The 225,506-nt window shown below is 42.5% G+C and overlaps 1 protein-coding gene across 2 annotated transcripts; it reads right to left on the bottom strand.

The window, feature by feature from the left end:
* Nucleotides 1-1,450: 1,450 nt before the first annotated feature.
* On the bottom strand, nucleotides 1,451-219,971 carry FARP1 (FERM, ARH/RhoGEF and pleckstrin domain protein 1). Of its 2 annotated transcripts, none has more exons than XM_074329441.1 (26): nucleotides 219,779-219,971; nucleotides 98,780-98,884; nucleotides 82,094-82,136; nucleotides 79,597-79,675; nucleotides 72,621-72,718; nucleotides 67,827-67,941; nucleotides 66,840-66,987; nucleotides 64,244-64,339; nucleotides 62,628-62,791; nucleotides 61,833-61,901; nucleotides 59,663-59,738; nucleotides 58,243-58,492; nucleotides 44,803-44,990; nucleotides 43,489-43,578; nucleotides 42,280-42,413; nucleotides 26,216-26,297; nucleotides 20,462-20,699; nucleotides 16,936-17,066; nucleotides 11,975-12,043; nucleotides 11,665-11,754; nucleotides 10,939-11,021; nucleotides 10,745-10,857; nucleotides 9,995-10,161; nucleotides 5,026-5,133; nucleotides 4,464-4,615; nucleotides 1,451-2,993 (listed from the first exon to the last, which is right to left on the bottom strand). In XM_074329441.1, exons 1-26 carry the CDS (start codon nucleotides 219,947-219,949, stop codon nucleotides 2,912-2,914), a joined length of 3,141 nt encoding a protein of 1,046 aa, XP_074185542.1. In that variant the 5' UTR covers nucleotides 219,950-219,971; the 3' UTR covers nucleotides 1,451-2,911. The 2 variants fall into 2 exon arrangements, with proteins under 2 accessions (XP_074185542.1, XP_074185543.1); XM_074329442.1 differs by having other exon boundaries at nucleotides 44,803-44,960.
* Nucleotides 219,972-225,506: the final 5,535 nt, after the last annotated feature.

Raw genomic sequence — 225,506 nt, 5'->3', positions numbered from 1 at the left:
GGCTTTATGAAGTCGTCTGTGTCCTGGATGGCCGTACTGCGCGAGGGGGCCACCAGTGTAAACTGGGAGGTTTGGGTACCCTAACAGTCAGTCTTGATGTAACCAAGTGGCCCACACCTTCCGAATCTGACAGTTTCATTCTCGAGTTGGTCCTATGGAGTATCTCCCTTAGTTCTTCATGTAGTAGTTTGTACCGTTCTTTTGGCAAAACATACGGTCTGTCCATAAGTATTTTTATAGTTTCTTCCTTAAAAATATGGCTTCTGTATTTCCGCTGTAAAATACGGCAATAAATCGGGAGTATTGCAGGGCGTGTTCTTAACACGTTGCATACGGCGGGGTTTAAATCCCTCGTGAAGATTCTCGTGATCCGTACGCAACGTGTTAAGCACAGGTACTGTACCAGGCAGGGGTCAATAAAGTTCACAGAACACGGTGGTTTTTGTAATTTTGTGTCTTGCGTGTAGAGGGAATGGACTGAATGTTGTGTCCGCCCCAAATTTTATGTTGAAGTCCTAATGCCCAATGTGATGGTATTAGGAGGAAGTGACTAGGGAAGGTGGAAGCCTTCTGGGGGGATCAGTGCCCTTGTGACTCTGTAGCGGTCCCTTGCCCCTTCCACCACGTGAGGACATACCCAGCTCGCTGAACCCAGAAGCAGGTCCTCACCAGACCCTGAATCTGCCGGCACCTTGATTTTGGACTTGCCGCCTTCAGAACTGCGAGAGAAATTTCTGTTGTGTGTAAGCCACCAGCCTATGGTGTTTTTGTTGCCCTGTCTTTAGTCCATTCAGGCTGCTGTATCTGAAACTGTTCCTGGCAGCTTGGCAGTCATCTGACTTACCCACATGATTTGAAAACTTAGCTTTTCTTTGAAGTCACAGGGGAGCCCAGGTGCTACTCATAGATTGGAACCGGAAGGGTCAGGCACGTGGTTTGGAGTCATTCAGAAACACTGAAGCAAGAGGCCACCTCACCCCCGAGCCTTGTAGAATTTAGTGACTTCGGGAGGGAGAATTTTCTGCCTCTGCCATCTCGGCTGCTTGGTGACTGGGTCAGATGGACTCAAGCGTTACCTTTTCAGGGTGTTGGGCTTGCCCCTGGGATGTGGGAGAAGCCTCGGGGAGCTAACTTGTGTCCAGGACCCTGTTCCCAGAGGAAGTGGCAGGTAGCCCCTCCCTCTCTGCTTTACCCACCCTCTCCCCCCTTTGGGTTTCAGACCTTGTCTTTTCTCGCCACTGAAGATCAGTCTCCTAGGAGTGTACCGCTTCCCCGTGCCAAGGTGAGAGAAGCAGGTAGCCTCTAAAATACCGCGTTTTTCAAAATGTTATCTGAGCAGTTGAGTTGTCTTTCTTTCACACCCACCCTGCAGTGACCAGCGAACTCCACCCCTCACCTGCAGAGGCACCAACCGGAATTAGATGAAAATAAAGACAAGAGACAAGGTGAGTTATTTTGCCTTAAAACTTCAATATGCTGGATTGTGGCGTGAGGTATTTTTATTCCCTTTTGTTAGTACTTAAAACCATCTGGTACATCTTGTAAGGCAAATGACTAACATCTCAAGCTCCTCGTCCATTTGCACACTGCCATTCCCACATAAGTCAGTCACAGCTCCGCAGAGTGGGGTAGTCCTGTGTTTCTCAGGTAGGGGCTTTCTCAGGTGTGGCGCAGGGCCCTGGAAGAGAACTGGGCTGGGTTGGCCGCGCCCTCTGGACTGTGTCAGAAAGGGCTTGAGAACTTAGGGAATAGCTGCCACCCCATCTCCACAGAGAGGAGGCAAACAGATTTTGACTCGTGGGCCCCAGCAGTTACTAGAAACATGTTCCCTGTGTAGTTCGACTGTCAAGGATGTGCAATGTCCTACTGTTGATATCCCATACCTGGGGGAATGAGTATAAAAAAGAAAAAAGAATGGTTTTTGAAGACAGGCACAATATATACTACTATTGAATGTGCAGTTGCAAACCACAGTTGCAGCAGGTTATAGGTAGGTATGACGATGGGTGCCAGGGGACGACGCACCATGACGTATGGTGCTTCTGCATCCATTGGAAGCTCACAAAAACTCTCCGTGACATAACATACCACAAATGGCCCTGATTATTCACATACAGGTTTTCATGCGTGTGAAACAGACAGCAAACACCACAGCTTAATACCTTCCCATTGTATACACCACTCACAGTACAGTGATAGTCTAGAGAGCACACTGGGTTTCTGATTTCATAACAGACAACAACCCACTACAGTTGGTAAACAGGTTATCACTCACACAATTTGGTCAACTTGCGCCAAAATGTTGGTCTAGTAACCAGCGTTTCCTTGGAGCACGAGACCCCAAAGTGGAACGTCGTGTGGTACAAATTGCTAACAAATCAGAGGAGTAAATCCCACTAACTTCCTATTATTATAAAAGTAGAAAGATTGAAAAAAAAAAACGAAATCTGAAAATGATCTCATTTGCTTAAGACTGTGCTATGTGTATTGCAAACACTGGAAAACCCATTTTTTAAAATGCAGCAGCCTATAAAAAAGGAAGTGTTTGCCCTGTCTTTTGGTTGAACAGATGTGTTTGTACTGCTTTTAAGGTGCAGTCGTGGAGGAAAAATTGTCATTTGGCACTATATTAATGACAATGTTTTAATACTGGCACAAGCTAAAAACAGCCCATCAAGAGAATGACAGCCAAAACGCCACCAGCATTGGAGGTGGGAGCACAGTTCCGTTCAGATGAGCGGTTAACAGCTGAAAAGACAAGGTTAAGAATGGTTCTGCAGGGACAGATGAGTTGCTGTAAAACCGTGTTTTCCAGACAGGTGTTAATTTTACTAGGCTTCATTAATACAGAAAATAAATGTCTTCCAGGAAAGCAGCCACTGCTGAAACAATCAACAGGTATGTCCTGTCATCAATACACATGAGATTCTTTGTGACTCAGAACGTGGGCCCGCGAGGCCGAGCTGGTGGCACTTCGGATCACGTCCATCCACCTAAAACGAGCAAAGCAACTGTCAGGGGCCACGTCTTAGAAACATTGTTACAGCTTCATGACACTGGGCAGCCATGACTTTGAAACGACTGCAGCAGTGACTACTGCCTGGTGTGGAACCTGCCATTTAGTGCACGAAGAGTTCTTAGCACGGACTCTTAGCACCATGCAGTGAAAGCGAACCGCTGGCCTGGGCGTGCTTCTGTTCCGGATAACCAGAAGCGCCGCGATGGCTGTGCCCTGGCGGGGTCACACAGCAGCACACTCCAGCTGGGGCAGTTAGAGGTGACACGCATGCTTAGTGGGAGTTCCATGTTACACGTACGTTTGAGTATTTCTGCTGTACTAGTAGTTTTCAGATACCCTGGGGACACTGGCATTGTCTGGAGATATTTTTGGTTGTCACGAGGGGGTGCAACTGGGATGTAGTGTATAGAAGCTAGGGGTGTCGCTGAACATCCTACAGAGCACAGGAGAGACCCTACTTCCTCAACTAGGAATTACCTGGTCTAAAATGTCAGTAGTGCCGAGGTTCCTGCCTTCATGAAGTTTACAGTCTGGCTTTAGACATCCCCGAACCAGGTCTTTTTGGGATCTCACCACTGCAAGGCGAAACGATCCTTGCCACAACAGTGACAAGATCCCAACGTGGATGAATTGTGCAGGATCCAATTTGAGAAGTGCTGTCCCTGGGCTCACTGCTCAAGCGCTGGAGCTTAGAGACTGCTGTCCCGGGAGGTTTCAACCTGCTAACTTCACTGGGGATTGCGCTTTGATTAGAAATGCTTGTGGGTAGTGAGGGAACGAGTTACTGCCCTGTCAACTGCCTGGTCGGGAGAGAGGTTTCTCCCTACGTGGGGTGGTGACTGCTGCTGCCCTGTGGACCCTCGAAGGTGGTGGTTCAGGAGTGACCACTGCTTGTGCAACCGAGGACAGCCCGAGGCCAGGGACAGACAGAAGCCACTGGTCAAACGTGAGGGCCTGGCTCTCCCAGTTGACTTTTTTTGTCTCCAGGAAGATGGCTGCCCCTGGGTCTCACTAATAAGGTAACTGGGAAGCACTAGATTCTTTCCCTTCTTCATGTGATCCCTTGACCGGAAACAGCCTTTTGGCCATAGTCCAGTCAGGAATGTTAGGGATAAATTACTGAAGCCCTAGATTGCACGTGTTAGAGATTTAAAAGTGCAGTGTGTGTAGCATTAACTTCTACTGTACAGGTTAAGGACTGAGGCGATTTTCCAGGGAATCATGGTTCCACTTGCTTCTGTGAGAACAGAAGTGGACTCTGGCAGATGGACCTCAGGGTTATTCTAAGCAATTGCCAGGGTTAGAAGGAAAAGCACATTCTGGAAGGCAGTGAGTGCCCACAGTGGGCTGTAGGAGAGCCTCACCCACTCTCGGGAGAAATCTTACTGTTTAGCAGAGGAGTGTCCTTTTTCCGCAGGCACCCTGTGCAGAGGGAAACATTTACCTTTCAAACGTGTATTCACTTTCAGCCCTGAAGTAGTACACGTGGGACTTGAAATGTAGCTTGAACACGTAGTCTTTGTGGATTTCCTCAGACTCCGAGGGAATGGTGAGCGAATATCCAAGCAGAGGCAGGCTGGCGAGGGGGTGATTGTCCTGGAAACGGTCAACAGAAGTGGCGTTGGAGAGGTGGCCACAGGCTTTGAGCCTGGCTGCAGCCTCTTACCCCAAAGCAACTCTGGAAAGCACGGCAGCTGGTCTTGGCCAATGCTCTGTAGCCCAGCTAGTGTATCCAGGACATGAGCCATCAAATAAATCATCCCCCCTTCCCTGGCCACTGAGCAGCCAGCTGGCCCTTTTCAAGGCTGAAGTGGTCCTTCTGCAAACGGGTGTCAGCCTTCGCTTAGCGTCGAGGGTCCCATGGGCATGACCTTGGTCTGCAGGCCCCCTGCTAATACTTGGCTTCCATGCCTGGCTGTGGCTCAAGGGCAAAGTTCTTCCTCCTAGCAGGGGGAGGGTGCTGTGTGGGGGTCCCCAAGGCCACCTGCCCTGTGTGCGGCACGTACCTGGTGTGACTTGTAGAAGAACAGGCAGAAGTTCGTGAACACCACCCACAGCTTCTGCCACCCGTTGCTGTTTTTGAATTTCCTTAGCAGGTTCCCAGACAGCTGATTCTGAAAGACAAGTAGGGCCTGTAAGGAGCACAAATGGGATCCCCACCAGCGGGACGTAGCCTGGTCCTGTGGGAAGGACACTCGGTCTTCGCCGTCCAGCGAGCGCCTCAGTGGACAGACCCCGCCTATACTGGGGTCCACAGGCGTGGACGGGGGTTCCGGTAGCAGGCGTCCTGCAACTGTCTGAAGAAAAAGGCATTTCTCCCTAGTAGATGGAGGTGCCCCTGGGAGTTAGACTTAATGAGCCTGATTGGATTACTTTTTCTTGTCACCTATTATGGGTCAAATACCCCTCACCCTGCAAAGATGTGCTAATAACCTCAGTACCTCAGAATGGGGCCTTATTTGGAAACAGGGTCCTCATAGGTACACTTAGTTAAGAGGTGATCACACTGGAATAAGTTAGGCCCTTACCCCACTATGACTGATGCCCTTATAGAGAGGAGGGACACAGAAGCAGTGCCCTGTGGGGACAGAGACTGGAGCGATGCATCTATAAGCCAAAGAACAAGGACAGCTAGCAAACCACATGCTGGAAGAGATGCTATAGCTTTTGGGGGGAGCTTGGCCCTCTAGACTCCTTGAATTCCGGACTTTTCCTCCAGATGCTGGGACAAATTGATTTAAGCTGCCCAATTGGCGGTGCTTTGTTGTGGCAGCCGCAGGTGAGGAGCCAATCCCCAACAACAAGCCCTCTTGAGCCTCGCACCAGCAGCTCCTGGCTGCCATCTAGTGGCCCAGGCAGAACACTGGGCTTTGGGAGAGAAGTGACCTCCCCAGGAGATAAAGGACGAGTTACACGTGTAAACCAGGATGCCCCTGGCACGCCTGGCTCTAAGTCCATAGCTCCTGTGGTTTCCCGGAGACCCCCAGGAGCTGCAGGCACAGAGAGGTGCTGCGAACTCCCAGGCGGCTGCGGTGGGACGCCAACAGCAGAGCGTGTGTGTCCTGGCCCACTGCCCAAAGCCCCGCAGTGTCACTGGCTGTAAAGAGGACACCGAAGGCCTGTCTGCGTCCCTGACAAGCTGGCAGCTTATTACCAGGGAGAATCAACAGAACAGGAAAACGGATGGTGGTGATGGTCGCACTTCCTGTCACTGAATTATTCACTTAAAAATGGTTAAATGGCCAAGTTTACCACATACCACCACTAAAAAAGATATATAAAAATGTACCTGAGTCTAACTTTATTTTATCCCGTTGGTACTTTTCCAATAGTTTGTGTTTAATCCAATAAGCATTTTTAAGTGCTCCTATAAGTAAGGTCTCTATGGCAGGAGTTTTAAAATGTCTGCCCTCAAGTTGCTCACAGTCTGATGGGGAGATAGGATGAAGAAAGTGGACAGACAGCTCGTCCATGTGGCCTGGGGCTAAGCTGGACTGAGTGGGGAGGGGGTGTCCTAGTCCCCCAGGCAGAGACCACCATCTATCACCCTTTCTGGCTGCCATTCATCCACTGATAGAAAGGCACAAGAAAGTGGGGCGCTCTGATTTCCAAGCAGGTGCTGGATGGCACAGCCAGAGTTGGGGTTGTAATGCTTCTGTAACATCACTCGTGATTATACGCAAGTCACAGTGCGGAGGTGAAGAGAGTAGCAGGTTTTCCTTATACTTCTTAGATTTATATTGAATCAAATAAATTCCTCCAGAGTCTAAGATATTTCTCTTAGCTGCTGTTACCTTTGGAACAAGAGCCAGTCCCACTGTGCTGTACACACTGGATACTAGGTAGGTTCCCAAGAACACTCTAAATTCTGCCAGCTGCCTCAAATCCTCTCTGGAACACACCAGGGTAAAAGCTCTGAATAAACCCCTGGCCTTGCCATCCTAATCGCCTAGGTATTTTTGAATAATCGTACCCACTGGCCTTTCCTTGCGGTCCCAGCGGCCCCTGAAATTGCCAAACCTCCCAAAACTTGCTCCCCTTGGCTTTGCTCCAGTACATTTCAGTCTCTCACTTGGCACCTGGTCCCCTAAGCTCTACTCTCTCTCCTGTCACTGCTCTCGAGGCTGAACCGTTTTGTCTATGCAGACAACTCAGGTCGGCCCCCAACCTGGATCAGTCTCCACCTGCTTTCACAGGAGAGGTCGTCATCCTTGAACCCAGACCAGCTGACGCCTCATTTCCTTGCTACCTTTCCCAGTGCCCTCCTCTCCCTCTTGGCTCCCAAACTGCTCTGTCCCTGTTGTGGACTGAAATATGTCCCCCCCTCAAAAGAGATGTTCAAGTCCAAAGCCCTGGTACCTGTGAAGGCGGCCTTATTTGAATGGAAATCAGGTCTTTGCAGATGTGATCAAGACAAGTCATACTGGAGTAGGATGGGTTCTAATCCCAGTGACTTGTGTTTGTAAGAAGAGGCCATTTGAACACAGACGCAGGCCTTAGACATCCGTCTACAGGCCCAGGAACGCCAAGGATTGCTGGCAATCACCAGAATCCAAGAGAGGTATGGAGCAGACCTCCCGGGGGCTCCAGAGGAGCCAGTCCTGCTAACAGCTTGGTCTCAGGCTGCTAGCCAGCCTCCAGCACGGAGAGAGGATACACTTCCATTAACCCATTTGTGGTATGACAGCCACAGACAGCTAATGAGAGTCCCCACCCGATTCTCCTCAGTGTTGTCCCATACTCCTGGTCCTTACCTGTATGCAGACTGTTAATAACACCCACCTCTCTCCCAGATATCCACCACCCCTTAACTCCAGTCCTGAAAACTCAGAACCCTAAGCAGGCAAGGCTTTGCACTGGCCATCGCAGCGTCAGACTTCCCCCGGTCTGATGTCAGCTCCAATGCTCACTGGCTTGCACACAAACTTTCAGCTCATGTTTGCACTGTCCCCAAACGTCTCTGTTCCTCATTTCTGCCCACACAAGTCCTACAGAGACAATCGGAGGCAAGAAACAGAGAGAGGAGGACTACGAGAAAGCACATCAAGGGGAAAGGAGCTGCTTGCTTCCCCTCCATCATGCAGTGGGACGAGCAGCCCTGGGAGAACGGGGCCCGTCTGCCAGTGAGGGGGGTGAGGGATGTGTGGCACCCAAGGAGCCGCCCCAGACACCAGACTGAAGGCATACGCCTTGGGAGGGGGTCCTGGCAAGGGAGGGATATTGGCAGAGTGACATACAAGTCAATTCTTTAACCTGCATTTTTGCCACCTTAAAACCACAGCCCAGGGGCTTGCTTTCATGCTCTATAGTTCTTGGCAAACTCTTCCTCCAAAGGCCACATAGTAAATATTTTAGGCTTTTAGGGCAAAGAGGCAAAAATCAAAGATACTTGTAGTAACCATTCAAAATGCAAAACCCTGTTCTTGGTTCACAGGCTGTAAACACGCAGGGGTGGGCAGGATGTGGCCTGTGGGCCACAGTTTGCTGGCCTGGCTCAAACTCACCTGATTATGTAGACAAAGGACTAGCTGTGCAGGCCTGTCGCCCCAAAAGCTGGCCTTGAACTGTTGCTGGGCCGCCCAGGACCTACCTGTTCGCTGCAGTCCTGAATGACCTCCATGCCTTGGTATTAAAACGGTTTCAAGCCCACCGAATGCCCACACCTGACAGCACTAACAATACCCACAAAGGTTGGTATAAAGCGAGACAGACAAGTTCTTTTTCACAGCTTTGCACTTCCACCAGCTTCGCTAGACTGGACATGTGAAGCGTTTTCCCCATCAGACAGTCACTGATTCTTCCTGCACCCACCCCGTGCTGGGAAAAGATCCCTGTCCACCAGAAGAAATCTCTGGCAAGCTTTGCAAGCTGTGTAAGGGAAAGAGAACACTGAGTACACTGAGCCTGTCACTGTCCCTGTAGGGGACAGGAGAGGGAGTGTTCACAGCCGCTGACAGGCCAGGTGCAGCCAAGGGAGCCCACGCCTCAGGCACGTCCCCTTGCGGATGTTTTCAGCAGGCACGAGGTTTAGAACAGTATAGCAGGGAACTGAGATAAGCTTCATGGACCTGTGCAGGTCACTTCCAGGCAATCTCAGAGAATCCCATCAAGAAATGGTTGGCACGTTCCTAACACTGTTGGTTCAAAATGCAAACTGCTATTCTTGGCTCACAGTCTCCTACGTGACATTTTTTGGGCCATTTTGGGGGCCAGGTATCTTTAGAAATTCAGAACTTTTAGAAAGATAAGCACGTGCCTCTACTATAAGGCACTGCTGGCAGTGGGCTCGGGGGCAGCAGCCCAGAACCAGACATGATGGCCATACAGTGAAACATGAATGTTCACACAACACACAATGCCCAGCCTCCTAACTACTCAGGTCACAGACTCTGCTGCCAATGGGACGTGAAGAGGACTTCGTGGCGTCAGAGCTTTCTGAATTTGATAATTTTATGAAAGGTTAGGGATTATGGACCTGACCTGGAGGATGCTTAGGGAATGGGGACGGGAAAGTTCTGGAAGAGTCACAGTCACAATCGGGAGGGCACCATCCCCGAAGACAACGCCCAGAGGTTCTTACGTGAACTACAGGTGACATGGCCCTGGCTCCTTTCCAGCTTTCTGACCCTCCTGCCTCCCTGCACCTGATTTCGGGTGTGTGGGGTGGGGCGGTGGCTGCTCCAGGACGTGGCAACCTGGAGCTCTCCATCTACCTGTCCTGGGGACCCGTTTGTAGGCCTCTCTGCCACAGACACACGGCTAAGTCCACGAGAGGAAAGAAAAGGGTGGAGATGGCCCGAGAACAGAAAAAAATGATCACTACACAGGCGGCCGTGGAGATGAATGAAGGCCGAGGGAGGCGTTGGCATTCACGGGTCAATGCTCCCCCAAATGAGAGGCCGAGCGCGCATGCTCAGAAGAACAAACATCATCGCGCCCGCCCCCGCCCCCACCCTCTGAGCGCCCGGCAGGTACCTCCACGGCCACGCTGAAGTCCACCATGGAGACGCTGGTGTTGCGGTGCCAGCACACGTGCACCATGGTGTTGCCACGGTGCGGGGCCTGGCGTTCCAGGGAGGTGCGCGAGGCGCTGAGGTCGTCCTCCGACTCCTGATCGGCCGCGGCGGCCTCGTCCGGGGACTCTGCGCGATGCAGCAAAAGGCAGTGCTTCTGAGCTTTGCTCGCCAGAAGAAGGCGCCCTTCCCTGAACCCTCCCGCGAGCTGAGTGGGCCTCACCTCGATCTGGCCCTGGGGACCCACAGGCACCCACCGGGCAGGAAATCACACGAGCAGACGTCTGTTTCTCAGGGCCCCACCCCAGAAGCAGGGCGTCCCACCAGCCCCTGTGCTAGGGAGCCCCTACCACACCTGGACACTGGGCCCCCCAAGTGCTCGTCCAGCAATGTGGATGGCCTTGTTTTCTGTCCTGAGATACCGACATTCTGCGTGACAAGCAGCCTGCTGGCCCAGAGAAGACTCCCCTGCTGCTGCCTCACAGATTTAATCTTTTTTTAAATGTTTTTTTTTACTATGAGGAAGTGGAAGTTCCTTGATTTTTAGCTTTAAACACAAATGTGGACCATGGATATGAGGCCCACAGGGTAAGGTGACTTTAAATGCACTGTACCACTGTGACTCTGTACCACTCTGTCTCCCTGCTCCATGGTTCACTCCTGAGGCCCTGGGGCCGCATTTGGCCCTGGGAAAGCTTCCCTCCACACTTACTGTTGTCAGGGGGGCTGCTGGCGAGGAACTCGGGAGTGGGGCCACTGCTTTTCTCTGCCAAATCAATGGCCATTTGTATGTCCTCAACCCACTTTTCCATCTCAGACCGAGAACTGAAGAAGAGACGGACGTCAGGTTTTTACCCCACAGCAGGTGAAAGGGTAAACGGGTAAGAGGTCAGGTTCCCGAGTTACCTGGCGGCCACAATGATGGACTGCCGCTGGCCCCGCAGGGTAAGGCAATGGGGCACACCCCACTCGTCTTCGCTCTTCTCTATCTGTGGGATGAGTGTTCATAACATTACTACCGAGAAGTGAGCGAGACACTCACTGCATTTTCAAACGTTCACTAAAATGGCTACAGCTTGGAGAACCAAGTTAGAGAAATTACAGTTGGAAAGGTGAAAGAAAGATCAAAATGCATTGAACTTTTTTGGCAGAGCCCATAAGCTTCCTTTTATCCAACCACTGAGGAGAGTGTGGTTATAAGCCAGGGAAATAATCCTGCGCTGACTAGCCTCCTGCCAACCAAGGGTCATAAAATATGGAGACCTCGTCCATGAGCATATCTTGGGGGAAGGACAGGTGGGTCCCTGGTCCAGAATGGGCTCCAGTACTCCATGTGGATGGTGAGGATTTTCTTTCCGGGCCCCCAGGGCCAGGCACAAGGCAGTGAGGCAAATTCACACTGCATGGCCACATCAGTTTGCAGGAGAGGAGCAGGTCCCAGAGTCCCTCTAGGGGAGCCCTAACAAGGCCCAGCTTTCCCACAGCACCTGTGACGCTCCCACTTCCTTGTCAAGTTCCTCCTTTTCCCTCCTCACTTCACTGTCATTGGCTCTTGCTCCCATTAGCCTGGCCCACAAACTGCAGGCAGCCCCAGGGGAGAGCCCTGACATCGTGCCCTGGGTGCATACTCACGGTCATGCCATAGAGCGGGAGCTGCCCGTGGACTTTAAACTGATTTGAGGCTGTCAGTCCCCTGCTCGTGTACAGCAAGACGTCATTGAACTAGAGGAGCAAGGACAAGTGCGGCTGAGATGCATGGGCACCATGTGAAACCCACGTGCAGAAAGTATATTTCCCAAATCTTGCATGATAATTCGTTGATCTCAACAACTCCAGTGTGAGCAGCTCTGGCTGCTCCCCGGGCCTTCTAGGTGCCCCCCTCAGGCTGCTGAGGCCCGTTCCTGTGACCCCATGGATCACATGGGATGAAGAGCTCACTTACCAGGAAGAACATGCGCTGCTGGAGCCCCTTCCCGGAGAGCTTGCTGAGGCTTCCCAGGCGAATGAATTCCTGCAGAGAAAGCAGACCCCGAGTTGGCTGGGAGCGTGCAAACCTGCGGCAACACAGATTCTGGCTTCCTTACACCACGCTCCCTTTCACGCTAAAAATCATGGTGATCATAGTTCCTATCTACTGAGGGCCAAGCTGCCTCTAAGCTCCTCACCTTCCCAGGAACCTGCAAGGTGGGGATGGACTATCGGCTTCAGTAACAGAGAGGAAACCATCACTCACAGTGATGCATCACCACAATGGCTGCCCATGGTGGGGCTGGTTCACACCCAGGCCTGTGATTATGCACTTAACTCCCAGGCCCCCCAGGCTTCCCACTGTGAGCGAGGGGACAGGGACCCAGCCAGACACAAAGTGGCAGCAGGGGCCCGGAAGACAGATAAGCCATACACAGGAGTACTAGGAATAGAGGAGTCTTCTCCATGACGTAAAACACTGGTTCTCAAAAACTAGTCCTAGGGTCCTGGGATAAAAGAGCGAGAAGCAGATGTGTCTAAGGAACTCTTTCTCCTGAACCATAAATTCTTGAGGCCACTTAAAAAAAACAAACTAGCATTTTTTAAAATAGTGCCTTCACAGTTTGCATCCATCGCTACTATCGAGGTCCAAAACTTCATCACCCGAAAGGAAACCCTGTACCCTATTTTAGGCAGTCATTCCCCACTTCCCTTCCCCTTAGCACCTGGCAACCACCCATCTGTCTTTTTCTCTCTGGATTTGCCCAGTCTGGATAATTCATATGACCTAATCATGTAACATGTGGCCTTTTGTGTCTGGCTTCAGTCACTAAGCATAATGTTTTCAAGTTTCCTCCATGTTGTAGTATGTATCAATGCTTCATTCCTTTCTGTGGCCAAATATTTCATATGGATGGAGCACATTTTGTTTATCTATTCACCTGTTACTGTGAATGGTATTGCTATGGACATTCACGTTCTGGGTTTTGTTTGAACACCTATTTTCAGTTCTTCTGGGTATATGCCCAGGAGTGGAATTGCTGGGTAATATGGAAATTCTACAGTTAACTTATGGAGGAACTGGTAAACTGTTTTCCACAGCATTGTTTTTAAAACATAGCTGCAAGTTCTTGGACACCCATTAGAAGAGGGGTCTCTGTCCCCTTTTCTTGGATGTAGGTGGGCTGGAAACCAATAGAGTATGGAAGTGATGCTACGTTACCTCTGAGACTAGGTCATAAAATGGCACATAGCCTCTGTTTTGTCGCAGAGGCAACAATTGCTCTTGGAACCCTGAGCTGCACATAAGTTGTAAGACCACCTGGCTGAAAAATCACCCGGCTCAGCCCTGTCCAATTCCTGACTCACAAAACCATGACATATACTAAAAGGTTTTTTCAGCCTCTAAGTATTGGGGTAGTTTGTTACATAATAATAGATTCCGGGAACACCTGCCACCAGGTTTTTCTGTGCCCACAGTAGCGACTGAGCCAAGAATAGGGACTCAGCCAACTCATTTTGATTCTATAGACTTCTGCATGGCTTGACTCAACTCTTCCTTTGGTCCTTTAGAAAATGTGGATCAAAGACCATGTCTGCTGGTATAAATCAACTGACATATTTTGGAGATCAACGAAGTAACATATAATAAATACTTGCAGGGCCACAGAATGGATGTTATCAGATATAAACGATGTGAGATGAGGAAACGGTGCCTGGGGGCTGCTTTCATCACTGCAGGTTATCAGGGAATGAGGCACAGTGACCCTCACATGCTGCTATCACTCCTGTTCCTACCTCGCACATTGGTCGCTGCTGGAACACATTTATTTTCTATCAAATCTTAGGGACCTTGGCTTTTCCCTGAGTGGAAATGAGAAGACAGGGTGGCAGGAGGCACTCACTGCAGAAAGAAAAGGGTCTGTGTTCCAAGGGCTTCAGGGGCAGGGAGTAGAAGCGCCATGGACTCAGTCACCAATGTCTGAGGGCTGGAGATGGAAATGTCTCGTAGCTAGGATGTTTGTTTTCATTTTATTTTATTTTTCAAAACCATGGGACAGGAGAAAAAAGAAAAGGCCCCCAATATCCTGAAACTCAAGCTGCTTCCTTCTGGAGGGAAAGTCAAAGAGGTCCAGGCCTCTGAGTTTTAACCAAATGACTCCCCCACCCTCATCCCCCTAGTCCCTGCTTCCATTCTGTTCTGTTTAATGAAAAATAATGTGCTCCTGTAACCTAGGCTACTCCAGGAAAAACTCTCTCTCAGGCACATAATTCTTAGGATAGAGAAACACCCCCTGAAGCCTGGCTCAAGTGTGCCGGGGCCTTTTTGCCTCAGGGAAAAATCCTGCCTTCCAGGACATGACACCATGACAGACGGACCCCAGAGACGTGAATGGGATTGTGCCTGAAAGCCATAAGCCATGTTAGAGATTCGACTGCAGCTAGTTGGGGTGTGTGTGTGTGTGTGTGTGGGGGGGGGGGTTGTCTCTAAAATTATCTGCTCACCTTTAAAAATCTTAATTTTTAAAATTCCACCTGTAGACAAATCTGTCAGAGCCTTCCTTTCACGCACTAGGCTATTTGATAATTTAAAATTAATTAATTAAGATAATCAATTGGCTTTGGGGTGTGGAAGGCCCCGTTTTAGAACTCGCTTTGTTGAGGGCCTAACCCCTCCTTCCTGTGCTGCTCAGGGCTGACTTGAAACAATGAACGGCTGTGAAGCCAGTTGATGAGCCAAAGAACACGCACCTCAGTCGGGTCTGCAGTCAGTAACCTGCACCCCAATTCCAGCCTCACTTTTATAAACAACAATGGCCTGCCTTTATTGAGCATGTGGTGTGTGCCTGACATGTGCTGGGTGCGTATATTAGCTCTATACGTGAGCCTGTAAATTCAGTATTACCATCCTCATTTTTCAGATGAGGAAACTGATTAAGAAACTTGCCTCAAATCATGGGATGAGTTAAGGACGACAGAGCCCATGTTTGGCTAAATGCTTACGCTGCCCTCTGCAGTGCCGTGCTATGTAACCAGTAACATTTTAAGTGTATACTTAGTCTGTTCAAATAAATGGAGGCGGGGGAAGGGAAGATAATTCATATCTATTGTGTTAGTTTTACACATTAAATCGCATTTGATCCTCATGATCTGTGAGGGAGAGGATAGGATCCCTTTGTTATAGAAGGAACGTTCCCATAGGTTGACACATCCCAGCTCTGGGGGAGCTAGAATTTGAACCCAGGGCCACCTACTCCAAGCCAGTGCTCTTTTCATAGCACCATGGAAACCTTTCCTTAAAATAAATTCTTTACAGATGGTCTGTTTGCCATGTAGTATAACATGCTAAACATTTTACAATGTCCAAAGTTAAGAGAAAGTTACATTGATTCCACAGGGCTTTACCAAGAGTTCTGCGTGGACGGGTAAACGTGGTTGTTCTGTGCTGGGGCCTGAAGGAATCGGCTCATCAGCACAGCTGAAGCAAATCCCAGCTTTAATTTCTATCCAGCACTCACCACATAACTCTTCTGCATAACTTTTCTGGTTGGTTTTGTAATTAGGCTTCCTGGGAAATATACTAAATACGCAGAGCGGTTCCTTCATCTTCTCTAAGCTACATAGGTTTAAAGTTTCCAGGGCAGCTACCTGTCAGATAAGACGGAGAGCCCCTTGCATACTGGAAACTTGTCTGAAGATTAAGGCAGCTATGTAGCAGATCAGAGGCTAAAATTCCCTTCTGAATCTGGGTCATGAATAGTTCAAACTGGGGGAGCTATGGGAGATAGATCCCATAGCGAGATTTGATGAGATGCATCCACTGGCTAATAGTTTTGATTCTTAGAAAGAGAACTGAAAAAAGGCAGGTTATGCTGTATTTTTAACCCTGGTCTGGAAGAAGCGTGTTTATGCAACAAAGCCCTGCTTCATTGTGAATGAACTACATCTCCCGAAGGGCACTGGGTAGGTGAAGGTTAACAGTGCACGTGAACTTGCATCTCTCCTAGAAGTGTGTTCTGGCTAAAATGTTATTTTAATTCCTAATTAAAATTACATTATGTACAGAAAATTGTATCTTTAAAAAACACTTTTTGGGCGGCTGGATGGCTCAGTTGGTTAGAGCGGGAGCTCTGAACAACAGGGTTGCCAGTTCGATTCCCACATGCGCCAGTGAGCTGGGCCCTCCACAACTAGATTGAAAACAACGAGCTGCCGCTGAGCTTATGGGGCAGCTGGATGTGCGCTCAGTTGGTTAGAGCGCGAGCTCTCAACAAGGTTTCTGGTTCAATTCCCGCATGGGATGGTGGGCTGCGCCCCCTGCAACTAAAGATTGAGAACGGCAACTGGACTTGGAGCTGAGCTGCGCCCTCCACAACTAGATTGAAGGACTCTGACTTGGAGCTGATGGGCCCTGGAGAAACACTCCGTTCCCCAATAAAAATTAACAAACAAACAAACAAAAAACCTGAACAAACTTTAAAAAGAAAAACAACAAAACACTGTTCACACTTACCTGGGAATTTACAGCATGCTTTCAGGCCCTAACTTTCCCTCTGCTTTTATATTACCATTTTACGCATTCTTTAAAAAAAATAAAAAAATATTTATCTTCCATTTCCATTTACGTAAATTAAAAAAAATAAGCTATCTCAAATCCTCTCAGAGCATGGTAGGGAAAAAGTAAATTAGCACATCACCCAATGAGAAAAAGCAGAATAGAGGTGAAAGGCTAGCTTTATGTCCTAACACAAAAGTTTTGAATGACATTGTAATGTGCAAAGTGTTTTCCCAATTGTGCCCCAGGTGAAAGGAAGCCACTTCAGAAGGAGCATATTTTAACTTGGAGTATCTGTATTCAAAAGGTTCAAATTTAAATCACTCAAATGTCACCGTTCTGGCTTTCCCCCTAATGCATAAGAGAGCACAGCTGCTTACCCTCCCTGGAATCACAAGATTGTCGATGCCAATCAAATCTTTCTTGAGTTCATGTAGCTTCTGGAAATTCTCCATCTTGATCATCGTACCGTGAAGCTGTGCCACCATTTCAGTAATCTCGGCCAAAGCAGCTAATGAAGGAAACAGACACAAAAACGGCAGTATTAATGGCAGACAAAGGTTTCTATCCCCCTCATCTTCAAGCTCAACTCTCCAGGGTAATATCCTCCAGTCACTAGACTATGTTAGATGCCATCCTTCTGGGGAAAACACTGCTATTTCTCACAAATAAAAACCAAGTGATTTGCTTTAATGTATTTGCTTTATGTATTTATTTGCTTTACTTTAGTTTCCCAAAATCATCTTGAAAATGTAAATGACCCCTTCCTGGCTACTATAGTACTGTCCTTCAATGAGAACTGGTTTTGGCACAGAGGGGAAAGCAGCAGGGGAATGAGAATACCTGCGATTCTGTCCCCAGGGCAGAGATTTTTTTTGTTTTTACCCCCCTCTTCTGGAAAGAACAGCACAGAGATGCCACAGAAAAATCTGAGGAAAAGAGGGATCTTGCAGGGAGAGAGTAATTGCTAGTGCAACTTTTTGGTAATGAACACTCCAGCTTTCCCCAGTGCCTCCTCCTGCAGGAATTGTACTGTTTATCGAGATGGTTGCAAAGAATAACTGCATCACGAACCTTTATTTTGCAATATGGGTACATCTCCCCGGTACTGAGAGACACCACACAAGTGTGGGTGGCAGCAAAGCCACAGTAGCTGATCATTTAGGTATTTTTGTCAAAAAATAACTTGTCCAGTGAACTGCAATCATCAGAAAATGAAGTACACCCTTCACCCTGGCATGTGAACTTTGGAGGGGAAGCATGTTGTTTTCTTGCCTTCTCCCAGAGGATGCAAATTAAATGCTTCCTGGCTTATCACAGAATGCTTTGTCTCAGCCATAGTGACAAACCCCAAGGTTGCTCAATCTTTAGGCATTACCAGCCGGTTCAGTTCAATAAACAATTACTGGGCACGGAACGCTTAGTGGGGTGGGGGTGAGGAGGCGCTAAGAGAACAGGATGGCACCCTGGTCCGAGGTGCTCACGCGTCTGGCATCTTGGGAACAGTGCTCGGCACTCTGCATCCCTGACATTCAGGAAGTACATGTTCTGACATACTTTCATTTCCCTAGCCTTTGTACAATCGTGCCACCTTATGGCTTCAGCTACATCACAAATACTTTTTCCATTTAATGGCCAAGGATAGACTTTTCTCCCTGGGGACTGTTCAGTAAAATGCAAACTGGGCACGTCAGCCAAGGATAGCGCATGCAAAACTAAAGACGTCCCTCACCCTCCTGGCTAATGTCTCTGTACAGCTCTGAGTCCTCAGAGCTGGAACGGCTTTGGGTCATCCTGTCCAGGCACAGCCAACTGGCAATGCTGATATGACAGAACAAGGTAGATGGGCGGAGGTCCCCCAAGCTCCAGGGTCAGGTGGGAACCAGGGCTTCATGGAGGAGGAATGCTGTGCCAGGAAAGGACAAGGAGGTGGTAGCAATGACTCCAAGCAGAAGGGATAGAATATGCCAAGGGATGAGGCACGAAGCACCATGGTTTGTCTTAAAGACTGACAGGCTATAGCAAACCGAAACCACATCACGAGCCATTTTTGTTCTCTTGTGAATTGCTAATGCCTTAATTATTTTGCCAAATGTTCTCTTGGGTTGTCTTTTTAAAAACTAATTTGTAGGCGTCTTCTATATATTCTAGATACGGACTGAGTGAATTTTCTAGAACAAGCCCCACATCACCATTCCCCTTCTTAAAACCCTTCCTGTCTTATGTTTGCTCTTAGGTTGAGTGAGGTCTCATAGGGTTTGAGACCCCATGGAATCTGGTCCCTGCTTACTTTTCCAGGCTCATTGCTGCTTCTATCCCTCTGCATTCCATATAGAACTTCTACTTTCTAGAATGTTCCACAGTCTCTGTCCCCTTTGGACCTCTATATATGCAGTTCCCAACTCTATATTCCACACCCTCCCTTCATCCAGTAGCACTCCAATTTGTACTCTAGCCCTAGGCTTAGACATCCTTTCCCTCAGAAAGCCCCCGCTAAGCTGGAAGGCCAGGTCAGAAGCCCCCGTCCTGCTGTACCAGGCACTTCCCTCTCACGGGTCAGTCACTGCCCAGGTACCGGCTTCCGCGCCCACTGGTGGGTTCTATGTGTAGGGGCCACATCCGTTCCAATCTTTTTAGTATATCTAGTACACAGCAGGTGCTCAATGCATATCTGTTACATGGGAGGCTGGCTGGGGGCCAGATGATGAAGAGTTCTGACTGTAGCCGGAGGGAATCAGAGATCATCCATGTTTTAAGCAAAGGATTAAGTAAGAGATGTATTTAGAAAAGGAGAACACAGGTGGCCTAAGAGATGGGAGGTGTTTATATTAATAATACTTTCGGTGAGAGATACATGCTTGATGTACTGGTGGGTGTGCTAATTCCCGTAATCTGTCGGGTGACCTATGAAGGACCCACTCTGTACAGCCTAGGGGGAGAACGTAGGGGATGCAGCAACAGACCTCAGGGCCCTGGCCCTCGAGGGGCTTATGGTCCAGGCCAAGAAGTGCAGACATTAACAGACCACATATCACGAGACAGACGACTTAGGTTCAAAAAGATGACACGTGGCCTAGTGGGGAAAGCAATTGTGGAAGACCAGCTCTGACCGTTTCCTAACTGAGTGACACAAGCCCTCACCTCCCCTGAGCCTCAGTCATATTATCAGTAAAATGGGATAAGAACACTTACGTCATGGGGTTGTTAAAGGAGTAAAGACGTTAACTTTAGTACAAGGCTGCCTGGCCTTGTATCTGGCCCCGGTGCCGAGCAAGTGGCAGTGGCTAATATTATCATGAGGCAGTAGGGTAGGATGCTCAGTAACATAGGTTCTAGATTTAGGTTCCAAGTCATTTACTTTCCAGCTGTCTGACTCTGGGCAGGTTCCTTAACCTCTCTGGTCTCCGAAACCCCATATGTAAAATGAGCTCACCCGTGCCTTGTAGGCTAGTTGTGAGATTAAGAGTTAATTCAGGTGCAGTGCTTAGTAAGGTGACTGGCACAGTCCCAATGCCCAGCAGCAATGAGCACGAGTGTTTATTACAAGCCATTTTCCGAGGCGGGTCCAGGGAGGGAGTGATGAAGTGTCAACCGGGTAGGTAGAGGAAAGCTTCCTGGAGGGGGCTGACTCTCAGTGGAGCTTCTCCAGGGCTTTTCGCACTAAACCACCCAGGGTCGAAGGTGGAAATGCATGCAAAAGGAGAAAGAAAAAGAGGTCAGAAGGACCACTCTCACTTTCTTTATGGAAAGATCAAGAGATAACAGGAAACATTTGACCAGGTACTAAAAGGCAGCGCCTGCACGTCGTTTTGAAAACCGGGGACACAGTATCCCAGAGCTCTTCGCCCAAGGAGCCCCTCCCTGCCAGGCTGCTCGTGGTGGCGACCTCACTGAGCTTCTTCTCACCTCTGCAGTCCCGGAAGTCGGAGTGGCTGGGGGGGTGGTGCTTGCACAGACGCTCCAGGACCTGCTTGTAGTGCATGAGCCGGTGCAGGGGGCGCAGGAGGAAGGTGTTGAGTGGCAGGTAGCACACCTTCTGCAGCTCGAAGTCTCTGCACAAGTTCTCCAGCCGCCGGGAGCCCCTGATGCTGGTCTCCAGCGCCTCCAGAGCCTCGCCGTGCTTCCACAGGTGAGCAGCCAGTTGCTGGTGGGGGCACAAGACAAGGGCGGGGCAGGGGTCCTGCTTAGCGGAACTGAACGTGCGCAGTCCGCCCTGCTTGACTTGTGGAAAGGAAGGTTACCTCCGCTTTTGTTACTTCATTTCATTAAATTTCGTATTTTTCACATTTCACGATGTATTTCATTACTTCAATTAAGTTCTCAAAGTGAAATAAAAAGCTCTAGTAAAGCGTTGAGTTAAAAAGATGTAGGGATTACAAAATAGGCGATGTATACGTTGTATTAGAGGCTTCTTTTAAAAACAAGACTCGCAAAACTAAGGGGAAATAAATGCACAGGAGCTCCTTCAGGGGGCCTGTGGTTTTCCTGAAAATGTCACAAGATGACAAATACACCGGGACCACTCAATAAATGTCATATAGTTAAAAATATATATTTCTGTTTAACTCCCCCCATTTGCTCATACAGTAACTGAGCATCTGCCACAAGCTCTGCTAGGTTCCAGGGACCTGGATGAGAATTAGACACGGTCTCTACTCTGCTGGGGTCTGACCAAGAGCCTTTGCTTAACCAAACATTCGCCAGGCTCCAGAATCTTCTCCAGGCCTGTCTGTGCACTTCCTTGTAAATGTACTTTTAGCAAGAACCCTGCTAAGGCATTTTAACCAGAACCCCCACACTGGATATCTGCTCACCCTCAGCCTCAGGGTCCTCGTCTCTCACTATCCCCCGGTGATGTCTGGTCACCCTGGCTTACCTTCAGCAAGGATCCTGTTAGATTGGTTCAGCCAGAATCCCCCCTCAGCCCTGATGTTTCCTTTCAGGCATTTTCTATCCTAGGACCCCCACCCTGCCCCTGGGGTATAAATCCCCACTTGTCCATGCTGTGTTCAGAGTTGAGCCCAATCTCCCTCCCCCACTGCAAAATCCCACTGCACTGGTCCTACAGCTATTACAAAAGTCTGCTTTACCATCTTTAACAAGTATTGTGGAATATTTTTTTCCTTGTAAGTGTGGTGGTGGAGACAGACGCAGGGTAAAAAGTTTGAGGACAGAGCATTAAAGGGAGGAATGACTTCCTCATGGCAGGTGGGGAACAAGTGCAAGGGGGGGACATTTCCAGACAGAGGGGCACTAAGGGAGAGGGGGAACAGAGGACACCCCAGGGCTGGAGAACAGCAATTGTCCTCGAGTCTCACCCTGTACGTACTTCCCAGGAGGGGGCTTAAGTGCTACCCGTGTGCTGCCAACTCCCACACCTGCATTCCTAATCCCGGTATCTCCGCTCGCGCACTCCAGAAACAGCTAAAAACGCAGTGAGTCCAGACACAAACCCACCACCTCTGGCCCCTGTGACTCTCATTTCAGGATCAGTGCCATCATCAGCCAGAAATTGCTAGACAGAAACGCTGGTTCCCTCATAGTTTGAATCCTTCACCAAATCCTACCAATTCTACCTCCTAAAACTGCCACGCCACTTCCTGTCTTCATCGCCATGGTCACTGCTCTCGGTTCGGCCCTGTGCCACCACCGCCACCACTCCTCACCCCTCTACCTAACTGCGTAACAGCCACCAAAACAAACTTTCCACACTGCAGCTGGAGCACATCGCCTCTTGCTTGGATACACAAGAGCTCCCACCATCTGTGACAATCTCCAGAGTTTCCGTCAGGGCGCATAGGGCCCTTAGGATGTAAGCCCTCTTACCTCTCCATTACTGCCTCTTGCTCTCACCCCAGGCCACCCACAAACAGCCTGCACTTGAAGGTGTCTACACGCAGAGCCTCTGCACATTACACGCCCCTCCTAAGACAAGCACCAGCCCCTCCCCCCCACCCCTCCTCATCCTTCAGGATTAGCTCTGGGGACTTCCCTGATCTCCAGGCTGAGTTAGGGACTCGTCCATCCTCCTGTACTTATGCCATGTTTGTCCATCTTAGCCCTTGTCATGTGGTCTTCTCTGCAGAATTTACTTTGTAACTTTAAAAAATATATATAGATTCATAGGAAGTTGCAAAGAAATGTAGGGAGATCCTATGCTTCATTGGCCTCCCCTAATGGTAACGTCTTGCATAACAATAGCACAATAGCACAACCAGGAAACTGACACTGGTACAGTCCACTGGTAAATCCAGAGTTTATTTGGATTCCACCAGTTATACATGCCCTCACTTGTGTGTGTATGCATGTGTACGCATGTGTATAGCTTAATGCAATGTTATCACATGTGCGGTCCCCTACTTGACTATGAGAGCATCTGTCATGTCACTACATTCTCGGGGCCTGATGCGCACAGTAGGTGCTCAGCAAATGTCTACTGTCTGCATGCATTAATGAGCAAGCACACCAGTGCATGCGTGCAGCTGAGGCTGGAGCCTTGCAAGGACCTGAGTGGCTGGAGCGTGAGTTCACAGTCACTGGAGTGCAGCGTAGAATGGGAAGGACAGGAGAGGGGCTCTGGGAAGACTGTCTAGGGCTACAGTGTGAAGTCGTTTGCATCAAGTTTAGAGTTTGGACCGTATTCTCCAAACCACAGAAAGACAAGGAGGGTTCTGAGCATTGTCAGTCTGGTTGTAATATAAATGGTGGCTGGGAGGGTGGCTTGATGGGAGGCAAGGAGATTCATCAGAAGCCGGGCGAGTCATCCAGAAAAGAGAAAGCAGAGCCAGAAGGGGTAATGTGGTAGGAGTGTAAGGAGAGGGGGCAGGAAGTGGAGGCCTGGGAGACAGACAACTCAGGCACAAGTCAAGGTCCCGGCGTGAGTGGCAGGTGAAGGGCCAAGACAAAAGCGGAGGACCGCCTTCTGTGTGGATGTCAAAATGCCTTCGTGCACGTGGACAGAAGCGTGGGCTAGAGGGTCCCGGTTTAGGTGTCTCTGACTTTAATGTGGGGATTCACAGTGTGGGATAGAGGTCCTGATTTGGGTATCTCAGCTCCCTGTGCCGAAGGTCTGGGAACAGCTGACAGGTAATGACAACATCCATGCTGAGCCCTGCAGGTAAATGTACAGATGGGAGGACGGGCAGGAAAGACACTGCAAGGTGATCAACCTAAGCATTTTGGATAAAAGTGCTAACCTGGGCTTCTATATCTTCTGCTGCTCCCCTTCACACTTCATAAAAATTCTTTAAAACCAACAATAACAACCACAATAATAAAAAAAAAGCCACCAATTTTGCCAGTGGCTCTCAAGCCTCTCCATCTATTTTTATTTGCTTGCACGGAGCTCCGTGCTATAAATGTTTGTGGCATCAGCATAATAACTAAAATGCCAGCACAGCCAAGGAAGCTGACTAAATATAAAAATGCCAACTCACTAGACCAAGGAGAAAAAATTGCTATGAGCGGAAATCAGGTGTATTTTTAGGTTTTAGGTGCTACGTAAATGAAACAGAGGGCGGATGTCTACCGAATGCAGTTCTTCGGGGAGAGAAGTGGGGGGACGTCAGCAGATAGGCCACAGAGGGCCACAAAGGAGAGCTGGTGACAGGAGCACTCTATGGACTGTCCCTGAGGGGGTGCGGAATGAGCTGGCAGGTGTCCGCTGTTTTCCCCAGACACGCATGGCGGAGTCCAAACCTCCTTGAAGGGAGTAAGGGCAAGCTTATCATCTCAGAGGAAGGGGAGCACTATGAGAAAAGGCAAACACCAAAGTGGGCTGAGAAAAAGTGCAGAACACGGGAAGAGAGGCTTCCTGCGAGGAAAATAACTGGGAACTACAACAGTAACGAAAACATGCCATAGAAGAGAGAACAAAGGGTATTTTTAACAAGTGACAAAAGCCAGCCTGAAAAGGCTACAAAAGGATTGCATGACATTCTGGAAAAGACCAAACTATGGAGACAGGAAAAGATCAGTAGTTGCCCGGGGTGGAAGGGAGGGCGGGCTGGAGCACGGAGGATGTTCAGGGCAGTGAAACTCTCCTGTGTGACACTGTCATGGTGGGTATGTGACATTATGCACTTGCCAAAGGCATGGAATGTACAACACAAAGAGGGAATCCTAATGTAAACTATGGATTTAATTAATCATAATGTATCAATATTGGTTCATCTTTGTAACAAATGTACCAGGCCAATGCAAGAGGTTAATATGGGAAACTGTGTGTGGAGGGGGGTGTGAAAATATGGGAACTCTCTGTATGAGCTTTCTGCTCAATTTTCCTGTAAACCTAAAATTGCTCTAAAAAATAAAATATATTAATTACAAAAAACCACCGTGAAAAGTGAAGAGATATGTTTCTGTTACATCTGTGTTTTGTACACCAACCTTACTTGTGGCATCAATTGTAGAATATCTTAGATAATTCTTGCTCTATCTTTTTTTTCTTTTGCATAGGATTCTGCAATCCTCAGTGCTCACTGGCCCCTCTCTAATGTTGCTCAGAGGGGTGTGTGTGGCTGTTTAAACACCATGATAAAGCAAGCAACAGCTCAGTCTGTTAAATAATATCTTGAACTTTGTTAAGAGAAACAGTTCATTTCTTGAGTACTTTTAGATCCTATCTTTTCAGTGCCATGCACCTCTTCCCCGGAAATCCTCCCCTTGTCCTATCTCATGAGATACGTAATTCTTAGGGGGAAAAATTAAACACTATATAACTTAGCCAGATTCTTGGAATTAATTCAAACCCCAACAGTAACTTTTATTCTACGAGTGCCTTATACATAGTAGGTACTCAGCTAGTACTGGATTGATGGATGGATGGATGGATGGATGGATGGATGGATGGATGGATGGATGAATAGATGGACAGACTGAAAATGGTGGCAGTTTGAGCAACCTTCCTTCTTTAGGGGGTTATTAGCTTGCTCCGGGCAGTTATTAGTTAAGGTTATTCAACAGGCTCTGGAAAGTTGAGATATAGGAAGATTGCTTTAAAATGAGAATATAGATAGATTTGTTTTCAAAAGATAAATTGTGTGAATGAAAACATTATATTAAAGGAATTATTAATGGATTAAAATGAAAATGAAAATTTGAGATATAAGGGATGGGACAGATTTCAAAAAAGAGGCAGAACATTGGTTCAACATGTGTTGACTTCTTTGGGTATATTTTCACTCTTTTGTAAATATCATCGTAGACATTATGGCAAAAAATATATTTGCCATGTACATGGATTTTTTAAGTCATAGAATTGACTAGAATTCCTATATAGCTTTGAATCTAATATTTTTGTCATGCTTACAAGAAGCCAAAACAACTGACTAAAAACGAAATGTTCAGTCAACCCATGTTTTTTTCCTAAGTAATTTTTTTAAAAACAAGTTTTGAATGACCTGTTCACAGAAAATACTGGTGGTTTTGGTTACAACACCGAGCTTTGGAAGAGACAAAGTACGAGCAGTGCTTCCCCCACAGTGACTCGATTTTCCGTTTTGCTTCAAAATGAAATGATCCACAAAGGCTAGAAGAGTTTACCCGCTGTGTTAGGTGTGGACTGTCCCATCGTGGAAAGGGTTCACTACCGGCTGGCTCCGGCAGCCTCTGCATTATTTTCCCAGGACCCTGCTCTGCCCAAATCCCAAAGAAGCTCACCTTCATGGCCTGAATGTTCTTCAGCATGACGTCTCCGATTCTTTGGTAATCCATTCTGATGTGGGCATTTGAGCGGCCTTCCCTGAGAGCAGAAGGGAAGGGTTGAAACCAAAGCATTAGCACTGAGTACATGACCTGAAAATGTCCCGGCCCTAGATTACAAAATATCAACCTTTAGGTCTTCCTTTCCAACTGACTATTTGGACCTCTCCCATCTCTGGGTGTCACAGAATGTTAGCACTGGGAAGAAACTTTGAAATTACCTGTCATTCTACAGACCAAGAATTCCACGTGTGCTTTGAAAGAGACAGGAAAAGACCATTTACTGATTATTTTAATTTGGTCTCATTTTACATTTTCCTTTCTATCCACACTTGGGTGATGTTAGTGTCGTTAGAAAAGCCTGGAGATCACTTGTAGTAACTACCGTGTTTTCCCGAAAATAAGACCTACCCTGAAAATAAATCCCAGTTAAGATTGTCAGCCAGACAGATGCATTTAGTACGTTATGATGATGTTCCAGAAGATGACATGACTGTATCTGAATACAAGTAGATTGCTGTACATGAAAAAATAAGACATCCCCTGAACATACGCCCTAATGCGTCTTTTGGAGCAAAATTTAATATGAGACCCTGGTCTTATTTTTGGGGAAATACGGTAGCTCATTAAACTGAATCCATCCCATAGACTGGGAGTAACAGACACTTGTCAGAAGCAAGACAGCCTCAAAATCAAGATTTCTGCTCCCAAGAGCCCTGTAGCCTGAAGCAGACAAAGAGTTGAGTGAAAAGCCCTTGGGAGGAGAAAAATATAAATGAGAACGTGCAGGAGACCCATGCATGGAATGAGAGCGGGGAAGATGATCCAGAGAGGGCAGGGTGAGGGGAGGGACCAGGCTCTCCCCAGATAAACTGGGGGCAGATGACAGAGATGTGGGCATCTTCACTGGAGCATCTGGGTATGTATTCATATTTCTTATAGCTTAGTGCTCTAGCCAACGCTGATAGTCCAGGGGCTTAAACAGCAAGGAGAAAGATAATAATGATGGTAACTTCTGCTTAGTGAGAACTGTCCCCTGTGCAGAGCACGTTATAGGCACCAACTCATGTAATGCTCACGGCAGCCATGAGGCATTATCACCTTCACTAAACAGCTAAAGACACTGAGGCACAAAGAAACCACGTCACTTGTCTAATGTCAGGTATCACTAGATAGTGAGCTTTGTACTTGACCCCAGGCATCTAGTTTGCGTCTACATTCCTAACCATGATATATACCAGCGCTCATCTGTGAATTTCCCTGATGACAAGCAAAGAATTTCTCGGATTAAATTAAAACGTGATTTTCAACAATGAACCAGCCTAATATCTTCGAACCAACTGTTCAGGATAGCTAGAAGCCAATTTAAATGAAAGGGATAAATTAAAAAGAGAAAAGGTTAACAGTCTGGGTATGAGGCTTCCAGTTGGAAGTGAGAGGTGTTCAGAGTGGGATAACACACCTGCAACCCCAGTCATGACGAACGCGATTTACACCCTCCAGATGCCATCAGCAATGAGAGGAATGAATTCCATCTCAGTGGAAGCAGGCTGAGCATTCGGAGCCTTCTAGAACTGTTGTCTCAATCTCTGATTCATGAAGGATCTCGGGTGGGGAGAGGAGGGTGGGGGAATACACATAATGAAGCAGTTGGGGATAGAAAGGTCAGGGCAGATAGACACACGGGCTGGCTCCTCACGTAGCTCCTGGCTGCCCACACCACGTGATTTATTGCACTGGTTCTAACTAAACATATATTATAAATCGCAGGGGAGACAGAGCACCCAGACCCATTAGGCAATTTAAGCTTCTCTAAAATATAAGAAGAGAGAGAGCATCCATTATGCCCTCAGCCCCTTTCTGGGTCTTTAATGACTCCTCTAGGCTCTGTCTTTCTGGAACCTTCCATGCTCTCCTACCCCGACATAGCACTCCTCAATCCTTCTGCTGCTTCTTGGCTGCCCAAAGAAACACTGTTGGCAGATTGCTTTCCTTACTACTTACTTCTCCGCATTGAAACATGGATTCTATCCTCACCACTCCTGCTCCTTGTCAATCTCTCTGGCCTAAGTTGGCCCCAAACTTCCTGGTACTCTGCTCTTCAGCTTCTGGAAGCCTCTTTCTCCAGGCTCCCTGACTTCTCTTGGGTCAGTTCTTCAGTGCTCTTTGCCACCTCCTCCTCTTCAGGCTGCTCCTACGATGTCTGTGTTCTTTGGGAATCCATCAGTGGTTATCTTCTCTCTTCACTTTCTACTTCTTCCTGTGCCATTCCTTTTATTCCATATGGTTTCAATTCATGATGCCAAATCTATACCTAAATGTTCTTTGTAGCGATTGGCCCAGGTACTGTATTTCTCATACCTTCCGGAGGGTTCCACATGAATTACCCCACAGGTATCTCAAACTCAAGATGCTCCACACAGAGTTAATTTCCTTGTTGCCCAAACCCCATCCTCTTCCTACATTTTCTTCCTTAGTGATGTACCTGTTCTATCCCACTCTCAAGCTAGGGACTTATTATCCTCACTTGTCTGTCTCTTGTATCCCCACCCATAGGATCAAATTCTCCCCCAAAACAGAGAATGCTCGAGCATCTGACTTAGACTCAGGCTCTGTTTTGGAGACAGCCCTCAGCCCACTGCTAATCACTGCACAGGATTCCACCCGTCAGCTGCAGGGCTGAGGCACCTCTGGATTTTGGGCAAATGGTTAATCAAATGACTGTTGAGAAGTGTATTGGTTGGGCATTCTCTTGATCCTGATGTGTGACTGGGCTTGGTTGAGACTTTACTGGTTGCTCTTCTCTTTACCCCTGGGAGCAGAAAGGAGCTCGAGTCCCAAAGAATGGAGACCTTCTGGTGTTTAGAACCTCTGACCAACCTCCTGCACCTTCACCCTTACATGACGCTCTTTTCGGAGCTGGAAAGTTCTCTTCCCCTCTGCCCCATACGCCTGAACAACAAAAGAGGACCCAGCTACTGAACCAGAATGACTTGATTTTGACTAAATGCCACACATTAATAAAAGAAGGCAAAATACAATTTAGACGTGATCTGTGGGAATGTAGTTATTATCTGGAACTTAAATAATTGACCCCCAAACTTTCAAATGGGCATGCTATTTGACAATGCACATAAGAAAAGTCTTTAGTTAGTTCAAAGGATGTAGTTTAGACATTTTAGTGAGCATCCTCTGGATTAGGTGGGCAAGGGGAGAAATGGGGGTCTCTGGCTTACATTAATTATGAGCAATTTCCTCCCTCTCATAGATAATGCCCTGACCCGAGGGAAAATGAAGTGCTGGAAAGCGGACACTGGGGGAGGGCACAGAGCAGTGGTGGAAGCCAAACTTCACTGACTTCACTTCCTTTCTTCTCTTGCCAAGTATTTATTAAAAGAAAATGTACTGATATTAAAAACCCCAAACTCAAGGGGACATTTTTCCTGCATCGGCTTGCTAGCAGAACCCTATCTGTTTCTCTCAAGTCTTTAACATCTTCACTTTCATGGTCAAAACTGCTCTGGGATTGTCCCCTGGGACAAGCAGGGAAGCCACTGATATGAATAAACTCAAAGGGGACAGCTCTAAGGGGTGTTGGGAAACCAGGCTGCGGCCTCTGAAGTTACCGTGACCATTGCTGTGGGAAAAACCCAAAACTCCTGCTGCCTCCTATAGAAATGCCATCACGTTTTCACTTCCTCTACATGTGAATGCCACCAAGTCTGCAAGTCCAAAGCATTTGCTTTATTACGAAGAGCTAAAAGGTCATTTCATTATCCAGAACATGAAAAAGTAATTATAACTCTTCTGGAACATCCTCCGGATGTTAACCTCACAAGAAAAGGGGCCTTGTTTGGAGGACAGGGCCACATACTTGTCTGTGTAATTACCACACAGCAGCAAAGCTGAAAATTGTTTTGACAATTTTGTTTCAGAAACCCACGTAGGTATTAAGAAGCCTCCTAGATGCTAAATTCTGACCTGTGCACCATGACTAATGCACTCCCAGGATCAACTACATGGGATCTCAGCACAGGGATGAAAACACACACACACAACTCTCCCCCTCATGCATCTCTGAGTCTTGGACCCTCTGTAAACACTTCATTTACCACTATGTATCTGGCTTTGGATCTGGGTGCTCCCTGACCCTGGGAAAACAGACTTAACTTTGTGAAGCCTCATTTGCAAAACAAACACCACAGCCTTATTCTTACTATTTCCTGTGATTTCTATGATTCTAAATGAAAAAGTCTGTAATTACACACATTTGTGTATCTATGTAAGTAAAAAGATAATTAATGAGTAATTGAGTAAAGACAAATATGTAAGGTGGGGCGAGTGGCTGGGTTTAAAAAGGAAACAAATTAGCCAGAGTAATAGATAACAGTCATGTGCCATTTAACAGGGATACGTTGTGAGAAATGCGTTGTTAGCTGATTTCATCATTGTGTGCACGTCATATTGTGTGCTTACACAAACTAGATGGTACAGCCACGACACACCTAGGCTGTGTGCTCCTGGGCTACAAACCTGTACAGCGTGTTACTGTACAAAACAGCACGAGATTAAATCAGCACAAAAGAAAATGATGCAATCACGAGATGCAGTCAACACGAGATGTGTGAGGCTGCTGCTAGCGGAACACAGCATACTGTTTTCCAGCAAACATTTTTAAATACGCGGAAAGAGTATACTCTAAAATAATGATAGAAAGTAGAGCATAGTAAGTACATAAACCAGTAACATAGCCATTTATTACCCAGGATTACGTATTGTACACAATTGTATGTGCTATACTTTTGTAGATTGGAAGCACAGTAAGTTTATTTACACCAGCATCACCACACACATGTGAGTAATGCCTTGCGAGGTGACAGTACGTCACTAGGTGATAGGAATTTTTCAGCTCCATTACAATCTTATGGGACCACCATCATGTATGCAGCCCACTGTTGACTGAAATGTCATTATGCAGCACGTGATTTATATCTATTAGCCACATGTAATATTAATTTATATATTTATTTATATTAATTTACATCTATAAAATTTTAATTTATACATATACATATAAAATGTATTAGCCACATGTAATATATGTGGATTTCAACATTCTTTGATGGATTTCAATGTCCTTTGAAATCCCTGGAGAGAACAACCTCATTAATTGGAATATTAATTCAGATCCCCACTTGGGAGGAATGTGTTTGTGCAAGAGGTGTCCTCACTAGGCCAGGGCCCTCCGGTTTCCCTTTGCAGCTACAGGTAAGAGATTCATCCCGTCCATTGGTGCCATCGGCACACAGCGCCTCCCGTTCTCAGCCATCTCGTGCTCATCCATTAAACTACTGGCTTGCTTAAAGCTACGGCTTTTCTTCTTCTGAGGTTTAATACCAGGTCCAGTTTAGTAAGAGGAGCAACAGTTACAACCCACTCACAGGCAGGCTTGACAGGACCCAATGAGACCCGACGTAGTTACCCAGGTTCACTTCTGTTAACGAGCCACATATTAAAATGCAGCAAGAGCCATTTCACACTCTTCAGTGACCTGGAGAGTGATCGCTCTTAACTAGTTTTCCCGCAGAAACCCACCTGCGATTCAGACAATTGGAAATATCGTTTTTGTTTTTCTAAGAACAGAAGCTTGCTCTCAAAGCCCAGGGGGCTATGCAGTCAGTCAGGAGTAAAGCAGATAATCCAAGAAAAACCAGCTCCCACATATGACTGAGAACGTGTAATTCTACTCGTGTTAAAAGGAAACAGTCACCAACAACCATCACGCCTGGAGCCCTAAGCAGACAGTGGAGAGCAGGGTGGGGCAGAACGTAGGGGGAATAAAAATCACACTGTCCTAGAGGCATCTTTCTTGCCTTCGAAACAAACAAACGTAAAATTTTAAACCTTAAATAAATTGATATAAGTAAATATACAAGTGACTCCCCTCGTGCTATCCCCATACCCATATATTGTCCTAACTGCCTTCTGATCTTTCTTTCACTGTATTCTTCCAGGTAGACCTCGCTGCCTCGTCTCCAATGAGCTTCACTCTTGTTTATTTTGAGAGCAATGATTTAAAACCGTTTGTGCACGGTGTCGGGGCACGGTCTTCCTTGGGAGAGGAAGACTGGGTCCATTCCTCTTTCTTCTACTCCAGAGCTTGTCACATTCAAGCCTTTAAAACTGTGCTGTCCAATACATATCCATATACGGTTATTTAAATTTTAACTTTACTTGAAATGAAATTTGAAAATCCAATTCCTCAGTCACCTTACCCATATTTCAAGTGCTCAATGCAGACACAGTATATTTCATCATCACAGTGAATTCTGGTGGACAGCACTGCTCTAGATACGAGTAGAACCAGAGAGTAAGTAAAGTTAACAGCTGCTTCTCCAGGCCCCAGGTTCATGGCCTCCAGGGAAAGCAAGACATGGCTAGTGAACCCCTTCCGGGAAGGCACTCTCCCTTTCAGAGCCTCATTCTCCACAGCGGGAAAGATGGGGATAATTCCACAAGACTTTTTTGATTGTCAAATGCGACCATTTAAGGGAAAATGCTTTAAAAAATACTGCAGAGATGCAAGATGCTTTACTGCATGCAATTTCCAGTCTTAAAAGGCTATGATTTTCTTTTAACACCTTTTGAATACTGACAATGATTTCTGTTCTCAGAAAGGGGTCAGGTACTCATTGATCTCTTGGCTTGGCAGGAGTAGAAAATAGAACAGGATGTCTTGAGCTGTCCCCAGGCCCTGCTTTTTAATCTTATCGGGCTTGTTCTGCCTGCCCTCTTTGATACAGAGCAGAGGAGAGGATGTAAGCAGAATGCAAGCTCTAGAAGGACAGGAATGCGGCCTGTTTTGTTCACTAAACACTGAGAAGAGTGACTGATATATAGTAGGGACACAATAAATATTTATTGAATAAATGAAAGACCCTGGCCAAATTTGCTGACATGAGGATTTACATGGACCCTTCTGCAAATGAACAAAAAGAAAAGCTAACGAACCTAAGGAAGGACAGTACCAGAGTAGGGAGAAAAGGGGTGGCTGCAAATGTTGTAGTGGGGAGGGTTTTAGCTACCGTGTACTGACAGCCATGTTCTAGAAACTGTGCTAAATGCTTTACACACTCCTCTCCACTTTATAAATAAAGAAACTGATGTTACAAAGGTCCAGTGACTTGTCCAAGGACACCCAGTGGTAAATAGGGGTGGAACTGGGATATGAAATAAGGCCTGTCTGACGCCAAGGCCTGTTTTTTCTTTACTTGCCCACAGGGCCTAAAAGTGATAATAATATAAATACACAGGCCACAGCTCAAGGTTCTGAAGTTCAGAGGCAGGTCCTGCTACCAACACCTGAAGTGTCCAGCTGAGAAGGAAAAGGGCGTCACGTCACAGTCTCAGCCCTGTCCACAATCTGCGTGCCCAGGAAGCAATGGCAGGAGTGGTGCAGGGTAGCAGCTAGTGACCACTGCAGACCACAGACAGGGCTAAGGTTTCCAGGGAGCCAGGAAGTTGTTCTCAAGTTACAAGTGAACAGCCGTGCTTCGTGCTCCGTGGAGCTCCTTCCCTCTAAATCTCAGGCCACAAACTTTGCATGTGAATGTGATTTTTTAACGCGTGTAAAAGCCCTGTCCATCCCCATTTGCCAGGCCCCCTCCTCTGTGTTGAGCCTTTGAAACACAACAACAGCAAATGTATAATTCTTCCAGATTCACCCCGGAAGAAACCAAGACATGTTCATGCATTTGTTTTGTAAGTGTTTTGAGCAACGCTGTGTGGCAAGCCCTGTGTTCGTTGTGATAATAAGTACGACTTCTTTTTCATTCTTGACGTCAATGCTGTCCAAAAGAACTTCCTGTGATGACGGAAGTGTTTTTTATAGCTGCTATCCAGTACAGTAGCCACTCACCACATGTGGCTAGTGTTATCGAGAAAACGTATTTTAAAGGAAATGAAAAGTAGTTTAAATTGCTACAAGTGGCTGGTGACCACCATATAGGACAGTGCAGCTTTACGTGTCCCTGCTTATCCTTTTCTTGCATGGTTTTCCATTTGTAAACTATCTCAAAAATCTCTGAGGAACATGAGTCAGGAAAAGGTTTAAAACCACAATAAAAATAAAGCTTAAGAATTGTGATGCCATTTACAAATAAGAAATCATTAATTCGTCAAACAAGCAAACATCATTCTGAGTTCCAATCTAGACAGACCAAGTGGTTCCCACCGGAGCAACCTACAGTCTTGGCAAAGTGGGAAGACATGTGCAGAAGGAACTGGGAATGAGTGGGTGACATAAGACGGGTCATAACCATCATGGGACTTCAAAGGAGAGATGGGGGTTGGAGGTGACAGAGGGGAAGGAGGGATCACGGCTTTGGAACCGGACTAACTCAGTTTTACAGGGAGGAAAATCAATGCCGTTAATTGCCTTTGCTGGATTAGAGTGATTTGGGATTCCTGACACACAGGGTTGTAACCCTGACTTCCTGCTCGTGACTGAATCCATGGCTGCTGGAACACCGGAAAAAGCTCATATAAAGCTTATGAGACAATGGGATACATCACACAATGTTGCATGAGAACAAGTGATTTTACCGTAAAAGAAGTAAAAAAAAAAAAAAAAGTTTTCACTGACCCTAGTAAATGTACTACGGGGAGACCTCCTCACGGTAAGAATCAGCTGATCATGAACAAAGTAGGTGGGGCAGTAATTATTACTCCAGGAAATAATGACAGGGATTCTCCGCAGTCAACTTTTACAAATAATTTGATCTTGGGCAACAACCAAGAAATTTAGAAATCAGATCCTTTCCTTGTGTGGAGGTGGGAAATAGTCTACAGATATCAACTTCAGAGGGAACCAAAGCTGTTGTATGACGTAAACTATGTGCTTGGTCAAAGCCAGCCGGGGTTTCACTACGTGGCAGCAACCACGCATCAGCCACTGGCAACTACTCAGAAGTACAGTGCCCGGGTCTGAGCTGTCCTCCCGTGACGCAGCGATGAGGCGCGGTGGGGCCGACTCAGAGTTGAGGGGAGGAGATGGTGTGTGCGTGTGTGTGTGCGTGTGTGCACACCTGTGGAACACGGTATGTGCTTGGGCCCGGTGCCAACACCTGCCTCATCCATGAGGGGACAGGCCCCTTTGAGAGAGAAAGTGCTTCGGATTTAAGGTGGAGCTACCTTTCTAGGTAGTGGAGGGAGGCAGGGGGGTGGCCACTGCAGGAAACCGCCCCCCCAGGGGCCTGTGGGAAGAGCAGTGTCCCTGCCCGCCCTGCTTATGGGAAACTCAGCTGTGCAGCAAGCTCACGAAAACAGGTTGTCCCACCAGCGGCTCCTTTCTAGCATTTCCATAATGATCCCAAATGCAAACATAGACCAGAGAAGGCGGTAAGTTTTAACATCAAAGGTCTTCACATCACAAAAAAAGCGCAGCATTTCACCACCCAAAAGACTCCCTTCCTGGCTTACTTACGAAAGGTAAAAAGTCTATTTCCACTTCCCATCTGTTGCATACAACGCCCCGCCAACTTCCCAGACTGTTGGGCAATAAAGGGAAACAATAATGGAAGATGAAAAGAGGCCCCAAGAATGAGGAACTTGATAAAAAGCAAAACGTGAGTGTGGCGAGGTCTGCCGTCAAATGAAAAAGGCACCAGGTCAACTCCACCTCACCCCCACCAGCATTTGAAGCAAGAAGATGATAAGGGCTGAGCTATCCCCATCCGTGTGAGTATAATTGCAGCTTACACTGAGGTCCTCAGCTCAGTTTGACCCATCGAGGCCTGACTGTGAATGATGACTGCATCAGAATGGAGGCAATTCAATCGGCAACCACGCCTGCCTCCTAAGGTTCGGCTGCCACCACCCACCACCGTGAGCTTCAAATGAGTTCCTTCAGGAAAGCACTTGGTCAGTGCCCCACGCACAGTGACTGCCCAGGCCAGCAGCCCTCAGGCGCAAGGCACTGTTTTGAAGCCTCTGGTTTTATCCTGCACTGGACTCCCTATGATTTTTTCCCCGTATTTAAAAAAAATAAATAAAAAATTGTTCCCTATTTTATAAAAATATATATGTACTTATATACGTCATGAAATGGATCATCTTACCCATTTGTAAGTATACAGTTCAGTAACCTTAAGTACATTCACATGGCTATGCAACCACTACCACCATCCTTTTCAGAACTTTTTCATCTTCCTAAACTAAAACTCCAGATCCCTTGAACAATAACTCCCCACTTCCCTTCCCAGGCCCTGGCAACCACCCTTCTACTTCCTGTCTATGAACTTGACTACTCTAGGAAACTCGTATAGGTGGAATCATCCAATATTTGTCCCGTTGTGACTGGCTTATTTCACTGAGTATAATGTCCTCAAGGTTCATCCATGTTGCAGCACGTGTCAGAATTCCCTTCCTTTTTAAGGCTGAATAATACTCCACTGTACGTATACACCACATTTTGTTTATCCATCCATTCACGTGCCAATGGACATTTGGGTTGTCTCCACCTGTTGGTTACTGTGAATAATGCTCTAGTGACATTGATGTACAAGGATCTGTTTGAATTTCATTCTTTTGAGACTGTTTTGAGAATGAAATTCTCAAAAGAATGAAACAAGGGACTCAAACAGATCCGTGTACATCAGTGTCACTAGACATTTAGGAGTGGAATTACTGGCTCACATAGGAAACTTGGTGTTTAATATTTGGAGAAAAATATTTTATTCATTTTGTTCTATGATCATTCACTGGTGCTACTATAAAGATGTTCCACTTTTTGGGGGGTGGGGTGGGGGTGAAACAGTTTTCTGACCCACTCTGTCATCTCCACTGCACCTCCGCACTCAGAGTGTCATGGTGACACCAAACTGCTCCACTTGTGAAATTTCTGGTCACCGTCGGCAAGTGTCAGCCCTGAAAGAAGAGCTTCCTCTTGCCCAGAGGACCTCGGATCCCTCAACGACACCCTCCTTATCCTCCCTGCAGAGCTCCCTTGTCTTGAGCCCATTACTGCACACCAGGGAACTCCTTCCAGAAACCATCTGCCCTCCCCGTCGTCACTCTCCAAGACGTGCTCTCTTCTGGGAACCTCTACCCTTGCTCTCTCCTTTTTTTAAAATCTCTGGTGGCTTTTTGTGTTGCCTCTGGGGGCTCTCGCTCTGCCATAAGCTATGGAAAGTTGCCAAAAGGTGTATGATAAGATTCTGCCCTTGACTTACTTTTTTCTTCACATTCACTTCATTCAAGGTTTGATTCTTCTTATAATTTCCAAATCCACAGCACTGCGTCTGATTTCTTTCCCAAGCCTGAGGCAAGAGTTTACAACTGCCTGTAGGGTTTCAGTATTGACCGTTCAGTTTGAGGTGCCCCAAAGCAAGCTCATCTTCCCTCCATTTTACTTGCTTCTTTTCTTCTACAACTTTTTTCTTCATTTTATGACCAGTTAACCAGCTCAAAGGTCCAGGGGCCTCCCCTCTTCCCTTCTCCTTTGTCCCATGAGCCCTGACTGGTCTGCTCGGTGACATCTCCACATCCTGTCTTTCCAGTCCTGGCTAGACTTCTACACTCTTTCCAAATGACTCGTCCTCAAGTTTCTTAAGAAAAAATACAGCTGATCCTTCTTGGAAAGTGTGTGCCCACAGCCTATCAGAGTGCCTCTTTGCACGACTTGTCCCTGGAGCCCAGCTTCCTGCCAGCTGAGTTCTGTGCCCTGCAGGCTCCGCCGAGGCACCCGGTACCAGGGCAGGTCTTCATCCCGCTCTGAGGAATGAGTCGGCCAGTTTGTGCTCAGTGCCTGCCAGTCATTTCAGGGTGGCATTCGGGACTCCTGCCTGAATGCCAAAGGTTGAAGTGACTTTCTCTGAATGCATTTGAACAGCTGAGTAAAACGTCCTTGCTTTCAAAAGGATAAGCATTCTTCATGTTTTCAGAAGTCATCAAACCTGTTTCCTTGTTTTTGGAGAAACAGAGTAACTTGGACTTTGGCCAGGATGAAACAGTCCATCCTTTTCTCAGGTGTGTTTACTTAGGAGAACGCAACATTTGGACAGGAGCAGGTGTGTTTACTGAGCTGGGGTTCAGCCTAATCGTTTAGGAAAACTTCCTGGTAATTTCTCTCCCCTGTAATTTCCCACTATTGATGGAAGTACCTGACAACCTAATGTAGGACTGCAAAGGAAAAGCATGTTGGCTGTGTCATTTAAATACCAAATCTTGGGAAAATTTAGGTGCCTAATATACTTTAGATTTCTTTCCACGAACAATAATCATTTAAAATATCACTGAATAAAGTCTGCAGTTTAGTTAATAGTAATATATCAACCTTAGTTTCTTAGTTTTGATGACCGTGCATGGTGATGTAAGAAGCTGACATTAGGGGATGGGCAGGGGTGAGGAGTGTGCAGAAGTGCTATTGTCTATAAAAGGTTATTGAAAGAAAAAGATCAGCTTTCCCCCTTCTGTGTGTGGGGCAGAGCACTACGCCCTTTACATCGTCTTGTTAAGACCCTGTGAGGTGGAGACTGCACTCCACATTTTACAGATGAAATGGAACTCTGCAAGGGCCATGGACAGCTCGGCACAGACCTCAGGTGGTGGTTTGGTGGCATATGACGATCACAGCCATGTCCATCTACATGACTCAATGTGTGTTTCCCATATCATAGTATGACAAAATAAAAATGTGTATACACACAGACACACACACACACACACGGTCTGTCAGTCAGTAACTCAGTGTGCGTTCCTTTCCTAATAAACCTCCCTGTGACCCATTCTCACTGAATATATTCACTCACAGGTTGCCTCTTCTGTGCAGGCCCACACGTCCTCCAAGGCAGATCTGGCCAGTAACTCACTGCACCCACAGTGGCACACACACATGCATGAGAAGGCCTGGCCTTCCTTCCTCTACATGCCTGCCTCCTCCTGGGACTGCACCAGTGGGCAAAACCTAACGCACTCACCCACCCACTCATGTAGTCCTTCATTGCTTATAGAAGAAAGAAACCACGGGTGCAGACCAAAATGCAAAGGAAAGAATCACAGACTCTTAGGCTTTTCAGAGGCATTCCACATCACTTGTTCCAGGAAAGGGATTCACCATAGTCACCCCTAGAAGCACTTTAAAAACAGAGATTTCTGGGTCTCACCCCAAAGTTATGATTCAGGACGGCTGGATGGGGCCTGGCAACCTGTATTTTTTCAAAATGCCCTCTTCCCCAACTCCATGTGACCCTGGCCCCAAGTTTGGGGTTTTCCCCAATAGGTAAATACCTTCTGGAAATGGACAGCCTCTGCTCAACAAGGCCTGGGGTGAAGGGGCTCACTGTCTCACAAGGCACCTTGCATGGTTAAGGGGCGCTTAGGGCTAGGAAATCCTGTTCCATACTCAGACATGAGGTGCTTCTTTGGACATTCACTCCTTTGTTCAAATTTTGTCTTCTGGTACAACTAAGAAGACGTGTACTCCCTTTTTCACATGACCAGCCTGAAGGCAACCATCATATTTTCTAAAATCTTCTGTCTTCTAGACCAAATGCCCAGAGTTCCAATAATCAATTTAAAAACACACAATGTGTTCTCTCATTATACCATTTCAAATGTGAAACTCAGACATTGGGTAGAGTATTCTGAAGGCGCCCTGATGGTACCAGGGGCAGTCGTTCTCCATGCCTGGGTCCCTTTGTCATACGGCAGTGTAGGGCAAAGGTCTTCACCTTGGCTACACATCGGAACCACCTGGGAAGCTTTAGGAACTACTGATGTTTAGGTCTTACCTCTCAGAGATTCTGATATAACTGGTCTCGGGTTCTGCCTGGTTATCAAGAACTTTTAAGCTTCCAGGTGATTTTAATGAGCAGCCAATGCCGACAGCTACAGATATAGACACTACTTTCTCTCCATGTTACTCTGTCAGCTCATACTAAACTCATTCACACTCAGCCTACAGGCCTTGAATCCCTGCCAAGCCTCGTCATGCACTTGAAGAACTACTTGAATGAACTTAATGGCAAACTTTTGCATTTATTCCTGATAAACGTTGTCCATTTGCTTTGGGTCCACTGTTGCATGGCTACTGAAGGTTAGATCAATTGAGCAGCATATTGATGATCTACTATCTCTCTGGCTTTGACTCTTTTATGTGCTTTCTGATACCTTAATGTATTAGATGAATAAAATCATAGATTTTGAAAGATTACCGAAAATCCTCTGGGAAACAAATGATAGCAGCTGCTTTTTGAGCAATGGGCTATTCTTTCATAGATAAGGGCCAGATGCTAAACGTTTATGGTCACAGATAAATCTAAGAGTATGGCATTTGTTCTTAGAATGAAATACAGCTCTCTGAAGTTCTCTCTGGTGGCAGGAGCTAGCTGAAGCCAGCATGCTGGGCTGCCAGGGTACTGCCAATTGGTGACATTTCCTGTGTGTGACCTCCCCACCACCATTTAAATCAACTGCCACGCGGACTGAAACGTCTCTAGTGACACTAGCTAAAGATGCTCTGAGTCTACAGAAAAATTTAAGACTATATTAACATACATCTCACTGGCCAGAAAACAAACTGTGAATTGATTTTTTCCAGAGTTGTAAAGGCTATGACTCCATTACGAAAGCATCATTCAACTTTGTAGGAATGATGACACAGCAACATGGCAGAACATAATGGTATGTTTCTAGGTAAACGAAGTCAGGGAGGTAAAATAAAGTTAGATTTTGTCGAATTTTTTAAAAAATTTTTAGAAAGTGGTATTTCTCTTACATTCACAGCACCAGCCTAGAGTAAGACTTGAAAGTGGCATTTCACTTTTTCCCCATGTTCAGTGAGGCTGATGTTGTACCTGTCATTTCTCAATCCCAGCTGTGCTCTCCTCCCTGGGGCATCGCAGCCAAGCCTCCCACCTCCTTCCACCACCGGCAAAAGAACTACACATGAATTATCTCCAGGTATAAAGAACACAGAAAGCCGATGCCAGAGCGCGACTGTTGACAACACGGAGCAGCTCTGCTAACCCTTAAGCGGATGCTTAAATCCCATTATCTGGGATCACCTGGGGCAAGACAACCTCATCCAGGGCTCCTTCTGGTCCTATAGTCACCACTGCCTGGGGGACCACTTTCAACCAAATTCTTGCCTGCAGTGAGGATACAGTGTACAATGGGTTCCATTTCTGCCCAAAACACAGTAGAAGCCTTTGCTATTTCTCTCCTGGCATTTTTCAAACGCATGTTTAGTAGACAGTCAACTCCCAATGTGTCTACATATAACTACTTTAGTTAAGGGTACATCAGATTTTGCATTCTACGGTGTACAAAGTTTTTCCTGACTTTTGCACCACCCTCTTCTTCTCTCAGATTAATGTTTATTTGATTTATGGATAGACGTAATATTATCTTTAACCAATCTGTTATTCGTGGACATTTAGGTCATTTCCAATCTTTTAATTCTTCCGTGGACATCTTTGTCATATGTCATTTCACGTATTAAAATGCATCCGTAAGATAAATTCCTAGAAGTGTATGTGTATGGGGGTGGGGTGGGGTGCGTAGGGCTCTGTATTTTTCAAAGCACTTTTTTAAACACTGTGAAATATAATACTGAAAACTGCATGAGGCGTACAGATACTTAACAAATGACTAGAAAGCAAGCAAGCACCAGTGAAATACTACCAATACCTCTAAAAGTCTCTATATGTCTCTATTCTTAATAACCTTCATTGTCCTTCCAGAAGCAACTACTACATTTATTTTGTGATAGTCACTTAATTATCATAAGAAAACATGCATTTTTAAGAACTGTAAACCAAAGGGGGAAAAAAACCTTAGGATGAGATCTAAAGATGTGTAGAATTGACCATTTTAAGGTTGGCTTGTCTTAAGCCAATTTCTTGCTTTTATCTTTTCTCATGACTGCATATAAGGAACATAAAAATAACATTCGAAAGGCAGAAAAAGAAAGAAGAGGAGGGAGGGGGTGAAATATAATTGTTCAAATTAATTGTACTCACCACAGGGCTAGTCGTTGCTCAATTTCCTTGAGAAAATTTGTATGAAATTTGTGCAAAGGTTCAAAATTCAGGAATATGAGGCTTTTCAACGTTTCAGGCATGGAGTCCTCTTTGCTTACTGCGCTCTGAAACCACTGGAAATAAAAAAAAGACACACTTAGGGGTGTAAAGAGGAATGGTGAGTGTTTGCTATTCTTCTGAAGAAATGCTGCAGCCAAGCGCGCCTGGAGGACGAAAGGCTTTACTATCGGGTTTGTGGTATTTCGGGGGCATCAGGGGCTCCCAGGCCGTACTGCTTGTCCCTTTTTTCATTAGATGGGGTGAGCAGCTCCCAGCTCTTTATTACTGCTTCCTAAGATTGGTTACCAAAAAATTGCTGAAGCCAGGATGAATCTCCGAAAGGGGCAGCTCCTCAAATCAAAACCTCCCTTCTGGCCAACTCACTGGGATCACTGATTTGGTGGTAACCAAACAACACTTGGTTCAGTCCTTTAGGAACTTCCTCCATCTCTGCTCCTTTGTTAAGATGTTGAGCAGGAGGGTGGCTGGACCAGAGAGATAAAGCTGCTGCCTTCACACAATGTCACTCACCTTGCTGAGGGGAGGCAGGGCTGGGTCCCAAGAAGTTACAGAGCTCCTGCCCAGGGCCAGGCACTGTACATAACGCCCTGGAGGCACACAAACCCAGTGACTCCACTGACCTCCAATAGCCTAACTCTCTCCCAGAATCCAGGGGTCAGAAAGACATCAGCGATGCTTTGAATTTGTTTCCAAAGCTGAACAGAACTGATTAAAATAATAAAAGGCAGTCTTCTGGCAGATTTTCCTGACACAGCTCAATTTATTATCAAAGATAAAACAAGGCTTCTACTCCCTCTGGGGTTTCCTTCAAGCAAAAATAAGTAGCTTCATTTGACAATGGGCAAAACATGAAAAACGTTCTGCATCAGTGCACGCACACAGTAAAATGTTTCAATTTTCTCCACTTTAGATGTGCCTTTGCACTTAAGAAGTCACAATTATAAACATTTTTATAGAGTACGTTCTGAATTAAATATACTGTCTTAATTTCTATAATCCAGGAACACATGCCTTTTAATTGGAGTCACAGAATCCAACATTTAATGAGATCCAGCTTCTATCCTAAAGTTGAGTATTAGTTGAGATAAATTATGTAATTTAATGCTTTAGGGGCACTGCTACACATACCGAAGTGATGACTTCTAGATCCTTCAGATATGTTCTCTCCGTGGTGGAGACTTCCTTAGCAATGAAGTATGCTTTGTCAGTTGGGAATCTCTGCAAGATCCATAAAAAGAAACAAGACATAATAAATTTGAGTGTTAAGTCTCCAAGAATGTCTTGATTATAAGGAAGTCCGGGGGAAAGTGGTACATTGCTATCTTACAATCTTTTGTTAACTGGTATCAAGGCTAAATTCTCAGTTATTCCCCTTTTGTGTGAGAGGAACTAGAATAGGAGACTGGCGTTCCGTGATGAGAAAATGGTCTAGGAATGTTTGCTTTCATGTAACTATTACCCTCAGAGCAAGGCCTGGAATGATTATGCTAGCCCCCACTGAGGACTGTTCATTCAAAACAGGCCATCTGAAAATCGAATGAATTAGTAAAATATCAGAGTGATGCAATCTTCAAGAGAATAAATGAAACATAAGCCACAGTGGCCTGTGTCCCGGCTGCCGTGTGCTGGTGGTGCTGGTGTGTGTTCAGGAAACGGAAGGTATGTTGTTCACGGGAACACAAAGGGAAGCTGAGCTAAAGGGACAAAGGTGAAAGCAGGCAGTGACGCCATTGTGCCTCCACGCTCTGGAGTTCATTGGTTAGGCGGGCAGGCAGCACCATTCCGGAGTGGGCCAGCAATTGGTTTTGCTTTCCCTTTCAACAATAAGGAAATGGAAATCCCTTGGAGGTAGCTATCTGGTTGCTTCCCACCCAGTTCCACCTGTGGAGATGCACTTGAAAGCAGAGACCCGAATAGATAGTTGCAAATCCATGTTCCTAGCAGTACTTGGAATGCCCCAAAGGAGGAAAGCCAAGTGTCCATCAATGGATGGATGGGTAACACAGTGTGGGACAGCTATACAATGGCATAGTATTCAGCCTGAGAAAGGAAAGGGATGCTGACATGTGCTACTGCATGGATGAACCTTAAGGACAGTCTGCTGAGTGAAAGAAGCCAGTCACAAAAGGACAAACACTGTCTGATGCCACTTATGTGAAGTTTTCAGAGTAGCCAAATGTACAGAGACAGAAACTAGAATGGTGGCTGCTGGGCCTGGAATGAGGGGGAATGGAGAGTTAGTGTTTAATAGGCACAGAGTTTCAGTTTGGGATGGTGACAAAGTTCTGGAAATGAAGAGTGAGGATGGTCATGTACCATTGTGAATGTACTCAGAGTCACTGAACTGTATGCTTAAAAATGGTTATATGGCAAATTTTATGTTACGGATATTACTCCAATTAAAGGCAAGAATAGCACACTCTTATGCACAAGTGCCCACACCTTTCTCCGGCCCTCGTCCTCGTCATCAGTCCGTGGGCACGGCTGGTCGTTCAGCAGTGGGCTGACCAAGGGAGAGGCCTGCTTGGTGTCGGGGCTCAAGTTGGGGGACAAGATCACGCTGGTGGGCACAGCTCCTCCCTGCGAGTTGATGGACAGCTCTGAAAGGTGAGGGCTACCAGTCAGGGAGCCTGTTTGGGGATGAGAAGTATTAAAGAAAAAAAAAAGTAATTCCTCTGGGTCCTATTTCTACTTACAATTTTCACCTTTTTAAATCTCCAGAACCTTGACTACCATATGGCAAACTTAATGAGCTTCATGATTTTCTAGCTTTTTTTTTTTTTCAAAGTTGCAGCTGCCTTAATACTGAAGATACCAGCGTATGAATAATTCAATGGAGCCTCAGTTATGCCATTAATGATCAGGTAGAGAACTCTGCTTCGAGAAGAATTACAATGGTTTAAAAGAATACTGTATCCCCACATAGAATCTTCACCTCCTAACTACTGCCTTAGTTTCTACGAATTACTCGAGAAAGACACAGTATCTCTATCACAAGGAAACATGGAAAATGACTAGAAAATAGAGCTATACTAATAGGAAACTAAACGACTTGTGCACCGAGGACAAACTATATCTTGTAACAATGGGCCACAGCTAAAGAAAGGTAAAGCAGCTAACTCCCCATTCTACAAAGAACAGAAGCAAGCTTGTTATACCTGGTGATGTCACTCCATGTCTCTCTCACTGTTTGGGACAGAAACACTAGCATCACATTTACATGCAAAGGTGATCATTTAAAAATGCAAAGCTGGAGGTCATTCCATTATCCCAACTCCCCTTTATGAGTCAAAAAGTTGACAGGTAATTAATTATTCCTCTGAAAAGGATACCATATTAAACAATATGAAAATGTATAATTACCCATTATGAGTCAGCCAAAGGAGATGATGTGTTACATGAAACTCTCTGTCAACAGAATTTTGCAAATATCAATATACCTCAACCCATGGAAGCTAAACGGGATGTTTCAAACATACCTCTAACCTAAGTGCTTTTACCTAACACTCGTATAATTCTAATGCAGGTTTGCGATAACTAGTGTTAGAGTAAACAAAGTTAAAGGAGCCTGCAGTTCTGTCTGTTACCATTATAAGGAAAGACAAAGTAAATGCTTTCTCCATTTTCCAATATACAGTTTCAGCTCGTTGCTACTCTGCACACTATCAAGCATCTTGGAGAGAAAGGTGAGGTGCAGTTTTCCAGGCGTACCCCCCTTTTCTTGACATCTATGCTCTCTCTCCCTCTGGATACATTCATATCCATTTTGAAATTATAAGATAGGCCAGCCTAGAATGAAGTAGGGTAGTGAACTTGATCCCAGTATGAATGAACCATAAAAAAACCACCACCAGCCCCCACCCGGTCCCTCATTGATCAGCCAGCTGTGTCACCAACACACAGGTGAAAAGCCACCACACCCAGGAAAACAACAAAATGCATGCATCCTGCCCATGGGGCAGTACAAGGATCCTTGAAGAACAAGATCAGGAAATGTGAGGAAAAGGCAAATTCAAGAAGTTCGCATTGTAAAAATCTCTCCATTTAAATCCTTGCATTTAAATATACAATCATTGAAATGAAGTCCTGGTGTTAGACAAAGACCCAATCACCCCACACACCACCAGACCCAGTGAAACCCGGAGAAAAAAGCCAGAAATTGCTTCACAAATGTCAATTTTATTGACACTAGTGCACAACTGAATACAATAATTTTGGAAGAATTGGAACTTGTGAAATAGAAATACTGACAATAATTAGAACTGCAATTATTTCAAGGTACTACACTACTCTTTAAAAAAAATCACAAAATGAAAAATGTTATCACTACAAATAGGAATTAGAAAAGAGAACTTCTGGCAGTCTATCTGGAGATCAAAACATTTCATGCATTTATGAGTTGCTGTTTGAGAATCACTTATTTGTCCACCGTTATCCGGCAAAATTTGGGGCTTACCTTTAGCTCTCGCACGGTGCGTGCGATCAGGTGAGGCAGTTATAAGTGCGAACATGCTGGGCCTTGAATTTGCAGTGATGTGGAACAGAAAAAGCATTCGCCTCATCATTGAAAGAGTTGGAGCCAAGAATAAAAAGCAGTTAGAAGGCCAGTTTGAAAGAAGAGTGTGGGGTGGGGAAATGGTACCAAATAGGCCCTAGGCAGCGTCCCGCAGCAGGTAAAAAGCCAATTGCCACATTATGAGGGAGAAAATAAGGGTGAACACAGTCAAGTACAACCACTTCCGCTCTCCAAAGGTCGAAGGCTGTTGCCCTTGTGTATTCCCCTTGGGGACACTTCTACTCGGTAGGCTGAGCAGGCGGTAAGAATGAGTGAACAGACGAGGGTGCCAGGAGAGATGCCACCCTGCCAAGATGGCAGGACACATTTCAAAGAAGATAGCAATCTAGAAGAATCCCCACTGGACCATATGAGAGATAGGATTCAGAAAATGGGCCACTCACAGTAAACTTCATGACAACCTTGTTCCTAGGTAGATTAGGGGACAGCCCCCGGTCAGGCAGATTGTTGGGTAAACGCCTGCTGCATTCACTCATGTAGCGTAAAGATATGTGTAACCACTGACTTCACATGTGCATACCGTCTTGGAGGATGAGCAAATTAGGGTGGCTACTCCAGCTTTCAGCTGGCTTTGTGTCTATTCCCGGGCCTAAGAAAGGCAGGGTGATGGGTGTATTTAAACTATAAAACCAATAAATCATCAAATACCATGCAGCCTATCCTAGAAAATCTATCAGCAATTCTAAGGAAGGAAAAGATCCCAAACTCTGAAGTTCGATGTTGCTAATTTGAGCTGTATCCGTGGAGAACAGTCCTGCTCCCTGTCTGCCCCTTGCAAGAGAAACTTTGAAAATGTAGAGGTGACATGGTCCAAACAAGAATATGTAGCTCATTTGCCATTCAGCAATCAATGAAATATGCTGACTAGGGTAATTAGTAGAATTTGGCAGCTTAATGACTAATTAAAATTCTATGACTTTGAGCTAGTGTGTGATAACAGTCTGTACAAAGGGGTGTCCACCTAGGGCCCGCCTTCGGGCAAGAGCGAAGAGCTGTGTTGTAAAGAAAGTCAATGTCTAAGATTAGTTATTAGAACTACAAGTAACCAATTTTCACTGAAGTAGTCCATTTTACAAAAAAAAAAAAGCAAACAAACAGTTGTGTTGTTAGATAAAATGAGTCCGCTTGATTTATCCAGCCACATAAAGCCTGTTCAAATCATGCAGCCTGTCCCCTGCTTTGAAGGCACAGCCCTGGGCAAGGAGAAGAAATTGTGACCAACAATCATTGCTATTTAATGAACTTTTAAATGCCTGGGTATTTTTATCATTTTTTCCCCTCTGAGACACATTGACAACAATTTCTTCCAGCAAGGGGCTCTAGGTAAATAATTTTTTTGGGGGGGAATCTTTTGAAAAAGCACCTGGATATTAAGGCAACAGGTGAAAGAAGTCTGAAGAGATTAGAAAAAGATCAGTTAGTTATACCCTGAAAGTCTGGAAGCTTCTGATTCTTTTTAAAAAAAAATTTTTTTCCCAGAAATTGCCCTGCATTACTTTTAGGCATTCAGTTATATTTTCAGTTAATGACTCTTAAATCCTTCACCTCTTCCAGATGATTTAACCCTCCCCCTTGGTTCCCCCATGTCCTCCTCCCTGACATTAATCTGTATCAAGAGGACTGAGTTTGTCACCTCCATGGACCGGAAATGCTTTCACTAATACTGCTCTCAAGGGAGGCATTTCTGGTAATTGCTTTTTAAAATCCTTTTACATGTTCAGATTCTCATGGCACAAACAATTATGGAACTTCGAATTAGCACTGCTGTATTTATGGATTTCAATTTATCTCACAGCCCAGAAGCTGGCTTAGCTTCTCTATCTTTTTAATGTAAAACACATTCATAATTCTCTCCTGACTGCTCTGGGGCAGCTGCGTTTGCAGCATCTCCCAGGCCGCGCGTACCATGTCTTGACCAGCTCTTCCTCGGAGGTACACACACAGTAGGAACGCAGGATCAACAAGCCTGCGCCCCCCTTCTAGGATCAGGCACAAGCTGCCTAGTAAGCATCCACCACCTCCAACTATAGTAAGGGCTTAAGAACAAACTCACACAAATCTGGGAAAAGAGAATTTTCTAATACTTAATTGTACCTGTATAGTATTGTAAATTGCCCAGTAAATTGGTAGTCTCCATTTTTTAACAGATAAGTGTTATTTTTCCTGTTAAGGAGGAACCTAGAAAACCTGACAAAAAATTTTTAAAATAGTAACCCACAGATTTGTTAAACAATATTTAAAAATCTGAGAATGAGAATATTGATGAAAAGGAGACTATTGATTGCTTTCTCAAGTCCTCATTTAAAAATTTTAAAAAGTACAATTATTAAAAAAGTATTTATGCTGATTCTTCACTAGTCCCCCAAATCAAGTTATTTATTTGGCAAGCTTCTCGGTGCCATTCATCTCTCATGATTTGTCTCTTGCTACTTGGTCCTAAAATATAGATTTTATATCTATGTACCCAGAATATGCTCCAAAGGCACATACAGGAAATACATTATGGGTGTAGGTTTTCATCTATTTTTTAAAAAGCTCTTTTAAAATCCATACTCTCCCTCTAAAAGAGAATACAATGAACTCTCTCTGGAGATTGCGTTTGAAAGCCAGCTATCAAAAACGGTCAGTGTCGTGTGGAATAATGGGTCGTCTCAAGAACCCACAGGATTCACTCTAGTCTGATAACTAAGCTGGGTCGCACCCCAGTGGAATTTGTAAAAAATAAAAAAAGGTGACAAAGTTTTACTGGAATTATAAGGTTCAACAAGGAAAACCAGGTTATAGGATTACCAATCATAGCGGTGGTGTCCTCTTCCTGCTAGCTCAGGGTGTTGAGGGTACTGTATATGTGCTTCTTAGACCAAGCTCCTTTAAGAAAAGTTTTATAATAAGCAGCTAAACATCTTCACCGTTCATCATTAAGCAAATTGGAAAAGCAACAGCAATGCAACTTATAGAAAAGTAAAGAGAGAAATACTACTAATGGAAAAAGGACAGTAAATGCACTAGCTTGTTCTTATGTGGAAAAGATAAAGGCGAATTCTCCTTTGTTTGAACCTGGTGGTGGTGGTGGTGGCAGTGTTTGGGTTGGGGAAACACGGTGCTTCGTACCAATGAGAAATACCATCTTGTACTCAGGACAAAGCTTCAGCCGTCAGTGGGAAAGAACAGTTACAATTGACAGTTTTTACAGCAAGATACCTGTTAGGACAAGTAAAAGCCTCTTCAGTTTAGATTAACAAGAAATATTAATACCATGCATACACTGTTACATGAGTTTGGCCTTCCATGCTTCAAGAGTCACCAAGCTCACTGTTACTGGAGAAGTCAGCCGCCTTCCCGATGCTCTAAATCCATGCTTTATTGAGATATTGCACTCTTAGGCCATGGAGAGATGAAACCAGACAGTATCTGTGACAGCCTACATTGTGGGTACATATCAAAACTAAAAACAGCTTATTGGCCATGAGAAGCCAACTGGGGCTGAGTAAGTGAGGTCTTCTCTACATTCCCAACTATGCCCCCCCCCCAACAAAACAAACACACTAAATTCTTATCAATGTGAACTATGTCCAGGTTTCTATTACCATTTGAATAGATACTACCATTCAACATATGAAGCTGTTCCTTTGGTCAGCTGTCTGAGCTCCCGTATGTAAGCTACTGCCACAGATGCTCTCGGTTTTCATCAGCCCTCTCCCCTAAATACAGTGATTCTGCTCACTTCCAAAGAACCCCCACCCCTATGCACACACAGTACAACATTCAGGCTCGTTAGAAGATGAAATCAGAAAAGTGAAGTCTTCTATTCGCCTTTTCTTTCCCCACCCTTAATAAAATATGGTACCTCCCAGGATGCCTCCATATTAAAGCTTGCTATTTAGTGAACAGGATCACTGTATTGTAGAGGAAACATATATTCCAGGTACAAATTGGTATTCAGCAGTGGAAAAATAAAATAAAAAAGGACATCAGACAGTGCTCCAACAATGCAAGGAACAGAGGTAAACCATGCTTTGAAGATAAAGACAGAACGTTGGGGAAAAAAAGCCTTTTCTCTTAGATAGGTACATGCTGACAAAACAGTGCATACAATGGAACAACAGAAAAATGTCTTAAATTTATTAAACAAATGACAAAAATGAGAATGAAGTCCCCAGCCTTTTCTATTTTAAAATTAATTTGGTGTATTAGAAATTTTAATAAAATATCTTATCTATAGTATTAAATATACACACAGAGAGAACAGAAGGGCATTGGATTAATGATATAGGCCAAGCTTGTGAGAGTTGGTTAGTTAGATTTTCATGGCAATTTTCCAGGCAGAACGGGGTGAGCGTAAAGGATTGAACCCATCGGCCAGGTAGGTGTGTGTGCCGAGAGCAGCAGGTCTGCGTTCTTGACTAAGGAAAACCTATCTTTGGTCTTTCTATGCACCATCGCAGAAGAGTGACAAATGGCTTAGTTCTTACATAGGAACTTGGAGGCCCAGAAAAAAGCAGTTGTTAGCCCAGTTTCGTGAGCCAGAAAGCTGGTCCATGAGTAAGAACAGGCCTAGCACCACACCATGGCAGGCTCGTTGAGAGTTAGTTACGCACCCAAATTCATAATAAGGCAGGAGCAAGGCCTCCAAACTCCCTGATACAACCTCCAATTCAAAAGTAGAGTTAGTCACTGTTCCATGCTTTTTACTGCCCCCCTCCACACACACACACACACACACACACACACACAGAATTTTCCTTTCTTCCTTAGGGCCCTTGGTTTGTGTTGCATTTTGCAGTGATTTCTAACGACTCCTCAATATTCTGAAATCGCTGCACCTGGCCCCAGCAGTAAGCTCAAGTACCTTCCAGCACCATGCATTCCCAAGATTGCATTCACAGCAATAGCCTTGCAGTGAACGCTTTATACCTGCTCTCAACTACACATGTCAGCAGTTGATTTTTAATCCTCCCTGCTTTCAAATACAAAGCCACCCCAAAACATAGCAGAGTAACGCGATCTGGGACCCACACGGAGACCCAAATGAGCTACCTTCCACCGGAAGTGACAACCAAATGCCAGAGGCCAGAAGACATGGAAGGAAGGCTGTTTCTAGGCCAAGCTGTGAAGTCGGTGTCATTCAGTCAATCCACCGTGAAATCGGCCGGAACAAATTAGAGTCTATTCCATTTTTAAAGCTTTCAGGAAAAAAAGATTTTCTAATTCTTTCCTAGTTTCTACCATGGTGTTTAATTGCTTTCACTGGAAAAGAAAAACACATTTCTCATGCTAGAAGTTTCACCTGTGTTTTCTGGAGTGATATGCTGTTTATTGTATGAAGGAAGACCTTTTTTTTCAACACAAGACTCCTCCACCCACCTCCTTCCCAGAGGTAGGGCATACAAATCAGCATCTGCAACTTCTCTTCAAAGGGGCAATATTTGGAAATCTCGGAGGTTACAACCCAAGAAAACAATAAGTTGCCTTTTACAAGGATGTATCCAAATAGGTGGCAAGCGGGCCACTTTCGATCTTTGATGCCTACGACGGTAGGCCAAGTCATCACGGACATTTTTTTGCTTTTCATTATTATTATTATTATTTTATTATTATTATTACTTTTTTAATAAAAAGAGAACTGCTGCATCAAGTGGCATGCTTGCTTATTTTGATCTGAAAATCATGGCTTCATTTTAAATACGAGTACCAGCAACTTGGTGGTAGAGGTATGCACAAGTGTACACTAGAGACCTTATTTCCCTGTATTACATTTCAGTCAACTAAACAGAAACAGATGGAATTAAACTAACCAGGAACAGGCAGCGCCAGTAAATTCTTTAATGTTGCCAGAGTCAAGTTCTTTAATCACTTACTGCTGTAGAAGTTCATTTACTAGTACCTTTTCTTCGGTATATTCTTATGAATTTGGCTAACAGAGTTGAATGTCAACCTCAGAAAGCTACTTGCAATAGATTATTTTGAAATGGTCACCTCTTCCAGGTTCATAAAAACTTCTGCTATCGCAGGGACTGCATAGAAAGATTCTTTTGTAGTTTGATTTGTAAAATTTGCAGCAATAAAATAGAATCATCCCATGAAACTAGAGGAAGACCAGCCTTATAGTAACTAAGCTCGTCACTGTCAGAAGAGGAAGACTTCTAGAAAAAAGAGCCTTTCTTGGAAATGCAACTCTGAGATCTCTTTAAATTCTGGCTAACAAGAATAAGGGCCTACGCAAAGAAGAGTGATCGAGATAGAAGCAAATAAACTCAAAATAAACCTAATGATGAAGGAGGCCCCAAATTTCTTAATTTAAGGCTGGGCCTACTGGTTACCCTATTACTCACTAATGGCTACAGCGGCACCAAACCCCATTCTGTGCTGAATATGGAATAACATTTTAAGTGGAAAAAGTTGATTAGAAGCATGTGAACACTGATTATAGATATGAAAAAGGAAGCTGTTTGCACATTCACAACAGCTTTAACAAAATTTAAAATGACAGTTTAATATTTTAATTTTTTTTCTTCTTTTAGAAACTGCTTGGCAACACAATAAAAATGATTCCAGGACTAATAATGCAAGTTGAGTTTTTGATTCAATTGAAGACAGACTGGATTTTGCACACTTGGTGGAAATTTCAAGAGGCTCATACTGTATTTCAATTTTGCAGGCCTAGCTTTTTTTTTAAAGCACTGCTTGGCTTGAATCTTCAAAGACGTTTTTGAGGATAAAATTGGAATTATTCACATTTTAAGTGCAGGCCACGTGGCACAATTTGGTGAGATAAATCTGTGAGAAATTCCCGAATATGAATCACATATGTGGGGAAGAATCCGGCCCACAGATTTCCTTTAATTAAATGCCTGTCTAATAAAATATTGTCAAATGGCATACAGATGACTGCTAAAGGAGCTGGGGCAATTCACATTAAGTTCTGGAACTCATTAAGTGCATTTCTTCATGCTAAGAAAATTTCTTGCATTTTGATTTTGCCCTGAACAAGCAGCAACAAAATCAACCACAAAAGTGTCTACAATTTACATATTTTGAAATACTATCTAACCAAAGATATTAACGCAAGCAGACCCTGGAGTAGCCCTGCGAGGCTTGAAGATTTGTTTCTATATATGGTTTGTCTTCCATGCAAGGCCTGAAGACATCATTTCATAGAGCAGCCATCACCTGAAGACTGGCGTTCCCTGTTGTGTCAGGAGACTTCTACCCTAGCTATTGTCTTAGAAACATGGGTGGACAGGTCTCGGGAAACCCTTTGGAAATGGGAAAGAAGTCACAGGTCTAGAGCCTCTGAGGCTTATTTTTCACACCCAGCCCCCTCTCAGATCTCTTGCACTCTTCCTTCAACTTTCTGCATATGCACGCCCTTCTTAGGCCACACCGTGAGATTCTGGAGGATAGGTAAAGAAAGACTTGGGGACCAGAGTCTCACAAAAGACAGAGAGAGGAAGGTGGGATGGTGGAGGCTGTAGGCTTGCACCGCCCTCTGCACAGTGAAGCCCCTGTCACCTCAGCCAACTGGCTCTTCCAGGCTCAGAGCATGCTTAGGACCACTTTCCCACCAATGCTGGGAATCTATTACTGCAGGCAAGTTCCTCCAGAGGCAGTTAGTGCGTACTCTCAGCGCTTCAGAATATGCAGCTATTGAACAAACTACACCCCCTCTCTTCTGAGCACCATTAATAATACCAGGCTTGTTGCTTTCATAAATACGGGCCAAGAGGCAGAAATTGAGTTGCTTGGTTGGTACAAAACCAACCGGAGAAAAACTCTATGAGCAACCTAAAAGTGGAAAATCTCAGTATAGAACTGAGTACACCACTGTGAGTCGGTGGCTTTTAACACATTTTAGATAAAATCTTTAAGAAAGAGCAAAACAAAATAGTTCTTGGAGCCTATTTTGCTTTGGAGGTTTACATTTGATGATTTGCATTGTATGCTGGGTAAGTTCATGCCTATCGCTCATTCCTATTTCATTATCAGACTGCCGTATGATTAGAGGTAAAAAGAAAATTCACTTGAACAAATTACATTCACAAATAAACCACAGGATTCCAAATGTGACTCTGCTTAACTCACAGCTGACTAGATTTTTATATAGCAAATCAACATCATTTTCTAAAGTCCAAAACAGAATATGCAGAAACATGTTATAACTGCAAAACCTCCACAATAGAAAAAGCAGTTCTTCCTACCTCGTATGGACTGTAATTGCCTAAAAAGAGTCTACATGATTCCTGGTCTCCACATGACTGTAATTATAATTCCATGCAAGATTCTTTAAAATTAAAATATTGAATCAAAAAGGTCCTATTACATCAAGATGTCACATAGAGTAAAAAGCTGACGTCTAGAGGCCAAGATTCTAGTTTTAGCTTTGTCAGGGAATAGCTGTATGACTACTGGTCGGTCAGAACCAGGTTTCTCCTCCATCAAATGAAGGCTTACGCTAGGTGACCTCTGAGGTCCTTTCTAGTTTTAAAATTCTGTGACTGTTAAATATATAAATCTAAAGCAAGGCATAAATAGACTACTTCAATGAACATCTTTCAAACTATCCAATAATCAATTTGATTCATCAGTCATGCACTGAATCAAATGATTAGGAAGATAAAACAAAAGTTTGTATACCAATGGATTAAGTTTTCAGAATCCATAAAACCCACTTCTCGATATTCATGTGGACAGATAATCACTTGTGAACCACAAGGTCAGTCAATACTTCTATTCGTTATATTCTGCTGCCAAATTCTACTCAGTTTTCCAAACAGGTTTAGCTCTTCCCCCATGACAGTCACATGATGAGTTAAGTAAGGCCACTGGCATGGTGGCAAATCGCTGATGTATCTTTGTTACAGCTCTTTTCAATAATGTTGCAGTTACTTAGGATCTGAAAAATTGATTCTACAATTCATCTTTATATAAAAGTACCAAAGACTGAAAAGTAACAAAGAACGGGCATTAAGAAAAGCATTTCATTTGTGATGCTTTTCTTACTCCACAAGCAAGCCAAAAATTCAGCTAATATTTAAAACGTATTCCACTAGATTCTAAAAGGCAATTGTGTCTGGCTGAGAAGTGACCCTTGGCTACCTAGTGGACCCATTTGGGGAGGGGGGACAAGTCACACCCTATACCAATCAGATAAAAAATTCTAGGGTCAGGGCCCAGGCATCACTAATTTTAACATGTGCAGCTAAGGCTGAGAAACAATGCAAGTTAAACCCAAGCTCTTCTATCTAAAACGCAGGAATGCTGGGCGAAAGGCACTGGCACAGGTGGGCACGATTTTAAAAGAAATCCGACTTCTCACTACTTACGCTTTCTTTCTGCACAGAGAAACATCCACATGTCACTTCCGAAGACACTATTCACAAAAGTATGAACATTAAGAATGTGCATAAAAACCCACCACGGGCAATAACACTGGAAAACGGTCCTTCTCTGTGCTGTGCACAATTCAAAGGCAGGCATTTAATTTGCTAACCTGCTGGTGACAACGAGCGCCTACTGTAAGGTCTCACTTTCTCCTGCATCAAGACTCAATTGCATTTCTGTGTTTCAATAAGAGATTCTGCCAGCCAGAGTTATAGCTTCGTAAAACATAACTAACAATTTGACCCACCAATGCAAACCCAAATCAAACCAGCAATCCCATGTAAATTACAGTTCATGAAGATTTGACACCCTTTATATTACTTTATATGAAGTCTGGAAATAAGAAATAACTCCAAATTCTTCCAATTAAAATATTCATTACTCTTGACTAAGATTTCACCAATGCTTGACCTCAACTAGCAATCAACTTACATTTGGCCTTGACTTTTGTCAATTCCTCACTGTATGAGGCACAGAAAAACAGCCCTCCTTTTAAAGAAGGGGTAAAGTAAAATCAACACCTTTCTAGGATCTCAAAGATATACTTCAGTTCAAACACTCAACCAACAGGAGAGTGATCTGCATACAAAATTGAACATACACAGAAAATTGCCACTTAAATACAGCACTATATGCATGATCCGATTCCTAACAAAGTATTTCTTTCTAGCCTTCAATCAAAAAGATAAACAAGCTCCTGGTAACTTGTCATCATGACTTGCTATTTATCTTGTCCACCTTTTTTTGGAAAGCAAGCCACTGTGTGAAGTTTTGTTTTTCTGGAAGATTTCAGAAGTCAGGCATGCCCTGTCCAAACACGTGCCTGTCCAAAACTTCCTCTAACAAATGTTGATTAAAAATTAACGAGTCACTAGATCAGATAATCTCCACTGAAACCCTGGCCTCCTGACTTCAGCTTCCCAACACTTGAAGACACGCCTTCTAATGTCCTCACTCATCCTCCTCTTGCTCCTCACTGACATACAGGCCACCCAAGGACTTCGTGCTTCTCAGCATGGAAGGAGAACTGAGCACTGCTGGATTACCAAACACGAGGGGTGGGCTCAAAGGGTTCACCATGTCAGAGTCTGAATCGCTAGATTCAGTCCCACTGCTGGTGGAGCCCTCGGTCATTTGCAGGGGTGCCAGCTGGTCCACCAGGCCACTGGCACACACTGACTGCACAATGGGGACCTTGGAGGCGGGACCTACAAGAGGTGTCCCATTAGCCAGCATTCTACCTTCTGAACCAGCCAGGCTGGCCAGTTCTCCCTTCTCATGGCCATCGAGCCTATCCATTGTCTCTGAGGTTGATGCTACTTGGCTAAGGATGAGTGGATTCGTCTCTGACTTATTATATCTACTGGGAAGATTTCGTAAGTATGGCCTTTGTAAGACAGGGGAACAGTTTTCATAATGAGGACTCTGGCTTGGGAGAGGATCTTCTCCCACACTTCTCTCTCGAGGCTCATGTCCATTTTCAGAAACATAGCCTTGAGACCCAGTCCTGTCCCAACTCATACTTGGACTTGAACTTCTGCTACTGGGAGACAATGGAGTGGCCAGGGGACTGTGACTGCCTGAGGCCCTGAACATCTCATCTATCAGAGAGCTATGTCTTGGGAGTCTGGGGCTCCCACTCATATCAAAGGTTATGTCTGCTGAATCATCATCAAGGAATTCTCCGGAAGGAGGACGGGAGGATTTCACAGAGTGAGGGGAAGCCCTGTGCCTAGCTTCTATTTGCCTCTCATCCCTGGAGAGCAGATAAACACCACTGGTCAAATCACCCTCATAATTGTCATTTGTTTGGGACCGTGACTGGGACGCTTGTTCCCTGAGAAGATCGTATTCACTATCTACATCACTGCAGTCAATGAAAGGAATGGAAGTGCTGCTGCCTCGAGCAGCCCGGGATGCTGGACCTGTGCTTGGCTGCGGGGGCTGAGGTTTACTCTGCTGGGTCCTATCCTTAACGACCTCCTCCTCTTCCTCCATTGTCGCCTTGACGGCTCCATCTGCTTTCTTGTTACCCACGGGGCTCTTCTGCAAAGCGGGGCTTTGGTGCGGCCCGCATTCTTCGGTGGAAACTTTCAGTTCCTTTCCTTGCTGGCAGCTCTGGCCACCGGGGGAATCAGCACCTTCTCCAAGTGTAAGGCTGGCACTCTGCTGAGCCTGGGCGGGGGGAGGGCAAGAAAAGGATGAGGGAATTGAAGAGAGAAGGGAGACTGTTACACCAGAGCTGGGAAAAAAGAGAGAGAGACGTCAGAGTCTAATTTAATAATAACATCTCCTCAAGCTTCGAGCAGCTGAAAGGATTGCCAAATAAAGGCTGCCCTCCACAGTGTCAGAACAAGCATTCTGACACAAAGAGGATATGTGTGGTCAGTATCCAGAAAGGTCTTTCCGAGTGTGGAAGCTGACAATGCAGGATCCCCTGCAGCACCACTTAGGCTGTGTCTGCTTTCTAGGACCCATAGACTCTACTTTGGGTTTCCATAGTGTCTATGGAACAAGAGAGCCCCTCTTGGCCACAAGGCTTCCCAAGGAAGTGTGGGCAGGGAGAGGAAGGCAGGAAACGCATCCCGAACCCCCAAAGGCAAGCTGACACGGATTTCAGACAAATGACAAAAAACTTCTTTGTTTCTACTTCTAAGGCTAGAATGAACAGGTTAAGGACTCTTTTTGGATTCACACAATGAAATCTCCCTCATGTTCTTTCCCAACAAAGTTCTTATTCTCTTGTAGAGAAAACTCTGAAAACCCATCCAGAGACCAACTACAGGGAAAATGAGCTCTTGTCACCCTCAGAGCAAGAGTGATAATGTCTCTTGTTGCCAACTGTGGTCACTGCCCTGTAACTCGAGCCCTGGGAACTCACCACTCGGTCCTGTGCCAGTAAAAGGTCCTGACCTTGGCACCGAAGGGGAGCTACACCCATCAGTGGCAAAGCAGGTCCCGATCTCTTCACACAAGTCCACCCATTAACTGGACGATGGGCTCTACTCTCTCTTCTCTACTGGCTCCCATGGGTGGTTCCGCCTCTCAGCTGAGTTGAGGCCAAGGGAACGAGCTTCTCCATGGCAAGAGCGTGGGGGGGGTGGGGGGGGGGTGGGAAGTCAGCTGAAAAAGGACTCACTCCAGGGCCACTGAGCCCAGGCTGTGGGGTGCACAGGGCACAGAGCCTGTGTCTGGTCAAAGTCAGGGTACACAACTAGACTCTCCTCTATAAAACACTCCCAGTGGGGAAGGATGAAGACCTCAAAAGCATACTATGAAACACAGAACGCAGTGGAGGAAGTCTGGTGAAAAAGAGAGCGATAACAGTGTATCACCATTACTGACTTGTTTTGGCACTTCTGAGTTTGGCTCTGCAGGCTGCATAGCAAGGCTTCTGATGGAATGAATCTTGCTGTGTTTCCTGGGAGAAATCACACAAGATGAGAGCTACAGTTAGGTGAGGTTTCTATTTGTGTTTTTAATGAAAAATCACAGCATTAGACACTTCCTTAATAATGAAGGCACCAAAGTAGTTTGTATAAATGTTCCCTGGAAACGGACCCAGTCATCCGTTTAATAACTATTACAGGTTTCAGGGGTTAAACCTTGAAAAAGTTCTCAGCAATTCCGCGGCTCCCATTTGAGGGGTACAGCTGGTTGAGAGCCCAGCCATGGAGCACGATCTAGTGATGAGAAGAGTCACTGGGAGGCAGAAGTTGAGGGGGGCAGCACGTACGCTCTGGATTGCAACCTATGGTCTAACAATATGAAATCAATTCGTGTATTCTCAGTAATGATGTTCTAGATCAGTTCTATAACCGAGGCAATTATCACTAGCCAGGCTGCTCTTTCACAGTGTGAAGTCCAGAGGAGGCTGGCGCCCTGAATGAATTCATAGACTTATAGACTCAACAGGAGAAGGAATTGGCTTTAATGCCAGTAACACCTCCTGTCCTTATCTTTTCCCTTCCTTAGTCTGTCCATCTCCTCCTCCCCAGGAAATAAGCATTAGAAACTGTTCGGTGAAACTGTATAAATATAGAGAAATTATAAATGCCAATGTACATCCAGCTTTCTTCAAAATACTCCAAAGTAATACACAAAAGCTCTGAAGCACCCACATTCTGAATCAGAGAGAGAACCGGGCCACTTCTTATATGATCCTCAAAAGAATCATTGTGGACTATCCAAGAAAATTATGGGGTTTGTTATATCCAGGTAAGCATGCAAATAACCTTCTGAACATTACATTTCTGGGGCGGGGGTGGGGGAAACGACCCCACACCTGCATCAGGAGACATACACACGGATGGTCACAGCAGCAGGTTTGTTTCAGCAAAAGCAAAACAAAACACAAAACAACTTGAATGTTTATCAACAGGGAATCAGACAAATAAAATGTAATACTTTCATAATACCATAAAACAAAATAGGCCTCCAAATCAGGGTAGGGTTTAAAAAGCAAGATACAGAATTATGTACAGTGTGATACCACTTATGCAAATATAAAAAAGCGTATCTCTCAGAGCAATGCTACTTTTTTTTTTTTTTGGATGCATGAAGATGTGCAATAGAAATAACATGAATATGGCAGGTGTTGCCTCTGGGGGGAGGGAAGGAGGGAAATACAAGGCTGGTGGTTAGAGGGGGGTTAGCTACATCTGGAACAATAGCTACAGAGAAGAAGAAAACAACTCCAGGAACCAATATTTAAATTATTTCTTAGTTGTAGGAGTCTGGATGCTTGCTGTATTCTCTGTCCTTTATTGCAATGCTTAAATATATTAAAACGAAAAAAGAAAAAAGCTTTAAAAAAACATGTGCTAAACAGTTCTTAGCCTACCTTCACTCCCCTCTTTACCCTTTGACTTAATCCACCTGGGTTCTCTGCTTCTTGCCTTTCTGGGAGGCAGAGGGCTCTGAGGCTTGCTAACCAGGGGCTGCTTAAGCTTTGGGGCCTGGGGTAGTTACTCAGCTCCTATGAGCTGCAGTGTCTCCACCTTTAAAAAGGGAATGAAACAGCACGGATCTCACGGAGCTGGTGTAAAGGTTCTATGAGTTAATATATGTGGAGAGCTTGGAACAGTGCCTGGCACACAATAAGAGCTATAAGCATTTGCTAATAAACAACAATACTAAACCCTGTTCCTTCTCATCCAAACTTTAATTAAAAAGTTTATAAAAATGCTTTCCATTCAAATCCTCACCAATGAGTGTCTTTACAGGGCTTTATGCCCACTGTAATCTCCTGTTCTTCTTCCCTCCCTGCCCTCTGCTGCCTTCCTCTACTTCCTCATTTGGTTCTCTCAGTCCATTCTTCTCACCTCATCTTACCCGAGTAATGCCCCTGGGCCCTCCAATGTTCCCTCAAACACTAAACTGGCCCAGCTTGACTGTGAAGCAGTAATTCACTAACGCACTGAGCCCGGGTGACAAGATAATTAGCAGTAATTGCACAGTTACCTGGAGAGAATGACCATTCTCACTTTAGACGTAGTGTCCAAGTTTCTCTTACCTTTCAAACTGCACTTTCTTATGTCCTCCTTCTTTCACATAGTCGAGAACCTGCTTCTGGGTCCGACCGCTAAAATGAAGACCACGAGAGGAAAGGGGAGAAGACACCAAGGCATTCTCTTTTAAACACACAATACTCCATCACCTTTCCCTCCTCTCCTAACTGGAGATTTGTGGGTTTTCCCAGCTAGCCAGGAGTAAACACAATCCTAAAAGAAACTGTGTTTTCATGTCCAATCTGTCTCTTGATATTTCCCTTAATGGAATATGTTTAACTAACTGAACCACTTAATATTTCTGTCGTAGGTTATTAAGCAACCACCTTGAGAGTCTGTGTGCTTCGGGAAGGCAGAGATAATTTTGTTCACGGTATATCCCCAAAAGCTAGAAGAGCATTTGACATGCAGTAGACACTCAAATATTTGTTGAAAGAATGAGTGAAAAAGGGATCTGACGATGGGCAGGTCTACGCAGCATTCTATGAAGTTACACCAAATGTTAACAAGACACTTTTGCTTCTACAGAGAAAAGTCCTTTCTGACTTAGAGTCCTGTTAGGAGTTTCCTGGGTCCAGGGAGACTGCGTTGGGCCTAACTGACATTCAAATAGTACACAGTAAGCGTCTGCCAGGAGCTGGCTGGGATGACCGAGCACACAAACCCCACCAGCTCCCGGAGGCCGACTTTCACCTTCTCTCCTCGCTACAGCGCAGCAGCTGCGATGGCGAGCAGCAAAAGGAAAGTCTTGGGGGACATGTTTTCATGGCAAATAAGGAGTTGTGAAGCAGAATCCTTACCTGAACCGAAATGATGACCCTCGACTAAAGAGAACAGGCTTTGGCTTTGGCTTGGGCTCTTCAAAAAGTCTAAAAAAGGCATGATGTTCAACACAGATTTTCCAGAAGGACTTGCAAAAATCCCGACTGGCCATTAAGAATTCCAAGGTATCCTGGTACGAGCTCTACAAAGAGAAAATACTACTTTGATTTTGTTTCCATTACCCACAGACCCTGGGTTGAAAAATGAGAAAAGGGACCGAAAACAAATTTGTCCAATAAAATTTCAATTGTGTATTTTATGATCGCATGACCATAAATTCACACATTTGGTAAAATATAGTTGTTCCTAGTGACAAAATACAGGCGCCATTCAACCATTTTCTTCCCCACATAATTCCTTAGAGGAACTAACAAAAAATAGGGGTACTCAGCAGAAGTCATAACATCTCTTTTGACAGAATTCATAAACAAATTGTGTTTACTTGGCTTACATGTCCTTCTTAAAAAAAGAAAAAAGAAAAAAGAAAAAAACCCAAGTGCTGCAATTCCTTTTTTGCCTTAAGATAACTGAAACAGAAGTCTTCTATTTTCTCCCTCATGTGTCAAGCCAAGTTTAAATATTGGTCTCAAGTCTTTTCTCTATCAAAAATCATGGCTCAAGCCTCCAGGTGGCCCCAGGGACCATACAGGAAATGCATATATTTTTCTGGAGCACTAAAGTATCACTCAAGGCTGAAAAATTCATGTCCGTTGGTTCTGGAAAGGGGATATGGTAATTTTCTATTCCCAGACGGAACGCTTCCAACTGAAGTGGCCATATTATATAAACAAAATTGACCACAATCCTTAACATTCCCAGCAGTTCCAGTTATTTGGGGGGGGGGGGGTATCTCACAGTTCTGGGCAAGTTGTGCTTCAAGCCTTCATTTGTATGTCAGCCTTTCGGAGCTCCAAACACATCTTCCCATAGAAAACAACTTATCATGGGTGTCTGCTGCTGAGGTCGGGCCATAAAAGCCTGTTTAATCCATACTGTAGCTCAACTATAAGAATAGACTGCCACTTCGATCTTTATTTCCAGGAGAAAAGCACTCCCAGGTCTGGCTGGGGACAACAGTGATATTTCTATTATCCATCTCCTTCATTGCCATTTCCGGCAGACGAAGACGCTATTTTTCCTTCTCTGATCTGGTCCCAATGTTAACAACATCTGTGTGTGTGTGTGGTGGGGTTCTGTGGGAAGTGGACCTGGTTAGGTGGTGAGTATGCATTGTCTGAGGTTTGGGGACAACAGCACAGACTCAAGAGTTGGGGACTGCTGCTGCGTGGGCAGGTATGTGCCTGGAATGTGGCCAAATGCTGAATAGGGTCTCGAGGTGGCCCAGAGGCTGGACATGCAGAAACTGCATAGCTCAGGTTGTTTGTTGGGAGGGAGCTGCCTATGTTTGCACAGGTAAGTGACCCTTTGTGGGCACACATCTGTGCTACCTATTCTTTACCCTCTGTCCATGGAGAATGACAGCTGTGAGGTACCAAGCACTTGGATCCGTCTCTCTGTACGGACACTCAGACACAGGAAGCGCTGTCAGCCACAGTTTCAGCAGGTCTCCCCCTCTTTCCTGGGAGCCACTTACATTTGAATCTGGGCGGAGTTTGATGAGAAAGCGCTTCCTCTTGAAGCTCAGCTTCCGCACCTTTGCCCAGTTGAAGGCATTGATCTTCGTGAAACCCTAGGAAGAAAGGGATCAGCCAGAAAGTGCATAATAGGCAACATGGGAGTTGGTTTGCTTTGCTTATGGGGAGCTGAAAGGAGGGCTGGTGTTCGATGGCTCGGGAAGAATGCCTTTTGCTGGAGAATTCACAGGATCTTTGGCTGTGGGATGATGCCTGTTCAGTTCCTGGATCATTATTCCACACTAATTACATGACTCGGTATTCCAACTAAGTCTGCCTCCAGACAGAAAGGAGGAGGGCCAATGGAACGATAAAGAGAAAGATAAGAGAAAAACCATGACAACTACCACAATAATTAGCGACTTTCACTTACAGCCTGTGCCAGGCACTGGCCTAAGGACTTTACAGACCTTATCAGACCTTACACAAAACCCAGCGAGATGGCTTTCTTATCTTCATTTTACAGATGTGGAAACTGCAGTATGGATAGGTTTGCAACTGGCCACTATTACACAGTGAATGCGGCAGAATGAGACTGCCAAGCATGTGCCTTAACCAGCAGCTGCTGTTCATATTCACAGGTTAGCAATCACCCCTTCGTCCACACTGGTTTGGCTCCCATGTCTACCAGGCTCCTGAAATACAAGCAGGACGGGGAGAGGAGGGCCCGACTTTCCTGTGTCTTCCAGGCCAGGAAACACTCCGGAAAGGACTCGCACACCCTCATCTTTGACAGCCAGGTGGCAGAGAAACAGTGGGGGGTTGTCCGACACCACCTCCTGCCTGTCCTGTCATCTCAACTGAAAACAGAATTCCCCTTGAGCCTATTTGAATACCAGGACCATTTATTTAAATTGGTGAGAGTGGATCAATTAGGAACTGACAAGAAGATTAACTCCAAGATACAGCCTTTGTACATGATTAAATTATCGGGCAATTCTCAATCTGTAGTGTATCAAAAACAATCAAACCAAATTAATTCAATTGTGAGGCACTTTCGCCCGCCATGATGTTTAGAAACATTTAAGTGTATTGATTTTGATTTTTGGTAATACTGAAAACTGGACTTGGTTTGCTGTCGTTTCTCTCATCCGGTACTCCTAGATTATTATTTCTGCAGGTCAAAATCTGTTAGGAGGAGTCACCTCCTCACATACCACACTGTCGCAACAAGTCACTCCCTGCGATCCCATATGAAACCCAACTTGAACTCCTCTTTAGGTACGGGGGTCGGTGATAATTAGTGTCCGTCACAAACATCTGATGCAGGAGCAGAGAATCATGGGCTATTTTGGTAAAATAAGAAGGGGGAAATGTAACCAAACCTGCCCGATCTCAGAAAAGTTTTAGGTCATGCACACATTCATGCCTTCAAAACTGGGTGTGATCTGACCCTATTTCATGAGAACAGCAAATGCTTTCTCCATACCTAGTTGAAACAAAAGCATAGATTACCCACTTTTATTTATTAATAAAAGAAAAGCCTTAAGAAAATTTGGGGGGGGAGGGTGAGTATCTTCATTATCTTGATTTCATTGATGTTTCACAGGAGATACATACATACATATATACCGGGGGTGCCAAAAATATGTATACACGTTTTAAGAGATGTTATTTATGCTCAAGCAGTAGTTCGCCATAATCAGAAGTGTCTGGACGCTGATGGTAACCACTTTGAGCACCTCTTGTAATTGCAGAAGTCAAACGTGACTTGTTTTCATGTTTTGTTAGTGGTATATATTGAGTATTACAATTTTAACAGTTTTCCTTTCTTAAAATGTTACATTTTTTGGGCACCCTCTGTATATATATGAACTTATCAAAAGGCACTTTAGATATGTGCATTTTATTATATATCCATAATAAGTCAATGAAGTTCTTAAGGAAAAGAGAACCATCAATGAATAAAACAGTACAATAGCCGTGTGATCAACAGAGAACACATTTCAGAGCACAGAAATCGTTATGTCCTTAAGTAAAACACAGGTAGGATGCAAGTGGAGTGTGTATTTTCTGCAGTATGTGGACATGGTTTTGGTAAATTTATGAAACTGCTATATCTTCTGAGTGCATATTATACTTTTCTTTTTAAGTTAGGTAAATCTGAAATCAGAAATAAGCTGACATAGGTAAAACCCAAATTAGGTTTTTTAAAAAAAAATCCAAATCAGGTTTAAAGAAAAGGATTACGTGAATATTACACACAGGTGTGAAAAAGGTTATTTAAGGGTCTAAAATTTTGTTCCCATTACATTATGTTCTAAGCATAGGTTCACAGAGATAAACAGATTTCTGTGATCCTACAAAGTGAATAACTGCAAACCAATCTATAATGGTGGGTTCCCCAACCAGAGGAAGGGCAAATGAAATAGAATCTGGAAGTTGAGTGCCTGGAAAGACACAGAAACCATGAGATGAGGTTAGTTTTTCCCTGTTCACCTGAAAATAACTATCAGAGTTCTTAGCTGGGACCACCCAACATCGAATCAGGGTTGAAGGGCCAACTCTTATCTTTCCATCACCAAGGGAACTGAGCTATGTTCTAAATGCTCTTACCTGAAACACTAGAATTCCTGTGTTCGCAACAGCCAGGTTGATCTTAGTACCTTCCCTGTCCTTAGCTGGGTGCAACCGGATCCCATACATCTCCAGCCTACGGGCAATCTCCAGGAGTTGGAAATCCGATTCTGCTGGTGTTTGTCCACTGACAAAACAAAAATTAAAGAGAAAGGCCAGGAGATTTGAATTCCCTGTGTCTATTAATTTGAGATTAAGCAGCTTCTCTTGGGAAATAAAAAGGCATTTCATCACAAACAATGGGGCTACCCGATCAGATGACACCCAACCTCTCATTCATTATAACCCAAAGTCGAGCAGCTAGAACAAAAGCTCTATTGCTTGTGTAATACAAAACCCTAAAAGTCTATCTCAAACTTGGCTAGTTTTTTTGAATCTCAAAGAGTTTCCTTTAAGGTCATACAAAAGCAAAACACCACTGTGTTAAAACAAGTTTTTAGTCACTTACACTAGACCTAACACTTTCAAACAAAGTTCACTGCACCACTCTTTCATATTATTACCAGGGCTCAAGTGCCTTCCTTAAAACAACAATAACAAAAACAAATGGCACAGAGAATCCTTTGAAAATGATTCACTGACCAAAACGGAGATGGTAGAAAGGGTCTAGATTTTCACAATATTCTTACTTGGTCCCTAGTTTATCATGTCACTTTTCCAATTTCCTATTAATTGGTCTTATACTTTCCCTTTCATTGCAAAGCATGGGATGTCCTAAAATTCCAGTGTTATTCTGGTTTTACAGTAAGGCAAGCAGGGGGCCTAGAGCTCTGGTCCTGAGTGGGCAACGGGCATTTCTGAGAGTCCAGGATGGGTACCAATGCCCTGTGAGCCTCTGTGCTCTTTGCCCTCACCCTTTGCATATTTCTTCCAATAGGTATCTTTGTGTGTGTGCACCCATTATGTTGGAAGGACAGCTCAAAGGAAACAGCTCAAAGGAAACAGGAAGCAATGAATGAGACTTACATGTGGTTATGGTGAAATTCCACAATTTTGTCTTCTAGTGCATCTTGCTGAGGTATGTACTTATTTTTTGCTAAGTGCTCTCTGTCCGATGCTTCATCAAAATCCCCAATCTCGGCTACAAGGAGATAGAGAAAGAAAAACCAGCCACATATGATTAATACTGCACAATCTGTTACATTCCCAGCAGACCCAGCTAGCAAATGGGAAGCTAGCGGACAGCATAAGGCAAATCCAGCTGGTGAGTTTCACGAGGGCTCGATGTCAGAAGACGTGGATGTGAGGACACATTTAATAACTGTGCCAACATAAGATGATGGTTTCCACTCTTTCTCATTTCTAACAGTTGGAAAGAAAACTTCAAAACCATCCATCGTTTGCCATCCATGTTCCTGGCTTGTTTCTTTCCTCCCCACCCAACTAAGGGTCACGTCTGTTCTATGCAGGAATTCTAGACATGTGGTTTATGGCCCATGACTTTGCATAAAGCCCCTAAATTTCAGAACTTTACAAAATCAACTTGTGAAACTTATATGTAATAATGATTACTGCAAATCCCAAATGGTTTGTCAAGTAGAGAAAAGATGACTATACATTGGTGTAAAGACACAGAATCTAATTTGGGTGAAAACATTAACATTATTAAATTTCTTATAGTCCTATTGTCAGAAAGGACTGGTCAAATTGCAAGTTCTTATAAAGTTTCCATCTGCAAGACACAGGATGCATACTTTTTATATGTAACCTCAACATCGTCCCCAAATTGCTATAATCTGGAAATGTAGAGGATAGAACTTTAAAATACTAATTGTACCTTACAAACAACAGCACCAACTCAATTTGTACCAGTTTAAGACCTCTGAAACAGCATGCCTTCTTCTTTGTATTATATAGTCTTATATAACAAGCTTAATAAAAAGTAGTCTAATGACCAAAGCCCAGCTGTTGCTATGAAACCTCCCTTTCATTCTGTCATGTGAAGCAGCTCGTCACACTTTAGCCAATGCCCCTCAAGTAATCCTGCAGGAGATGGCCTCTATGTTGCCATAAATCTCACCCACTGAGAATATTTGCTCTGCACAAAACAGTGCCAACGCACCTGGTACCAGCTGGGCCACTGGAAGAATCAACCACTCACTTCCTGCCGCTGTGACAGATCAATAACACTCTTTCCTAATTGACTTTTCGGGACTAATTTCTTCCTCTCTAAATAGAGCAAAACTGCCACCCTCCATCACAGAAAACAGTGCAGAAGTGGGGGACTTTGTGCATATTGTCATCCTCACTGGTTGCCTTGACGATGGCGGCACTGACTTTTCTGCAATTCCTTCTAGCTGGCCTCAAGGAAGTATAGTTCATTCTCGTTATTCCCAGTATTATGTTCTATGAAGTCCGCGTGAACACTGAATTAACAAATACTACTAAATCATTGCTCCTAGGGGAAATACAGGGTGAGGGCCCTGCAAGAGTCTTGAAATAAAATTTTTATCCACTGCCCTTGTTTTATGTGTGTTTCTGTTGAAAGACATCATATTTTATATTCACTACTGATTTGTTAACTTTGCACTTGTGGCCAGCGGCACGATCCCTCACGCCTGAACAAAGCTTATCTAACACACACATTTGTTTTCTCCTTAATACACATCATAGCCTTCTTGCACTTAGGAACACTAGGCAGCAATTCAACACTACACTTGGGGACCATTTTAAACAGGAGAATCACAAACAAAAAGCACCAAAAAAATGCAAAAAGTGGGGCACTAAATAGACCGCAAAAAGCACACTTGTTTACAGTATATGAGAGCTGAAACAGGAAGGCAGAACGTTGCCTTGCTCAACCTCAGGGGGGAATGTGTGTGCGCAGTGACTCAAAATTTTCACTGTCTTGTGTATGTCTGCAAATGACATGAAAGCACCACAAGTATTGATTTGGGGATTAAAAATAAATTTTACATAGTTGGCGAATTTGCAAATACAGAATCTGAATTATGAAGACTAACTTGCATATGGGGAACTCACCTAAATCCTAAATTTCTTGTGAGTTTTAAGCTTAGGCTTCTTAACTCATACGGAATTTATAACACACTCCTTTCCATAATTCAATATAATAAAAGAGTTAAGAATTCCAGTTTATCCTTTGGCATCAGGGTTAATACACCTGTTTTTGTTTGTTTGTTCCTGAGTCACTTGCCTTTTCTGGCTCACCTAAAATGCAATGCAATTTATGACTATGGAATTCATTTTCTCCCCATGTGTTCTCGTCTTTGAAATATGGAAATAGGCTCCTCCTTATGTTTGGAAAATTTGAAAACTGACAAATATTCAAGACATGACTTAATATTTCAAAATATTTTTATGCCAAGATGTCACATTAGCTTATGCATAAACTAAATTCCATAGCAGTCTACTCACAGCAAAAAATGGGACCACCAACAACTACCTAAAACTTGTGATTTTACTAAATGGAATCTCATGAGGATATGCTCGGACAAACCTATTTTGCTATACATAATCGTCAGAGTGGAGAGACACACAACCCGAAAATGTAGGCCTGCCACACTTCCAAGTGACCCAAGAGGAATTTTAACATCAGGACTATCTAGTGATTGATTCTTCATTAGCTTCTCCTTCTTAATTGATTCATAACAAATTAAAGAAAATTAAAAGTTAGACATATTACGGGGTATATAAGGCCAGTGACAGTGGAGCAAATGAAAAAAATATAGATGGTCTGAAAGACAACTCCATGAATTCAAATAAAAAGGAGGAAAATTTTTAAAAATTCAGACTGTGCATAGATACACGAGGTGAACATATAGTTCATTCAAGGTAATCTTCCGTCAGCATTAATATAGCTTCTGCAAAAAGGAAATGAGTTGATCTCTCATACCTTACGGATAATGTAAATAATTATCAATAATTTAAGTCAACACACTATTCAGAGGATTCTGTGAAATTCCTCCTTCCATGACGGAGTGCATGGGATGCATAAAAATGCAGAAAAGGGCTTTTAGAAATATCAGAAGATTATGAAAAAAATGGTGCATCTCAACATTGAACACCAAATAGGATGCAAATAGAAATACTTTTGAACTCATCTATGTCATTTTCTCTGGAGAACTCAAGATTCGCGGGGGATTTTGAGCCCGCTGTTGGTGTCTGGGGAAGAGAGGCCCCTCAGACGGAGCAGATGGAGTGCCAGTGAACCTCTACCTCCCATCTGTGTGAGTGAGATCTACTATGTGAACAGACTTCACAAAGGGAGACACATAGGAGGAAAGAGGCACATGACCACATGGCATCAGGAATATTCGAATAAAGTAAGTTTCTCTTCAGCTTACAAAAAAGACCAGGATCATAAACATTTTATGAAGTTACTATTCTAATGAGGAAGTGTCATTTTAAAATGTCCCATCGTTTGGAAAGGGGGAGTTGCACGTGAGCGAGGGTAAAGAAAGGAAAATATGTTTACTGAACACCTAACATGTATTGGGTATGTATGCTATCATTTAATTTTCAGTCTTATGAAAAAGATTTCATTATTTTCATGTTCCAAAAGAAATAGAGGGTGTGTATGTGTGTGGGATGGGTGAGGGGGTTAGTAATAGTCCAGAGTCATCAATCATCTAATAGAAATCAGGTCTGCCCGATTCAAAGCCCTTTTCTCTCCATAATCATTATATGAAGAGAGAAGACCAAACACAGAAAAGGCAAAAGTTACGTCATTTTCTGTGCCAAAGCTTCCTCATTTGTAAATGGGGATAATACCAGTGCTGCTCTCATAGAGTTGTTATGAGAATTAAATGACGTACTATACACTATGCTGGAGCATAGCAAGGTTTAAAAAAGGATACCTATTATTTTTTTCTCACATCATTTTTTTCAAATTGATAAGAACACATCTACCTGCTAAGTCTGGTAGATATACAGTAATACCCACATACAAAAAGAAAAAGATCAGCGTGGTTTATCGAAGCATCTCATCATATTAGGCTAAGGTAGTTTGTTGACTGCTAGGAGCGATTCTTCCTTTAAACCTTTGGAAATCCTGTTAACTGGGCAGTTGTCCAAATGGGATGGGGCTAATTATATGGGACTACTTTGTATACAATGGAAATTTTAGAATGATAGCACAATATATTTGTTTTAATACTAGTGCTTTTATAGGTTGACCTTGTTCTATATCCATAATTATCTTCCCGAAACATAATGTGTATATTCCATTTCAAGTAACTTCTGCTTTGGCCGAGAGGGGAAAAAATGTGCAGGTTGTCAGTAAGCCTTGGAATGAGCACAGTCTAATTTATCCTTGGTCTAAATTAAGAAAGCTAAAATATTTCATTTCAAACGTCACTAGGATTCAGTCCAGCTTCATGTGTTCTGAACGCGAGACAGCAGAATACAAGAAGTGGAACCTTTGACAGTTTTATGTCTTACAGCTAATGTGCCATATTCAGTGATGAATATTAAATCCAAGAATAGGACGGAACAAGTTTAGTCTACTTGGCCACCATCCCTCTAAGCTTCTCCTTTGAGACAACTGAGATATCAACAATGGCAGTAGTTCCGGAAAACGGTAGACAAACACCAGAACACAGAATTCCTGTGTCAATGTTTTGCGGATACGCATATTAAGTGAAATCAGGAGTACTGTTTTCCACCCATAAGCTTTCATGCTAATAGCGAAAGAACATAAAGGCATCATTATTGTTTTCAGTGGATGTGATTTTCTTTCCAGTCAGTCAGATCATTGTGTTATTTCCAACATGATTTCTAAAGGAAACCAACAGAACTTACATTGCACAATGTGTGAGATCAAGAGAGCAGCGCTGGTGTCATTACACGTCAGCCTGCCCTGAGCCAGGTCCTGCTTCACCTGCAGAGCAAACAGGTACCTGCAAACACAGAGAGAGAGATGGGCGTCATAGACAGAGACGGCTGACGTGCAAAGAGGGCCGGGAAGGTCAGCATCTATGTTGGCCTCGCTCCTGTCAACCAGTCCACACCGTGAGGAACTAAAAAACTATATAAACCAAGGAAAAGAAAGCCCGCAAGGCTGCAATGAATTCCTGGTGTCACTGACTGTGATGTACGTACGCATGCCTCCCTAAAAGGACCAGGAGACATGTGCTGTAATCCTTCCCCACAAGGGGTAATACGTGTCATTTCAAATGGAGAGACACAGCGACAAAAACATAAGACTATAACTTACCACGCTATATATTTTGGCAGGGTAGAGCAAACTTTTTTTTAGTATAGTTGACACAGACCAGTAAAATATACTAAAAAATGGCTTTATGGCCCAGACAAAAACAATAGTTTACTATGGTTCGTAAGAGCTTTGCCAACAGAATCGGAAAGACAAGTGACTTTCACTTAGCTACGTTAAGCCTCAGCTTCCAGATGTGTAAAAATAAACTTATTTTAAAATTCTTTTCTTTATATTGTAGGATAAAGCAAGTAAACACTTTTGGTGAAAGAGAAAAGAGGTATTTATAAATCAAAGAAATGAAGTAAAAACAGTGTGATTTTAAAATTGATTTGAAAATATCAATAAGAACTCATACATTTTTACATAGATATTTACTAGTTTTGCCCACTGCCTAGAAGCAGTGTCACCACAGAAGCGACCCTTAGCAACCAGATTCTGTTTCTCACACAATTATCTACTGGAAGGATACAAAGGTGGGTTCTGGGAGAAATAGTAGATTCCAGATGTGGGGTAGGGAAAGGCGCAAAGTAAGCCTAGAATATCTCTAGTTATGCCCCAAAGCAGGGCAGCTCTCAAAAATAAATGCATTGTATCAAGATGGTGAGAGATACATCTTGAAGGGGCATCCACTGGCCAAAGTGGCAACAAGTATGATTAAAGTGAATTGAAACACATGGAATTAATGAAAATTCAAGGGTTCGTATAACAATACTCAAAAAAGAGAAAACTGGAAAAACTGTATCATGAACTTCAGGAGGCTACTAAAGCAATTCTTTATTTAAACATTTGTGATCTGAGGAAAAAAAAAAGTGGGCATGTCATCTGCCTCTCCAGTACGAAGGGTATTTCAGGATATACAGATAGTCCAAGCAGATAAGCCAGAAGAATGCCAACTAGTAACGTATCAGGAATAATAGAATTAAAAGATCTTCATTCTACAACCTCTAAAGAAATTATTGACTTTGGACTTTGGCAAGGATTGTTAATCGGTGTAAAAACCATTTAGGATATTGGACATTTGTAATGGGATTTTACTTCATAATGGGAGAATGAGACTGTAACCCCCCTAATGATCAATCTTAGCATCACTAATGAATAGGAAGCACACATCACTTATGATGGATTCTAGCCCCAAATGTTTAACTTGTATCCATCAAGTCTTTAGAACTAACTTCTAGTTCTCAGGAAATACAGAGGATTGATGAATAAGCCATATGGCACCTTGAGGAAGAGAGCAGACAAATTCAGGAGGTAGGATATTTTGTAGCACAACTGGTCCAGTTTCTCTACCAAGATGGTATCATCAGGAAAATAAAGAGGGAGGGACTCTGCTAAATTAAAAGAGGCCCAAAGGACATAACAACCAGATGCAATATGTGGTCCTACAGTGAATTTCATTTTAGAATCAGCAAATATAAATGACATTTGGGGGACAAATGGGAAAATGTGAATATGGCCAGGATATTAGATGAGATGAAAAGTACCTATATGAAAAGGTTGGACAATTAAGTTCGCGAACTTTCCACTGTGTGTGCGATCACACAGTGGAAAGTTCAAGAACTTAATTGTCTGATCTTTTCATATGTGTATAGGGAAAAAAAATCAGAAAAGGCTGTCACACTGATGTGCTAACAATTATAATCTCTGGGCAACAGGAATATAGTATTTTTATCTTCTTAGTCTTGTCTGTCTATCTATTCTGACTTTCTATACTGCATATTTGCTACTTTTGTAATAATGAAAGGTTATTTTTAATGTTAAAAAGGGGGCTTTCACAAGATTAACCAGAGGTTCCCGTAAGAATTAAATGAGATAATACATGGAAAGCACAGTGACTAGAATAAAAACATTCAATAAATGTCAGCAATTTTTTTAATAAAAGAAAAACTAATCCCCTTTAAATCATTTAGAAAGTTCCCTTATTAAGAACTGAAAAACAGGGGCAATTCTCTAACCATTAAAAAAAAACAACCCACAGAAAACCCCCAAAACTAAAACAAAACACCCGCAGATCTACCAGTTGACAACAGCTGATCTTTATCCAACGCCCCTAATGTTTATTTGTGTTCTCGTGTCCTCTCTCTGTCTCTATCTCTCTTTCTCATCAAAGGGAAGAAAAGTAGAGGCTATAAAATAACTGAAACATCAACACATAAGCTTATAAGGGAAGAGGAAGTATAAGCCATCTTTCTGCATTAGGCAGTAGTCACTGTCTTTTGCCTCCAACACTTCTTAAAGCTACAGGCTTTAATTCTTATCTATGTGGTTAATTTAAAAATAAGTAGGAGGGCTTTGTGTTTTAGAAAAATTACACTCTGAATATTTTTTACTATTTAGAATGGTATTTTTACCAGTTCAGACATGGGGTCCCGTGTCCACAGGGATGGGTTCATGCTCAGAGTCTGACAAGCTTTGGGGACCTTTGGTGACAGTCTCACACGGGTTACAAGACAGCACCAGGTTCTGAAAGCTCACACATTTAGTTAGAGGGCAAATGCCATGTTGAAGACTGCGGAAGAACTTGTCACGCAGTAATCATGCGGACTCTTCCTGTTCTAAGGTTCTTGTAATGCGAGAAATACCTTCCTGCCTTCTTAATGACAGCTGGAAGCCCAGTGCTCTGGCCGCAGTGCTAACTTTAGGGATTCAGCAACATCTTTCGTCCTATAAGCTGAAGCAATTCAATAAAATTCACAAGAGCTAAAGGCTAAGTTGTACTCAGCGGGCACTAAATAAAATTAAAACAGTAAACATGGTGAAAACACAAAGCACTCAAGAAGGAATCGATTCTCCTTGGCAGAAGGGTGCCCGAAAGGAGGGACACGATGACAGGAGCAGGGCTTATCAGAAGAGACTGCGAGAGCTGCAAATCACACCAATCGGATGCCGTTCTTTACAGGTGTCTATTTTATTTCACTTGGGAGCCTGGCTCTTCCTTTTCTTAGTCCGTGTTATGTGCACTTTCTCTGCCAGCCTCAGGAAACACACTTCAGCAGGCCATGCACAGCAGCATGTTCCAGCAGGGGCTCCCCACCTATAATCACGCAGCCAAGTAGAAACTGGATGGATCTGATTGAAGATGGGACGGCCAGAGAGAAATGTCTTGAAACTCGTCAGCACAAGAAAAGGGACTCACAGCTCTGCGACAAGAAAGCCTGGTGACTGCCTTGCCAAAGAGCCTTCCTTCGCTTCTTCAACCTGCGTCTGAGTCAGTGCTTTTCTCCCTCTAAACACTGTTAATAGCGGTCCATCAAAAGTGCAGTTCAATACATAGACAGGAATTCCGCTTCTTGTTTAATGGGCAGGTGTAATTTAATCTTCCATCTATATAAATGGGAAGCTGAAAGCTATTCCTGGAGGCCCAAAGAATTAACTACAGGGCTAGAGTCTCTTACAGTCGGCTGCACTGCAGGCCTGTTTCTTTCACGCTCTTGTCCACACGTCCCTCACCTAAGTAGTGTCCACGCAGACTCCTCCCAACTCCTCCTGCTGTCACCATCTGCAGAGGAAAGTGCCTGGAATCTCGATGGTCACATCATCCAATGTTTGCTCACACAGGCATTTGAGAGTGTGGGGCTCACACATTGCATCTGGGAGGTCCCCCTCACGTTAAACCTTGTGATAAAGAGGAAAGCGATGGGGAGCTTCTAAATTTCCTATCAGTTTTATTCAACCTTGAGCCAAAAGAATTCTCTCTTCAAAACAAATTTTTAACATGTCAGTTAACACTGGGAGCCAGAAAACAAATACAACAACACCCCAAACCTGTTGCATCCAGCTGAGCTTGTGTAACGTGAGGGATTTATCAAGATCGGACAGAGCAGCTGGCAATATACCAGGCACACTTTGCTTGAGGATCACAAGTTGTATGGAATTTTGTAACAAGGACCAGAATGGTAGAAAACTACAGACCTCTCGAGACAATGAGTCACAAAAACTGAAAAGGTGCAACAGTCACTGCAAAGTAGAATAGGGAGAAAAAAATGGGGAGAAAAACAAACGAAAAAAAGGATTTCTGCCGCCAACTTCCTAAGCACGATAGAGACCCAGTGAGACTCAGGAGGAAAAAGCACACTGTTGTTCAACAGCTGGACTTGCCTTTAGAATTATTTCAATATCCTGAGCTTGGAACAACGCTTGTTCCCACAACAGGAAGACCAGCCCTAGAAAGCAGACACAGTAGCCGTAGTAACCACCTGAAAACTCTACTGTCGTCGGCCCCTCCATCTCGTGCTGTGGCGTGAAGCAGTGCCAGCTGCCTCTCCTCTACAGTAAGCGTCTGGCCAACTGTACACAGTTCCCAGAAGGCTGATGGCTTCTGCAGTGCCTGGCCGTCTCTCACTGCTTCATCAATTTGAGGATTGTACGTGGAAACAAAAAGCCACGGGAAGAGCCTTTGCCTTCTTTCTCCCTGGGACTCCAGTTGCATACCCAGTGTCCTTCCTGACACGCCCATGTGATGTCTAGGAAGCATCTCAAATGCAGCCTTGCAGAAGCAAACTCTTGACTTTCTCCCCCTCCCCAATCCTCTCCTGCCCTCCACTCATTCCCATGTCAGTCACCACTAACACCACCCAGCCAGCTGCTTCAGTCAAACCTAAGCATCCCCTCTACTTCCCTCATCTCCATGCCCAACTCATCCACAAGACAGATCGACCCCACCTCCAGCACACATTCCAAATGCAGCCACGCATCTCCCCTTCCACTCCTACCACCTCCTCTGCCACCACACCCTTGGCCTGGATGGCTGGCATGACTTCCTCACTGCATTCCCTGCTGTCATCTCACCCCCCCAACACGCCCCCCCCAACCCCAGCATCCACAGGCGGCTACTCTTTCAACACTGCATGTATTCGGGCCTCTGTCCCACCTCACTGCACTTCACCATCAGTGTTCCTGCAATACCGCCGTCTTTGAGGTATGTGACAGCTGCACCCTTTCCTGCTTGGGCACCGCCTGTTTCTTCCACCTGGAAGGCTGTCCCTCCCAAAATGACGGACAGATCCTTGTCATTTCCTCAGAGAGGCACCCCAGACTGACCAATTACCTTCTATCGTGTCATTCTACTTCAATTACCTCAAGAGCACTTTCCAAGACCTGATATTTTTCTTGATTGTTTAATCATTTTTGTCTGTTCCCATGAAAATCAGGCTTGTCTTTTCACCACTACAGATTCCCAGAGCCCAGCACAGTGCTTGCACACAGTGTAGCGTCATAAATACTGTTGACGGAATGTCTTCATCCCTTTGATGATTGATGGTCAACCACCCAAGATATTGTGCTCTGTGTTAGGGATGAGAAAGATGTGATAGCCTTGGTCTTAACCAGCTATAGCTTGAAAGGCATGTGTGGCAAGAATTTGGCTGGACAAACTAATGCACTTATAGGGTACTCTTGAAAGGGAGGCATATTTTTTAAATTTAAAAAATTTTTAAATTAAAATTTATTGGGGTGACAATTGTTAGTAAAATTACATAGATTTCAGGTGTACAATTCTGTATTACATCATCCATAAATCCCATTGTGTGTTCACCACTGAGTCAGTTCTCCTTCCATCACCATATATTTGATCCCCCTTACCCTCATCTCCCACCTCCCACCCCCCTTACCCTCTGGTAACCATTAAACTATTGTCTGTATCTATGAGTTTTTGTTTCTCATTTGTTTGTCTTGTTCTTTTGTTGTTTTTGGTTTATACAGTACATATCAGTGAAATCATACAGTTCTGTTATTTCTGTCTGACTTATTTCGCTTAGCATTATACTCTCAAGATCCATCCATGTTGTCTCAAATGGTCCTAATTCCAGAGTAGTATTCCAAAAAAGGAGGCACTTTTCATGTGTTCCCACTGGGCTCTGTTGTCTTTTAGAATGCCATGTGCCTTGCTGCAAATTATAAAGTAAGTAGTAGTGATGATGATGATGATGAAAACGATGGTGGGATGGTGATCATTCATCGTGTCCCTACTGGGTTCCAGCCACTGTACGTGTCATAGTGTTTATCCTCCAAACAACCCTGCCTGAGCGAGCATTACAGTCACACTGACACAGGGGAATTAAGAGAGGTGCAGAGGGAACAAGTAACTGGCCAGTCCCTTAGCTACCAAGGCCAGGCCTGACACAATGCTCACGCTTCTCCCACTTGGCCACACTGTCAAAGAAACTGACCCACAGTTCATACCCACCCACCCATGGCAGCAAGAAAGAAAAACATGAGTTAACATCTGAGTTTCACAGAGCGATTTACTTCCCCAAACCACCCTGTGATGTGACAGATAAGAGGGAAAATATGAGAGTAATAGGTTATAAGTCCAGTTCAGTTCATATCACATCCTTAAAGAAACCAGGCTTCAGGGAAAATGCGATACTTGCTCTCCCCGCCCCTTCCCCTGCCCCATGTTCATAAGCAAAACTGGGAGAGAAGGGGTTAAACTGTTAAGCACAGAACAGATGCTGGTCAAGTAAACACTGTGAAAATGTTTAATCAGTTGACTCAAAACATTAACTTTCTCTTCTCCTCAGCACCCCATAGCAGTAAATACCCAGTTTCCAAACCACTAACCTTGTGAGTTCTTCTTGGAGTTGTGTGTGGTCAGGTGGAAAGAATTTCACCACAAACTTAACAACAACATGCTTTGGCCCTAAAGAAGAAGAATAAAAAAACATTTTTTTTTTAAATTTGTGTTTCAAATGCAACTAAAGACAAAGACTTTATGGGGTATATTATATACCAAATAATGAGTCTCATTCCAAGCTGCCAAGAGTATACCTGCCAACACCTAAGTCACCAAACAAAGGGTCAAGTTCAGTTACTAAATCACACCTTCACATTGTGGGAAACAGATATCTGGTTTTTAAAAAACTGACAAGGGTACGACCTTAAGGTATTAAACCTTTTCTCTGGAGACTTAAATTGTAAAGGGCATTCCAAAATCTGTCTAATTAGCTGTGTTAGTCCAAAGACAGGTTTCAAATCATTTTAAAAGGAGATAATGTAAATCAGTTATGTAATTTATTATTTGTAACTATCTGCAAGGTACAGCTGCTAACGTAGCTAGCACCCACGTACCAGGTACTCTCCTGAGCTCTGGGGAGAAAACATCTACAAGCCGTGGCCCTGCTCCTGCCAGCCAAAGCCTTTATAACGTCTTACAAACCATCTTATCGATGAGCTCAAAGTCAGGAAGCAGGTCTGGGAGGGGGTGGGTAGGGAGAGACCGTGAAGGAGATGGATACGTTTTATTTTCACAGTTAAGACAGAACAAACAGATGATAAAATAATCATTTATACTCGGAGCCAGAGTTGGCCTTTATGTGTACGCTGCATATTATAAGAGCAGTACTACAGGGGCTGCCATTGGAAATGACAGCAACGAGGTTCTCTGTTCTATGAAATACAAGGCGCTGTAATGAAACCCCAAGTTTAGCAGGAGTCCTATAAAAGCAGAAAACGTCTTTTTGCTCTACCTTTCACTATCACAAAAAATAGATGTTGCATCGTAATTTCTATGCTAACACATGCAAGTTTAGAAAAAAAACCAAAAAACCAAAACTGATATATTGTAAGGTGAAGATGTGGGCAATATATGCAAAATTAGGAGGAAGAAAACAAGGAACAGAAATAGTGAAGCCAAGAGAAGCTGGGCTTTTCCTTAATCACTCCAAAAATGAACAGAAACCGTCACATGTCAGTTCTGAGTAACAAAATAACAATAGCAAAATGGGGGACATGGGAAGGCAACTTTCACCGACAGGGAATTAAATGCGGGAACTCAGATCCTTAGAAAATCTGAAGTTAGGCAGATGCTAGCACTAAATACAAAATGATGGTTTTGTCACACATGGCTAGTCACAGCACAGGGAGATGAAAAGGAGAACCCAGTTCTGGCCCAACAGTGACAGACTCTCTTTGGTCTGCATTTGGTAATGTCTGAGAGATTCCTTTCCACCATTAGCAGTTCCCATCATTAGTCACTGCAGGGACAAATGCCATCATCCTAGACTCTGCACTACCTCCACCCATCAGGGCTGGCTAGGGCTTTTCTCAGCAGGGTGTTTCCCCCCACCCACCACTTGGTGGCTGGCCAACCACCCAGTAAACGTTAAACAAACAATGGCCATTTCAAGTTCAGCATCAATAATTGCTTAATTTAAATGACAGATCAACACCAGTTTCAATTGCATAAGGGCCATACATACACTGGGTGCCTGTTTAGTACATCCACATAAACGGCTCTGAGAAACCCTCAGTGGGGTTTCTTAATCAGATAGAGAAGCAATCCCACAAGGTATTGTGTGCTTCAAACTCAGCTAAAGAAATGCAGATTTGTTACCATCCTCAAACTCTTCCCAGTCTCTGGTTGCAGTGAGGAACTATGTGGATGACTTTGAGAACAAAGCCTGGCTCTACCTAAAAGCAGAGAGAGGGGAGGAAGTTCCAGTGCTGAGACTCAATGAGAAGGGAGAGAAAAACCAAGTGTTCACTTTCCTTCCTCCTCTCCTAGGCCCTCCTTAATCTTTTCTCCAACACGCAGTCTAAATGTAAGCCATGCTCCCTTCAGTTCTGCTTGCCATTCAGAAACACACACACACACCACCACCACCACCACCACCACGCCCACCACGCCCACGCACCGTAATTTTCCAAATCACACTTGCATTCTGATTTCACAGGCTTTGAAGAGGCAGGACAGAAAACTTTACACCAATTTTATGAATACATGGCTCAACCTTTCTCCCTCAAAGGGAGCAGGTAAGCAACACTGGTAGAGACAAGACAAGCTCAATTATTCTGGGGCTTAATAACATGCTTTAGCTGTTAATCAAAATGATATTTGATTTTCCAAGCAAGGTTTTGATTACCAAATTGTTACATACTAAAATTGCAAAACATACAGTTTAATAGCATGCGGATTAGCGGATGATGAAAAGCAATCGAGGTGTAAAAAAGAGAATCTGTATCACTAAGTGCTTGATGCCACAGGGCAGACAACGTCTAGACGTGGAAAATGCCTGGCTTTATATTTAACCTCCCTGTTAAGCGTACAGTATATACTTACTTCTAATCTGCTTGACAATAGGTTTTAGGAGATCCAGCCACACCTACAAAAGAAAAACAAGAACAGATTGAGACATAAATTCTCAGTGAAAGAGTGCAAATATTTTAAGACTTTATTTCAGCAAATATTAATGAACGACTGCATGTCTGGCTAGAAGCCGAGTGAAACATGCACACTCCTTAATGAACCAAATGCATGTATGTGTACGTATGTACAGACAGCATATCTTTGAGGGATACAGAAAGGGAATTAATATTTGTAGAATACCACTTCTGTACCAGGCACTATCCAGAAGCTATTTACCTCTCTGAACAAGGGCTGGAAGGATTCCTGTTACCCAGGAGAGAAATCTGAGACAGTGGCTCAATAATTTGTCTCAAGTCTCTCAATTCCAGAGTGGCAGAGGGGAATGAAATTAGGCCTGCCCAACTTCAAAGTCCAGACTCTTTTCACACACATGCTCCTCGACATGCAGTTTTGAGTGGCAAAACTAAGAAAGAGAGGAAGGGCAGGAGGTGGGTGAGAGGGAGAGAGAGAGAAGTGGGGTGGGGGTGCTGCTGCCCTTATTAATAAAGTGCTAAGTTAACCATATTATCCCATTTCACACATGTTTTTCTTTAAACTCCCCTTGAACTTGTGGTCATTTGAAAGAGTTATACTGAAGCTCATATTTGCATATATGACAAAAACAAGGTTAATGTGCTTAATGTAAATAAAGATGGTTTTATAAGTAAATATGAAAATGAGACCACCCTAAAACTATGCAAAGAACAACAGGTAACTGATGAAGAAAAAAATGACAATGGCTAATAGGAAAATGTTCAAATTCAGGAGTAATTTGAATTACAAATTAATTGTTAAATAACCAAATACCATTTCCACCCATTAAAAGCCCATATGTACATGTGTATTTATATTTTATAATATACAACATTGGTAAGGGTGCAGGGAAATACCCACTGTCTTACTCTATAGGTGGATGTATGAACTGGCACATGTCTAGAGACTAATTAGGGAATATTTATCTAAAACCTAAAATGTATTCCTATACACATTCTTTCATCCAGTAATTCAACTTTGGGAAATTACACATTTACATGCAAAAAGATTTATGTACAAGTAATGCTTATCACATGTTTACAACAGTGAAAAATTTTTACAATAACCTAAATAAATGAATGGATAAATAGATGGTCTACATCTCTATGACACATTATGATGCAAACATTAAAAACTATGTTCTTGATAAATACTAAGAATGTGGAAAAATGTGTTTGGGGAGTTTGGAAGTTGGGTGATTTCTTGTCTTCTGCCTTTTGTATTATCCAAATTACCTTAAATAAGCACTAAGAATTCTCATAATGTAAAGAACTAAAAACGTCAAGTTCTTACTTATTCAGGTTAAACTTCCCCCGTCACCTTTGCAAATAAATAAGATTTTATAATGAAACTCTCATTTGTCTATTTCCCATCTCATATCCCTCTCTTATAAGAGAAAAAAATAATGGCATTAGTTTAGGATCATGCCCACTGCTGTACTCATAACCTCAACCTTAGAATGAGAATCATCATTCAAAACAGCAGTTATCATTTGCAAGATATTATTTTCCTCCTAAGAACCCTACAAGATGGATGAGGTGGCAAATGGATCTCCATCTGATAAGAAAACTGAGATTTAGAGACCAGATACCCAAAGTTGGAACTTCAACTCTGTTCTTCAAACTCATTTATTAATTCCACAAAATATCAATGAGTCCCTATGCTAGGCTCTGAGAATCCAACGATGAGAAAACCAGTCATGGTCCCCGCTTCATGGAGCTTATGGTCTAATGAGGAAGATGGGCAGGAACCAAAACATCTTCATGACAAAAGTGAAGAAAGACGTGAGACAAGTGAAATGAAGGGGAGTGAGTCCCAGAGGACACTGAGTTTCTGGGATAGAGAGGTTTGCTCCAGTCATGGGAGGAGCCGAGGTAGAGGGAACCTGAGGTTTGATACGAACATGTCCGTGAACTTGACATTGTGCTGAGATCTGAAGGGGACGAGAGTAAGAACAGATGAAGACACACAGTAAAAACACTCTGGTGAAAGAAAACCAACATGGTTACAGAGCAAGGCTGGTGGGTCAGCAAGGGGCCAGCCACACCCAGGACATGTTAAGATTCTTCGCTCTCATCCTAAGAACAATGTGAAGGGTTTAAGCATGGGGCTGATACAACCAGATGTGAACTTTAGAAAGATTAGCCTTGCAGTGTGAGGAGAGATAGAGGGGGCCAGATTAGATGCAGGTTGACCTGTTGCAATTGTCCGGGCAAGAGAGGATGGTATTTGGGACCAGGAGGGCAGAAGTAAGCCTGGGGGAAAGTGGGTGGATTTAAGAAAAAATGACTAGGGAAAACCCAATGGGATTTACTGATGGACTGGATGTGGTGGCTGAGGGAGGAGACAGTGACCAGATTTCTGACATGAGCATCTGAATGGATGCTGGTGTCATTCACAGAGACAGGGCGCACTGGAAGAGGGCTAGGAGGGAGGGGTTGATTTTACGAGGTGCCCTTGGATTTCATGAGGAAGAGACAGTATGCAAATGGCAGGCCACACTCGTCCGGAGCTCAGAGGCAAAGCCTGGGCGGGAGCTCTCACATTTAGAAGTCGCAACCACCCTGACTCCATCAAGGATAAGACGGCCTGGTAGAGTCCAGAAAATGAAATGCAGGAGCACGGATGAGGGCGCCACCATGGAACAGCCAGGTGGCGCAGAACAGGATAGAAGGAAAATAAGGAGAGATCTGTGTCATGGAAGCCATGGGACGGAAGATGGTATCCAGGAGGAAGAACAGCAAGAACTGTTGAGAGGTCCAATAAAGAGAACTAGAGGGTCTGCTGCTCTGTTGACTCAGGGATGGGTCTGAAGATCTGGCGGGCAGTGAAGAGACGGGAGGATGAAGGGCTTTTTCAAAGGTTGGCTGTGGAGGAGGAGACAAGAGACTAACAGCACAGGTGTGAGGAATCACAGAAGGGTACTGTGTATTTGCTTGTTTTTAACAGGGAAGCACGAGATGCATCTAAAAAGAAGAGAGATGGAGAATATGAACGAGCATGAAGGGATAACCAACGTCTTTCCTAAGAGACATGAAATGATGTGAGAAGATCGCTCTAAAAGACAGGGCAATGGCTGGAGATAGAAAAAAAGCTCTTCTGTTGCGGGAGGGAGAAAGATAGGCTAATGACACATGTAAGTTTACATTTCTGTGCCAGGAAGATAAGAACATTCCTTTCTGATGCCTTCTGTTTTCCCTATAAAATCTGAGGGTTGGAGGATGGAGGCAAGTGGAGAAGATTCAAAATAGCTGTGTTGCATGGGACCTACAATTGAGTAGGGAATTCTGGTGGGACGCCCCAGGGCTCGGAGCACCCACTCGTGAACCTGGCATCCTCTGTTCTTTGAGCCTCCATGGCTGCCCCAGGGGAACCATGTCTGAGATCTTTCACCATCTCTAATTCTGCTACAGAATCGGCCCAAACTTCTGCAAACCACTTAGGACTAAACAACTATGTTCTCGCAATGTAGTTGCCAATTTTATGAATTGTTTTAAAACATCTCTCTTCTGTTTTTGGCATTTCTGTGGAAAGCATCAAACACAAGCACCAATTTAAGCCAACTGAGCATGTGGTTTTAGAACATGTAGGTCTGGGGAATATCAGACTAGCTTCAATGAGTTCATTTGGTAGAGCTCTGCAGGAATAAGGCTACATGGCACTGATCACATCAGAGCGAAACTGGCCTGGATGCGAACATGGGGCCTGTGAGAACCTCTCCATTTTCCAGTGAGACTGATATTTGCTGACAGAAAAGGTCTTGCACACATAGGACTTAAACTACTATAAATGGGTGAACTAGAAGGAGCTCATCTCATTTCCAAGAAGAAAACTAGGGGTGCTGTTTGACTACAGTTAAAGCACTGAAGTTTGATATACTGGGGGTGCCAAAAAATGTACACAAGTGGACACACTTTGGTCAACGTTGCTCAAGCAGTCGTTCACCATAATCAGAAGTGTCTGGACGCTGATGGTAACCACTTTGAGCACCTCTTGTGATTGCAGAAGTCAAACGTGACGTGTATTCATCTTTTGTTATCGGTATATACTATTACAATTTTAATACAGTTTTCTTTTCTTAAAATGTATATACATTTTTTTGGCACCCTCTGTATAGGGAGGGCTACTGGGAAGCATTTAAACTGGATTAGATCATCTTAGACAAAACACTTGTTAATTCAACCTAAGCAGAACAGAAACAAGTTCTAGAGGAGTTAACGAGGCAACAAAAGCACCGTAATCTTTCATTCCCTGCCAATGGCTCTCTAGAGGGTCACATTTGTAATGACGTATCCTCTCACGCTACCCCCCACCTTTTCAACCAAGCCACACATCCCTGTTCTCTCTAAAACCATGCTGCTGGTTTCTAGGGCACCGCTACATACCCACATTACCTGACTTTAAAGGATTTGGTTAAAATGAATGGACTTATAGAAATGTCATTCCCAGTCAGTAGGGCTCACCGAATCAAGGAAATTCCCATGCTGGGATTTGAAGACCCATACTAAGAGTTTGCTAGGGCTGCCATGGCAAAGTACCACAGACTAGGTGGGCATGGACAACAGACATTTATTTCCTCATAGTTTTGGAGGCTCGAGGTCTTGCAGGTTTGGGTTCTCCTGAGACCTCGCTCACTGGCTTACGGTTGGCTGCCTCCTGGCTTTGTCCTCACATGGTCTTCTCTCTGTGCATACATGCCCTTGGTGTTTCTTGGGGACCTCCAAACTTCCTCTTCTTAAAATGATTCCAATCAGACCGGATTGGGGCCTACTGTACTGGCCTCATTTTAACCCAATCCCCGATTAAAGGCTCTGTCTTCAAGTACGGCCACATCCTGAGGTACTGGGCATTAGAGCTTCAACATACAAATTTTAGAGGGACACAATTCAGCCCATAACAGCTATCTCCCACACTTTGGTTTCAATATAGCTTTCTAGGAGCGTCTTCCCGTTTGCCTACATTTTGGTCAGGCTGCCTATTTTCTTCTGATCCTCTGGTAATACTATTTCCCCCCTTTGGAATGTGCTCTCTGCGCTGAAATACTGTTAGGTGAGAAGAAATGCTTTAATGCCTTAGTGTCAAAGGCAAGGCAAAATGAATCCTTGTTCCCAAAGCTGTTCCCTTCTTTCTGAAAACATCTCTGGCCCCTGTTATTTTGGCGAGTGACATTTTAGGTGGCTTTTGTAAGCAACTGAAATATTTGAGGTAGTTTTGGAAAGGGTCTTATTGAAAGAGTCAGTTACTTGATATTTGACAGGGGTCCAGGAAGAGACTATTTCTTGAGAACCTACTGTGTGCTAGGCACTAGATAGGTACTTTATACGTTCTCATTTAATATTCATAACAATGTGGTTAATTTTATACAGGAAAGAAGTGAAACTCGGAAAGCTTATTTAAGTTCCCCAAGGTCATACAGCTGAGATTCAACATCAACTCCACTTGACGCCAAGCCTGTGGTTTTCCTGCAACATAATACTCTGCTTCTCTAACAGTGAAAGGACTCACGAAAGTTCAGCTCTTGTCTTCATGTTGAAAAATCAAAACTGCAAACAATAAAAATTTTCATCAACTGTAACATATATAGGAACCAGATAAAATGGATTGTAGAAAATTATCCAGTATCTAGAATTCATTGCAACAAATTAGTCTTCATGTTGACTCCTAGAGGAAATAACTTCATTTTGATGTTTTTTGTAATAATTTGTTTGAATGTAATTTTTCATATTAATTTTAATTACTGTATTAATTTTACATTTGGTTATATTTAAAAGATACGTTACGTGTGTCTTTCTTTTAAAATCTATTAGAGATTTCTGATTCTGGTCAAAATACAGTGAGAGGGCTTGGATCTTCTTATGTAAAAACAACCAAAAAAAAAAAGGAAAAAGTATATAACACAAACGCTCTGAAAACTTGGGACACCAGGCAATGGGAAACAGTGATTCCTGAGAGATAACAAAATAATCATGATCCCTACAGTTGCCCCAGCCTTCTGCTTTGAGCAAGTTTCTAGATTGTGGCGCAGGGAGGAAGAATCTGGCAAAATTCATGAGTTGAAGAGATGGGATTGAGAGTGCAGGGGACCAAGGTAGTGAGAATTCCCAGGAAAGTACCAGAGAGTAGAAAGCTCTCTCCAGAAAGAGCATTAGGGAGAGGACAGAGGGTTACCCTTGAGTGATAAGCTGGATACTGATTAATATACGCGTGTGAGGAAATATTTGGGGGAAAAAACAATGAAAACATTAGAGGCAACAGTGCCTGGTGTTCTCACAGGGCCCAGAATACTACCTATTCTCACCAATTCATGGACACTGGGTGGAGTACTGAAGGGTCATGCCTCAGCAGTAGGGAATAATTTACCCAGATTGTACATCACACCAGTCCCACCTAACAGGTCTTAAAAGCCAGATCTGAAAGGACTAAATTGTTTCAAAATCAGTTAAGTGCATCCCAGAGCACTCAATAAAATTTATAGGAATACAGAACTATACAGCACTGAACAAGGGAACATTCATAATACCGAAAAAGAAAATCACTGGGCATAGAAAGAAGCAGGAAAATATGACAAAAAAATCAAATCTGACCTAGAACTGACACGTATGACAGAATTAGTAGAGAAGAACATGAAGACAGTTATTACAACTGTATTCCCTAAGTTAAAAAGTTTGAGATGTGGAAGATATAAAAAGGACTCAAATTGACCTTCTAAAGAAGAAAACTACATTGTGTGAGATTTTTAAAAAAAGAATGAAATTAATATCACATTAGACACTGCAGAAGAAATACTAATGAACTTGAAGACGTAGCAACAGAAACAATCCAAAATGAATCAGAGAGAAAAATTAGTAAAAACTTAATGAAGAACAACTTTAACAATAGAACAAAAATTAACAATAGAACAACTTTAGGCAGTTTAATACATGGAATTGGAGTCCCAAAGGGGAGGAGATGGCAAGAGAGGGACAAAGGAGAGGGAAAAGTATTAAAAGAAATAATAGCTAATTTCCTCCCCAAATTTGATCAAAATTATAAATCCACAGATACAAGAAGTTCAGCAACCCCAAGTATAAGAAATATGAAGAAAACTGCATGGAAGTACATCATAATCAAATTGCTAAAAAACAGTGATAAAATCAGCCAGAGGAAAAAAAGAGACATTATGTATAAAGGAGCAAAGGTAAAGATGACAGTAGATTTCTTGTCAGAAACAATGCAGTTGAGAACACAGTGACGCAAAATTTTTTTATGTACTGAAAGAAAAAATTCATCTTAGAATTTTACACTCAGCAAAAAATGTCTTTCAAAAAGGAAGGCAAAATAAAGACTCTCAAACACGTGAAAGTTGAAAGAATTGATCACCAGCAGAGCCACACAACAAGAAATGTAAAATAAAGTCCTTCAAGCAGAAGAAAAATGGTATCAGATGGAAATCTGTGTCTATAGAAAGGAATGAGGAACACCGAAATGTCAATTGCATGGTTAGTATGAGATGTTTTAAAGATTTATTATTTATATCTCTATAAAAGACAACAACAATAATAGTAAGAATAGTAGTGTGGGGTTCATAGCTTATATAAAAGAAACTGTATGACAACAATAGGAAAGATGCCAGAAAGGGGAAAATGGAAGTCTGCTATTGTAATTTTTTATACTGTACGTGAAGTGGCATAATATCATTCAAAGGCAGGCTCGGACAAATTACAGATGTATATTATAAAACCCAAAGCAACCACTAAAGTTACAAATCAAAGGGTTATAGCTTATTAGCCAACAAAGACGGTAAAGTGGAATCATCAAAATATTCTACTAAGCAAAAGGAAGGCAGAAAAAGGAAACAAAGAATGGACAAGACAAATAGAAAAAAAAATAGCAAGATGACTGACTTAACAATCACAGTAAATGTAAATGGTCTAAACACCCCCAGTTAAAAAGCAAGATTGTCAGATTGGAACAAAAGGCAAGATGCAACTGTCTGCTACCTCTAAGAAATGCACTGCAAATGTAAAAACATAAATAAGTTAAAAAGAAAAGGATTAAAAAGGTATATCATGCTAACAATAATAATTTTTTAAAACTCAAGTGGCTATGTTTGGATCAGACAAGGTAAATACCAGAATAAAGAATATCACCAAGGATAAAGAAGGTAATTTCTTAATAATTAAGAAATCAATTAATTAAGAGGATATAAAAATCTTACATATTTATACACTTAAAACCAGAACTTCAAAATACATGAAGCAAAAACTGATCAAACTGCAAGGAGAAACAGACAAATCCACAATTAGTTTGATTTGAATACCTCTCTCTAGCCCTGGGAAGGGCAGTCGCTCCCCAGTTAGCAAGGCCCCAGATACCAGAACATGAAGGGTGCAGACAGCAAGAAAATATTGAAGAAAAAGATCAGTGGTGGCTAGAGGGTCAGAGGGGAGGCAGGGATCCACAGGTAGAACATGGGATTTTTAGGTCAGTAAAGCTACTCTTTATGACACTCTAACGGTAGATACATGTCATTATACATTTGTCAAAACCTATAGAATGCATGACACAAAGGATGAGCCCTAATGTGAACCTTGGACCACAATAACAATGTGTTAGTATTGGCTCATCAATGGTAACATACGTATCACACTCATGCAAGACGTTACTAGGAGACGCTGTGTACGTGTTAAAGGAGGGCAGTATGTGGGACTTCTCTGTACTTTCTGCTCAGTTTTTCTTTAAACCTAAAACTTCTCTAAAAATGTAAATTCTATTAATTAGAAAACAAAATGAAAACAAAACCCCACGTATCTTCCTTCCAGCTTAAGCAACAGAACATTACCCACAGCTCTATTTTCCCAGTGATTTGTCCTTTTTCCAGACTCTCGGCTCAAGCAGAGCTTTGCCTCCTCTGGGACCTGCCCCAACAACACAGCCACTGTCAATCAAACCGTGGTGCTGCCCTGTGTGGTGACCAAGCCACTCCACCACCTCACCTGTCCTTGGTTCTGCAATATTCTCATGCTTTACAGCTGGCATGTTCAATCAAGAGCCCTCCTGGAAATAGATGTCTGCAGTTAGACCCCGCCCCACTCCAGGAAGAAACAAGGCCAGGAGGCTGCAGCTAAGCATAGATGAAGGAGTTCCATCTGACCTCCGTGGGGAGGGGAAACCACCTGTCATCCCAAGTAGTCATGCTTTCTGTGACCTCAAGCCCCTAGGAAGCATGCCTACTGCGATGGACTGAAAGGCATCCCTCCAGAATTCACATGTTTAAGTCCTAACCTCCAAAGTGACTGTATCTGGAGATAGGGTCTTCAAAGGTACTTAAGATTTAATAAGGTCATAAGGATGGGTTCCCTGATCCAACAGGACTGTGCCCTTATAAGAACAGGAAGAGATCTCACCCTCTCTTTCTCCCCATTCCCACCCCTCTCTCCCATGTGAGGACACAGTGAGAAAGCAGCCATCTACAAGCCAGAAAGAGGGTCCTCACCAGAATCTAACCATGCTGGTGCCCTGATCTGTTTTGTTATGGCAACTCAAGCTAGGACACCTGCAAATGGCAAACCTGTTCTCCTGGCATGGAGAAGAATACAAAATGAATGAAAAGAAGCCAGTCTTCTTCCTGAGATTTACCAATATTTATTGATTAGAAATCAGAATTGTTTTATCGGGTCACTAAGCAATGCAGCTTTACTAAAGATTGGGGGGCCAGCCTCATTGGTTTCTGAGTTAGAATAGCAAGCATAAATACAACAGGTAACTGAATGCCTACTTATGTAACAGGAATCCCACTGAATTCATGATTGTAAAGTATCTGATTAAGTCTCATGATAACCTTGTAAAATTGCCACTTATTAATCCCAGAAGTTCACAATCTGCCCAGATGATAAATGACAAAGCAAATGTTTAAGCAGAGGTTTATAGGCCACAATACAGAGCTTTCCCCACTATCCTCAACAGGCCACTGAGGTAAATCTTCCTGCTGTACCTGTCTGCTTGCTGTTAAGGTGCACGCAGCTCTTTGAAGGGCAATGAGGGCAGCAGCCAAGTGGAGCAGAGAGCACTACACTGGCTGACACAGGCCTGTGAGTGAATCCTGGTTATCACCCTGGTTATAACAGTTCATTGTCAAGTACTGGGCAAGTGACCTCTTTGCATTTGCTCACTAAAATGTAGACGATAACATACTGACCTCGGAGAAACATTAAAAAGCAGAGCCTGGCAAACTAAAGCCCAAGAGCCAAACCCAGCCTGGGGACAAAGATTGGCTTTTGTGTTTTAGATCAAAAGAAGAATTGTATTTCATGACATGTAAAAACTCTATGAAATTCAAATATCCATGCCCATAAGTACAGTTTTATCGGAACACAGCCAAGCTCATTCGTTTACATATCATCTATGGCTGCTTCTGTGACGCACTGGCAGAGTTGGGCAGTTGCCACAGAGACAATATTGCCTGCAAAGCCTAACATATTTGCTATCTGGCTCTTTTTGCCGACCTCTAACATGAAGAACTGAGACGCATTTAGGGTTAGAGCCGAGTCCGTGGCACACAGAAGCTCGAGGACACTTGGCTCGTTGAGCGCTCCCCAGTGGCAGCCTAACATCTTTCTGGCCTTTCACCAGCCTTCAGACTCTTGGTACCAATTAGCTGGCATATTAAGTGCAGGGTCTTGGTTCCTGGGATCAGTAGTGTTTCCACCACGGAAAGCCCAATCAATTTTTTAAGAGCTGATTAAAAGACTTCTCTGCTCCTGTGGCACAATCTCATGGGAATGGCTGCCTGACTGCAGGACAACGGCAGAGCAAACTCGCATGTAAACACAGTGATAAACTCTGCTGACTGACAAGCCATGGGGCAAGTGTAGTTAAGGGGAAAGCATAACTGATGACTTACTAATTACCTCTAGTCTATTTCCAATCTTGAGAAACACATCCTAGACCATGGAAAGTACTCGTTCTCCCTTAAAGCTTTTCCAAACCCTTACTACCGTGTTGCCCCGAGAATAAGACGTAGCTGGACCATCAGCTCTAATGCGTCTTTTGGAGCAAAAATTAATATAAGATCCGGTCTTATATTAAAATACGTCTTATATTAAAGTACGACCGGGTCTTATATTAATTTTTGCTCCAAAAGATGCATTAGAGCTGATTGTCCAGCTATGTCTCATTTTCGGGGAAACATGGTAGGATGTGGGCTATTTACATGACAGAAGTGATGAGAAGAGGGGCAGAAGGCTGGGTGAGAATGCCAGCTGCCTGAACTTATTGCCTCGGGACAAAGGACCACAACTTTGTAAGTCAGGGGCTGTGGGGGAAAACTGGATTCCCACGTACCACCCACAAATAAATGGGCAAAATCAGTTGTAACAGCCTACGTTCGGGCATTTTGAGACCAACCATGCTTCCTTTTGGTTTGGCAGATACGTGAGCAACTCCCAAATGAAGCTTGGCAAAGGTAATTATCCCAACAGCACTATTAAAAAATCAGTGACAACATACCCACATGAAAGCATTATCCATGATAACTGAGGGATAGAAGCAACCTAAGTGTTCATCAGGAGATAAATGGATAAATAAAATGTGGTCTATCTGTACAACGGAATATTATTCAGCCCTAAACAGGAAGTCCTGTCACATGCTACAACAACATGCATGAACCTTGAGGGCAGTATGCTAAGGGAAATAAGTCACAAAAAGACAAATGCTACACAGTTCCACTTACATGAGGTCTCTAAAGTAGCCAAACTTGTAGAAACAGAAAGTGAATGGGGATTGCCAGGGGCTGGGAAGAGGAGGACGAGGAAGTTGCTGTTTAACGGGTATGGAGTTTCAGTTTTGCAAGATGAAACAGTCCTAGGATCTGTGGCCCAACAATGAGAACACAATCAATGTCTCTGTACTGCATTCTTAAAGGTAATTCAGATGGTCAAGTTTATATTCGCTGTTTCTGACAACAATAAGAAAATGATGATGATGAGACCAGTTTCCATACTAACACGTACGTGAGCACTTCACTAGGCCCCAGATACGAGGGTTACATGCCAATAGGTATCATCACATTTGATCCTTTCAAAAACCCCACCAGGGGGCACTAATATCCCCATTCTACCCACAGGCAAAGTGAGGCTCAGAAAGGCCCTCCTCCTGCCAGGCACCTGGTTGCGGAGAGGCAAGTGGGAGGTGAGGGCTGTGAGCCTGAGGGCAGAGTGGCTTTCGATGACTGCTACAATACATACACCACCTCCCAGCTAGACAGCCAGCGTTTGGACAGAATCTGGGAAGGAGACAAAAACTAGTTGACCCAAACCTTAAATTTTCAAGCAACTTTACTGAAAGAAGAGGTGGGAATCCAGTTCAAGTTTAATGTTCTCACAGGTGGCTGGACCTTCCTCAGTTCATCCAATCGAGACTTGTCCTTAGCTTTCCCAAAACAGATTCCACCGGCCAGCTTCTGAGTACTTTTTGGTTTTTTTTTTTTTCTCCTGTGTGCTTTTATTTCATTGTATTTTGGGGGTAACCTTATATTGAAGCTTTATATACACACACGCATATAAAGGACACATTATAAATGTACACCTCACTGCATTTTGACAAACTGCACCCAGATCAAGAAACAGAATGCAGCCAGGACCCCGGAAGCTTGCCTTGTACCCTTCTCCAGTCACTTGCACCTCACACCCAACATCACAGGTCAATTTTGTCAAAACAATTCATTTTTTAAACTGTATGAAATTAGCATCCCAGTTAGGATTTTGTAATTGATGGAGAGCAAAATAGAGAGATATGGTCAGAATGGAATGGTGACTGAGAGCATGGCTTGTTATTTGGATAGATCTGAGCGTGAATCCCAGCTCTGTCACTTCCTAGCTGTGTGCCTTTGTGAACAAGACTTAACCATCTCTAAGCCTTAGCCTCCTAATCAGAAAAGGGGTATGTAATGGGCCTATCTGGAATGAATGAAAAGACAGTAAGTAAACCTAATATGATGCCTTGCAGTTATTTCTCTCCAGAGCAGGTACTGGCAATTCTGGTTTCTTGTATTATAAATAAAGTTTTATTGGAACAAAGCCACATTCATTCATTTACATATTGCCTATGGCTGACTCTGCACTACAAAAGCAGAGTTGCAGCAGAGACCCGATGGCCTGCAAAGCCCATATATGGCATTTAGTATCTGGCCCTTTACAAAGCAAGTTTGCTGATCCCTGCGCTTTAGAATGTGGGCCGTGATTACTGCTGTGTCCACAATGACCAGAACGGTCTGGCACAGGGAAAGCACTTATGTGGTGGCTTTTATTTGTATTACGTGTGACAAACATCTATTTCTCTAAGTCTTGGGTTTTCTGCATTTTGCAGTGGATTATATTTCTAAATAGTATTGTAAGGGAGCAGTGAAATCCTAAATATCAAGCCTGGTAAATGAAAGAAATCAGCCCTGGAGACACCCAGGAAGATCAACAGATTTGTAAATTCTAGCAAAGAGAAGCACCCATGGTTAACAGCAAAGGCACTGAATTTGGGGTCAGAAGAAGATCTTTAGAACCCTAGCTCTACCATTAGCTAGTTCCTTGACTGAGACAGGGAACAATTCTCAGAATCGTAGTATCCTCACCACTACTATTATTTTATGGTTTAGAAAGGCAACTCCAGCTGGATCGGAACAGGGCAAGACTAGAATCAGAAAAGCGGTTAGGACCTTGGAGTAATTCAGGGAGGATTGTTAGAAATAATGAGATAATGTATCTTCAAGTGTTTTAAAGATCATTATTTTAACATAAAATAAGTTTATGAAACAATGTTCCATAGAACTTGCTACATCGCATTGTTATTATGTTTCCTTGTCTCTCTTACTAAACTGTGCGCTTCTAATGAATGGAAACCACAACTACTTCTTGCTGTCAGTTTATGTCATGTGTCTTCTAGAGTCTGAAGTGTGATAACTGACACAGTGTAGGCACAAAATAATTATTTGATTAATAAATGAACAGGAAATTTGATTTTGACTTGTCATAATTTTTCACACCAGAAAAAAAGACTGGGCGTCCATGAGGCTTAGATTTAACAAAAGCACTAAAAAATGGCAAAGAGTATTTGGAGGTAGGAATAAGTTGAGCTAACACAACTTGTACCCTTTTTCAGGTATGTGAAAGATTCGCTCACTCATCACCTGCTTGTCCGCTTCTTTCTCTTTCTTTCTTTCTTTCTTTCTTTCTTTTTTTAAGATTTTGTTGGGGAAGGGGAACAGGACTTTATTGGGAACAGTGTGCACTTCCAGGACTTTTTTCCAAGTCAAGTAGTTGTCCTTTCAATCTTAGTTGTAGAGGGTACAGCTCAGCTCCAGGTCCAGTTGCCGTTTCTAGTTGTAGGGGGCACAGCCCACCATCCCTTGTGGGACTCGAGGAATTGAACTGGCAACCTTGTGGTTGAGAGCCCAATGGCCCATGTGGGAATCGAACCGGCAGCCTTTGGAGTTAGGAGCATGGAGCTCTAACTGCCTGAGCCACTGGGCCGGCCCCTTGTCCGCTCTTTTCTTGCAATGTTCTATTCCCTTGCCCTGTGACATCTCTCTCTTCTCTATCTGTACCTCCTTTGAGGGTTCTTCCTTCTCTGTCCACTTAAATACTGGTGGTCCACGCTTGACTCATGCTTTTCACTCTCGATACTCTCATCCAGTCTCAGAGCTTCAATTAACATTTAAAATAATTATGACTTTGAATTTCAGCTCAGATCTCTTTCCTGTGCTCCAGGCGATACACCTACTGGTGCTGCCTGCTGACCGTGTCCACTGGCACGTCCACTGACACCCCGACTCCTCCTGTCTGGGATGAAACGCACTGTCTTTCCCTCTTCATGGACATGGTCTCTCGGAGACTTTCTGTCTCCAGTGACTTGTACCACTGTCCACCCAGATGGCAAAGTGGGAAAACCTAGGTATCCTGAGCCCTCGTTCCCTAACAAGCCCATCCATTCAATCATATCCCTCACTCCCCGCCACCAAATCTCTTGAATTCATCCACTTCCCTCCAGGCCCCGTCTCAATTCTCCCTCAGTTGAATCGAGCAGGTTTCTGTCTGAAATACTGCAGGCTCCTGACAGCTTTCCTGACTCCAGTCTTGTTCTAAACCCACACAGCTACAGTTCTCTTCCTAAACTACACGTCAGATCATATCACGTTCCCTTTAAAACGCATTCACTGCTACAAAATTTGCACATTATGTTTCCATTGGACAGCAATGGTATAAAAAAAGCCCTTGAGAGCTGGATCCCCACTTACCTTTCAACCTCGTATCTCTCACTTCCTTCACCAGAGTTCTCCCCTCTTCCACCCATCTTTCCTCTACATTCCAGCCTATTTGCACATTCCTGAATATATCAATTGCTTTCTGCTTTTACAGTATTTCCCCGAAAATAAGACCGGGTCTTAGATTAATTTTTGCTCCAAAAAAGACGCATTAGGGCTTATGTTCAGGGGATGTCATCCTGAAAAATCATGCTAGGGCTTATTTTTCCAGTTAGGTCTTATTTGCGGAGAAACACGGTAGTACATGAAGTGGCTCCTCTCCCCAGAATATTCTATTAGGTCCACTTGTACTGGTCGCATGGGACTCAGTGTCACAACATCTGGGAAGGATCCTCTGACACAAATGCTGTCTGTTGGCACCCCTGCCCCGTGCCCGGCTCCACTGGAGCACATGTTCCCTGCCCTGGACTGGCCACTAACTACACTTGATACCCCACCTGGATTATGCATTGTCTGCATCTTACTATTATTACCTCCAGTGCAGTGGCTAGCAATAGTGTACTCATGAACTTATAGCCTAAAAGGGTGTGTAGTAAACGGTAGATTCAGATATAGCTTAGAAGTTCCATCAGCCAAAAGAGATAAAAAATAACAGCAAGCTTTGTTCTACATTTTGACTTCAAATCAGTGAAACCATTTTGAAGAACAATATGACGTCTTTAGCAAACTTGACAATGGTCAAACCCCTGGGTTAGGCAAGTCTGTGCCTTCAGATCTGAACTACTGGAATACTTGAGTATCTGCCATGAGTGCAGACATACATGTACCCTAGTATGTTCCCTGCAGTATAATGTGTAATAGCAAAAGATTGGGAACAACGTAAGCATTCCCTCATTTATAACAGAGGTTGTAAGCTATGGCATATCCATTCAGTGAAATGGCATGAAATTGTGGGGAAAAAGGAAGTATATTCTTTGTGTGCTGATAAGGAAGATCTCCATGCTGCATTAATGGGAGAGGCGTCGGGAAGCACAGGACACTGTACAGTGTTTCCTCACATTAGTGTATTTCAAAAATATATGTTTGTGTATATGTATACACAGACTTTTATCAGAAGAACACACAAGACACTGGTAATGGTATCTGGAGAGAGAGACGAGGGGAACGGGTGAGAGGGAGAACGTCTCCATTTTGTGTTCTCTTTGAATTTGCTAACACTGTGCACACATTACTTTCCCAAAAACAATGAAAAGGCCTTTCTGGGTGCAGTGCTGTATGGTCAAGGAAAGGTCCCAATGCCTCCCTTCTCCCTAGTCAAACAGAGAGCAAAGTAGCAACATCCCTTTAACATCACCTACCGTGATCTTTCTGTGGTCAGGAAACTCGAGGCCAAAATAGTCGCCTTCCACGAGGTTGAGATGGTTGCAAACTGCATCCAGCAACACTTTCCCCGGGGCTCTTTGCTGTGAACAGAAACAACAGGAATTACGTATGCCCTCTGAGACAGACAGGGCTGAGCCAGACCACGGCTCCCACTCCAGGAAGCCCCTCATTCCAGTCTTCAGGTCCTTCACCGCTTGCCACCCACCCCTTCCATGACACCCCACCCACCAGCCCCTGCACACCACACCGCAGGGCCCCTTCTCCTTCTGCTATCACACTTCCATGCAGATCGCTGCCGTTTTCTCCCCAGCCCAATCCCAGGCACCGTCCCCTTTTTTAAAATAATAGACAATTTTTTTTGTCAGAGCAGTTTAAGTTTATAGACAATTGAACAAAGTACAGAGCTCCTAGGCACCTCTCCACCATACACAGTGTCCCGTTCTTACCATCTTGCTTTAGTGTGATATAGTTCCTATAATTATTGGGCCAATGTTGATACATTACTATCACCCGAAGCCCACTGTTTACATTAGGGCTCACTCTTTGTGCTGCACAGCTCTGTGGGATTTGACAAATGTATAATAGCGTGTACCCACCACAACAGGATCATCAACCTAAAACTCCATTCTGCTCCACCCGTTCAACCCTTTCCCCTCTCCTCCTCAACCCCCGGCAAACACTGATCTTTTTCCTGTCTCTACAGTTTTGCCTTTTCTTTTTTAGGATGTCATATAGTTGGAATCACAAAGTATGCAGACTTTTCAGACTGGCATCTTTCCCTTAGCAATATACACTTAAATGCCCTTCCTATCTTTCCATGGCTTGATAGTGCATTTCTTTGTATTGCTAAATAAGAGTCCGTTGTCTGGACGGACCCCAGTTTATACATTCACCTGCTGAAGGACATATTGGTTACACAAGTTTGGGCAATTATGCATAAAGCTGCTACAAATATTTGTGTGCGGGTTTGGTGCGGACATAAATTTTCAATTCATGATCCCATGCCCTTTTTGTGGCCATTGAAACCCTGCCCTGTGCTTGTCTGCTCCATGAGTGTGGCAGAATTTATGGCTTTCTTCTCTAGGTTCCTATAGCACTTTGTGCAGCTAGACTACACATACATTGAAGGCAAAGGCCGTATTTTATTAACCCTTATACCCACAACGCTTAAAGACCAACCAATTTTGTTGAAATTTATGAATAAAAGTTACTTGTTCCACTATCTTATAAATGGTTAAATAACTGTGAGTCTGTCTCCTCACTTAAATTCTGAGTTACTTACTCACCTTTATATTCCTATTGCCTAGCAAAGCCCCTGGCATTTAATCAATGTCTGCTGAAATCAATACTACACATGTATTTTCTATACACCGAATCTACAAGGCAAGGCAATATGATATATAAGAACCCAATTTCTACCCTAAAAGCTTAGAATCATATGCCCTGGTTTTTCGTCACCATCCAGTAGACGCTCATTGATCCACTATTAAAATGGCTTCAATTCCACCGCGTGGCTCAAACACTGGAAGAAAACTGTTTCATAGACATGGTCATCCGCTTTCATAGTTTCATCACTCCTCTGAAAAGAGCAGAGCATTTCAGGAACCAATTACTAACCCAGGAGACTGACAGCAGGCGTCAAAGCCTGACACGTACAACAAGGCATGTCCATTAGCCTTGCCCCAGTGTGACCTGTGGAGCCATCAAAGATGCTCCAGTGTCCAGTGATAAAGCTTTTTTTTTTAAACAGACACCAATTTATGCTCCTAGAATTCCTCATCATTGAAATCCAGACGATAGTCCCAGTTATCGAAGGGCATGCAATATTTTCCACGGATAATACCAAACTCACCAGGCTGTAGGCTTTGAATGCCTAGTCCAACGGTTACTGGTAGAGTATTTCACTTGCACTGATGGCAGGGATAACGTGATTGAGTATAAACCCCATTCTTCTCTGTCACACATACCCTGTCCCCCGCACACACCTGCATTTATCCAGTGGACTTAAGAACCACATGGATTGCTGGTCACCAGTCTTATTTTCCATCTCTTGGGTACAGCACTATGCCCTATTCAGTTACGCTGAGGGCACTAGGGAATTCATCAGCCGGGCTAAAACAAGGTCCTGGATTCAAGTTCTCACACCTGCCTCCAAAAAGCTACAGGGATAACTGATGTACAGCTCCTTGTTCTAGGCCCTCCTCTGTCCAGTAAAATCTGTAGACTTTAATAAGAACATTATTAAAAAGGGCCAGAGGCTAAAAAGTCATAGAATTCCTACATCATGCTGTTAAACAGAAGACCACATCCCAGTTTCACAAACCTTCTTTCTTGCAATTCTTGACAAGTCCTATTTGTTACAAAATGAACCGCCAATTATCTGACCAGCTGGCAAGCACTCACATTTCCCAAGAATTCCTAGAACTAAGTGAATTCGATCACTTTGTCTAGATTTACAGTCTGAAAAATGAGACTTCACAATTCAATGCTGGGAGTCTAAACAAGTTAAAAAATCAATATACAATGGATGTCTTTACAGACATGACTAAGCACCGTATGGAACACACAGAAGAGAGGCAGATTACCATCTGAACTGGGCCCTTTACTGAGTCAGCAGAGATTTGTGAAAGTATCGAGCATACCTGGGTAACCAGAGACTGGATTGATGCTTGGAATCTAGCTTATAAATGATATAAATCTGGTCTCAATTCTTAATAATTTCCTTACAATTTATTATTTTATACAAGTCCTTAGTGCAAAATGACTCTCCTACGGTACCAAAATTTTAATATAGGGAGAATTTAGAGTTTGAATGATACTATACCTCCTAGAATTCATCTATAAAATAGATGTCCATAAAGGATTGTATGAATTCCCCTCTGAAAGCCGGTAATTTTCAGGAAAGCCAGTATGTAACTTCACTAGAAAGTATTTATAGGGGTTTAAATGCAGCCACTACATGACAATGTCACGAGTAGGTAGCCCTCAGCATTCACACCCCAATGTGTCAGCTACGGTCTAAAAAGCTTGTAGACATCCCGAAGTCCAGGGGCCCTGTTTCCCTTTCTCCTAGGAGTTGGGGTAGAACTGTCTGGGTGTATCCATGTATCCAGGGCTAAACTCTGCTTCCGAGAAAGCATCTCGGAGCAGGGAAGACGGAAAAGAGTTGCATTTTCATTCTTTGAGAAAGATTATTCCTTCTTTTCTTCCTACAGTGGATTTGCTCCATCAATCTGCAATGTCATGTCTCTATACCTGTCCTCAGTGCATTTTTTGAACCTCAAACTAAAAAAGTAATTCTGTTCAAAATCATATGAGAGTGTAAAATGGAGAATGGTGATGACTGCACAACACTGTGAATATATTTAATGCTACTTAATTGTACACGTAAAAATGGGTAAAACGGTAAATTTTATGTCATGTCTGTTTTGCCACAGTAACTAAATGCAGAAAGCAAAACAAAAAGGAACTGAAGAATGTGCTCACATTATAAACTAGATAGAGTTCCTAACAATGGAATCTATTTAAACTATTTTTTAATAACAAGAAAATAAAGAATCATTGTCTTGCCATGAAATCTTAGGAAAATATTGAAGGGTAGGACCCAGCTCGAGCAGGCTGGCTGTGAAGAGCCTTAGCACACAGAGCGAATGTGTGAATATCCACGTGTGCACTAAATGTTTGCTAATATTTCTCAGCACAAAGAGCTCTTTTATGTGTCTGGCAAAGAAGGCATAAAACTGAACATGGCTGGAAGGAACCACAAATTATGCATTTGGTGCAGGCTTTGCACTGGAAATCAATGCCGGGGTTCAAAGGGCTACAAATCCACTAGCACTTTATTGCTAAAATGAACCTGTAAGTGAGTTAATAAAATCTGAATGGGGGGAGAGTGGCAACAGCATAGATTAAACTGGCAGGACATAAAGTAGAAGTCCTGAAGAAAATTCATCTGTAAAGGTATTTTCTCAAATAGTAACTTACTTTAAGATACACACACACACACACACATTTATATTTACGACTATACAGGCTGTCATACATGAAGAAGGGAAACCAAGTTATTTAGGCATCATTTGAAAAACCTATATAAGTTAGTAAGGTTTAATACGAAATGGATCTTATGACAAATGCATTTTTTAAAAATTGTCCACAAGTGTTTGTATTGGGGGCAGGGGGACAGACCACTGAGACTCCCACAGCATCTAAGAAACTATGACCCCCACACACCGCCAGTCTCGATTACAATATTCTACAAGTGTACTCCTTACAGAAAAGAAACCTTACAGAAAAGTAGTAATATATTATGTATCATCAGTAATGAGTGAAACTACATAATCAAATTTTATCACCTGTTTCTTATTGGCTACTTTTAATTATGCTCCAAAAGGCATCTGAATTTTAATCTAGTGCACCAATAAGTTGGCCAATTTCAAACTGTATGTCCCTATGCTTTCTGCATTTTGAATTGGCTTTTCATGGAATCCTATAAAATTAAATTTTAGGAGGAGGTAGACATTCTTGGGGGATGTCTGGCAACTAAGCACTGAATAATAAACAGTATGAACATTCACATACAGCTTCAAGCTATTAAAAACTGTGAATCAAAGTTGCCTTTAGTTTATTGTGCTTTTAAAATATGTCTATGCCTTCAGGTTATTTCTGTTACATAAAGTTTTATGTGGGAGTACATTTTTTCTCCTTTAAAAGAATAAAGACACAATTCTTTCTGGGTTGGGGGTATCTTCTCCTTCTCCCCATCTCCTCAAAGGGTCTGAACAAATGATTTGCCTACTTGATACAAGCTGAGGTTCTGTCTTTCTGAAATGATCTCATAGACAGAAATCTATAAAGATAACATTTGACCACCTTTATAAAATTTACATCTGCAGAGGCTTCAGAGAGCTCTTTCTGGAAGTGTTTTGTTTTTCTGGTTTGGGATTAATGTAACCATGACAACCAGGACATGCTCTCATCTAGCAGAAGGTAAGGGCTTCTCTCCAAGGCCATGGCCCCCTTTTTCCTACCATGAATGCCTATTAGAATACTGTTCAAATTCCCATAACTCACTAACCTTTAACACGTCTGATCGTAGGGTGTTATATCTCCTCACGGCCCTTTGGCAGTTTTTGACCATGTAAGTAGAAGTATTAATAACTATGATAGCTTGAGGAGCCTGGGGTACATTTATCAATTGAGTAACCACATGCAAGCACTTTGCTAGGTCCTGAGGGAATGGAAATCAATATAAGTGTCTCTCTCTGAGTCAGGGTGCAGACAAATAACCAGCTAAATTAGAATATATGGATGAGAGAGAGAGAGAGAGAGAGAGAGAGGGAGAGAGCGCTCTCTGGTGTCTCTTCTGATTAGAACACTGATCCTATTGCATCATGGCTTCATCCTTATGACCTCATTGACCTTAATTACTTCCTTATTCTAAATCCAGCCATGCTGGGAACTAGGACTTCAACATATGAATTTTGGGGGGCAGGGGGTACACGATTCAGTCCACAGCACATGCAGTCACGAAAGGACTGGAGATATTATCTACCTCCTAGGATCAATGTGAAAACTAAATAAAACAATGACTACAGAGTGTTTAGCAAAGGGCCTGGCACATAATACAAGTTCTCAATTATTGTTGCTGCTATGTGATGGGGAAATGTGAACATGTAGAATTCATGACAAGGGAAGGGATTGACATTGAGAAGAAGTCCCATTTCCCAATCCCAAAGAAGTTCCATTTCCCAATCCCATACTCAGAGGGAGTATGGTCTCTGCAATGTCACTGGATGGAAAGCCTGGCTACCTCATCGGTGTGTTGGGAGTAGCAAGGCACCTATCACACGGATGGGCTGCTGCTGAGTGACAGGTAGATCTACCAGCAGGGCTGGCTGGCTCTGCGGTCTCTTGTTTTGATTTGTGTTTGGGGCTAACGGCAAGCTTGAGACTCAACTACAGCAAACAAACAAACAAACAAACAAACAAACAAACAAACAAAAAACACCAAACCCACTATTATGGGCTAGATTGTGTCCTTCAAAAAGGTATGTTGAAGCCCTAACTTCCAGGGCCCGTGAATGTGACCTAATTTGGAAACTGGGTCTTTGTAGATGTAATTAAGTTGAGGTCATCAGGGTGGGCCCTAACCCACTAAGACTGGTGACCTTATAAGAAGATAATGTGAAGACACAGACACACGGGAGAAGGTCATGTGACGACAGCGGCAGACACTGGAGTAATGAGCTGTGAGCCAAGGAATGCCGAGGACGCAGGGCCCCCACCAGAAGCCAGAAGAGGCAAGGAAGGATTCTGCCCAGAGTCTCAGAGGGAGTGCAGTCCTGACGACACCTTGATGTTGGACTTCTAGTCTCCAGAACTGTGAGAGAATACATGTCTGTTTCTATAAGCCACCAGTTGGTAGTACTTTGTTACAACAGTTCTTGCAAACACATATAGCCATTTTTTTAATCTATCTCCTAACCACATGAGGGCAGAGACAAAGCATCCATGTTCAGCACTATCTCTTTCAAATAAAGGGATTACAACAAAATAATAACCCAATAGGCAGATTCGAGATAACATAAAAATATCGGCCTTCAAAATTTCTCTAACTCAATAACCAAATATAGTCAGCAAGTAGTAGACTAATTATGGAAGGTAATTAATTTTCCCCCTGCTGTTAAAAGCTGTTCCTTTTTTTTTTTTAATTGTTGTTGCTTTAGATGTGACCGGTGTCCTACATTTGAAGTTGTTTTCACCAAAAAAAGTCTCTCTTAAGACCCTTCCACGTGGTGAGGTAGAAAGGGTGGGATTCAGGCTCAGAAGCCACACAGCTCACACACTTGCCCACAATCCCAGCTGTCTATCCATGCTGCGCACCATCTTCCTTCGCCCTCTGCACATAGTCAGGAGCTTTCAATGAAGTCGAAGGTCAAGGAGAGTACACTTTGAGAAATCCCACAGGAACCCACCTCTCTGTCCACAAATGCTTATTTTTCTTAGAAACTTCCGCACACGGCCTCTGCCAGACTGGGCTTAATATAAATGATGAAAACAATGCGAGACTTGTGGCAACCATGGCAGAATGAATATATCCACTTACCTCCACTATACCTAGAAACCCTGCTTAAAATAAGAAAGCACAGTGGAAGAATGAAAAACAGGAATAAATTCACAGAAAACAGAGACAATGAGAGGAGAGACATCAAGTGGGAGATAGCCCCCAAATTCTAGGAGATGACAGAGGAGAAAGCTGAAATCTAATTACAGAGGACAGTCAGCAAGAGGAAGCAGCCAAATTATGCAGAACTCTCCAGAAGGTCCGAAATGGGAGATGCCAGGTACTTCTAAGAATGCAGGGTAGAGTAAAAAAGTTTGTAAAACACTGTAATTTGTACCCTCATATAGCTAGGAGTTTAGAACTAAAACACACGCACACACACACACACACACACACACGCATGCAAACCAGACGGTTATAAAAAGGAGTATTTGGATAACAAGAAAGAGTTCTTAGAAATAAAAAATAGCACAGCAGAAATAAGTTTCACTAGAAGAGTTTAAAGATACAGTAGAAAACTAGAATCTAGAGCTGATAGCAGTGATGGCGATGAGGACAGGATGTAAGACATTTAGACACTCAGTTCAAGAGTTCCCACCTCTGAATAATGAGACTTTTAGACAGAGAGACCCAAGAGGAAAGGAAATAATGCAAGAATAATATAAAGGAAAATTTCCAGAACTGAAGGGTTTTACTTTCTGGATTGAAAATGGCCAGAGAGTATCTCACAGAATGAAGGAGTACAATCCATTTCAAGGCAAATTACTGGGAAATTTGGGAACACAAGGAATGAAAAGGAGATTCTAAAAGTTATGAGAGGGAAAAGCAAAGGCTAATGTCAAAATGGCACAGGACTTCTTAAAAGCACATCAGAAAGCAGAACAGAGGGTCCCTTCCATTTTCCCTTCAGGGACATCAATAATAACGTCTGTGTGACCTGCTGGAGTAAAAAGACACGAGGCCAGATACAACTGCCTCAGAGGCTCACCCTGTTGGCAGAGGGACCAATACATCTGACACCTGCAATTCATCTAAGCTACACGCCCTGACAGACAGCAGGTTGGAGGACAGACCTGTCAGTGCTGCGCTCACTGTGGAGCTGGGATTCAAACCCAGCTTCAGAGAATCTGCCCCTAACCACGAAGTAAACCTATTTTTCCCATTTATCTCTTTCAAGACTTGCACCCATAATTTTGATAACCCAAATTGTCCTGGAGAAAACTTGCTGATAAAACCAAGGGAAGAGGCTGATGCTTTGCTATAACTCTAGGCACCAAACCTGGTTAGTAGGACAAGTGTGATACATATAGTTAATATGACTATAGTATGACACAGTCCCTGCAAGCCAGGGTGAGTATCACGTAAGCCAGTCAGGATCTTCCCCTGCAAAGGCAGGACTCCTTAGTTAACAAAGAAATAGGACAGTTGTACTTCTTAAGCAGCACAAAATTCCAGCAATAAAATAAGTCACAAGGATGTAATGTATAACTACGTATGGTAACTGACGGTTATTACACTTACTGCAATGATCACTTTGTAAGGGGTATAAATATTGTTTCACATCTGACACTAATATACTGTATATCAACTTTAAATAAAATTTAAAACATAAATGGGACCGCTGAAATGTGGGAGACGTTTCTCATGCTGTGTCCAGCCCTCCCTCGGTGACTTAGCGAGGCTGTGTAATTATCAAGAACAAAAACTCTGGAGGCATCTGCCTTCTCGCAAATCCCGTATCTCCACTCCACGACAATATGACCTTAGGCAAGTTACTCTTTGGGCCTCAGTTTCCTCTTCTGTAGATTGGGCGTAATGACCGAACCACTTCGTAGGGTTGTGGTGTGGGTGAAATGACTGTATACATGGAGCTCTTAGGATGATATCCAGCACTCCCTAAGCTCTACTGGGTGTGTGGGGGGGTGGAGTGGGGGGGCGGGAGGCAGGAAGGAGGGGGCGAAATGGCTAAAAGCCGACCTGCTGTAGCCTCCTCAGCACAGTGATGCCCATTGCTGTGAAATGCCAACCAGAGCAAGAACAGGAACTACAACTTTAAAACCCAAGCCTGGGAAGCCGGGACAAGGCGTTCATTCTGGGAGACTGTAGCTAAATGTTTAGGCCTGCCCTTCTACTCAGTCCACAAGCGCAGCGATTTTTCTTCCTCGCTGTGGCTCCAAGGGTGGCCACGCTGTCTGCCAGGACACACTGCGCTCCTTGTTTCCCTCTGCACTGAGCCCCGGCGTTCAGAACACTCATTAAACACACTTCAGATTGGATTTCAGAGTCCGGACTCCAGGCAGAGAAGAGAATGGGCCCTTTCAGCTCCTTCGCTGTAATGTAGCTACGTTATAACCACAGCGTCATTAGTACAGAACTGCCCTTCTCCCTTCACAGGACTCTGCGTGCGCGCGCGCATGGGCGTGTGCAGTGGCGGACTTCTATTGCTTTCTTGCAAACCTGCAATGCAACCAGCAAAGAAGAAAAATGTGGAGAATTTGGCTATATATAGTGCTGGCTTTGTCTGCTCTTGACTTTGAGCAATTCATTGTCTTGTTTCAAACTATTTTTTTTTTCAGTTAGAGTTGGCATTCAATATTATTTTACATTAGTTTCAGGTGTACAGCATAATGGCTAGACTTTTATATAACTTATGCAGTGATCCCCAATTAGTACACACCTGGCACTATACATAGCTGCTGCAACATTATTGACTATATTCTCTATGCTGTTCTTTGCATCCCTGTGACTATTTTGTAACCACCAATTTGTATTTCTTAATCTCTCCACCTTTTCACCCAGCTCCCCCAACCCTCTCCCCTTTGGCAACCACCAGTTTGCTCTCTGTATGTATGAGTGTTTCTGTTTTGTTCGTTCATTTATTTTGGTCTTTTGATCACTTTTAGAAGTAGATGAGTAAAAAAATTCCAAAATTAATTTAAAAAATCTTGCTAGACATCTTGTTACTTTAAATATACATTAGGCAGGTAATAAAATATCACACAAATAACGAATAAGTATAAACCAGATTATGACTGTTCAAGGAAAGTATTACACCCTTTCCAGCAACAGAGAAAGGCTTGCATTTTCCTTATGTCTATTTAGTTTGGCGCTTCTCTTTTTGGACTCAGTGGTCTAATTAAACTCAAAAGTGCATGTAGCCTGCTGAGCTTGAACTTTCTGAAAATACACCTGATATCATGCACTTGGCCTCCAAAATTATTATTCCATAGGAAGATGGAAAGTAGGTATTTTACTAAATTTAGCTTAATGTTTGAGCAGAAAGGTGAAGACTTTGGAGAACAAAACCACCAAATGTAGTTCCTGGTTCTCATTTTACCCGTGTCCAGGCAGAATGCTTCTTCTATGTTTTCTGAAACACAGCCTTCCCCAAAATCCAATCTCCAAGGTTCTTGGAGAACCTCTAAGAACATTAAGTGAAAGAAAATTACTACGTTAAATGTTTACAGACCCTTTCAACGGAAAACGTTTTTAATGTTTTCCAATTAGTGAGAAAGGAGAATGGGAACATTTTCTCAATCCTCAAAAGGGATTTTTAAATTATTTTTTTATGCATAAGGCTTTTAAATTTAAATATATATATATAGGCAAATCAAAGTGTGAAAACATAGCTTTCAGGATCCTTTAAGAATTCTCAGCTCTGGAGTCCCGATAAAACCTTGACCCCAAAATACTATTTATTTTTCATTCTTTTTCATATACTTCTCAGGTTTAATATTCTGTTACTAGTGGAAGTGACTGAGATGGGAATAGGCTCCAGCTCCAAGTCTGTGTATCTGCAAGGAGGTCAGAATTCTAATCATAAGAGTTAGTACTTCCCTTCCTTTGCTCAGGCCAATAATGGAAGCACAGAGAGTCTAGATTTAGAGAAAAGAAACTTACAAACAAGTATATAGCAAAAGTATTGAAAGCACATCTTCAAATACTGACAATCTACTAGGACTGAAAGAGTCTGAATTTATAACATTTTTCCTTTAAGTATCAGACAACAACCCCCTGGGGTGCTAATAAACCACAGCATTGACAGACAAGATCATTCGGCAAGGTCTACACCACAGATTCTTTCAATTTTTACAAACTTAACAGAAAGGAATACTGCTCAGCAGCCAAGATTTAATTAAGGAACTAATATAACAATGATGCTGAGGGGACTCTGAAAATCAGGTTCTCCTGGAAACTTCCATCATCTACATCTTCTAACCCCATTCATGCCAAGAGTCTCACATGCATGAAGAGGCTGGAAAAGGATCCCTCAGTGATTCTGATTCACACACACATTCATGGCACAAAGAACTTGGAAATCACACAGCTTACCTTTTATGACATTCTTCTCAAATTCACCTGTTTGAATACCTTGATGAAATTTTTTTCATGACAATTTCCTTGTATTTCTCTGCTGCATTTGACCTCTGTCACCTAAGATTACTATCTGACTTATCACATAAACAATTTCCAAATAGCTTCTCAAGTCAGCTCTATCAGAAATAGGCATCTTCTACTAAATCAGATTTGTTACTCCTCTAGAGTAAAAGCTAGAGTACTTACAATGGAAAACAAGGTCCCAGGGGGATCTGCTCCCCCCCAGGCTACCTGTCCAAGCCAACTGGTCCCCCTCTTGCGACTCAGCTCTAGGCACACAAGCCTCTGGGCTGTTTTTTGAACATATCAGACACATACCTGCCTCAGGGCCTTTGCACTGACTGCTCCCTCTGCCTGGACCACTCTCTCCCCAGAAATACTCATGGATAATTTCCTCACCTCTTTCCAATCGTAGTACCGATGCCAGCTTTTCAATAGGGCTGACCCGAAACACCCTATTTAAAAGTGTCATTTGACCCCACACCTCCATCCCTCTTATCCTACTCCACTTTTCATTTCTCACTTTCACTTATTCTGTGGCATCCACAAACAAGGCGTTTCTTTATAACGTGTCTTACACACGGCTGTCTTTCGATGACAGAGTGCACACTCGCCTAGCACAATGGAACGTCATCTGTTTTGCTCATCAGAACAGCGTGCTCCACAGTGGGTGCTCAGAAAGATTTGCTGAATGGATGAATGGATAAAATCACTTTAAAACCATCCCTCTCTTAGAGAGACTACAATAGCACAGTCTTTGACAAAAGCAACTACAAGCGGGGGTCTAGATTCTAAAGTCAATTTGAGAATACATTTTTATCCTAAGAGGTTGTTGCTCAAAGAGCTGACGTCTTCCAAAAGCCATAAAGGCAAACCAGTCGTGAAAGGCTCACCATAGGGAAAGTGTGAAGAGGAAAAGGAGAAAATAAACAATGACAATCTACTGATCAGGAAACATGTGTCAAACTGAGCAACAATACCCAAGACTGGACTGACACAGTGCAGTCGTCACATCACCAATAATACATAACTGGCCCTGTGGCCTCTCTGCCTTATTCCTCAGACGGCTTTTATAACTACACAAAATATGCGAAATAAAAGGAGGGTTTGTGTCCTTTTAAATGTTGTTCAGAAAACATGTCGATGTGTTGACTGTTTCTGATACGGTGCTTTTGGAGGACCTGGACATTGATTCCCTTCTGAGCAGGTTCACTAGTTTATTTTTGCAGTTATTTCAAAATTTGGTAAAGCAGAAGATGCCTCGGATTTAGCACATTCTGTTGTCAAGTCACGCTGGTTTTCAGTTATTGGCGTTCAGCTCTTCCCAGTTCACACGCCATGTTATAAAGCCTTATCTGAACGTGGAACATCCCAGCAATCACCATTTCAGGGACAAGACACCTTTATGTAGCATCACCACTGCTCAAAGTTGGCAGTGGGAAAATGGAAACAGAAGACAGACAATACAGAGCACAGGTGACACCTTTCAAATAAAATCCTGCCCAATCATAAACTTATAAACTAAATTCAGCCACGGGGCAGCCTCCAGTAACCTACTCACAGCACTGAGAGAAAAACCATATTGGAAAACATACAGATGTTTCTGGGGAAGGAAGCAAAGCAAACATTTGAGCACTATCTTTAAAAACAGTCACCCCCTATAATTCACAGCATTCTAGATGTCCATCTGCGGTGGCGACATATCGCAAGGGATGCACCCAGCTGAAAACTGAGTGTGTCCCCTCAATAAAGTTTGCATTGAGAGTGACAACACACGCTCGCAACAGTGTGTAGTCATTACATGCATTTTGTCTGAATGTATAAACAATTAACATTAGTGCTAAAACCAACTCAAACTGAAATACTGGCAGGCAATAAGCATGTTTTTGAAGCCGATTCTGTCATTTACTGAAATGAAATACGCCCTGGTAGAAGAAACAGTTACAGGTTTACCTAGAAATTGGATAATCAGACTCAGTTCTAGCTGAGAAAGGCAGGAAAAAGATCTAGTTTTTAAAGCTTGAATCATCAGTCTTTCACCATCTAATTTCTTAATTAATCATGCACGACGACTTGAACATATTCTAAACGGAGCCCCACACGCTCCTGGGTACATGCTGTCACTCCATTTTATGAAACCACTGTGGAAATTACATATTGTTCCCTTTTCCTTAAAGGCATGATTATGTCCACATTGCACTGAAGCAGGAGAGAAGACTTGGGATTGAATATGTTTGTAAAAGAAAGTTGGAAACAAATTCATAGAAACAGAAAGTAGACCGGTGGTTAACAGGGGGTGGGTGGGGGGGTGGCATTGTTTTTTAATAAGTATAGAGTTTCAGATTTGCAAGACAGAAAAGTTCTGGAGATTTGTTTCACAACAATGTGAATATACTTCACACTATTTAACTATTAAAAATGGGTAAGATGCTAAATTTTATATGTGCTTTTTTTCACCACAGTTACAAAAAAAAAAAAAGGAAAGAAAGGCAGGAAGACTAAATCTCTAAGTGTGAGCCTGTGGAGTAGAATCTTTCCTTTAGATCCTATAGGCCAGGCTAGTTTATTAAGCACATGGAAGGAAAATATAAAGCAGAAACAAAACACTACAGACAGACAACACACATGCACTCCAATGTTCTTTTGCATGTGTTTATTCATTACTGAGTGAGCCATTTGTGTCTTTATGTTTGATTTTCATTCATTTTTCAAAGCAGTCATCTATTGATGGATTGCCCAATGGAAAATTTTCAAGCGCATTTATTATATCTTTAACAGCTTCGTTTTAACTCAATGTGCCTCCAAGCTTGTCAGGCAAGCTATGAAAAGCAGCCCATAAAACAAGCTTTGTTTTCTCTGCTGAAATGCCCCGTGGCTGTTTCAGGATATTAGGAACAGTGCAGCTTTCAGACCATGGTGGTTTCAGTTTTTTCTTTCTTTCTTTTTTTTTTTTTTTTAAACATGAGACATACCTTTAACCAACATACTGTGTTTTACCAACTCCTCAGCCACAAATTCTTTCTGTATGACAGCTCTATCAAGACCAAACTGGAAAAGCTACAAATATGAAGATAAATACTCTTGAGAAATCTTCTGAGTATGTATTCAAGAAGGTGCCTCTCCGCCTTAACCAGTGACTTGACACACATGTAATTTGAACTAAGGGACCTGATTCTGAGTTCACAGGTACAAAATGGATGAACAAGATAGGCAGGACTAGCATTTCCCTGAACTCCCCTGGATTTTAGTTGCAACCCTTTACCCAGAAGTCAGCATCGTTCACCAAGGAGGAAGAGTGCTGGGGAGACTGTTTACTCCAAAAATGACCAGCCTCACCTAAATTTAATTAGCAAGCCAGTGAGGCACAGGCAAGAGCCTTCATTTATAGGAACAACGTGTGGATACCCAAGTACCAGCAACAGTACATAAACTAGAGAGCCAGACAAAGGTCAACAGTTTTATTAATCAAATCGATAATAAGTTGAGTATAAGAATAGGTCCAATGATGTTGTAAAAAACAAATATATATTCCCAGAAGTACTGTTGTCAATACTCCTGGGAAGGCAGCTGTTGAAATAAAAGAAAAACAAGAATTTTTCCCATTTCAACCTCAATGTATAAACTCAGCACCCCAGACGTTGGTGCTTCTGCTTTACCTTCTAGTTCTTTTTCTTACTCCTGCGTAGGCACATGGTTAGATTTTTTTTGTTTTTTAAAGAAAGTTTACAGTTCTAAAATATAATTTGAGGCAGGATATTCTGCATCTACATAAGCTCTCAGGTGCCATCAAATACTAAGATACTGTGATCCAGCGGGCAAATGGAAAATCATTTGAAACAATATGGTTCGTGCAACTTAGAAGGAATAAATGCAGCTGTGAATTAATGGTGATCTACATGCATATGTGGGTCTGTGTGTATGTGCCCACAAATTATTTTTATAACAAAATTTACAGATGGCCTAGTGATCCGTATCTTGAATAGAAATGTATCTCGTGGGGGCCGAGTTTGCTGGTATTGCCTATGTGTCCAGATCAAACACTGTGCTGATGCTTCAGGTAGCATCAGCACCAGATCTTTCACAACCTTCTTCCCCACATAGCACCCCCAAAAATAAAACAATGTTATCATTACTATGTAGAAGACACTTGGAAAAGGTTGCCACTTTTTGGGGAAAAGACAAATTCCACAAACTTTAGTTAAATTTGTTTAAACTCTGCAAGAGGTGAGAGAATTGAAAATGCATGACATTAAAGAGACAGCTGGAAAAAAAATCTAAGGTTAGTAAGATTTATTATAAAGGGAGTGAAGGAGAGGGAGGACTACAGTTTGGGATTTCCCGTAAACTGGATCGAATTTTGGCCCAGAGGGAAGGGAAAGGAGACTATCCAATGAATTGTTTTTACAGAAAAAAGTAAATCTTTTCTATTTTTCCTAGCTTAAAGAAAAATGTACGACGATTAATCACAGTTATTTTAGTAAACATCGAGAAGAGGTTGCTCTAAATTTGTAGGGTGTGATGAACTCTTCAAAGCTTTTCACATTACGTCAAGTGCTTTGGGTACTCACAAATACCATTACTGAGTCTACTGAGGTATCTTGCAATTGTTAGGTTGAATACAAGTTACAAACCGCAAATTCAACATAAGTAGCTGTGCATTAAGCAGCAAGATGCTGTTCTTTAGAAGCATCTTATTGCCACAAAAAAGATAAATATGGTACATGCTGTATGATTACACTTATACAAAGTATCTAGTATAGTCAATCTCACAGAAACAAAAGGTAGGATGGTTGTCAGGTGCTGAGGGGAAGGAGAAATGGGGAATTTGATATTAAACAGGAAGAGAGTTTCAGTTATGCAAGATAAAAAACTTCTGAAGATTGGCTGCACAACAATGTGAATATGCTTAATACTGAACTTCAAAATGGTTATGAAGGTAAATTTTATGTTACATGTATTTTACCATAACTGAAACAATTTTTAAGACATATTACTGTGAGACAGACAGAATAACAAATATTGGTGAGGATGTAGAGCAACTGGAACTGCTGGGAGACTAACGTGGTGCCACTACTTAGGAAAACTGCTGAATGGATGCACAGACCCAGAAATTCGACAAACATGCAACAGAAACTGATATACATATTCACCAAAAGACATGTAGTAGCCCCACAATACAAACAAGTCACGTGTCTGTTATCAGTAGAATGAATACACTGGTGTTCATGGTAGCAATGAGAACGAATACACTACTGCCACAGTAACACCATGGGTGAATCTCTCAAACAAAATGCCAAATGAAAGAATTCACACAAGATGTGTATTTGATTCCACTGACCACGAATCTAGTTGTCCTACTAATCTCTGATATTAAAAATCAGCACAGTAGCTATCCTTGGGGGAAAGTAATGACCAGCAGGAGTCACCAGGAGAAACTTATCTTCTATTATTTGATCTGAGTGGTGAACCCTAAATGTGTTCACTTTGTGATTTGGGCACGTTTCTGTGTCAGTATTATACTATCATAATGTTTTTTAAAGTTATTGTTACAACTTGATAGAAGTAATTTATTTTCATGATTGACCCAACTCTATGCTCCTGAAATGTGACAAATACGAGGTGTGATCAACACATACAGTGAAGGTTTAAATTTAAAAAAAGTTATTACAGTAAAAGACACATTGCCATTAATCCCCCTCAAAATACTCCCCCTCACTTCGAACACACTTATCCCATTGTTCTTGCCACTTTCTGAAGCAGTTCTGGAAGTCTTCTTTTGTGAGTGTCTTTAGTTGCGCTGTCGTGGCTGCCTTGATATCCTGAATTGGTTCAAAACGTTTACCTTTCATGGTCATTTTGACTTCGGGGAAGAGCCAGAAGTCACACAGTGCCAGATCCAGTGAACAAGGTGAATAAGGACACACAGTAATGTTTTTGTTTGACAGAAATTGCCATAACAGAAGTGATGTGTAACACGGAGCCTTTCTATGTCATAAAATGATCAATAGCTACGGTGAATGCTGCTGCCGAGTGCTATCTAATGGAAAGGCAGGGATCTTCAACAGGGGAAGTGGCACTTCCAACCTTAGTAACAGTGTGTGACAAGTTTCAACTTGCTCAGTGCATTCAGTTGGGTGTGAGGTAAAGTTGAGAGAAGGTGTGTTTTAAAGTGTGCCATAAATCATCCTCCATCATGACAATGCTCCGTGTCACACATCGCTTCTGGTATATGGCAATTTCTGTCAGATAAAAACATTATGGTGTGTCCTCATCCACCTTATTTACTGGATCTGGCACCGTGCGACTTCTGGCTCTTCCACGAAGTCAAAACGATTCAGAACATCAAGGCAGACACGACAGCACAGCTACAGACACTCACGAAAGAGGACTTCCCAGAACTGCTTCAGAAAGTGGCAAGAATGATGGGATAAGGGTGCTCGAAGTGAGGGGGGTATTTTGAGGGGGATTAATGCCAATGTGTCTTTTACTGTAATAATTTTTGTTTCATTTAAACATTCACCATATTGTTTGATCACACCTCATGCCTAAACCCTGGATTATTACTCGTCTACTCAGGCTTCTACAACATCAACATGGAACAGTTTTGAATAGTTGTCTGCCACGCTGCCCGTACAGACTTCCTACTTGTGGACTATATTCTGGATATCCATAAGAACGCTGATTTGTGTCCTGTATATTACCTGAAGTTAACAGCTTCTGCGAGCTGAATTTTTTCCTTCCCACAAGTGTTGGGTCTGGGAAGAGAAGAAGGAGAAAGACAAACTACAAAGCTGATGCTCTGTAGGTTTCCGCCAAGATCAATCCCAGAGCGGGAGAAGAATGAAAACTAGACAGTGAAGAAGCTGTTCATCCCATGCCATGTAACAGAAATTCCATTTCCTGTTAATACTACTTGGGTAAGGGGAGCAGTGAAAAGTGGATAAAAGGGTGGGAGTACCATCCCTCTAGTACTGACCTTCTCAAGTATAGTTTTTTGGCATCCAAAATTAATACAAATCATGTGCTTCAAGGATTTCTAGTACAAATGGTACTGCCACTGGGTAGCAAGCAATTCTTCTTCTTTTTTTATTGAAGGAATCTTCTTTACAAGTTATTAACCAATCAGGTTGGGAAATCTTCCTTATTTCCCAGTGTCCTTCCTTATTTCACGACAGTGTCCTAAATTGCTTTAATAGTATTTACTTCACATTCTCTATCCAATTTGACTATGAAATTTCAATTACCTTGTTAATGTCTCAAAAACAGAATGTTAGGCATGGTCAATAAATAGAACCCTGCAATGCTCTCCATAATAGTTAGGAAGGCAGCAAAGAGTCCTGGAGGCCAACAGGTCAGTAAGCCAGTACTGGATAGTGAAAAGCTGAAGCACAGCACCCTGCAGACCCCTGGAATGGGGCGCTAGCTCATCCTGCTGCTTCCAGGGGACTTTACTGGCCCAAAGGGGAAAAGGAAAGGAGGTTGGAAAGGGAATGGTTGTCAAGGATGCTTAGAAACACACACCAGGTTTGTCTACACATTTTGACCACAAAAAATAGACCAGTGAGTACTTCATCTTTTTTTCTGATGATGGTAAACAAATTTTTTTTCTTTTGAAGACATTAGAAAAAGAGGCATGTAAAGGCAGCATATCAAAAAGTAGACTCTTTCCAGAAACTGTCAAATCATTATTCCATTAAACTATACAGACTTAACTGATGGATCATGAATTTAAGCTTGGTAACAATTTGCAGACAAGTTGTAAATTAAATGTGAAAATTCTGAATACCAAGGTTTACCCACTACAAAATAAATCTTATATAAGGAGCAGCGAGAACTGTACTTTCCTTGTCTCTGTTGCCAAAATACACAAGCTGGATTAGATGTGCCAAGATTTCTTCATGAAAATAGGATTTCCTTCATGAAAGACTGGGCGATAAAATATGAGAGTGAGTTGAACTTTTTTATTTCCAAGCCACAAATTAAAACACAAAGAAAACCAAGAGTCACCTGGAATTGAGAAAATATCTCCAACAGCAACACTATACAAAAACTCAAATTTATAACTGAAATAAAGTGAGACTTATTTTAACCCTTAAATCAGAATTTAGGACCAAATATTCCTAGTGCATTGAATGTATTAATCAAGTAATACAACTCTGATTTATATGCAATTCTTTAGACATAGTTCAGTTGACTAAATTGACTAAGATGACTAAATTCTATTCTGGTTCTTGAGCATGTAATTGTTTTGAAGTTAACTTCCTTACAGACTTAAAAAAAAGAAACTGTCAACACTCAACAGGAAAACAAAATTATGGGGCTTTACAAATATTCTCCGAATTGTTGTAGAAAAGGAGAGATTTTTTGTTCCCTCTACAGACCAAATAAAGTTAACAGCAAATAGTAAGAATCTAAGTTTTTTGCTAAGTTTATAGTAGAAAATAAACTAGACTTATATATTTTTGTTTAAAGACCATTTTTCTAGTCTCCTTTAAAAGTAAAAAAATAACCAGAGATGTGCCAATTAGAGAAACCTAAAAGAGGGCCTTCAAGAATTTTCCTTTAAAATGAAACAATCCAGAAAGAACCGATAGACATGTATGTAATATTTTCACGTGTTAGGAAGAGGCTAGAAAATACTTAATAGGCATAAACTCAACATATCTGTTATTGATATAATAATAATGGAAGTCTCAAATGGGAAAAACAACTACCTTAAATAAACTCATCTTTGAACCTAGCAGGAAACTCAGCAAGAAGAAAAAAACTCTTCATGAATCAATGCATTTCTCATTATAGAGACTACTGGAACCACATTTTAAATAAAATCTAGTTGCCTTTCTGATTAGAGTACATACTAATGACAATTGCAACAACAAATGTAAAATCTTTCATGAAATATGTGTATGGCAATTACCCTCAACTCCCAACCAAAAATCACCACCCTCTCAAAGGTGTGAAAAGAATGTATGAATCATCTTATTAAGCAACAAATGCTTTCTTTCACAACAGCTGATAACAAATAAGGTATATATACACCTTTCTGTACTGTAATTTTGTGTGTTGCTGACATTAATGTGTGTGTGGTATGTCTGGGGTATATGTGCATGTGCTTATGTGTTTTCAGTTGGTTGGATTTGGCTGCCTCTTGTGCAAATACCCACTACAACAAACGAAATTAAAATTTTATAATTTCCACAGTACTAGAGATTCCCCATTTGAGCTGCAATCCTTGGCTAATTCCCAAGCAACAGCCTCTACTCAGTTTCTTCTTCCATGTTCCTCAGGCGTTTTCCTCTGTCCCCAATAGGGAGCACCTAAGCAACATCCTGGTCTTGTTCACATGACATTCAGACAGAACCACATATGGCCAAGCAGCACTGACAACTGAGAAGGTAGAGAGCACAGTACCATGGCTGTTGCAAAGTAGGGTGGAGAGTGGTCAAAATCACAGTGTTCAAGAGGCACATGGGCTTGGGTCAGAGGAAGGCTAGTGATTGATCTGGGAGTCACTGCGTGTTACTGAGGATTCTGCACTTTGGCAGTATTTTTAATGTTGCTGACTGTCTGCTACATGCTATGTATATGTACACATGCTGCCTACAAGAGACACATTTCAGATCAAAACACACACAGAGACTGAAAGTAATGGGATAAAAAAAAGATATTTCATGCAAATGGAAATGAAAAAGAAAAAGAAAGAAAAAATACCTGGGGTAGCAATACTTACATCAGACAAAATAGGTTTTAAAACAAAGGCTGTAAAAACAGACAAGAAGGACATTTCATAATGATAAAGAGATCAATCCAACAAGAGGATATAACTCTCATAAATATTTATATGCAGCCAATGTAGGAGAAACTAAATATATACAACAAATGTTAATGGACATAAAGGGAGAGGCTGAAAATGATACAGTCATAGTAGGGGACTTAAACACCCCATTGACATCAACTGATAGATCATCCAGACAGAAAGTCAACAATGAAACAGCAGCCTTAAATGACACATTATACCAGACGATTTTAGTTGATATTTTTCAAACATTTCTCTCAACAGCAGGAGAATATGTATTCTTTTCAAGTGCACATGTAACATTTTCCAGGATAGACCACATTAGGCCACAAACAAGTCTCAATAAATTTAAGAAAACCAAAAACATATCAAACATCTTCTCTGATCACAATGGTATGAAACTAGAACTCAATTACATGTGTTTGTGAAAACCGCAAACACATGGAGGCTAAAAACCATGCTACTAAACAGTGAATGGGTTAACAATGAAATCAAGGAAGAAATCAAGATACCCTGAGACAAATGAAAATGAAAACAAAATGACCCAAAGTCTATGGGACATAGCCAAACCAGTTATCTGAGGGAAAGTCATAGCAATTCAGGCCCACCTCAAGAAATAGGAAAAATTTTAAATAAGCAGTCTAACCTTAAATCTAAAGGAACTAGAAAAAGAAGAACAAATCAAGTCCAAATTGAGTAGAAGAAAGGAAATAATAAAGATCAAAGCTGAAAAAAATGAAGCAGAGACTTAAAAATAATTATGAAAGAGCAATGAAACCAAGAGCTGTTTTTTAAAAGATAAACAAAATTGATAAAACTTAAACTAGACTCAGTCCCCCCCCCAAAAAAAAAGCCCAAATAAAATCAGAAACAAAAGAGAAGTGACAACCGACACCACAGAAATATAAAGAATTACAAGAAAACACTACAAACAACTATATACCAACAAACTGGACAACTTGGAAGAAAAAGATAAATTCCTAGAAACATACAATTTTCCAAGACTGAATAAAAAAGAAACAAAATCTGGACAGACCCATAACTACTAATGAAATTGAATCAGTAACCAAAAAACTACCAACACACAAAAGTCCTGGACCAAATGGTTTCAAGAGCAAATTTTACCAAACACTCAAAGAAGAATACCTATTCTTCTCAAACTATTCCAAAATACTAAAGAGGAGGGAAGGCTCCTAAGCTCATTTTACGAAGCCAGCATTACCCTGATTCGAAAAACTAGACAAAAATATTACAAAGAAGAAAATTACAGGCCAATATCCCTGATGAACATAGGTGCAAAAATCCTCAACAAAATATTAGCAAACCAAATTCAGCAATACAGTAAAAAGTTCATATACCATGATCAACTGGGATTTATTCCTGGGATGCAAGGTTGGTTCAATAGCCACAAATTGATTGTGATACAGTACATAAACAAAATGAAGGATAAAAACCATACGATCATATCAATATATGCAGAAAAAGCATTTGACAAAAATCCAGCATCCATTTATGATAACAACTCTCAGTAAAGTGGGAATAGATGGCTCATACCTCAACATAATAAAGACCACATATGACAAATCCACAGCTAACATCATACTCAATGGTGAAAATCTGAAATCTGTTTCTTTAAGGCAAGGATGTCCACTTCCCCCACTTTTATTCAACATAGTATTGGAAGTCCTAGCCAGAGCAATCACACAAGAAAACGAAATAAAAGGCATCCAAACTGGAAAGGAAGAAGTTAAATTGTCATTATTTGCAGATGACATGATATATATATGGGGAGAGAGGGAGAGAGGGAGAGAGGGAGAGAGGGAGAGAGGGAGAGAGGGAGAGAGGGAGAGAGGGAGAGAGGGAGAGAGAGAGAGAGAGAGAACCCTAAAGATTCCACTAAGAAAATTATTAAAACTAATAAATAAATTTAGTAAAGGAGAAGGATACAAAATTAATGTCCAGAAATCAGTTGCATTTTTATGTACTAATAAGAAACTATCAGAAACAGAACAATCCCATTTACAACTGCATCAAAAAGAATAAAATACCTAGGAATAAATTTAACCAAGATGGTAAAAGACCTGTACCTCGAAAATTATAAGACATTGAAAAAAGAAATCTCAGAAGATACCAATAAATGGAAGCATATACCATGCTCATGGACAGAAATAATTAATATTGTTAAAATATCCATACTGCCTGAAGCAATCTATAGATTCACTGTAATCCCTATTAATATACCAGTGGCATTTTACAAGGACTTAGAACAAATAATCTTAAAATTTATATGGAACTACAAAAGACCCCAAATAGCACAACAATCTTGAGAAAAGAAAACAAAGTTGGACGTATCATGCTACCTGATATCAAACTATATTACAAGGCTACAGTAATCAAAATAGAATGGTACTGGCATAAAAACACATAGATCAATGGAAAAGAACAGAGAGTCCAGAAATAAACCCATGCCTACATGGTCAATTAATCTATGACAAAGGAAGCAAATACATAAAATGGAGTAAAGACAGTTTATTCAATAAATGGTGTTAGGAAAACTGGACATAGAGATGCAAAAAAATGAAACTAGATAACCTTCTTACAACATATACAAGAATAAACTCAAAATGAATTAAAGCTTAAATGTCAGACCTGAAACCATAAATCTTTTAAAAGAAAATATAGGCAGTAAACTTTCTGGTATTGCTTTAGTAATATATATATTTATATTATCTTCTCAGGCAAGGGAAACAAAGGAAAAAATAAACAAATGGGACTACATCAAACTTTTTGCACAGCAAAGAACACTACCGACAAAATGAAAAGACAACCTACTGAGTGGGAGAAGACACTCGCGAATTAAACACCTGATAAGGGGTTAATATCCAAAATAGATAAGGAATTCATACAACTTAACAGCAAAAAAATAAACAATTTGATTAGAAAATGGGCAGAGGACCTGAAGAGACATTACTCCAAAGAGGACATACAGATGGCCAATACACATATGAAAAGATGCTCAACATCACTAATCACCAGGGAACTACAAATCAAAATCACAATGAAATATCACCTCACACCTGTCAGGATGGCTATCATCAATAAATCAACAAACAACAGATATTGGCGAAGATGTGGGGAAAAAGAGAACCCCCATGCACTGTTGGTGGGAATGTACACTGGTGTAGCCACTAAGGAAAGCAGTATCACGATTCCTCAAAAAATTACATATAGAATGACCATATGATCCAGCAATTCCACTTCTGGGTATTCATCTAAACAAAACAGAAACACTAATTCAAAAAGATATATGCAGCCCTATGTTTGTTGCAGCATTATTTACAGTGGCCAAGATATGGAAGCAACCTAAGTATCCATTGATAGACAACTGAATAAAGAAGATGTGGTACATAAATACAATGAAATATGACTCTGCCATAAAAAAGAATAAAATCTTGACATTTGCAACAACATGGATGGACCTAGAGGGTATTATGCTAAGTGAAAGAAGTCAGACACAAAAGACAAATACCATATGATCTCACATGTAGAATCTGAAAAACAAAATAAACAAACAGAACAGAAACAAACTCAAAGATACAGAGAACAAATTGATGGCTACCACATAGAAGGGGGGGTGAGGGGCCGGGTGAAAAAGCTGAAGGGATTAAGGAGTACAAATCGCTAGTTATAAAAATAGTCATGGAGATGTACAGTACGGCATAGGGAATACAGTCAGTAATACTCTAATAACTACATATCGTGCTGGGGGTTACTAGGGTGATCACTTTGTAAGTTATATAAATGTCTAATCATTGTGTTGTACACATGAAACTAATATAATATTGTATGTCAGCTGTAACTGAAAAAAATTTTTTTAAAAAATAGAATCCCTCCATTCCATAAGATTTCCAAATAGCAATGCTCAAACTAGCTATGGTTTTCTTTTAATAACAGAAGAGTTAAAGGTCATTTGATGCAAGGAGGTTTTTCCTTAACTGATTTTTTTTTAGAAGAGTCAACCATTTATTACACATGGTTAATTTTCACAGGCTTCTATCTCCACCTCATCATTGACATGCCTCTTTTCTGCAATAGCATCATGTCATTTACCCCTTGGAATTTTTTCTGAGTATTGCTGCTTCAGCCATACTTCTAACAGACCATCTGTCACCTAAAGAACATGACACCAAAAAAACCTTGGATGAATCAGGTGGTGACTTTTGTTCTTACCCCAAAGCTGGTTTCAATTCTTAGACCCTTTTTTCAGACCCGATCATTTCTAAGTGTAAGTTTAACTTACACTTAGGTTAACGTTCTGACATGTAACTCAGGTTTGCTTCAGTCACCTTGACTCAAGGGCTTTCATAAATCAACCCATTGGCTAAGGGCTGAGAAGGGAGTGTTTCTTGATGACTTGACAGCAAGGAATGGAATCCTGAGTTTCAAGGCACCGGGGAAGCCAGCCAACAGATGCGAAATGATCAAAAGAGAAGGGGGTCCTCTATTCTGTGAGGACAGTGGTGACAGCTTGGCTCTTCCGGGCTTTCCAGACCAGAACTGGAGGGTTTGTCTGAATCAGACCAACAGCCACAGGCAAGCTCACAGAACAGAGCTTTAAACACTGTAAAAGGAGCAGGTGAAAAGTTAGCGTTCCCATCACATTCCTCTTTCACTACTCCCAGTCTTTGAGTCACAGACAATAAGAGGCACCTGTGGGGGTTATCTGCACTTTCCCAAATCAGAGGTGCCTCTCAGAAAGTAAATGTCAGCTCCAGTTTTGCATTCAGATCCACGGGCTTTGTAGACGACGCAGAGGGGATGGTGAGCTAACAGTATTTCCAAATAACATTTGTGCGGTCGAAACAGGACTTGGTTCCAGCAGCACCTATCACCCTGCAGAGTGGGTGGCTTTTTAGAAAAAGGGACAGGAAGAACAGTGCCCACATTTCTTCGAAGGTTATTGTTGGAAAAGTTCTGAATAAATGACTGCTTTCAGACCGTTTGGTTTCCAATTCAAAGTCCAACACATCCTGAGGTCTATCCCACAGTCTAAGGTGTCACGTGGACACCAAGAAAGCAAGTTGAATCTGCTCCTTCTTATCTGACTTGAGAAACCACGTTAGTAGCCCATTAGGCCTTGTGCCATCAGCTGCTGGGGATAAAAGAAGTGAAAAGAGAAGAGAATACCTGTTCTCCTTTTTATTTCGTTCTAATCTTCTAAAGATGATTTTTAAAATTCAGCCTCACATGGCTTAGGACAGGCACAGGTGTTATTCCCAAGTGGTGACCGGCAAGCTGAGCAAAACTACATTCAGACAAACATGTGGCAGCAAGCGGTACCCATCCAGATCATTCTGAGGGGATGTGGGGGCACAAAGGGAGTCCTGAGCACACCTCAGCCAGTCAGACAACTTTTTCACGACTTTGCAACTGAGAAAATGACATTGCATCTCTCCTTGTGGCAGGGCTGGTGATTCTGGGCTCATATCTGAGAATGAGAAACTTCCTCCCTCCGGGAGGCCTGGAGAAGGTAGGAATGCAGGTCAGCTGAGAGACAGAGAATAAGGCAGGGCAACGAAGGAAAGAGACGGCATGTCTGACCCCCCCCACCACCACCACCCAGGTTCAGATAACATCACGATCCTCACCTACATTCCATTCCATCCCTGTTGTCTGAGATGCCTCTGTGGCCTGAGAATCAATTTTCATTCTCTGTTTAAGTCACCTTAAAACAGTCCTTCATTTATAACCTAAGATGTCCTGTATAACTCAGAAATACACTTTTCACTTGTTTCCCAGTGAATATCGGTCTCCAGATTTCAAACATAAAGACTACGCTTCAATTTATATTTAAAATAGTCTAGATATTTTTGCTCTTGAGAGAATTATGCTAAGTGAAATAAGCCAGGCAGAGAGACAAATACTGCATGGTATTACTTATATGTGGAATCTTTTTTTTAAAAAAAGTTAAACTCATAGAAAACAGAAAAGTGGTTGCCAGTGGCTGGGGGGTGGGGGAAATAGGGAGAGGTTGGTAAAAGGGTATAAACTTCCACTTATAAAATGAATAAGGTCTGAAAATCTAATGTAACACATGGTGACTCGTTGACAATTTTGCTAAGAGAGTAGAACTTAATTCTCACGCACATAAAGATAAATATGTGAGGTGATGGGTGAGTTAATTAACTAGATGGGGGAATCCTTTCATAATGTATACAGATAACAAATTAACACGATGTAAACACTCAAAAATCTTAGTTTTATATGTCAATTATACATCAATAAAGCTGAAATTTTAAAAATATTCTAGAACAGTGGATTATAACAAGTTAACTTGTGAAGGATAAAAATAATTTGATCCTGCCAAGTTATACTTGTGCTGAGAGTTGTCTTTTATTTTAAAAAAATGCTCTACTGTGGGTTTATATATAAATTTATGGGGGAAAAGTAGAGAAATAAGTGAAGATTGTGAACTTATTCTTGAGTTTCTATAATGGATTATATAGACCAGGGTTGTCCAAACTGCAGCCCACGGGCCAACTGCGGCCCATGATCCATTGTTAATTGGCCCGCATCAAATTCCAAAAACATATTTACTTAAATAAACCAGGTGAGGCAATACGTACTTCACCTCGAGTGAGTGGCCCGGCTGTTTGTGTATTTTACCGCATATGGCCCTTGGTAAAAAATGTTGAAAAAAGTTTGGGCACCCCTGATATAGACAGACATATAGACGTATTTTATATATTACACAGATTAATAAATGAAACACACACACACACATTTTCCATATACAAAAGCCACAAGGTGCACAGGCAAACAATGGCAACTCATCACCTGCCTGGACCTGGACGCATGGGCAGGGAGCTCTGGAGGAACTGGGCAGACGGTCAAAGAAACCAATGAAAAGGTGGGTTGCTTAGCAGGGCAGTGGCGGCAGCCAGAGTACTAATCCAGCCCTCAGCAGCTCACCCTCACCACTGGGAGAATGCAAGCACTGGACAGGCAAAGAAAGTGACAAGAAACCCAGGAACGCAACAGCTGCTTTCACCTGGCAGCTGCTGGGGAAACAGGGTGCTCTGGCCTTCCACACCAGGGCACCTCCCAGACTCTTCTCCCTGATTATGTGACATGACACTTCCATGGACTGTATTGTGTTTTTGCTCAAATTCCTGTACGGAAGTCCTGACTCCTAGTGTGGCTGAGTTTGGAGTAAGGGAGCCACTAAGGTTGGGTGAGGGCAGAGGGGTGGAGCCCTGATCCAACACGGTTAGTGTCCTTATAAAACACCAGAGAATTCACTTTCTTCCCTCCAGGAGAGGACACAGGGAGAAGATGGCCATCTGCAAAGCAGAAAGAGAGTTCTCACAAGGAAATGAATCTGCTGGCACCTTGATCTTGGACTTCCCAGCATCCAGAACTATGAGAAAAATACATTTCCATTGCTTAAGCCGCCCAGTTTGTGGTCTTTTGTTATAGCAGCCTGAGCTGACCAAGACAGCTAGTTATCCCAAAAGACAGAGGGGATCAACTGAAAATTCCATCTTTACCTTCTTTGGAAAACAAGAGGATGGAAACTAAACAACCATCTGCCTAGCTGAAAGGGGCCTACCAAATATAAGGAAGGAGAATTCTGTCTCAAGAACAAATGTCTGTTTCCAAATACATTCATGGAGTTGACAGCCTCCAGTTCTAAGCAAAGGCGCGGACCATTCAAACTGGAGTTTCATTTTTAAATCTCTCTTGCTCTCTGCTAGCAACAGATTGCCTTTATGCTGATTTAGCTTTGGTCAAACTAATAACCCACCTTCTGGAGGCAATGGTGGGGCTAGACAGCAGCCACTTAGGAGTGAGCAGACGCTCCCCTGCCCGCAGTATAGCTGAGGGGCTGCCACGTGCAGAGAATTGGATGCTTTGTTTTCAGAGAGGAAGCCGTACACTTACGCAAAGTGTCTGCTGCAAAAACTGTAATGTTGGGGATATTTTTAGAATCAGCCTTACAGGTTTTCCTTCCTTATTTTACTAATCTAACAAGAACACGTAACAAAAATAGGATGGAGGGAACACATCTCTTTGCTTTCTAACCGGTTGCTTCTGAGCAGGACTTGATTCTTCACAATGAACCTACTGATCACACATGCTCCAATGTCAGGCCTAATTTTATCTCTGCCGTATCAAATCTGTGACCACTCAAATGCCACTTAAAGGGACAAGACCCATTTCACCTAAATCTCCCAATAATATAATCCTTGGGTAAAACTGCATACATACTTGAAATGTGGTCTTTTGGAATCAGCTTGTTATTAATGAAATTTTAGTTGCGTTAACAGATGGCTTTGGCATTGAAGCAAACTGTCACTCAAAGGAGCTTTGGTGGGAAAGGAAGAAACGAGGATGAGGCAAGTTGGGCTTGGGAGGCCCCAAAACTGACAGAAGTGTGATGTGTGGGGGAAGGGATTCCAGCCCATGTGTAAGTGTGTGAGTGTGTGTGTGTGTGTGTTTGTGTGTGTATGTGTGAGTTTGTGTGTGTGTGGCGAGGCAACACCAGGAACTTCAGGGGGTCATCACATAGCTGTTAGAGCACAGGGTCTGTCAGATGTCCGCTGTGTAACCTTGAGCAAGTTCTCCAACCCTTCTGTGCCTCTATTTCCTCATCTACAAAATCGGGGATGATACAAGCACCTACGTAGCAGGGTTCTCGTGGAGAATTAATAGGGGCTCAAAGAAAGGAAGTGTGGGTAGGTGGTGTTGCTCGTCGCTGGTGTCATGGCTGTTCTTTTAGAAAGTCCATCTGCTTAAGGGACAGGATGACAGCCAGAGGCCAGGCAGAAGAGGCCTGGGGGTGTGGGATAGCTGGTCCCAGCTAAGGGGGGAGGCCTCTCCTCGGAGAGGAAATCGCGAGTGCCAGAAGGAAATCACAACAAAGCTTTATCATACATACTGGACACAGCACAACCCCAGATATAGAACCACAAGGATGGAGCACATAAAATACTACTTCTTTTGCTTTGGTCCAGGAGCAGAGGCGAGTGTACGAGAACCGCCTCCCCCACCACATACACACACACACACACACACACGCACACACGCACAAGCTGTGTGCCCCCAAACATGTGACGTGAGGCTACCACGTCTGCCCAGAGAGTCCACCTTTCCATAATTCATCCACCCAAACAGGACCTTTTTCTAATTCACATAATTGTGCCAAACAGCCCAGCACCTTCCTGAGACAGGATCTGACATAAATACCGAATGAGAGAACAGACTCGTCAGACACCGACACGGACGGGAATTTAGTCACAGCTGACAGAGTCCATCTAAATCCAACTAAAACTGTCTCCCTTCACAGACGCCCCCAGGTCCCCCAGACCTGTTACATAACAGTGCATTTATTTTTATAGCTAGAAAGGGTTGGCTGTATTGCCTGTAGGAGGGATAGGCCTGAATTTGCTGACTATCTGAAACTATGTGACTTTATTAATGACAACTAGATGCTGAAAAACGTAGTTCTCAGTCCTACTCTATTTGAGGATAATAATTATGACTCAGACTGGAAACTGACATCAGCCTAACGTTTCTTGTTCCCCGACTGTTCACCTGCTGATTGGGAACTCAGAAAACCATCAGTGAATTCTCCTCATTGTAATGGCTCAGACATTAAGCACAACCTCTGCATCTTTGCTTCTCCCCAATGTCCTGAGGTGAAGGAAGGAAAAGAGGGCAGATGCGTATTCCTTAGCGCTTGTACCACTGCCTGTGTTCACCATGGTCTTCCCAAACACAGCCTAATTCTTCCACAGCACACTGTCCTTTCACGTAAAGCCACCCATTCTCACATGTATCCCCCAAAACTCCTTTAGGGGGATAAGTACAGGTAAGTACAGGGAAGTGAAGTTCACAGGCTTAAATCAGGGAAGCGCTTGACCTCACATGAGGCACATTAATAGAGCATCTTCTGCTTAAAACATTTCATCCTTCATTTGCAATCACTTGTTACTGTGCAACCAGCTGAAAAGGCCCAAGAGGCATGTGGAGGAGCCTCAGCGTCACTATCCTTCCATCCATCTGCTGCTTAGCACCCCCCCCCCCCAGCTTCTTCCTCCCTCGCGTCGCCCTGGGCCTTTTCCAGGCTTCTCCATCCAAATCTGTAAACCATCTGCAGCCTCCAATCTGAGTCCCCAGGAAAACAAATACTTTCTCTGACAACACATAAACACAATATGTAAGGATGGTCTGCTGGCCTCTCTTCCCTAATCCACTCATTCTCTTCCCCAGAGGTGGCCGGGTCACCCCAGGAAATGCTACTTTCTGTTTTGAGCTTTCCTTAAAGCACATACTGCTGTCACATCCAACTATGTAGGATTCCACCTCAGACTTCTTTTTCCTTTCCTTTTTGGGCTATCTTTAAATTGTAAATAACAATATTTTGGAGAGCAAAATACCACTTAGCCAGCACTGTCCGTTACATTATATTGTTTCATTCTTATCGATGTGAAAATAGAAAGACACTCACATTTATTGAGCACCTACTGAAGGATGTGAATTGCACTAGATACATACTATATATTACCTCCCTAATCCTAATGGTACCCCGAGAGGTAGGAATTATTTGGGGGGAAATTTTAATTATTATGATGTCACGTTAGAAGCTCTGGGATAAATCACTTGCTTGAAACTGTTTTTAAAGATTAAGTAAAGCAATACTGCCCAGCAGAGTACCAGGTATACAGTACGCTCTTGGGAAAATGTTCATGCCTTCTACCTTTTTACGAGGAGAACGTGAGTCATACAGCTGCCTCCGTGTCACCCACTAAAGGTAAAAGCAAGAGTTCGACTCAAGTCTGCCAGCCTCTACCTGGCCGGGCCGGGCTCTGTGCACACACATCACCACACAGGACTGTACACCCAGGTCAGTTTGTTCCACACACAAGGACACTGGCATGGGGTGGCTTGGTAACAGGGGTTGGTCTCGGGGCAACGAGGTGAATGAGTTCCCAGGAAGTGACCCTCGCAATCCTAAGTCCAGTCTTTGTTTAGAGTATGCCGACTTTCAAGGTAGTTTTTTCTAAAGAATATTCTTTTCTAAAAGTGAAATAGCACAGGACGTTTGGTGGGGGAGGAGATGGGCAAAGCAGAAACAGAGCCGAGGGAGGCTGATTGGTTCTCTGCCTTTTTTCATCCCTCCCCAGGGCTGCCCTGGGTTACTTCTTCTATACTTCTTTTTCTGAAGGATACTGCCCCCTTTGCATGCTGGGACAACCTAGATTCATGCTGAAGGGCTAGTAAGACAAAGCACAGCCCTTTCAACAGGGGGAGCAAGAAGACTGTTAGGTATCACAGAGAAAGATAAAAATAAGTATCCAGAGCAGACTAATGCCATTTCCTAGGGCTGTTGTAACAAAGCACCAGAAATTGTGAGGCTTAACACAACAGAAATGTATTCTCTCACAGTTCAGGAAGCCAGAAGTCTGAACGCAAGGTGTGCGTAGGGTTGGTTCCTACGGAAAGAACTAGCTCCATGCTTGTCCCCGGACTTCTGGCGGTGACTGGCCATCCTTGGTGCTCCTCAGATTCTAGACACATCACGCTGACGTCTGCCTCCGCCTTCGCATGGCTTTCCTCTCGTGTCTGGGTCTTCACACGGCATTCTCCTCCCTGTGTGTATCTTCTCTTCTTACAAGGACATGAGTCATATTGGATTAAGGACCCATCCTACTCCACTGTGATGTCATCTGCACTTACATCTTAACTGCATCTGCTTTTTCCAAATAGGGTCACATTGATAGGTCCCAGGGGTTAGGACTACAACATGCCTTGGGGTGGGGGTGGGGGGAAGATACGATTCAATCCCCAACAGTTTGTCTCCCTGAGCAGCCCATCCTGCCCATCTTCCTCCTGCTCTCTTTATCTACATTATGACTGTAATGAAGTCAGTAAGAACAATGTAAACATATCAAGTAAGCTGGCAACACTGGCTGAGAGAGAAGGCAGGGAGCCCCTAAGCTGGTCGAACTCAGGGTAACACAAGAACAAAGGTCGGCAGCACCCAGTTCTGTTCTGTGTCAAGAGTTGCTCTTGCTCTTATGCAAGCGGTGCTCGTTTTTAAAAAATTTCTTCTATAAATAATGTCCCCATCTTCTAAATCCTCCTACTTGAAAACAAACAAACAGAAACCTTGTCACAGCTGGTGTACGAATTATTTTATTGAGTTATGTTAACCTCTTGTCAAATGAAAAAAGCATTCCGAAATTTCTTCACACGTCATCAAAATTAGAAGGAAAATGCTAGAAGATATCCATCTTTTCTCCAATTCTAATTTTTACAATTTGGAGAGCAAACATGAACCTTGGCGATTTAGCAAAGATCATCTCAAAAATAGTGTTTAAATTGCAAGCAAGGCAAACCTATAATTACAGTAGGCCAGTCCCGCTCATCCAGGTTTATTTTTTAAAGTACAAATTTTCTCTGGGAGTTGACAAACATTTCAAAGGCTCTTTAAAACTTCTCTAGAAAGAGAAGATTTTTAAAGTAGAAAAAAGGGTCACCTACCAAAACATTGGAATTGCATTTAAAAGCCACTGCTTTACACACACGCGTGCACACACACACACACACACACACACACACACACACACACATACACCTATTTGCCAACTATCAATTTCCCTTGCTCTCAGCTGGCAGGAAAAGGTTAAGGGTGCTTGTCATGGAACTAAAACACGCTAAACATTTTAAAGGCCAAAATTCACTTCCCTAGCATGAAGCAAACAGGGGTTGGGGGTGGGAGTGGGGGATTCGTATCTGCTGGGGCCTTGGCAATCACATTCCTCTGGGGGGAAATCTGCAATTAATCCCACCCCAGCCTTTTGGTAGCCATATAACCTTGATAAGACATTGACCTTTGGGGGCTTCAGTCTCCTCTGCTGTAAAACGAGGCTCATACAACTTCCCCTGCAGGTCTGTTGTAAAGGTTCAGACTGTCACATGGAAAAAGTACACTGGATGGCACCCGGCACACAGTGGCAGTTCAATAAACGGTACTGTTCCTGTTGCTGACTGCATTATTGCATTATCGTTTCTGCGGTAACCGTATCTGTTGTTGCTATTATTAAGAAGTACTAGACCCGACGTCCACTCTTCTGAACTTCCTAACGACCTCCGCACCTTCCACAAGCCCTCACAAATGGAACCCATTTCCCGCTCCCAGAACCCAGACCATTTCTGGGAATGCCATCGCCTGCGCTTTAACCTCTCTTTCCCAGGTAATCGGGAAGGGTGCTCTGACTTTGATTCCCTTTATGAGGAGGGTAGAAGGAAAAGAAAAATAAACTGAGATTCTTCTCAAAAGGAAAGTTTCAAACAAAAGAAAATCTCAGTAAACCATTTGGAAAAATTCTATGTTTCTTTGGAGATAAAGTTACTATTTGGAAGAACTCTACCTTATGACCCATTTCATCCACCGGCTCTTAAGCCACTGGTCCAACTGCACAGCCCTTGCAGGCAACATTTCTTCCCATCACCTAAAATCCACCGTTTTCCTACTTGTAACTGATATCCATTCCACCTTCAAATGTCAGATTAGAGCTTCCAGGATACGAAACCTATGAATGAGAGCAATGGTATTTCTAAAAGTTCCGTCAAGGATAGTAATTAAGAAGAAGGTTTTTAGCTTCAGACTCCTCAGTCTAATGTGCTCTGGGCCACTGTAGGGCAGCTGTCGCCCAACATGTGCACCGCTGTGTGTAATGATGGCAGTGTCTGCCTCACCCTGAGCCCTGAATTACCGATATTCATATTCACTCTAATGTATAGCTATGATCCTTAGAGGGAGGAAGGGTTTTAAGCAGTGGAAATTTGGAAATGCCAAGTTTCCGGGCAATTCCAGGGGACAGGGGGTGGGGAGAGGGCACATAGTGGTGAATTGCCTCTCTGAAGTTAATGGACCCAAAGCTGTTGTCACCCCAACAGAGGAAACCCAGGGAACCGGGAAGACAAGCATGCTGCACTATAGAAATGACATTTGTTTCCTATCTTTATTTTTTCTGTACTCCACCAATAATTATGTTAAATTTAAGGCTATTAAGGGAAAATATTTAATGTATTAAGTGAAACAAAAAAGCAGATTATAAGGAGTATAGATAAAGAATGGTCCTATTTGCATACATAAATGCATATAAGTATGGAAAGAGATCGGAAAGATGGTACTAGACCATAGTACCATCATCAGGGGATTGTTTGAGAAGACAAGAATTATGGGTGATGAATGTTTTTCCCTGTTTGTTTACTTCATTCTCTAATTATGCTCCAGTAAAAAGGAATGACTTCATAAGAGAAAAACAATGCACATTTTGTCCACTATTTGAACTAGGTTTGCCTGTTTTAGGTAAGGAGCTGCCTACACAGGCTATGTCCCACCGTGCCTGTACGGTTTTCTGTCTCCTTTTAACTTTTCACAGGATCTGCTCTTCCTTGCTCTGCCAAATATGGCTGCCCCACTGCCCCTTCTTCCCCTTCTGATTCCTTTTAAGCATTTGCCCTTCATCTCTCATCTTGTCCCTGCCCTTCTGATTCCTAGAGCTTCTGTCCAGCCCAGCTGTCCAAGGGGAACATAGTGTGAGCCACAAAGGAAATTTACAACTTCTAGTAGCAATACTTTTGAAAGAAAACAAAAAAAACTGATGAAATTCATCTTAATATAGTTTATTTAATCTAATATATCCAAATATTATCATTTTAAAACACAATCAATATTTAAAAATTGAATTACTTTACTTTGGGGCAGTAGTAAGCCTTTGAAATCAGGCATATATTTCACACTTACAGGATATCTCAGTTTAGACTGGCTACCTTTCAAGTACTCATTGCCAACATGTGGACTATGTTGGTCTAGCTTGTAACCCTATTTTCTATCCTTATTCACTATCTTTCCTTCATGATTCATCACTGTACCATGTAAGAGGGTACCAGATCTGTCACTGTCTTCAAGTCATAGTTCTCAACTACCGAATCAACAAAGTACGTCCTTTTAACTTATGATGTCCTCTAGGCATAACGTGTCCTGAATGAGCATCAGAAGAGCAGTGGTCTTGAATCTATTCAGTGACTAAATATTTATCAAATACCCACTATATGACGAATACAGATGCGACAGTTATTGTCCTCAAGGGCTTTACACAATCCTTCGAGAAAGCCATGTAAACAAAGCAAAATGCGATACAAGGAATGTATGTGCTATGGAACCACAGGGAAAGAAATACTTATGATGGTTTCTGAGCCAAGGACACGACTGGAGACGAGTCTGTCCAAGGAAGGGGAAGTAGGGCAGTCCAAGGCAAGGGAAAGATTGCACAAAGGCCGAGAAGTACGAACTTGCAGAGTCTTCCCACAAAACGATACATAGCATGCAACAAAGAGGATAAAAGAAGGCAGGAAGTGAGACTAGCGTCAGATAAACGATCTTGCATGCTAAGTAGTTTGAAATTTATCCTGCGAACAATGACAAACATCACTGAGCGATGTATTGCAAGAGTATAACATTATCAAATTTGGGATTCAGAAACTCTGGCAGAGGGAATAGTAACAGCAGAAGGGGAAGACAAAAACGTAAGGAAAGCAGCCCTCCTCATGTCCACTTAGCTGCTGTAAAGAACTAAACAGAGCACCAGCAGCAGAGACAAATGAGAGGAAACAGATGTGAGAAATATTTACTTAGCAGAGGAACACTGGGACTTATGACTTGAGGCCTTAAGAAAAGAAGGCGCACATAAAAAGACAGTGGCATTAATTCATTCGCTGTGCCTGGTGTGGAAATCTCCCAGATGTGAGGCCGGTGGGGTGAGAGAATAAAAGTCAGGACAGAACCTGGAGGGTACCTACGGTAGGAGACCATGAGACTCCTAGGGCTCAGAGGTCAAGGGAAGGCTGGGATATGGACCTCACAGACCTAGGGCAAGGTATGTGTTTTAGTGGGAAAGGCAGCTACTTTTCATTTGGAATTAGTTCTGTCGATTCCATCGACATGATCTGGGAGGTACTCAAATTCAATTTTTAATGTTTTGTAAAACTCCCTACCTAATTCAAAAATCAACAATTTTATATTAGCCAAAACTGCCTTTTGAGGAAAAAAAAATCAGTTTTTATAGTAAAACCCTAGCTTTGCTTTTTCCAGCTATGTAATCTGTGCAACCACAATTTAGAAATGAAGAATTGCACTGTAGAATAAGACCAATGAAACAGCATGTTAGTCATATGAGAGATTAATCTCTTATAAAGATTAATTCTCCACAATTAACCAGCTGTGTGACTAGGTTAGTCTCATAGCTTCCCTGAGCTTTGCATTGTTTCCTCCCCCCATTTACTGGCCTTATGCAAAAGAACAGAGTGGGTCAGGCAATTTCCCCCTTTCCCACATTTCTAAGAATACAGACTGATATGCACCAATTTCAGGTACCACGGTTTGGTTAAATAACACCCGTCTCCCAACAACACGATTCAAATTTCAGTTATCATGGTATACTTAACTGTGAATAACTGCATAAAGTACAGCCTTGCTGCTAGTTCTCCAGTCCACAAACCACTCCATAAAGAACCTAAGTGGCTTCAAAGGCCTTTTATAATCCATAACCATTTAAAAATTTTTTTTTTTTTTTTTTTTTTTTGCCTACCTGGTCCTTAGATAAAAATCTTAAGTAAAGAAAAACTCCCAGTGAAATGTGGATTAAAAACAAGATCCTTCAATTAAGCTGCTAGGAAGTCCTATCCCATCAACCATAATGTAGTTGGCTTTCCTAATCAGGTCCAGCAGAGTAAGAGAAACTTCTGGAAGGGGGCTTGAGCCCCATTAGTTGAGCACAGAGATGAATTATGGCTAGAGGTAGGGGAAGCGGAGCTTACATTTTGTTTTCACTAGACTTGAACTGACTCTCAGCAGTGTTGCTAATAATTGCAGCATTTCCCCAAATAAACACAGTGGTACCATTAGGTATGGTATTTTCTAAATACCAAGAAAAAAGGGGACTCGGGATTATATTCAGACCACCATCGTGGTCAAATATTGAGTGAACTCTGATGAAAGGGCCTTTCTAATTAAAGGGGCATACGTTCACGTTGAGTTCTTTCAATCTGCTCGTCAAATACACTCCAGATTCTTAGAATTTCTTAATTGTCTGCTCTCCTTCATGGTGTCTGTTCTCCAGGTCCAAATCTTTCAAGTCCTTCCCAACCCTGAGATACTACAGAACTTCACTCCTTTCACAGATATATAATGGGGGTGCCAAAAAAAATGTATACAAAGGGACACTTTGGTCAACGTTGCTCAAGCAGTAGTTGGCTGTAATCAGAAGTGTCTAGACGCTGATGGTAACCACTTTGAGCACCTCTTGTAATTGCAGAAGTCAAATGTGACTTGTATTTATCTTTCGTTATCAGTATATATTGAGTATTACAATTTTAATACAGTTTTCCTTTCTTAAAACGTGTATACACTTTTTTTGGCATGCTCTGTAGATGTTACTACTATCCAAATATCCAAATTAGTGAAATTTTCCTGTCTATATAAATGTCCTGTACATATAAACTACGAATTCTTTTATATTAAGCATTTCAGAAAATGAGACGAGGGTTACGTAAGGCCTACTTACTAAAGCTGAGGAAACAAATTCAGAATAGGACTTTGCTCAACAGTTACAATTGCTAACATTAGCATTCATAGGCACGGTTCCCCAAATCGGAATTAACATAATGGGGACCAAGTCTATACCATCCATATAAATCTTTTTATAGGTTACTCAACCTCTCCCACAAGCCCCCCAACAAACCCAATCAAAGTAAAATGTTAAAAGTTTCATTGAAATATAATTTAAATTCTATAAAATTCAGCCATTATAAGTGTTCAAGTCAATGATTTTCAGTAAATTCATAAGATTGTGCAAACATCGCCCCAATCCAGTTCATCTCCCCTAAATGTTCCTCAAGCCAGTTTGCAGTCAATTCCTGCTCCCACTCCTAGCCCCGGACAAGCATCTGCTTCCTGCTTCTTTAAACTTTGGACATTTCCTATAAAAGGAATCAACATGTAGTCATTTATATCTGGCTTCCTTCACTTGGCATAAGGTTTCTGGGGTTCATACATGTTGAGCCTGTCCCATAGAGGTAAGTTTTATTGACATTCCCTTTATGATCCAAAAGAACCTGCTATGCAAAGAGCACACCCAAGGGAAGTCCTAAAAGCTCCACTGGGGCCAATCGGTTATTACCTCCAGATTTCGAGCAGACTGCCACACAGCCACCTTAGCTTGGCTCTTGTCTCGGGAACTCTCTACACTGGGACCTCTTCTCTTACTCACCCAAATGCGCTTATTTCACTCGCCTGAACTGTCTGTCGGCCTTGATTTCGAAGCACCCCTAGCTGCAGCTCAGACTCTTCCTGCCTCACCCGATCCTGAGAGGTCACTATTCACCAGGCTACCTGTTCCCTAGTTCTCCCCGTGAGGAATATATCCCATAACTGAGAACTGATTGTGACCACTTTTGCCCTAATGAGACCTGGAAGAAGTTCCTCCTTACTCTCCATCTTTCTTTTCTCTATCTGTTCAGAGAACTGTATTACAGAGAAAAAAGATGGCGCTTACTGAGCTTGCCCATAAAGGAGGAGACTTGGCAAGAGATCTGCCTGTGGTCAGGGAGAAGTGGCTCATGGAAAGCAAAAGTGACGATCTTTGGCCACTTGTAACTGCAGTGGCTAAAAAACAAGGGGTGTGTGGGAGGGGGGTTGGGAATGCAGCGACTGGCAGTGAAGGAATGCATGTGAGATACGGATTCATTCCTTGACATCGGCAAAAATGACAAGCATTGCATGGTGCTTGGCCCCATAGGAGAGCACACAGAAGTGGTAGAAATGAAATTTTTTAAGTGCACTCGCCCTGTAATTCTGGTGGCTTTCCATAAAAGAGTAGAGGAATAGCTAACTGGCTGGTTCCAGTGTTTGTGGCAGCTGAACCCAAAGCATGGAAAGTTCCTTTCTGCTTCCTGCTTCTTGGCAGAGGAGTTAAGGAGGGATACAGAGAGGGTCAGAAATGAGGTGTGTGTACAAATATTCCTTCAAAGGTATCAGGCTTCCTTAGAGAAAACAAGCAGGCTGATCTGTTTTGTTTGTGAAATCAGGTCACCCTAATTAACGAGGTTGCTCTGAGCAACCTCCCCAGCCCTGCCCCGGCTTCTGCTCAGAGGACAGTTTTCGGTTTCTGCTTTTTTCATGCTATATGCCACTGAGCACATGTGCACTTAAATAAACAAACAATCAAAACATGTGCTCCTTTAGGCAAGTGAAGTATTCCTCGGTGTGTTTTCAATGCACCATCATTTCTTGGCTTGTTTTCCCCCTGAAAAAGCCCACCAAAAGGTTTATATGGTCATGTTAATTATTGTGTTGAAATGCCTCTTCTTCAGGCATTAGTCCCTTGGAAGATTAATACACTATCATCTAGATAGTGATACACTATCATCTAGAAAACGCTAAACTGAACAATCCAAGTCTCAGGGATACTGGAAGTATGGAAAAGTAAACACATGCCAGGTTTCTAAGTCACTGCCAGGAAAACTCAAAATGAGAGACGAAAATGAGCCACACATTTTTAACGTGGCTTAGCAAACCGATACCTCAGCGCTCATGGATTTCAGGCTTCTCACCCTCACCCGCAACCCCGCACAATAGAAGCTCTGTTTCCTTTCATTGAGCCCATCTGACTTATCCCAGAAACAAGCTCCTCCATCTCTTCACCTAGAGAAGTTTCAGATGGTAAATGAACACAGAAAGCCACACACGGACCAGAGAGAACCCTGTACGCTCAATGGAGAGAAAGAAAATGCATTAAGAAGGTCGGGAACTGGTCACTACCTCCTCCAGCTTCCTCCAGATGGAAGTTTCTCAACCTCGGCACTAGGGACATTCTGAGCGAATTCTCTGCGGTGAGGGGCTGTCCCGTGTAGTGTAGGATGATTAGAGCATCCTGGTCTGTACCCATGAGATGCCATTCGAAGGCAACGAAAACAGCCTTCAGACATTGCCAAGGGGCCCCCGGTTGAGGACCACAGGTCTAGACCAACCACAGAATTTCCTGTTGGAGGCCCAGGAGATCATCCAGGCCGAGGTCCTATCACGGAGGAGGAGTTCACGGAGTCCCTTAAAGGGGAACTCTCCAAGGTCATTGAGCCCGAGTTTGTGACAGCACAGACACCAGCAGCCAGGGTCCCTGACCAGGACGACACTTTTGGAGAAGTCTTTTTTCAAAGAAATGACTGAAAGTGGAGAGCATCATAAATATTCAAAACCACGATTTGGTAAATAAAATACTATTAATAATGCTATTCTATCGTTATTTATATTTTTTAAAGTCCAGGGGAGAGTGGCCCCACTGGGACAAGTGGCTTCCCCTGCTGCTGAGAAAGATCTGACGAGGCCAACAGGCAGAACGTGAAAATAGTTTACATTTATAGAATGCATTTTGCGTATGTTTAGAAAATTATTTTATATCATAAAATTGTTCCTCCTGGATATCAACACACTCAAAAAGTAATTTAATGCCTACGTATCCTGGTGGCTCTATGAAGGGGGACCCTGGCATTTGCCCATCTCCCTTCACTGCCATTCAAATAATGGGCTATGAAAAATAAGATAAGGATATGGTTTGGATAATTACTACCAAATCTGGGGAGACACAGGGTCCACACATCTGACAGTGGCCCAGGACTCTAAGGAAACATTCCCAGTGATGACCAAGTGACTTACAGGAAAGCCTGATGTCATCACCCAAACCAGTCAGGCAGCATGGACTGTTCTCCCCTTACTCTGGTATCTACGAATCTAAGTCCAATTCTCTCTTTGCCTTAATAAAGATCTTAATCTAGACACAGTGCTGTCAGGGCAAGGGTGTAGTCGAAATCTGAGTGTGGTGGGGTTCCTGGCAGACTATGGGGACCGAGAGGGAGCTTCTCAATACATTCTTAGAAGCTTATTAGGGAAAACATGAAAGACTATTCAAGGGTGAGATGAGAACAGAAGAAGACATTTTCAGTGTTCCTGTAACATTTTAGTTCCAACTGACTAGCACTCTATATCTGAAGCAGCAAATAGTCTGGGAAGCAGAAAACAAGAAAAACACATAAACAAAGCGGAACTATTTAAAAATAATAAAGAACTAGCATCAAATACATTGATTATTAAAATAGCAATGGTTTCAGCACACCTTTTTTTTTTATATACATGTGGCCATGTTTCACAGCCACACCTTCCACCGACAACTTTTCGTTACCATTTCTTTTAAACTCTCAAACAGAATGATTAAAGAATTACATTTCTTGCTAAGGCTACTCACAGAAAGAAAAGGAAGGAAGGATGAAAGGGAAGAAGAGAAGAAAGGAAGAAGGGAGGGAGGGAGGGAGGGAGGGAGGGAAGAGGGAGGGAGAAGGGAGGGAGAGGGAGGGAGGGAGGAAGAGAGGGAGGGAGGGAAGGAAGGAGGGAGGGACGGGCGGAAGGAGGGTGGACCTTTTGCGTAGAATTCTTATAATTTGTTAATTTAGGTTTCCAAGTTGATGACTGGAGCTAAGATTGTAATGTAGCTTTTTTGGGCCCTGACAACATCTTTATTCATATTTTTCCTTCTTTATCAATTATACTGCCACCCAGGAGCATAACTCTATATACAGTGCTCAGGGCTCACATGTCTTCCGTAGACTAGGCAAGGAAAGAAGTCATTGGAATGCATAATGTCAAGCTCTTCAGTTCAATAGGCAGCCTCTACATTTTCATCCACTTCACCTGCTGGGATCTATCTTTCAAAGGGAGCCGGCTAGGGCATGCTGCTATGTCTCCTGGCTGGTAACTGTTTTATTCTCAGTGCACAACAGAGATGGTATAAAGAGAAAAGGCTGCATTCAGCAAAGGTCAATATTAATAGGCGACCCTGTGCAGAGAAAATAGACATCAAAATTTTATAACAATGGTCAATTATGCAGGATAGACTTTCTTTTCCTCCTTTTCACTGTATTTGGGCTCAAATATTTTTTTAGACAGGCATATGTTACTCAGAATTAAAATCAGTTAACATTTTTTAAAAAAATTATAATCAGTGTTTTCTGAGGTTGGGAATTGTGGCAGCTGGAATGCCTAGGCATGCTCACTGTGCTCCCAACCAAACCTCTGCTCTCCCATCCCACCCCTCGAGCCATATGGCATCTGAGTAGGACGCCTCTGCTTCTGGCTTCCAGCTGCACTTACAATGTGATAGTCTTACTGACACCCTCTTATATGGACACCCAGCTTAATATATAACCAAACCAATTCTTAAAGCTTTCTCACTAGTCCCTTTATATTTCGGCATTATAGCAGGAAACACAGGCGTCCTTCATCAGCAGGTAGAACTCCCCTCATGTGTAGCCCTACATTGTTACACAAAGCAAGGTACTGAGTCGACAGGATATTCTTTTATGATGCTCTAAGCTCCAACAAGACAAGAACTGTGTTCGACTCCTCTGTACAGTGCTTAGTTCCCACAACCAGAGAATTAATAATCGTCTGATGAAGGAAAGGCTCTGCGTGAAAGGTCAACAGCATCAACACACAGAGTAAGACAAAACAAGGAGTTTGCTGGGAAAGCTGGCAGAACTAACTCCAAATAATTGAAAACCCTGGGTAAGCCAAAAAGAATTTAGCTGATTATTGTACCCTAACCGAATCTTTCATATAAGCTGATGACACAAAGCAAAGAAACTTGCAGTGCAGTTCCGTAGGAGGTTATGTCACCCACCGCTGTGGGACTTGTGTTCCCTATGCTAGTGGCTTCAGTTTGACAAATCTGTTCTGAGCCCCATCTCTGTGCAGGCCTGAGACCATCCCAATGCAATCCCCATACGGCTGGATGTTTAAACACGAGCCACAGTCTCTTCACTTTTCCTCAGTAACATAGGGGTAACCAAGCCTCCTTCAACATGCCAATATGAGTGCTAAACATGAAAGCATATACAAAGGGCCTGGTAATGACAGGTACTCATATATGTAGGGGACACGACGTAACACATCTCTGGGGCTGGGGGGCATTCCTAGCACAGTGCTGCATGGCCTTACGCGGAAATCCTGGATTATCCTTTATCTTAACATTCTGCTTTGTGGTTCATTTCATTTCCCAAACTGTTCTCATCAGAAATGTCAAGGTCAAAAGGCAAATGCAGAGGACGATGGCAAACAAGATACAGGGGAATGGATTATGTAGAAACGAATTGGCTTCTGACGGAGATCTACTTCTGTGTCATAGAAGCAGCAACTCAGAAAACACAAGCAAGTTATTCAAGAGCTATCTTTAACTCCTAGATACCACTGACAACTTCAGAGAAATATAAAACAACATGCAGTACTCTCACTGCTCTTGGAGGAGGGGGTTCCACAGGATCCTATTGAAAAGTTAATGAAAGAGAAAGGCCTCCTTCTGCCAAATAGACGCATATCCCCAAATTTTGCTTACAACATGTGAGACAATTCATAAACACCCATCCCTATCCTGAGTTCCCCTCCCCCGCCAGCAGTACTAAGACACAATCAGGCAAACCTTCTTAAGATGCAAATATGGAACAAGCTGACTTTTAAAAATTATTGCACATACAGCTGGCTACAGCCCCAATAATTCTCTCTCTCTCTCCAGGCTGTATTAAAATTCCAAAGAACAAAAGAGCATGAAGAAAGCCTGGGAAGTTTGTGAAGCCGGTCTCTGGTCCAAAATGCCTGCTGCTTCACCAAATAATTAAGCCATTACTTCATCTCTATTGCACACCTGCAGCATAATTGCTTCAAAAAACCGTACTCACAGATGGCTTTGAGGACGTAAGTCCACATAATACAAGTTCACTGGCAGCTCAGTTATTTGGACAAGGTTTTGGAATTAAGGAAATGCTGCCCAAGACAAACACCTCATCTAATTAGCTTCAATTGATTAGCTGAGCTGCACTCTGCAGTGGACCGAGTGTAAAGTGCCAACATCCTGTCCTGGGAGGGGCTGGGGGGAGGGGGTCCCCGCCACATCCACCTGGTGGGCAACCAGGCTGTATAAACAATGAACAAAGCACAACATCCAGCATTCTAACTTTAATCAGAATAGTCTCCATGAAGGTGACAAATGATACTCATTTGCTATCATTTAAAGATTAAAACCAGTAATAATCATACGCCACTTTATATTTGTAAAATGCCTTCCAGTTTACGGGCACGTCATCATGGCTCCGAACCTCAGAAGGAAAGGCAACTATCATTGCCAATCCACTCATTCATCAGCAAATGCTTTTGAATATACATTGTGCGGGGTGTGGAGGAGTAGAGAGGAGTGGTCCCTGCCTTCCAGTCGTCATGGAAACACAGGAGACTGCAGTCTGCCTTGGGGAGGAAGGGGGCTTTTCACAAGGCACCGTGACTGCTTCTTAGGGGGAAAGTACTTTTGTGCAGAGAACTGGAATGGGAAGAGACTGGGGAAATAGCATTCAAGGCAGAAAGTACAGCATGTGCAAATACAAAGGTAGAAAAGTGAGAATGGGCATTGTTCGGGTGGGTGGGTGTGAAGGAGCTTGGGAGCCAGGAAGGGGGAGGGAGTGATGGGGGAGTTGGGAGATGTACCTAGATGGGCCACATCAAGGAAGGTCTTCCCTGTAGTGGATTTGGGGGTTTATAGGTAAGGAAGCTGAAGACACAGATCTGCTAGAGCAGTTATTCTCAAACCATGACCTGCGTGCATTAGGGTCATGTGGGGAGCTTCTAAAAATGCACTGTCCCTCGAGCTCCATCCCCAAAGATTCTAATTCAATTAGTCTGGTGTAGGATCTGGGTATCAGAGTTCTTTTTGAAAAGCTACCCAGGTGGAGTCCAATGGGCAGTTGGTGCACACGGGCACTGGGCTAGAGTTTAAGCCAAGTTCAGTCATCCAAGTTCAGGGGTCTTTCTTGGGCTTTGAATTGTAGCAATTACTTCCCTTTAATTTCATATTTCATGAATGCCAAAAAAAAAAAAAAGATGGGGAAAAAAGGCTGAGTACAACACATACACACATACGCCAGTCTCCCCGATATAGCTCTTCATTCTGCAGAATGTCCTAATTAATGCGATGTTAACAAATCTGAACTGACCTTTACTTCTGGATTACGTGTTTAGGCTGGGTAGAAAAACAATTCTGAGTCTGTTTATGATTTGAATCATTCTTCAAGGCCATGATGCTTTGCTCAACAAGATCAACAAGTCAACTCACCTGGTCAGCAGGTGAGTTGGGGGAGAGAGGGTGACCTGGGAGATGATGTTTATCTGAAGAGCTTCAATACTTGCAAAGGTCTCCTGACTGACAGATGTGCAGTTTAGAAGGAGAACAGGTAACTCACAGGTAGTGACCCTGCAAACTTCCGTAAATCTAAATGGCTGGCACTCCCCAGGTGGCAAGGTCACCAAAACCTGGGTCATGCCGACTGCCCCTTCATCCTTCCCACGTCCAACAAGGACATCACTAACTGTGTCACCTGTGCTCTTTCAACACCGTGCTCCTTCAGCCATCATGAATCAACCGGACTTGACAATGAAATCAAAACCAGTTGATGGTTCCTGTCCCATGATGGAATACCACTTTGAAAACCACTCACTAGGACTACTTCGAAAGAGTACCAATTTATACCATGCAAGAAGCCCAAAATATTGACTGCATTCATTTAAACTAACAACATAGCCTCTTTGGTAAGTAGAAGTGGACTTGTAAAAAAATGTTTGGGGACACAAATTTGGGGGGAAGAATGAAATGCTTTTCATTCCTGCCAGAGGGGAAGAAGAAAAAAGAAAAAACCCAATTTCAAAACAGCCTTTGGCACTAACGTTTGAGCATGCCCACTTCAAAAGTAGTAATACGAATTCTCCTTCATGCCAAGGGCCGGGTTGTGTCTATTTCATTATGACACGCTCTACAATGATCACACAGAGAAGTGAGTGGTGAGGGTATTGCCTTCACCTTGCAAGTTTTTTTTTTAATTAACATGACATCTAGTAAAAAACTGCATGGCATGATACAAATCAAGTTTATTAAAAAATTGTAATATTTATAAATATTTGTATGGACGCTTGATAAGTGATGTTTGACTCTTTCAAGCCATCCAGTAATCTGCCCTCTTTAAGTTAGGTGCTTTTCAAGTTAGTTTCTTTACCAGCATTCTTTAGACCAGCATATCTTGAGGAATAATCACATTTACTTCACAGTCCAAAAAAACATCTGGAAACCCAGCCATGGTCAAAAGATTTGCTGACTCAATAGGGAACATGAGCAAAAAGATCTGGGTGAGCAAATGGCTGTCTTAGTGAAACTACATGCTATGGCCTCTCTGCCACGTGGCCAGCCAGGGAACATTCTCTGCTGGCCCACGCTAACCTGCTAAATCCTTGCTCTGCCTTCCTCCAGGCTCCTCTTATTACTGTTTGTCATTACAACATCATCTGGCTTCATGTCAGCACACATTCTTGATAAACTGTGAACTTAGAAATTCCAATTACTTATACTCGTACTGACTGCATTTCACCTGGTGTTAACTGTTTCCTTGTGCTATTTGGAGTCTGTTTCCAATCCTCCCCGTGGGTGGGCTACATTATACCTGGAAGTTTTCCCACGGGCGCAGGGGCCACCTGGGCATGTAGGTCGGTGCCTCAGAGAAGGGTCACATTTCCTTAATGGTCTGGATTGGAAAGTCACTGTGCCTTCTGTCAGGTGGCCTGTAGTCACCTTCTCTCAAGTACTAACCTCAAGCCTCCTGGTGTGAGGCAGTTCTGCTATGAGGGGAATGCTACCTGCTCCCGGGCACCCCAATCCAGTCCTGTTCTCACAGGCCAGTAAGCTTAGTAAATATTTATCTAGCATGCCTGGTCGAAGCAAAAGCACAATAACCACCCTTTGCCTGTTCTTCCCACTAGAAAAGACAACAATTGAGTATTTAAACGTAGCTGACAAAAACTGGCAATAATATGTAGGTAATCCACAATCGAGTTAAAAAAAGATCTCTCCATCTGGTTAGCTTTTATTTAGAGCTGGGTAACACAACACACGTAGGACTTTAAAAATCCCCCCCCCCTCCACACCACTACCTCTGCTTCATACATCTTATGACCTCATGCATTTAAACTATTCCATTACTTTCTTACTAAAACAGGTTATGTTTCTGTTTAGGGGTCTTGGAAGGAGGCGAGCATAAGACCCACATGGTAACTCTTTACTGTCCTCAACCAGAGTTACAAGCAGGGTAGAGGTCCACAGTGACACATGCAAACGTGAGCTCCGCTTCCTGCCACGCAACACCTCCACGGTCACACCCTTTCAGAAGACTAGAGCTCTTCTTCCAGCCTCTCAGCACATTCCTACCCTGCAGCCCGGCGCTGGATCGCAATGAGTGAAATGTACGGCAATTTATCATAGGTGGTCCTTATTTTATATCCCAGACCCGCACTGTCCAATACGACGTGACCAGCACCGTCCAATACGATGTTCTATGATGGAGGAGCTAATAGAGCAGCACGAGCCACATCTGCCTACTGAGCACCTGAGTGTGGCTAATTGCAAGCGTACTTTTAATTAGATGTCATTGACATGGGTATTGGATAGTGCACTTCCAGACACTTATTATTACTTTACGCTAACATGTTTTGGCAAATACATTTTCTCTCACGGCTTTCCCCCCATCCTATTTCATTTTTACCAAGAACCTCTTATCTTCTATCACTTAAGAGTCCCCACTCCACTGATTTAAGAAAATGTTAAGGTTAATTCAATGGAAACCTAGGAGGCAGATTAACACTTCAGATTTCTACTTAAAAATATTGATACTAAGTGTTGAATTCACTGAGTCTGCCTTCTCCCACCTGTGTGAGAAACAGGTATGTTTTAAATGATCCGCAGTGTGTAAGACACACTGAAATGACTATGGATGCTTCCACAACCACACATTTCAGGCGACACACTGTGCTTTGTTAAGGAGCAGGAAATGTCAACGGAAAAAGCCCCACAGCGGAGGAGAACTACAGTTTGCTTCCTACTCTTGGGAAAGCCTTTGCAATATCCACCCACCCAAGTTTAGTTTGCTCTCCAAAGAGGTTCTTGTAAAGAACACAGATGCTATTGTTCCCCCACCAACTCTCCTCAAACAAGGCTTTATCTCCATGCTTTCAGAGACAATCACTCTCCAAAAACCTGCTGCCGAATAATTGGGCCAAATTGTGTCAACTTGGTGGTGTTTACACAGACTGTTCCAGGAATGACAGAGAGAGGTGGCAGGGTCACCTAGCACCAAAGAGTTGAGACCTAGAGGCAGTGTCAGTCACCCCGCCCAAAGGAAAGAAAGCAACTTGTGGTGAGAAGGGACTCGCCTTGCTATTGGGGGTGGCTAGCTGTGGAGAGGTCGAAGAGAATTAGGCTCAGTACCGGGATATAGACTCTTGCTGTGTGTGCAGGGCACTCAGGCTGGTGTGAAAAGTGCCCGCTGGCAAAACCTTGCCCACTGTGAGACTTACCCTGCAAGCCTGGAATCCACCCACACCGGCTGCGCTGAACCCAACATACTGGATGACCAGAGAACTCTGCCAGTGACAGAAAGCTAAGGCCAACTTCACAGACCCAAATAATCTCGAAAATCAGGCAACTGTAATATTTACTTTTACATTCAGAGATATACATCCTTCGAATGTCAAGTTTTTCTTGTACAGAGCAAAGAAAACAGATAAGACGCAGAGCTAACAATCTTTTCCAATGTGCTCACTCCTGGGTCTTTCCCTTCACAAATCTAGCAACTCCACGTCGCCACTGGCTCAGGCCAAACCCTCCCAGTCATCCTTGCACCCTTTCTCTCACACCTGCTATCCAATACCTCAGCAAATCCCGTCAGCTGTACCTTCAAAATATGTCCAGGGCACGACCACTAACCACCACCACTGGTCTCCTGGATGACTGCAGCAGCTTTCTCGTGGGCCTCCTAGCCCAAGCAATGCAGTCTGCACAACTCAGCAGCTGGCGTGGTCCTTGCACAAGATCCAGTCAGATGACGTCACTCAAAACAAAATCTAAACTCCTCCTCACCTACCAAACCTCAGGTTATTTCTCTGGGCACTTACTTCATCCCCTGCCATTCCATCTCTTCGTGCTCATTCTATTCCAGCCACTGTGGTCACCCCACGGTTCCTCAAACATATGAAACACACTTCTACCTCAGGGCCTTTGCACATTCTATTCCTTCTCTCTGAAATGACTTCTACCCCAAAATGTAAAACTTGCTCCCTCACTTCTTATAGGTCTCTGCTAATCACAGAGGCTACCTTGACAAGTTTATATAAAATATAGACACATATTCATCCATATGCATACATACCACTACACACTCTCTCCTTTTCCCTTGCTTTGTTTTTCTTATCACTTAGTAATTCCTGGCATATAATGTATTTGGTTCTGTTTCTAGCTTTCTCTACTGGAATATAAATTCCATGAGGGCAGGAATATTCTCTGTTTGGTTCACTACTATATCACTAGGGCCTACCTAGCACACAGTAGGTGCTCAATTAATATCTGTGGATTTTCTTTTTGAATGTCTGGGTTGGTCATTTACAAAGCACAAGTCTCTCAAAATGAAATTCCCATGACAATGTAAACATGATGAGAAAGACTCCGGCAAGTTACGGACCATAAAATTACAATTTAATTTTTTACAAAGCAAAGGGATTTAAGACTATAGTTCTGTGTAATTGGCTCTGGACTCAAAATTGTGTTCACAATTCCTCAACTGGCTCTTCTCGGAGGCACTGCCTCCCGTTCTTCCAGGGGAAGGTGCATCGGTACCACTGGGCGGCTCTGGTCAGGCAGGACTCTGGCTCCTCTTCAGCTGTACACAGTGAGGGAAGCCAAAGGTAAGGTTTAGGGCTCCTAGAGCCTTCTCTTCCACTTTAAAAAAAAAGAGAGAGAAATGTCCACTATCAAAGGGCTGTGTACTACAGTGTAAAAATGAACGTGCGCGTACATATGAAGAACACCTTTCTGTCAGGAAGTCTATTTAACAAACACTGAATTCCCTTCTCCGTCTCTATCATAAACAAGGGGGCTGTGTGCTCCTCCAGGCTTGCTCCTGACCTTTGTCACCCCCTAGAAGGCTCTAAGCTTCATGAACATAGCACACATGTCCTGTAGGCTCACCTGTCCACACCCAGAAACCAGAAAATTGCAAGGGCTCAAATAAACGTCTGCTGAGCAGTGAAGATACCAGTCCAGAGCTGGGAGCATGGATGAAGGGTAACCCATCCCCAATAATGCTCAGGATGAACAGGCTCTATGGCATGTTATGCGTCATGGGGGACGTGGTTGCTTTTACTTTTTAGAGCAAGTTGATCACATAGCACTGACTGTTTACTGCATCAGGATGGCTCAAATAAATGCTTCTCATCTATTGTTTGGAACAGATGTATGTTTTTCCCATTTATTTCCGGGACCAAAGTACGTATCTCATTGATGGTTCACGTGTTCTTTCTGCATGGGCTAATTTTAATTCCATCTCACTGAGTCACTTCAGTAATAGACGCTGACAGTCCCAGATGCCAGGCCATCGGCAGAGCATCTGCTTATCCCCTCAGGATTAACCTAAACGATTTAACCTCTGGGACAGCGGGTCTTCCTCCAGAGTTTTGCAGAAGAAAAAGCATACACACCACAGGCCGGCCAACGGCCGCATGGAAATCACTGTACTCGGAGCATGTATGTAGCTGGGCAGTGATCTCCTTGAGAGCAGGGCCCTTTTCTCATTCATCACTGACCCACTGCCTCTCACAAGGCCTAATGCATAGTAAAAGCTCAATAAAAGCTTGAAGAACGTCCCTGGGTGTGGTAAGTACTGACCAACTGAAAATTAACAGTTAACCAACCCTTGCTTACTGCATCAGGATGGTTCAAATAAATGCTTCGCATCTACTGCTGGGAACAGACGTGTGTTTTTAAGCACCACACCGTGGTGTTACAGGAGTTCACACGAAGTACATGCTCTCAGACACCACACACTCAGCCAGATTTGGACTCCATAGGAATCAAATTGTTTCCCATTTTCTGGGTACTCTCTTAGCATTTCCTATGTTGTCTTCATTTCATTTCGATAATGGGCATTAACCAGAGTAACATTAAAGTGAATTCTCTCTTTGGAGAAAGAAAGCCATGACTGGATTTGCCTGCCCGCGCATACATATACCAGACCAAGCACGTGGTTCCCGTCTGCCACTGGATCTTCGTGCTCCCTTGGTCCTTGGCACAGGACTAACACAGCAGACAAGTAAGTACACTCTGTGAGGGTCTGCGGAACCTGTCCCAGCGGTAACTGGCTGCTGACAGGGAATATCTGAGTACACAGGATCATGAACATTAACGAGTTAAAATAAAATATCATTATCCCACTGAGTCAAACGACTCATACGTAGAAAAAAGCACCAGGACAACAGTTTCTACAATACCCAGAAATAGAACTCATAACATCTGACAGGCTCAATTAAGACATTTGGGAGCTTGGTAAAAATAAAAATAATTATGTAATAGAAACCAAGCAACTTAGAATCAGAAAATTTAAATACCATGCAGGCAGCACCCCACTAAATACAGAATCTCACTCACCAGCTTTCTGACAGGGCTTCTGTGTTTCCTTCAACGCTTGCAGAAACCAGCTTTCCTACCTCCATCAACACAATGGTGCCATTTGTAGGCATCTCTTACCATTCGATTTATCGAGCACCTATTATATGCTAAAGGTTGTACTAGCTACTAAGGATCAGTCGATAGAAAACGTAATTTCTGTCCCCATGGGTCGCAGTATCTACTGGAGGAGAAAATAAATATTGTGCGGGTGAACTGGTCAGGGCATTGAGAGGCTATGGGAACACAAAGGAGAAACATCATGCATGAGAAATCAGGAAAGGCTCACAAGAAGCGACAGTGCTCGAGCTCTATACTAAAGTTCGTCCAAGAACAAGGGGCCAAGACATTTCAAAGAAGCACAGACATGAAACCTTGGAAACACAGTGAGCTGGGGGGGCGGGTGTCTGTCAGCTTATCAGCAAGTCCCAGCCGGTTCATGAAGGATCTTACGTACAGGCTGAAGAGTTTAGATTTTATCCCAAAGATGAAGGAAAACCACTTAAGAACGACATGTTCAGATAGGCACAGACACAGCTACACCATCACGCAGGATTCCTGATTGTGCCCCTTACTAGTTGAATATCAGTCCTCGCCCATAAGCTCCACAAGCACCGGGATCAAGTCTGTTCGGTTCAACCACGTGTTCCCCACTATTTAGTCAAGTGCCTGGGACAGGCAGGTAAAGAGTAGACATTGCATGGATTATCAGTGAATCAACAAGTGGTCTCTGTGGAGGGGACTGAAAGAGGAACACAAAGGTAGGCACAGAGGCCAGCCGGAACAGGATTCCTCCAAGCCTGGTGATGGGGAGAAACCAAAGGTACGTCGTAGGTATGGCCTGGGAAGCTGGGAGGAACGGACAGTGATTTGTAGAAATTCAAGAACAAGATATTAGGTACAAGTCAGGGAGAGTAAATTCAGTTTTAGACACCCTGAGCTTGGGGAACATGGTATCTGAGGAGCAACGAAGAGGGGTTAGCAAGTCATACTCACATACAGAGAGAGATATAGCCTGACATGAATACTGGGGGCCACTGAAGGGCCACTGACGAGGCCATGAGGCCATGGGTGAGGACACAGTAGCCTGGAGAGGCTTCGATCTACATGTTGCAAACACTGGGATGGTTGTATATCAAATAACAACTCCCATCAAGTTCCCTGTTATTACCACAAATGATCCTTGGAGAGCAACAACAGATCTTACAGCACACTTTACTGTAAGCATTTCATTTTCGACTTTTACGATTGCTAATAGCTGAAGCATGAACTGGATAATCTCCATAAAGGACGACAGCAATTCGAATGCTGGCTATTGGGTTAAAAAGTAGTTGAAAACAAATATGCGTAACAAAATTACCCCAACGTCAGATGTAAAAAGGACTGATGATTCTTTTCATTACAACCAGGATCCACTTAGGTTTTGAATTTCTGCAAAAACAAGGGAATAGATTATAGGAAAGATAATGAGCATGTTTTAATGTCTAGCAGGCACCTGGCTTTCTCAGACTGCCAGTGACATCACTGAGCAGCCATCCATCTTCCCAGAGCCTCTTTGAGATGAAGAAAAAACACTGAGAATTCTGAACAAAATAAATGAATAGCTGATCCAGGAGAAAAATAAATGTAGCTCTTGGGAAGAGCCTGGGATTCATGACTAGAAAATCTAAATTAATCTGCTGTGTTACAGCTTTATTAACTCCTTTTAAGTAAGATAGTCTCCAGGTCAGAGGGAAGAGAATCTCTTCCAAATTAGAACAAGTTTAGGAAAAATGTTAAAATGTGTACATGTTGCTTATCTTTTTCTTCAAAATTAAAACAGTTTTGTTAAATCTGATAAGGGGAAGTGTACATTGTTACAACCTAGATTACCAACTTTGTTCAATGGAATAATGTCAATGAGAACGTTACACTCCTCTGTGGATACTAAAATAATAATCCTGGCACATTTTTGAAAAGTGACAACATGAAGGCAGCTTTCAAAATCTTTTGTTCTGAAATCAGATCACAAGTCAGACAGAAACCACATGGCTTTCAAGTCCAGAGGAGCTCATCTCTGTCATGGGGATGACATTTTCCCACCTATCCCATAGGGAATGAGTATTGTGAGCATCGGTGAGATGTGTGCCTTAGCCGGAGGAGAGTCAGAGCCAGCAGTGGACAATCCAAGAACAATTTCTATACCCGGTTTTAATCTCGCGCACACTCAGATTATTACCCTGAGGCAGACTGACAGCCTCTGACTATTAAAAATTAGCCTTCTTGATTCGTTGTGAGACTAAATTTCACTTGGAAATATAACCAGCAAAAGACATTGAGGAAGAGAGGGTATCAGCAATCCACACAAATAACTGGGATTCGGAATTCCAAAAAGTCTAGGATTCCCTAGTGTAATCAGGAGAATAATAAGGTCAATCTGTTCATTCCACTTATTGCTGAGGTTGGAAAGAGTTATCACTATTTTTTCCAAGTATCTGTGTGTCTGCTGAAGCCAGCTTAGCCACCTGCTTCTTGGGGCTTGATTTCTAGCTCGCAGGTTGGTACGAACATTTATCATGGAGTTAGCCTTTGTTACCTAGACCGTGCTGGCAGGTCACGGCAGGGCTGGGGAAGAGCACCTGTAGGCAAAATTATGGTGTGCGTATCATCTCTGATTTTTTAAGATATTTATACATAGAGGGGAGGTGGTGGCAATGGTTATCCAAGTGCTGACCAACAAAGCTTTCTGCAATGATGGGAATGTTCTAGATACATCGGTACTTGTCCAATATGGTAACCACTAGTCTTATGTAGCAACGGAGAACTTGAAACACAACTGATGTAAGAAACTAACATTTTAATTGCATTTAAATTTTTAAATAGCCACATATGGCTGGTGGCCATCATATCACACAGTGCAGGTGCAGAAGACACAACCTAAATTCTCTGTCAAATGCCCACCTGAATAAGAAATTCCAACCTTGAAAATTTTAGGATTATTTAAGGGAAGTGTACATCATTAGGTATAGTCAGCAAAAACCTGTATTGGGGGCAGCGTGTCCTATGAACAAGCTAATTAATTAATCTTCATTTTCAGAGATACTCATATACAGATAACCCATACTAATCAAATTTCAGTTAAAGGTATACGAATTATGTAAAAGCACAAATCCTTAGTTTTAATTCTCCAAAGTAAGAGTGAATGTCTCGAAAAATAGTACTGGACTGGCTGATAAAATGAGGTTTCTTACTAAAAAAAATATATATATGGTTAAAAAAATAACACTGTCTTGGAATCCCATAATGAATCTCAGGCTTGGCCACTGTCACACCACGTGACTTGGATTCTGTCCAGTTCTGAGGCCTCTTCTTTATTATCTAGCCTCTCTACAAGGTCTTCTGGGTGATTACACCAAAACCCAGTAAACTCTGTTGGTTCCTTAGGCACTTAGAGGAAATACTAAGGTTATAATTCACCATTCGGTGACATTTTCCAGAAGGAATGCTTGCTGCCTTCTACTCTGAAGAGCCTGAGGATAGGTCTAAAACCCCATGTAATTTCAGCCTTTCTTGACATTAATTTTGCATAAATAGCTTCCTCTGAAACTCCTCTTTGGTTTTCTCCTTGGAATGGATAAAGAGGTTACCTTAGGAAACTTTCAAACTAAGTCAAATGACAGGAAAGCCATTTTCTTTCTCCAAAGCACATACACAGATTACCGCATTTATGTAGTTATCCTGTTTAACCAAGGAAAATGATCCTTTTTCAAGTATAGAAAGGCAGAATTTGCCTTCCTCAAATGCACATAACATCCTTCATTATACAGAGAAACGCCAATGACAAGTACATATTTAAAATAATTATTTTAGTAAAATGCATCCTCTAAAATGGTAGGTACAATGACATTTCATATTTACAGCCACGTCAATAAATAAAGTATTCAAGAGAAGAGAATTTTCTACAACTTCCCTATTACGATCAAATCTCTTTTTATCCTTTTTGACAGAAATCACTTCTAAATGTTTGTAATTCCTTGAGTTCTTACATAGAAAGAACCGGATTTTTAACTTTTTATTGAACACCCATTATTATTGTGACTATTCTGACTACAGTTTCTAAACATCCGGGCCTGCTTTTCCAGTTGCTATGTTTACTCCTTCAAAGTCAGCATCAGCTATCCCTTCTCACAGCTTGCTTTGCCCAGTCTTCTGGTTTATAGCTTTCAATTTGCCGTGGAGCAGGAACAATAAACAAGCCTGCGTAGGTTAACTGAGTTAGTCATGCTTTGAATGAGGAACTAAAGAATAAAGTACAGGGCCGAGGGGTGGTGGATTTCTGCCAAATGAAGTATTCAGAGGTTCACATCCCACCCTCCCTCCCACCTGCATCCACATTAGAAATTGATGGGTGCTAAAAGAAGTTGAGGCCAGAAGCGTGGCCTCTGAATACACCTAAGTCCAAATTTCAATTAATATAAAATTAACTGGTTAATTTACTATCAGCCAGAATGAAGTTTACCACATTATTCTTGCACTAATGGGAGCGATACATAGCTCATTAAGCGTGTAGAGATGCCTCTGCCGTAAAATTTCAAATGCCAAAGGCGTATTATCTTTAATGGTGACCATGTAGCAAATTCTGCTTGCAGTTAGCATCATTTAATATTTCCTGCTAAAATTAGCTAGTGCGGAAAGCATTTTGGTCATCTGCTTTTAGCGACCTTCTTGTGCTGGTTTTATAGGAAGGCGGGGACACGGAGTGAATGTGGCTTGTACCTGAATGTAAAGCAACAGGGAAATGCAAGCCAGAGGGCAGACGAGTGCAGTACACTGAAGGGAACAGTAATGAATCGACTGAATGCCACTAAAAAGTTAGTTCTCTGAAAACCATCTTTCTAAAACAAATGGCTTTATATCAGCTGTTATCAAGAAATGTAAATATTCTTTTGCTTCTACTGTCATTATATATAATTGTCCAAAACGTTTTTTTAAACAGTATTACATGAAGTCCTTTAAAAATTCACTCAACACCGGCAACCCTACCTGTATTTTTACTTTCCTTAATTGGCCTGCCAGCTCCCGGGCCTTGGCACCTACCTAGTGTCACGCCTTCCTGAACTGTGCTCGGCCCCGGGTCATCGAAGGCTCGCTCTTTCTGGTGTTGGTTCCCTCCTTGCAGGAAACCCAGCTGACCCGTCTAGGACATTCAGGTGTCCTTCCTGTGTGGCCGCAGTCCCTGTGGTACCCTGTGGCCGTGCTGCATCTGCAAAGCCGAGCAGTGCCTGGCACAGAACTGAACACAAAGCGTGCACTCGGCAACTAGTTCAGTGAATGAGCAACGTGAGCAAGTTCATCATTCAACCCCAATCTTGGCTGGTTTCTCGTTGTGCACGCTTCTTTAAATCCTAAGGTTGATAAATTAATGAATTTTACAGAAAATCCAACTGCCTGGACTTTATCCCTCAAACTTGTTTACTGATTGCTCAACTTCAGTGACTCCATTCGCAGTTTTCTTTTTGCAAGAATACTATATCCTTGTTCTGGGTGCAATTAATCCATTCATTTAGGATCCATCATATTTTAATCATAGACTATAGATGGCTGGGTTCCCATTAAGGAAAGTAATACACTGAAGAGGAGGGCAGAGACGTGGAGGCAAGATGCGTGAGGGGAGATGGGACTAGGCAGGCGCCCAAGGAAGCAGCGAGCTGAGGGACAGGGCCGTTGCTGTGAGAGCAGTTATATTCTACAGGGAAGGAGCCAGGGCAAGGGGAGAGGTTGAGGCTACCTGAGAAAGGTACTACATGCATTAGAACAGGCTAAGGCGGGGAGAAGGGGTGGCGTGGGCCGGGGTGGTGGGGAGACTGGAGACCGGGGCAAGGCATCAGGTCTCTGTGTGAACTGCACCGCTATCCCACAGAGCCACATCCTCTGCCCCATGTCCTTCCTCGGGATCACACATTCCTACCCCAGCCTCTATGAGGGTACCAAAGCAGGGGATGGCAGAAGACCTGCTACCCGCGGGAAGGGAGGCCTCTGAGTGGGAAAGCTGCCACCTGCTTCCCAGCTCAGCCAAAGCTCCTGTCAAGCTGTGCTGCACACACCGGGACACCGGCTCTGCCCATCCAGTAGCCACTAGCCCCATGTGGCTGTTGCAATTTACATCAATTAAAACAAAATACAAGTAGAAATTCAGTTTCTCAGTCCCAAGAACCGCATTTCAAGTACCTACCAAAAGTGGCACTGGGCACAGAACATTTCATCACAGGAAGTTCTGTCGGACAGAATTGCTGCAAACACTGGGAAATTTGTATTAAATCGCATATGCAAGGGGTGAACAAAACTAATTTTATGAATAAAAAGACAAATGTCACTTCACCATCACTGATTATTTCAGCGGTCTCATTGAAGAGAATCAATGTGGGAAACAAAAATAAATACCACCTTGACATTCTCTTGAATATATAAAATATTCAAAGAACTGCCACTGAAGCCATAAATTTCAAATGCCAGCACAGTAAGGTGAATTTTTTCTATTGTACATGTAGAATCTAAGTATTTATTTACTATGCCGTCAATGTGGGTAAATCACATTAAAATGGTTAAAAAACTGCAGTCTCGTCATAGTGGGCATCAAGCAGCCATTCTAAATGTTCACAACTCATGTTTTTAAATTTATGACATAGTCCATGAAACCAGAAGGTAGAAAACTAGAATTGAGGAATTGCCAGAAGTGGCATTTAGAAATTGTTACATCTAGCCAGTCCTATGGGCCTTTTACATATGTTTATTGCCAGACAATAGCAGTTAGGGCAATAAATGCATACTGTTAATATGCAAATAGCTACCCCAGGAGGGTAGAGACAGTATTCTAATAAAGCGCGCTGGATCTCCACTTGTCTACACATTAAGGTCATCTAAGAACAGTCACCTGTTCACCCTTGCCCGGTCCCAAAACATGTCCTTTGGAATGGGTTGGGTGAGAGGTAGAGGCAAGCAGGAGTTTTTTAAGAGCCTCCGAGGGCACGCTCATAGGTAGACAGGGTTGGAAATAGCTGCTAGGGATCAGACTGAGCTTTCCCTGTCTCTGAGCTCACTATTGACATTTCATCAAGGACTTGTGGGAGAAAACACAGCCCTTTTTAATAGTCACAATAATACTTTTCTTAAGCTCAGTTTAAAACAACGTCCTATTAGTCAATGGGTCACTGGATTTTAACCCCGGCTGCCTCTTAGAATCACCTGGAAAACTCTTAAAAAATACTAACGCCAACGCCCCCTCCCAAACAACTAGATCAGAATTTCGGGGGTGGAACTTGGGCATGTGTGTGTTTTACAAGTTTCTTCAGTGATTCTAGGAGGCAGCGAAGATTGAGAACCCCTGCACTGGAGGAACCAAATGCCTTGTTCTTGAGAAATTGAAATAGCAGCCATATGTCCAAAACAAGCTCGAGGACATCAGACTCACTCCACTCTGTCCAAAGCGTTGCCACAAATACACAAATTTACCCTCCAGGCGGCACCCAGGTGCTCTCAGCAAGCTTTCACTTAATTCCGCGGTACCACCACCTCCCACATCCTCATGGTCGGTGGGCATAATAGGCACTCAAACATTGCCTGTTGAACACATGGATCCAATTTATGTAGATATAGATAATCTTTTTATAAATGATGAGCAAATTAAAATGTTTCTGTCTCGAGGAAATCCAAGAGTTTTGATATGGTCTGGAACCATATTCTGATTTGATTTGACAAATCACTTTGAAAAATAAATATGTGTATTTATAATGTTGAGGCTTTTGTATCAATCAGCTTTTGCCATCAAAACTAAATCTCAGAAAAATCTTAAAATTAAGAATAGCAAATAATCCTACATGTGAACAGTCATGAATCTTCCCTCTCTTCTAAGCTTCCTCTCACACCCAGTCTTGCTGGAAAAATACCCAGTGGAGGTGGTGGGTGGCAGTAGTGGGAACCCCCTCCACTTGCACGGGGTCTGGGAGGTGACATTTAGGTCTCAGGAATGGCACAGGGATATGCTAATTCCTATTCAATTATATTACGGATTCATTTATTCTTCCTACAAAACTAACCACTATTTTAAACCATTGCACTATGATAGGAAAATTCCATCTTTGGAAATTTCTGAATACCAGCAGACCAACTTGTTTTAATTCTTCTGTAAACAAAACGCAATTGTAAAACAACATAACATTAAAGATAGTTTTACATGAGAAAACAAACCCCATATTCCGTTTTAAGTTGTCTATTTTGTTTACTGGTGCGATGTCCCCATACAGGTTTTGCAATCAAGATTTACACATACTCTCGTATTCTGCTTTTCCTCGGCTACTATTATGCTATAATATATGAATCGACAGCTCTGTCAAGCAGGCAGAGTTGGACATAGTGCCCAAGGAGGAACTCTTGTTCTATAACACCGGTTACACATCCTGGACACCGCAGGCAAAACCAGCAGGCTCTGACACTTCTAAACGTCTTTTTCAGAGACTCTGACATACTCAGTAATCTAGAAACTGATCTCATCCTTGGCATGTAGGTCCTCATTCCATCAAGGGCATTAATAAAGAGAAGGCTGAACACAGCACTCCAGCCGCCAGTTACGCTTACCAACACTGGTGCTGGCACAGAGCCATCAGCGCTGGCCGGACATGCCACCCTGTGAGCCTCTGACAGTGTAACACAGAGCTGTCAACATCAAAGTGCAACTCCCTCTGCCTACAGGCCTGAGAAGGAAGACAGGATTGCCAGCGTCACTCATGACCTCTGCCCATTATACCCATCGCATCCCCCGACCGCTCTGACAGAATTTCACACGCACAGCTTAACTTCTGCAGCTTCTCAATGAAAACACTTTAAACATGCATTAAGAAATCCAGGCATGGAAGTGTTTTATGTTTCTCAATTCTGTTTCAACGTTACACAAATCACACTGCCTGCAGCCCAGAAAGTGACCAGGAGGTTAGACGTCAGCCATTCATCAGTCTAAGGCTTTATTTACTCTTCTCGGGCCTGAAATTGGTCGGTTACCAATGTCAATCACGCACAGGGAAAGTGGGACATTGTATACTAATTGTCGCAATTGTCAGCTCAGTCTTTAAGATACAAAACCAATAAATAAATAAAAAATAGGAACAGGGGAGCAATTTCCTTTCAAAACCCAAATATGTTACAAATTACTTCTTTTGGCCAAACATTTTTCTCCCTAGAAACTTGTCAGACTGTGCCTCTCGGGAAACAATTAATTCCATTAAATTTTTTTTATCATAGACTATTTTAAAACATATACCAAATTATCACTCAACCTCAACCATGATCAATCCATGGCCAATCCTATTTCATGTACATCCCTAGCAACAGTCACACACACACACGGTATACGGAAGCAAATCTCAGACATCACTGATTTCACGCATAAATAGTTCAATGTGTTAGGTCTACTTTTAAATGACAAGCACTTGAATTCACTTGTTGGTGTAAAATTCTGTGACATTAAGAGTAAGCGAAGGCATTAACTCATTACAGAGTCACCAAGTGGAACCACTGCCTCAGACCCCTTCTCCCAGCTGTAGTGTTACTTTGGAAAGATATCTGCCAGATAAACGCAGCCCTGTATCACAAGCTAATGCGCTGACTCAAGGACGGCAAGAACATAGTTTTATGTGGCTAAGGTTTGCTTTTTAATGAAATAATATTACTTCGGAACCAATAAATCATGTTACAGCCAAGTATCTATTTATTATCTAACCTAAATTAAAACCTTGAAAGAGAAATGAGTCTGAATACCAAATGTATCTGATATGCAGATAAAACCTACCCTGGTACTTTTTTTTTTTTTTTTTTTGACATGTAAGATTTTGGATGGTCCAGAGCAACTTGGAAGCTGATTAGTAATAATTTTGCTAGTACTTAATGTTTAGACTGGAATCCTCTCAGGGCACCATCCATCCAGGGCCTCTCTGATTTTATGAAGTGAGAATGGGGTTGGAGGAAAAGGGAGGAGGAAAGAATTTTAAAAAGAAGACTGTTTCTATGCTAATATAGTTTTTATAAAACAAGGCAAAAGTTCTCTGACAAGCTCTTCCCTTAGAAGTAATGAATGAATAAATAAATAATGGCCCCTTACCTCCTTCACTCTCTTGTTTTGGGGGAGGGGGGTAAAAGGGAGGGAAACTCTGAGTTCAGTTAGGAGCCCCTAAAACTCTGCATTTCAGACAAAGAGAAACCTGACCAGCCAGCACTACATTTTCTAATCCAGGCATGTCTGTGTACACCACAGAAAGCTCCAGAGAATCTGCCTGAATATCTGGGGGGGTCTCGTGTCCTCGTTTATCTGTTTTCAAATCTTTTAATTTTTTTCTCTGTAGACATCACATTGACAAAATGACCAAACCTACGGGATGCCATCTGAATAATGATAAAGTCTGGTGAGGAAAAAAATAATCCCAGACAAAGAAGCAAATCCACATGTGCATTAGTGGAAGGGTATGCCTGCTTGGAAGTGACTAAGATTGACAGCTACACCTAGCAAACTCCTTTTTTTAAAAAAATCCATAGCCATGTAAAACCATAGGTTTTGCCACTTTTTAAAACAAAGACGCAATGCCTAAAATCTGTCACTAGCCTACACCATTCTTACATTTTCTTTTGTAGTAGAAAAAGGACGAACTTTGCCAGGAGACAAACCTAGGCTCAAATTCCTACTCTGCTGGTCCCTGTATTGTTTGACCTTGAACCTCTGCCTGGAAGTCAGAAATGACCTTAACAAAGCCTAGTTCGTGTGGTCTCAGAAATTCTATTTCTTTACACAGAAAATAGCATATGTTACCTCACAGGATCTATGTAAGCAACAATGTTTATGATTTTATTCACCAGTAATTGACAAATACTTACTGGATGCCTATTAGGTCTGATACTACTGTGGGCAAAAATTAGACAAGGTCCTCCTGGCCCAGGCATAGCTTACACTCGAGTGTGGCCAGGGCCCTTCTGCTCTACATAAAACTGAAAATATTTGTTTCTGATACCTTCTCACAGTCCAGGCACTGTCTTCTTTCTGCCCTCGGGGCTCTATTCTGAGCCCTGTCCTTCACTAATTATCTCTAAAATGTGAGTTGACAAAAGATCAAATCCAGGAGTAGCAATCGTGGCACCATCCCATTCCAGCAACAGACATCACTAATCTACAAGCACAGCGCGTTTGAGCCTGAATTCAAACTCCAAACCCTTTCGGACAAGATACTCCAAGCAGCCATTACCAACGGATTATAGAGTGGGCAAAACTGCAACGCATTATCAGAGGTTCTTCCTATGTGTTTGCATTTTAATATCAGGCCCCGTGAAGACTTAAATATAAAGATCCCTTAAGCTCCCAAAACTCAAAGGAAGTTAGAGGGAAAATTGAAGAGCGTGCATTTCATGAGTTGGTCTGCAAGTTAAAATTTCCTCTCTTATCTTTTAGCTAAAATTATTCTCCATAATAGCTGTTGGGCTTTTTACTAGAGTGCAAAGAGTGCCATTTTGTGGTACTCTAACAATAATATACATTCATCAGTGTAAGATGAGATAGTCTATGAGATAGTCTTGTCAACATACAATGAGATTCAGCCAACTTAAGTGGAGCATTTAGCAAATGACACCAAATGGTTCTTTCATTGCTCTCACTCACATCTGAAAAAAAAATGTAATCACTGTACATTTGTTTGTTGAATGTCTTATTTATTCCAAACTCTAGGTTTCAAGAGGGCAGAATTCAGGTCTATTTTGTTGCATGTTGTTTCCCCAACATCTAGCATAGTGTCTAAATCACAGCTGACTCTCCAATATTTATGAGTGAAAGAAATAGTTCCCCCATTTCCTTGAGCAATCTGAGGTAGGCTGTTTAACTTTTCTGTCATCCTAACTTAGGAAATCCCTGTGACATCAGCGCAATTTATAGTAATCACAAAAAGAGAGCCTGAATAACTTTGATCTGTCCTTTCTTATATCATGATTTCTGATTCACAGAACAGTGTAAAATTAGGAGGAAATTATGGTTCATAATTACTCACAAAGAGAGTAGCTTTCTAGATTTGTATGCTGGCCTTCGGATTTCAGGCCACTGCTTTCTGCAGGTCAGCACACTCTCTCTATACACTACCTCAAATGAATGTCCCACTAATTAAAAAAAAAAGACAGAAAAAGAAAAATTAACACACACACACACATACACACACACACATTCAGCTGCACAGTTCTCTGTTCCAATTCTTAGATTAAGACAACTGTTCTCATCAAATAAGAAAGTTGGCTACATAACTGACATAGATCATGACAAAATTCATATGCGGGCTATACAACTGACATAGACCATAACAATATTCACACATGGGCCATATAATTGATATAGATGATGTCATAGTCACAATCCCTCATCATTCCTCAGCAGGTTTAGTTAGGCTATCATGAAGCTGGTATCAGCTTCACATGTACACAGCTGTTAACACAAAGGAACTCCCAAGATCCCTCCTACTGCCCAACATCTAAGAGGGGAGTGAAGTCATCAGGTTGAACATGTAACAAAATGGATTTTTCCACAAAAAATATACTGAGGCATTATAAACCATGAATAGTTTAAAAACCATGTACACATATATTCAAAACTAGATATGCAACCTGATATTGCCCACATAAAGAATTTAGGGCAGCTTACAAGAACTCTTGGAAAATAAGCACAAAACACATTTTGCCAGATTTACCAGTTATGTGTTATTGAAGATGAGTGAACAGCTCAATCTCCACAGAGACCTGTGAGGGACTCTGATCAAATGGGGAAGGATTATTATGGCTTATTACGTGTTATCGCAGTGGTCAAATGTGAAATGAGCCACTGAAAAATAACCTAAATTTACCTGAGAATAATGATTACGTATTTTCCCATCTACAAAATTACCTGTTCTCAAAGCCTTTCAATTAAAAGCAGTATAGCTGGATTCACGGTATGTCTTAAACTGACTCATATTCTTACCTGAAACCACGTTCTTTATCAAACGCCCACTCGCTCAGGCAATATGATCCAAGTAATCAACTTAAGAAAAAAAAATTAAAAATCTAAATTTTCTCTTCCCCCACCCCTTCTTTCACACAGCAACAAGGCACAGAATCAAGCAGCCATTAGAAAATTAAAGAGCATGTTGGTCTACAAGGTTTCCTGCCCCTCTGATCACCTCATTGTCCTAAGAATTTAACATTAAAATTAGGTTTCATGGTACTCCAGTTACATGACTATCCTTATTTTTTGGAGATGCACTCTAGAGTATTTAAGAGTGAAGGCTTTCTGAAAACCCACCAAGCTGTACACTCGTCACTTGCAAATATATAGATCTTTATATATTATATACTTCAATTCAACGTTTCTTTTAAAAAGGAAAAGTGGGATATTCTGATGTGTATAACTTACTTTTTAAAGGTTCAACAAGCAAATAGATAAACAGATAAATAGGGAGGGAGGGAGGGAGGGAGGAGAAAATATGGCCAATGTTAACTGCTGAATACGAGGAATGGGTATATAGGTGAGAGGTGTCTACTTTTCTGTATGTTTTAAGTTCTTATAAAATTTTAACTGGATTTCCTATGTGTTCATACAAATAGTAATGTGCTTTACAGGACTAGCCCTCACTTCGGAGAGCAGGGTCTCTGACAAGAGGAAGGGCAAGCCCAATGAGATGTGAGGAGACTCAAATGCCCCAAAATGACCATGGAATTTTCTAAGCTCTAGAAGGGCTTAAAACAACCCTCACCTCCAAAGCCCACGAATAGAATGGATGATTTGTTTCCATTACACAAAAGTGAGAAACAGGAGAAAAGAGGTAAAAGAAAGAAGAGAGTAACTTGAGTAACTGTGACAACCAAAAGGAAGACATGTGCATTGTCCAAATCAAGACAACAGTTAACAGAGTTTCTAGGGAAGGCGAGAGCAATCCTCGGTGATTTATCAGTGAAACACGCAAGTCCACAGTCCACTTAATTTTATAAAAGTAGAATTCTTTCAGGGAGAACACCTGTATCTGAGCCTTTGGCTCTTGGTTTGAGTCCTAGTTAGGACTTTTCTACCTTTTTGGCGGATGACAAATCCCTTCGGAACTTCATTTGCCAAAAGCAGAGGCCGACAGCTGCTCCACGTACATGAGAGGGCTGCTGTGACGATGATGCAGACGGCACACGGCTTGAGGAACACCAATAGCTGGGATCGTCTCCAGCAAGTGCCCACCTGAGCATCTGAGTTTGATGACTGGAGAAGGCTTTTAAACTCAAGCTCATTTTCCTCCTCCGTTAAAAGACTCTGTTAGGATGTCACTATTTACATTTGGGTTCACCATGTAGCTCCTTACACCCCTTTTCACAGACAAAGAGAGAAAGAATAAAAGAGTAGCTCATCACATTCATCTGCAAAGACCATCATTAGAGTCGCAAGTGAGGAAGAGTCATTTCTGTGGGGATGACTGATTCAGACAAAGTCAGGGGAGACAAGCTTATCAAGGGTCCAGGGCAGTGCATTTTACCATAATTTTAATATTAAAACATAAAGCCAATAAATAAGCAATGTTTATTACATATTTCAGGTCCACAATAATGCTATCCACAGAGCCCCTTAAATCCTGTTGTAAGAAGGGATAAACAGAACCTGTAGTCCACTAGATTTGCTTCAGGCAAACATTTCCTATAATACGTACCAGATATATGTTCCTATCATAGGTTCCCGTAATACGGCCAGACGGTACATATTTAAGGGTTTGTGGTCCATATGGTCTCATCACAACCATTCACTCTACCACGACAGCATGAAAGCCGCCGTGGACAACAGGTCTTTGAATGGGTAGGGCTGTGTCCCAACAGAACTTTACGGACACTGAAATGTGTATTCATGTCACTTTCATGTGTCATGAAATACTCTTATTTTTCACTTTTTCAACCATTTAAAAATGTAAATGGGGACAGAGTTTCAGTTTTGCAAGATGAAGTTCTTGAAGATTGGTTGCACAGCAATGTGACTATACCTAACTCTACAGAACTCTACACTTTAAAATGGTTAAGATGGTGAATTTTATGGCATGCGTATTTTACCACAATTAAAATGTAAGTTAAAAAAAATAAGTAGACCCATTCCTAGCCAGTGGGCAGGATCACCTCTCAATTTCATTTTGAGACAGGATGTGAGCAACATTGCAGGTTAACCAAAAGGACGAGAAAACAGTAGTCAGAAATCACTAGATACCAGCTTCTGTCCCGGGGCACAGCTAACCAGAGTTCTGGAGTCCTGGAATCCTTTGTGTGAGGGCACGGACATTGCTTGGATTCCTGTCATAGTTCTCTTGACCTCGCCTGATGGCTTGTGAACGCAGGGCACAACCCCTTAGCCTGTTTGAGCCTACTGAACGGAAATCCATTCCTACAGGGAAAAAAGTGGATTTGAGGAAGGATCCACAGATCCTCTCAACAATCACCCACCTGGCGCTTTACAGATGCACTACCCAGAGTCCTAGCTGGGGAAGAAGCCCAGGGCTTCTGCATCCCCTGGCCAAGGCAGAGCACCTGGAGAAAAACCAAGTGCGAGTCTGACCTGAAAAGTCTGGAGTGAGGCGGCTGGGCTATGGACAGTATCTACACCCTCACCAAAAGGATCAACAGGCTGTATTTACAAATCCATACTTCCCACATCCACACCAATCACCAGATGAAGGCAGAGAGGCCAAGTTCACTCAAAGCAGTGACTGTGACACAGGAATACAAGCTCCTAGGAAAACTACAGTCAGCCTCCCCCATGATGTCACAAAACCAAAGGGTTAGATCAGAGTGAGAGGAATTCTTTAGGAAAAACAGAGCAGTCCCTGTTTCAGAATTACCCTGTGGCTAAACCTGACTGCATATGCAAAAATATATTTTCTTACTATATTAATTTGTTAACCACCTCGGTAAAATAGTAACCCTTTTCTTGGTGCCACTGCTCCATCCATCTGTCGTTTTCCAATGATGGGTTTCATTCACAAAGAGCATCTTGGGGTTGATTTTATTCTGTAACCTAAAAGTAACAAACAGCTGAAAATTCTGGAAACTGGTTTAAAATCTGTGCTTGCAGAAAACTTTCCGAAAGTGGCTGTTCCAAAGAGTGACTCACGGACTAACCTAGACCTCTGTCTCTTCTCCACCAACCAAGTGACTGAGTAAATTCTGTGTTAATATTCAAACCTCATCAGTGAGGGCTGCTGCTAACTTGGTGTGGACCCCTGCTTGGCCTTAATGCCTTATCTCCTTCAAAGGACAAAGAATGTGTAGTTAATCCCATTTTACAGAGAAGGACAAATGAGGCTCAGAGGACATACCTGCCCAAGGCCACATAGCTCATGGACCAGAGGGCTGGGATTTGAGCCCAGAGCTTCGACACCAAAAGTAACACTCGGTCCCCAGGCCCTTTCTCTTTTGCTGCCTTTCAGGTGGGTTAAACAGGACTGGGATCAAATGTGAAAATCATTGCTAAAGTGAGCAAGAAACCCTTTTACAACAGAACACTAACCCCTTGATTCCTTATTCTCCCCAGGTCTCACTCTCCTTATCTATAAAGAAACGGGTGGGTGCAAATGGCATCTATTAACTTCATGCCCCTCGAAACCAATTTTGCCCTCATTCGTCAGGCACGCTAGGGGGGAAAACACAGGAAAAAGCACTTAAAAGTCACTTCGCTGTTTTTAGTTTATTTTTACTGTCACAGAGAAGAACCAACATCACCCTTGGAAGTCAAGGGATTGTTCTGGCAGGGCAAAAAACATAATGCAGCAGAGAAAATCCCAGTCATAGCACACACTTCAGTTTTACACATGGAGTGAATGCTTCCTTCACCTGCTTCCGCCATCACACTGTGAGTTCTGAGATGGTATCCCCACCCCCAACCCACAGGATCCAGAGCCCTGAGCAGAACAGAAGCCCAGTGTGCACGTGTTGTTGAAAGTACAGTTGAAATCAGCACGTTTAGAAGAAACACTTAGCAGCAGTAAGGGCTGGGCATGGGCCAGAGAAGCAGAGTTAAAATCAGCTACCTGTATACGCCCACACAGCCGGATGGGAATTCACTAGACTCCTATCAGTTCACCAAGGGGGATGTATGCGTGCCCCACTGTGACCAGCTTTGCTAATATAAAAAGATCACATTTTATTCTCCAACAGAACACTTGGCTAGGCCCAGGGATTCAAAACACCAATTCAATCCACTCAGTAATACCACCTTTTGTATGCCTAGCACTGCAGACTTTTCAAAGTGCCTTCAGTTCATTTCCATAAATTCTTTCTGAGCAGTTGGTATGCTGAGCAGCTGGTATGCTAGGGCCAGCGCGTGGCACCGAGTAGGGTTACAATGTTCACCAGGACCAGCATCTTGCTTGTAAGGACCAGAAGTCTGGTGGGTATAGTGACATGCAAGCAAGTACAAAAATTGTTTGTAAAGTTCAATAACAAATCACATCACAAATAGAGAGGTGGCAGAGACTTCCCAAATGAGATAATGTCCAAGCAAGGTTTGGAAGGGGAATCATTTTCAAGATAGGGATAAAAGAACAGAGGAGAGCATAACAGAAAGGCATTCCAGAAGGAGAAACAGCATCTACAAAAGCCATGTCCCAGGACAACGGATAATGTATTCGGGGAACCAGAGATGGACCTTTTTTTTTTTTTTACTGCAGGAGAAAACATGAGGGAAAGATGGAAGATGTATTTTGCTAAATTGTGTAAATGCCAAGGGTATTTCCTCAGGTGCTCCCTAAATTGCTTGTGGGAGATGTGGAAGGTATTAGTTTCACTCTGTCGATGAGGAAACCTGAAGGCTCTAGGGAGTTGAGCTTATGCCCCCCCAGGGCCCTGCTGATTCCCCAGGTCCAGGCCCAGCTCCAGGTCCAGGGCTTGGGGCTCAATGCACCGTAACTCACTGAAGGACAAGGGGAGCTGATTTCCCCAAGGCCACCAGTGAATCAGGGACTAGGTCTAAGTCAGAACCAAGGAGGTGCCAAAGCTTATAACAAAAGTCACTGTATTTCCAAACCAGGTAGAGATAAGTAATAAAAAGTTGGGGAGGAAACCTGGAAAAAAAAAATGGGAAAAGGAAAACCAACAGAAAGGTATCACAGTGTAAAAGGTTCAGATGCATAATAGAGCATACGATCCATTCTAAGAAGACAAATATCACGTAATGCTTAGAGAATATTTTGCTTCAGGCATGTACCATGATTTACTCAATCCCATGCTGTTAGACAGCTATGAAGCTGGATTTTTGTACATAAACCTAACTATTTCTTAGAGGAAATTCCTTCAAAGAATAATCACCAATCAAAAAAGTATACATTAAAGTTCTGTACTTCTATATGAGATCACGAAAGATTTTTATTTTCTTCTGTATACCGTTCAGTATTTTATGATTTTTGAATAATGGGCATAGATTGTTTTTTCAGAAGAGTTTTTAAGAGACAAATACAAAAAAATGATTGAAAAGCAACCATATATCCACCACTCAGAAATGACAATATTTCGTAACATTTAGTTCAGGTCCTTTTTAATATATATAATAGAAATAAAATACTATGGATAAAATTACTCCCATCTTCCCATCTGAAGAACCAATCCCTATTGGGTATTTTGAGCATCTTTACAATCTATTATACATAACCTCCCTCCACATCTGTAGAAGTATTGAGAACTCTTTATATGTATGGTTTTTAAATGTAAATTATACTCTTGTATCACTCAACATTATATTCTTGAGCTCAATCTATGTTGATTTCTATCACCATACTTTATTCCTTAAGCCCTGGCCTAGTACTGGTTAAGTGAACTATCTTCTATTTATCTAGGCTATTCATAGATATTTAAGTTGTTTCCAGTTTTTCTCTAGAAATACCAATTCAGTAATAAATATCTTTGTATTTGTCTCTGGGAGATGGCCAGAGATTCCCTCCGGATATAAACATTGCAAATAAAAATAATGTTGAAGATGAAACTGCCCTGAGAGGGTAACACGGTAAAAGTGGCTCAGACACTTAGTACGAAGACATGGTTAACGCCTCTCATTATGAATGTTACAACCTATCAACACTTACACTACACCACTTCTCCAAAATACCACCCAACCCCTCTACACCCAAATGAACAGCAACCAAACGATTTGCTAAATTGGGTCTGACAGAGCAGAGGCTCTATTCTCACTGTTCCAATTTTACTTTTTGAAAGCAAAAAATTAACTAAATTTCACATACAACTAATATTACCAAAACACCATATTAACACAATAATTCTATCCAGGTAATGCTATCAGGTTGCCTCCAATGAATACAAAATGCATGGATTCCATGAACACATGCCTGGAACAACCAGTTTCATTTAAAACTATAATTCAATCTTTTCATTTCTATTTTAAGTGGAGATCTTTGCTAGTCTCCTAATGGAGCGCAGCTTTCCAAAGCCTCCCATGGAAAACACCACTTCAGTACCTAAACCCAGCACAGAGGGAAGTCATATTTATAAGCTGCCCTCCATCTGCCTGTTTCCCCTAAAATAAGCCAAGTGTGTTGAGCATTACAGATTTGGAGCCTGGAGGAAGAGGAGTAATTGACAAATAATAACGTGGTGTCATCCTGTAGGAAGCATGACCAGCACAAAGAGGGCTGTTCAAGGAATCGTCCTGACAGACATGTGTCGCTTCTTGTTCTTCCTTTTGTCCACTCCTACACAGCATGTTATGTATCAAAAAGATAGCATGTACATTACAAACTGACATGTTCACAAACACCCATAAACGCTCTTCTTACAACACCATGGACTCCTTCCCACAAGATGCCCCATCATCCCCATTTCCTTCAAAGCAAAAGCAAAACTCCCCATCACAAAGCACAGTCATGCAGATTTATGGAAGCTGATTTAAATCTATGAAAAGGAATGCAGTCTGGTCAAGAGGGAGAGCGAGGAGGGAGGATATGGAACAAAAGGTTGCATTCAATGGGGGGTGAAGGCAGACAGACACCAGGATTTCTTTCTGGAAGGAAGGAATTCCCCCCCCCAGGGTGGGCCAGTTCACAACAAATACCTACTACTCAGTCACCCACAGGTGAGGGCCAGCACTTCCCCCAAGCAAGGAAGCCATCTCCTCTCTGGCCCTCGCAGGCTCATCTACAGAACAAAGACATGAGACCACCAAGCAACACACTCCCTCAGCAATACTGATTCCCACCCGGTGGGGAATCTCAGAATCCCACCTTTCCCTGGAGAACCTCCATGCCTGTCCATCCTTGAGTCTAAAATGCCCTCGTAAACACCCCCAACAGAGCAGGAATTAAATGTGAACATACGTCTCAGATCACACAACTCTCTCCAGAACCTTCTCCTCCTGCCTCTGTGTTGAACTGATTAATATTGCGGGACCGGTCTCTCCAGCCGGCAGGGCTATGGCATTGCATCCTGTCTGTGGCCTCATTTAACACTGCTCTTGGCCTGGTAACCTGGCAAGCAGAGATGAGAAGTAAATTTCAAACACTGGTGAGCTTCTTGGCGGGACAGGGTGATTAAAGCCGGAACGCAGTTTCTGTGTTGGAACTCACACTGCCTTGGGAGAACGTGAACAAGCGGCTCCAGCTAAAGTATCACAGACTCCAAGAACAAGAGCCTAGAAGGAAGATGGAGCAGGAAGGAGTCCAGGTGGTTTTAATAACACAAGCACTTGTGGGCAAGCTTGAGGTTTTCCCTCGTGTTTTGCTTACACAGGCCCAGAGTTGAGATGGGTTGAGCTCCAGACCTCTGGCTACCATAACCTGGATTTTTCATAAGTTTGCACAGTTCATCCGGGAGGAGGTGAATACAGAGGGTGCCAAAAAATGTATACACGTTTTAAGAAAGGAAAACTGTATTAAAATTGTAATAATATATACTGATAACAAAGGATGAATACAAGTCACATTTGACTTCTACAATGACAAGACGCACTCAAAGTGGTTACCATCAGCATCCAGACACTTCTGATTACAGCGAACTACTGCTTGAGCAACGTGAAACAATGTGTCTACTTGCATACATTTTTTTGGCACCCTCGTTATTTGCAATGGCTGAACTCAACATAAATAAAGGAGGCCCCCACTGGCTGAACCTTGTATTATTTTTTTTTAACGAAATAAATGAAGAAGCAATGTTTCATCAATCAATAGGCAACAGAGGAAATGATTAATAGAATCTTGAAAGAAAAGACGAGTTTTATATATTTTAGACAGTCAAATGGGTAATGAGTAAATTCGCACAAAAGAATATATTATGCCTTTTCCATGGTGTCCAGAACCACTATGGGCAACGAGTTAGCATCCTAAGTCACAAACAAAAGGAATAAGGAAAGAAGCCCTGTAATTTATTCAATCAGCTAACATTAGGAGCACGAAAATTCTTTTCAGGGGCAGAAGAGACCAATAATTTTATTAAAAGAAAAAGTGCCCCTCCCTGAAGCAGGCAATAAGGCTCTCAGAATATAAGTGGATAGTAGAGGAAAAATTGTATTATGAAGCTTGATGAGTGTTTTCTAATTGCATTTACCTAATATAAGGATTAGTTATTCTGGAATTGTCCTTGAAATGGGCTGCCCATCTCGTACTTGTAGGAGTTTACACATCTAATATAGTCCAGAAACCCAGAGCATTAAAAGCAGGAAAGAGCCTTGAAAGATTCATTATTCCAATTCCCTTGTTTTATGAACATCGAAACTGAAGCTCAGAAATAACTGGCTGGGGCTAAACAACTCTTCTCAACACACACACACACACACACGTGCACACACACAGACACACGCAGAATATAAACGGAGATAGCCACATATACAGACGCACACCTTTTCCAGGTGTTTTTAAATTTCCCATTTCTACAGCCCCTGGTACATTCCCCAGGTTATCGCCCCTCCATCCAACCAGAATCTTTGTTCTGAAGTTTAAGCCAAGGTCCACTTGACTTACACCAAGAACCTCTCCCTTTTTTCTTCTGCTTCTCTAAAGTGTGCAAGAGGTCAAGTTTTCAAGAATATTTATTTAAAAAACTGTAATGCTGCCATTTTTATAATCAAACCTTATGAAGAGGGTGGGCTGAGCTGCCAACGACCAGCACACCTTGGGGTATAAACCTCTGGTCCCTCATGCTAAGTCTGGGGAGGCCCAATGCTGAGGGAGCAGGTGGGCACAAAGACAGGACCCACGTAAGCCACCCCCCCAAATACATTTCTAAGACTCATTACAGACTCATAAATGTGTACAGCTGATTGGAAAAAAAAAAAGGAAACCAGAAATCAAGGACACTTGAAACCTTTGAATTAATTATCAAATGAAATCATATGGATCCATATGAAAAATCCCACTAGATGACAGCATTCCTTGGTTGCTTGCTCTAGAATTTGCCACTTTATCATGAGGGCGAGAAATCAGATGCCTGGCAGAGAATGAGAGGCTCAGCAGACAGCTGCTTTCCGACTTTGGCTTTCTTCTTCCCTTACCATCTTTGCAATTATTCAGGTTTTTCACTTCAACCCATACTCCTGGAAACTTGACCTTCACACATTAAACGATACCTGTTTAAGGCGACAAATTAGCAAGCATCATGCGCAGTGGTCTAATGTACTATCAGGTTGTACTGACGCATGTTGGCACAAAACGATACTGATTAGCGATTTCATAAACTCTAACTATTATTAAAGTTTTTAAAGGAAAGAGCACAGTGAGACTGGAAGGGTTTCACAACCTGCTTTTCTCAGGTCCTATTCATTAGGTAAATAATGAGTAAAACATCAGTATCTGAGAGACTGAAAGTTTTAGCTCGGACATCTTGACTGTCGCCACACATCAATTAGAATTGTGCTTTTTAAAAAGAGATTCGAACATACATCAAGAGCAGGAAGAAGGCAGAAGAGGATGAGGAGAAGGTGATGGAAAATAGAAGAGAAGGAAACTGCATATTTTTAATTTGACATTCAGATTGGACGGCGTCAGTCAAGAAAGATTAGCAAATCCTATCACACTCTGTCTCTCCCTTCATAAAATCCTACTATGTCCAAAAGCTTCCAGAACGCATTTCTACTGTATCCAATAACTGACACTGCCAAGGCCAGTGGTGTTCTAAATACACAGATGATTCCATCTCCAAAAAGGCTGGAGGAAGTTGAGAAGAATAAATAAACATTTTTTTTTTAAGTTTTTCTTCGTATTCATGTTAAGAAATTTTTGTTATGTAGTTTAAGTGTGATAATGGTACAGTAATTACATTGAAAAATTTGATCTTTTAAAAGATATATACTAAAATCTTTGTAATTGAAAACAAAAGTTTCCTTCAGAAAGCAAATCTTTTCATTGGTGAGCGATGCCACACATACATTTTTAAAATCGTTATTGTTATTACTCATTACTTTTTTTATTATTACATTTCTTTTTTTTTAAGGTGTAGTAAAATTATGACATAAAATTTACCATTTAACCATTCTTAAGTGTACTGTTCAGTGGCATTAAGCACACTCTTGCTGTTATGCAACCATCATCACCATCCGTCTCCAGAACTTTTGTCATCTTGCAAAACTATACCTGAATACCCATTAAACACTAGCTCCCAATACCCCTCTCTCTCCAGTCTTTGGCCGCCACCATTCTACTTTCTGTCTCTACCATGCATAAGTTTTATAGAGCTCCCTTAGTTTCCTGAATTCAGAACATAACACACACACACACACACAAAAAGAAAAACCCTCCCTCCGATTTCAAATATTGATTCATTACATTAAACATAGTATGATATACATTCAATTTTATTTGCAATAAAAGTACTTATCATTTTAACAGTCATGTAGAATTCTGGGTCTTAGTAAACAATAATTTAAGAGGACTTACGGTTTTGTTTTACTATTAACATCGCTTTCAGGAACATCTTTCAATGGGCTTTTTCTTTCTATTAGCTCTGTTAAGAGTACTTCCTAGGACTGAAACTGCTGGAGCAAAGAAAGCTATGCACATTTTTAAGATTTTTGACCAGTTGCCAAATTGCCCACCAAAAGGGTTGTTGCTTTAACTTTTAGTGATGCTTCTAATATTCAAATAGATTGTTCTGGATTTGAGGGGGGATGGGAGGGAGGCTAGATGATGTTCAAACAACGACCTACAGTCCCCGCTAAATATTTCGGCTATCTATTCTTTTCTTGTATTTGTAAGAGACCTTTCCCACGTAATCCCTGCCTGACATGTGGTATAAGAAATTTACAAAGGTCATAAATAGTCGTGAGCTGGGAACCAGATTTTCTGAAGTGGGTTTTTTTGTTTTATTAAAAAAGTTGAAGTTATAATACCACCCTTTACTAACTGAAAGAAATTTGCTATGTAGGAGAGCTTTAAAAGAGGCAAAAACTAAAATACATACTTCTAGCTAATTCTAATTACTAATTTTTCAAAACCAACCCATGAAAGTAAACTCAATTAAAGGGCTCTGTTTCATAATGTTTTAAGTTATCAGCAAATCAGGGTATTTTATGATTACACAGCAACCACTGTTATATTTACATGAAAACTGCAAAACCAAAAACACTTTCTACTTTTCAATTTCTTTCTTGCCCATTAATTGAACTGATTTGGGATGGCCAAAGGAGACCTAAAAAGAAAACTCCCCACTCTTGCTTCCTTCCCCCTACACACCCCAAATCTCATTTCTCAAATGAAGCTAAATTCTCTTGGTTTGGGAAATTTGTTGTTTTATAAATTTCTTCTAGAAATAAAAATGTCTTCCTTTGCTTTTCAGTGCAAAACAATCTTTTAAAAAGAGACTTCCATAAAAAGAACTTTATACTAAATGTATCTTTTTCTTTTCCCCAGCTGTGGCCAAGCCAGCAGTTCTTCTCCATGAAGCAGTTCCTGAAACCCCCTGGTTACTTTTCCCATTTCCCCATTGCCAGTTACACTAACATATGTTTTCATTTATAGCATTATGGATATTCTCTAGACAGTCTGTTGAAAAGAAATTAATCCCAGCAGTGAGCTAAGATCCTGAATTCTAAGCAATTTCTTGTGAATTCATGATAAGGCTATTATTTATGCTGAGACTGAATATGAATGTGTCAACAGCTGACCAGGGCTGCACTATTATGCATGTGGCTTATCTGGCTTACATCTCAGCCTGCAGCTAGATTACACAGCAACCACTACATTTCTTATTAACGGATTCAACACAAATGCAACAGACAAAATTCTTACAATAGCTTCATGTTCATATCACCAGGATAGAATACTGACTTTTTATTGAGCACCTGTTAGGTGCCCAGAATTGTCTAATCATTTCACATGTGCTATCTAGTCTCTTTGCAGGCACTATTTAGCAATAGTATCTGCTAATAACATGTCTCAAAAGTAGACAGATATTATTCTGATTCATGTTTTACAGTTAGTGTAACTGAGACTCAGCAAAGTTAAGTAGTTGGTTCAGAATCACAGTTACTAAGACTGGAGCTAAGGCTTGAACACTCACCTCTCACACCAAACACAAAATGCTGAGACAACACAAACACCAAATGGCACGTATTAGTGTACCCTCGTGAGATGGATACTTGGGGGCGGGGGACAAGAACACAGTGCTTTTCAGGGATGTCCACGCTTATCATCACTTTGCCCAGAAGCCCAAGCGATTTGAGGGGGTCTCAGAACACAAGTCACTGGAATCGTCACGTGCACAAGAAGTACGGACTGCTACTTTCAAAATGTGCATAACCATCTGACAAGCCCTATGTTGTGTTATAAAGACAAAACCACCGATCGATTTATTCCAACTCCCACATCGAAAAAACTCACACACATGCGCGTGCTTACACACACACACACACACAGTCTGACCTCAAACCCAGAAATTATGCCACCACGCAGTGCTGTATTCATTATAACAAAGCGAAAACTCACCACATGGCCCAGTTTACATGAAATTTTGCTGTGAGTTGACACAGGACTGTGAAGTTGAAAGGGGAAGAGCCTGGGTTTGAAACTGAGCTTCCCGTTTCTCAGTGGTGTGACCTTGGGCAAGAGCAGCAGTCCCAGCAGCAGGTTTCCTGAGTGCACTGGTCCCTGGACTCCGCAGGGAGCAGCTCCAGGACTCCCCATCGATATCGAAATCCAAGTTACTCACAGAACATGGCGTAGAACAACGTATACAGTCGGCCCTCTGCATCCTCAGATTCCCAGCCTCGGACCAATCTGAAAAACGTTCGCTATTCACTTGACCCAGACAGTCCCACAAAATCATGTAAATCGACAGGTTCAAATCTACGGGTTCACTTTAAGAACACTCGTGAAACTGCCCAGGCCATCAAGGGCATGCATATCCGAAAAGCCACCGAGTAGCTAAAGGACGTCACGGTGCAGAAGCCGTGTGTGCCATTCCAACATTACAATGGAGGAGTGGGAGGTGTGCCCAGGCCAAACAGTGGGGTTGGACACTGGGTCGGGGGCCCAAAAAGAGTGAATTTTCACTGCGCATGCTGACAAATGCAGAGAGTGATGCTGAACTTGTTTAGATGTAGATGCTCTGGTCATTGAGCACAGACAGATGAACAAAGCTCCCAAGGTGCCGCACAGAATTTACAGAGCTCGCGGGCGGACTAACCCACACATGAGCTCTCCCTGCCACCGTGAGGTGCTCCTCACCGAAAAAGAGCAGATTGTTCCTAAACCAGAAGAGGAGGCTGCACAGAAGAAAACGATATCCCAGAACAAACTGAGGAAATGAAAACCTATAGCATGGGAACAAATTCAGCATCAAGTAAGTGCTAATAAAAGTGAAAAAACAAAACAAAACTAAAAAACAATGGTACTTTCGATCCACAGTGGGTTGAATCCAAAGATGTGAATGAAACCCGTGGATACAAAGGGTCAACTGACGACTTTGTGAGCTACGTCCCGTTACTACACACATTGTCTCATTTAGTCCTCAGTTACCTGCTGAGCTGGGAACTATTATCCTCACGTGATGAATGGCAAAACCCAGGGCACAGTTAAAAAGTGGCAGAAGCAGGATTTGAATCCAATTTTTGTCTAACATCACAGTCTTTAGATACGAGCCTCAGTTTCCTCATTGATAAACTAGATCAGACTATCCAACTCAGAAGGCCGCTACAGTGATTTCCTCAGACAGCGTCCGGAAAGGACTCTGCAGCAGGGCTCTGGAAGCAGTAGCTGCTGAAGTTTTCATCATCGTCGTCATCAGCAGCAGCAGGTTATAGAGGCTAAAAGGCTACCCTCAGGGCTACTGCCAATAAACATTTAACAGCATTCCTTAAGGCTTCAAATTATTTTCATCTCCCTAAACACCCTTTTCAAAGATTAGAAACTTCACATTTCTCTTTGCTGAACAAACTTGGCTTGAAAATCGCTTTTGTTGCAGCTAAATCAACATACAGCTATTAATTCACTGCACTGCGCACTCCCCGCGTCAGTGCCAACCTTTGGAATTCTACTTACTCATAACCAAGCAGCTGGCTTTATTTTGAGAAAAGCTACTTTAAAAATCTCAGGGGTCTGTGTTTGCCAAAATCAAGTGGGAAAATGTTGGGTGTCAAACAATTTAGAAGGGCTCTAAAAATAACACTCTGAGAATGTGAGGCAGTTATATTTTCCTCTGCAGTATAAATTATCACCAGGGCTCACGAAGGCACGGACTTGAACAGCTGAGCGGGCTAATAGATATCTTTCTTTCAAAGCCGACCCTGAACACTTCCATCAACATTGACTTACATACAATTTCAGGCCCTTGGAAGGCATAGGCAACAAAGTGGATGGGAGAAAAGTCTGCAAAAGTACAAAGTACAGGAATGGCTGGCATTTTCGAAGGGCACGTTCTAACCTGTGAATGTGGCAGTCCTGAGCATTCAGAGTCCCCAAGGGGCCGGGCCTGCCTGCACCATCACAGCTCTCTTACACTTTTTCCGGGCCAATGTGGGCTTGTCTTGGTGTTCACGTCACAGTCATGTGAAAAAACGATCCCCCATGCGTGTGCATGAGTGCATGCCCAAGTGTTGGGGCAGTGGGGAGTGGCTCAGGAGATTCTTCCAATACCAAAACTCAGGCCCTGCTTTTTGAGCAATGTCATCTTTTGGAACATAAATAAAAAGTCAGGTAACAAACCTTATATTGATTCTACTAAAGACCATCGGGAGAGCAACTAGTTAAGGGGCTACATGTGAAGTCTTAAGTTATTGAGTGACAGATACCCCATGCACTGATTTTCTTTTAGCCGTGACAGTCTCACTAAATAATTGAGACATTTGGACAGACCAAAATTATGGTCCAGCAAGTATTTTGAAAAATTCATCTGACACAGTCACTCTAAATTCTAATCTCTGATTAATCTAGTATCGTACATACTGTTAGCATTATTATATGTTAGGTTGGTGCAAAAGTAATTGCAGTTTTTGCAATTATTTTTAACCTTTTAAGCCACAATTACTTTTGCACCAACCTCATACGTATATAATTAACTTTCTGAATCTAGTATCTTTTTTGATTGATTAGGAACCTTATCAAATTGTATGATTTGTAAATTTGAGGGCTTTTTGTCCTTATTTCTCCCCTTCCCTCCCCAGGGGAACCTTTATATTAAGCTGAAAAAAGCCATCTAAATCTCTTGAATAAAACAAGCCTGAGAGTGCCCTGTGGCCTAATTGACAGAAAAAGCAAGGAAGCAAAAGATGTAAACTGTGGCCCCACTGTAGTCACCATTAGTTAAATGACTTTGGGCAAAGCACTTATCTGAGCCTCGCTTTTCTAGTTTGTAAATGGGGTAGGGGACTGGCCCTCCTGTTCTCACAGTCACCCATCTCAGTTCATGTTCCAAGAATCAACTTGGATATTATTCACCTTTCTTTTATGATTATTCAAATACACAGTTTTAGTCATAAATTAGAAATTGATTCTTATGAGAATAAACATTTTTGTTTATTCGTTTAATACATAAACATCTATTAAGTCCCTGCATGTGTGCCAAATGCAGTACTTAAGGCTAGGAATAGATGCAAAATCAGGATCTAAATAAACAATTCCTCTTCTCCTAGTTAAATGGGAAGACAGGCATTGAACAAGTAATTTAGAAACCAAACACTCTATTGTTTAGAATTACACACATGTGCCCAACTGTAAAGTGACACAAGGGAATGATTAACACGAAATTCAGGCTTTGATTACTTCTTCCAGGGAGAAGGTGTGAAGCCATGGGGAAGGAGCCCATAATGAGAATGTTAACCTGGGTGTTCACGTTATTATTTGCTAAACTACATTGCACATTATGTATAGCCTCTTTTGCAAATATGCCATATTTCACAATTTAGAGTTTTGACAGATTATATTTAGAAAATCTTGTACAAACCCAAATGATTGGCATCATAGCAGCTTTCTTTAGAATTAAAGCATCCAAAACATGCACAACTTCAGATTTTAGCATAATAGTTCTGATGTCACTGGAGATGACATTTTAAAGAAAGACAAATTCAGTTTTATTTTTAGTTCAATCTCACATCTCAAGTTGCCAAAGTTTTTCCAGCTAAGTCAATGGACAGTCCCAATGTTGGGTGCTTAGAATCCATTGGTAAATCTCTTAAATTTAAAGTAATGTATTATTGAACACATATAATCACATTCTTTTCTCACTTATCAAATGCACATCTATATTTGAGGCTCAAGAATTTGAAAACTTCTAAACTGGGTTTTTCCTGAAGCTGAAGCTGAACAATGAATGCCTACTATAATTTTATATATATATATGTATGTACATGTATGTGTGTGTGTGTGTGTGTGTATATATATATGTACATACTTACAAGAAGCGGAGTACAGCATTAGGAATAGAGACAGTGGAAATGTAATGGCTCTGTGCGATGTCAGAGGGATAGTGGATGGGGGAGGGGGGTTCACACAGTGTGAGGGATATAAATGATAAACGTCTAAGTATTACTTTGTCTTGTGCACCTGAAATTAATTAAAAAAAAGAGAGAGAGAGAAATAAATTGGGTTTTTGAAAAAAAGTCAACAACCTAAACCTTGCTTAATTTTGTAGACTTCCAAAAGAAATCTGAGGAAGGAGCTGTCAATCATCACATATGTTACTGAAAGGATAGAGGTGGAGAACCAGAGTTCATTTCCCACTGGAATTTCATTTTTTAACCACCATCACTGAAAACCATCGTTAATAAATGGCATTATACGCTTCAGGTTTCCTCTGGTCTTTCCTCTTCTATAATCACAAGGACAGGTAGGTATAAACACAGGGTCCCTGGGATCTTTCTTTCATAGACACTCACCTGGTCACCTCCCCACCTCCCTAAGATGCAGCCCTGTGTGGAATCAATCAATTCAAAAGCCAAACAGTTTATGTGTCATGAAAGGAACATCACTTGGGTGGAAGACATGGGAGGAAACACAAGAATTTTTCTACTAAAACATCACCATTGGCATAAGAAAAAAGACAGACTAGACCAAAAGTTATTTTTAATGCCACATTCCTCAAGCAAAAATGCAGGACCTCTTTCCTATATAAAGGGGTCAAAGGCTGACCCTTGCAAAAAAGGATTTTGTATTACAAATGTTTAAGTTCTTATGTCAAGTAAAAGAAGTACCACACCATCCAAAATATTTTCCTAAAAAGTCCCTAACACATTAACAGGGAACTGTTATGCTTGCATATTTCCAAGGGTGAAGTTGTAACAGTAAAGTGGTTCAATCAAAGCTTCACCTGATCTGGTCCATTTGTGTACAAGATATCTGCAAATTCCTATTTGATTATTAAATGAAATTGTGACACAAAAAGCAGTTATTGTTTTAAAAAAGTAGTTATTGGCCAGCTTGGGTATTCACTGAATTGAAATACAGTTGATTCTCATTCTTTGCTGTAGTTATGTTCTATAACATAACTGCTGAAGTAGGGGATACTGAACCATTGCTCCTAGGGGAAATACAGGGTTAAGGTCCTATCAGCCTCTGCTCTCACATTTCATCAACCGATCAATACATAATCTTGTTTTATGTGTGTTTCTGTTTACAGACACACAATGTAATATATAGTTGATTCATTAACACTGAACTCATGGCCAACAGCCCTATAACTCACGCCTGAACAAAGCTTCCACACGTCATAGCCTTCTAGTGCTCAGGGACACCAGAGAGCACTTTTGCTCTACACCTGGGGGCCAACTTTAACAGCAAAATTACCAACAAAAAGCATGAAAATGGGGACAACGTGGCACTGAAGAGACCGGAACACCTGCTTACAGTAAGAGCTGAAACAAGAAGGCAGAGTATTGCCTTGCTCAATCTCAGCTGGGAACTTGCACATGGAGCAACTCAACATTTTCACCCCTCTGTGCATGTCTGTTAATTATCACGACAGCACTGTCAGTGGTGACTGGGGGGGTTACAAATACATCTGAGTAAGTGAATTCACAAACACTGTAATCTGCTAATAATAAGCATCGCCCATAGTTCAACAAGTGGTTCATGACTCAGCACATCACAATTTGAACAGAGTAACATCTTAAACTATTTCTGAAGTTTTTGTTATGACTAAAAAATATACCAGACATTTCTTTTCGACCCTATTTCATCCTACAGTAGGACAGCCTATTACTTCTATGACCATAATAAAATATTATCTTGAGTGAGCCTTATGTCCTGAGTGAGACATCTCACGCTGTCTGCTGTGCAGCTACCTTCTCACCCACAACTCCACGCTGTCTTCCTTGAGTCCACTACTGAGTCTCATTCCACCCAAGTACAGTAGAAAGAGCTCAAAAACCACAGAATGTTTCCCACAGACAGAACTTGTTTGTTACTCTTCTAGAGACTGTATAATCTAGACTTGACCCAAGCTTGATATTAGACAGATGTGTGACAGGCATATTTCCCCCATTAAAATGGCTGTTTACGGGGCTGTGGTTGGGTGTGCCCATCTGCCTATTTGGAGAAATTGGTCCCATGAACGTGCATCTGTGATACTACAGATGTTGAGGACGCTGGTCATTATACTACATGATGTCCCCTTCATCAGGCCCCTGGGAGAGGTTCGTTTCTAGTCTTGGTGTCAGAAATCTGTAAGTCTTCGAGAATTGGTTTGTTCTTATCATACAATATGTGGATCAAGCACCCAGTGAATATCACTCGTTACAAGGACTGCAGGAAAGCTCACGGCCACATTGGAGGTTCACCTCAGGGCTTCGTGGCATTCATTTTACGAACCGGCCTCATTCTTGGATCCAGTTTATACCATGCTCTTGTTCTCCCTTTGCTTTTTTTTTTTTTTCAAACTATTTCCAATTTACATTACCTACACTATGACATTCTGTAAATACCTTTAATCCTTAGTAAACTTGAGGGAGGTTAAATAATCTGACCTTTGCTCCCCCAGGGAAGGTCTTCCCCCAGAGAAGGTCGCCCTGCTGCTTTTGATTCCAACAGAACCCCAAGCTTATCGCCTCCATTTTCCTGCCATCATCCTACATTCATTCAAGTTTCTCTTGGTGTCTCCCATGGCCATCTTTCCTCCCAGGATGCTCCGCATTGCAGAACTGTGGGTAGTGACAGCCCAGACCAGTCAGACTGTGGATTGGAATGCCCAGGGTACTGATCTGGCCTGGTCATGTAGGGCCCAGGGTGACTTTTCTAAAGAGCAGTTAAAGAAATAAGATATGGGAACAAAAGTAGGTCCAACCGTGTCAGCCTGGTGTGTGGAAGGCTGCACATGACCAGCAGGCCACACACCGGGGGCCTGACAGTTAGCAGATGGCATGCACTCTTCCAGGTGTGTGAAGGAAAGGCTGTCCTCTCCAGAAGGCAGGTGCTCAGGACACAAGGAACCTTGGATCTCTGTTCTATGCAGCGAGTGCACAGGCAGGATACACAGTTTCAGTGAACAGCTGACTCTTTTAACATAATTAACAATTAATGTTCCATTTCAGCTCTCAGGTCTAGAAAAGCTCTGACAAAGCCTCTATTCACTAAAGTGCTGTATTCTTAAGTGATGTCATTCTGTCTGTTTGCAGTTTAAGTACCTGGTTAAAATTAAACTTTTCAAAATGCCCCACTTACAGCATTGTTTCCGTATCTGTAAGGACTTTGAGCTTTTAAAATTATCCCCAGGGAAGAAGCGGGAGAGAGGAAATAGAGTATGGAAACACACTCACACACACACACACACACACACACACACACACACACGCCCTTTACTTTTGAGAATTATCTAATAACAAAAAATTACAGTCACCATTCCTAGACAAAAAAGAATCTAATTTTTAAAAAGCTACAAGAATGAATAGACTAAGCTATTTTCTTGATCTATCCAAGACAATTAAGAATTCATTTCAACAGTGAGAAGAGGAATAGGGGCATATCTCTGTAATTTCTGTTATTTGAAATTGTCATTGCCAGGTAATTATGTAGTACCTTTCTAATTACAAAACAAGTTTTTCTTTTAAAGAACTGTTCTATTAACCCCAAAAGTTTTCTCAAGTCTTAATAATGAAATAAACATCTACTATTCTAACTAGTTCAGGCTTAATCATCCAAGTTTACTCTGAGAAGGAAATTTTTTAAAATAAAGCTTTGAGTTTATTTTAAAACTCATAACAAAAAATTGAGTAGAAAATGTCTCATGTATTCTTCTTAATCGTCTGTTTCAACTGAAGTGTTCTCTTCATATTCTTTAGGTACTATAACTTAGATAAAACATTGAATTAAATATGGGAGCTGAAATTTTGTTATCAAAATTAACTGTTCTCATATAAACAGCTTACAAAATGCTTATCAAGAAACTGGTAAGACACACATGAAACAAAATAGATATCTGGCTCTATTAGTCTTTCTATAAGGCTTTACAATGACCGTGTTTCCCCAAAAATAAGACCTAACCAGAAAATAAGCACTAGCAAGATTTTTCAGGATGCTCGTAATATTAAATAAGCCCTAAAATAAGAAAATAAGACCGGGTCTTATGTTAACTTTTGCTCCAAAAAATGCATTAGGGCTTATGTTCAGGGGATGTCATCCTGAAAAATCATGCTAGGGCTTATTTTCCGGTTAGGTCTTATTTTTGGGGAAACACGGTAATAATCCATTCTTTGAATTAAGTAACATTTAGAAATTACTGCAGAAATCTCAGAACACATAATAGGTGTAAATGAGGTGTACGTTTTAAATTTAAAACCTTTCAGGAATTGAACTGCAGCAATTCCAATTAACACTGTAAAACTAATGAATCTAATTAAGAGACCACTTGGGAAAGGGAGATGGTTTTTAACTTCAACACTAGCAATAAACCAAATTCCTCTCTGGTCTTATTTACGGCTGGAATGGAAGGAAACCTTCTCCAGGTAGCAAACCACCCAGGGCAGAAAGGCCTTCTTGCTCCCTTTGAAGAGGCACCAACTCCGGGAGGGAGCCAGCACCCAAGAGACCTAGTTATGAGGTGGGGGGCCCTCACTGTCAGGGGGCTTCACCATCTGACAGCACTTCACCATCTACATCCACCCAGCAGAAAAATAAGTTTCCTTGGCACTAAAATGTATTCATATCACATTTTAAAATAACTCAAGCCATTGCCAATCATTTTCTTCAAACGAAATAATCAAACAGGACTGAGACTTAACTCAGTTGAGAGTAAGAACCTCTTCAGTGATTGCTACCCCTAAGCTTCCGCTTCAACCCCAATTTACGTGAGAAATAGAGCCTTTCCTTCAGATGAGTGGAAATGCAGCCCTCTCCAAACTTTCCAGTTATGTGCAAATGGTGGTTACGGCTGGAAGGGCCACAGAACTATCCAAGTGGAAAAGGCACGCGGAAGATGGGAAAATGGAGCACAGCCTTCATGGGAGACAAGACAACAAATGCTAATCCTGTTGAAAGGTCATTGGCTGGAAAATCCAAATTGCCAATGAACAATCAACTATAAGGTTCGGGTTAGGCTGTGTTTCCACCATAAATTGTACCCAATTCTATTCCACTTAAAAATCAGGCAAGATTTTCTAGGACTGACATGATTGTATTTAATTGAATAAAAGGCCCCTCTAAAATTTTAATCAAGTTTAAACTGGCCCAAAGGACCTTGATCGCTGATATTCTATTCCAGAGATTACAAAAATAACTGATGATCAATACTGAGATCTTTTATCAAGCTGGCAAAAAAGAATGATCTAAAACGGCAATGCAAGTGATACAGATTCTTCTTACTCAATGGGACATAACAAAGTATCTCTTCATGACTGATTTTTCATCCTCCAGACCTGAATAATGCATCGAGGACGACACGTATTCCGTAATGCATTGAGTTCTAGTTCATCTGAGTTGGTCAAAGAAAATGTTAAAACTAATGAACAAATATTTATTTCAAATCATAGACTGGGAAATAGCATGTCATTATTGTTTTGGAGGCACTGAGGCACTTTACTGTGTATCTGATTTTACAATATCACACTAAATAACAGAGAAAAACATTGCTGACCATCTGTAAGTCTGGGGAAAATGGATCATAGTTCATGAAAATAGGAAAACTTTCATTCATAAAATATAAGGAGTCTTTTCCTGCATTGGAGAAAGAATAGCAAGCACTGGACAAAAATCATAAAAGTCAAAAATGATCAGTAAAAGTTTCCTTTTCATTTTCTCTGAGCTAAATGCCTAAAACCTACATTCTTCCCACATGAAATACACTTTAAAGACAGATGTAGAATTGACTTATTAAAAAAATTCACAGATGACATACACATATTAAAATATTAAGCTCTTCTAAAATATATTTATACAATTAAAGACAAAATTAGTCTTTTATAAGATTTCATGAATTATAACATATTCTTGAATAGTGTTTGTTACTGTGCTTTTCTATATTCTTACCTTTGAAAGAAACAAAGGAGGTACCATTATATATATATATATATACACACACACACACACACACACACACACACACATAGATAGATATATAGATAAATAGATATACTCACATATATATACATTTTCCTAGTATTTCTATTATTTTGAGTAGAAATAAAATCTACTTTCTAAATAAAACTGAACAGTTTTGAGATTGATTATGTAGATAGATATTGATCTTAACTGAAGCAACATATAGCGGGGTACCAAAAGAATGTATATATATGACTTGTATTCATCTTTTGTTATCACTATATATATTGAGTATTACAGTTTTTTCCTTTCTTAAAATATGTACACATTTTTTGGCACCTTCTGTATATTTGTATATATATTATATATAGTAGTATATACACACACACCAAACTTATGTTCACTAAGCCTAGATTTTTTTCTTTTTTTAAAATAAATCATTAATTATATTTTATACTTGTTTTCCAGCCTTACAGAAATATAATTGACATACAACATTATGTAAGTTTAGGGTATATAACACAATGGTTTGACACACTTACATACTGAGAAATGATTACCACAGTAGGGTTTCTTAACTCCTCCATAACCTCACACAGTTAACATTTCTTTTCCGGGGTGAGAATATTGAAGATCTAGTCTCTTAGCAACTTTCAAGTCTATAGTACAATATTATTAACTACAGTTACTATGCTGTGTATTAGATCCCCAGAACTTATAACTAGAAGTTTGTACCCTTTGACTGACACCGTGTTTCCCTGAAAATAAGACCTAGCCGGACCATCAGCTCTAATGCATCTTGGAGTAAAAATTAATACAAGACCTGGTATTATATATATTATGTTAGATAAGACCGGGTCTTATATTAATTTTTGCTTCAAAAGACGCATTAGAGCTGATTATTCGGCTAGGTCTTATTTTTGGTCCTCTTTTGTGAGTGTCTTTAGTTGCGCTGTCGTGGCTGCCTCAATGTCCTGAATCAATTCAAAACATCTTCCTTTCATGGTCATTTTTGACTTTGGGGAAGAGCCAGAAGTCACAAGGTGCCAGATCTGATAAATAAGGTGGATGAGGACACTGTAATGTTTTGACAGAAATTACTGTGCCAGAAGTGATGTGTGACATGGAGCATTGTCATGATGGAGAATGAAATAAAGACACTCACGAAAGGGGACTTCCAGAACTGCTTCAGAAAGTGGCAAGAACAATGGGATAAGTGTGTTTGAAGTGAGGGGGAGTATTTTGAGGGGGGTTAATAGCAATGTGTCTTTTACCATAATACATTTTTTATTTACACATTCACCAAATTTTGTGATCACATCCTGTATATATAGAGATACATATCTCACACCTTCTTATCCATTCATCTGTACAAAGATACTTAGGTTGTTTCCATATCTTGGCTATTGTGAATAATGCTGTGATGAACATGGGGGTGTAGTTATCTCTTGGACACCCTGATTTAATTTCTTTTGGTATATACCCAGAAGTAGAATTTCTGGATCATACCGTAGCTCTATTTTTAATTTGTTAGGAACCTACATACTGCTTTTCACAGTGGCTGTAACAATTTACATTCCAACCAACTATGCACGAGGATTCCCTTTTCACTACATCCTCTCCAGCACTTATTATCTCTTGCCATTTTGACAATAGCCATTTTAATAGGTGTGAGGTGCTATCTCACTGTGGGTTTTTCCCCCGTTTTGTTGAGAAATAACTGACATACATCACTGTGTAAGTTTAAGGCATACAGCATGATGGTCTGATTTACATATACTGTGAAATGATTATCATAATAGGTTCAGCTAACATAATAGGTTCAGCCATCTTCTCATATAGGTACAATAAAAAAGAAAAGAAAAAAGCAACAAGGAAACTTTTTCTCCTTGTGATGAGAACTCAGGATTTACTCTCTTAACAACTTTCCTGTGTATCATACAGCAGTGTTAGCTATTGTCACCATGCTGTACATTACATTCCTAGGACTTAGAGAAGTCTAGATTTCTAAAAGTCCTCTTTAACATGAAAATGATCCCCTCTGAAATAAATTCCCTATTCAGCTAGTGAAACGTTTACTACTATTGCAGACAAAAGCATTTGGAAAGCCAGTTTCAATGCAGGTAGTGGACACTAATTTTCTCCATTGCCTTGGGGAAGAAGAGAACACTAGAATTATTTATGTATTAAAGAAATGTGTTTAATAGGAATATGTTTCTTTAATGGATCTAAAACAGAACTTTCCGGGGGGCCCTTGCAAAAATGGGTCATGCTTCACACAAAATAACTTTAAACGGAGACTGCCAATACAGGACGCAGGTATATCCCTCGCCTAAAATAGAAAATAAACACGCTGGATGGCAAAGAACAGAATAGAGGCTTACATATGAGTCCAGATATACAGAATATATTCCCCAAAGAGGTCCCCTCCCATTGACATGCAACATAGTCGAGTTCATCAAACACAACAAGCAGGGGTGTAAGGGCCTCACTCATGAACCCTCAGCACGTCCGCACTAGGCATCCTGCACAGTAGGTCTTCCTGGCCCGACCCGCACACAGTGTGCCTCACTCTGGAAGCACTCGGGTCCTTCCCCACAGCTGAGGCCCCTGAAACTCTGCCCACGTCACCCATGGCCTTTTTTAAAACTTCCCTTCGGGCTCATCTATGGCAGAAATCCACCTAGCCCTCAGCTTCACGCGGTTCTTCACATCGCTAGATTTCCCATTTCCTCAGCGCCCATGAACGTAGCTCATACCATATTCTAGTCACTTCAGTTTGTCTGCGTTTTTATGCTATAACGATTCATCCGCTGTTGCATGTGCATATTGGATTAGGATCTTCACTCGGGCAGGAATCTTGTCTCCTAATTTCTTTCTACTGACTCACCCTCTAGAGTCCTGCCACCTAGGGCAGTAGATACATGTCCTATAACTCACAATAAGTCAAAGGAGAAAACTCAATACTTGATTTAAAGGGATACTGAGTTTCCAGATTATACTAAATTCTTCTCATTCTGCCCTTCCCACCCCATCTTAAAATTTTCACTATGGGCACGGCCAGTTAGCTCAGTTGGTTAGAGTGCAGTGTCCTCTTAACAACAAGGTTGCCGGTTCGATCCCCACATGGGGCCACTGTGAGCTGCGTCCTCCATAACTAGATTGAAAGAACTACTTGACTTGGAGCTGATGGGTCCTGGAAAAGCACACTTAAAATAAATAAAAGTTAAAAAAAATTTTTTTCCCCCACTGTGAACAAGGTGATACTGGAAAACATTACAAAAGCAACTCTCATTCTCTGGGGTAGTGCCTGTCAGTGTGAGGATTTTGTGTTTACATAATTAAAATTATCATTCTCTACTGAACAGTGAGGTACCTTCATCTTACAGTAGGGTTTCAAAGCCACAGGTTCACCTCCATTTGACCGCCACTCACGTTTTCTTCCAATCCTTATCAACTGACTTTTCCTTTTCATCTCAGGACTAATATTTGTGTTTTCCACCAAAAGAGCCAGAGTATTCACACACAAAACATTGGGTATAATACTCATTAATTTTTTAGCCATAGAAATAACAAGAATGCATCAGTTCCTTTTTTATTTTTTTGCTCCCTAAATTTCTTCCACTTCCATTCTTGTCTCAAAACAGCCAAGAGCGAGGTAAGAAATTCGTATTTCAGCAAACTGGAAACCACCACTGTTTTCTCCCGGTTTGTCTCACAACACCACTCACGCAATAGCTGTGGAGACAAATTCACACAGAAGCCAAAGCCACTTGGGCTTCAGGTGGTCACTTGCTGACCCCTCCAAGGCCTCGGACTTAATTTTTCATTCGTAACTTCGTGTGCATTTTTTAAGAGAAGGCCCCACAAAATGTGCATGTGCCCTGTTACTAAATTCATGCTTAACCACAAGAAGGTAGAGGAACTGGCCAAAGCACCTCCGTGCCCTGGGCCAACGGCAAAGATGGACGAGATGGAGGACTCCTTTCAGTACTCAGGGGGCCCTGAGCAAGAAGTAAGGAGGCCTCCCCTCCTAATTCCCTGACTTGGCCAACTTCCCTCCATGGAATGATCACACTACAGTGTCACCCTATCACTTTATCAGCTCTAAGAGGACTCTCTTCCTGATAAGGGTCCATGTCCAGTGTAACTTCAGGCTTATCCCCTCCTTCTCACTGGCTAGAACGCAGACAGCAGCGCTTTGCTTATTCATCTCTTCTCTGGAAAAGCTCTAGCCCAGCACACACATGCACCACTCCCATGTGCCCAGGACTCTGGATGGAGTGTCTAGCGTGAAGCTGCAGAGTCAGCTGCCCTCTTTCCCAACATTTCACCTCAAATGACTCTGCTCTACTTTGCCATCATCCCCCTGAACACCTGTCTCTAGCCAATGCCATCACCCATCCACTGGTCCAGCCAGAAACCTGAGTGTCCTCCTCTCCCATGAGACCTCCAGGCCCACCTACTCACCGGGCAATGTCCTCTGTGTGCTCGGCTCCTGCGGTTGCCCTCTCCAGCATGGTCTCCTGCGAGAATTTCTAAATAGCTCTGCCTAGATCTGACCACAGCCCTTTCCACCCTGGAAGACCAGCCCTCAGCTCTGATTATGACTGAATGACCTGAAATTCTTCCACGGTACAGAAATCATGTCAACTAACTAAAATGCATGGTAAAATATAAATATCCCTGTCAATGCACTTCTGCGAGAAGCAAAGACACTCGGATCAAAAGTGTCAGCAATAAAATGGAACAACAGAGGCAACCCTTGCCCTGAGGGCCGTTGCTAAACCTGGGGGACCCGGACCTCCCGTTTTTATGGTGGTGATAAGGGGGAGAAATACACCCAGGGCCTGTCCAGAGTAGGCATCAAATAGGAGACATTCACAGAAAGCTGGAACATATTCCCTTTGGGGTACTATCTTGACATGATATTTTAACATTTTAAGTGTTCCAATATACTGAATGCTGGTGTTAATTATTTTCCCATAGCTGCAGAAAGGCTTCAAAAATATTCTGAAACAATATGAAGATATATTAACCCATAAGGAAATACAATCCTCCATGAGGATTAAAAAGGAAGATCTAGTCCATACCACTAATCCATCTTCCCCAGACAAGAAGTTGGGTTTCCTCCTAAAATAACAAAGGCAAAGCATGCTCTCTCTTTACCTGCTTTGCAATCCCAAGTACTGTTTTAGAAATGCATGTAGGGAATGGTGGCGACGTCTGTGCTTTTTCTGTTCCAGTTGAGTAAGTCTTTGACCAGCTATATATAATATGACTAGATTTATGACCCTATATGGTTTTAATTAAATCTCTTTGGGAAGCATATTTCATTTTCTTAAATATTCATACAGGTGGCACTTAGATGGAGATCTTGACAGCTTAGCGTAGTCAGTTATTCCTGTCTACAAATTAAGATTTCTGGAGGAAAAAATGCCATTGGATTGAGGGTTATGGCTAAGCAAACTTTTATTATGCTTTGTCCTTCAGTTATAGAAGCCAGTTACAGAGGGCCACATGTATGATTCCATTTATATGAAATGTGTCAGAATAGGCAAATCTACAGAGACAGAAAATAGGTTAGCGGTTGCCAGAGGCTGGGAGAAGAAGGAATAAGGTGTGACTCTTGATAGATACGGGGTTTCTTTGTAGGGGGTGACAAAAATATTTGGAAACTGTGGTGAAGGCTGCACAACTCTGTACATATGCTAAAACCAACTGAATTATATATAATTTAATGAATGAATTGTATGGTTTGTGAATTATATTAAATAAGGCAGTTTTAAAAATGAACCTGGATGGTTGCCAGGGTCTTGGGGGAGAGGGAAAGGAGTAGGTGTTCAATGGGTACAGTTTCAACTTATAAGACGAACGAAGTTCTGGAGATTGATTACACAGCAATGTGAATATACATAACACTACTGAACTGCCACCTAAAAAAATGGTTAAGATGGTAAATTTTATGTTACCTTTTTTTGGTTGTGTTTTTTTTTTTGGCTACAATTGGCAATTATTAAAATTAGTTAAAGGGGAGGAAACACCCTACCCGATTCAAAGCTGCTGACGAAAAGCTGCTGTCCCGTGTTCGTCTTCCTACCTGGGGCACAGGTATGGCATTCACACGCTGCCTCCTATCGTGGGTACAGGCAGCCTCCTCTTCCTCTCCAGGACCAGTTTAGCTCCTGCTACCACACCCCCAGGAGTTCTTTTAGATTCGAAATATCAGGCATAATCCAAAGGTTACACACAAATTACTAGTGCAGAATTTATCCTCCGCTAGTGGCAGCCAGGTCCCTTGTGGCTTTTTCAGGACTTCTCATTTCTGTTAGAACATTACACTGGTTTCCAGGGGATTCACAGCCTGGGTACCGCAGGGCCGTTCATATGCCTGTAAATGTGGAGGCACTGCACTGGAGGACCATAGGAAGGTCTTGTAAAACCGATGCTGAAATGAAGGGATCTGAAATTCCGTGCAGTTATAGCTATCCAGCGGAACAAGCCCAAAGGTGATGAAGATGGACAGCGACTCAGGGCCAGACGCCAGAGCCCACGCGACTCCCCCCTTGCCAACTGTGCGGCCTTGAACAAGTTACTTAACCTCTGGGCACCAGCTTTTCACGTCTGTAAAATGGGAATAATAAGAGCACCTCTCTCAGAGCTGAGAACGGTACCTGGCTCTCGACGTGCAAGCTGCTACTATCATTGTTTTGTGATTATTAAGCAGTAAGCTATTTAAAAAAAATATTTTTCTGGGCATATATTGTATTAGTTGGCTCAGGATGCCATAACAAAATACCGTAGACTGGAGGGCGTCAACAGCAGAAATTATTTCTCACAGTTCTGGGGCTGGGAAGTCCGAGATCAAGGTACCAGTGGATTGGGTTCCTAATGAGGACTCTCTTCATGGCTGGCAGACAGCCGCCTTCTTGCTGTGCCCTCCCATGGTGGAGGGAGAGCGAGCGAGCTCTCTGGTGTCTCTTCTTATAAGGACACTAACCCAGTAGGATCAGAGCTCCACGTTTATAACCTCACTTACCCTTAGGTTCCTGTTATGGTTTGAAGTGCACCCTCTCGAGATTCATATGTTAAAGTCCTAACCTCAAGATTTCAGAATGTGACCTTATTTGGAAATAGGGTCCCTGCAGATGTGATTAGTTAAGATGAGGTCATACAGGAGTAGGGGACCCGCCCTACTCCTGTATGATTGGTGTGCTTAATAAAAGGGGATATTGGGACACATGCTCACACAGGGGGCATGCAAGGATTGTGAAGAGCGGAGTTATGCTGCCACAGGCTGGGAGAGAGACTGGAACAAATCCTTCCCTGGAGCCTTCAGAGGGAGGACGGCCCACCGACACCTTGATCTCGGACTTCTGACCTCCAGTAGAAACAATAAATCTCTTCTGTTTAAGCCCCCAGTCTGTAGTACTGTGTTACAACAGTCATAGAAAACTAACACAGTATCTATGTTCCATGCATGGACCTAAGGGGTGGGATACAGCAGTGAAACAAACAGACAGGGTTTCCACAGAGCTCAACAGTTTCGAAAGAAATTACTAAAAAGAAACCCAATAGAGGTAAGTTCATTTAGACGGTTTCTGTAAACCAATGTACTCTGAGAGTACAGTCTCCACTATGTGCCTCATAACACTGCCTCAGAACTAGCTAGAATTATTAGATTACATTCAGAAGAGTATGATTACTATTACAAAATGGTAAGGTTACAGGGAAATACATGCTCATTTTAGTGATCTAATCAATCAATTAGTATCAATAAGAAGTTTTTATATTTATGCATAATGGCTCATTTCAAGACCACAAAGAAACACAGCTTTCTCTCTAAATACTAGCCATCAAATCTATTTCCCCTTTCCACTCTGAAACCAAGACAAAAATCTACTGAGCAGTGTTACAGCCATCAAAGTCAAGGGATCCAAAATGTTTGACCTACTTTTTATTACTCAGTGACGGGTATGGACAGAAAGCTAATTAGCTATGTTTATCTTCTAAATAACATAATAAAATTTCTTCTGTTTGATAGTATTAGAATCGAAAGATATTACTATCCCTGGCTTAGGAAACGCATTATTACAAATCCAAAGACTTTAGAAAATATTAAAGAAAAGTAGAGAGGTTGGAAATGTTTCAGAGTATTTTGGTCATACATGGAAAGATGGGATTAGTGGAACTTTCTGGGTCAATGTGCTATATCCAAATGAGACTATTTTGCTATAGATATACTTTTAAAGAAATACTACAAAATCATTGAGGTACATCGCTGGCTAATTGTCCATACTCATTTCTTTTTCAAACAGTTGAGATTAATTCCAGCAATGATTTTTGATCAGCTAATTGCTATAGCTAAGAGTCAGAATATCAATAATGAACCTAATATATCTAACAATATTTGTTTGACCTATTTTTAAAACTGAGTTAAACATTTGATTTTGAATATGCTCTATGTTTGTTGATGTTACACCTAAGCATGCGTAGAGTATCCCTAGTGTGGGTGGGCCTCGCCTAATCAGTCGAAGGCCTGCATAGACTAAAAAGGCTGACCCTCCCCCAAGAAAGGAGGAATTCCCCAGGCCTGACTTTCTCCTGAGCTGCACATTGGGTTTCTTCCCTGATGATAGACTTGAGACTGAAACACTGGCTCTTCCTGGGTCTCAAACCTGCTGGCCTTCAAACTAGAATTAATATCATCAGCTCTCCCGGGTCGCTAGCTTGCTAACTCACCTTGCAGACCTTGGGACTTGTCAGCTTCCAGAATCACATGAGCCCATGCCTTATAATAAATATTTTTCTATGTCCTGCATTTATACATACCCTGTTGGTTCTATTTCTCTGGAGAACCCAGACTAAAACAGACAGATTTGGCAAGCTATTCAGTTTCACTGTTTGCAAAACTGGGATGATATCGACTGTTTTGAAAGTTGTGTGAGGCTTAGAGAAAACAGGCTGATAATCAACACACTTGCCAGGCTCAGTCCATGGGAGCCAGGGCAGGGAGGGAGGTAGGGGGTCGGGGGAGACGGCTGCTGCCACCACCAGACCCTGGCTTACACTGAGCATATCCCGTTACAGACAGTGACCTGCTCACAGAGAAGCAAATGCCATCCTCTAAAAGAACCTCAAATGCCTATAAATGCATTCATTAGAGTAAATTAGAGAGCGTCCGAGAGAATTAAAGAACATGGAAGCTCAGACACTAAAAATAGACATCAACAGTCCTAAAACCCCAAGTTGTAAGAAATCACTGCAAATGACAACCTGAAACACCATTTTGACAGAAATGTTAATATCACCAAAAGCCAAACGTGGAAATTATGAATAAATGAATTCTAATGCTGTTCGGAAATAGATCTTGAGGTATATCAGTGTAAAGAATGCTTCCTTCTCTGATCGTCTGACAGTTAATACACACACCTGTAAGAATAACGCACCACATGCCGACAGGGTCATAGTCCACTTCAGAGAACTTCTCAGTATTTCCTTGCTGCTGCTGCCCCAAGTATTCCAAAGAAATGATGAATTTCACTTTCTAGCATACTTCAGACCAACCATCCTGAACAAACCCTACCACTGAAAACTACTGACAACACTAGATGTAATTTTTAAACGATCGTTCTCGCTGCATTGCTAACCTGGCAAAAAAGCAGAGGCCCAAAACAAAGAGAACAGGGGACCCCAAGTCGCACTAATCACCAAGAGTCACCAGCGAAACTGACCGCCCTCAGGTACAGATGGAGACAAACTCACAAACAGCTCTTCCGCCAGCTGGGCCTGGGTGTCCCCAGGTGCTGAGGACCTGAGGACCTGAGGAAGGGCAGAGAGGAAAGACAGAGAGAGCACAAAGGAGCACAGAGTCCAAACCCATGCCCCTAAGATGTGAGACTAAGTCAGGTTCCGATACCGCTCTGAGTTCCGAGAGGTCTTCCATGTCCTCGTGGCACCCCCATTTCAAACAAGGAAGATAAGAGCTCTAACTTTGTATTACCACACTGCCAGTGTTCTGCAAAGCCAAAGAGCTTAATGAGTTAATGCTTATAAAACACGCAAGACCCCAGGCTTCAACTTTGCTGTATTCTCCGGGCGCAAACTGCAGAAGAATTGCATCAAGCTGTTATCAACTCCATGCCTTGACTTAGCCCAAAAGGGCTCCTTCTCAACGCCACACAGAGGGATGCTGGCTACTCTAGAAGCTCTGCAGGCAGAGATGCCGCAGTCTCTCCTGGTAGTGGGCCTGTCTGTCTCCACCATCATCTAGAAACATACATGGTGTTCGCCATTTGGCCCCAATACCTACTCTCCCCAATCTGAGCCTTGAAATACACGGCCTGCAACACTCTTGCACCTTGGAGCAGGGGCTGCAGGATGGACGGTGAGGGAAATAAATGAGGAGGCGATGTCTTCCTTCTTCAGTAAAGACCCATTTCTCTTCCAACGACTTCCTTTGTTACAGAAAGAAGAAACGGAGCCCACATCCCCGAAAAGTGAAAAAGAAGAAAGGCTAAAGAAAAGCATCTCATTTGGAGTGAATTCAAGAGAAAGGTATTTCTCAGGTGGTCGACTAAGGATATTCTCAGCCCATAGAAAGAAGAATGTAGGCAGTGAGGTGGGCAGAGGACTGCATGCTCCCCGGCAAACATGTCCTATGGAGACAATAAAGTGCAGACAACATTCCCCAGGAATCCAAAGTTGGCAGACATGGAAGGGACCTGTTTTGTGGTCCTTTGGCCTTGGTTTTGGGGATCACTCCTCCAGAACAATTGGACAGGACGAGCTGCTCTTCTGATAGATATGGGAGGAAGGGAACAGCAGGCAAGGGGAGGGGCGGTGCCTGGGGCGTGCCATCTGAGGTGGGCACCACTGCTGGGGGCGGCACATGGAGCGTGGCAGTTCCCTCCAGTGCAGAAAGGAACCAAAGACTTTGAACACACTAAAAACCAGGGATGAAACCCGAATCAGAGAGCCCCCCTCTTCTCTGCCTCTCTCTCAAACTGAAGGCTGTACATGTTCTGACTTCTCTTTCCTTCCCCACCCCACCCTGTTAAAGTAACATTCCCCTGGATGCCTACACAGGAGCTGAGCTTCACTAACCATGTGTAACTGAAAATACAACTGTTTGTTATTTTTAAGAAACAGTGCCAAGTAATTAGGGCTTACATTTTTAAATATGGCACAAATGTGAGTGCATATATGTGTATATACATGCATAGTTTTGCAAGTGTTTTCATTATTCGGAGAATTAGTGGGCGTAAATAACAAATATTATCCGACGCATTCCTCTGTTTGGCCTATTCCAGGCCCTCCCCCGCATTACTCTTACTCAACAGCCCCCCAAATAAGCGCTCCATAAAGCAGCACCATCTTACATGTCTAATCAAACATTTTAGAGCAAACAAATAGTTGTATTAATTATCCTTTCCTTTAATCAGAACCCCAGTCTGGAACTAGATTATTGATGCAGAACACAGACAAAGAATAGACACAATTTAAAATCAGGCTAGACAAAGTCCATCCCAGAGATGGCTAAGTCTATCGTGTAAATAAAGGTCACGGTCGGTGGAATATTCTCTGAGTACACTACCTACTAAAAACTATGGTCTACTGCATGAGGAAGAACAAAAGTGAAGTGAGGAAGCCAGGATACCTGGACAGGGGTGGGATGACAACATTAGCTCATAAGTCAGAGGGGGCTGTAATTCTCAAATCTACCATCTACTTGACTGGCTCCAAGATTCAGCTGTAATTCTGCGTTACAAATGGAATTTCAGTAACTGCAGGGCTAACGTGGCAACTGCAATTCCCCTAAGTGTCTACAGCACCTTCAGTGAACAGTTTCACTGACATTAAAAGTGTTTATGAAAAATGTATAACAGAGAGAAGTAATTATTATAGATGGAAACTAATGAGGCCATGTCAATGTGTCCGAGATAAAACTCAGCCTGGGGTGTGGGTGCAGGGATGGGCAGATCAGGTTGAAGCTCATGGATGTCTGGCAGTAAAAGCAAACGAATGAATGAATGAATGAATGAATGAATGCATGCATGCATGCAGGAACAGGTATACATTACTCACATTTTTCCTTATGGACTCAGTTTCCTCTCTAACCCAAAGGCTATATAAATAATTTACCTAATGTTTTAGTTTTACATTTAGAGCTTTAATCCATCTGAAAGTTTTTCTTGTACCTGGTTTAACATGGAAAAGCTGTATGTTTTCTTTCAAATGGATAGCTAAGTAAGCCAGCACCATTTATTTAAAAAAAACCATTCTTTTCCCACCCGATTTAAATGTACTTTACCATATGTAATTTCCCAATATGTACTAGGACTTTCATTCTATTTCTGTGCCAATACCTGCTGTTTTAATTACAGCATCTCTAAAATTCTAACGTCTGAAAGAGCAAGCCCTATTTTACATATTTTTAAAAGTGACTTTTTATTTTCTTATTTTTTGGTGATTCTCACACATTTATTCGCCCACATGAACCTAAAATCATTTTGCCTGATTCCCCATCCCCATCCCCTAAAACAGTGATGGTCTGATTGCAAGAGCACAAAACGTATTAAATTCCTTTGGAGAGAATATTTTATAACACTGTCTCCCCATCCAGGAGTACGGGATGTTCTTCCACTATTTAGATCTTGTTTTAATTCCTTCCATAGAGTTTTACTTCTTATCAGACATGTTCCCTCCTAGTTAAATTCATTCCTAAGTATTTTCTACTCCCTGATAGGTTAATTTACACTATGGGTGGTTTCTCTTTCCTATTTTTCTGTATTTTCCATTTTTCTATAATGAAAGTGTTGCTTGCATTATGTTTAAAATTGAGAGCAGTGGGGGATTACATTTTTTACGTGTTTAGAAGTAGTAAACAGAGACAGAGCATGCCTTGACACTTGACTTTTCCATGCAAAAGCTCACTGGCGGTGTGGTGGAGGAAAGCTGAACTTCCCTTCACCATCCAGTGCTAAGGACCCAACTGACAGCCCAGAGCTGCCTTCTCTGAGTTTTTCACTTTTGCTAATGTCTGAGAGCGTACATCCCCATGTCTTCCTTTCTGGTTTCAAGACCAGTAGTGGCCACCAGGCCACTTACCCAGTCCAGCTTGCCTCAAAGAATATCCAATGAAGTCCAGCTTCCTTGGTCTAACTGCAAGTTTCCAAAATTTCAACTCTCCATCTAAGAACAAGGATCGAGAAAAAGTCACTGGGCAACACTCAGACCTCTGAAAGATGTCAGCAACCAGAGACTAATTTCCTGTTACTTGCAGTGTGTAACATTGCAGGACTCAGCCCAGATGCTAATGCAAACTAAGTCTTACAGGAAGACAATGAAAGCTCAGTAAACTGACAACTTGGTTGCAAATGTCAACTTTTTCCTGACTGGGGAAGAAATCTTCAGTCAGATGTAGACATACTTATACTAAGGGAAGAGATGAGATAACTTTCAGCAACTTTCCAATTTCTGACTTGAAAAGGAAATATATGTAAGAGAAAAGTCCTTGGAATTGACAGTCGGAACCTTCTTCAGATAAGCAGGGCACTTTTATTGGAGAGGAGAATCTAAGTAACATCTGACATCTGAGCACCAGCAGAAGATGCCAAATAACGGATAAATAATGCTTTAAAAATTCAGGAACCCTGTCATCTCCTCAACCATAATCTTTGAAGTTTGAAAGGAAGTAAAAATATGCCTTAGGAATTCAGAACTTCCTAACTGAATTAAGGAATGAGGGAGTCCTAAAGATTTTCAGTTCCCCGCAAAAAGCAAACTTCTTCACATGTATAGAATACTTCCTACAGTACTTGTAATAAAAAATAAACATAATTTCCTTATCATGGTTCCCCATTGGGGGACCCTCCTGATCTTTTCCCCCACCCCTCACTCGCTCCTTCCCTGGGGTGGGTTTTAATCTATCTGTTGGGTGAACTTGGAGGAAGGAGCTGGGCTTTCTAGCTCAGTTCCTTCCCCTTTTGGGTCAGTCCTGCCTACTGGCAGAGCCTCATCTGGACAGTTTTCACCACAGGGGTGCTGTGGTTGCCCCGTCTACACGCCGGTAACTGGGTGGTGAGTCTGTCTAACCCGGGGCCCAGCTATCAGCCCAGCTGGCCAGCACCTAAGTCTAGTGTTTACCAGTCATAGGGCTGACATCGTGATTGGCAGTGGACAGCGTGCCTCCTTTTCAGTCGGTTCTGCACTCGGGAGGAAGAGGATGTTATTAACACCACCCCATCTTTAAACAATCCCTTTATTTCAACAAAGAGCTCTATATAAACAAAAAGTAACATGGGCTGAATGAGATGCTTTGCCAATGTCCTCAACCATTTATACGTTGCTAAGAAAGCCTAACCACTGGTCCAGGAAGTTAAACACATGCCAACACTGGTCATTTAGAATACAAAACCTGCAGGCATGGGCCTAGGAGGACATGCAAACCTGCACACAGAGGCCGCCCTAAATGACAGCACCACAGAAGGCGTTCATGGGTCCTCACTTGATCTTCTGTCGACAAAGGCAACTACTATGGTCTTTTTTTGGGGAAATCAAATACTATCAAAAACGTCATTCAATCTAAATATAAAGTTTCCAAGCACTGCATTCTCAGTAGAAATGCAATTTGTAAGTAGATGACCTTGACATGCCTTACTAATTAGGCACATTAGTGCCAATTTAAGAAATCTACCTTCACAGCATGGAAATCTGAAAACTACTTCTGATAAACATTTTTTTCCTACAACCCTAGCTGTTCTCCAAAATAAGAGTAGGTGAAATCTGATTTTACTGCTTACTAAACTGTGGGTTGTAAGAAAGAAGACTTAAATGGGAAAGCGAGACCATGTGAAGGAAAAATAATAACACTCTAAAGATTCATAATCATTAGTTAAAACAAAAAACTAAGTGAAAGGGCAAATTTTAAGGAGGATATTTATTCTCTACAAGAAAGAGAAAAATACTCTGGCCCTTTATGAATCCTAAGATGGCAACAGAAGTGGATTACAAAATAGCATCTAAATAGGAAAACCTACATGTTGCCCTATAAACTGCTTTTACTGCTTCTGTTCTCCTCCCCTGGCTGACAGTAAGCTTGTGCAGGGTTTTATTTTTCTGCTGTCATCTTTCTATCCCTCCCTGGTCTAAGTCTTAAGAATTTATTCTGTGTCTTATAACAAAATATCAGTTTGGCCCAGGAAGTATTTGGGGGTTATCCTTGCTCCCCAAGCTGATCACAGTGAACTGCTAAAGTAGTCCCAGTGAATCCCAGGGCTGCTGACAATCTGGGGGTAACTGCTCTGTGTATACCTCCTACGCCCTTAGATTCTTCCGTTTTGAGACTCTCTCCATCTATCCTAACAGTGTATTTCCCAATGTGGATAGAACGAGGAGCACCCAACGTGTACAATCTGTTCTGATTTTATAAAAAGATATTCTAAAAGACTAATGGGTGGTTGCCTGGCTCACAATAATTCCAGGCCACGCTACCTGCCATGGGGAGCTACCCCAATGACTTTTCAACAAGCCCCCTTCTTTACTTACATTAGCCAGAATAATTTTCTGCTGCTTACAACCCAAAGACTCTTAACTGAAAAAAATATATAAAACAACTGCATGGAAATACCATAAAATACCATTACCTTTGTCTGGGTGGATGATGTGGGTTTTTTTCTTCCCTTTAAATTTTTATGCATTTTCCCAGTTTTCAACAATGAACACAGATTGCTTTAGGGGTAAGTATTAAGGGATTCGAAAAGTTTAAGGGCTTCTTTTAAAGATCAGATGTTTCTCTGGTTCTCACTAAATCCCATAATCTGTACAAAGATACCAACACCTCTAATGATCAAAGTCATCACGTTGACAAGCAATTATTAAAATGAGGTACTATGACAGCTTCATGGGCAATGACAAGTTTTTTCAATAATGCCCAAATCCCCAGTACAGTAGAGATAAATAAGATCAAGTAACTCAGGTGCGATGTTACCAGTCCCACAGCTTTCCACCCATGTTCCTGACATGTCCCTTCTTCCATGTTTCCCCGAAAATAAGACGTAGCTGGGCAATCAGCTCTAATGAGTCTTTTGAAGCAAAAATTAATATAAGACCCAGTCTTATATATTATAGTAAAATAAGACCGGGTCTTACATCATATAATAATATAATATAATATAATATAATATAATATAATATAATATAAATAATATAAATAATATAAATAATATAAATAATATAAATAATATAAATAATATATATAATATATATAATATATATAATAAATATAATAAATGTAATGTAATGTAATGTAATGTAATATAATATAATATAATATAATATATTGGGTCTTATATTAATTTTTGCTCCAAAGGACGCATTACAGCTGATTGTCTGGCTAGTCTTATTTTCAGGGAAACAGGGTAGTTTTTATTATACATTGTGTTGTGACCTTATCCTCTAAGACAAATGCTTCTGAGATGATGCTCTATGTCCCGTTGCTACCATAGTTAGTACTACTTTACAATGTCATTCCGAGACCTCGAGTTGTGAATAAAATATAAAGGATTTCATCATGGGAAAATCTACCCAACTGCTATTCTCTTGGAATAGAAGTTTAAAATTGCTTGTAAAAAGCTCTTGGCTACAGGTTTCCAAATACTACAACAGAAGCAGAATAAATACCATTTTGACTTATTTCATCTTCCTTGTCAGATGAGTGTTTGCGAAGGAGGAGAAAATGTGGGCAGGGCAAAGAGTAGAAAACTGATCATTTGCAGGGAATTAATTAGAGCAAGGTTCAAATGGTATGTCTTGGCAGCTTTCTGCTTGACATGTCCTCTGTTGCTCAAAAACAATATGTAACTGCAGAGCTGCATGTCAAGCGTAGCAGGGTGATACTACTTGGCTTTGTTTATTGGAAGATATGTCTTATGCAGTATTAAAAGATTCAGTTTCTGAGGTTTTGAGAATCTCATTCTTTAACTGGTCAATACACATAGAAATTACTAGAAAATAAAGACTTGCATAAGTTACCTTTGGTAACTTCAGTATCATACTGAAATTTTGTCTTTGTAAAATGTTCTTAATCATTACATAGTCTAAAACCTAGCAAATAATGCAACCGGAGGTGAACTGACCCTTAGAATTAAGTGACTTGCGAAAGGTCCCACAAGTAGATTAATGAACAAAGAAGGTCTATTAACTCTTTACTCCTGGTATGTGCAGGGAACACACTAGCAGCTGTGGCGGTCACAAAGAACCTAGTTCCAGCCTTAAAGGAATTTAACATTTCTCTGGGAGTCAAGAGCCATAAAATGTTAACTAATGCTATACAAACAGGAGATAAACACCCAGTGATGCCCTGAATGATGGTGAAACTTAAATGGTACCTTGGATGTATTCAAAGCAGCTTCATCAGTCATCTATCTCTAGAGCTAAACTCACAATACTTATGACATAGTATTTTAGTTTATTTAAATGAGTTTTTTCCTTCCTCCAAATCTTTTTACCCAAAGTTGAATGTACTCCTACATCCCCCAATACCTGCCTGGTACACTGTCAGGATTCAACTTAGGCACAGTGTAATGGAAATGAAGGTCTAGACTATTTTCCTCAAGAGCTGAAATCAGCTGTGACTATTTTAATTCGTTTCCTTTTTCTTTTTTTTTTTAAATCGTGGTAAGAAAAAAAAGAACCCCACATAAAACTTCCTATCTTCACTGTTTTTAAGTGGATATATAGTTCAGTAGTGTTAAGTATATTCACACACATCTCCAGAACTTTTTCATCTTGCAAAACGGAAACTACATTCCCATTAAACAATAACTCTCCATTTCCCCTTCCCCCAGAGCCTGGCAACCACCATCCTACTTTCTGTCTCTAAGAATCTGACTACTCTTGGTACCTCATAGAAGTGGAATCACACAGCATTTGCCCTTCTGTGACTGGCTTATTTCACTCAGCATAATGTCTTCAAGGTTCATCCATGGTGTAGCATTTGACAAGATTTCCTTCCTTTTATAACTGAATAATATTCCAAAGTTTGTATATACCACCAGTTATTTCATCGTCGACACACACTTGGGTTGCTTCCACCACCTGGCTATTGTAAATAATGCTGCAATGAACACAGGTGTATAACTATCTCTTCCAGACTCTGATTTCAATGATTTTGGATATATGCCCAGCGAGATTTCTGAATCATACAGTAATTCTATGTTTAACTTTTGAGGAACTGCCATCATATTTTCCATAGTCGCTGCCATTTTACATTCCCACCAACTGGGCATAGGAGTTTCAATTTCTCCACATCTGCACCAACACTTGTTATATTCTGCTTTTTTGACAGTGGCTGTCCTAATGGGTGGGAGATGATATTGTGGTTTTCATTTGCATTTCTCTAACCATTAGTGATGTTCTTTGGCATAAGTGTTTGAAGACTGAGAGGGTGCTGAGACCACAGTGAAGGCTTATTTTTTTCAACCTGGACTAATAATACATCAAAGGAATGGATATTTGCCAGAATCAGAGTGACTGAAGTTAGAAGGCAACAGGATGACGTTGGGAGGTACTACACAGTGATTTTCAAACTACCACTCTCCCATTACTGATTCACTGAAACATGATGGGGGAGGAAGGAAAATTACTCAAAACCAACCCACTCCTACAATTGTCTTGATTGAAACAGACAAGATTTCTCATCTAATACAGCTGTCCACGCTACAGGTCTCATTTTCATTATGTGTGTGATTTAAGGAGTTTGGGGAGATAAAAGTCTCCTCCACTTACTAGGAAAATGTCTCATTCTACATTGTGCTCCAAAGGAACCAGAGCAGAAAGCTGGGTACTTAAGTTGCATAGCTGGAAGTCCCAGCAGCCAAAGGCTCATTTCTCAAATGATGTTTCATAAAGAAGCCAAAAAAATGAAAGCTGCTGTATGTATTCGTTGAGCTGTTTCTCCCAAAAATTCATATGTTGAAGTCCTAAGCCCCAATCCCCAGTGACCTTAGGGGGACAGCGGGTCTCTGCAGATGATCAAGTTAAGAATCGGGGCCTTATAAAAGGAATGAACTCACACACACTCACACTCACACACACACACACACACACACACACAATACATCGTGTGAAGATGAAGGCAGAGATTGGCAGAGATACATCTACAAGCCAAGGAACACCAGCGACGGCCAGGAAACCACCAGAGCCGGGGATTCTCCCTCCCAGCCTTGGAGGGAACCAATCCTGCCGACACCTTGGTCTCAGACTTCCAGCCTCCAGAACTGTGAGATATTACATTTCTGTTGTGTAAGCTGCAACTGTGGTACTTTGCTACAGTAGCCCCAGCAAACTAAGACCTATATTTCAACAAATGTCAGATTGAGTTGTTAAGTGAGAGAGTAGCCCAGGAAAACGGACAACTGAAGTGTCACTGATGCTATGGCTGAAGGGTAGCCAGTAGGACTTAGAAACATCACTGACCGCCCCAAGGGTTCATGTGGGTACAGGGCACAGAGAAAAAGAACTGGCTTCAGTCTAGTACCTTGTGTACCACCAAACAATGACCAAACACAAAACCAACTGCCCAGGCCCCCTTAGTCAAGCATTTTGGGAGCCAGAGAGACGGCACAAATACGTTTGGAAGCTATGCAATGTTACTTGTACCCACATAAAACCGCTCTCTAAGTGGCCCCCAGTTGGCAGGACGCCGAAGGGCTGCTGGCAGTGTCTCAGTTTCTGTTGAACCAGTTTTCTGGAGGAAATTAGGGCTTTATTTTCTAACACTGTCATGTACCTTTCAGGAGTTTCAGAAGAGAAGTAAGGCAGCAGTGGGCACTAACAGAAAAGCCCACCTTAGACAAATTGCCCTTGGAATGGAAAAGTAGGCGGAAAGGAGACCATCTTTTTTTATTAGGGTTCAGAAAGTTCACAGGTGGGAAACACGAAGACTGCTTAGAATGAAGGTGCTGCTCTTTGGATGTGAAGAACGGGTGAGAGCCCAACCCACCAGGAGGCTCTGAGCAGAGCCATGGCTTGACTCCCGGGGCTTGCCCCTGTGGCCAGTCATCACAGTGCGCTATTAACCACCACTGCCTCCCGCTTAATAAAGGGGAAGCGTAATCCTCAGTGCTGTATTGTGGAACCAGATGTTCCATTTAACTGCCCTAATAAAACATGTCATCTTGGTGCTTACAGAAATAATGAAATCTGGCTAAGGGATGATAAGACGGCTAACAGTATATGTAGGCTTTTGTCTCAACTCAATATATTCGGTGTGTGCTAGAACTACGACACAACCCTGTCTGCTTTATTTTTCTTCATCGTGGATTCCACTGACAAAACTGTCTGCAAATCAACTGAAAGCATGTCCATGAATCACAGGACTTATATGTAAATAAAACCTACTTTTGTGGATGTGAAGCCATGTGCTGCAGGAGGTAAAGGAGGGAAAGGTCAGTGGTGTAAAAAGGAACCCTTCACCGGAGACTGCAGGGATGGAAGTGAAGGCAGAGCAAGGGAGACAAGCATAAATTTTAGAGGTATGACCTTCAGGGAACCCAAACTTGGTGACCTTCATTTGCTCTGTGAGGTAGAAGTCTTAGCCATCTCCTAAGAGAAAGGGTGCCCTGCCTCTTCTCTCACTGTCCCTGCTGGCTGGCCCCTCAAGACTCCCTTGTCTCACGAGCGTCTGGCTGGGTTGGGTCGATGGGACGTTCGGAACCAACCCCTCTCCTTGGCCCTTTAAGGCTAAGGGCAACAGCAGCTTCCCGCTGCTACTTCATCTCCCTCACTGGTTTCCTGAACTCCTCCTGTCCACGCTTCTAGGAACTGCGCAGTCAGCAAATTGTTTCCAGGTAAAACCTTTTGACGGTGTCATCCGTTTCCTGCCGTGAACCTGACTGGCTGACAGGTAGGGCCGCAGGAGTAACAGGACCTGAAGGGACTGGAAGGTTTGCAGCAGCCACCGTGGGACACAGGAAAGCAGTGACCAAGGACACTCTGTTATAGTAGCTGGGAAGCTCTGAGGACCAGGGGAGATCTGAGTTTGTAAATTTACAACCTGTGTTGTAGTATAATTTTTTCCAATAGCTCTAACTGCCTGGACATAGCAACAAAGAAGAAAGGAGCTGTGGCCACTGCTGGAATCAGAGCAAGGCAAGGGAGAGCGGCTGGCAAGGGGGGGATCCTAAAGGATAAATCACTGAGCTCTGAACAGAGCACAGAATCAACGAGGACCAGGGGCCTGGGAGAAGACGGTCAAAAGAGTGGAGATTGCTACGAGGCTGAAGGAAAAATACAACGGGAGGGACAAGACTGAGAGATCAGCTAGGATTCAGAAAAGCAACCCAGTGCCAGCACTGGACAAATATCACCAACACCGGGGCCCGGGCTTTCATAAAACTGTGACCAAATATTTATACTGGACATCTATCACATTCAATGTCCCCTGTGCTCTGGGAGATGATCAGTCATATGCCCTTTTATTTCTTATTTCTGCTGTTCCTAGTTAAGGGACACATACTCAGAATCAAAAATTGAGGAATGCTTTAAATTTACTATCAGATCGAGTCTTATACACAATGAGCTGCAAGCACTGTTTTCAACAATATCAAAAAGGAAATCTTTCTGCAAAAGTTGCAGTGAGAACAAAGACTAAACCTGCTTTATTGTAAAGAGGTGTGTGTGTGCAGGGAAAGCCTTTGAGGCTCCTGGTAAAATATATGTTTTTTCCCCTCATCTTTACAATGTTAAATATGCTTTTGTTATGGGTTGAACTGTGTCCCCCAAATTCAGAGGTTGAAGCCTCCCCCGCCCCCCACAGTGCTTAAAAAGGTGACCTTATTTGGAAATAGGGTCTTTACAGAGATAATCAAGTTAAAATGAGGTCTTTAGAGTGGGCCCCAATCCCATTCCCCCTTTATGAAAAGGGGACATTTGGAGACAAATACCCACACAGGCAGAACCCCATGAGAAGAAGAAGGCAGAGACTGGGGCAGAGTCTCCACGCAAAGGAACACCAGAGATTGCCAGCAAACCACCAGAAACTAGGAGAGACGCCTGGAAGAACAGATTTTCTCTCAGAAGGGACCACCCCTGCCAACACCTTGACCTTAGACTTCTAGCCTCCAGAACTATAAGAGGGTATATCTGTGTTGTTTAAGCCCCCCGTCTGTGCTACTTTGTGACAGCAGCCTTAGGAAACTAATACAGATTTTAATGATGAAAAAGGTATTGCTGTGATGTCTTAATAACCAATGCTCTTTGGTCTAGCTTTTCAACTCGTTACACATTCAGTCTTATGTCTAGATCAAAGGTAATTGAGTGAGAATCTGAGTTCTGTTTGCTGACAGAAACACATTCTGACAAATGACCTCTGGAAGATGACATAATAGCCAAACGTGCTTTATACTACACCTCATAACTAAATTGCATCAAAATTAAACAATAAGCTAATGAAAGCAATCACCCATTCGTTTTCAACGATTTTGAACAGGCTGTTGAAGATGCTGGATTTCAATGTTTTCCCAGCCTAGCCTTAACTTAGGGATGGTACACTGAGCAATGTGGCTTGTGGATGACAAGGAAATTGAAATACAAAGAGTAAATATAATTGTCCTAATATAAATGGAAACAAAGCAATCAACCTCCATTTGATACTTCCAGTTTGTACAATTTACATCATCATTATGAATCGTGGAGGTTCCTTTACACAGCCCCAGAATGTTCTTTGGGATTAAAATAAGGCAATGCCCTTCATGAGCAACATTAGCAACACTCCTTTCATGTCAACTAAAGAAGATATTTCTAGTATAACGGTTGTCACAGAAAGGCCTGTGCCAGTTCGTTTCCTAGTCCTCTGTGACAGCAGAGAGCCACTCGGGTTGGAAACCTAAGGACTGCCGATCTATGTTCTCCCACTCTCTGGGTGCTCCCTTCCCATCAGCTGCCAAGTCCTATCGATTCCACTTCCCCCATTTCTCCTGTGTTTGTCAGCTCCCGGCATTCTGTCTGAGGCGCTTATCAGTCTCCACCATGCTTATAGGACATTGCCAGTCCTCTGGTCACTGGGTGTCCCTCCCGCAGACTCAGCTGTGCTCAACATCCTGCCCACTGACGAGCGCATATCACTGGCAGCTGTCTCAGGGACGAGCACGACTGCTGTGCTGGCTTCTCCTCGCTAAGGGCTTGTTATGGCCCAGGCGCATCTAAAAGGGCCGGGAAAGCAGGGCTTAAGTGAGCTGGGACCCCGGCTCCTTGTCCCCAGCTCAATGACCCAGACCAAGTCCCTTATGCTCTCTAGGCCTCACCAGGGTCATTCCCACCTACCTCTAGAATCAGTGATCAGCCATCAATGAGATAATGTACGTACAGACTAGCACAATGTTTGGCACACAGCAAGGTATTTTTAAAAGGGTAGTTGTTATTTTTATTCATTTTCTTATCACCAGCAAGCACCTTGCCTCACATGTCCATAAACATTTGTGGAACTCATATCATGTTTCCAAGATCACATTCCATAAAATAACACCAGAGCCACAGAATTCCATTGTGGGTATCGAGACTAACTTCCTGTTTGTATAAATGAGTAAAGATAAACCTACCCAGCTCTCATTCACAGTTGTAAAGTACGAAAAACTTTTAAAATTGCTCTTTTCCACAATCATTTTAGCTACAGTCGACCTTAAATTAATTATATCACCCTGTATTTTTCTCAGGACTGAAAACCATGATGCCCAACTCAAATGTTTAAAGTAATGGAAGACAACAAATAAGTGAATCATAAAAAGACAGCTGATTATTTAAAAATCAGTCTGATTTGCATGTCAATGTTTCAGATTTCAAATAGGAGTGTCTTGCTCACTTCAAATGGGCCCCCAGAACCCACTCACACTGGGAAGAGCTGCCCTCCAGGGTCTTGAAACCCTGAGTCCAGTCTGTGGTAGAGGGATGGCAGGATTCTCCTAGAAAAATCCTGGCTCTAGGAAAATGGAGAAGTTCGGGGCCAAGTAAATAGAAACCAAGAATTCAGCAAAGCATAAGCGCACACAAAATTTTAAGCTAAAAGGACACCCCTCAATTTTAAAAGCTAGCCTACCTGAAGCTCAGAGAAGCTACAGATAGATCATTAAAAAAAAAGGAAGTAAATGTGCTGGTTAGAAATTGAGAATTCATCACAACTATCCAAGTGGCAATTCACGTTTGCAGACCTTCGAAAGCCACCTGGGGTACATCTCTGTTTTAGATAAGGACTCACGCTCCAAAGAAAGCTCAAGTAAAAGTGAGACTATACAAAAAGCTGGGGTGGGGGGAGGGGAGAGGAATTACTCCATCTGATACAAGTATGCAGTTTTTAATAAAGTGCTTTTATATGCTTTCTTTTTTCCATTTCACCTACCCAACAGCTCTACAACGAAAGCAGGATCTCAATTCTGTTAAAGAACAATAATGAAACTAAAGCTTAGAATGAAAGGAAGAAAAAAAGACTTTTATGAGAACCCAGTGTGTGTTCAGGACTCTGCAAGGTGTTTGTACAGAAGGTGATTCCATCGGAGTGTCACCTCAGCAGCATGTGGTAAGTACCCTGTTTCCCCGAAAATAAGGCTTAGCCAGACCATCAGCTATAATGCGTCTTTTGGAGCAAAGATTAATATAAGACCCGGTCTTATATAAGATATATCTTATATAAGATAATACTGGGTCTCATATAATATAATATAACATTATAAGAGACCCGGTATTATCTTATATTATATTATATTATACCCGATGTTATATTATATAAGACCCGGTCTTATATTATGTTAAAATAAGACCGGGTCTTATATTAATTTTGCTCCAAAAGACGCATTAGAGCTGATGTTCCGGCTAGGTCTTATTTTGGGGGAAACAAGGTAATCTCTTTACTTAGAGACAAAGAAATAAGTTGGGAATGGTTGGTGTCGTGTGGGAGACCCGGCGGGGTCTCTGGTCCCGCTCCCCACATAAGAATACAGAACATTGTGAGGCCAAAAAGGAACACCCACGGAGCCATAGGTAGGGGAGTCAGTCATACCACTATATTCTCGCTGGCGGCATCCACCTCTCTGCAATCCACTCTTGCTAGCTCAGCCACCATCTTCTTGCTAGCCCCCATTCTTCTCTCTGCTAGCGTAGCCACAGCAGTTATATTAGTGGCCAATGGCTCACTGGTTACAGCTGACGGCCAACTAGCCACAGCTGATGGCCACCCAATCACAGTTGATGGCCATTTACTACCTGAGCCAGCACCTGTCTATGTGAGGCCAAGAGACTGGAAACTGCTTTCTGGGGCTCTGTCCCCACAGTTGGTTATCTCCTCATCCAGAGTCAAACAGCTAGTAAGTGATGAAGCCAGGATCCAAAGTCTTACACTTTCCCCTTTAACCACTGTTTCTTATAATTAAGAAAATGTATTACACTTTCCCTTTTAACCACTGTTTCTTATAATTAAGAAAATGTATTATCTCCATTTAAAAGAGGAGAAAAGCAGCTTCTCAAACTTGCTGCGTTTTCTCAGAACATTGACCATTTTAATGCCAGATACAGACCTCAGTTATAGTTTATTCCTTCTCTTTAATAGGTTCTACTCTGAGCGATTCTTTTTTCAGGGAGAAAATAGCAAACAGCTGTTAAAGAATTCCTGCCATCATTTCAGAGCCACAGAACTGGCTTTGATCACGAGCGCCTGGAGTTGAAAGGGGCACACACAAACATTTCGGGCTAACATTTAAATTCTCCTCTTTGCTTCTAAAGAGCTAGGAAGGAAGGCTAACAGTATTGAGCTGAAATGATTTATGAAAAAGGTTTTAATCGATTAAAATAGCCTTTAATTTAACCTCCTGAGGCCAGCCCCAGACAGCACCATTTATCATTCATGTTAAATAAAACACAGAAAGGGACTATGCAAAGCAGAGTGGACACAAATACTATTTCAGAAACTTTGCTAATAAAACGAGCCAAAAGCCACACTGATAAGGAGAAAGAAACACTGACTTATTTTAAAAAGCTGAGTAAACTTGTGAAATTCCTTCTCCTCATCCTGGTTCAAACTGCAGCTGCTAAAGAGGCAGTTACTACAGCTCTGGGCACACTCGTCTCCCTTCTGGGTTTAAACGGCCAATTAAATTTTATTTAGGTCTCACCACCACCACTACCACACCTCCTCTTATGTTCACTTCAAGCAAAAGAAAATAAAGTAGTTGTGAAACTCATACCTGCCATCTAATATCACTATAATCAGATCAACTGACGGGGGCAATCCCACCACCAGGGACTGGTCATTCCAGGGGGAGTGAGAAGCAGAACGCTTATGAGAAAGAGAGACATATTTTCCTCCAAGACTTTGAGTTATATGTACATCCCACCTTGTCGGGGACAAAAAAAAAAAAAAGGAAGAAAGACTTTTGGCAATTTATGGAAAAGGGCACATTCCCTAGGATGGCTGAAATAGAAATAAAAAAGGGACACAAAATTCATTCAAAATAAGCAAACAGAGAAAGGAAGGTGATTGCCGAAAGACATAGTTGTTGTGTGTGAGCCCAAGCCCAGTTCATAGCAGGCAGCCTCTGCTTTTCCTGATATAAACTAGAGGTGTACATACACACACACACACACACACAGAGCTTTTTAAAAAGACAAACTTATGCTCTGTCCTTTTTTCTGAGCTCAAGCTTAGGAAGGCAGCTTTAGAATTCTACAACCATTTAAGACCTTCTCTGGAATCACAAAGCCCTTGGAAGAACAAGCTCTCAATTAATGTCAAGCCCAGGTTTCAGTGGCAATTAAAAAAATTAAACAACTGTTTTCATTTCAAAAGGTAAGAAAATGAAATAAATGTTTAATCACTTCAGGGCTGGCAGTATGAGACTCCTAATTAGGTCTCAGAGAGAACACAGGCAATTTCATCCCCAGTAAAACACCTTTGCAATCTCTTTTATTATGACATGCAAACTATTTCTCTTAAAAACACTGGATGTCTGTTTTCAACAAACTGTTTATTTCTGACTACTAATGTGTTTTCTAGAAAACATTTAACTTCTTTCAGTCTCCTATGTCCTATTGTCAAGCGGTATATATAGTTCAGTCCAATTTAATTCGGTGAGGTTTATGTAAGTTACCCCACACACATTAAATTCTGATGCTCCATAAGTAGCAGCATATTATATATAAATCATAGCATGCGGATTCATCCTCACCACATTCTTTTTTAGCACTTACCAGGTACACAGTAACTACTGTGTCTGATCAGGCTTTGGGGGGCTTGGGGTTTTTATTTCTAAATTTAAAATCCCTTTCCTCAGTTTACCATTTGCCTAGGGAATTAACATATACAGTCATGAAAAGTTAAACAATTAATTCATCAACAAAGATGTCAACACAGCGTCCCAACTTTCCCAAAAAGGAAAAGCAGAAAAAAAGCCTTTAATATGATCTGGAACAAACACCTTATTTTGCAGATGAGCAAACTGAGTTGCAGAGATATTAAGAAACTAATTTGGGAGAGAGGAAAGATTAGAGACTGTGACTCAAAGTCTAATTAGAGGTACAGACAAGTACTGTAATTAGAGACAGGTGGCCTCCAGCAAGCGCTGTGGTGGCGGGGAGGCCTGGACTGTGGTGGGATTTTGATCGGTGTGTTAGAAGTGGAGGATGGGCAGTGTTTAGAATGGGGAAAGACGCAGAGCAGGACAGAGGGGAGAATGTGGTGGCCTTCTGTTTGGGAGGCCAGTTTGAAAAGACCCAGTGGGTGAGACAGTGAAAGCCCACAGGATCTTACATGAGGCGGCTGCCCAGTGCAGGGAAAGCAGAGAGTGTTGGGTTAACGTGGGCTGGGTTCCAATCCCAGTCCTATACTAACTCTGTGCAAACATGAGGAAGGACTGAAAGCTCTTCCCATGGGTCCCCTCATTTCAACGAGAAGACAGCACCAACCGCTTCTCGTAATGTGTGTGAGTAAACTGAACAGAAGTGCGGGCAATTGGTTACAGGTATCAGGTATCTGCTGGTCCACGTACTGTTCAGGTGTAGGATCCAATGATAAACAAGCACAGAAGAGGCCTTGCCCCCACAGAACTCACATTCTACCTGTGCGAGGCCCAAACTAAGCATGCAAACAGAGAGGAGAATTTTCTGGCCTGAGACTCTCCTGTAGAAGGTAAAACACCCAGGACAGTGGTGGAGATAATGATGGAAGCGGCCCAAGCAGCTGAGCTGTCTACAGCAGACCCTTCGTGAGGGCTCCCTGCTCTCTCCCAGCCTCTCCAAGTCATAAGTCTGTACTTTACCCTCAGGCGGTTGGGAGCTATAAAAGTTTCTGAGCAAAACGATAGGACGTAAATCCAAACCGGTTGTTCCCTGGGATGGCCAGGTGGCCAGGGTTGCCAACAAGTTCTTTCTGCCACCACTAACGGTGGTGCCATTTCCTAAACACCCCACCACGATCCGCCTGCCCACCCCAGGCCACTCCTGCTTCCCTTTCAACAAAGTTTGGGAGTCCACCTGTCAGCCTCGAGCATCTTTCCCAACTTTCCCAACCTTTCTCACCGGGGCTAGTCAAAAGAAGTAAAAGATGGCTTGGTTTTACTTCTGCTCTTCTCAGCTTTTCCTAGAGTGACCTTGCTAATGAAAACACATGAGCTGAATAAACACTTGAGAAGAAACCATCTGCTGCATCCTGAAAAACGTCAGTAGGAACCGTGTTTGTTTACCAGCAGGGTCGTGAGGACAGAACACATAAAACCTTCTCAGGGACCTCAAGAGAGGATGATACTTGCGCGGAAGTGGAGGGGTGTCATTAACCTTTTCAGATCCACAAGAGTCAGTTGGTGTTATAACCTCCGGTTGGAACAGTAAACTGCATATCGTAAACCACAGGGTGAGGCTTATTTGCACAGCATTTTACACATAAAGATGATAAAACACTGTGTAAGAATTTACTATCAATTCTTTTTGAACTTTCGATTCTACAGAGGAAATACCTAAAAAAACTACCCAAGTTCAAGAGCAAAGGTGGTAGTGGAGCTGGCTACAGAATGGGAAAAGTCTGATGCTCACTGCTGAGGCCTCTCAAAGGGTTAAACACTTAAATAATTTTTAAAGGCTATAAATAGCAATGGAAGCAACCATAGAGAGTATCGTTTGGTTCTCTGTGCCAGGAAATGTTTAAGGAATTTGCATTTACAGTAACGACTTCGCCTGCATCCATCCATATGCTACAACAAAAGTAGTGAGAAAAGGCCCAGGAAATTCAATCCCCAAGGAAAGACATGGTTCAGAGAAGAATGTTCCTCCAAGGAAACTGTAATGACTTCTGGCCGTGTGCCCTGCTCATCCGTGTGGCAAATGGGAGTGAGCAAAGAGAATCCATGCTCTTGGGGAACCCAGCCAAAGGCGGGATCATACGTGGGCAACAGGGACACTTCCAGGGTCAGACCCTCAGCCTTGATGAATTCACAGCACAAAGTTTTGGAGCAAGGTTTTAAAGCAGTTATGGGGAACTGGGTCTCTTGCAAGCCCGTGTCACTCTGCTCCAATCCTGAGCACTGCGATTTAGTCACCACGGCCAGCCTGATGCCTTCCAGCTGGTGAAGGCCTGGCTGGTTCTGTTCTTAAAAAGCACAAGGTAGCAATTTAGAATCATCTTCGTCTATAAAAATGCTGATATCTGCCTTTCTACAGCCAGTTATAGAAAACATCTGTTGCCCATTGGTTGAGAAGGAACAGTCTGACCAAACTAGAAAATAAAAATACAAATAGATGAGACATGTGAAAACCTAACAGTGACATTAATTCTACTTATAAAATAAACTCATCCTAACATTCAGTCAGCAAACATTTAACGAGCACTTACTACAGGCCAGGTGTTGGGCTAGGCGCTGGGGATGAGACAACAAGACAAGGCCCCAGCCCTGAGAAGCCAGCAGTGATATGGCAAATGGATGTCAACACCACTAATCATGTTTGTATTAAGCTCTTAGTACATGCCAAGAGTTGCTCCAAACATTTTATTTGTATCAACTCTTTTATTCTCATAAAATGAGGAAGGGTTTATTATTAGCCTCATTTTACAAGGGAGAAAAACTGAGATACAGAGAGGTTAAGTGCTTTGTTCAAGGTGGTCAATGCGTTAGTAGAAGTTGGGATTTGAACCCAGGGAGTCTGACTCGACTCTACCTCGGTATATGAACAGGTATCTGAGCAAAAAATCTGAAGGGGGGAAGTAAAAGCCCCAGTCACTGCCTCGAGGAGTTGGCATCTGGGTAAAACTGATATGGCCTTTAAGGGTGCAAAGGAGTTTATGGGGCAGGGGGCAGTGAGAAAGGTTCCTTCTAGGTAGAGAAGTTACAAATACAAAGCACAGGCATCAGAAATTCTCAAGTAAAATAATTTTAAAAGATGAAAACATTTCTATTCCTATTTGTTAGGCAGGGAGCTCCTATATAGTCCCTAGATAGTAGCTAGGAACAGAGTTTATGGAAACTGAAGAACTGCAGCTGAATATAGTACAATGTTCCTTGTAGCTGGTACACACAACAGCAGCGCTTCATAGCTCCCCAGTCCAAAGCACACACGGGAGCACCATTTAATAGAATGCGTTGCTAGAGACTTGGGCTCAGAATGCCTTAACTGTACCAAAAAGGAAACACTGAAATACTGAAACTAAATACCTCACCAAACCGCCCTAGCAATGAAGACAAAAAATTGCAGGAGAGGGGGTCAGGGCGGCGCTAGCAGGTGCATGTCTCCATTTATTTTTACAATTTCAGCAGACTAGCAACAGCTTTGTTCACCAAGATATGAAGATGTTCCCAAGGCCTTGATAGATATAACTTCCAAAACAAAAACATTAGAAAGATACAAAGGTTGCTTGCAATGTGCAATGAATTAGTGGTTTTAAACATAGCTATTCTGAGATTTATCTTTCCCTGAGATACTTAGTGATAATTCACACTCTGAACAATATTCTTTGAAATGAATATAATGAACCATATCAAACAAATGATTAAATGATGGGTTATAGGCGTTCATGCCAATCTACGTTGCAATCACTCTTGCCAACAGAATCGTCTCCACTTTAAAAACAGGTTATGTTCCCAAACTTGGTTTACAAGCTGGCTATCTGGAATTCGAGAGTTATTTTCTTCCCCCACTATGTTTAGTACCCAATGTTTAGATGTGTTGTTTAGTACCCAAGACAGAGCACGAAAAATGAAATCCAAAGTGTGCGAAGCCTGTGGACTCTAATTCATGGAAGGGATAACGATGCTTGAGGACAGTGTATGTAGGCAGAGCTCTAGAGAGCCAGACACACACATCTTATGCTCCCTGCCTTGGGAACAAGAAATCCTCCTATCTGCACATACCTGGTGGTGGATCCCTACTCTCTGCTTAGGAGTTCTGTTTTTAGGAGGAGGTTGGGGAGAAGGAAAAGGAAGGGTAGGAGCTCTGAGGAAAACAGAACCATGGGGGTGCAGGCCTCCAGCTGATGGAAGAGGCCACGGCTGCCGGTTCCCTCCTCTCTGCCCAGCTCCCAGATGCCCCTGGCCCTGGAATGGGGGGCCTCTTCAATTCCAGGGCTGCCACACTGTGGGCTTGGATGAGGGTTTTTCTGCACCCTGACTCGCCACCCACAGACATGGCTGTCAGCGTCTCCCTCGACATGAGAACACCTGCACAGCTCTTCGGTGGTTGTCTCAGGACCTTTTTTGCCAGTCCCTTAGAGAAGTGCACACGCACACACACGCAGAAGAACTGCCTGTGACGAGCAAGTTAAACTGAGATCCAGCCACAAGACCACAATTCCCTCTAATTCAAATATACATGATACATATGCACAAGCGTACACATATATATCGGGACATGGAAAATCACAGTAAAATTCCAGTGATGTGCCCAGTGATAGTCACTATACAGGCAGTTCATAAATCTAAAAATCGACAGCTCAGAACCAGAAAGGGTCCGAGGAGTGTTGGGGGTGCAGAATACGCAGACCCTCTTCCTGCCATCTCATGTCACTGAAACACGGGAATGAGACAAAGCTCCCCACGCCAAAGGCGGCCCGCACACTGGGGTTTACAGATACACCCTCCACTTACTGGAACTTCAAATGCCTCCTGGGTGTCATCCAGCATCTGGATTTTGATGGACATGAGTTTTCCTGAAGGTGTTGGGGGCGGCTTCTGCCCATGTTCCAAGGTACTGATGCCCGAATTTTCTGGGGCCCCCAGTCGCGATCCAGGAGTTGGCCTCTGCTCTATTTCTCCCATGATGAAAGCAGATTATATAATATCTGCAAGAAGCAATGAGAAAGAAAAATACATCAATCAGAAGAGGAGACTCATTTAAACCACCTAAGTAACGTCTGTCGTCTTCTACCCTTCGTGTCATTTCCGGGAACCACAGCAGGCTCTCCACAATCTGCTCAGGAATCACAGGGTGAGACCCCAGTCCCCTCACTAACAATGTCACCTTTAGCTACTCACGGCATGCAAATATTTGTGCGCATTTTATTCTTTTGCATATTTTTACATATTTTATTCTTTTCTTGTTTTACAGTCAGCTCTTCACTATTCATGCCACAGATTCAGTAGTACTCGACATATTATTCAGTGTCTACAGTGAGTTAGGTACTACTTTTTACACATTTCAAGTCTGGCAGGAAGATAAGGAACAGTGCCTACGCCATATCATTAGCATCCATTAATTACCTTTTCTGGACACAGTAACATACTAAATCATGTATTATAACCATAAATAGATAAAACATATATGTGGCTCCCACGTCTATAATCAGGTTGATAAAACAAAATGTACACTCACACAAACACAAGCGACACACTGTAGTGTTATTCTTTTGATTTCTTCTGCTTGTTTCTATGACAACTACCTCCTAATTCATTCATTTCCTCCCTGCCAACCCATGACTTGGTTCCCCCTTTCCCAAACCATCCTACATAGTATAGATTCAACAAAGCTATTTTCCTAAAAACAAAATACAATCATCTTTCCTCTCCAAACAGGCCACTCTTCTCTCTCACCACACGGCGTTTCTCACTCTCCTCCTACTGCCTCTGTCTTGCAATGTGGGTCTCTCTGACTGAATGCTCTGCACTCATTCTCCACCTGAAAACTTCTACCATTGCTTTAAAGCTCAGTCAGTTCCAACGTCTCAGCCCTGACTCCCAGGCAGAGCTCAGGTCCTACTGCCCCCTCTTGCTCACCCCCTTCAAGCCTCAGCATGGTGGTCAGTACCATCTGAGTCTGCCTGGTCACCTCCCCCAGGACATCATGATAAACCTGAAGCATAAACCCATTCTAGAATATGGGTAGGACCTCAGCACCTACCCAGGTACGATGCCCGGCACAGAGTAGCGCTCAGTAATGGCTGCTTGACAATTGGACCAATGTGCAGCACATTTATACTATGGCCAATATCCTAAGTGTCGCAAGAGCACAAAGGAATGAGATTTCAATGTCAGATGAAGTGGTTTTTAAAAAAGAGGGGAGGGCTTCCATCATGGAGAAGGTAGAAACTCAACTCGATTTAGTCTCAGACATAGGGTAATACTTGGAAGGAGACAGAAATACACAGGAGGAGGCATTCCAGGAATGCGTAAGCACCAGCAAAGCTATGGGACAGAAATAAGATGGCATATAGGAAGAAGAGTGAGAACTAATGCTGAAGAGTTAAAGATGTATTTGGAAGACAGGCTGGAATCAGACCTCAAATGCCTAGCTGAGAAATATGGTCTTTACACCGTAGGCGGTAAGGAGCCACTGGGGTAAGAATAACAACAAAAGGTAGAATTTTAGAAAAATAAATCTGAAAATGATATATACTATGGGCTCCAAAAAAAAAAAGGTAGGATGGCAGCTAGGGCTAGGGACGTCCAATTACAAAGCTGTTGCAACAATTTGGGCTTGAGGGGACAATGTGGAGAGAAGCGATGAAAATGAAAAAGTGATTTTATAAAACCACTTTTGTGGAAAAACCAACCCCAACCCCATGTTGTAAATGGTTAGCTATTGAGAGGAGATAAAAAGCATAATGATGATCAGAAAGTTTTAAATCAGGGCAGGGGGAGGAAGCAGGAGGGGAAGGTGTGAGTTTGATTGGGGACACTGTGTAGGGTTATAAAAGGAAATCCAGCAGGCTGAGGAGAGGTGGCGCTGCCTGTGGGGTATGGGTTCAGAGTCCATCTTGCTGCACAAGTTAAAGCCATGATGACAGGAAATGAATGTGGGGGACGTGGAACCAAAAAGGCAAAAAGAACAAACGTACCCAGTCATGAGGTTTGTTATGGGCTGAACTATGTCCATCCACCCCCAAATTTATGTTGAAGCCCTAATCCCCAATATCTCAGAATGTGACTGTATTTGGGGAAAGGGTCTTTAAAGAGGTGATTAAGTTAAAAGAAGGCCACTAAGATGGGCCACCATCCCATCTGACTGGTGTCCTTTTAAGAAAAGGAAATGTGTGCACACTGAGAGATACCCAGCCTGGGGTACTATGTCATGGCAGCTCTAGCAAACTCATACAAGGGTTCATGGAGAAGATGGAAAAGAGGCATGGAAAGGAAGAGCCAGTGACACTTAGTGATAAAGCCATGGAAGGGGCACCAAGGGGTCACCTCTGGTGCGAGGTACAGAGCTAAGTCTTACACATCTGAAAACAAGTCACCCTTCAGCTCTTTATTCAGGAAAAACCACCCAGTTTGTCATCTTATTTTCCAGGTGTTTCTTGCACAACTCATGCTCATCCTTCTTCTGAAGAGTCCAGTTCCCAGAAGGTTCCCACAAAATTCCATACGGAAACACCTCCCTCCCTCTTAGCAAAACTTCTGACATTCTCACTGTGACATGAAGGGCTGGCCCTGAGGTCAACAGATCAGAAACTCTGGAGACATCTCAATAACCTGAGTCATAAAACCACCCTGGACTAAAAAGACAGACACCGCCTTTGATCAGGCAGAAAAAGGGTCTAATGGCTACCTAGGAAACAGTACTTACTTCTTATTTCTCCCACACACACTTTCCCAACTAACTTTCCACCACAGCCTGTAAGAGATCATTATTTGTTCTTATGCAATCCTTTAAGATTGGGGTTCTGTGACAAGGCAATGCTAGTTAAGGACCAGCCTTTCTGAGAATTGTTCCTTCTTTTTTGAAGAACCATCTGTGATTTCACAGGTCTGTTTATAAGTACGTTTCTAATTTCTGCCCCAAATAAGATTTTTTTAAGAACCTAATTCTAATCTGTTTGGCTGTGTGATCTGTGCTTTGCTTAATTCATCTATGAATCTTGAGAGATACGACCAGACCTTGTTCATATGTAATCCTTGCACAGCGTCTTACACCAAAGTGAAAAAGAAATCAATATTTGTGCGATGAATCTAATCTGGGCGGTATACATTAATTATGAAATCACTTATGTTTAAAATACAATCTTCACAAACCACGCGAAATTACTTCCCCGTGTTTTCTGTTCACGGGCTCATGGTTAAAAATAAATGCAACCTCCAGAGAAAACTATGACATCACTGCGGTTGTCTTCCCACTCCCAGCCTCCTCTTTCCATTTTTCCCTACTTTGGCGTTGACCTCTCCTTGCATTCAAAACATCCCTCCTCTAATCCTGCCTTCTCTGCCCTGCACTCCATCAGAATTGACAGGCCCTGCGCTCGGACGTGGATGCTGGGCCTGGCTGCTCTGCTTCCTGCTGCCCTGAGTCCGGGGGACATGCAACTGGCTGTGGCTGATGCCCATCCAGGGAGCTGATGGAAGGGCCTATCCTCCATATCACCCCATCTCAAAGGTGCTAGCACCCCTTCTGCAAATGCATTTTCTCCTTATCCTATTCAAGTGGAGCAACACCCCTCACCCCCTAAACTGAACCCTTTCTCTCCCTCTGGTCCAAGATCAATTTTGAGCACCTTGGCATTTAAAAATCAAATTGAGTTACTGATTCATAGATGCTTGGTACCTTCACTTCCCCTTTCTTTAGTTTTCTTTCTTTTTTCCCTTTAGTTTTCAAATGACCTCATGCCTGTATATTATTTCTACTTCTGGATGTTAACATTTAAGCAAAGTATGTCACACATTCTTTTTGTTTTCATACTTGCACGCAGACTGTTGCTGTACGTGGAAAGTACTGTTTAAATCCAGCCAAGAGTTCTGAGCGGAACATCCTGAGAATGTCAGGGGAACATCTGAGGAACGCTGGCAAGTCAGAAACAGGTAACCACAACTGAGGCTTGATATCAGAATTGGTGAGTCGAGTAACAACACAGCCGTCTAGGTGAACAAGTCTAACAAACCTAAAGGCCTCTTGTTTATAAATATCAAGCCATGCTCTATTCTCACTTGAGCTCCATAACTTCTTGATTTCTGATTTCCTTCAGGAATAGTCAAAGTAAAGGAAATTAGTATTTCTTTCCTTGTCATACATTATACTAATGTGATCATTCTGGACCTAAAAATAAAAAGCTGTTTGTGAAACAATTTTATTCTTTAGATTTATCTGAAAAGTTAGTGAAAAGGAAATAGTAAGTACAACAAAAAGTAATAAAATTTTTAACTGGTAGAGAACAGATAAAAAACTTGAGTTGTCTTGTTATACCGAAAATAAGAACTAGCTGGACAATCAGCTCTAATGTGTCTTTTGGAGCAAAAATTAATATGAGACCCAGTATTATATTATATCATATATTATATTATACCTCGTATATTATATATATATTATACGTGGCATTATATTATATTATATTATATTATATTATATTATATTATATTATATTATAAGACCCAGTCTTATATTATAATAAAATAAGACCGGGTCTTATACTAATTTTTGCTCCAAAAGACGCATTAGAGCTGATTGTCCAGCTAGGTCTTATTTTCAGGGATACACGGTAGCATCCTGATTTATAAAGACTTCCTCTTGGAATTCACCCAAAAGCAATAAGGAACATACACACAAATCACTCCATCCATGAGGATACTTGAAGACATCTGCAACTCTGAACCACAAAATGTGACCAAGAGTTGCCAAACTGCTTGAAGAGGCGTCCACGCCTGCAGAGCCACACTCCCCAAATAAGTAGAACATCCTGAGCAACAAATCCAACACTAGCTTCCTGGCAACAAAGGGAACAGAGGCGCAGGTTAGCACTCCGAGCTTCCCTGGATGCAGTGTGGTGGGAAATCTCAATAAGCACCAAACGTGGACTTGAATGAGGAAGCACACAGCCAAGCCACGCTCGCAGGAAGCAGTCTATTGCTAAGGCAAGGTGAAAAAGATAAAGACAGCACTGAGAACATTACCAGTCTCAAGCAAGAGAAAAACAAAGGTTGAAAGGATTGTGTGTGTACACACACACACACACACACACACACACACACACCCCTTCAGGTCACAGGGATTCCTATTAGCATGGGACAAGGCCCTATCTCCTGGCTGTGCAGCTCCTTCAAATAGCTACTTCGTCAAGAACTTGCCTAATAACAACAACAAGAACAAAAAAGGACCTTTACAAAGATGCTGCAAAGGAAAAAGGAAAACGAATGACATGAAAAATACCCACCGGAGAAATGTTACATGCAACAGATCAAAAATCTGCCCAAACATATTGTCATAAATTAACAAAGCAATGAAATAACCCATTCTATAAATAAAAACAAAAGAGAATTTACAAGAGTTCAGGGAAGCTATGGGAAAACATGAGAAGGAAATTATGAGGGCAGACCTCAAGGGGGAAAAAAATGGAAGAATGAGTAAAAATATCACTGTTGTAGAATGAATGTTTGTGTCCCCACCAAATTCATA

The sequence above is a fragment of the Rhinolophus sinicus genome, linkage group LG04 (assembly GCF_036562045.2).
Source record: "Rhinolophus sinicus isolate RSC01 linkage group LG04, ASM3656204v1, whole genome shotgun sequence".
Classification (NCBI taxonomy): Eukaryota; Metazoa; Chordata; class Mammalia; order Chiroptera; family Rhinolophidae; genus Rhinolophus; species Rhinolophus sinicus.
This window is presented reverse-complemented; position numbering and strand designations above follow the sequence as displayed.

Coding starts and splice junctions, on each gene's coding strand:
- FARP1 (XM_074329441.1), bottom strand. CDS start 219,949: ATGGGAGAAATAGAGCAGAGGCCAACTCCTGGATCGCGACTGGGGGCC. Junction 62,792..64,243: donor AACTCCGCCCAGATTCAAAT/GTAAGTGGCTCC, acceptor TTCTCTTTGTAG/AGCTCGTACCAGGATACCTT. Junction 10,858..10,938: donor TCCATCATTGTGGCCGCCAG/GTAACTCGGGAA, acceptor TCTCTTCTTCAG/TTCTCGGTCTGAGATGGAAA.